General features: G+C 35.4%; 1 protein-coding gene and 1 long non-coding RNA gene across 4 annotated transcripts; one reads left to right on the forward strand and one right to left on the reverse strand.

Annotated features, from left to right (window-relative positions):
* Positions 1-65,919: 65,919 nt before the first annotated feature.
* Positions 65,920-201,929, forward strand: LOC149785627 (putative RNA-binding protein 46). Of its 3 annotated transcripts, XM_089979444.1 has the most exons (11): positions 65,920-66,685; positions 103,694-103,874; positions 108,095-108,195; positions 125,679-125,711; positions 149,780-149,862; positions 167,133-167,268; positions 174,936-175,019; positions 186,328-186,435; positions 187,981-188,101; positions 190,658-190,768; positions 192,642-201,929. In XM_089979444.1, exons 1-11 carry the CDS (start codon positions 65,990-65,992, stop codon positions 192,752-192,754), a joined length of 1,767 nt encoding a protein of 588 aa, XP_089835570.1. In that variant the 5' UTR covers positions 65,920-65,989; the 3' UTR covers positions 192,755-201,929. The 3 variants fall into 3 exon arrangements, with proteins under 3 accessions (XP_089835570.1, XP_089835572.1, XP_089835571.1); XM_089979446.1 differs by lacking the exon at positions 174,936-175,019; XM_089979445.1 differs by lacking the exon at positions 125,679-125,711.
* LOC149785628 (uncharacterized) lies at positions 78,267-82,127 on the reverse strand. The gene is made up of 3 exons (XR_016413522.1): positions 81,726-82,127; positions 80,936-81,030; positions 78,267-78,980 (listed from the first exon to the last, which is right to left on the reverse strand). It is a non-coding gene; the product is annotated as an uncharacterized LOC149785628 (long non-coding RNA).
* Positions 201,930-235,953: the final 34,024 nt, after the last annotated feature.

The raw sequence follows: 235,953 nt of genomic DNA on the forward strand, positions 1-235,953 counted from the left end.
CATCGGGAAATTATACCACAATATATACATGACATGATGTACCGTGATATCTTTGTTGTAAGAAAATCGTTTGCTTCATGTCGCTGACCTTGCATAGCTGTAACGTAGTGGTTTTTCATGAAGGACAGCTTTCACGAAACAATATTATTTGCTTTGGTCGTGACAAAGGTTTCATTTTTCACAAGAAATTGTTTTTTCTTCAAGAAAATGTGTCTATCTTACACTGTCAAGCTCTTTACGAAAAGGTTATCACTTAAATAGTGTTTTACACTGAGCGAGTAAGACAGATATGAAGGATTTTGCCCGTCGAAAAGTGTTCTGTTCAGTCCTCATTTTTCACCTAAACATCGCGCGTTAATGGAAATTGTCACCTTTTTCGTGAAAAGAATAGCATCTTTTATAGCAATCGTTCATTTTTCACCAAAAAAGTCCACCAACGCATAAGGGCACGTTGTTCGTCCTAGGAATAACCTTTTTGCATATAAAATGTGCATCGACTGCTTTGTGGAAGAAAGTAATATTCTTCATGATCATTATTGCCATGTCTACAAGAGTATTTGTTTAAATTATATTTAGTTGACCTTTGCGGATCCTTAAATTGGGTGTTTATAATTGATTCGATTGCATATAAGAAATATTTATTGTTGTTTTAGACATGATGGAAACCCTTTTCCGTGGTTTACCCAATCAGGTATATCGGCAAAAATACACAACAGGATCCTTAACAATCCCGAAATATTTATTTATTATACTATATTTTCTTCATTAGATTATTATGGACATGTTTCATGATATAATTGATTGTGTAGTCAAAGGACAACACAGCCTTTACTGTATTTTAATTAACTGGGCGAAATGAAAATTATATTCAGTAAAACATATCATTCATCACTTGATACAGTTTTCATTGCGTCATATTATATCATTTATCACTCGATACAGCTTTCATCGATCGTGTTATATTATATCATTCATCACTTGATACAGTTTTCATTGCGTCATATTATATCATTTATCACTCGATACAGCTATCATCGATCGTTTTATATTATATCATTCATCACCTGATACAGCTTTCATCATGTCATATTATATTATTCATCACTCGATACAGCTATCATTATGTCAAATATCATGCGTCACTTGATGCAGCTTTCATCGTGTCAAATTATATAATTCATCACTAGATACAGCTTTCATCGTGTCCTATTATCTCATGCGTCACCTGCTGCAGCTTTCATCGTGTCATGTTATATCATGCATCACTCGATACAGTTCTCATCATGTATTACAGTATATTGATACATGAAATTTTAGGATTCAACAGTAAACCACGCTACAATTGAAGGTTTGTAGAAATGTTAAAGCTAGTTCTGGCATTAGTTTTGGCTGAGCTGATCAAAGACTAATTGTTAGTAGTTAGATGAAAAGGTCCTGTCAATATATGGGAGAGGGTGTCAATATACTTTACAGGACCAGTTTTTTTTCGTGAATTTGAAGTCGTACCTCTCCATAAGAACAGTACTTGCGCAGTCTATACGTATTTATTCACCCTACCAGCACATGACTGGCTTTAAATGGCGATCAGTATATTTGGTGGAGGATGAAACCGGGAACCACCGACTTACGGGAAGATACTGGCAAGCTTTCTCAATACCCACGTTGGCCGATCCCGAGACTCCAACGCACATGGACATAGGTGAGCTATCAGTGATCTGTAAAAGCGAGCGTCTTAGACCACTCGACCTCCCGTGAATTCACTAGTGCTTTGTTGCAACATGGAAGTGAGAGAGTCGGGTAACCATTTATGACTTCAGTAGCATTCTCTTGTATGTATGTAAATCTTGCTTTATTAATTTATATGATCACAAAATGGGACCATCTTCAGAAATTGAAGGAAATAAAGATAATCAGTCGATCAATTCAGTGCAGGCGAGACATCAGGAAGCATGGTGGCAATGAGCTACAGATAGCACAGGTATTTGATTAGCATTTTCAATAACATGTGCGATGTTTGGTGATAGTTAAGGCACAATATCTACAGGAACTCATTCAAAACTGGTCAAAATTTTATTTAAAGGGAATATCGAGATTATAGATGAAGGTAACTGTATTTATTACATATGTAAAATCTGAGCATTGTTGACTCACCCGTTTAGGAGAAGCAAACATTTAATTTCTCGACACATGAGTTTCGCAGTTTGGTTGTAGAGGACAGTATATATCACGTGTTACACATTTTTCATTGTCTTGTTAGAGCGCTTAGGTCTATCGAACTCGACCCAGTCGTCGTCGTCGTGTGTGCGTGTGTGAGAGAGAGAGAGAGAGAAAGAGAAAGAGAGAGACATAGAGACAGAGACAGAATGTGTGTCTACTAGTAATGCAAGTACGAGCAGGTTATTCCGCTAAAGGAAAAACGTTAGAGGAAATTTACAAACGCTCCAAGACATTTGACGCTGTTAATGCTGTTTGGTACAAGCGTACAAAGTTTAGTCGTATTCAAATTAGCACAATATTCAGTGATGGGTCATTTAAGCTGATTCGGGATTCACAATGTTGGAAGAAATTTTTAGAACGAACTTCTTTAGCTATGAAAGCCTCATTCGCATTTCGAATTATATTAAATTCTGTGAACTGTACAAGTTGGATATAGATATCCATATCCATGTACCACACTATGCATAAGAGGGGATACACTAGCGGCGACTGCAATACGAACGGCAGCGGGTAGGAAAAATCATACACCGGCGGCGATCGTAAAAATCAACTAATTCGCTAACGCTGTATGTATATATAAAGTTCAATGTCATTGGGACGTAATACCTGCAAAGGCGTATGTCTTGGAAAATACTAACTGTGCGGCAGAACATGCCATTATGAATTCTGCAAATCACATTTACTTGCTTATTGTGTTGGTAAAGTTGCTCGACCATGAGGCATTTGGATTTCAATCATATAATCAACTTTGTCGACCGTGTCGATCTGTTCGCTAGCATTATCGTACTCGTCAATAAAGATGTATTGAACCTGTGATTGTACAGACGCCCGATGCTATTGATGAAACGCCTGTTGAAACAGATATAGAAGTGAATAAAATAATAGCTAGGACTGAAGCTACTACAGTTTCTGATTTTGGTATAGTAAATAAAAAACTAGATATTGACGGACTTTACAATTAGACGACAATTTCACTTATTATTCCGACTCTATAGTACAAACTAAGTAACAGAGAAAGCAAAACTCAACAAGGTTTGTAAAACTTAACAAACAATTGAATTTTTAAAGTTAAAAAATGAAAATGTGAGAGGAACTTACGATTAAGTGAATCCAAACTAATCCTTATGAAGATCTATAAAGGTCTTAAATGGATGAAAAAGTCCTTACAAATTTCGAATCTGGAAATCTAGTTTTCCTCCAAGAACCGTGTCGTTATAAGATGGCGTTGTAAAGAATTCCCTGGAATAATTTATAATAATTCCAGAATAATATTATAGTCCCAATAATTAGCACTTTCTGTTTCCCCATAACATTCCAAACAAATAGTTTTCTTCGCAAATAATATCTAAGTACAGCATAAAACACGTCTGTAGACTTAAAACAGGAACACAATACATGTGAATGACTCCGAAATTCGGAATGAAACTCATTGCTTAATTTTCTCCTAATACACACCATATGTTGTGACTGTATTTCGCAAAAGAACCCACGTGACAGATTACACAACTCATTTTGCGTCGATTCGATCTATTCATGTGACCTAGCCCAGTCAATGGGAAGTGACAGAATTATTCTTCAAAAAAAAGTCGCAACTCCATCAGCCACTAAGAGATTAAGACAAATGCACATTTTGAGTTTGATTATTAAGATTATTATTAATAATTGTCATCACAAACGTAGACATATATTTATTGATCCTATGCAATATTATTATCTTGATACATTCAAGTCACGAAGGCAAAACAAAATATATTCTGTACACATTACAGCCATGAATAAAAATTAAAAAAATTAGATATAATCCTGTACCAGGTGTAACATATATATATATATATATATATATATATATATATATATATATATATATATATATATACACACACACACACATAACACTTATATATAAGCATTCCGACTGTGATTTGACTAAGACAAATCATCACTAATACCAGATCGTATGCATAAAGTCGACATATCTGCATTATTAAATGAACAAGATCGTCTCCGTATTGCATCTGTCATTGCTACTGAGGCCGCTGAGTATGTTCATGAACAAAATAGTCGTCGCCGTATTACACATGTCAACGCTGAGGTAGCAAAGCAATTAAAACTCTGAATTTAAGTTTCACACGCGCAGTGGCGGGTTAGAAAATCACGTGGTAATTATCCCACACACATACAAACCAGTTAAAGACACTCGAATATCGTCAAGTATACTTCCTGGTAAATGAGCTGTGTTACATTGCTCTGGTACCTCAGGAATTAAAGTAGATATTGTTCTTAATGTGCTTCCTAATGTGCTTTTAATTACACCGCTTAATTTTGGCATGGCTGAATTTAAAATAGTAACACCACAGATTCACAGCAGTGCCAATACAATCCTGAGCAGCAAACATACCAAGATATCAATAATGAAATAAACGAATACATTTAAAAGATTCTCTTGACGTTGGAAAAATACATCAATACAGAATCAAGAAGAACTCTATACAGATATGAGCACGCACGCTTAAGTACATATTTCCCCATACCAATCATTTCGCGGATCGAGTTCTATGCCAATAACAACGTATGTTCCGCGAAGGTCAGAAATAATTGTAAAAATATTGATGCTGATGTTTTGAATGGGCGATCTTATCCGCGTTACATCTCGCTTGTGATAATATAGATCATTCGCGTAAATATCAACCATACTTGGGTGAACTCAATTAAGATGAGATAGAATTTCCAGTGCAGGTTACTAAGGCCGCACTTAAAAGTTTGAAACAGTTAACCAGATAACGATGTTGATGCGTATACTTGGGATAAAGATGTTTATCCACCTGCACTATCCCCACATAGGCAAAGCGAGTGGACCTAGATTTGTCTCTTATTGCTTGGTTTAGAGTCGCTAGTTCATTGCGTATGGATAATGAATCTTGCCTGGTGGCTAAACAGGCAGAGCACACACGAGAGTAAAAAATTCCTTGGTTGACCACGATGAGTTTTATTGCAGTGGAATCAATAAGAAACCACAGCGTACAATTATTCCAGAACCTGGTTTTTTTATAAAAAAAAAAGATTCTGAAGGTTATAATGGTGCAACGATTAATTAAAGTACCCCATTTCATGTATGCGGACTTCGAATATCTCAACATTCCAGTGAATGATCTGGACTTAACAAACGTAAGACAAGTTGCTGAATAAGTCCCACACGGGTTTTGTTACGCTATTGTTAGATGCGACGGGAAAGTGAGCCGCTAATGTTGTATCGTGGCAAGGATTCAGTTGAGGTATTTTTTTAAATAGCTCAAGGTTACGATAAAATTAATACGACAACAACTTTATTTCCCCGCCGACATAATTATAACTACTGATGTTGTTAATGAGTTTTATGTCGCGACTACTACTGGATATGTGATGGTCCTTTTGATGGAACTGAAAGTTCCAACGTTCGTGATCCATGTCACATCACTTGTGCATATACCGGCATGGAATATACAATTTAGAAGTTTTGTATTATTCATTGGAATCACGAGAAAGGAAATTGTATGTCTCTGATTTATCTGCACAAGCAGCATTTAAACAACCCCAGCATAGAACTCAGTTCGCGCATTAATCATTTGTCCTGCTAGATCAGAGAAAATATCCACTGTTATTAAATATGATTTTGAGATGGTTAATATGGGATCGGTTGTAAGTGATTTCATCGTCGGCTGTGGATCGACAGTGTTATGATATTCTCGAAGATGTTCAAAAAGCCTTGAGTGACAACATGTCTTTGCCTGGCAAAGCGTCGTCCACCAATGATTTCTTTCCACAATCAATGAAGCACCTACCATTGATATTTTCACGAGGTCAACACATAACGATAAGCACACGTGCATAAAGTGATCAGTCACAACTGTAACATGTTGATGATATTTCATGATATTGACGCGCATGGTCTTCTAAGCATTAATTTGCCTTGGCGTACTGTTGACCATTCATGGGATGAAGTTTTCGTGATGTGTTTGCTCAGGTCACTAAGGATCGTAGTTTCCTCACTATTCATTGACAGGTTGTCCCAAACACAAATACAGAGCGGGACTCTGCACGTGTCTAACGCAGCAATTTAATAGCCAATTACAATAAGATACAAAGTCAAAAGAGACGGCTCCGCTTTCTACCCGTGATGCCATACAAGAATATGATAAGCGACGCCATAAAACCGCTCTTGAACGTAAAAAACTAATGCGTAAAGTTATAGAAGACAACAAATGTGTCAAGGATATGTTAGAGTCAAGACAAATTACACGAGAGGATCTCGCAGCAGGCTATGAAAAAACATTTGCACCGCTGATTAAATTAACAAAATAAGTTGTTGAACGCGCTGATGATATTAAAAGGAAGCAAGAGCAACAATGGAACAAGTGGCATCGCTAACGGGAAAAGAAGCAGAACAAGGTCTATTTCGTAAAATAGATAATCGCACTAAAGATATTAAGAAAACATCAAAAGCAACGACAGAGACTATTGGATTCTTGCCACAGACGATTGAGGAAATCAAAGAAGATGTCGCAGAAATTGGAAAGATTACATAAAGCCATCAAAGAATTACTTCAAAACCTTCCACTGCCAGCAACGCCCGTGTACCAGTGAATGATGCAAAGCAACATATTAATGAATACGCTCGCCAGTGGATCTTTGAAAACTTTATATATTCCGGTCTTTTTCTACGCCTCGGTTGGAAGAGTTAGGAAGCCAACAAAAGTAGAAAAATGTGTTATCCAAGTGGGTATACAGGGAACTTAAAGGGGCTTGCTTCTTGTTAGCTGTTTAACTTTTATAATCAAATACTTACTTTGGCTGAAGCTGGAGAAGTTATCTAAGCCAATGAAGCGATGAAAAATGTTACACTGGACAACAAATTTTTACAAAAGTCATGTTACTGAAATAAAATTAGTCAATTCTTATCAATTTTTATGTGCTGAACACGAATATGACAGTCAAATTGCAAAATTGGCTCTAGTTTTTTTGTAATCTGCAAGAAATTAATGTTTACATAACGAAATGCATTCCAATAGTAAAAGGTCAACTGTAATAGCCTACCTATAAAAAATCAAGTCATTGACTACATCTTAGATTTCTTCGCCTGTCTCTTGTACAGCTGTTCGGGAGCATCTCTGAGGAGTGTCCAGCAGTAGTCAGCCAGCATTGTAGTGGACCATTTTCCCTGGTATCTTTGTTCCATTGTTGCGATATCTTGATGAAAACGTTCGCCGTGTTCATCACTAACAATACCACAGTTGCTAGGAAAGAAATCCAAATGGGAATGAAGGAAGTGAATCTTTAGAGACATATTGCAGCCAAGTTTCTTATACTTCATCAACATGTCTTCTACTAGTTCCTTATAGTTTTCTGCCCTAACATTTCCGAGGAAGTTTGTAGAAACTAGGCGAAAAGCATTCCATGCTTGTTTCGCGTCACCTTCCAGCAAGTTGTTGAACCGGTCATCTTTGAAAAGCTCTCGAATCTGAGGACCCACAAAAACTCCCTCTTTAATCTTTGCTTCGCTGAGTCGAGGGAATTTTTCATGCAGGTATCGGAATGCTGGCAAAGTCCGGTCAATGGCTTTCACGAAGTTCTTCATCAAACCTAGTTTGATGTGAAGGGGTGGTAGCAAGATTTTCTGAGCCTCAACCAGAGCTGGGTGTTGGATATTCTTCTCTCCAATGGCTACATTCTGCCTGTGAGTCCATTCCTTCCTCATGTAGTGCATTTCCCTTGCTCGGCTATCCCACTCGCATAAGAAACACATGTATTTTGTATATCCTTGCTGCAGTCCCATTAAAAGGGCAACTACCTTCAAATCACCACAGAGGTGCCAGCTGTACTTGTTATACTCAATGGAATTCAGTAACTGCCTTAAGTTATCGTATGTCTCTTTCATGTGGACAGCATACGCTACTGGAATAGATGGAAGAATGTTTCCATTGTGCAAAAGCACAGCCTTGAGACTCAGTTTCGAAGAGTCCACAAATAGTCTCCATTCTTGTGGGTCATGAGTGATTTTTAAAGCATTCATGAGGCCCTCAATATCGGAACAGAATATCAGATTATTTTCCTTTCTGAAGAAAGGCTCCAATTGCTGGTGGCGCTTTCGATATGCAGTAATTGTGACATCTTCTTCTAGAAGATTCCATTGTTGGAGTCTTGATCCTAGCAATTCTGCCTTGTTCTTTGATAAGTCCAAATCACGAATCAGGTCATTTAGTTCTTCCTGTGTTATTCTGTGTGGGGTTGATGATGCACCACAGTGAAAATCTGGATCACTGCATGCTGATGGACTAGGAGAAGAACAGGTCGACTCACCTTTGTCTTCGTCAGATGAATCAAGAGAATATTCTGCTGGAGGTTCTGGAATAGGAAGTCCCTCACCATGTGGAACTGGTCTCAATGCAGACGGAATGTTTGGGTAGACTATTCTCGACTTCTTTCGCTTCGTTATTCCGCCGGAAAGAGGAGGAACCAAGCAGAAGTAACAGTCATTTAGGTGGTTGCTTGGCTCTCTCCACACCATTGGGACTGCAAACGGCATTGATGACCTTTTGCAATTCAACCACTGTGAAAGCTGTGTTGTACATGTAGCACAGCATATATGCGGAGCCCAAGGCTTGTCTTGGTCACCAACCTTGCATCCGAAGTAAAGATGATATGCCTTCTTCACTTGAGAATTGATACTTTTCTTCTGGTTGGCAAATGTCACTTCCCCACAAATATAGCAAAAATTGTCCGCGGTATTAACACACTTTCGAGGCATTACTGTTCTTTATTGTACGTAAATGGATAAAATAATAAGTTTTATGTAACAGTAGCTTGAACTGTCTCGCACAACGTCTAAAATATTTTAAATGCTGAACCTATCTGATTGGGCTTTATATAGTACACTGCTTACGTCAGCTTCAGCAGCCGCCTGGCATTAGTATAATAGGCCTACACATGTATAGTACACTGCTGACATCAACTTACTTCAGCAGCCGCATGGCATTAGTATTGCATTGCATCAGAAAATGATGCAATCAACTGTGGATGATGTGAGCATGATGGTATTATGCAATGTTACATCATTATTCCGGATGTTGCTGCAGTCCTACTGGAGAAATTTACACAGTGAAACATAGAAAATGAGGTATATGAATATCTTCAAAACGAGAGCCAATACAAATTTTTCACGGTTATATTCGTGTTCGGCACACCAAAATACTACAGATTGGGGCCTTTTCAAGTCAGTAATGATTTCACTGTTGACCAGTGTTATCAAACAGATACACGACAAAACACGCTCCTATGTCGCAAGCACCTACAGTAACCACTGAATAAACGTTAGAAGTTAAACCTGAATATACACAGGAAAACGCTGATCAAACATATGCAGAACAACGAGAACTACAACGTTTATTTGATTCAGCGTGCATATGGGTTGGAACGAATGCTAAGAGAACAACTAACGGCCGCACCCGCACCCGAATAAGTGCCTATATCCTCACGGGCACAAATACACCAACCAACGCGTGTATAACGTGCGAAAACACCAGAAGAAGCAAAAGGTGCATATGAGAAACAACAACTATTATAACAGTTCAAAGTAGAATCTAAAGTTCTTATCCAGAGGGCAGTAAAACCAAAACAAGGAAAAGGGATTGGTGGACTGTGTGACCAAACGGACTTACTGATCGATTGGAAACACATTTGGGGTCAGTTCGTGCCGGTAATGATGCAACAGAAGTCATTAACGAGGTCACAGCGATTTTCCAGCGATTGTTCACCAATGACATCATGGACATGAAAACATTTCGCACATGAACGCACGAACGTCTTCAAGACATCAGTGACGTATATTACTACTCGAATGATGAGTTCTGAGGCGATTTTGCGCCAAAGATATGCTGTCGTGAAACGTGTTGCTGTAAATACACTTGTTATACACTTGTTAAAGCTGGTGAATCACGCACACTTGATATCGAATTAACGCCATTGAGAGTTTATGACAGTTAGCCAAATATTCGATGAGGACCATTTGGTGAACTTAGTGCAAATAACTCATTTGTGTTTTCATCAGACAGTGTTGCAATCTGGAATAATAATGAACTCAATGCAGGCCCTTACGACAATGAAATTCGACGAATAATACAATTGTTGACCGTGAAAGTGACTAACATTTCTTTACATACCCATGAACCCACACTCACTTCCGTCATTTCAATCAATTCAGCACCATATGCGGTTGACATCACACGGTCGACAATAAAATCAGCTTTAGACTGGCCTGACGACAATCCAGACGACAAACGAATTTTACGTATGGCATATTATTTATCGCCTGACATTGTCAGGACTACTTCAACGTTTCAAATAATTTACCCTCTGATGCCATCAGTGGCAGTTATAAAAGAAGGTCTGAAACGGCAGATGTAGCCGTTAAGTGTTCACCAACTGTGGAACCGGGTGATTTGATATCAATTACTCCTGCGTCGCCTATGTCTCTTTCATGTCATAATATTCGATTGACATATTTCCATGTTTCCCTTGTTGATCAAGACAGGCATAATGTATATCTTCGCGTGGAAATATTTATAGTGCATTTGTTCATTATAGATCGATGATATTTAATATAATGACAATCGTGCACGTGCGTTTGATGCGAGATCGTATTGTAAACGAGAGGAAACCGGTGTACATGACCTATTATGGAACTGATCGTGGTGTTATTGTTCCTGTATTGTTTGCAGGGCATTAACCCTGTGCGTTTCGCCAATCGCTGCAATGCAGTTATTTATTGCAGTTTGATTCATGGACCTACACGACCATTTGAAGTCGTTAATTATTTACTGAGACGCGGACATATATGGTTACCATGATTGTATTTGACTGTACCGATGCAAACGCGGTTGGATGGCCCCATATGTGATTATCTTGTTGTTGAAAGTGTTACGTATACTTGATCGGTCACCGCAAGCACTTACTGCAGTTACATTAAAGTACGTTTAATATTATACATCAACTAGACGCCATGCTGTGTGGATATATGCAGGTCCGTCACCAAAGCGGATTTGACTGAGTTTACTGGTCGTTTTGTCAGCTTGCGATTTTTCAAGACTGAACTTAAAGATTACAAAGGTCAATGTGGACATTCAAAATAGTGTTACCAGTTTTAGAGGCACGGTTGCAAAGAATTTGGCTGAGATCACTGAAAACTTGGTATCAGAGACTGCGGTTTGTCGGTTGCGTTTGTCAAAGAATATGTTGATACTGCTAATGGTGGGATGAAACAATACATGGATTAATAAATTGCAGCTGTGCCCCACCACCGCGCGTAATAATTACATGGAGCGAAATTATTAGAACATTAATCAAAGAAGGATAGGAAAAAAAACTGACCAGGTACCAACAGCAAATGGCCGAATCTGTTTCGGTTCTACTTGCAAATTTTTTGATTTACCTAAACGTGATATTTTAAAACTTTGTGAGTATGGATCATGGTCATTTATCATAACTAGAAGTAAATGTAAATGGGGTTAACTGGGGATATTGATAAATCATTAGTGGCATCTTGGCTTTATTTTGTAGAATCAATATCACGTATCGAATAAAAGAACGATAACGAATTTCAGCATCATTGGCGCCGTAAATGAAATTCATTCGATGAACTCAACATTTATTCTGACGGGTACTGAACAACAGTCTTTTTTATTTGTGTTTAAAATTAGATCTATCGTTACTTACAAGTAATGGATTCTGACCGCGGTAATGTGGTAGTGGTATTTACCGACAAAGTGATTGATGACCTAACAAAGGATAGCAACATTGATAGTGATTTTGTTCCACTTGTCAATAAATACCTGCTTCCAAACAGTGTTAGTAGACCCTCACATACATTCAAATATAATCTTGTTCAAGGCCAAACAGAGGTAGACAGTTGGAACCTTCGTGATTTACCAACTCATAGATGCTATATGTGGTCTTGCCGAGGCAACATGTATTGGTCTTGGTGTGACTGGAACTACGGTAACAGCAACCATCATATCGCACCAATATGAATTATTGTTGGGACAATATCGATAGCAACAGGTGTCTCTGATGGTAGTATCAAATTAATTTCAATACGATTACATTCATGAATACGTATTTATTCAGAACTTCTCGCGACAGCACAAAGTATCCTTAAAACAATTAGTAGTCTACACTCGGTGGCTATCGATGATCAAATTATTAGCACGGTCAAGTTGGAGACAGTGTTGGCAGAAATGGAATATCGCCAACAACTCTCAGCACACATAAAATAAGGAACAATGTGGAAGGCGATTTACAAACCATAAAGGTCGAGTAAAAACAAAAGACAATCTCAAAGACGTTTGCAATAGTAGTGTCGTAGGAGGGGTTTCGTTGGTGTCTGATCAATGTCAACAGTCTCTAACCCATATGACTGTGTCTTCTTGTTGGGTCACTTTCAGTTTTCACTGATTGCAATCCGTGGGTTGAACATACACCTAACGGCTTTTCTTCCACATGAGCAAAGGATTAATGTTTTAGACATTCCTTGTGACTGTTATTATCATAAAAAATAAACCCTATCAGGGGTAGAAGCCTTTACTATGGACGCTATTTGCTGCACGGTATTTGGACTGCAGGTGGAATCCCAGAGTAATCCTGATGTTTCATTTGTAAAGAATGCAAAGAAAGCTGTAAATAGATGTTAGGAGATGTTAATAAGTTTTTAATAGCTGGTATGTTGAACTTTAGAAACACAGAGTGCAAGGTGGCGCTGCTTCTCAAATAATTTCGAACACCTTTATCTCGTTTGAGATACATAGGTATCACTTTATACTGTCGTCACTGTTGTGTTATGTTAGCGATATCTCAAACACACTGGAACACTTCGGTATCTTAAAGATACCGTGGACGATGTACCTAACCAGCAGTGGCACAGAACCAACGCAACCAAGTATGACCAATTCTATCTGCCGAACTGTTACGATTCAAGACTTACTGGGCCCTGACTACAAAATGATGGCTTTCATATACAGCCTCATAAATCTCTCTCTCTCTCTGTGTCTCTCTCTCTCAAACTACTCATAATAACATCTCACTATGTAAAATCACCTATTATGGCTTCCTGGAAATTGTTCATAAAGGTGCAAGACCTATGTCCCCCTTAGTCCTGAGTTTAATGAGACATTTTAACATACCGACATCATAAAAGGGAATGGCATGAATATTAATCATCGGCAGTCAAAATTCTACTTTCAGCCATATTTCCTGAGCTGCAGACTTTTATCAGAGATTCCCATATTGAATCAAGAAGCTATCGACTCTTTCATACAAGCAACAAAGTCAGAACTGGCGGATAGACGAGAAGCACAGTTGGGGGTAGGCAAAATATAACTAATTTGAATTTAGGGTATTGCACTCCGTCAATCGCGAGGCATGCATTGTTTGTCGGGCATCATGTCGTGCTATGACGGTTTCTTTAGCAATCATTTGTCTTCAGCAGCAACCAGAGGAACATGTATTTTTAAATCTCATTCAAACCTACAGAGTCAAGTTGTGGGAGTGTTTCTAAATATACGGTCTTCAAAGCCTTGCTCTTTGGTGGTTTCCCTGACAGTCGTTTGTCTTCGGTATCCACCGGAAGAGAATGTGTTTTTGACATTGAACCGAGAATTACTGACCAAATGTTTGTCAACCGAACTTTGTAGCAATGTTTCCTAGTCATTTTCTACTGATGTTATGTTTTTTAGGATCTCTTGAAACCATGTTGCTCCTGTAGCAAGACGGACGTAACTGTAATTTTAACATCTCCCCTGAAATTAGTGAGCCAGTGTCCACTAGTATCTGTACGAATGTTTCTCACGATTTCTAGAAACCGTGTGGAATCCAGAGCAACCCAGTTGAGGTATATTTTGAATAACTCCTCCAACACTTCTAAGTTCGTCCTTATCAAACTTGGTATGAATTTATCTTTGGATAGTTTCTTATAAGGTTCTGTTTTTGGTTGACTCCATGATATATTGTTACTTTCAAAGCCACCGCATCTAGCGAAGATGTAGCGACCGGGGTTCGATTAATTTTAAAATTATTAACACCAACTACGACTTAGCTTTCATAGATATAAGATGAAAATGCCTTTGCCAAAATTGCTTTGACAGTGAGTCATAGACTGGCTTCTATACTAATCTGAGATAGGTGAGCGATCTCAACTCATATCGTTGATTTTTGTTATGCTTCCTAATTAACAAATGGTAGGAAGATATGACCCAAAAAACATAAATCACGATTGTTTAATGATGTTGCTAGTCACACCACCATTCGTATTTCATATATTTTTTATTTATAGAATTTTCAATCTTGTTACACTTGTACCTGTTTAATACAAATGTTTTGCATAGGACGTGCAACGTCCTTCATGTGTCCGGAACTGTTTGTAATTGCTAACAATTTCTGAATTACTAGTACTATGAGGAAAGCGTGGACCTTTTTCACTATACATCTTGGTTCTATTGACAAGTTTGTGCTTAAATACTTTTTGGCAAAATGATTCCATATAATATAGTCTGAAAATAGTGCCGATCTTACCTCCAACATGGCCACCAACATGCTTATCTGAAAAATGTTGTTATTAGGAGATTAAGCCAAAAATCACTTGGAACTAAATTAAAGCTGTCTGAAGGATGTAACAAAGTTGGATGGTCTGCTCCTCAGGATGTCTGTCACGACGGTGGATTTATGCACTAGTGAGTTGCCATGGAGTACATAGATAAATCGTGTTCCGGTGTGCGAACAAGTGGTTGGTCAATATTCTACAAATTCTGGCAACACTTTGGAGGCATGCAAAAGTCCAGTAAAACTAGCACAGGTAGCTTTATGATCAGATCATTTGTTTCGAAAAGTAACGAGTTCAAAACTTCATAGATATGTCAACTACGTAGAGAGATTTGTTGTCTCAGTTCGTTTCCTCAGATCCAAAATGTATTATGGATCTTAAGACGTGTTAAAAAGAATGAAAAGCCGTGTTTATCAGATGTGAAAATCTTACAAAACGTCTCTGGTCACTCTTCATATTTGGCGAGTAGCTGTTTGTCAATTTCGAGTCTGTCCATCAACAAAGTGGGACCACACTTCTACAAACCTTTCTATGCTTCAAATGATTCTTCGGTAAATTAAAAACAGGATACAAGAATTATTGCCTGTGATAACAGAATTATCTTCCACCGTGTATCAATCATATGAATCAGTTGTCCTCTTGACAACAGTAACTTCCCCCTCACCAATCGCAGACAACGGTCAACGAGAACGCGTGTCATCTTCATGATTTGCGACCATCTTAAAAATATGTTACCATCTCAGAATTGTTGGATATGACAGAGAATAAAACTGTATCCAAGTCGGTCTTGCTATCAGCCGGGGAGTACTCTAAGAGCACACGGATTCTCCTTCTCCTTCTCGAACAATTTCGGTCGCTATCATTTAACTATGTTATGACACGCACAGAGATCAAGAAGTGTCCGGCGTGCTCCGCTTGCAGATGTGGCTCAATTTATAGAACTGAATTTTGTTTATCGGTCGGCATTAAATGTGTTGACATTCAAATGCTTTGCTGACGATTTATAGCTAATGCACGGTATTAACTGTTAGTATTCACCTTACTTACTATTAGTATATACACCACAATGTAAATGTATATATGAAAGTATTATAATATGCATTTTTACCGTTATAAATACCTTCGTTTCTTCCCATTCCTACTGATGTATGTCCTTGATATCAACATCATATCCTTTTCTTCACAGTATGTATATATTTATTGCCACTTTCCGTGTTTATTTTTTATTGAAGCCATCTTCCCATTACGTAATTACTCTTTATGCGGAAGTATATTTATTGTCACTTTTCGTGTTTATTTTGTATTGAAGCCATCTTCCTATCCTGTAAGTATTCTTTATACGGAAGGATATTTATTGAAGAATCAACTTGAGGTTGTGTGAGACTTTACTCTAATTCGCTTTCTTTGAAAGATATTAAAACATGTTATAACCAAATTGTTCCATCACCCCTTGAAATATTATACGCGCTCTGTGTATAAAATGTGTATCTTTGTATCATACCAGTCAATACATTTATTTCCTAGCTACTGACATTAAAACAAACAAACTTTTTATATGAAATTGTATGCATCGTATCTTTGATTTCCTTAAAAATTCAACAATACCGTACCATTAATTTCCTTGTTAACCATAGTAGTCTTTAGCAGGCCATGTGTGTTACTCAGGCCTCAACCAATTTCTGTCCACCATCGTGCTTTCTCTCTCATTAACGTTCATAGTACTATTGCTTTATCATGAGTTTTATGTTCTGTTCCGGTTCGTGAAAACATTTAGTTTACTTGGGCCTAATCTGCAATCTAGTTTTAAAATTATCAACCTCAGTAATTCCGTAGTACGGTCGGGAATAAAAGTTGTATTATTTAATTATTTTTTAATTACATGTATTACCCCCGAAACAAAAAGCTGAGCTATTTCATGAATACACATATCACTGAAATTACGGGAGTTCTGAATATGGACAAATACTAAATTAATCATCTCTTCAGAAAGACGAATATCGACTTCTGTTTAGTTAATACCAAGAATGACGTCATTGAGGAGGTTACAGATATTCTTCACCGCTAGACATGCAGTTCTAGCCAATTTAAACATGTAAGACTTTTGAATGCAGGTCATACGCAGTTACACAGTTAATTCTACTTTCCCTTAAGGCTTGTGTGAAAATATAAAGTTACACGCAAGGGATCTCTCTACCGAGATATTAAAACACCTGCGCGAGCATGGTTTGAAGTTCGTTGTTTTCTCTATTTCCAAGGATCTCAAGACAATAGTGGTTGTCAATTGAAAGGTTCTTAAACGCGCAAATACTTCATATATTTGGTCTCTAATCTCCTAATAAACGCACACCATGAAACACCAATTTTACACTTGAATGGTGTTTCTTGTTTCACATTTGTTTGATTCACCGGTAAATCTTTCTAAGCCAAATATTAGTAATTCACGCCAAGCAATAAAAACACTACCAAAACACCTAATACAAAGACTTATTCCTATCTCAAATTACTAACACATGTACATAAATATTATCCAGATAATTTTCTATGCTGAGAAATTAGGAAGGGTCCATTTGAAGAAATGAATCCATCCCATCATAAATTTTCGTGAATACTGTATATTATGACGTATGTTCCTAGAAATTGACTAATTACTCGGACTGAGAAATATCTTTCCAACACCGACTCTCCATAATCAATAACAAAATCATAAATCTACTGAAAAAATCTGGAAACGGAGACTTAAATTCAAATAGATCATACTCTAGTTTTATTACATTAAATTTAGACTATTAAATGACTTGTTATCGGAATGATCTTCGATAAATTTCAAATTAATTCTTGATACTATGAAAACGAAGTCATATGGACAACGTTCTTTTGCATACGATGGCCCAGCAACGTGGAATGAATTTCCCACTGAACTTAGACACAAAGGCACAGTGATCCCATTCCAGAGTGCTCTTAAAACTCACTTATTTCGACTGCTAGAACAAATTTAAAGTCCTAATAATGTTCCCTGCCTTAAATATTTTCAGATGTTTTTTATGTTTTCTAATTTCATGGTGTTTGTTTTTTGTAATAATATCATTATATATGTTTTGTTTATGTTATAGGTGCTGTATAATGCTGTAAAGCGCTTATAGCTTCTAAAGATTAGGCGCTATACAAAGTCCTCGTTATTATTATTATTATTATTATTATTATTTATTTATTTATTTATTTATTTATTTATTTATTTATTTATTTATTTATTTATTTCAGATGAGTAAATTGGCAATGATTCAGAGCAAATCATCCCAGTATGGTATCCAAAAATAACAATTGTTACTTTGGACAAAAATCTAAAACGTGTTGCCCATGAATCACACCATCAATTTCGTTCAGATTTGACTGTTTGTGTTTATATACAAGATCTAGATCTTATACGGTCGCTGATTTGTTCCAAAATGTAGAAACAGGAGCTAACAAACTAATTAACAAGCACACGACTACCAAATGACTGCTAAAATGACGAAAGGGAGTGTCATTTATTATGCAAGTTTATCTGGATCAGTTCCCAGCGTCATTTTTAGCATTTTTACAACATAGCATTTCTCATTCACCGCACCATCGTAACATGCATTTTGTCCATAACAGTGTGCTATTTTAGACTATTATGAATGACCGCATTTGTTATACGTAATTGTTACGCTTAAACATCCCAGTGTTCATTCACAAATAAGTAGACCTGCGTCGGCAGACGTGATTAGAATGTTGATTCCTGTGGAACTCGTTGTTTTTTTCTGCTACAATGTGTTGTTCATGCATGCTGTAACAGAGAAATATTTAACTGATTATATTTTTATAACGCGCCTTGTGTACCTACATCTTAACTGCATGTCTTGTATATTTAACATTGTATAAGTAGTCATGTTTAATTTTTGTAGGATTAATTCTATATTGTGTCATTTTTTGGGTCCTTGTGTTTATATGTTGCACAACGGCGAAACCTAATCATTTATTGTATTTGAACTCATAAGGACTTGCACCACGAGCCTGAATTTGTTAATTATTCAACCAGACTATACCGATCTATTAATATTTACGGACGTTATTCAGCCCGACAACGTAGTGCTGGTGTAGATCTGAGTATGTTTGCCACCAGAGCGGATTAGACTGAGTTTACGAGTCATGTTGTTGTTGATGTTGACCCTGGTGAGCTTGAAGGTTCAACATCGTCATTCAAGATATTGTTTTCAGGTTGAGAAGCTCTGTCGCAGATATTCTTGCCGTGATTAATGAAGTGTAGTAGCGCCTTTCTGATGTCACTGCGCTATGGGGAATTAGTCACAAGCAAGAAGGTTTCTTCTTTTTCTACCTTTAATGAAGTATGTTGCCCCTAGTTCTTCATGCTGACTCCCTGCATTATGTTTGACCTGGTTATTTAAACAATCCTAGCGGATTTCAGAGAAAACATTCCCTGAAGACCTATTCTAAACTAATATTCTGGTCTGATTGTGTTAGGTGCAGACCCTTTATCTAACTCTAATCTACATAACAAAATGCACAGAATCTAAATTTTGTAATCCAAAATAAAGCCATATATGTACTCTCCATACACACTCTTTTCCCACTGATGCTGTGTGTTAGAATTTACAAAAATAATATTTTGAGTATGAAATTACTTGTAAACTTTATCCTTTTGAGCAAATTACTTCAAAATTAAACTAAAACTACTCAACTCCATTTTAAGCACCTTATACCTGGATGTTTCCATGTCTGTTCCAAGTCTGCATTATGATACCAACTATTGGGAAAACCCGCAAAAATTTGATGCGGACACGTACGTTTTATAAATTTTTAAGACATAACTGTCTATCCGGATGGGTAAGTTATAGATGTATAGAATGTAATAGTCAAGAAAAGACGTTATATAAGAAAAGACTTTATGTAAGAAAAGACGTTTATGTTACAACACTGAACAAACGAGACATAGGTCTTAATTTTTTGTACATTTTGTTCTTGTTTTTCTTGTTGTGGAGAACGTTCATGTTCACTTTCACTTTTAAGTCTACTACTCACATGAAAAGAAAACAAGGTAATTTAGGTAAATTTGTCTACCATGGATTATATGGTCTATAATTACTGTAAGGACAACTACATATCACAGATTGATGAAACAGTTGTACACGACCACTATATATCACTGACTGATGAAGCAGCTATTCAGGACCACTACAAATCACAGATTGATGAATTTGTTATTCAGAACCACATCTTATCACTGATTGATGAAGTAGTTATTCAGGACCACTACAAATCACAGATTGATGAAGTAGTTATTCAGGACCACTACAAATCACAGATTAATGAAGTAGGTATCCAGGACCACAACAAATCACGGATTGATGAGTAGTTCTATAGGACCACAACATATCGCAGATTGATGAAGTAGTTATTCAGGACCACAACAGATCACAGATTGATGAAGCAATTATTCACGACCAAAGCAGATCACAGATTGATGAAGTAGTTATTCAAGACCACAACATATAAACAGATTGATGAAGTAGTTATACAGGACCACTACATATCACAGATTGATGAAGTAGGTTATTGAGAATTAGTTTTAAGCCCCGTTGATAATGGCTACTGTTCTTTACGTTCAGAAGAAACCTTGGCATGTGCAGTGATGACAATGTATTCTTTTATCTCAAAGACTTTTCTCAAGAAATGAAAATGAAGTTACAATTACCTGCTTGATTCTTCTAATCAAAGCATGAAAGTTTAGGATTCAGATCCACCTCTTGGACACTTCAGCAAGTACAATGAAACTTGATATATGTGTCAATCTTGGGAACAGTACACGTATTGAAAAAGTAGGTCACAATAACCATTTCCATATTCCATGATTGTTTGTTTTTCTGTATCTGCTTTTATTTATTGCTTCTCTCAGCTGAGCTCATTTGTTCATATGGCAAGTCAGGAAAACAAAATTTTCACAACATTTATCAGTGAATCTTTAAAACAGTTTGTTTTAAATATCTTACATTCATATATTTTAACAAATATTCCTTACCTTCAAAAGCACACCTATGTTATAGGATAATTCGCATTACCTAAGTAGAATTAGCTTCACTGGAAATAAAAATCATTTTGATAATATTAGTGCTTATTTGCAATACAGCTAACTCATGGAACTGATATTAGGGTGAAGAATGTATTCCTCTTGTGACCGCTCGGGGCATCCAGTGTGTGCACTGTATACTTGAAATTTTACATTACTTTCCTTACGATAGATGCATGTAGTGTGTTGAAATAAGCAATGAATAAATAAAGTAAATCAAAATTAAATTCAGATTTTCCACTGAAAACAAGGACAGAATCCATCCATTCACATTTTTGCCATTTGGTGTTAGACCAAGAAATTGTATCGGAATGAGGCTAGCTTTAATGGAAACCAAGATGGCAATCGCTGCTCTTCTCCAGAACTTCTGCATTTTGACTTCTCCAGAGACAGAGGTAACCTTCCTACCTATTTACCCATTTATCTTCCTGTCTCTCTGTCTTGGTCCGTCTGTCTGTCTGTGCTAACAGATCAGTCTGTTAGTGTGCCTCTCTATAAATGTGTTTAATTTGCTACTGTTGATCTATCAACTGATTAATTTTCCATTCTTTAATTTTTAAATATTGAACATTTGTTATGGAGGTACAGACCAAGATTTATAATAGAATTTTTATTATAAAGATTAAATCCGTTGGTGCCAACTGCTCATTTGTTCCATCATCCAAAACGGAGATATGATTTGGCACAATGACGCATATCGTTCTTCAGCTTTGGAATATGATACTATTAAAATTTTGATACACACTTCAGATTCTTAAGAAAGAGACATGCGTTGATATTTAATTGTGAATAGTTTAAGTGGCGATTAAACTGTTCTCGATGTCGCATTCTACATACTCCAGAAATGAGTCAATTCTTGCTGGAACGTTTGCATTGTTTTTAGGTCATTTTGTTTCAAGAAATTCTTAAAGTAGCGGATAATAAGGAAATTTCACATATTTAGCTAGCTACGATGTCGTAGCCTCAACCTGATTTGTCGTGGTTGAGGCTACGAACTGATCCCATACCATGTAATGGAGCAAATAAAAACCATCACTAAAGTCAGAAAAACAAACAGTGTAGAAATCTACTACATAAGTGTAATCATGTTGTGGAACAAGTTTGGCTTATTTTTAATTTATTAAGCCCTAACACGATAAAATAAATTGGCATGGTTACACTAACCTCACCGTGTCCCATGACAGATAACGCGAGACTCTCGCCGTGACCACTTTTCTACGTAAGGCTTGCCAGACCATATTTGGATATTGTGCGCTATGTTATGATCAATCAAGTGGCGAATAATGGCTTCTTGGTGGAATTTCAAAGTTGCCGATAAACCGTATTTACTTTTAATGCGCAGAATTTCTGACTCAAACCGCGCCATATTTTTACTACGATTTGTTTACGTTTCCAAAAAAAGGCCTCAATGTCGTTATATGGCACACAAACAAACGAGGCTGAGAACGGAATTAATCATTTTTTGAACTAATATGGCGGACGATCTAAACGAAAATAACGGATAAAAAAAAGGTAATCGAGATTTTACAACTATTTCTACAACGATTTTCAATAATTCTGGCATTAAATAAGAGGACTACTCAATTTATTGGATTTTATGCAAGGAATATGTTCAAATTGTTGATATTAGGCTAAGAGAGCGCCGGGTGTGAATCACACCCAGCTTGCTCCATTGACACGTATATGCTCATGTTAGTATCCAGTCCACGAGGTAGGAGTAAGGGTAATAATATTAGTACTAATATTAGGCAGCAGCTCTAGCACTATTTTTGTTAACTTCTTTGATTAGAACTTGGGACTGCAACACAGTCTTATAAATATATATATATATATATATATATATATATATATATATATATATATATATATATATATATATATATATATATATATATATATATAACTCGTTCTTACCGTTGACTGTAAATGACTGTTCTAGCTTGAGATACATTCACTTTGCAACATCAGAAGAGAGAGTAAATCTGCAAATGGCAAACACCACATTTGTTTTACACATAGTTCCTGGGTACTGCAGCATGTGAACTAAATACATTATTTGATTTGATAACGTGTCAACAGTTGTAAGTAGATTATTCACAGTGTTCATAATAGTTTGTCTTAATATTGCAGAGTCTTTTAAAGTTGTATTATTAGAAATAATAAATACACCGTGCAATTTATCAAAACGTTTAACATACAGTGGTGGGGAAGCAGATTATGATAATCTTATGCAAAAATAAACACAACAAATTTACCTTGACTACATATTATATATTCACTATTGTGTCATGATACTGAGGAGGACCTTAAGTTAAAGTCGAGAAAGGGATATATAAATATCTAACAAAATGTGCCTGATCGCGTACATTAGGCCTGTAGATCATATTAATTTCAGTATGGCGGTCACACTTAAGCCGATAATAATCCACATATAAAGATTTCAGGAAGCCTCCGTCCTTACTAAATCATGAAAAGGGGATTTCAGATATGCCTTAAATCTTTTATTCAAAAGGGTCCTTCTGATTTTCATTTTATCAGTTTTTATGTTCTGATTCTTTTGTTTCTTTTCTCTCGAAATTATATTGCCTCCACAAGTTGAAATCAGCCTGTTTCTTGCAAAAGCGTTTGCCCTTGTTTCTACCTTATTTTGCAAGGGATACTTGAAAAGAACAGAGCAACTGTAGAAATTTAAAGTTTGTATGTTGCTTTTTTCTCAGACTTTTAACATTATTATTGGCTATATCATGTCTATGAAATGAAAGCAATGTACCTTCCCTCAGGATATAGTGAGGCAGCTGACTTATGATGGATATCCAAATGGCTACTGTTGACCAGCCTGTGTCAGTCTCCTTTAAATAAAATGATTCAGTCAACAACACCTTCACTGCTGTTGTTACATTTCCATCATTTTTGGTCAAAACTCAATGCCTAATGAACTCAGTTTACAAAATCTGTGCAGACAGATTGATTACCCACCTCACTGGAGAGCAGGAGAGAATAGGAGTATCCTTCAAATACATTCCCTGATCATATTAATGTTAGAAATATAAGGCTCACTACTTCCCAAATCCAGATTTCCCAAATGATCCACACACAAAATCCTGTCTCCGTTATATATACAAAGAGCAACAAAACTCTTTCCCATTATCTCCCCTTGCCTTCAACAGGTGGTGATCTTTCTCTGTGAACTGATAACATTGTTCACATTCCCTTCAGAATCACATGGAAAGTTTTGCTAAATTTCATCCCATCCATTGAGGTCTTTGTTTTCCTCTTCAGATGTTTTAGAGGTTTTTCTACATGTAGTATACATTATCTTTCTAATTATGTGATTTTTGTTCACCTACTCCACATGATTATGGTCAAAATTCCAATTTAGTTTCTGCATTCTCTGACCACGTTGTTCTACACTACTACATTGCATTAGAACATGTTGTAGTTTGTGTCTGCGCATACTATCTTTTTATCACCCCTTGTATAGCGGGTTTCTCTGGTGGTGCTAACGCGGTTAACTATTAATTTCTTCTTTTTTTTCTTACCATGTCATTTCTGGATTAACAATAACGAGCAAGTGTACTAATGCAAGAAATTCAAAGCAAGTGAGAATTCTCATGATTTTTGTCTTGCCTGTACAGACTGTACGGTTACATGATGCATGTACGCCAGTTGGTTGGAGAATGCATGGTCTATAGTTACAAGGAAGGCTGCAAGGAACAGAGACATGGGAAATCAAAGGAAAGAGAAGACAGATTTTTCAAGCACTCACCCTGATGCTGATTCTTTGGCCAGCTTGGTGGGGTGACATTCAGACCCCTACCCAATGAAGACACTACAGATGTTACTTACTGCTACAGTCACATATGGTAACAAAAAAGAAAGCTATGACTTGTCCCCCATTCCATTTCTTCAGTTATAGGTGCATCATTTCGACGCTTTGGGGGAAATGTCCACCCAGTTCTTGGCATCCCAGTGAGCATACCCGAGCACGGCCTTTAGAATTGTCAGTTCGGGCGCATGGGGTTTATAAATGAATGAACCATTCTGCTTAGCTGCATCTCAGTTTGATGCCATATTGGCTGACAACTGTACAGTCCCTCTGCCCTGCTCCAGATCCATTCCATTCAAGAACCGTTTGGCTTCTGTAGCATGTAGTTGTATGGCTTTTCAAGTAGATGCATGGAACTAAGTATTGCTGCGGATCGTATTGATAGATCCATCCTCCTAACATTACCAGTATTCATGTAGTTCAGCTGTCTATGATGCCATCCGTACGACTGACACCTGTACTCGCTGATTTTGTATTTCAACAAGCCGTCTGTACCAAAATAATGACTATATCCTATGTATATGGCTAGACATTTACTCACAGCTTGCCCTGTTGGATGGTAAGTTAAATGTATCAGTGATGACAGCTCATATGTGGTTCCAGGAATGTAAAGTATTATCCATATATCAATGAGGATCCCGACCAGGACCTGCACTCTGAGTGTGGGGATAAACCGGATGATGGCTCATACTCAGAGTCCACTATGGAGTGGACTCAGTATTGATTTAAGATGAGAGTAGAGGAAATGTATCAGGTGTTGCACAACTCAGAATGTCTACCACCCCCTCTTCTATACTGGCATACAGGGTCAAGGCCATGGTCGTTTTTGACAACGGGAAGGTCTGCCCTTCTTTCTGTCTTCTCCCACAGACTGGAAAAAGCAAGAAAACTACCGCGAGACTATCTACCAAAGTCAGTGACACGGGCAATTATATGAGTCAACTACCAGCATCCTTTACATCTTGTATAAGACTCATTCCAATGCTTTCTCTACAGATTTCTGGCATTAGACAAGACCTATACTGCGGTGAATCTGACTTCTTCTGATTCATATAAGGTGGATAAAGGAGTTATAAACACCACTTTGAAGCTCATTCTCAAAATAGTGGCCACATCTTTGTTGTTGAACTTGGTGTCTTTGGTGATTTCAGGCTTGCAGAAAATTTCAGCAATGAAGACACATAGCCTTCCAGTCTTGTGGTTGTGCTGATGCCAGTTGGATCTGGTAGCCACTTGTGCAACTGAGACTGGGCCTATCAGATCCAACGTGAGTCAATGTTGAGCCAAGTCTTGTAGATAAAACTCTAGAAGGTGGACTTTACATGCCAACCAACAGACTCGATGATATTTGATAGAGGCGTTACAGTCAAAGGCAATGCTCACAAAGATTGTTCTTATTTCATGAGCAGAGATATTCATGAGCAGACTATGTTCTAGTGATATGTCAGAGTATGCCATGCGTATTAGCCACTTAAGCCAAAATGAGAGGGCTTGAGGGATTGTGTTTTCTTTTCCTTGCAATGCGAGTATCCCATTACACGATGTTTTGCTCAGCTAACAACTAGTGCTACCTGTTGGTGGCAAGGGTAGATAATGGGAAAGAGTTATTGTCCTTTTTGTAAATTCGATAGTTGAAGAGACGAATTCTCGTCATTTGGGATAGCTGGATTTGGGAGGCAGTTTGGCTTATATTCCTAACGTTAATGTCATCGGGTAAGTAGTCTAAGTGAAACATAAGTTACTGAAGAATTTGCTTTTTCCAGGTCCACAAATGATTGCCCCTCTTGACATGTAACTGTGTTCAGGGCTGGCCTTAGACCTTAGGCCGATTGGACCGATTTGGCCCAATCAGGCCCCGCACTCACAGGAGCCCCATGCATTAGTAAAAAAAAATTAAATATATCTATAGAAAGTAATTTTAAAGCAAAGGAAAATAAATCAATATCATATAAATCTAGGAGGCTCACTTGAAATGATCCAAGCTGGGCCCCGCATTTGCTAAGGCCATTACTGACTGTGTTTAAAATAACTGAAGAATCTGCATATATAAGGTGGCGCTCTACAGACATTATGTATTTCGGAAAAAGTGACAGGTGTAAGGTGAAGTTGTTTGCATTTGAAACATTTGCAGTGAAGAGACTATTGGCATACCTCTATGTCACTTTTATGTAGTGCGTTTGAAATTTCTTTACATTTTGAACGTGTGGAAATTGCACATGATCTAAGCACACGTCTGACCAAAATAGCTGTTCTTATGGCACCTGGAAATATCAGCTAGACCTAGTTCAAAAGTACTGTCATTTTAAAATAGGAAAAAGTGTTTTGATTGAGCAGATAATGCCAGCTTCAGAATGTTCAATTAATGAGTTAGAAAATATATACAAAGTCAAAATAAGGAATCTTTTTTTTAAACAATTAACCCCTGAAGTTGAAGTCCAGGAAATGGAAATGACCAAGCAAAGCTAGCAGTTTTTTGTTATAGTTGTACATCTGATATAAGGACAAGCTCTACAATCTAAAACCCAAATTACTAAAATCAGTCATACGCCAAAATAAAGGACTAAAACGTTTTTGAAACAATACCTAAAATATACAGGTTTTAAGGCTTTTATTCAGTCAAATAGCCAGGATAAACACTGAGGAGAAACTGGGAAATTCTTTTTTCTGCCAGGTATGAAACTGTAAAACGCAACATAATGCATATAATGCATATATATTTTGCTGCTGAACTACCTTGGAATACACTGCAATTTTTATCAATACAATGAGCAGAATGTGGCATTCTACAGTTTCGTATTTTGCATCTATTTTTTTATAAAGAAAACGAATTTCCTAGGTTTCCAGATTGGTTTTAAAACTAGCTCTTTTATATCTTTGGTATTGTTAAAAGAACTGGTCTCTTTATTTTGGTATGTGATTAATGGGTGCACCTATCACTAAACTGCTTGCTCCCCTTGGTCATTTTCATTTCCGGGACCTCCGAGGTAAACTGTGAATAATATATAACAGCTGGTAACTATTTTGAAAACTTTTGATATCTTTTGTAATTCATTGATTGCAATGTCAGAAGCTGGCATTGTCTAATCTGGCAAGTTCGATTTGCCTATTTTAATAACTGCTAAAGATAACGTTCTTTATACTAATTCAGGCTTGTTTTTCGAGCACATGTGCGCAGCCATTTTGTTTGCTTAGTTCAAGAACAGTTTCCAAAATTGTTCAAAACTATTTCAGCTACAGTATATGAAAGTAACACGGATGCATGCCAACATTCTCTTTTGTGCATGTTGCAAATACAATCAAGTTCACCTTACACCTGTCACTCTGCCATACACATGTCACTCTCTCAAAAGTACATAATATATACAGAGTGCCCCTGAAAGAGTACATAAGCCGTTTAGTTTATTTGTTTCTGTTAGTTTAGGAATCAGTTAAACTATAACATATTAACACATGTATGGCGTTTTCAGACTTGAATGCTTGTCATTGAAACAGCCACTGAGAATGAAAACCCAATAGTGAAGCAGCAGTCACATTAGAAATGGTAATATTACAGTAATTGGCACAAATGTGATTAGTTTGGTGTTTGCTTTATTGTTGTAATTATTATTATTATTATTATTATTTCAGATCCCGCCTAAGATTGACTAAAGGAGAGGAATAACTAGACCCCTGAATGGCATGTATCTAGGACCAGAGGCTTTGTAAAAGCAATTCATATCTACATGCAAAAGTCCAAACAAGATCAGGGCACTTAAAAAGATATTCACTTTACACTTGAATGCAGAAGTATAACAATTTTGTTCCTAAAAATGTGTTCTTTTCATGGGATATAAATGACAACAACAAGCTCAGTGAAAACTGTCTCAAGATCACAAGAAAGTGGAAATCAATGGGTGGCTGACATGTTGTGTACACTTTGTCCCTCGGTTTACAACATGTATACTAGATGCAGTTATTTCATTTGATACATTTTTAAAACTTACATGTCGAATACTTTTTAATCTTTGATACTATTTTTACTTAATATTCGTGAGGTGGTTATTTTTTTTGTTTGTTTAAAATTGTTTTGCAACTTTTATAATTTGTTTAAAGTGCTGGTGAGCAAGTGCAAATGCATCTTAAAAAGAATGACAAAGTCAAACTAAAATTTTACGTCGAGATGAACACAATATATGTTTTGTGTCTATGTTATGTGTCTGTTTTCTTTAACATAACCTAATTTTATTATTGACATATGAAAAAGCACATAGTATAATGCATAATTCATACACAATGCACTGTTGCATAAATGAATGCATAATGGTGATAAAAACCAGCGTGTATATAATTCCTCGGAGAAAAACAGACACACAGACAAATAGATAAAAAAAAAGATATTCACTTTACACTTGAATGCAGAAGTATAACAATTTTGTTTCTAAAAATGTGTTCTTTTCACGGGATATAAATGACAACAACAAGCTCAGTGAAAACTGTCTCAAGATCACAAGAAAGTGGATATCAATGGGTGGCTGACATGTTGTGTACACTTTGTCCCTCGGTTTACAACATGTATACTAGATGCAGTTATTTCATTTGATACATTTTTAAAACTTACATGTCGAATACTTTTTAATCTTTGATACTATTTTTACTTAATATTCGTGAGGTGGTTATTTTTTTTGTTTGTTTAAAATTGTTTTGCAACTTTTATAATTTGTTTAAAGTGCTGGTGAGCAAGTGCAAATGCATCTTAAAAAGAATGACAAAGTCAAACTAAAATTTTACGTCGAGATGAACACAATATATGTTTTGTGTCTATGTTATGTGTCTGTTTTCTTTAACATAACCTAATTTTATTATTGACATATGAAAAAGCACATAGTATAATGCATAATTCATACACAATGCACTGTTGCATAAATGAATGCATAATGGTGATAAAAACCAGCGTGTATATAATTCCTCGGAGAAAAACAGACACACAGACAAATAGAGGGAGTAATAGTACACATATCTAAATTTAACGTCCAGAAAGAGCCAATAAACATCCAAAAAAATGTAGCAGATAATGTAAAACTCTAATCAGGTCTCTAAAGCAATATATTTCAAGCATAGTGATCACACTAAAGTTAGTTAATGTTCACATTTATATATATTTTTAAAGCATTTTCAATGCACTTGTAGTCTATTTTTGTTTATAAAATGGAGATCTTTCTTATTTTGATTTAATCAATTCTTTATATTCCTTATGATACCTTGCCAAAGAATATATACAAATATACAGTATTTATTGAAAGCCCGCCTCTATTGCAATGGAACAAAATTCTGATGTACCCCAACCCCGAAAAAAACAAGCGATATACAAGTGAAAAGTTGCTGTCACGCCTAGTGAGAATTTACTATGGTTCAGTCTCTGCTATAAATCAACGGGCGAAATTTCACGAGCTTATACAGGCTGTTTGTCAACGTACTGAAGGTTTAATTATCAGTTGTTCAAAAAATGCTAAAAGCCCTAAGTTCTTTTGGTCGAGGATCTTTTTGGGGAATGAATTGAATTTAAAATCACATGCTTAAGCTCTCAAGTTAAACATTTTCAAGATCGCGGAAGAAAAATACATTCAAAATCTGATGTATTTGCACAGTTAAGAAGAGTACCCAGAAGAGCGAAGTCAATAAAGGGACATAACTCCATCAAATTTGCTAAATAATGGGAGTCAGTCACTTGTATTTCCATTTGAAAAAATAACATGTAATTTCTTCTCAAGATATTCTAATGGACTGGATGAATATAAAATCGGCAGGTTGAATGTAAAATCCCACTTCAAGCTTTCACAGCAGAGAAGCAAAAATAATTATATTGGCCTTCTGCATTTTTTTTTTTTTTTTTAATCAGTACCTTGAATTTGTTTTTGTAGCATTTACTCATTAATTGTACCATATGTGTACCTGATTTTGTATTCCGATACGCATATTGTTATCTATATTGTTTTATATATTGTTCTGTATTAGCATTTATTGCCAAAAGGACATTTAATTGAGTGCTCAGAAACTTTTTGAACAATGTTTTGTTAGAATCAACATTTTTATAGTTTACTTTGTATCACCAAATCTCTAATAAACACAGTAAAAAAAAAAAAAAATTTTAACGTTATTTGATGTATCTACTTTGATAACATAATGATACTCTCCTGTTGGGCTAAAGTCATATATATATCCTGAATATTTTATCATTATTCTTCTTATTATTATTCTATTTCTAACTGCATTTTTAATGTATTTTGATACGTACATTTTAATGTATTTTGATACGTACATTTTAATAACGCAAAGATACTGTCCGGTTGGGTTAAAGTTGTGTATACATCATAAATATTTTCCCATTATTATTCTTATTATTTGATCAATTTTTGTTGTAGAAAAATATCAACTAAAGATGATTCAGCCTTTCTGACATGTACGGGTGGTGATATACATGAACGATATTAGAAATGTTATGAATGTTAATGTGCTGACCAAACCGTTTTGTGTTAGTGTACAGTACATCAGTGTAGCCACTAAATGTACTCCCCGGTGTGCCTCACAAGGAGATTCTGTCAAAAATCATTTGGAACTAACTCGGAGATATATGAAAGGTGTGGCAAAGTTTGGATGGTCTTTTTGTCAGGATGTCTGTCGCGACGGTGGATTTATACGCTAGTGCATTGCCATGGAGTAGATGGATATATCATGCACAAGTGTGCAAATGAGTCAATGTTCCAAAACTTATGGCAACACTTTGGAGGCATGCAACTATGCAGTGACACTATCAGATTCATCCACAGGTACCTGGAGGACAGAATGTATTACATCAAAAAGTAATATGTACAAACCGCCATTGATAGGTCAGCTACATAGAGCGATTTGTGGTCTCTATTCGTTTCCTCCGATCCAGACTTTAATTTATGCATCTTAAATCGTGTTCAGAATAGTAAGGTAATGTTTTAAATCGTGTTCAGAATAGTAAGGCAATGTTTCATCACATGTGAAAATCTTTAAAAATGTATCTGATCACTCTTCATATTTAGCAAGTAGCTGTTTGACGATTTCAACATGAGTCTGTTGTTTGAGTAGCCATGAACGGATAAGTTTTCCTCTTTACAACAGCCACTCTCTGCTTACCAATCACATAGAAAGGTCTCCCATGGATTTGCAACCATCCTTAAACTGTTACCATCTCAATTGTTTGTGTGGATATGACAGAAAATTTAACTTCATCCAAGTCAGCCTTGATATCAGGTGGAGTACAGATTTTATCATATGCTTTATGCTGAGTCACACATATCTGTCTGCGTGGGTATCGGTATGTGAGAAAGCTTTCCAGTAGCTTCTCGTGTGTCAGTGGTTCTTCTCGGGGTTTTCCAGGGTTCTTCCTCCAACAATTATACTAGCCGCAATATATAGCCTATTTTGTGATGAAAAGTGGCATTAAACCCAACAACAACAACAACAACACATATATCTACAGGTGTCCAGCATGCTCCACAACAACAACAACAACACATATATCTACAAGTGTCCAGCATGTTCCATTTGCAAATGCAGCTCGATTTATAGAACTTTATTTTGCCTATCAGTCAGCATTAATTGTACTGACAGGTTAAAGGTAACAAAATTTTTAGAGCAAAATATTAAGAACTGTTCAAATACCTATCATAACTCTTATATGGTATAAAGTGGTCTTTTGAATTCTATATTTTTGAAATTTTTTATGGATATTTAATTTACAATGTTTGTTAGTTAGTTTTTTCACTATGTAACATTTTATTTTTGTGACTTGTCGAAAATAAAATTCATTTTCTTTCTGACCTGAATCATTTTCGTTTCTGTAAACAATAATACATAGCTAATATTTTATATGTGGGCTTGGGTTTAATATTAGGATCATAGTTAATAGAAATAAACATATTTGTCTCTGTCAGAGTCATAGGCATTGTGTTTCCCATATTCTTTATTGCAATTTCAGTAGCAGACCTTCTAATTATCACTAAGATTTGAAACCTTCCAGATCAATAAGACTTATCGCAAGATCTTGAATCACTTTTATTGGTCAAAAATTAAACGGGATGTTTGCAAATACGGCAGATGTTATCACTGATTGCCAAATGGTAGGAATACCCAAGTAGAAGATATGTAAGGCTCATCTGCAACCTATTCCTGCGTTTGACAAACCATTTCGCTGAATAATGGTAGACTGTGTCGGTCCCTTCCCTAATACCAAGTCAGGTAACCAATACTTGTTGATCATAGTGGTTGCATCTACAAGATTCACAGAGGCAGTTCCTTTCAGGAACATTACAACTAAAAACAATAGTAAAAGCTTTGATAAAGCTATATTTTACTCAGCTGGGTCTGTGAAATCTGTAAAATCTTACCAAGGGTCAAATTTTATGTCTGAAATTTTCCAGTAAGTTATGCATGAATTCGGTGTCAACCAGTTCAAGACAAAAATGAAATAGTGTACGACAGAGCTACAATGAAGATATCTTTTTAGTCGGGTATAGAGTTGTCTCTCTTTCTTATTCTTTAAAAATTTCGTCACATTAGATATTATGGTCCTTTTAAAGTTAGAAAGAAAATGAGTTGGTTAAATTACAATATTAGTACTACTTGGATGTAAAAATATGAAAGGAGTACTGATATATTGATAGAGATAGCCAGGTTAATCAGAGTCAATTTAGTTATACCTAACCCACACACAAACAATTTTTGCGATGGAATGCAATCAGACTGAAGTGACTGAAATACACACTCTTCTGAATTCAGAAATTATGAATAATCCGGACCGGAAACTTTCACATCTGCAGTATCAATGAAAGAATGAACTAAAACAGCTATTATCTGAATATGAACACTTGTTTCCAGATGTTTCTAAACGAACAAATAAAACCTAGTATGACAGTCAAATTGTAGATTCCACACCAGTGAAACAACATCCCACTGGATGAACCTTCTCAGACAGGATTGTTTGAAAAGTTAATTTCAGTATTTGATGGAGAATGATTTCATAGAACTGAGTAAAAGTGACTGGAGTTCACCATGCATTTTTGTACCAAAACTAGATACTTTCCGCATTCGCACTGACTATAGGAAAGTGAATAGTGTGGCCAAAACAGATTCATTTTCATTACCAAGAATTGACTACATTGATAAAATTGGAAATGCAAAATATGTCACCAAGCTTGACCTTCACTCTGCAATATTAAATAGCGACTCTACCATCAGGCGATTTACCATTCAATTGTGAATAGTATCCCTATGCCGACCAGCTCTGAGAACACGTGTGTATGTTAAGAGTAACAAACTAGTTCCAGGCATCTTGCTTCCATATTTGTTATGACTAAAGTAAGTAAAATTATTCCTAAAATTGTAACGTGTTTATGCAAAACTTAATATAACCTCGTGCTTTTCTGAGCATGTCCGGTCTCAAATCTTTAGTTTTAGTGGTGCGTAGATTAACATTTTGTCAAGCTCTTCATTTTCTGAGGTGAGCAAAATGTGGCATGCAGACCAATCCCATAAAACCAAGATAGTAATATTCGGTTTTGGGAAACACCGGAATTTGTGAACTTTGGTTTGACCTTTGGAAAATATTCTGACAAATTCCACTGGCGGAAAGGCAAAGTAAACTTCGGCATTCGTGACGCACTTTATAGTATATAAAGTGATGCCGTTTTGGATGAATGTTTCGTCTTGTACTTTTCAACGTTTAATGAATATGATTACATCCGGTCCAGATGATTGTTATGCTTACATCAATGATCTCATCATCTGCAACGACACCTGGAAAGACCACTTAGAGGCAATTCAGAAATTCTTTGACAGACTCACTGATAAAAATATGACAATTTATCCAAACGTGGGACATGGACAAGTTAAACCTATAGATGCTAAGATCAAGGCTATCTCTGAATTACATGTGCCTGTCAGTGAAAAGCAACTGATGCGATCTTCGGATATGGTTGGATACTATCGGAAATTTTCTTCCAATTTTTCAAGAATTGTTGAACCCCTGACAAACAAATTTCAGAATAAAACAGTGTAACATGTTCATAACCTATTTCATAAATTGACTTTAGTAGGTCATGCAACGATTAGTAACCAAACAAATGATTGTTTCTTTAGTTCATGGTCAGTGTTTTTGGGGGGTTTCATTTGTTTGTCTTGCCTAACGGTTATTGTTGGGGAAGAGTAATTCTAAATTGCCATATGTGCTTTGAATGTCAACAAAAAGGATGAACTGGCAGACCTTAAAGTTGAAACATCGCAGGCATAATCCTTCTTCGTTACATAACTCAATAACAAAAAGATACCGTCACCACAACCAGCATAGTTAAATTTCAAATGCGAATCTGTTTGTTACGCAATGTTTAAATTTCACCATGATTATTCCAACTGTGATAACCTGCTCTCTTAAAATTAAAAGCATCATTAACTTTTCAACACTGTATTGTCGAAACAGATTGCAATGGATGTTATGTTTTGAACAGTGCATTTAAAATAAAAAGCAGATATGATCCAATGATATGATTTAAGCTGCTATATATTCATCTGTTGGACCATTACTGTCTTGAAGAAAAAAATAAGTCCATCCAGTACATTCATATATATCTGCCATACAACTCATCTCTTCAGTGGATAAATTATCCTGTAGTCTACAGCATTATATACAGAGTTGAAATAACGTTTGAAAGAGCAGTTCTAGTTTCTGAAAAACCTAGGGATATGTTGTTATACTCTTTTGTACAATTATCTATCAAGTTATTTTCCCCTTAAATTATATCAATTCAATCTGTTGGATTTTTTTAAATTGTTGCTGATCGAATGAAATAGTTCAATATCAATGCTGGCGCTATCTGAGTTTAATGCATTGTTATTCAGTAAATGTATTTTACGCTGAGACATGAGGTGTCGTATCTGGAAACAAACTTACAATTGGCATACCGATGTAACTAATTATGTTACAGCTTTATCTGTCAAATACCGGTAGGAAATTCCACGGCCAAGTTATTGCCTATCAACTGCCGGTAGGACATTTCACTGCCATATATTGCCACCACACTGTGCTTGGTTAACTCTGCCCGAATATCATGTAACATAATCTGTATCTTTCAGATGAGTCATCACTATCATATTTTAAAGTGTAGATATCAAACATGTTTATGGTTTATTGGAGAAAAATTAAGTTTAAGTACCATAAATTGTTATCGCGTTAAACGTATTTATTATGCTAACTTGGTTAAGGTGAATTAATCATTATAAGAAAAGTAATGGAGACTCAAGATGGCCGCTATCGCTTAACCGGCTTGAAGCAGCTGTTCCGTTTTTTGTGCCTTTTTCATGATATATGTGCTTGTTGCCTGTCTTCGTCTACGTTATTGTGTTCATCGTGTATTGGCTGTTAAGTTCGTATGTGTTTCTTCATCTCCTTGTTTTGGAAACGATAGCGATTAGACTTTTTCTCAGCTGTCTTGCTCCACTGCTACAACTTACTTTGTTTTTGAACAAACCGCCATCACGTGATACTAGCCAGTCAACCCGTTTATGCTATGATGAACCCTCATCAATTGCTTTAAATGACCACTCCTTGGCTCTCCACACTAAACTGAGCTCTAGACTAAACGAACTGGGACTACATTCATCATTACCTAAACGTAAACAGAAGCGAAAAAAGAAACGTTGTTTCAAAGCTGACCGGCGTAGAACAAGAAGAATAAGTCCAGTTATCTCCCTTATACCCTTTCCAGCTCAACAATTTAAAAATTCGACCGTTAATTTAGATTACCTAATTCAAAACCCTATTAAATCGTCAACCTTTGTGTCAACTATCCATGAAATACCTCTGCGTGTTGCATTATTCAATGCCCAGTCAGTAGGACCACCGGAAAAGCGCACATAAATAGTTAATTGTATCAACGACCAGAATATCGACGTCTTTTTCCTGACAGAAACATAGCTGAAAACATCAGGCGATGAGCCCAAGTGCGCGGATCTAACACCCACTGGTTACTCCATCAAGTCGTTCCCCCGTAACTCTCGCGGAGGTGGAATTGCTGTCATTACGAAGAACTCAATGATCAAACGCCTTAACCACACCACACCATTCAATTTCGACCACACATCGTTTGAACTAGTCCAGATAACACTCACACTGCAGCAAAGATCAGTCCATTTTTTTCTGCTTATACCGCCCTTCTCTTAGTAGAAAAAACAAGCTGACTGAATCTCTTTTTAGAGCAGTTTCCGAATCTCCTGGAGTATGGAAATTCGACAGGTAGCAACCTGATTATTCTTGGAGATTTCAACTTTCACTTTGACTGTCCCGGATACCCAAACACATCAAAACTCCCAGATTCCATTAATGTTTTAACCTCAAACAGTCAGTTAACCAACCCACCCATAAATATGGTCACATTTTAGACTGGATTCTTCATAGACCTGATGGTAACATTCTACGGTCCTCCCTGGTATCCCATGAACTTGCATCAGATCACCTCTGCATTATGTGCCATCTTATCAGTCCCTAACCCTCCACCTTTATCTGCTAGTAAGAGAAACCTCAGTATGATAAATATAACCAAACTAATGCATTACATCCTAGCAAACCTAACAATTTGCTTACCTCCTACAGCAGAACAACTCGATAACTGCCTACGTTCATTGCTCGACAAACATGCCCCAGCTACCAAGTGCAGAGTATCAATTCAAAAGTGTTCTCCATGGTATAGCAGTGTTAGGGACCAGCTTCGCACTGCTAAAGGAGACCGCCGTAAAGCTGAGAGGCTTTGGCTTTCCACCAGACTCACTATTCATAAGCAAATCTATGAAGCCGCTAAGAAGAATGTCACAAATATAGTCAATGCAGCGAAATCAGCCCACTACACTACTAAGATCATGGAAAGTTCCAGCTGCGAAGACCTCTTCGAGATTACTAACAAGCTAATGTCAAGGAACACATGTACACCACTTCCAACAACCTTCTCTCCAGTCGACCTTCCGGGCATGTTTGCAAATTTCTTCCGTGACAAAGTACAAACCATTAGAGAAAAGCTTGACACCACAATTTCAATTGACTCATCGACACCATACAGTTGGGATACAGAATTTGAGCGGCAACCATTAGCAGCATTTGAACCTGTCTCTATGGATTTCGTACGTACAATCCTGATGAAAAGTGCACCAACGTCATGTGAACTTGATCCAATTCTAACATCACTGTTGACTGAGTGCTTAGATCCAGTATTGCCTTCACTAAGTAATGTTATTAATACCTCACTCTCATCAGGGGAATTCCTATCATTTTTCAAAACTGCCATTGTAAAACCTCTGCGGAAGAAACCAACACTAGACCATAACGATTTAAAGAACTACCGCCAAGTTTCTTATCTCCCATTCATATAAAAAATCTTAGAAAAGGTTGTTTTATCCCAGCTTGTATCTCATCTGAATTCAAACAGTCTTTTTAGCAATGTACAATCTGCATATCGCCCTTGCCACAGTACTGAAACTACTCTTCTAAAAATAGTGAATAACATTCTCTCTGCATGGGAGAAATATTGACACAAAAGGCCATGATATATTACTTCACCGTCTCCAACATGTATTTTGGCATTCATGATACAGTCTTGCTGTGGTTGAGTCAACTTGGTCAACAGGACACAAATTGTGTCTGCAAATGGAATACACTCCACTAATGCATGCATATATTTCCAATATTCTCTATCTCCGTTTCTCCTGGAACAAAAAGTCAGACATAATTATATAAGCAAATGTTCTCTTACAGAAATGAGTCAGAGTGCTGTCTCGGGGGTTAATTTAGGATGTCTCTCTGGAAACACTTTGTCAAACTCACTAATGGAAAATTCGACGAGTCAGAGAAACTGTAGATCAATCGAAACTGATGGACTAGTACCTGCATTTGCTGGACTGACATTGTGTAGACAGTAAAGTCTTCAATGATTAATCGACTTGTAATTCCACATACATATTTTTGAAATTTTTCTTTTAATATGTCTTGAAACAATCTTTGTTGCAATATTGAGACAGTTATCACCATGTAATAAAGGGATGTAACTCATCTAGACTATGAAATTTTCGCAGTTTGCACAGGGTTAGAATGTTAAAGAGTATAATATCTTCGGGTTTCCTGATTGGTTATACTGACTATTTAAAAAAGACTATATCTTAGGTATTGTTCAAATAAGCTGAGCACTCCACGCCGTCTATGCTCGCTTTATAAGAATCCAACTGCAAACTGCACAGACCAGACCAAAATGCGCAGGCAGAGCTGGGTCTGTGCAGTTTGTTAGGAGTAATCAGTAGAACAAACAACATAGACCCTGATCTGCAGGCGCATTATGCTACGACAGATCAGAATCTTTGTTGCTTGCAGTTTTATTACTCTTATAAACGAGTATATATGGTAAGTATGTAAGAGGGGATCAAGTAACACATTTAGCTGCGCCATCTATCAGACTGTCTAGCTGCTACAGTGTGTACAGTCCTGATCATGACTGTATTCGACGATTCAAAATTTTATGGTCAGCATGTTTGAGTGCTTTCTTCCCGAGGGTTATTTAACTGTTTCCTTTGATTTGGTGGTTTTTCAGCATAGCAATACATTAAAGGTTGTAACACACCAAGACAACTGAAGCAACGTGTTTCTCCCAAAGACACACCATGGTAGCCATCCGGGCCAATGCGATGGTAGGATTCGAGCACAAGTTCATTTGACCGCACGTCGGGTATGCTAAAACAATGAACAGCAGTGACTCCCTGACTATTTAATATCAAATCAATATTAATTTTTCAAAAATAATTTCACAATCCACAAGCTAAGAATAAATTCGTGGAGGATTTCACGATCTTAAAAACATTCGATTAACGTCCGTAAAATTGTATGGGATTTTGAGAACTAGAAACTTAAACTCATGACAAAAGTCAGGCATGAAAAAGCTATATCCACATCACTCAGTCACGGACAAAAGTCAAGCACACAATATAAATTAAATATTCATTGCCACCAGTATATATATATATATATATATATATATATATATATATATATATATATATATATATATATATATATATATATATATATAACTTTTCAACTAATTTAATGGATATAGTAGGTTCTAGTTGTCTATGTATGAGAGCAAAAACATTTTTTTGGAAGCTGCTTGTGGAACAGAAATTATTTTTAGGGGTGGGTGGAGTGGGGTGGAATACCAGCTGTATAACCAACCACCCCCGGTGAAAAATAGTATATGATCGGTCCTTTAGAAGTACAGTAGAAAATCCTAAATGGTGGCGCTCTACAGTTTCGCATTTTGCATAGTTAGTATTTTAAAGAACAAGAATTTCTCCGGGTTTTTTCACTGGTTATACTGGCTATTTAAAATACAAGTTTCTATATCTTATGTACTGTTCAAATAACATTCAACTCCCTTTATTATTAGTTTTTTTGTATGATTGATGGGTGTACTATAGGTTATATAGTATACAGATTGGCCTTACTCCAGATGTGCCTTACTCCAAAAAACTGCTTGCTCGACTTATTCATTTTCACTTCCTGAACTTTCAGAGTTAAATTGTATTTTAAAAAAAGAGCAACTTTTTTACATTTTGTATATTTGGTAATTCATCAATTGCACTTTGAGAAGCTAATATTGTCTAGTCTGGCAAAATTTGTTTTCCCTATTTAAATAGATGCTAAACTAGATGTACCTTTTTAGACTAATTCATGCTATTTCTTTTAGCACAAGGGAGCAGTCATTTTAGTCAGCAGTGCGCTTAGATCATGTACGATTTCCAAAGAAATGTCAGCCACATTACATCAAAGCATAGAGGTATGCCAACATTGTCTCCACTGTGCATGTTTCATATGCAAAAATAACTTCACCTTATATACGTCACTGTCTCAAAAGTGCATAATAATTTGTAACCGCAACATTATGCAGCAGAGTATTTCATATCATCCGATGTGCGGCGGGGGGTGGGGGTATTCCATGGAATTCTGAAAACACATGTGTCGATTGTTTACTCAACAGTTCATGATCTTCTTATACCGTAGGCATTAAGGTAACGGAAGTTTATATATAGAATAATCTCATCTTCTGCATGATAATATAATTACATTGTAGCCACTAGTGAAACAACTACTGAGTTCATGCCGTATATCTTCCCTTGATAGTTCTACGGTGGAAGTTCTTATTCTCACTGTACTGGTTCGTGAATATCTCTCCCACAACAGTGTAGATCCTATCTGCCGGCTCATTAAGTGACGAAACGTCTGGATCTACACAGTTTGCATTTAACCTCAGATCCACTCACTAAATATACAAGCTATGTATTTAAGATCGACGTTTCTTCCTTGATTAAAAAAAAAAGAAAAAAAAAAGAGAGAGAATTTACAATTCGGAATAATAACAATATGGAAATTTAACGTGTTTTTAGCCAAAATTGTCTGGGTGGCCAAATAGGTTGAACGATGTCATGTCCGACCACCAGGCTATATCTTTAAAAAAAATGCAATTATGTAAAACGTTTTCTCCATTAGTGCGATACAACCGAGAGATTCACTGGATTGCTGGTGGTGCGACATGTGATTGAGATGTGCCGCCGAGCCCAGACCAGAGGTCAGTTTGATGTGCATGACCCCTAAAAGAGTCAAGACTGCAACATAACCCTCTCATTTTCTCAAGAGTTACATGTATACATCTCTCTCTCTCTCTCTCTCTCTCTCTCTCTCAAGATTCCTTTTCACCCATAACCTGTGCAGACAATTTGTCCGACGTTTACGTCAGCTCCAATTATCCGAGACCGCTCCGTTGGCCTAGTGGTTAGAGAGTCCGCTCCGTAGGCTGGAGGTCGCGGGTTTGAACCCCGGCCGAGTCAATGACTTATAAAAATGGCACTAGCATCTGCCTCGCTAGCCGCTCAGCATTAAGAGGTTAGTGTTAGGACTGGTCGGCCTGGTGTCAGGATAACGTGAATGGGTGGGGACATCATGCTACATGTTTGTGGCATGATGCCACAGTGCTAGACATCACTATAAACTGTCACATTGCAGACATCGCAGCGATATGACTGAAAAATTGTTAAAGCTAATTTAAAAAGCCAAATCACACACACACACACACACACACGCACACACACACGCCAAATATCCGAGCCAGAAGTTGTATAAAGCTGGAACCGGTTCATGCATATACAAATTGTATTATATAGTTCTCTGTCAACACCAGAATCCAAAAGGTATCCAAAAAATTGTCAAAAATGTATCCAAAAGGCATGAAAAAGATATCCAAAAGGCATGAAAAAGATATCCAAAAGGTATCCCAAAAGACAAACAGTAAGCAAGAAATTAAACAAGTTAAAATATGCCATTGACTGCTGACCAAGCCCATGTCCTCTGCATACGAAGTGTTTGATGATATGTGATTTAGCTTTGTTTATACAAATTTTGTACATAATCTAATTATTGAAGCTACTACAAACCATGTCAGATAGGTGGATGTGCCATAGTAAATACCTATAATTTTGTTTTAGTTTGCCTTAGGATTTTTTTTTCAGCATCTTTTAACAAAAACGTTAGGGAGGACATATAACTTATGTCGCCGTCAATTGATCAGTCCGTATATCAGAACACTTAACGAATGTTAAAAACTTTCATATTCTAAAAATAAAAATTGGTTAATAACATTAATAAATACATGGATTTAATCTACTGCATATCTGTACTTTATAGTGAATGGTAATCTATTAGAAAACCCATTACGTAGTTAAAAATTATTTGAATAAAATAAATATGTACATAACTGAAAAAACAAAACTTTCTTTATGGCTGTTTAAAACAAGTTACTAGACAAAGTACCTAATTTATACCATTTTATGTTCACCTGTATGATGTCACCACTCCAAGTGTTCAGTATGGTTAACTTTTTTTACTATGGAAAGCCGCAGGTACCCGGCGGTGCGGCTTTCCATACATCTTAGCTTTCCGTAGTACTAATATTAGTACCCTTACTCGTACCTCGTGGACAGGGTACTAACATGAGCATATACGTGTTAATGGAGCAAGCCGGGTGTGAATCACACCCGGCGCTCTTTTAGCCTTATAATAACACTTTAAACATATTCCTTGCATATAATCCAATAAATTGAGTAGTCCTCTTATTTAATACCGGAAGTGTCGAAAATTATTGTAGAAATAGTTGTAAAATCTCGTTTACCTTTTTTTAGCCGATATTTTCGTTTAGATCGTCCGCCATATTATTTCAAATAATGATTACTTCCGTTCTCAGCTTCGTTTGTTTATGTGCCGTATAAGGACATTGACGCCTTATTTGGAAATGTAAACAAATCGTAGTAAAATCTGGCGCCGTTTGGGTCAGAAATTCTGCGCATTAAAAGTAAATACGGGTTATCGGCAACTTCGAAATTCACCAAGAAGCGATTATTCGCACTTGATTGATAAAAATATAGCGTAGAATATCCAAAATATGATCTGGCAAGCCTTACGTAGAAAAAGGATCACGGCGAGAGTCTCGCGTTATCTGACATGGCGGGCAGTATGAAGTTACAGTAACCATACCAATTTATTTTATCGTGTAAGGGCTTAATAAATTCAAAATAAGCCAAACTTCTTTCACAACATGATTATACTTATGTAGTTGATTTCTACACTGTTTGTTTTTCTGACTTTAGTGATGATTTTTTTTTGCTCCATTACATGATATGGGATCAGTTCGTAGCCTCAACCACAACAACTCAAGTTGAGGCTACGACATCGTAGCTAAGCTTTCCGAAGTAGCTATCAAAATTTCTTCGGTTTCGAATCGTGCCATCAGATCAGCCTGAGTCGGTGTACACTAGCGTGACCCTGGGCCAAGAACTTGACCTCTACCGTCTCGGCACTAAATAACCTACTTGGGTTGCTCTGCCGTAAAACACCTAACAGTCCCAGCCTGGGTCGGAATTTCGTTCAGAATTATGGAATTCCCGTGAGTGGAATACTTGCCAGCTATACAGTGCATTCACAATATCAATGTAAAAAAAAAAAAAAACGCGTGAACTCTTGAAGATTGTATTAATAATATATGTTCTGAATGGTCTCCCATTCTAAAACATTTTTATACAGCTGGTCGATTTGTACCATTTTTTAGAGAGGTCATAAAATTTGCTTCACCCATTGTGATGTAATTGACAACATCTTAAATCCAAACTGACTCCAACATTCTGCATGAATATCAGGAATTCTTATAATTAATAAAGTTTAAAAAAAAATAATATATAAATAAAAGTTTACAAATTTTGATTATTTAATTTAATCGATACTTTTCTGATACTGATAAATTTAGTTTTGCTTACACTGTATTATAATACGACTTTAATGTTGATATGAGTGTGATGGTGGATGGAAATTTAATGTGTAATTTACTTGAAGTAGATCTTTAATATACTATGTGGCTAATTTCGGACTTATTTACACTGAAATTAAAAGTTAACCCCACCCCCCTTCTTTTGTACATGAAGTGTTTACTTTAGCTCTGTTTATATCGGACCATTTTTACCGGCCAGCGCACGCGTCCACTCTCTGCGCATGTCGGATAGTCCGGTCGCGGCGCGTGTATACATATAATTTTATATCTTCTTTTCGACTGGTCCAGCGTCGAGTCGGGCGGAATCGCTGTTTGCGGTTGTTGAAGCATACATAGTACAGTCGCCATTGTTTGGCGTTTGACCAGACTTGTGTGGTTACAGAGTTACTATATCGAGACGATACAATCGTCTGGTTTGTTTTGGCGTACGAGATGGTAAGAAGTTCAGCTTGGCCCCATTAATTACATCATTTATTAGATTATTTTATACTTTCCTAATTTCTTTCCTAAGTTTAGTCTCCATCCACCTAAAACATATCCTTCATTTGTAACTGCTTATTTAACTAATTATTTACTGTAAATAAACCGTATAACTATCTTTCTTCTCTCTGTCGTTCTACTTTTAGAACTTTCCGTCTTACTTTCTCTCTAGCAGCAGAGGAGGTGAACAGACCTTTTGCTGAAACGTCATTTTTGAAGTAAAAAAAAAAATCAACAATAGAATCATACACTAGTAGATTAGCTAGAGAAAGATTAGAAGATATCTTCCTATTCGTGATGCTCTCAAACAGAAACTGCAGGAACAACAAGAAGCACACGTTGAATATGCAGAAGATAAAGGACAATTTTTTAAAACCTGTTACAAAAGTTACCGAAAGAGTTGCAGAAGCTCCTGAAAAGATAGCAAAAAGAACCAAACAGACAAAAAAAAATTTAAAAGATCTTCCAGGCGCTCAACCACGTGCTTAAATACCTCCTGCTCCTCAACTTTAAGGCGCTGTGGGTGAAGAACCAAAACCAATAACCGAAAAAGAAAAAGTTGAAATGCTTGATACATTTACTGAAGATGCTATTAAGAAAATAGGGAAGGAAAACAACAGCAGAAGATTTAGCTGTATTGGCTGCTGCGAGTTACAGTAATAGAGAAAGATATTTAAAACCTGAATATGCTAATATGCCGGTTTCAAGAGACACTTGGTACAGTTGGATATTTCGAATAAAAAAGGGAAGTATGAAAGCTAGGACAGGTGCTTTTGATCATATTGCATATATGAGTGAAATAATAATTATTTAGCAATAGGGCAACAATTTAGAAAACAACCTCAAAAATCCAAACCTGAAGTTGCTCTTCAAGATAAATTGACGAAAAGGTTTTAATGCAATCGAGAATGCAAAATCAGAAGTTTATGATATTGCTACAAAATATAAAAATAAAGGTAAATATGTAAGAACGAAATATGTTATTCTTTGACAAAAGATGATTGCATTAGAGATGTATATCTTATATCTACTAAACAAGATTCTCTCAAAGCTGATGATCCTGAGTTTCAAAAATTTAAAGAAGTAAAAAAAGAGAACAATTTAAACAATTACAAATTGTAACTAAAGCTCAACCACGATCTCCGCGACCTCGACAACGTCTTCAACTTCCTCAAAAACAGTTACAACAACAATAACAAAAACAATTAGATCCTCAATCTCCTAGACCTGCACAACAACATGTAGATGATTTTGAATCTTTCATTTTAAATAGATATACACCTGATGCTTTACAAACTATCAAGGGTAAAAATTATTTTGGGTTAGGAAAGGTTGCTGCCAATTATGATGAATGAGATAAATAGTTAAAACCTGAATATGTTGCATCTAAATCAGAACAAAAACAAATGGGTTAAAGATGTATTTTTGATTCGATTTGGTCGTAAAGTTTATGAAGAAAAATGCAAACTTCAAAATGTTATGAAACGTGTAAAAGGAATAAAAGAAATGAAGAATTTAAGCCAAAACCAGAAAAACTTCCTGAACCTAAAACCGGACGTGGTCTAGAAACTTGTCCTGACAGTGTTCCTGCCGATATTGATCGCTTAGAAATTTTGATCGGAGGAAATCGCGTAGGAAATAATTCTCCAGAAATTATTAATGAAATGTCTGATATTTGTCGAAGATTATTCACAGGCGGTGTTATGGATCGTAAAGTTTATCATTCTGTCACTCATGAAATTGTTGATGATTATTACAGCGACTGAAAACAATTAATTAATCAGCGTGTAATTTAAAAATTATTATACAGAATGCTCAACGTGGACCTGTAATAGTTAGGTAGTAAACTCACGATTGCCAACGTACAAATCGATATACGGAGATGGACTTGGTGATGTTGTTCAAGGTTTGTTTAAGAGAATAGCTCCAAAAGCAATACCGATTGCAAAACAATTAGGAATGAAAGCTATTGACGCCATTCGCGATAAAGGTATCAGTGCTGTTGGTAATGTTACCGGTAAAGCATTTTCAGCAATCAAAGAAAGATTAGCTCAATTAGTACGAAGAAAACCACAGCCAGTAAAAGTACCCAGCACTGAAGTTATGCCTGCAAATATCAGTAAAATAATAAATCAAGCTGCAAATAAAAAACTAACAGAGATGGCTCATATACCCCAGTCAGAAAAGGAAAAAATATAACAGCAAGTTTAATAGCAGGAAGCGGTCTTCGTGTTAGACGAAGATAGTTATAATAAGATGTTCAAAGAATATCCGATCCAGCGTTTGATATGGCCGCACCAATTTTTAAAGATTAATCTATACGCGATTATCAATATTATTCTTATGACGCAAGTGTACCAAATCAGCGTAGTCGAATAGAACTGCAAGTTCAAGATACAATCAGATATTTCTTACCTGCTGAAGCGTTTATTGATACAGAAGGTGAAATTTTAAGAACAGCTGACTCTGATTATGGAGCTGATGTTAGAGCTGTTTTTGTTAACAATGGTTTTATTACGTTGTTTGAAAGCGCTACGTACATGATTGACGGAAGAAATATTAAAACAATTCAAAAAGATGTTGATGTTGCTACGACGATACTTGGCCTTGCAAGATACAGCGATGATTACTCGAGGTCAGCCGGTCCGTCAGTGATGTTTGCAAAGGATACCACTGATCGCCCAGTAAGTATCAACGTGAGACTAAATGCAGCTGGAACTGAAGTTGCGTCATTGAACGAAAATTTCATTTTAGGATTTTCCACACGTAGATCAATGTTAACAGGTAATCGTAGAAGATTTTCATGCACAATCATTGTCCCGCATCTTTGTATTTTGCAGAAATGTTAGAAAAGTTATCTTTGGAGCGAAACATACAGTTGTACTTGTAAGAAAAACTACTGACGATGATGCACTCTGGCACCCTTTTGGCGAAGCTGTTAAAGTAATATTAACAAAACTTTCACTGTGGATGCCAGTAATGACTCCATCAATTGCTGAAGAAGACAAAGTAATTAGTTTTTTATTTCAGGCGGAAAATCAATGTTATCATGGTTGACTATGACCACAGATAGCATTTAGAGCAATGTTGCTGGATTATTTACATGGCAAGGAGTTTCTGCACCGAGGTATATATTTATTGCTTTACAAAATGGTGAACGACTAAATTCACAATTACATAGTCATATGATACTTGACAATTTTAATGTTAGTGAAGTTTCCTTACGAATAAATGGACATCAAGAACCATCAGAAAATGTTGAAAATAATCATGTAGCACGTGCATATCATTGATTAATGACATTTATGGGACGTGATCAAAATATAGATACTGGTTTACAAATATCACAGTTAGATGATACAAACCTGTATCCGATCTATTACTTTCGCTTGAGCATATATATTTATTTAAACAATATGTCGTCGATATTCATTTTAAAGCTCGTGTAAACCCAGGTGCTGGTGTTGATTACTTATCAGCTGCACTTATACACATCGATACAGCAATGTTACTTGAAGGTACTGGTGGACGAATGAGAGTTGTTGATGCACCGATAGAAAACATGTAAATGAGTCGCTCACGATATTTATAATTTCATATCATCATGTTAGCGTTACTCTGACTCCTGGTCAGTTTAAAAAGATTCAATCAAGTTCAGCAAAGAACTACGGAATAAAAATATCACTAAAAAAGATCATATCACAGGTGGTAAAATAAAATATCAAACAATCAAAAACAGGCGTTAAACTCAATCTTTCTGATGGTGCGGTTAAGACTCAATTAAAACAGGCGGTATATTTCGACTTCTTGCAGATATACCAGCTTTACTAGCTGCTGCTGATCCTGCTATTGCAAAAACAGTTGCACTTGGTGCTGCTGGAGCCGCTGCTGGTAAACTTACTGATTTAGCAATAGATAAAATAAAATGAAAGGTATTTTTAAAAAGAAGAGAGAAAGGTCTAAGACTTCCAGGAACCCCTTATTGATACGGAAGAGGTCTGAGACATCCAGGAATACTTCGTTAGTCCGTCCAATGTCAAATTTGGATTTACTTAATGTGCTAAAAACTTAAATATATCAAATTTTAGAGGTGTTTTTATGCGTGGTCAATTACCAAAACAATCAAACAATATTGAAAATGGTATCATTAATCTAGATAATGATTCTGGTCCTGGCACTCAATAGGGTGGTATATGCGACTGATCCAAGTGGAATTATTTGTTTTGCTTCGTATGGGTTGGCTCCACCAAAAGAATTTTTAAATTACGTAAGCACAATAAAATCTCCAGTCTGGTATTTAACATTACCAACACAAACAATAACCGATCCACCAATATGTGGCCGTGAAGTAATTGCTGTACTCAGCGCTATATCTTCATCAACATTACCGCCTCATAAAGTCGTACACGAGTTTACAAGTAGCCGCCAATCGTTTTAAACAGATCTTAAAGGATATTGGTATATATTTATGGAAGATCTTCTTCTACCAAAGGCACGAACAAAAGAGATGATATTGATTTGTCAAATTACGCGACTAAAAATGAACTTGCCGATATTTTGAACCTCTCTTGAGTTGACCGATATGAAGTTGTTATTTTTCAGGATAAATACGGTGTTTTAAAGACGAGTAATATTAAATGGAATGATACACTTCATAGAGTTCTCGGTGCTACTACAGATAACATTCCAGTATTTACTAACGGCGGTAGAATCAGAGACTCAGATATATCAATCACAACTATTAGAAATTAAATTACTAAACGTGTTGCTAATCGTTTACGATCTACCGCTGATACAATGACAGGTGAACTCAGCATGAATGGAAATAAAATAGTTGTTTTAAGAGATCAAACATCTGATGCCGCAACAAAAACAAATATGTGGACAACAGCTATAATACAGTAGATACTACATTAAAAACGTTGCATGCTGAGTATGACATTTATGTAATGATGTTTTTAAATCTTCATATAAACTTTCAAAAACTCAATAAAATCGCAGATCATTTCTTTGAAATTCTGCTGACTGTTGGCGTAAAACTTGGCGATATTAAAACAGCTTTGTCAGACATTGAAACTATTAATAAACGATTAGGTGTAATCAGAGAACCTAAATCATTTTCAGAGCTGATCACGACAGCGCAGAGTAATATCAATGATATTAGAAGGAAAAAACTAGAAGATGTTGTAAGTAGACTTCCTGATATCGTTAAAATATTTCATCTGATTAAAATTCTCCACAAACAGATTATCAACGTGGTATTCACGGTGTCATCAAAATTCTCAACATGGTCACAGCAAAATAATAATATCAAATATACTACAAAAGTCACTGTTATGTATAGGCTGTCCGTATTTAGTATTTTTAACACGTATCCCTGGCGTCATTCAACCGATAGTGTTTCTGGAACCGTGTCTATTGTGTTAAATAAAGAAGACAAAGAAACGTTTATGCTGGAATCATCTGATTAAAAAAAATTAACCATAGCGTCTTAATGGTGGTTCATGGAATTTGTCGCTAAAACACCTAAAAATTGATTACTAAATAATTAAAATATGATGATCATTCCAATCAATGTTCAACGTTTTGATATAATCAAGCACATGAATGGCAACAAAACTAAAAATATCGTTGACGAATATACAGTGAAAGTAAAAAATATCGCAGACGTGTAGTTGTCGTTGACATAATTGTATATTCTGCGTCTGCTATTATTGCTGGGACCGGTGTATTATTATGAACAATAACACCATCGCTAGTGATGGCACCAAGTAGTTGTCACAGTATGTGTTTCAGCTGCAACAATTGCAGTCCTTCTTAATTTCATCGCCAAAAAATTATGCACGTTTACAAACATAAAATTTCATGATTATATAATTACATACAGCGACGTTAGCATACTCCAAATTATCATCGTTAAGCCTTAGTGGTGGAAAAATATCAGACTTTGAGTTCACGGAGATGATTAAAATCTATAATGAAGCAATGACTGTGATAAAATCCACGTCTGATTTAAATAATAATACTGATAATAATGTCAACTCCGAAAGAATTACTACAACAGATTGTCGTTAACACAAAGTCCGTCGAAAACAACGATGATATCGGTAAGCTCAACTAATCCAGAATTTAGTGTTAACTTTCCAACTGCCATTCCAGCGAAAGAAAAAGCGCTAGCACAATCACGAGAATATTACAGCTGGCCAAATATTAGACAAAATCATTCGGTGGATTACAGGCGATAATTCGCTTGTATTTATTTGCAAATAAAAATAAAGCTGACGAAACTCCTGCTTGGCACGTTAACGTTACTCCAACAGGTAATTATCAAATTGAACAAATCAACGATGAATTCCAGCGCAGAAGCAAATCTATAACGGGAATAGAATAAAAAAAAAATGGCTATAACAGCTCGCGAACCAACTTTATCAGCCGCGATAAAAAATATATTCGCAAAATTGTGTTGTTGCTATTTATCAGTCGTCATTCCGGTCTGTTTTAGGTTGGCCTGAAATTCCACCTGAATATCAAGGAGCGCCAAAACCATAGTTAAATGAATTCCTCACAGACAAAAAAAAACAGTTATAACAACTCCAGAATATCGAAAAAGATATCCGTGGAATAATGTATTTTATTACGCTAAATATGATATATAAAAAATTCTAACCCACCAAAACATTTATTTATTGGTCGTGATGGTTCGGTTGAAATTCCTTCTCCACCAAAAGACTTATTTACTGTTAAAGATTACACTGATATTCCGAACGAAGAATTTATTAAATCATGTGCTAATAGAATTAAAATTACATTCGCGACTTTGCAAAATTTATTTCCTAGTGTCACACAATATTACAATAACGACGTAAAACAACAAATCATTGAAACGATACAACACCTAAATCAAATTACATCAGACCTTGAGTATCCTAATTCAATAATTACTGAATCTGTAATCTTCGGAGAAGAATATACTGTTTCTCAGTTATTATAAAATAAACGAACCGGAATTACCAACATTTATACTGGAAGGATTTAACGCCGAATAAATAACAAAATCAGTCAACGATCTTATCAATAAAAACTTTCCAAAAACTGTTGAGTCATGGAGAAGAAGAAAAAACATTATCTTCCAGCATCTTATCTCAGATATAACAATGATCCGTATGATGGCGGCAGACATATATCACCGGGAATTGTAAATGTAACATCAACAATGGAAGTCAATCTTGTATGTGATGCAGTTGATGGCAGCTATCAAATAGATCTTGAAAAATCCAGTCAGGCTCAGCAAAGATATATTTTATATACATTTACACCGCAAGTACCTCCTGAATATTTGATCGTACAAGAGCCTATTAATCCTGTTTATATATGGTGTCATAATCCGTTATTATCAAGAATACATTTCAAACTGACTGACCAATCCGGACACTTAATTGATTTAATAAATGAAAATCTGAATATAAATCTCTACGTAAGACCTTAATTTATGTCAGGGTATTTTCAAATTATCAAACAATTTCAATAAGACGGGATAAATCAAAAAGTCTCATCGAAAAAAGATTGTATAAAATAATTTCATAAACAAATATATATTTTGTAACAGAATTTATTTTTTTACAGATTTTTTTAGGTAAATAGTACTATACTAATGAAAGTTCGTTAGATTTTATCATTTTAATGGGGTAAATGGTACGAAAATAATGAAACACAGTTAGATTTTATAATTTTTGATTGGATAAATAGTACTAAAATAATAAAAATCTCCTGAATAACAGGAAAAAAAATTACATAATAATAATAAAGTAGAATAAAAAATCTGAATCCCTTGACAAAGTCGAGGATACATATTATAATCTGAATAAATATTGCAGAATAAATATTAACTTTCGCTTTCGTCACTACTTTCAGTTTCAAAATCCCCTTTATTATTTTCATTAATAACTTTGTCATTCTTATCAGACATGAATGTTTTCAACTTCTTCACGCGCATGTTATCATTTTTTCGTTTCGTATTCCTGAGCTAATTCTGATCTAATTTTCTCAACCACGCTTGAGAGAGATACGAAGTTTTTAACCTATGTGTCTTCCACAGTAACGAAAGATTGGAACATAGCCTGCTTGATTTGCTTTGAAAATCTATATTCAGCTGGCAGTGTATCTATCTTCAAATTTAAGGGCTTGTAATAATTCAAAATCACAAATAAATTTTTTCTGGATCAAGTAAAAAAAATTGTCGTCTTTTTTTAATTTTTTAATTGGAGATATGATATCATTAATATTTTCGTAATTCATATATATATATATATATATATATATATATATATATATATATATATATATATATATATATATATATATATATATATATATATATATATATATATATATATATATATATATATATATATATATATATATATATATATATATATATATATATATATATATATCGTATTCCTCAACCAGGACGATATAATGCAATTGTGTAATATAGCGTAAAAACACAACCTCTAGATTGCTAAAAAATTATTTCACTTACATCTCTTAATTCCCGATGTACTTCCAGACTGACTGAACTCGTAAATAAAGGTCTTTTAGTCGACAGTGCCTGATTACACCATCAGGAGATGCCTCGTAATTCTTGACGATAGGATGTGTCACAAATTCATTTTGCTCCATTTATATAATAATATCATTTGTTTAAAGAATGATTTGTCTAAATCATTATTTGAATATCTATCTAGATAGTCCTCAGCGTTTCTTATAACTTTTTCATTTTCGGTGATATTTTTTTTAATCATGAAATCTTTTCAGTTCTCTGTAATTTTCACCACCACATTGCACACACAACTGCGTGTTTCCACTAATTCCAACACCATACTTCAAACTCCTTCTCCGTACACTTGGTAAATTATATCTGCAGAATTCATTTATGCAGGCTTTGTTACAGCGAGTTGTAAAGCCTATTATAAGCCATTTTCATTTATTCTTTGTTTGAATCATTGTGTATATATATATATATATATATATATATATATATATATATATATATATATATATATATATATATATATATATATATATATATATATATATATATATATATATATATATATATATATATATATGCGTGCGTGCGCGCGCGCGCGTGTGTGTGTGTGTGTGTGTGTAGCGTTCCCTCCAAGTAGGAGGGGTGGTTAATTGGATTTGGCTGGCATTATCTATAGGATGACCACCCTCGATATTATAGCTCGGTGGGAGTAAAAGAAGAATGGAATTTCAACACAGGACTGAGCGAGGATACTGGGAAATAATAAACCAATACGAGCCCCCTTTGACAAGAAAATAAAAAATTTAATTAGAATAAATTAATAACAGCAATTCCAATTCAAGTTAGATTATATCAATAGAATTTAACAGGAGCGTCCAATTTGGATTTATTTCATCATCATAACGAGTTGTGAAATGAGCGCAATGTCCATGGTCGATTAGCATCACCTTCCGTTCCTTGACCGTATACCAACGTCCTCCTAGTACATCTTTCCAAAGCTCTATGCTTTGTCCCTATTTGGACTTCCTGGTCCTTTTATTCTGAGATCATCCTTACTTTTCTCAGACTTCTGTCTTCAGACTGTCCCGTCTCTCTCTCTCCCAGAAACTGTTAATAAAAGGACAAAATTACCCCTAAATTTCTGTGTATCCCACTCTCTAAGACGTACATAAAATTCACTTAAGTTACTCAGAGCATGTTGGCTATCAACACACTGCGTAAATTCTGACTTAGTACGGTAGGACATTGGCCTTGCTTCCAGCGGCAGGACTTAAATTATCACGTGAGCGTCTATCGAATATTACCGTATTCTTTTACATATACTACTACATGTTCAATTACTATTGCATGAAATTCACAAATTGTAACTCACAGATATCCTTAACCTACAAGATTATTCAAACATTACAAAATCAGATATAATTAGGTAAGTATCGTTAACTCACGATATTCTATATCGTCCTAACAAAGGACGTTATTTCATATCCCTATGAAATCCTCCACATATGAACATTTGGATCGCATGCAATCAACTCTACCATTGAACTAATAACTGTAAAATTAAAAGGAAAATTGCATAACAATTCTAGCATCAACACTTTCCATGAAATTGAATAAAATAAATTGCATAATAACTCTAGTATCAGCACGTTCCACGAAATTGAATAGAATAAATTGCATAACAACTCTAGCATCAACACATTTCCGTGAAATTGAATAAACGACACATAATATGGAAACCTAGTAATTGCAGACACATTTGCATAAAACAAACAATCAAATAATAGAATATTACGTGAAACTAAAAGTGCGTACCTTATTGCTGTTCTCTTTCAAAACTTCCTTATTGCTCTTCTCTTTCAGAACTTGTGCGTGCTAGCACTAAGACCTGTCTTTCTTTTAACAAGATGGTCACATGGTCCCTTTTTTGCTTACGAGGAAAGCACTATTCTCTTTAGACTTCCCACGGAGTTAAGACTCTCTTCCTCTTTCAGGAGATTTTCAGACTTAAGAATTTCGACTAAGGTCGTCACTTTAAAGTCTGATTGCTTCTAAAGTGTACGCCTCAATTTATTCTGCCCAATTGTATGCAGCGTCCCCTAATTTTTCCCAAAGAAATAATTCCTTTCATCAGCTTTAGACAGCTCGGAATATGTGAAACACACTACGTAACAAGTTCCCTTTGAAAAAATGATAAGTGGACACAGGTTCCTACCATGCGGTTATGGTTGGTAGCTCAAATGTTTACTTTCTAAGGACCATGTTAAGACACCACGGTCAATTTCAACGAGTTCGAATGCTGCCCTTTTGAAGTTTACACTGACATTGGGGAATGGACGAACAAAGGTCGAAGTGACCCTTCACAAAGACGTTTCTGGCTTAAATGCGATAAATTCGACGCTTCACAATATATATGTCTTAAATACAATATGGATGAATTAACAACGATTAAAATTAAACTTTCTAAATATAGATTCAATCTTGATAGAAGAAACCCTGACCCACGAAGACGTGCTCTGATTGATGCAACGGAAACTTTGATTGAAAGTATTCCTAATGCTAAAAATGAACTTCGTATAGATGGCGCAACTCGTGTGGTCAACGTTTAAAATCATAAGCAACACCGATGGTGTCGCTGCTACAATTAACGACCAACGAGCATCGAGGCTTATTAATTATCTCGACAATCGAAGATATATTTTCAGAGTAAAGTTTATTAAGGAAGTAGACGATACTTGGATTATCGGTGACAAACATGACCCTGTCCTTCATAATGAAAATAAATCGCTGTATTAAGTAAAAATTCCAAACCATGACTTTTGATTGGTATTGACAAACTGTATTATGAAAGAGCGATTTTCCACCCATTGTATTGATATATCGGTACAGCAAAAGTATCGATGCAGCGATATATCAATGAACCGTTTCACCCCTTGGACTCGCACCATAATTGAAAACTGCATTTATCTCATTCTCACAAGAAGATATATCTAGCTCTGGATAAAGATTCGTGTGTAGGTCCTTTCGGATATTTAGGCCATTTCCCTTTGAAAGTTTGAAATCGATTTTCAAAGTCATAATAGTCAGATAAAGCCACTGTGAAACATACATTGTTTAGTTATTAACACACATACCACTCGTATTGAAGAAGTCTCGCATTGAGGTAACACTTCTTCTACACGACTGTGATAATCCTCTAAGTCTTCATCCGCTTAAAGAACGCTTTGTAGTATTGTTACTTTGAAAATAGAGGGATTGTTTCATCGAATTTCTTTAGAGTCGTTGGGAGTTGGTTGGTTTCTGATCATCTGAACACTTTCAAAGAAATCAACCCACTTTCAGCCTTCAGGATTCACGGTACTAAGTTAGTTCCCATAGTAAACCTATGTAAACACCATGATATTAAAAATTCAATAACTTAACATTTTTTAGTGCTCATGAACAAACCTTTATTTATCAGTATAGATAAAACCTGGATGTCAGCTTCTGTGTTGAGGAAAGGATATGAGCCGCGGCATTTTCTGGACCTGCTTGTGTCTCAAACATGTGCTTTCAATTCCGCACCAAAGAGTCAGGTGCTAATTTTTAGCAATGAGTGTTCCAAACTCAAGACTGTTAAAGGACTGAAATTCCATCAATAAAACAATGTCTCTATTTTTTTTTCACTTACAACTATGATAAGCTCTCAAAAGATTCTTTTTCCTAAAACACAACTTACATTATTAACCAATCCTGGTCAGCCAAACCCATCTATACTCTATTTTATATTCATCCATTTCCAGGCTGGTTTCCATTTTTCGATCTCATTAGTACCATGTGTCCTTCAGCTACCAGTAGTTAAAAAGTCTATGTCACAAAGGATATTATTGTTCTTTGCGTTACATTGCATTTGTACAAACTGTGAATGAGTCATCTCAGGCTCTGTTCGAAAGTATCCATGAGGATCGTATTATTTCGGAACTACCAATGCAAGGCAGTGGCAATGCGGAGGTCATCTGGCATGCTCTATGTACTAAGCTCAATCTTTATACTTTTATACTTCCAGTTGTGAAGTGTCACACCAGAACTGAGACATTGTACCTTATCTCATTCTCCCGAGTATATATATCCAGCTCTGACCTAAGATTTCGGAGTATGTCCTTCCAGATAGTTAAGCCTCTTATGTTACGTGTTTAGTCTCGAATAAACAGTAACAAAAAAGAGTGAAAACAACATGTTTTGAAAATTTTAACAAATAATTTATTTCCCTGGAAAAAACGCTGGAAAAATTAAAAAAATAAGAACTTTCAGTTTTTAAGAATCAAATCCAAAAATAATCCAAGAATAATCCACGAGTTAAATTTTAGAAGTCCTAGTAATGAAATGTTCTAATGAATTTAAGTTTGAGTCCCGACGAAAAATCCAAAATAGAAGGCGATGATGTATACTGTACTCAGTATAGTGCTGATGTTTACAGTCCTTTGTGAACCACAGAAAATAATATACCGGTGTTCGAATTCCGAATAAAATTTAAATAAATGTCTTTGTCCAAGAATTCTGTATGAGCACTCAAATATTTCCAGGAAAAAGAATTAATCATTTAGAATCAAAGCAATCTGAATAAAAATTAAATTGTAACTCCAACTGACACAACAGACACTTTCCAGTGTAAAGAAAAAGCCCCGGCTGAGAAATATCTCTATAAACAAAGATTCTACAGTAACTTGAAACGCAAAAAGACTCCTGGACGAGGGTAAACTTTCCAGAATCTTCGAGACGTATTTACATCTAAAAGTACGGTAGTCCCAGTATGACCTTGAAAAAAAAATAATCATTTTACTCTAAGAATAAGATAAAATTAAGAAGTTGTTTACTTGTCACAATGATTTCTGAATTATGGTCGGGAACTAGGTCAACATAAGACACAAAGTTCGGTTTTTACAATTAACTCTAAGGTCAAACTAATTTCTGGAAAATATCAAATTCTTAGTAAACAAAATTACATTATTCTGCCGTATAATGAAATTAAAAAATTATTTTAAAAAAAAAAACAAACTTACAAGCAAATAAATTAAATCAAATATAAATTAAATCAAATATACATAACAAGCCATTTCCCTTTGAACGTTTGGAATTGATTTTCCGAGTCATAATAGCCAGGCAAAGCCACAGGAAATGTATAGTCTTATTTGAATGGTACATCTCGATGAGTTAATGGTATCTGGAGTGGTTTGCAAGTGCATCGATGCGTCGATGCGATCCTTAGGTACACGCATGGCATCACTTTTACCAATAAACCAGAAAGCTCGTGCAGCATCGCTTTCGCTGGTTGAGCGGTAAGGCACACAAATGGTATCGCTTTTGATGGTAGAAGAGAAGCAGCAAGTTCGTCCAGCATCGCTGATGTAGCAGGGTAGGGCATCACCATGGTTGCATGGCACAGCATCGTACTCGAGTTCGTGATCGAACTTGAAGTCTGTAGTGACCCCCTCACTCGTTTACTATGTTTCATTCGTCAGTATCGGCGAAAATGTGCTGGTCTCAGATTTTAACCTGGATTTCATTGTGGGTCCCTCACATGGTGTTGTGTTGAATTATTTATCTTCTTCCTCGTTTGTAGTTACAGTGAACTGTTGGTCTTGGAACCTTCCCCTTTTTATGTAGGAGGTCGGCGTGTCCGTACTGTAAAGTATTCTGCTTCGGAAGTGACACTCACTTCTGGTACACAATCTAAGTGACTTTTTCTAAAGGTCGACTGACGATCTGGTTATTTTGTAGATATAATATTTTCCGGCGAAAGTCTCGATCTTGTCCGTACTGCAAAGGATCTTTCAAGAGGATCTTGTCCGGACTGCAAAGGTTTTTTCAAGACGTCAAAGTTGACTACTTTGCTCGATCGATAGTTGAGTGTCAGTCCTTTGACTTTGCATTTGGTATAAATTTCTCCTTGTCGATCTCCGTATTGGTATCAGTATTTTGGGGGGCCCTGGCTAACAAAACTAACAATCGCGTCTCCTAGGTGCTCGTCCGACCATACACTTAAATGGTCCCCTTCGTTTTCTAGGTGATGGCTACGTCGGTAATGGATATACATACAATTTTCGGTGTCAAAGTAAAGGTCTCAATTTCCGATATGTTCTAAGGCATCTTAGAATTAAATGAGCATTGGCTGTCACAAAGACTGCAATGATGACATTTACAAACGCGTCTGGAGGTTAAAACTCTGTCTCTTCTTCGCAACTGACCAAAATCAAATATTTACGAATCCTATCCATGTGTTTCATGAGTTTTCCTTTCTCGTCCACCAGTTGAAAGTAGCAAATTGGATCTGCCAAGTATTATGTATTTGGTAATATCAGACGTTGTCCCAATTATCCCGACAAACAATTTAACATGACTTTAGCAAATGATCGTCTTCCTTCGTTCTGTTTCACGTCTTCCAAATATATGCCTTCTAAGGATCGGTATAGTTCTTTGAATTTCTCTTTGTTTTCTGGAGCCTGACACTAATATGGATTATTAGTTTCTTGTTTTAGTTGGAGAAATTCGTTAGCGTAGCCTGAGAACAAATTTTGTGGCCGTTGTCCGGCTAGTATTGTTCTGTGATGTGGGAAGGTCTCAAATGCCGTCTACTTTTAACAGCTGATATCCACAATTCACAGCACGAAACAATTCGACTCCTAACCAAGTTCCTGACAAATATTACGTATATTTGATTTAATTTATATTTGATTTAAGTTGTGTTGGATTTGATTTGATAGTGAGTTTGGGAATCTTTTTATTTTCTTTACATGTCAATGTAATGTAATGTAATTTTTGTTTACTCGGAATTTGATACTTTCCAAAAAATTCAGTTTGACTTGAGTTTTCCTTAGATACCTAACAATAGAAACACTTGTTTCTATTTTTGACAGTTCCTGGCCTTGATTGATGGTCAAGTAAACAACTTTTTCTTGGAGTAAAATGATTGGTTCTTATCAAGGACATATAGGAGCTATGTGACTTTTACATGTAAACATGATCACGTCATCCTCTATTTCGCAATTAGGCATTTCCGAAATTGCGAAATACCTAGTATTAGTAGTGATGTTTAGAGAGAGAGAGAGAGAGTCGTGGGGGAGGGGGCTTTTAAACAGTTGATGTCAAATTGTTTTCTTCTGTTGTGTGCAGCATTGAAGTTTTGAGTTTTTGAGTTATTTGTTAAGTTTCTTCTTCTGATTACTTGGACTCTAAAACATTAATTCGTTTCTAAGAAAATATTATTGTATTCATACAGAATTCTTGAAAAAGGACCTTTCTTGAAAATTTTATTTGAATTTCCGAGACCGGAGGAATAATTATTATGTTTCTACAAGGAACTGTAGACGTCAACACAGTGCAGGCTACAGGATACGTCATCGCCTTCCATCTTGGATTCTTCGTCGGGACTCGAACTTGGAATCATTAGAATATTTCAATATTAGGACTTCAAAAATTTTATTCGTGGATTATTCTTGTATTATTTTTGGATTTGATTCTGGAAACCGTAAGTTTTCGTATTATTTTTTTGTTTCATTTTTACAGTATTTCTCCAGGGAAATAAATTATCTGGTATATTTTTCATAGCTTACTGTTTTCAATCTTTCTTGTGTTATTGTTTATTCGAGCTTACTCACGTAACATAAGACAAAGGTCATTCTCCATCCTTGTGGTAGCATGGTTGGTCGTGATTACATGTTTCAGGACACGTATGGCGTGAAGAAAGCATCAGTTTTTATTGGCAATGATGGTGCGATGATGATAGAAATGAGTTGGAGGGAAGACTTTGCATTTAATCAAACCCTGGTACTTATGAAAGTGTTACCCGTCAATGTTTTCGGTAATGATTCAGGATGCCCTGTAGGAAATTGAGTATATTGGCACACAGAAGGATACAAAGAACAAACATCCATGGTTTTATTTGTCTCTTTGAGAGTCGTCCACGTCATCCAGGAAGCATGTCACACTCGTTCGTCCTACGACAAATGCGTTGATTCAAACTTTGTGCATCACATCGTAACTTTCAGAAATCTTTTTAAAGTCTGTATAGGATTTGAAACGTCGATCTTACTACTGTTCCTACATTTCTTTCATTTGGTATTCCTGTCCTATTAACATCAGGCATCGCTCGTTCAATTCCTCGATGGTAAACTCTGAAAGAGGACTTTCCATGTTTCGTTCAGGCAAACACGTCGGTCTTCCGTGAAAAAAGCATCCTTGAAATTCGAAGGCGATATGTTTTTTTCCCTAAATTCCAACTTCCAGTTTTCTTTCCCCTCCCCCCCCCCCCATTTGTCTTCACTTTTACAGAAGTAATAGAGCCAGCACAATGCTTTGGCGGAATATGGACGGCTGACTGAGTGATAGGACCGAGGGGTATGATGACTAGATTGTTCTCGTGCATGAACTTCTTTCGACAGACTAATCCGAATGCTTTAACGATGGTAGAAGCTTCCTTTAAAGGATCAATACCTTCTTGATCTCCAAATAATCGTCGAAATGTTCGAGAAGTAACGGGGTACAATATCTATATCAGATCGGTATTATAATAACATTTCTTGTCAAACATCAATCGGGTCTGAGAGTGATGTTTGACATTTGACACTGAGCGTACAATACTTCTCGTTGTTGTATGTGCATTTCGTCGGGGTAAGATGTGTCGAACGTCAGGCAGGTGGCGGAACACAACGCGCTGATTATTTTCGGTATTAAAAAAGTGGAAAATAACCTATGGGACCATTTCTGTCGTTACAAACGTTTGAGGCATTCTACTCAAAAGTATTGCCTCTTCACTCAGGGAATCTTAAAACTACACTTGTCTAACTTTCATATAGATGAGTTTGGCTCCATTCATGGACATTCGGTGTCTTGTTCTGAATAATATTTCCAAAGATATTGTCCATCATATCCCGAGAAATTGTGACCCATATCTGTAGCATATCGATCGCAATCTCCGCTAGATTGGATGTCCTAATCACGCCAAGTTTAGGGTCTAAGTTCCATTTGGCACGATCGGAAATAGTAAAAAAAACTTTTGTTCTCGTCCTCCTGGAATCTTCCTACAATTGGGACAGTAAAAAAAGTATAGCATCATCATAATGGGATTCTCACAAGCCCAATATGCTAGGCACAAATTAGGAACACGAATGCCAGTCTCTTACGCACATTCAAAATCAAAAAAGATAAAATCCATTAGTTTTTTTTTTCTTCTTCTTGTTTTTGTCTTCCTTGATGTCTTCCTCTAGTTCATTCTCTTATTTTGTCCATGTAATGAACACAACACTTGCATCCAGGGTCGTGTTAACCATTAAGCAGACTAAGCACGTGCTTAGGGCACCAGGGCCAAAGGGGGCACCACAAAGTTGAGAAAAGGGTGAAAAGAAAAAAAAACGAATGAAGATTTGTAAAAAAAAAATTGATAAAACTAGTGCAAATTGATCATAATGTTCTGTTTCTTGATCATGGTGCACCCTAGGGTTATCTTCCCAGGTGTACGTGGAAAGGGGGGGGGGGCACCAAGATTTGTCAGTGCTTAGGGCACTAGTGAGCCTTAATCCGACCCTGCTTGCATCGTTTCTTTCCTGGACAATAGTGTGCCCTGCAAGTATTGGTTGGAATAAGTCGTTCACAAGCAGAGCACAATCTCAATAATTCCAGCATTTTTCTGCTGCTGGTTAACTTGTTTCATATGAAGTTGTTCGAACACGTAGGACTAGTAAAGGTTGGCTTGTAAGAAAAGCAATGAAAATTAGTTCTTTTCCTTAACAAATCACTGCTTTTTAAGTTTAACAGCCCATACATCTATCTCAGCAATAAATTTGTTTCTTCGGTTTGTCAAATCCTTGGTCACGTTTCTCACTGTAGAAAGCGTATCCGAGAAATCTTATGATACTATAATGGTATGGAAATGTTGATGATGATGATACACGTGAATAAAATTTCCGTCTGTTTGAACTATCTAGCTATCAGGGTGAATACACTTAACTTGATGTTATCAATGAATGCGACCTGTAAATCTGAATGATTTCTAAAACATTTGAATATAAATCTGGTTATATTTGAGGGCAACAAATCAAAATTTTTTTTCCTCGATTGTATTTCTGTACCACAACTAGCATCCACCACACTTTTATCCCGTCCAAACTTAGAAAAAAAAAAAATAGACAGTATCTTTCGATACCAATATTGTTACTTTCATGTTTAACTCATGAAATATTTCTATCATCTCGCTCGAACTTGTTCAGTTAATTGCTGCAGTATGGATTATATCATTACTTGTCTCTACAAAAATAAAATGCAGTTCTTATTTTGTGTTCGGTTCATTGGTGCTCCAGAAACATTGCTCTTTTAATTTTCATATTATTATCCCTGCACGAAATTGTTGGTACAAAACGTTACGCTGCGCTACTTTATTTTTGTAGTTTCTGTGTACTGTGTTCTCGTATTGGATACAAATAAAATGGAAAGAAAAATATGACTGCGCCATGTTCACTTCTAATTTATATACCGTTGAAGAGTTCAGTTGTACCGCCCCGGTAGCCTAAGGGTAAGAACATCCGCATCGGATGCGGGAGTTCGTGGGTTCGAACCTCGGCCGAGTCATACCAAAGATTTATAAAAACTAGCAGCTGCCTCGCTTGGCGCTCTGCATTAAGAGGTGTTATGGCAGGTCGGTCTGGTGTCAGGATAATGTGACTGGGTGGGACATGATGCTACATGTATGCGGCATGATGCCCCAGTGCAAGACAACACTATGAACTGCCACAAAGCAAACATCGTAGTGATATGACTAAAATTGTTTAAGTTACTTTAAAAATCTTAATCACTCTCACACACAGAGTTCAATAGTGAAACAAAACTTTTACGCCGTTTTCAGATGGATCTAATGGTAATGGTATAGCGCTAAACAGACAAGAGAGCGCAATAAAGAAGTGAGGGAACGCATTTTACTCAGATGTGCGGCGGGTGGAGGGTGTTGAGCGAAGAAATGTAAGGGAACGCTCAAAAGAGTAAGGGAAACTCCGTTCCCACAACACTACACACCTGGATGGATGTGGAATAGTGGTATGTATTTCCTTAAAATAAAAGCCTCCTTTTTATTCAGCGCAATGTCTATTATTTCGACTTGAAAAGTGGGGTCAGACCTAACATCCTCTAAATCCACCATTGCATACATGTACTTAGCTCAACGGCAAAAAAGTATCTAGTTCTTTTCCCCGAATTTTGACGTGAACAGTCAGATAAGTCGCTGTCAGTTTATAATGACGAAGTGACAACCGTCGATTAAAAGGGCGGGGGGTGGGGGTGGGAAATAGTAGTGTAATAAACGGCGATACGAATAGGAATGGACGATACTGCAACTCTGCTGTCCCTTCCAGATTATGCAGTCAAAACTTCGTAAGTTCCGCTTATTTAGCGACGATGGCGCAGTGTTTGCAAAGTACCATTCAGTCATTGGAACGATCTTGGCTTTCTCTGCAATAAAGAAATATGACCTGGAGAAAAGTTGATGCTATGCTGTAAACCACCAAACGGTGGTTTTAGAATAGAATTTACTTCTTTTTTATTTTTCGTATGCTACATATACTTTGCCCGAAACAAACTGCTTGCGAGATTTATCGTCTTGATTGTTGTTGTTGTTGTGGGGCTTAACGCCATTTTTCAGCACACGATAGGCTATGCATGGCGGCCAGTATTAATGGTGGAGGAAGAACCCGGGAAACCCCCGGGAAGAACCACCGACCCACGAGAAGCTACTGGCATGCTTTCTCACATATCCACATTTGCCGAATCCTGGACTCGAACCCACGCAGACAGAGGTGAGATGGCAGTGATCCATAACGGAGAGCGCTTTAGACCACTCGGCCACTCGAGGCCCCATTTATCGTCTTGAAGTATGGTATATAAAGTACATATTATGGCATCCATGATCTCAATGGCTTTCATTTCATTTTAATAGCTTAGTGTTGTTGTGCGAAGAAAAGCTATCACACACACACACACACACGCAAAGTTTACAGCGATAATATATTTATCGAATACTTTAAAAATTGTCAACTGAAAATGCAAAAAAAAAATGAAAAAAAAAAAATGAAGGAATTCACTATTATACAAGTTTCATGGGTCATGTCTGTGCATTTACTCATTTTAAATATAAAATGTATACATTTATAGAATTCTAACCCCATCTTTTAATTTTATACTTCTTCACAATTACAATTATTAAAGAATTTTTTTAAAAAAATTTTTATTCCAATTTTTCATTTTACATTTTTAGAATTTTGCTTCGCGGTTTCGGCACCAAATAACTTTGGTGCTCAAGTGCCGTTAAACGCTAATGCGAGCATACTTTTTTTTTTAACTTGAGAACGTATTGGGTAGACAAATCTTTAAAAAAAAAAGTCGTTGTTGAATAAAAACAAATTCGATAAAAGTTACGCTTTTGTGCAAGTTTTTCTGTGGAAAAAAAAAATCACTACATTAATGTTATGAACGACTTTTCATATAACTTAGCCAAAAGTGCACTATATTTTCGTAAGGCTGCTCCTTCTCTGTGTACTGTTACGAAAACAAAACAAGCTTGGTTTGCTATATTTCAAAGGCATGCGACCGGTTACAATCAGATGATATCAAACAATTTGTGTGTCGTTTGATGTTGTTAAAAGAGCCGCACGTGAACGGAAGTGTACGCATAACGCATGCGTAAAGGACCTATGACCTCAGATAAAGCGTCTGCTATCAATGTGACCAGAAGAGCCGTCTGCATTGACATTAGGGTGTTAGAGGAATGGGGAAACCGACGGTAGGAGGAGACAAACCTCAGGGTGTTGTCGGAGCCCCAAATGAGGCAGCCCTTATTGCTTTGATGGAGAAAACTGGATATACGATGATCCAGGAAAATGGACAGAGGAAATACGGTGGGCCTCCTCCTGATTGGGAAGGTCCTTCCCCACCCAGGGGGTGTGAGGTGTTCGTGGGTAAGATACCACGGGACTGTTATGAAGACGAACTTGTCCCCGCATTTAGCAGAATTGGAAAAATATATGAATTTAGACTGATGATGGATTTTAGCGGATCAAATAGAGGATATGCGTTTGTCATGTATACCAACAAACAAGACGCAAATAAAGCAGTTAAAGAAATGAACAACTGCGAAATAAGAAAGGGTCGTTTCTTAGGGGTGTGTCCCAGCGTGGACAACTGTAGACTTTTTGTGGGCGGTATCCCCAAAAGTAAAACCAGGGGAGAAATTTTGGTTGAGATGGAAAAAGTAACCGAAGGCGTTAAGGATGTTATTGTGTATCCCAGTGCAGTAGACAAAAGTAAAAACCGTGGCTTCGCGTTTGTGGAGTACGTAAGCCACAGGACCGCTGCTATGGCCAGGAGAAAGCTCATCCCAGGACGGATTCAGCTTTGGGGCCATCAGATAGCTGTGGACTGGGCAGAACCAGAACAAGATGTGGATGACGAAATTATGAATAAAGTAAGCGAATCAGAAATTATTTCATTTTACTTTGTGATGGGTTTTATCGCTGCAATTGTTTATCTACTTCTGTGTAATTTGCATATAAATTACAAATTTGTCTTTTTCTGAAGCCTGCATTAGAATGCATGTACACTGACCTATATACAAGAGGACGAGTGTGACTGCGAAAATTTTACCGTTGTCAGAGGCCCCGCTTAACGTTCCTAATCTTGCTTTATCATGTTTGCTCTCGCGTATTGACTTGCCATCTTATCAGGGCTCGAGTTCATTGATTACACAGCAGGTTATAAATTCTGACCATGTAGATTCTTTGCGTGGTATCGTTAAGTTGTCGTCATCTAATAAAGTAATTTTAAGTATCGATTGAAAATTTTAAATATTTTGCTATGATCATCTGCTTCACTTTTGTTATGAAACATTCTATGATATTTTAAGTACTTTTGTATTTGTTTCTCTAGGCTGTGATTGTTTTTCTGGCAGTGGTATATCGTTATTTAGAATCGAAGAGCAGAATATATATCCGTTGGTTGAAAGTATAATCGACACTAGCTTTATGAAAACCTGATATGAATAGTGTAGGCTGCAGAACATTTTGCCTCTAGTAGCCACAAAATTGTTTATTTCTGTAATTTTGGGCGATTTTTTCGTACATTTCTCGTATCGTATAAGCATAACAGGCCAAATTTCAGCTTTCATTTTATTTTCACAAATGTGCATATTTTTTACGGTTAAGGCATCAGAAATGACAAATTAGCAAAAATATATAATCTTTGACATGGTTTTTACTCGTAGCATGTGCAAGAGTTACTTTATAAGAGTTGTTTGTTTTTACTCGTAGCATGTGCAAGAGTTACTTTATAAGAGTTGTTTTATGGATAACTAATGATTACTTCCGCAATACCCCCCCCCCCCATATACCAAAATAAACCCTTGCATCTTGCAAACTTTCACAAGGTAGACTGTCAAAAAGAAAAAGAAAATTCGAGTATTTCGTGTACGACTTTCTGTTTGAGTTTGGCCGATTTTCAGTGATTTCATCGATGATGTTTTTAAAAACCATTTAGAAATTCTTGTTGCAATATTCTGTTAGGTACTAAATTTCTCCCCCTAACATCTGCTACAGGTGGATTAAAAAAAACCCAACTTCTAATCATTCCTTTTAGTAAAAAAGCAGTTACTTGAATTGCAATCCCAAGATTTTTAAAACTTGAATTACACCCCCACCCCCCTTTTTTCATAGTCGATGTAGCACCTAACAAATACCACTTTGTTTTGTTTGGCCTTATTACTCGTACATAGCAAACATTTATTGCTGACTCTTAATTTCATTCAGAAAGAGTTTAATTTTAATATAATCCTTCAGAAAAAAGCTTCATTTCTGTTATGTTTATTTTCAGTATTATCCATTAGTCTCAAGAACAAAAAGCAATTATTAGTTGCTTCATAAATAACTTGCATTGAAAACCTAGGTAAAAATATAAATGCTGCATAAATTTATATAGATAATGAGGTAAACAAAACGGCTAAAACACCTATTCTTTTAATTGAAGATGTTGAAATAAATAAAAAAGAATGATGAAACAAAGCATTAATTGGTCACAATTATTGCATTATTCAAAAATGTGTTAAAACATTCTTCTATCTCTTGATTTAAACTTGTTAATAATATTTCATAATTTAATTCATGGGCAATGCTTAGATGGTGGTTACTGTAGGCTCAAGACTGTTACAGAGAGGATATTTGCTTAGATTCACTTGTCAGTAATGGATATATTTCATCAAGTTGGTGATAAAATCTGTGAGTGGTGAAGAGTTGTAGCTGTGTAGGGTAGGTGGCAGCTACATTGGGGAATTATCTGGTAGAGCAAACAAAAGTGTAGGCTACATATTTCTTTAATGGTTTCTTTTTACTGTACCAAATTCTAATTCAAAAGTTCTCTCTAACAATCGATCAATCAGTAAAAATTATAGTCGCATACGCAAACTATATGCTTTTGCAACTTGTTAATTCCTGATGGGCAGGATACTTAATTGGTCAGTGTTGTAGGAATGGTGCCACTACAACTCTTTGTTTATGTGTGAATGTCACATTTGTTAATTAGTCTGTTTGGATGAGGCAAGGTGGAAATGTAATCTGCTAAATAGTTTAGAGTGTTTTGGTTTTCTCTGCTGCATTCAGATACAATTTCCAATCGGAAATACCACAAGATATTTCCAACTAAAGAACTAAACAAGTTATTAGCCAAAGAATTCAACACCTGATCAGATTTTACCTATCATATATAACCATTGCAAGTTAGAAATCAACCAAAATATTCAGCTACCAGTCAAATTTGAGTTTACATAACTAACACTAACAAGTTAGAAGACCAGCCAAGGAATACAACCTCCACTCGGATACAGCCTTACATAGCTGACATGTGCAAGTTAATGCAAGTCAGAAAACTAGCCAAATGATTCAACTCCTGATCAAATTTGATTTTACATACCTGACACAACCAAGTTCAACTGTTAGTCAGATTTAGTTTTATATAGTTAACACGGACATATAGCAACTCATAAATTTATCCAAAACACTGAACTCATTACACTAGCAGCCCCAAAATGCCAGGTCATACTTTTAGTTCAAATCAAATCAAGTTATACTACCGGACAGTAAATAAACCCAATACTGTGTAAGCCACCTGTGCAATTCTTTCAAAGTGATGGAGTCTTAAAATTTTCCTACTTCCTAGCTGTTCGAAATCATTGTAGTACATAGTGTACATTGTAAACACCCTAAAATTTCTAATTAATTGAGCAACTTCAAATAGATTGGTCACTGTTAGGTGAATTAAGATTCTAATTTTGAAGCGGTGGATAAAGGTTCGAATCAGTGTATTGGTGTTATTGGATGGTGATTCCAAGCCAAAGTGGAATCACTTTATTAAAAGGCAATTTGGAGCCCTGATAAGGGCTATTTTGGCAGATTAGTTGAAAGTTCCCCAGCGTTCATCTGTTTCTTTAATTTTTGCTGCACTTGTTGTGTATGATGGTATCTGGGAAGTGGTAACTTTATCATAGACAGGTAGTTTGCCGCTTCCACTAGTTGATAGATTGGATAGTGTGTGAAGGCATTCTCGTAGAATTGTGAGAGAATCCTGACTCCATAGTGCCATTGCGCCAGTCTGGGTCTGTTGGTATCTAGTAATCTCCAGGCTAGATATTTACGGTGTTGACAAAGTGTCCTGCCTTTCTCACATTGTCCAGCGCTGGTTCTAGTCCCATATCTTTGCTCCGTTTTAGTTCCGGGTCAGTTTCCTCTTCTTCTTCCTCTGCCTCTTCCACTATTTCTTCTGCTTCTTTGTCACTAGAAGAAGACATTTCCAAATCAGCTACCAGCGTATCTGTGTCTTCATGTGGAACTTCCTACCTTGTTGGTGTTGGTGATTTAACTGGGGTGTGGGCAGCTTTGCGCACATACGTCTCCAGTGTAGTAATTAATCTTTTAAGTGATTCATGAGTCACTTTATCCTGAGCAGTCATGTTCATAGGACTGGTCCCTGTATTTATATTTGGTCCTGTTGACTGCTTGGGTTTGTCTTGGTGGATTGTAGTGGGCGGCCTGCTTGCAGTCTGGGTCTGTGGAGTATGCTCCCTCTGTTGCTGCCTTTTGCCCCCTCTACGTCTTCTGGGCTGTAGGTTTCCATCTAATTCTTCTTTTTGTCGTTATTATCCCAAATTAGGAGCAGGGTTGTACAGTTTTCCTGTGCTCTGAGGCTACTATGAGTTAAAGACCACTTAGTGCACTCATTACTGGAGGGGAAATAATTTCCGTTGCTAGCTCCAGTTTTAATACGTGGTTGCTCACTGCTATGTTTGCTGCCGGCTCTCTCAAACCATTTCTGCCTCTATATATATCAGCCTAGCGGACGTTACAGGAGACATCCTGATGGCATATTTCTATAACTGGCTTTATACTTTCTGGTACACAGATCTGTTTCCTACATTTAACTAAACATTTGATATCTCACTAATGAGTTGTCTAGAAGTTGATTTGAAAACATAAATGATTATAATATATCTGATCATACAAGCACTCACTTTCAACTGCTCCCTCAAAATATAAATGTTAAATGTAGTTTATGTGTAATAGTTGGCAAATATTGTCAGAGTTCAAGTATCAAATATCTATTTCTTTAAAATCTATACACAAGATAGTCTTGCTAATTAGAGAAACTTAATCTACTATCATGTCTCTAATATGATCAGCATTTTCAAAATCTATAACTAATTGTAAGTCCTGTAAATAATCATTTAATTAATTTGCATAAACACAGATGCATGTTGTTCTCACTACATGAACCATAGAGCTAGACCTGTTGAACCAAATGATTAATGTCCATAAGGCCATGGGGTGAGTGTGCTGTAAAGGTTCTGCTTGTATTGTTTTGGACTGCAGAAGCAGAACATTTCTTGAAATGTGGATTCTGATCAACATGACTGTGTACAAGAGTAGAAAACTGGAAAACAGTTAAATCATATCAAAAGTCCCTATTACAGAAGCCACAAATAAAAACATGATTTATCAAAATACCCTTCCTCCACATAACTAATTGTATCATTTTTAGGAGTATTTTGCTGATGTGATAAATTAATGCCTTGGCCTCAGAATCAAGAATGGATTAAAGGTATATTTACAGATGTGTCTCTAGATTCACCCTAGGTCATTGTTTTGTATCTCCAATTACAAGTTTTGATGCAGAGTAATATAAAAGAGGAGATGTGTTTGTGCATAAATCCTGCCTGTAAATATTTTATAGTAAGAGTTGTCTCCCCCATATTGTTAGCTATTTTATTGTCTGCAAAAAAAATTCTTGACAAAAGTGAGCATTATTGTGTAGTGTATATCATGAATACAAAGTAGATAATGGAATCTTCTTTGGGGTTAATTCTTCAGGTAGTCACTACTAAATATAATGAAACTGTTCTTGAGGCACAAATAGTAAATGTATGCTGTATACAAGACGTTTCATGTGATCTAGCAGTGGTCAAAGAATTTTTTCAGACACAGGTCATGGGCTGGTGACTAAAAAAGTTCAAAAGCCCTGGCTCTATTTCCACAAACCCAAACTCCACTTCATGTGTCTAAAAAGGGCGCTATTTTTTACTATTATTTTTTGCACAACATTGCATTTAATTGTATTATAACTATAAAAAAGAAATAAATTCATATTTAATGCATACATATTTATTAAGATCTCAAAATAGTTCACATGAATGAATGTTTTCCTTAAGATCTTGATGTCTGTATGATTGTCCATTGTACTGTCAGTGTCCTGCTTGCTCGCTGGATTAGCATTGTTGATGTTCATTAGCATCTGAAGCTTAGCTTGTCATTTTACAGTTTCTCATTACACATTTAAAGTTGTTCACAGGCATCACGTAGTACTTTTGCTATTAACCAGTGTTCATTGCATTCCCTAGGGGTGCAAGAATGAGAGTAAAAAATCTGGAGTCAAAACTGGGGGTCAGACTGAGTAAAAAACAAACTTTGGTATCAAAACTGGGGTCAAATTAAAAATGTGGGGTCTCTGAAGTGCAAATGAGGGTAAAGGATAAAACTGACAGTGTTACATAACACTAGTGTAACCACATGCAAGGGAAAGGTAAATTAATATTTATGAAACAACACAGTAGCAATTAAACAAGACAAAAAAAAAGATCAAAATGCTTACTGAAGTGTTTGTGTCTAAATCATTTTCAGGTTGGTCTTTCCTTTTTATCTTGCTACCATCAGCTTTTCATCAAAGATTGAAAGGCAACCATGGACCACCTTTGATTTTTCTTAATATATAGAACACCTAAAAAGATAACCCACATTTAGCCAAAACTCATCCGATTAAAACAATAACATAATCAATGGCTTGTCATGCACATGTGTGCGCCTAGATCCGATTACTCGGTCACACATCACTGCACCAGTGGCAACAACTGCTGGAATAGTTCTGGTCCATGGTAGACTGGTTCTGGCTAGTTTCTGTAATGTGTGGAAAGAACACATAAAAAAATGTTTTTCATTCTTTTACTTTTCAGTAAAAAAAAAAAAATTTGTTAATCTTTTAAAGTGTTAGATTTCAGCTGTAAAAGAGTATGTGAGGTAGGTCACCTTAAAAATGGTGTTTTTGTCTTCGTACTGCCAGTAAAGAGATCACTTGGCAATTTGATCCCCCATACATGGATCACAGGCTTCACTTTGTCCACAAAGTTTCTAGATTTTGACCGAAGTATAGCAAGTAGATGAATTTCATACAGGTAAGTAAAGCTGTTTATAGGTACATGGGTACCTGGCCGTTCATAACTGCTTGGGTAATAAAATTAGCTATGGGTACCTGTTCAGTTAATGTACAAAAAAAAAGAAGAAAAAAGGAAAGAAAACTTGTTTCCAAGTTCAAAGATTATATCTGGCAATGTCAGGAGCAAGCAAAATACAGAATAACAAGTACAGTTCAAGGCTCGTGTCACGTGACTGTTGGCTGCTGTGCGTTTATCCATTATAGACCTCTTTCTACTGATCTATATTTGATGTGTGCAACCATTTGGCCTGGTATGTCAAACAGTTTCCTTATTTTCTATTTATAGTAACTGTATATGACATATTTCCAAGAAAACAGACAGGTTTCCTGGACTTGAAGCCATGTGTCGCAGATTCATTATAGTTTGATACACGCTTAACTAACCCAGGTGCCACAGTTATGCATCAGAAGGGTAGTACCCTACTTCTCAGCTCTGTAGCGTCAAGGTCATTTAAGATACCCTAAAGTGGGTGGTAATACAGAACAGTAGACAGATGTAGCACTACACTGATACCAAATAATCTGGACTTTATACTTGCATTACAAAATACAGAGGGAAAAACTTATTTTGAGACCCAATTTTTTTACACCAAGAATTCATCTGTTGTTGGAAGCGGATTTTGTGTCTGGATTTTAGACGTTTGGGCCTGAGATCTAAGGCAGACCAGTCAGAAATGCACACAGACAGGAGAACCTTTGCAGAAAGTAGGATAAGTCGGAGATACGGAGTAAAAAGTGGCCAGGACACTAAATTGATGGGTCCAATAATCAAAAATAAGAACTCAACTTTTACCATTCTGTACATGCACGAGTCAAATAGCCAGTGAAAAATGATGTTTGTAACACAACTAGATATCAGGCTGAATGAAAGTCTCTTGGAAGCAGATATATTTGGATGTATTTAGAAGTAGTGCCCAAAATGCGTTTTTTACTCCAATTTCAGGCGAAAATTACAAAAATCTCCAGGGGTTAATGAGCTAAGTAGCAGGCCAGTTTGTATTGAGAAGAAAAAAAAATAAGGTACCGAATTTTAAGTGAAGCTAATGATTTATTGATGTGACTCATGGATGTTGTATGATTGAAAAATGTTAGAGGAGAGGGATTGTGTTAAACTTAAGATGTTGCATCAGGTGAAGGACAAGTCAATAATGCTTAACAAATTTTAAAAGGGGAGTTTGACAGTGATTTAATATAGCATTCAGAATTTGTGAACTTGACTCTGACCTTTCAGCTAAAGTTAAACAAATTAAAGTGAATGTTGTGTATAAAAAATGTTTTGTGTCTCATCTTTTCTAGCCAAGGTTCCAATATGATAATCCTTTCTACACCTTGGTGTATTGAGAGGATATTTCTGTGCTTCGGGTATGTGAATTTCATTAGATGCAGTAGCACGCCACTGCATCCAATCAAATTAAGTTCAAATTTGAACACTGTTCCAACATGATCAAGATAAAGGGAGCACACAACTTGAATGGACAGGTAAATAAGCAATTTTCCACCATCGGTCCATGTTTTGTACAAATACCTTTCTCTCAAATACAACTGTAATGTCTTCCCTCTTGTACATCATTATGTTAAACTTGCAAAGTATCCTTTTTAGGTCAATTGACTCCACTATTTTCATCCAGTGTATAATGCACCACTGTTATAGGACACACAGTACTAATGGTATGGAAAAATGGGAACCACCCTGGAAATAGGTGAACATAAAATAGAGTATATATAGGTTTGGCTAACCAGGATTGGTTAATAATGTAAGTTATGGTGTAGGAAAAAGAACCTTTCAAGAACTTAATCCTAGTTGTAAGTGAGAAAAAAAATAGAGACATTGTTTTATTGATGGAATTTCAGTCCTTTAACAGTCTTTAGTTTGGAACACTCGTTAGTAAAATTAAAACGTGACTCTTTGGTGCAGAATTGAAAGCACATGTTTCAAACACATGCAGGTCCAGAAAATGCTGCGGCTCATATCCTTTCCTGTACACAGAAGCTGACATCCAGGTTTCATCTATACTGATAAATATAGGTTTGATGAGCACTCAAAAATATCAAGTTATTGAATTTTTAATATCATGGTGTTTACATAGGTTTACAATGGGAACTGAATTAGTATCAGGAGTCCGATATGTTATTAGTTCATTGGCATTACATATTAAGGGAGGCAACTCATGAAATCCAATAGATGTCACTAGGACAAAGCACTAAAATATCTGTTTGATCGACCAAGTTGTAGATAGGGTTATCATATTGGAACCTTGGCTAGTGAAGATGTGTGCCTGTGTTCTCATGTACTAATAATCTACATCGATTTGGCCAATGGCGACGAGAATTTTAACTGCATATCCAGGTAGGTAGCAAAAATAAATGTACATTTTTGATATGGCTTTATGTATTTATGGCATGTAATACATAGATCTTTGTATGCTCACATTAAGTTCTTTTGCTACTTGTATTGATAATAATTATGCTTATACCTACCTGTTGGTGGATTGTCATGTATGAACTTAAAACAAAGCAGTTGAAGTTCACGATAAATAATTTCCCTTTGATTGGGTACCCAGGTAACTCTGTTGACTTTTCCAAAAATGTTGACAGCCTTACAGGTAAGGGGCATGGATGTGGATAAATATCAATGATTTACTTCTCTTTCAACAAATTAAAAAAAAAAATTCTTCATTTAGTCAGTGCGATCAAAGTTTTATTACGCAAATTTAATTTTTTTCCCACCTGCCCGATGGATACTTTACTTGGAATACAGGAGGGGCTTCATCTCAAATTAGAGAAGGGGCTTGGAATGAGGCTTTCAGATTTTGTGAACACTGTTTAATAGATTATATTGAAAAACAAGGATAGGATTACACCCCCCCCCAAAAAAAAAGAAAGACTGCATGTGATAAATATGGGTGAAACCATCATTAAAATGAACAAAAAAGAATAAAATACCAAATGATAAACACCTCCATTCATGTTTTTATCATGTGAAAGTGACACCTATCTCTTAAAAAATCATAATGGACAATGTAACAATAGACTGTCCAGGTACTAGTTTCATATAAATGCCTACCATTATAGTAAACTTTTATAGACTAATTTATTTTTTTGAAAAACTGTTTTCATTAGGGGGTGAAGCAATTCATCAATATACTGATGCATTGATACTTTTGCAGAAATGATACACATAACGATACAAGAGATGGAGAATCGATACAGAGCAATGCTTATCGTATGCATGTTTCAATAGTCATGAATAATTATTATTAGTTGTTGTTTTGTTATTTTGTTAAATTATAATCCATCTGAAACAACATTTGCAGTCACAGGCAATCATGCTTATTAGTAAAAATGAAAAAGATTATTTGAGAATACTCACTTGCCATCTAGAAGTTAACACAGTGACATGGTTCTTAATCTGCCCCCCCCCATTTCATGCCAGTTATCTTAACACAGTATATTCACCATATACTATACATTCCAAACGTGTTCCACATGATTACTTATCATTTAATAACCACTTTCACATGAAGTTTCTACCTTGAATTGTGTCTCGACTCCTTTTGTCAATTTGAAAGCTACTCTACCGGTGTGTTAGATGTTGAAATATGTTACAATGAATTTCTCATTTGTGGTTATCCCTTGTTCTGATGCAGGTTAAACACTAATCACCAATCAGACAAACATTAGTATTGACAGAGCAACAAAAGACTTTGTGGCAGTTATTAGATATGTCAAGTACTGGTGCATAAAACAGTGAAACATGAAAACTCCTGCAAATTCGTTGAAAGTCCTACATAACAAAATGTGCTTGGCAAAATATACAAATTTTATTTAACCGTTCTTCTCGAGACATCTGATTTTCAAGTAGCAACTGTTCTACATCTGGGCTCGTCAAGGCCAACATGAATGGTTGTAAAACTAATTTTGATTAAAACAACGTTCCCAGGAATAAACATTATGGCATAGCTTGAACCATTCATGAAGAATGTTTAAAATACGGGCTACCTTGAAAACCCAAAATGTCTGATTCCCAGTGTAACGTCTTCCTCTTAGTAAGAGGGGTGGTTGATTGGATTTGGCTGGCGTTATCTAGAGGATGACCTCCCTTGATATTATAGCCCTGCGGGAGTGAAAGAAGAATAGAATTTCAACAAAGAACTGAGTGAGAATACTGGGAGAAATAAAGCAATACGAACCCCTTTTGACAAGAAAATAAAAAATGTAATTAGAAGAAATTAATAACGGCAGTTCCACTTAAAGTTAGATTATGTCAGTATAATTTAACAGGTGTGTCTAATTTGGATTTATTTCATCATCATAATGATAGGTGAAAAGAGCGCAATGTCCATGATCGATATGCATCACCTTCCTCTCTTTTTGACCGTATATCAATGTCTCCTAGTTAGTCCTAAGCTCTATGCTTTGCCCCTTCATGGACTTCCTGGTCCTTTTATTCTGACCTCATCCTTCTTTCCCTCAAACTTCTGTCTTCAGACTGTCTGTCTCTCTCCCAGAATGCTGTTTCTTACAGAACAAGATTATCCCATAATTCTGTATACTCCATTCACTAGAGTTATATACATACAATTCACTTAAGTTACTCAGAGTATCCCGGCTGTAGAATGTCCATCATATTCCATGGAAAACGCTGGAAAATTCTAGCATGGAAAACGCTGGAGTATTTGGACTAATATTCCAGCCTCTGTCCAGGGTAGGCTGGAAAACCTGAACAATTCTTGCATGGAAAACGCTGGACAATTCTAGCATGGAAAACGCTGGAGTATTTGGACTATTATTCCAGGCTATGTCCAGGGTAGGCTGGAAAAACCTGGACAATTCTAGCATGGAAAACGCTGGAAAATTCTAGCATGGAAAACGCTGGAGTATTTGGACTAATATTCCAGCTTATGTCCAGGGTAGGCTGGAAAACCCTGGACAATTCTAGTATGGAAAACGCTGGAAAATTCTAGCATGGAAAATGCTCGAGTATTTGGACTAATATTCCAGCCTATGTCCAGGGTAGGCTGGAAAACCCTGGACAATTCTAGCATGGAAAACACTGGAAAATTCTAGCATGGAAAACGCTGGAGTATTTGGACTACTATTCCAGCCTCTATCCAGGGTAGGCTGGAAAACCCTGGACAATTCTTGCATGGAAAACGCTGGAAAATTCTAGCATAGAAAACGCTGGAGTATTTGGACTGTATTCCAGGCTATGTCCAGGGTAGGCTGGAAAACTCTGGACAATTCTAGCATGGAAAACGATAGAAAACCCTGGACAATTCTAGCATGGAAAATGCTGGAGCATTTGGACTTATATTCCAGTCTTTATCCAGGGTAGGCTGGAAAACCATGGACAACACTAAAATTTAGCTGAAAATTGTTGAAATATTTTATGAAAACGAGATTTTTAACAGTGATCAACTTTTATTTGATGATAATTTCAAGAAGAACATGATCCAAATTACCCCAACCAACTCCTTGTATTGACTGTGATGATTAGTAACTTTTAAACAAGGAAACAAAAATTAAAAACTATACTTGTCACTGGTAGCTTAATAGGTTGTGCACTAGTATTCAGTAGACAACATGGCTTAAGTTGTCATAAATGTCGCTACACTTCTACTGGTGTGTCATAAAATCCAGATTACTGGCTCCTTAACATTATCCGAGTTTCTAAAAATATGTTCTCTTACTCTAGTTATAGTTTGAATTTATTCTGAAGCAATCTTAACAACAAAATAACAGAAATTCACGTTAATTTCTATCTCAATTTTAATTTAAAAAAATTAAAATATTTCTTTTTACACGTGTTGTTTCATAGTTCATTCACCACATTTCTTATTTTTCTGTTGTCACCACTGGAGTCTGTGGAAGTGATGGTACTCTTGATGGTTTAACCAAATCGCAAAGCTTCTGTCTCACCATCACCTCCCCAATGTTATACTTCTCCTTCATGATTTCTGAAATACAAATCATTGTATATTAAGGAATAGAATCAAGCAAGATTTCAAATTTATTTCAATCCCATATATATATATATATATATATATATATATATATATATATATATATATAGAGAGAGAAAGAGAGGGAGACAGAGAGAGAGGGGAGTGAGAGAATGAGAGTTATGCCTGAAACATTTCATGCAATTACAGTACTTTTACAATCCCTGAGGTTGGTAATTGTAATGAGACACTTGGCTTGATGACTAACTTGATAAGCTTAAAAACCTGTGGTTTCCATCACAAATTAAACTGGCTACCTAACTGCTCCTGTGGCCTAAGTCTACGTGGTTAGAGCGCCTGCTACAGGTGTGAGAGGTCACAGATTTGAACCCTTAACCGAGTCATACCTAAGACTTATTAAAAAAATGGTACTATTAGCTGCCTCGCCTGGTGCTCAGCATTAACCCTCTACCTCATGCAAGCATCTTTTGACGCCTCTACTCCATTCACTTGGAAGCACCTTTTGACACCTGCTGTAAACATCAGCCATTTTAAGCCGGTTTTCATAGCGCCACCTTTGGGGAAAACCCCCATTTAGATACTACATTCATTTCTGTGAATGACAATTACATCAGATCACGTGGTCACTGTTTATGCCTTGGTCGATATCTGCTATTTAAAGTAACTGGGTCATAATCTCCACTCTCCAAAATGGAGGTCGTGGATTTCATTCAGTACTTATGAAGTTTTCACGATTAGAATCAGAACTACGAAAGATTCAATAACCTATGTAAAGGCTCTGATATTGATGCAGGCAGCAATTAGTTTTCATAAATTATCAAATTCAGATGACTTAGTGATGTAGATGCAGACGACAAATTGTAAATTTCAGGTATGAGAAATGGCAGCTACGATTGGTCACGCGGCCTCACTGACATGACAGTGAATGAGTCCTCTCAAGATTTTAAAGCATGTAAAAAATTCTCTAGTGAAAAATAATTACGCAGCTATAACAATCAGACTTTTAATCTTAAATTTTTCCACACATAATAGATGTGTACCAAAAATGTAAAATGGTTACAATTGCTGTTTAACATAAAATACACTACATTGCTTAACAGTTAACAGGCAGGCCTATGCATATGGAGTCGAATAGGTAACAGGTGCTCTATTTATAGCATGCTGCACTTTGTAATTATGCTCTATAAGGTAAACGGTTAAGAGGTTCGTGTTAGGACTGGTCAACCTGGTGTCAAGATAATGTGAATGGGTGGGAGACATTATGCTACATGTCTGTGGCATGATATCCCAGTGCTAGACATCACTATAAATTGCCACACTGCAGACATTGTATCGATGTGATTAAACATTGTTAAAGCTACGTTACTAAACATCTGAATCATCCACACACAAACTGGCTACCATATACATGCAGTTGTGATTATACCATTTAAATGAAAGTAGATTTACATTGTCCATTTGAATATTGCCTGTCTACACTATCATGTTTCAAGTAGTAGTTGTGTATACGTTTAAATTTCGTAATAATGTTCCAGCCTTAGTTCATAAAAAAATTTTGTTACAATTTGGCATATATTTTGTCATAGGTTAACAAAGTTTAAAACGCATGGTTAATAATTTAAAATATACCATAAATTATTTGAATTCTGGACTGGTCTTGGAGAGGTGGCCTTGTGTGTACTTATTATTGGCTCTTGCCCCAGTTAGTGTCTTGCCAATATATTCACCAGAGCTGTACAGCATTCTGAATATTTATTTAGCAGCTTTGTTAAAATCCAAAATTTGACATATTTCTGCCTCATGCTGGGTGTGAAAAAAAATTTAATCCAAATTTTCACCATGATGATTCATATGCACTAAGTTTCTGATATATTTACTTATCTACATACACAACTCCAGGTTACAGCTAATGTTCTAGACATTTGAATTTGAAACAAATGTGGTATTACCTCTCGCTTGCTTAATTCAAATTAAAAGATCGAAGAATTTCAATGAAGCTGTCGCCATCAAGTTGTTTACATAACTGTGCCTTGCCACTTTTTTTCTGAAATTAAAGGACACAAACTAAACAAGTACTTTTGGTGAGGAAAATTGATAATCATTTCCAACAGTTTACAACTGTACATTCTTATTAATTATACAATAAGTTACTATTAAATATTACTGAAATGGCTGAATATAAATTGGATAGACAGAAACAAGCCATAATCTGAATTGAAGATTAATTGGAAAAGAGATCTACCGGTATATTTCCGAGTCACAGTCTAAAATTAATTAAAACAAATATAACTTATTGCTACAAATAGCACACTGTCTGGAAAATAATAACGAAAATGTAAAAAATACAAATACCAGTCAGATCATTAATAATATCAAGGGTGAATAAAATTTAAAGTGAAATTTACAATTTGGAAATGTATATTCGCAAGGCCGGCACGTACCAACTTTTTTGAAAGACAGACACGAGATGACTGGTCATTGTGCATTAGGATAAGTAAAAAATGTTGCCAATTATGTAAACAAAGCTTAAAACATAATACATACCTTTCAATATCCTTACAAGTTTTGACGTTTAATTTACCAGTCTTCAAACAGCATAAAAAAAAAAGAAATTGTTCCATATAGGATATATTTCGTAATAGCTTTCCGTAAATTTACGTCATGCGAAGTCTTTCGCAGCTAAGGTACTTGGCGGCCGTGCAAATAATTTTGCTACAATTGGACTGAGTAATGACTTACCTGCTATTTTCGCAATAATACGCTCATGGTATCCCTTGAATCCACGACAAACCGCCATCACTTTCTCTCCCGTGCGATATTCCTTCATTTCTTTTCGTGGCGAGTGTATATCAGTCATACAGATTATGCCTCCCTGAATGGGACGATCATTCACCCATATAACCAGTGATATTTCTGGTTCAGTGGTCATCTTAAAATCCTGGGATATTTTATATTTTACAATTTCAATGACACTCCAATCGAAAATTGCACCCAAATTCTAGACTGGTTATCCAAAGCGTTTTACGGTGCCAAATTTGGAACCAAACTTTACATAAATGGTTTTTTTTTTATTTATTTTTTTTTTCTCTTTACAGAAAATTTGGTTCTAACACATGAAATCGAAATATGCCAGCTTTTTCAATGTAGTAATTGGTTAAAAAAAATAAGTTCATAATTTTATATCCCATCATAGTCAGCTTCATCAGCCATCATCATACGGAGCAACACCGGCTATTTCTGCGTGACAAAAACGTGACTCCGATACGTAAAGGCGAATACTTGACAGAAAAATCAGACATTTTGTTCTCTTTTGATTTATGATTTATCTAAAGAGTTAATATCTATACATCGGATACCAACGCCGTGATTTGGATATGTTGGGGAATGATTGGTTTACAGTAAAGTGGTTTTAGAAGACAAAGTTTACGACCAAGAGGCAATATCGTGTCGAGGTGTGGAACACAAATGGAAAGACGACACAGATTGGACACCCAAATATTATAGGTGAGTATGAAATAAACGGAGTCTCAACTTTATCTCATTTGCCCAAGTATAAACTGACTATATGATTAACCGCCCAACACTATATGTGTATGACTGGTAATTAAATTGTAAGCAAGTATTTCAATAAATGTGAAAAGATATACAAGGTCAAAAACAAATTTCCTTTTGCACCAGTTTTAAAATTAGAGTAGGTATTTTTGTTTTTCAATATATATGTATATATAACTTTCAAAGCAACCTAATTTGTGGAATTTTATTTTAACAGCCATAACCTTGTAATTGTCAGTCTTGGAAATGTTAACTCCAGTGATACATATAATCCCAAACAGGGACTGCTATGGCATTATGATAAAGTTGTGAATTTCTTGAGTATTTGTAGATCTAGTCCAAAAAGGTCTTTTGGTTACTGCTAACTTTTCAGACTACTTCATATATAAGCAAAATCATAACTTAAGTAACTTAAGTCCTGGAAAAAGAAATCTTGAAAAATTTCACATTAATCTTAGCAAGATTAAAATGTACACAAGTTTTACCATGAAGATGATTTTTGAACGATATGTTAATGTTTTAATCAGTCTGACTGTACAGTCTGTAAACGTTTTAATGCTGTTTGTGTATTACAGGTACTGGTGCTCAGGACAAAATATATAAGCAGTTTGAAGTTAATTCCACAAAGTCCATTCCTAAAAGCACCATGTACTGGAGGAAGAGAAAACAATGGTAATTCCAGGAGTAATAGAGAGTTTTTTACATTTTAAATAATGTCTGCAGCTGTCTCCCACAACAATGTTTATTTGTGTGAAGATAAGCATTATTCTTTATACATTTGTTCTTACCTAGTACATTTACAGCTTAACATGGCTCATATCTTAAACACAGTTTCATTATCATATCAATAATTTAAGGAATAAACAAATTTCACTATACAACACGAAGTGGAATTTTCAGAGTTCAACAAATTCTGAGTATATGGTGAAATCATTCAGTATTTACAGACAGAATATTCAATGTACGTGTTTGAACAGAACATTCACTCTGTATGGGTTATCCAACACACCATACACAATATATGCACAATGTACACCATATTTAACCAAATCAGCCAATTACAGAAATTCCAGGAAATATCTGATCAGTATTGATTCTTGCAGAACAAGATATAATAATTTATTGTTATGCATTGTCATACTTCAGTTTTTAATTATTTAAAATGTTAAATATAATTTTTACTTTCATTTTTCTTATAATGCCCTAAAACGTTATGAAACTTGAGTTGTTTTTCTGAAAACATCACATACATTTATGAAGTGTATGTTGTATCACATGTACTTTGTATGATTGAGTATATTATTGTGTATCAATTACTTGTCATTTACATGCATTCATTGTGTATCATGTTTGCATTACCCATGTTTAAATGATGCATGCATTAACATTGGATTTGTCAACTAAACTACTGTAACAGTGTAATATTAACTGTACATATTCAATTCCCACAACAAAACAATAATATTTGAATGTTAAGATTTTAATATGAATTATACATGTTCACTAAAATTTGTATTTCTCATTACAGTGTTGTTGATCTAGGTGAATCCAGTTCTGTTGGTCTTGGATATTATGAAATTGGTGACTGTACGTAATACTAATCTTCAAATATAATGAGAATATCAACAGATGAACCAACTAGATATGGTGACAGTAACATGAGCTTTTCATTTGACTCAGAAGAAAGTATAGAGTTTTAATCAAGTTCAGACGATGAACAGTATCATCAGGTGAATGAAGCAACTCAGTCTTACCCATCCCATGTCACAGGTCCCCCACTTTATGTCATAGCCCCATAACAAGATATATATTGTAGTGAAATCACAAAGTCTGAACATGTTATTGTCCTTGGGGCTTTGCCAACAAGACATAATTTGTCAGATGCTAAATATGTGACTTTTTGGACTTAATTCAGTTGCATCTTTCTTCAGCAAACACAGGATTGACAATTGTCAAAGATTTGAAGGAAAAATGTGAATTCAGTAAGGAGTATCTCAAATACAATTTTTATTGTGGGATCTGCAAAATATTGTACTCCGATAAAGAAGAAATGTGTGAAACTGGGGGTTGTATAGGTGTACATAACTAATAATTATGAGCAAACATCTCTTTGGAATGAAGTTGGCTCTGACAAGAAAGAAGACTTCCTTTCATCATCAAAAATAGGATCAAGTGTCTTCGAGAACCTATTATTGTTGCTGAAATTGGAAATGCCATTTATGGTACTGTTCTCCCCAATCATCATGAAAAGGACTAAAATGGCTCTCACCATTGCACAGCAGAATTTCATACTTATACACTGTAGTGTCAAGCTCAAGTGGTGAACAGATTTGGACATATTTATGATTTTATATGCACCAGATATTTTCTGGTCAGGATTTAACTAATTTTTCAGGATATCTTTTCATACATGTATAGTTTGTGTTACACCAACATTTTTGTATAGTGATGTTCTTTTGATAATGAACATTTAATTACATATGTGTTTCATACAATAAATGATGTACTACTTCAACACTTGTAGTTTGTTTTTTTAAAGCAGGGGTCAAGTGTGTGTGTGTGTATGGTTTAGTTTGTTTATTTGACTTGTGTCCTCTATTTCTCAGTATATATTTATCATAGGTTTGAAATAATAAGTTTAGTTTCAAGTTCAAAAATCTGTGTTACAGCGCAGTTTATTCATGATTGCTCTTTCTTTAGGTAATTCAAAATAATTCTTTGTACCAATCTTGAAAATTGACTAAGTTCTTTTCCAGGGTTTTCCATGCTGAAATTTATCCCAAAAATTCTGAGTCCAATCTGTCCATCCTTTTCCAGGGTTTTCCATGCTGAAATTTATCCAAAAAATTCTAAGTCTAAACTGTCCATGCTTTTCCAGGGTTTTCCATGCTGAAAAAAATTCAGAGTCCAAAATGTCCATCATTTTCCATGGTTTTCCATGCTGAAAAAAATCAAAGTCCATAATGTCCATCGTTTTCCAGGGTTTTCCATGCTGAAAAATTTCAAAGTCCAAAATGTCCAGCATTTTCCAGGCATGTCCAGCATTTTCCATGCACAATGTCCAGGGTTTCCATGCTAAATTCTGCAGAATAATTAATTTTTCCATCATTTTCCAGGGTTTTCCATGTTTTTCCATCGTATTCCATCCTTTTCCACAGTATACGATGGAAAAAGTACAGCCGGGATGTTGGCTTCACACACTGCATACTATCTGACTTAGTACGGTAGGACATTGACCTTGCTTCCAGCAGCAGGTCTTAAATTACCACGCGAGCGTCTATCAAATATTACTGTATTATTTTACACATACTACTACATGTTCGATTACTATTGCATGAAATTCACAAATTGTAACTCAAAGCAATCCTTAACCAACAAGATTATTCAAACATTACAAAATCAGATATAATTAGGTAATTATCATTAACTCATGATAGTCTGTATCATCCTAACAAACAAAGGAAGTTATTTCATATAACCCTATGAAATCCAACACATACGAACATTTGGATCACATGCAATCATTTCTACCAATGCAATAATAACTGTAAAATTAAAAGGTAAATTGCATAACAATTCCAGCATCAACACTTTTCATGAAACTGAATATAATAAATTGCATATAACTCTAGCATGAACACATTGCCATGAAATTGAATGAACGATACATAAGATGAAAACCTAGTCATAGCAAACACATTTGCATAAAACAAAAAATCAGAGAATAGCAAATTACGTGAAACTAAAATTGCATACATTATTGCTGTTCTCTTTAAGAACTTATGTGTCCTAGCACTAAAACCTGTCTTTCTTTTTACAAGATGACCACCTGGTCCCTTTCTTGTTTAATGAGGAAAGCACTATTCTCTTTAGGCTTTCCATGGTCGAGACTCTTTTCTCATTCAGGAGATTTTCAGACTAAAGAATTTGACTAAGGCCGTCACTAAGGTCTGATTGCTCTAATGTGTATGCCTCAATGTATTCTGCCCAATCATTAAGGCAGCAGTCCCTAATTTTTCCCAAAGAAATAATTCCTTTCACAAGGTTTAGACAGCTTGGAATCTGTGAATGACAGTGGGTAACAATTTCCCTTTGAAAAAATCATAAGTAGACATGGGTTCCTACCAAGCGGTTAGGGTTGGTGGCTCAGATGTTTACTTTCTAAGGACTGTGTTAAGATATCCCAGTCAATTTCACTGAGTTGGAATGCTGCCCCTTTGAAGTTTACACTGACGTGGGGGGAGATGAATGAAGAAAGGTCGAAGTGACCCTTCTCAAAGACTATTCTGGCTTAAATGCGATAAAATTTAATGCTCAATGCATTCAGCTTTTAAAGTTCACTGCAATTCAAAGTTCGACACTTCACACCTGGTATGGTTCATTATGATTTTATTCGGCAAATACTTGCTAATGATAGTGATGAAGACAATAATTGTTAAAGTTATGAAGTATATCAGATTGTTGGAGGTGGGACACTATGAGTCTGAAATGGTGTTAAATACGAGTCAGATGTACATGCTGGATGGACAAAAAATATAGACATCATGGCCCTTTCAGTGGTATTTCAAAATTAAATCTACAAAGGGCATAATACATGGCCTAATTAAAATACAGACAATTTAAAGATAATACTAGTCAGATGTACATAATGGATGGACAAAAAATAGACAGCATGACCCTTTTGGTGGCATTTCGAAATTAAATCTACAAAGGACACAATACTTGGCCTAATTAAAATACAGACAATTTAAAAATATACATGTAATGTGATTTTTTTTTTTTAATTAATCAGTTTCACCCTAGAGATCATATGCTACAAAACCATGTACATTTCTCCATATCAGGGTTAAGATAAATTGAATACAATATAAGGGTGAAAAATGGAATTAGGAAGTAAATATATTTTTAATACCTGTCTGCACAAGCATTGATGGACTAAATATGCTTACACAGTATTATGGAACAGATAAGAAATTTGGCATAGTAGTCAGTACACTACTGTGTTAACAAGGGACGTTTATGTTAGTGAAAAATCCTTTTTTGGAGCAAATGTATCCAAAAGATAATATCTGTGTTTTCTGGAAAGTTGTACATCACAGCGATAAAGATCAGTTAAATATCCAACATGCTCAAACTGACAGAGCTAGTTGTGTATAAATACCCCTTAAGAAAGCACAAAACAATATTGATACAAAGAAAAGGAGCAGTCAGAATGTATTAACAGATTAAGATGTGACATCTGTCAAAAATGTTGATTTCATTAGAGCTATAAGAAAGTGGAGTAGGAAGAAAGAGGGACATATTGAAGTTTAGATAAATATTGACCTATGACCACTTATTCCTTCCCTCTCTTTTCTTTAATAAAAGGGGAGGTCTCCATTAAGATAAAATCCTGTCATCATCTCTCTTTATAATTTGTACATGGGAAACAAATTCTGAATTTCTTTTTTATGCAGAGATATTTAATCAGAGAATGAAGGTGCTGATGGAATAAATGAAATGAGCATCCAGTAGATTTCAGACTGCTGAAGTTTATCACCTTGTGTAAGTTCAAAGAAAATTTTAAGTTGGGACTTTTTGTAGTCAGTAGTTTTCCTTCTTCACTAACAAATACATACCTGTGGCTACAGCAGTCTTTTGCATCTGCAGGAAATAAAATGTGATAGATTTTTTTGGTATCTTATTCCCATGCCTGGATTTGTTCAGTAGATGAGATTTTTGCACGAGGAAATTGCATTAGTTCTGTTTTGAAGATGACATTATAATGTATACCAAGCATAAGAGAGACACAAAATTGGTAATGATGTTCCCATTCATGATGTACAAAACAAAGAGAGTTAAATGGAGCCACCATTAAATGGCCTAAAATGTTGGATAAAACTCGCTGCAACCGACAGGTAGTCTGTTTAAAAGTATTGTCGATATCTTCTCATCAATGAGGATTGCGTATAAATATATGATAACTATATGTCTATCTGCATACTGGAAATACAACCAAGAATGTCAACATACATGAAAGGGCAACACCTACCTTCCAAAGATAGACCAATAAGTTCATATGTTTATTTATATGTATCGTATCGCAGGCTGTGTATCATGAATCATATCGATGCACAAGTTTTCATGATTATATATTTAGAGAAAAAATTTATTTTTCTCTATTATTTCTTGTGAAAAGTTTGATAGACCATACAGTCAACTTTTTCAGTTTTACATTTTTAAGTTTTATTTCATAGCTTTATTGTGCTCTGATATTTTGTGATGTAACAGTATGAATTAAGTTATTTAAAACAAGGTAAAATATTGATAACAGCAGAGACATGTGAAGAGGTTTATGTAGGGGGATGGATGTTATAATGGCTTTAACATGCAAAAAATAAAATTGCAGGGGGGTCACATTATTTGAGCAGGAAAAAAACCACATCTACACAAGATACAAGTATAAATTGTATGAGCAATTTTTTGGTACATTAATAACCATATATATCAAGTAAGTTGAATATTGTGTTGCACTAATGAAGAAAACAATCCAAGTATAAATATTGCCACCTGTGCCAGCTGTTCAAGGGAGAGAATTGATATATTTCCAGTTTAAAATACATCAGGGAGCATGTTAAATACAGCTCTGTTCCTACAAAAGGAAGAGAAAAAAATTCTGAACACATTCCTTATTTGGATATACATGTATATAAATGAAACCTCACCTACATAAACTATCCTTGATCCACAGTTTCTGAATTTTCAAGAAAATATTCTTAGAGCCATGGCAGAGTCATGCCAGTCTGATGATTTCAAAGGGAACTACTTCATTTGTTTTGTGCAGATGATGAAATAAAAAATAGGTAACAGGTGTTCTATTTACAGCGGGCTGTACTTTGTAACTATGCTCTAAGAGGTAAAGGGTTTAGCATTGTAGTGTATGTTGACAGCAATTTTAACCATTTTACATTTTTGGTACACATCTATTATGTGTGGAAAAATTTAAGAGTAAAGTCCAATTATTATGGCTGTGTAATTATTTTTCACAGAAGAAATATTATGTACTTTAAAATCTTGAGAGAAATCATTCACTGTCAAGTCAGTGAGACTGCGTGACCAACCGTGGCTGTCATTTCTCATACTCGATATTTACAAGTTTTTTGTCCACGTCTACATCACTAAGTCATCTGAATTTGATAATTTATAAAAACTAATTGCTGCCTACATCAATATCAGAGCCTTTACCTAAGTTGAAGCTTTCATAGCTGTGATTCTGATCGTGAAAACTTCATAAGTACTGAATGCAATCCGCGACCTCCAATTTGGAGAGTGGAGATTACGAACCGGTTACTTTAACCCTTTACCTCATGCAAACGCCTTTGGATACCTCAACTCCATTTGCATGGAAGCGCCTTTTGACGTCTCTACTCCATTCCCATGGAAGCACCTTTTGATGTCTGCTGTAAACATCAGCCATTTTAAGCTGGTTTTTGTAGCAACACCTTCAGTGGAAAACCCCTTATTAAATACTACATTCATTTCTGCGAATGACAATTATGTCAGATCACGTGGTCATTGTTTATGCTCTGGTTGATATCTGCTATTTAAAGTAACTGGTTCGTAATCTACACTCTCCAAAATGGAGGTCGGGAATTTCATTCAGTACTTACGCAAATGTAAAATATGCAGCTTCCCATTTGTGACTGTTGGTGTGTTTGGTTCGTGAGCAAAAAAAACCAACAAAAAAACCTAAACATAAAAACATGCAAACTAATTTCTTTAAATAGTTTTTACCATGTTCTTTTGTGTGGTATACCGCTTTGTAGTTTGTTACTGTGGTCAAGTGAATAAAGTGTGATACCACGTCATTTTTTCATTTAATTCGTTATCAGATTAATTAGGATCGATTAGGAGCCATCCATTTAGTGCATACGCAAAAATCTGGCTAAGCTTGACACCTCCCTGTACACATATGTACTTTTTTACACACCCACCTGCATATGTATGCTTGACGCATGCCCACCATTCTATAGAACGACCTATAATCAATCCACGCAGAAACTATAAGGATTATTAATATTAACGTGTTTAATAAAATGGATAGTCCACCTATGTTGAATATCTGGCTGGGTCAAAGAAAGAAATTTGGGTTACCCCCTCCACCATCATGTGTATGTACTAAATGGATGGCCCCTTATCAAACTTCCATTCTTAATGACGGGAACATAATTTGCGCTGTTATGCAAAATGCACAAAATTGGATGGCTTTCTTATAGAAACGTACCTTTCTGAGGCAGAAATTTACTTTATCCTCCCGTGCTAATATTTTATGAATGTTTACAGTGGCCATGGCGTTGATTCTGCAGAACATATGCTGAAGTCAAGTCATTATTAGGGAATGGAGTAAACAAATGCTGACTATTGATAACGTAAACTTGCTAGCCCATCGGACTATTAACATTTTGAAAGTTGCTAGTCTGACAGGAAATCTACTAGCCTCTGGCTAGCAGAATACTGCTAATTTTCGAGCCATGCATGCATATATATATATATATATATATATATATATATATATATATATATATATATATATATATATACACACTAATCATCATAAGATATATTTTAAAAAACCCACAAAACCATCTTGTTTTAAAACCAGTGCAATAGGAACAACACATTTTTTATTTTGGCCTAGGTATTGACAAGTTTACCTGTTTACAAGTTTGGGATAATTTCCAATTGGATGATTAAGTCAAGTGGATTTTGTTGCAGCATGATGAATTGTGAAGTATGTAACATGTGAGATATTTTTGACAGATCAGATAGGAAAATATTGTCAAGTAGAGCATACAGCAGTGTTCTATCTACAAATGGCTTCATGCAAGTCATTTGACTCTTCAAGGCAAAAAACACTTTTGAGTCAAAATTCAAACATACGAGTCTTATCCTCTCAGATGATCAGTTTTCATTAGTTTTTAAATATAATTACATTGTTTAATTACACAACGAAAATATTAGTGATATAATGTGACTTAAGGCAATTTCTTGCCAGAAGCATCTGAACCTTGCAAGCAAAAACTATGGAATAAATGATCATTGCCAAAAAGTCCGGAACAGTTGTTCATCCTTGTTCGATTTGGATCTGGGTTTCATATTAGAAGTAGTGAAATTGGTCAGGGAACCAGACTAATCATCAGATGCTTTAAACTCCAGCTATTTGTTTATGCAATGTGTCTGCATGATCAAACTGTTGATCATAGAATTTTTTTCAAAATGGCATTCAGTAGGTGATGAATATTTAAAACAAAAGGAGAAATAATCCTCTTGAAAAGTGTTATTAATCATCACAGAAAATAAAAAGGAATATTCAGATTCTTGTGAATATAATAAGCTGGAAGGGACACAATTATGTTTATTGGACATCACATGCCAATTTGAGTATGACTTGTGGCGGGAAATAATGATTGCCATCGTCATATGGAATGGAAAAAAGAATTTCCAAGCCATTGAGCTTCATAGGGTATGGAACTAAAATTTGTGCAACTGTACTAGTGGTAAATAAAGTCTACGCATACTTTGCAAACTTTTCAGCTGAACATAATGTTTATCGTCGCCAAATATCGAACTTTTAGTTACATTTTCCAGCTTTACAGTAACAGTTTATGGTATTTTGCTACACCTTACTGAAAACTCCTCAAACTTGCAGAAAAAAAATCAACTGCCTTACTGAGACGGACTCGTCAGGGTTGGCAAGTCTAGATATCTAAACTTGGTACACACAATAAACTAGCAGTCCAGATATCTAAATGAAACTTGGTACACACTTTAAACTATAGAGGTGGGTATTGAATTAAAAATCATATTGTAATATATTGCAATATTAAGCAAAATATTGCAATATTATTGCAATATATTAATTTAAGAAAGAATTACAGATTACTGTTAATTTATTAAAATAAAATGAATGCAAACTGAAAAAAATTATTATAAATTATTTAATTATAGTATAGAAAATGAATAAAATCCAGTACAGTAGTTGCAATCTAACACAGAAATAGAGTTACAATTTAAGTCTTTTGTCTGAACATTTCTCAGTTTGTTGTTTACTTTTTGATAAACATGAAATACAGGAAACTGCAGATTGGTCTCTTTGTTGTCACTTTACCCCGTGTAGTTCAAACTGAACTGCCTTGAAAATCACATGATGGAACTTACATCGTATTTGTTTAAGAAGGTCAGAGCATCAACATGATTTGGTTTTAGGGCTGAACGTTGTGCATTTACTATATCTCCAGCAGTGGAGAACACCCTCTCAGAAGGGACACTTGTTGCTGGGATGCACAATAAGGATTTAGCAAGCTTAGCTTAAACTAGTAGTCCAGATATCTAAATGAAACTTGAAATTGAAATCTCTGCTCATGTTTTTTCCACCACTGAAGAGGATTTGAATCCAAGGGAATCAACGGAAACACTCTATAGTTCTTAAGCTCTTCTTTTAGTTTTTCCATTTGTGTTTTTGAAGGCTCAACACCAGTTATGTAGACATCACCAAGAAGTTCTTGCATGCCAGAACAACAGGTACCTTTATGTATCATATCACTCTGACCAATGTCAGACTTGAGCTTCTTGCAAACTGGTTGAGCATCCTTAGTAGCAGAATTGGCAGACATGTAACTGTTTGGTTAGCTGTGGTAAAGGTGGCAGTTCTGACTGCCCACTATCACCCACAGATGAGTGATCAGTGTCATGTTCATCCGTAACTCTAACAATGATTTCTGTAGTACTAATATTAGTACCCTTACTCCTACCTCGTGGACAAATTAAGTTGAGGCTACGACATCGTAGCTATGATTTCTGATGCATTCTGCAAAATTTTGGTAACGATTTCATTCCTTCGTGCATCGCTGAGGAAAGGTAAGGCTTTAAGACGTGGATCCAAGGCAGCAAGCAATGGTGAGAGGTTGTTCTTGATGAGTGTATTTATCCTGAAAATCATCAACCACGACCCTTTTCATCTGAGCTGTTACTATAGAGTTAACATCGCTATGTTGGAAAATGCTGTCAATACGTTTGCGATGAAGAGGCATGATAACAGAAATGGTTGGAACTGACTCTGCACAAAGAGTGGTTGTCACCACTAAACCCCGGTAGTGCGGAAGCCATATATTTATGGATAACTTCACCTGGCTCTGTATGCGGGAACCATATATATATGGTCATATGTCACCTAGCTCTGTGTGCGGATCAGGGACGTCATGGGGGGGGGGGGCATTCCCTGAATTTGCATGTGCTGTAAAATGTAAAATTGCTGTTGCCTATATTCGAAAATTAACAAGCCCGTCAAGTTTTGCCGCTGCACCCAATCAAGAACATTAGTGAACAAATATTTAAACAGATGTATTTGCCCAGGAAAGTGTGTTGTCAGCAGTGGACATTGATGTAAACAATATGTTGGCTGTTAAGTAGTTGCAGTCTCGCAGTTATCCCATGCCCAGTTGGCGCTATGGGATGTTCCAAAATAGAATAGTTTGTTAGGGCTTCGTGTGGAGGAAATAAATAGCAGTACGCAGAGTTTTCAACATTTTGAGAATTTTCTGCAGGAATATACCACGTGTTGATATGAAAGTGCTCTGACACTATCGCATGTTCATATACAAGTGCTATGACATGGTATGTGGAGAACTCGCCCCGTGGAGAACTCGCCCCAACATATCTGGATAAGTTGCCCCAATAGGTTGGAGAAGTCACCCCAAAACTTCTCACCCAGATAAAAAAAATTATAACAGAATTAAATCATCTTTTACATGATTCATATTTATATCACAAAAGAGCTATTAGTTGGTAATCATAAAAAGCAATATCATATTAATATTTATAAGGACGAAATTAAGTCTTTATATAATCTCTTGAATGATGACAGTATAGTGATTAAAAAGGATGACAAGTCTTTTCATTCTCTTAGACGATCATATGCTTGGTACTGAATAATATGGGAAATATTACTGTTCTATTTCATCAGTGTTCATCTCCGACATTTATAAGGCAAAACTTTTGATATTGGTAGTAAAAAGTATTTGTTTTGAAATCCTTACTTTATTTCGTCGTTGAACTACGATAATTATATTGTAAAATTATACTAACATGGGTACTGGAACAATCCTCAATTTTTGGGCACTTTTTTTATCTTCATGTTTGAATTAAAATATAAAATAATTCCAAATAAAATAACATTAAAGACATGTTTACGCTTTTTCATTCAACGTTTTCAACATCAGTTTATTATGCACCTTTGATTTTGTATGCAACTGAATCGGATGAATATGCATTTTCTTCCACACTTACTTACATGACTGTTTTCCACTTGTTGTATATAATAAACCCTTCCTTCCCATTCAGCATTCATCAGAGTGATGTTGATAAAAGAAATATAAATCACTTATAATTGAAAGTCTGTTTTTTCATATAAAAGCGTTAAATTTCTTCTAACGGCACACACCGGATCACCATGAGAAATTATTTTAAATAAATATAATGACTTTCGTGATTGATACATCAAATATACTAACATTATTCATTAATGTAGTAATTACTCTCAAACTCAGACCAGGCTGAATCTGTACAAATTACTGACTGAGCCCAGATTCCTGGCTGATTCTCCAAACTTCCAAGCTGATTCGGACCACGTGAAATTATTCAGTTTACTCAAGGATTTAAATGTGACATTTAAATTTGTTTTTAAAGACAATCTTCTCATTATGTCCCAAGTACGTCGAGCAGTTCAAATATGCATTTAAGGTAACAAAATCCAGCCAGTACGTGTGATCATGGTGTTTTTATATATAATAAAATAACATAATCTTGTTTATTTTGCATCAGCAATTTAGTAGTGAAATATTTTTTAAACTTCTCATTCAACTTTAAATAGTTTGTTTTATTGAGAAATAATAAAATTACGAACACTGACAAAAAAGAAGAAATAAACTAAATGATGGGCGTAGTACAAGTGAGCTTTCAGAAACTGTCAGAATTCTGCGCATTGCCATGATGATGAACTCAGTAGGAACCGCATATCCTGAGTAAGCGTCAATGATGCTTTTTATCGAGTTCAAGTATCATTCGTCAATGGTTAGCAAATCTCAGTGAACAATCAGATTAAATTGTTCAGTTAGACGATACTATAACCCTTTAGCTTATTGACGGTCATCGCCAATTCAGTCGATTTCGGGTTATAGAGGTCCATGCCATAAAGTCATTTTCCAAATGCATTGTAATGATTTGAAGAGTAGAGCAAAAGGGACGGATAACACTTATTTTTTGGTAAGTGCAGAAGCGGAGTTGATCAAATGGAAAAGTTGAAAAATTGCAAATTTTATAGATTTAATAAGTTATTAATTTGAAGAAAAACAACAATAAATAAAGCCGTAACAACCTTGTGGCGACATCTCAGAATTTGTATATATGATCCTTGGGGCGACTTCTGACACCTGGGATGAGTTCTCCCAGGGCGAGTTCTCCGCTATTAATATGAAATGGCCATCCCATTCAGTAACAAATTTAAAGTTCCACTAAATCAAGCTTAAACTATATATTAGCCATATTTAGCAACGAGTTTGTCATGTGCAGAGCCTTTTCTTGTACTGGGTGATACATTGCGTCATCAAGAGGGAGAACTTGACGAGCGTGAAAGGGACCAACCATTTCTTTTTACCGGGGGGGGGGGGGGGGGGGCGAAGCGCTTTACAACTTTAGACAACACCAATAAGATAATAAAGAAAACCAAACATATAATGATATGATTACGAAAACAAACACCATGAAATTAGAAAGCATAAAAAAACATGGTGAGAATATTTAAGGTAGGAAACATTATTAGGTCGTCAAGTTTGTTCTTGCAGTCGAAATAAGTGAGTTTTGAGAGCACTCTTGAATGGGATCACTCTTTCTTCGTGTCTACGTTCAGTGGGCAATTCATTCCTCGTTGCTGAGCCCTTGTATGCAAAAGAACGCTGTCCATATGACTTTGTTTTCATAGTGGGAATAATGAGTATACGATTGTCAGAAGAGGAGCGTAATTATCTTGCTGGTGTGTACATGGGTATGTTGGACTAGAGTCCGACAGTGAAACGTAGCACAGAGAACAGATTTTGTGTTTGATTCTGGATCGAATGGATAGCCAGTGTAGGGTACAGAGCAGCGGGGAGGTGTGCTCTGATCGTGGTACTCTAAGTATGATCCGAGCAGCTGTGTTTTGAACTTTTTGAAGTTTCTGGAGTAGATATTGAGATGAACCAGATAGAATTTAGTTAAAATAGTCCAGTCTTGAAAGTACTAATGAACACACAAGTGTTTTAGTGGCATCAACTGAAAGATATTTGTGAATTGAGCTGATGCGTCTCAGCTCTCAAGATATGCAGCCTTGCTCATGACATGTTGGTGCAATGTGAGAGTACTGCCCAGAGTAACACGCATGTTTTGTACTGATAGTGTGAATTCCTTTCTTGCCTATCATTTAAAAAAACATAAAAATCACAATACTTTTATCGCATTATAAAGTTCATCTTGCTCTGTTTCTCTATCTCTCTCAACAATCCATTTGAAAAAGAAATGGACGAGAGAGAGAGAGAGAGAGAGAAATTCACTTCTTAATTTAACCCACTTCTACGCCAGCAATGTGAAATGTATTTGACTTTGGAATCGAGACCTTCATCCAATATCTGAACTTTCGACCCGGTAGAAATCTTTTTTTTTTTCTTCCCCTCATCAGTTCTTTTTGTTTCGTTAAAAGAGACCTAGTTTCCGAGGTAGGCCAATGAACATAAAACACTTGATCTCATATTTTTTCCTCAAATGTTTGACAACGTAGAAGTTATGATCAGCTAAGATTGTTGCTGAGAAATTTTATTTCAAATATTTTTGACAAGTTGCAGTTATTGATTATCATTGAAAACCTCGTAACTCATGCTCTATAATTTATAATCAATGAGAAATATTTGTTAATGTTCGGTAATAATGACTTTCAGGCCTCTCAAATGTGCGGCTCCACTGAAAAGATCACCTGATAACCACTATCACTGTAATACATGTGTACCGGACACAAGAGCACCCCAGTGTTTCAAACTTCATCTTAGTGTTCATACTGTTGTTTATTTCCGCCTCGCTTGGCGGTAAAGATCAAAGAGCTATCTTGGTAGCACATTGGACTTTTTTTTTTTTTTTTTTTTTGGTAGTTGTTTCATTACCATATATAACCGAAAATTGGTACACTACTCTATTGTGTCGAGGCTGTGATAATATTGCTCTACCTGATGATATTGCATTCAAATCATTCAGATGTAGACACTAGAATGTAAAAGAATTAAATACGTATATTTGGTAGGCCACTAACAGTTGTTGAAAATGAATTTAAAAATTTTTAACAAGAGGATCTGAAAGGACCCAAAACATACAATAGAAGAAAGAAAAAAAACCAATATGAGAAACCGCTCAGGCACAACCGATATGTTACCCCCAACAATACTTAATTAAGAAAGATACATATACAATATGAGAAAGCGCACAGGCACAACCAATGATGTGATGAAAAAATAGAAACCACTGCAGTCGATAACAAACCTGCATATGGATTTTGTGTCAGTTGTTACATTTGTCACATGTATAGAGAGATACCTGTTTTTATCAAATTTATTCTTGCAACCAACAGTAATTGATTATAGAGATGTTTACATAAAAATCTGTAAGACAGCTGCCTTTAAACAAAAATTTTCAGACGAGATAACTAGTTTTCCGTTAATTTGACTTAATTGTATAAATATTATTCTCTTCGCCCTAAACCATGACAAATATAATTGTTCTACATTATGATAATTATTATTTTAGCTTCATAATTAAAGCAACTTGATAACATTGAGTTCTTTGAACAATGAATGCTGTATTTAGCTGGATAAAAGATTCTGACAACAATTTTTTTTAACAGTCTGTTAAACCTTTCAAACACTAACATTACTTTTTGGTTGCCATGGCAATCAAAGTAAATTTATAATTATCATTTTTAGTATGATTAGTATTTGTTCTCTGTCAATGAACTATACAAGTCGATAGAATTATGTTTTATATGGAGACATTTGTGAATAATAACTACATAAATATTGCACCATCTAAATATATTACCATACTAAAATGTTGAGACATGTTTGAAGGTAGTTTTAACTATCTAGCCTAGGCCTTAAAGTGATGAACTGAGGATATGTAATATGTAGAAACAAATTAACTGTCCATGTACACATTCAGAATAACTATATTTGATGGAAAAGTATACACTACATTAAATTTTTTTGGTTGTCAAAAATTACTTTTCCACCCATTTTTTCTATTTGGTTGCTATGTTAACCATGAACACACATCAATTTCACTGACATTTTTAGTGTTTGTATCACTTTATACAATTTAACAGCAATCTGATTATAAATACTAGTTTTGTAGTTGTTATATGTATTTGGCCCAAGAAGTCTGTATTGTTCTGAAACAATTCAGCATACCCAGAGAGGGCAGTTAGAAACAAATTAGCTCTGGTTTCAAGGTTATCCCAAAACAACACAGCACTACCAGGGTTAAGAAGTTTTAGACAAACCATTACATCATCTGCCAGGCTCTCTTATTTTAGCAAGATCCTTGGATCTCAAAACGGCAAGTACTGTACACTGCATTTCAAGAAACCTTGAAATCATAAGTACTGTTCCATCTAGTATCCAATTCTACATTGAAGTTGGTGCCAGACATCCTAAACAAACGTTGCAAGCTTGTTTTACAAGTTCATGGGCACAACGCGCGTGAGAGCAATCGTGGTCCTCAAAAATTGAGGCCTGTAACTATAAAGGCTTCTATTTATACACCACTCCCTGATAACTCACAAACCCACTTCTAAAGTGGGGTCAGTCATGGAGACCATATTTTGTACTAGAAAGTACCCAAAAATTAGCACTATTTGTTGAACATGAAGAAAATTGTGATCAAAATTGGTAACTGAAACCATGATATATTACTTTTTTTTAGTAAAAAAACGATTGATATGACCTGAAAATTTGAATCAGCACTGTCAGCTTTTAGTAAGAAGTCATGGACCATTCTTGGTATACCTTAAATAGCAGTATTCAGCACAATTTTGATAAATGAAAATGACACTGATGCCTTCTTGAGGCGACACTTTAACCCTTTGCTTCCTATATACAAATCTAACCCTCTTACCTGTGCCTTCCATATGACATTCACAACGTAATACTCTTGTTCCCCATTAAAAAACTGCTTAAACCATAAAGCAACCTCATCTTCAAAAAATTATATTTTTGCATTGCTGGAATAGCCTCCAAATAATCTAATCATATCCACCGCAAGTCAGCATTTGTTATTAGTGCCGGGTTACCGTAAGTTTTTATTTGCCATCATTTCGTGATAAAAACAACTACAGATGCACAAGTTGCTTTGTTTTAATCACTTCAGCTTGCGCTTCAAAACTTTAAACATCAATATGTAAATACCAGCGTGTATTTAATCAGCATACTTGGTGACTTTATTTTTGAAAATATTTAACAAACACTTTTCACTGCCGTGGTTGTGTTACATTCCTCATAATATCAGCTATAAGTTACAAGTGAACCTGACAAGAGGCAGAAACGTAATAATGGTGGACATCACAGTATTTAGGCAGTACCTGATCACTAGACAGGCCATAATTGTAATTCATTTGGATTGTACATTAAGGAAGATGTAAAATTCATAAGAAACATGCGGCGTCCCTTGAATGCAATCAGTCACATGTAAAGTGCATTATCTTCTTGATAAATCATTTAAAACAGGATGCGGCCGTGGAAAAAAAAAACTTTGTATAATTGGTCTGTTAAATTTAGATTTAGATGTTCTAGTGTTAGGAAATATGTGATTAAAATTGAATGTTAGTAAAGATGATTTCTTTTTTGACCAGCGTTCAGTTACTTTGCGGCTAATCGACATTTATATTCATAGTAGATACTGTATAATGCGTAGATGGGGGGGCAGAGGTAAAAACATAGTTATGCATAGATGGGGGAAAGGTAAAGGCGTAGGAAAGCATACCTGGGGAGTAAATGGTTAATAAATAAATACCAATTAAGGAGGTTTATTTATATCAAGTTAAACATGTTTTTATTCTATCTTTTAGTTCAATTTTAAGTGTAATGATCATAAATACAATGTGCTTTGTTCTTTTGAAATATGAAATATATCAATCTACCGTAACAGCTGTGTCCGTCAGTGTTTCTGTGAGAATCTAATCAAGTGCTGATAGTGTTTTGATACCTAATTTGCCTAAGTATTTTTGTTGCATTGTTGCACTGAATTAAAAGCTGGCCTCTTTTTATTACCACATTCATTACATCTTTTGCATCAAATAAATGGGGCAGAAGAAATGAAAGGTTAAAGGCATGCATATATATATCCAACCTGCATAAGACCTAGTGGCCCCAGTCAGGTGTCAGGTAATCTCGTTTCAAGTGATCATTTTATTATATCTTAACTTGGCATACTTACTGACAAATGTGATCAAAGATAGCCAAGCAAAATAAAATAAAATTCTGATTTATCGATACGTTTTGTTAATGAGAAACTAGTTTCAGAGTTTGTAGTTTTTAATTCCTGAATTGGCACTCGGAGATTTCTTCACGGATCAGAAAACATTTCACTATTACTTGCACTGAAATCATGGCTTCAGTATTTTACTAATAGAAAAATTAAAGAAATTTACCTTTGATGATGACGGCAGTTTCACAAACTAAATGTTCTGTTTTTTGTAATAAAAGGAATCTTGTTTGATTGTCATTATAAATCAACAACTAGTCTGGTTTCCTGCTTAGTACTCCTTGCACTGTATTCCACTATAGTAGAGAGCAAAACAGGGAGCATACAGATCTGCAAACCAGACTACTCAACAACAACATAAAGCTTTGATATAATAAACAATGTTTTCATGTACACGTGAAGGTTTTTGAAACCAGCTGGAATAGTGTTAACAATCTCATTGGTTGGCATCTTGAAAATAAAGGTCATTTTAACATAAAAAAAGAATAACTTTGTTAGAAAAATTGCTTTATTGACAACTGTTCACAATGCAATTCTAAAACAAGTATTCAGCCATTCAACAGACCAGTTCACCCCAACCCTGTGCCCCCACGGTTTTCTTGATGTCCAGCGAGGATGGCATCATTTCACATTGTTATGGAGGTCCCTTGATAACGCGTGCCTTCGCTTTAGTGCAATCTATGTTTTTGGACTCTGTTGTGTGCAAGTTGTCAAGGAAGAGTTGTAGTTTTTTTTATCTCACGATAATTCATTTTGGTCAACTAATACAATCAGTATAATAGAATTTTGCTTTTTGGTTTGTCTATAACTCTGAGTATGAATAATTTTTCAAGCATTTTTCTCGGGGGAAAAAATGTTTTGCTAAAAAATTCCAGGCCCCCACGTCCCCCTGTCCCATTCTGAAAATTAAATGGTGGGTCCTTATTCATGTATGCAGCCTAGAACTCAGTTAGAATGTATAGGGAAATGACCTTTTTTGAGTAAATATCCTGAAATGTGCTAAATTATGTAGTCAAAGAAAAAAAGAAACCTGTCCACAGAAAAAATGGAAAAGAGATAACAGACATGGATACAACATGCAAACCTCATCACCTGATTTTCAATGACTAACCACATGATAACAGTCAAACTGCAGATTGTCATGCACTGCAGTAAATATTAATTTGCAAAATGATTGACCAGATGATTATGTGCTGCAGGACTATGAGGTCATTTCATATAACCTGCAAGATTATGGAGGCAAGACCGTGCAGCAACAGCATAAAATGCTTGCCAAGCTGCAGTCTCGTGGAGAAAAAAAAATTGTAGTTTTTGCACATGTGTTGGTATTACTTGCAGTGAAATTTCCCAAATTAGCAGTGAAAAAAATCATCCAGAATAAAATCAAGATAAATTCAGTGTGGAGCTAGAAGTTGTTTGCAAATTACTCCCTCTCAGTTGCATGAATATTTTCTTTTTAATATCAGTCTTACGGCTACAAAAAGGGAAGTACCATCCTTTATCAAACTGGGCCTCTTTATCCAAAAATAAAAGGATTTCATCTTGTGATAGTATTTTATTAATTGATCGAGTATTTTATGTTGCTATAGAGCAGAAATTTGATTAAACAACAGTTGTTCCAAGACATAAACATCTGAAGTTTTTATTTAGTATGAAAAGAACTGACAGGAATAGAATAACAATAACAGGGATAGGCATAACAAATTAGATAGAAGAAACAAGTACACCAGTCACAAGCTTTTTCTTTTCTTACTGAATAATGGAGTAGTTTAAATAACAATAATCATTGTTATTATTATTATTATTATTAAACGTTTTGATATTAACACATTCTGATCTTTGATATAAACCTGGTGATAATATCTTTATTATCTTGAACAATAGAATTACTAAAAATTAAAAATAGTCTCTATTTCATGAGGGTATTCAGAATACGAGTTTAAATATATATTTAACACAAATTTTGCAGTATATAATTACTAAATTCAGTTTCTTCCGTGCTCAGGTTAGCCTATGTGTACTTATGCTGTATTTTAAGTTTTTTTAAATTTTTGTATGTATTGTTTTGTTAAGAAGCTTTGAAATGTAGTCATCACATGAAAGTCCAAATTCCTTAATATGATATCAGGTAAAGTAGTCCAAATTTATCAGTTATGATGTCAGATAACATAATGACAAGTCAGATTTTTTCATTAACTGCAATGCATCATTTTTGTAGATATCAGAAGCATTTTGTGCCAGAGAATTCTCTTAAGTTCAAAGTACAACATGTTATTACAGCAGCATGGTTATGGGTTGACATTTCAGTTGAAATTTTAAGTTTTGAATTCACTTGTGATCAGACTTTATCTCTTGTTGCCTGTAAACGACACAAGCACCAGCTTGAAGTTTTGTTTATTATTTCTAAGAAAATTGATATTTTTCACATAACATTTATTCTATATCATCAAATACTGTTAGGCATATTTGATGACAAAAAATACTGTATTATGTATGTCTCATCTGTCCTGATTCTCCCCCCCCCCACTCTTCTGAAAAGACTTTTTCAATGTGAATCTTAATTCTAGGTGAGGATTCTGTATGTGCGGAACCTGATGTTGAGCACAACGGAGGACACAATCTTAAAAGCATTTTCCAAGGCCTGTGGCAAAGAGGACACAATTGAGCGTGTGAAGAAGCTGAAGGATTATGCTTTCATACACTTCCATGACAGAGATGATGCTATCACAGCAATGAATGCTATGGATGGTAAGGTGTACAATTGGCATTGAACAAGTACATTTATTATATTTACGGCTTGATCAAAAGGATTGTCAACTTAAAACCAAAGCAAGTGCTGCCTTTACAAGCCAAGGACTTATGGGGCCACATGGAAGAATTGTATACATTTAATGGATACACAGTGCTTCATTTTATTACCAGGGTTATTAGCCATGGGTAAGGTACCCAAGCACCCATTAATAGCTCTAGCTGTAACAAGGCAGGAATTAAAATTTGTTTTTCCATCTTTAAAAATTGATAATTGTTCTTGTGACTTGCATTGTTACTGTGTGTGTTCCTTAATATAGGTTTAACACTTGAACATCTTTACTTTACTGTAAAGAAAAGACTGGCAAGTTTCCATTGTTTTCCTAGTGCATGCACTGGGTTGTATATAGCACACAACACATAATCAGCTAGTGAGTTCACATGTGTTCAATTTTTATAACATTATCCATTGTTTTCTTGCAGGTGATTTTGATTTCAGAGAACATTGTCAGGACAGTCTGTGAAAAGTGTGGTTACAAGAAGAGCCCTGTAACACTTTTCTAGACTACCTTACTTGTTCAAAATGGACATGGAAGAACTGTTGTGCATTATGTAAATTATGATTAGCCAAAATCTGGAATCCAGAAAATTCCAGAGAAACATGTAGGGGGCGAAGGAAACCTCCTTTCCCCTACCCCTTCAGATCGTCAGGTTTCTCCCTCTCACAGTCCCAAGAATTGTTCTGAAAGATGATTAAGTCAGAAGAGCATTCTTGCATCACAGTAGATTATGGGCCAGTTTCTTTGGAGAGAGGTAGGTGAGGCCCCTGCAGAAGAAGGGACTGAATATTCAAAGAGTGCATCACACAAGAGGAATGAGAAGCCAGGCACATCACTAATGATGAAGCACTGCAAGCCTCACATCTTGCATAGTGTCACATCCTCCCACAAGTGAGGAGCTGCAACACATGGCTCTAAGAGCCCTTATGTTGTAAAGGCTGCACTTCAAGGATAGCATGGCATGCCAAATGGGCATAGCGGCACCACATCCCTGATAGTGATGAATCAGACACACAAGGTTTATGGATGTCAAAATTTTAGGAAACTTCTACTGGGTAACTGTCCATCTTAACGATTGGTTACCCGGGTACCCAACAAAGGGAAATTGTATTAAATATGAACCTGAACTGCTTTGTTGTACGTTCATACATGTCAAAACCCCCCCCCCCAAAAGGTATAAGCATAATTATTACTAATATAAGTGGCCAAAAGAGCACAGCAAAATAGCCTAATCTGAGCATAAAAAGAGCAATCTAGATACTATGTGCCATAAGTATAGAAAACTATGAAAGACATACTTTTATTTTTGCTTCTTGTCTAGATCTGCACTAAAAAATAATTGTCAAAAATCAGCTAAATTCATGTGAATTAGTAGCTAGTACAAAAGTATATACATCCTGTAACCCCCACACCCCTGTTCAGTCCCCTGGGCTAATTGTCAGCGATGGAATTGAACCACCTGGTGAAGGGGATTCCTGCAATAACATTTGAAGCAGAAATCAGTCGTATTGTTGTGTCCAGATTTCATTTGGGCTGGAATTTATTTATTCAAATTATTTATCCACTGGAAATACAAAGTGCTCACGTAAAATAATATTCTTGGAAATAGAGACTTGGATTTAATAGTGAAATTCAAATGGATATATTATTGGATATTATTATTGTGATTCAACAAAATACTGTTGGCACATCATTACTATTCAGGCCATCACAGGCAGATCAACACTTTCAGCATTGGATTTATTTTGGGATACCACTAAAGATTTTTCTGAACTTTATTCTTGAGGACTTGTGGCTGAAATTCTAGGATTATTTGATATTTTATTGGCAATACCGAGTTATTTTTTTAAACAGTTTCACTCTTTATTTTTGGGCAATAAATTATTTGTTGAATTTATAAAACAAATTTGGTTTCACTCTTTCTGTTACTTTATTTAAGACCATGGAGTTGTATCAGTACTGGTCACCAGTTGTTGGAGCCAGTACGGTACAGTGATAGACAGGGGACAGACCTCCTTCCCCAACACAGCCTAGGAAGGTAGAGAGTTGCTCTCATCCACCTGCTGAGTCTGCTACTAGGGACAGTCTGTTGGCTTCACGTTGGTAGTTACTGGTCAAGGTTCCTGTTACCCTCAAGTCTCCCCCACAACAGAAGGACATTAGGTTGCATAGTTCTGCCTCCTAGGAGTGGGAGGTGGATGAAAAGTGTGCTTTTTGTCCTCATCAGTTAGCATGAATTTGATGCGGAACAGGCCAAGGTGGCACCCCTTCCCTTTGGTTCCCTGCTTCTCCTGTCTGTCAAGGCAGCATGGTACTAAGAGATCTGGTCTTTTGATTTTGCCCAATGAACTGTGCCCCAAGCTTTCAGGCTCCGATGGCACTAAAATTCTTTCCAGCTTGGAGAAACTTTGGACTAACTTTCAGCCAGATCTCTTTCTGCTTCCTCACTTGGCTACAATTAAGCTTTCCCCACAGGTGTAATAAAGTAGTAAGGGCCAGCAATTTTCCAGATGATGGAAGTGGTGGTTTGTCTGTCTTCTCCCCCCACCTCCCTTTTATGTTGAGACCCTTGGTCTCTTCAGATAGCTTTAAGATTGGTGCCCCTTTTTGCATCTTAAACCTCCCACTTTGGATGCCAAAGTGGCACAAGTGGAAATTTCCATGGTGACATGGGTTCATCTTCCAGTTAAAACACTGGAAACTTTATTGAAAAAAGGGTTAGGTCAGTAGTAGCCATAGCCTCATAGACTGACCTCTTTTGGGCAGCCTCCTTGAAGCTGCTGAAGGACGACTTTCTTTTGATTGCCGGTTCCCCATCATATTTTGCTGGATGCTGTGGTGAAAATAAATTATTGGTATACATTATCCTTTTCCATGGCTTTTTAAGTGGAATTTCTCCACTTCCACATGATGTTCAGTTAAACTCATTTGTCTCAGAGAGATGTGCTGATAGCTGTATTTTGTTGATCTCACACTACCTTTTACCTTTGCTCACTGGCTTACCAAAGCAAAGCAGATTTTCTTTGGGGCAGATTGGTGTAGCTAATAAAGTGACCCATGCAGATAATACCCAGTAATAGTACTGTCTTGTACAGTGAGGGTGAGTAATCCTTGTGGTTTTTTTTCTACTTCACTGGTTCTGGGATCATATGCCTCTCACCAAACTGGCGAATTCAGCTGCAACATAGCAACAGGTCACATTTTACTAACATTAAAAGTTAGTTCTGGGTGGTGATGGGGAAAAACTAGTTGTAATGCTGTAATGCTTACTTGTTACTGTTGCTGGAGTCCCTCATTCCACCCTGCACTGATGTCCCACTAGTAAAGACTATGTCTTGAAATAAAATGAAGGACAGTGTAGTTGGGCAAGTAGCTATAGGTTGGACTTTACAACATTCTGGAATGCAGAACATTTTGAATCAGCCTGCGGGAGTGTGAATTTTCATATGGTAGAGAGTATTTTCTATCTGAAAAAGACGAGTTACGCAATAGCAACAGGTGACTATTACATGATTAAAATTAGTCCCCCACACCCACTCCCCATTTCTGTGACTTATATCATTTGCCGGGTTACAGATTTTCCACCCCAACACTGAAGATATTGTATTAACTCTTTAGCAAGCTATATTTCAAGGTAACAGCATAGGAAAATGCATTTCTTTGACTTGTACCCTTGTCCAGAAACCAATTTTTGAACCATTGAAGATGTCTAACTTTAACTAGTTATACATCATAAATTGACAGTAACAAGTATCATATTTATGCCACTTGCCTTAAGATAATATAGATATTAACCACTGGCCTCCGTCCATGTATGGGTATAGCTTTGTAACAAGTGAAGAAATTTTAATAAAACTCTAGCTTGTTATTATCTTGACTGGGCAATATCTAGTGTATTCAATCTTACCACATGCTTCAAGATTAAGTTCACAACAAGGGTAATGTAGGTCAGTGGCCTGTCTCCAAATGCAGGCTATCACTTATTTTTTGCTGATTTTTGATGCAACTTTATCCAGGTTTACACCTTGGTATTCAGTAGTTGTATCTGCAGCTCTGCAGTCAAGATCATTAGTAGGGAAAATGGACATAAGATTGACATATTGTGTGCTGCTTGCAATACTCTTATATAAACTGCTGTTATGCTGTTGTATTTTATTCAAGGTGCTTTACTGGAAGGTTCCAAAATTGAAGTTGTACTGGCAAAACCTGTGGACAAGGCAGAATATCTTCGATACTCCAGGACTAAGAATGCATTGCCTCAGGTAACATCAATGATACTAGATTATAATTGGTCATCATATAATAATCTTTATTTTCTTTGTATGACAGTGAACACAAACAATTCTAAAAATGTATTAAGATTTGTTTTGTTCCCCTATCTATTTGCGACGATTGGGGGGACATAGCATCTGCATGTCCATCTGTCCATTCATTCATGATGATGGCTTCTAGCACTTGATTAAAGTAGAATGATAGGACCTGTACTTAATAGATTTCTGGAAAGCTTTTGAGATGGTGGATGATGAAATCCTTTTGAGCAAACTGAAAATTTACCAATGTGATGATGACATGGTTAAATTTAGACTTTTTTTATTAAATGAGAGAAGACCACATGCTTATATAAATGATGTTTTGTCTGAACCTGGAACAGATAAAATATATCGAGTCCCACAAGGCTCAGTGCTAGGTTTATTACTACAGTGAGACCCTGCAATAACACAGTGGTTGGGATCCACATAACCTGTGTTGTAGACTGAACCATGTTATAACCAACCAAAGTCAATTAGCTGAAGAAAATGATTCATGTACCCAAAATAAATGGCCAGGAAGTGGGGGGGGGGGGGGTAACAAAAGTGGGCACAAAAATACATGCTTTTGATTTAATGATGTCAAATTAGTCTGAAATAGACTTGTATATTGACAGCTTGTATTTGTGTAGTACAATCTATAATCCATTTAGTACTGTACAAGTATATGAAAAATCCATAAATTCAAGTATAGGTCACATGTTATAAAAATTCATGTATCAGTGACATCCCATTAGAAAAAACAAATAGCACATAAAAAAAGAAATGGTAGTCCTCATTTGATATATATTCAATTAACACTACACAATTCACTATGTTATTGTCATCAGTAGCACACGGCTATAGATGTTTACATGATATATGTATATGTACTAAATTGTCCTTGATTTAGGTCAGCTGGACACAGCTATCATTTTGCTGTGGCTACTCAGTGATGAGGGTACTGAAAATGTGAACAAATTAAAAAGTTTAACAAATATCTTTGTGAGATACCCCATCTTCATTTAACTTGATGGTCAGATACATATGGTTTCAAAAGATTATAAATTTAATTTGCATTTATACTGTCATTGATAGCACAGAGGAAGCTTTCACAGCACAATAAACATATTCCAGTCACTTCGGAAAATGCAAAATCCATCAGATTCTTTTGATTTATTTAAGTTTGGTGCTGACTTCCTTTGATATATTATAACTCAGTGCTCTTAAAACAAGTAACAGAAAGAGTGACAAACAGCAAGTTTTGTAAACTGTAACAAATAATTTACTTACCTAGAATACAAAGTGAAAATGTAATAAAAAAAAGAACTTGCGGTAATGTGAATTAAATCCCAGATAATCCTAGAATTACAGACATATCTTCGCTGCCTCGCTAGGCACTCAGCTTCAAGAGGTTAGTGTTAGGACTGGTCAGCCTGGCGTCACCATAATGTGACTGGATGGGACATCATGCTACACACACACACACACACACACAGACATATGTTCTAATAATTAACATTTTGAATAAACTTCAGTCAGAATCCAAATTAAATCCAACACTGCTGGTGGTGACGTGTATTGTGTTTTACCATCAGTCTTTTGTTGAACCACAGTAATATTTTTCCAGGTTTGAATTCACTATAAATCCCAGTGAATGTCTTTGTCAAAAAATACCATTTTTTTTTTTTTTTATGAGCACTCTGCATTTCTAGAGAAAAATCACTTGAATAATTTAAAGAAATAAATTGCAGCCCAAATAAACTTTTAGTCACAACAATAATACAAAATGATTCTGGTAGATCTTAAACATAAATGAATGAGCCTTCCAGTAACAAGACTGTGTAGTCCTCTACTTGATTTAAGGCTGCAATTAGCATTTTCTACATAAAAAACCTATTGCCTAATGGAAAAAACATTTTAGAAACTAGTTAAATTGTTTACAAAATAAATGTTAGTTATACTTAGAAACGTATTACTAAAATCACGACACAAAATGTGAGTAAACAACAGGTAGATCTGGCAATTCATAGGGGATTCTAAAGTTCTAGATTCGGACAGAGATGAACATATTTACTAAATACCAAAATCGATAATTCAGGACAAGCAGAAAATGAACTTGATTTTGGTTAAGGTCAAGTCCAACATACAGTGTAACATTATCAATACATGTAGCAGAAAGTGAAATTACAAAATAATAAATTAAAAAAGTATCTAACCATCAATGTTAATTAAATATGCATAACAAATGAAAGGTTATTTGTTTTTGTTGAAGATTGTAGTCGACTTTATTTGATGAACAGTGCATGTTTAAATGAACTCGCTGGTAAAGGACAGTTTTTGAGGACCAAACAAATGCCCATTTTCCTATTGCAGTGGCAACATCAAATATTTGTAGAACCTTGATTTAGTCTTTTTTTATTTTTGTTTGCTTATAATATTAATATAGAATGATCTGTGCTTCAGAGATAACAAAAAATTCTTTGAAGTTTCAGCAAAACTTTTTATTCTAGGTATGTTAAAAAAAAGAAGGAATTAGCCAATTGTAGTAGTTACTGTTCCTGCCTTCATGACTATTGAAGTGTATCAAAGTATGCAGTACTCAGACCAGTCAGAATAGGCAGATTAGGAAATAACAATACACTGTTAACTCATTTGGCCCCGATCCTGTCTGTACACATGATCCGGTTTCTGCATTCAGTGGCCAATCCCGTCTCCAGTCATGGTGAATGTGTGTCAGATACATCTCTGATTGATTACAAATGGTTTTTTTCTCCAGGAATCAGACCAATATTAAACCAATCAGAAATGATTTTACTTTTGCTTGTGCAAATTTGAATCGTTCAGAAGCCAAATGTTACTAATTGAGAGCAGGTTATCTACATGTGTTCTGTTCATGAAAAATTGTAAATGATGTCAGATGTAAGAGTGATTTTTGATGAGAGCAAAAATGAGTTTCTCTGGTTTGATATTGAAAATATTGAGCAAGCTGAGGAAAGATATGATCAGCAGTTGGATATTTTGCGAGATTTAGATTCGGACATTGAAGTTTCTGAGACTGAATCGTCAGAAGACGAGGATGCTGACAGCAATGATGATAGAGTTCTTGCAGATAAACGTTGCACATAATTTTGTAAATAGTGTATAAATAAGTTGTGAAAGGCTTGGACAAATAGGAAAGAAAATACATCATTGTATAGACAAATTCATTTGGAATAATTGGTGAAAATTTCGTGGATTTTTATTGGATATAAGAAGAAAAATTAAGGTAAGAGTGAATGCATGTGCACGATGTTATCAAAATTTTTCAAACGTATAAACTGGGGCACAAGCAGCTAGACACAGCTTAGTGCTTCTGGGGCATAGCAGCAGAGATACTGATAACAGTGCTGGGGCTGAATGAGTCAAGGGAATTTGTTAATAAGAACAAAGAATTCGTTTATGAAACGGTATATTGCAGTGCATTTTAAATCAAGTTTGTGGTTTCCTTTCATGGTGCCTCTGAATTTTTCCACTCAAAGCCAAGATTACAAGTTTAAACATGCAACATTGTTGCCAAAAAAATCACCAGATATACTTTTGTTGCCAATAAGGGAAAAAAAAATCTGTTGCAACATTTGCAAAGCCCAGCATGATCCCTGAATAAACTCTTTACATTGTTATTTTTTATACTGTTCAGGAGGAAAAAAAATACTTTCATGTACGGGGAAAAATACATAGATATGAAATCTCTGGAGCTATGCCACAGTCATCTTGTACTAAAATTCATACTAAACAATCTCTTCCACAAAATGATAATACATTTTTTTTACATGTAATTTTTCATCCTTTTAAGAAGAATTTTTTGTCCAAGAAAAATAAAGGAATATGAAATTTCAGGACCCATGCCATAATCTTGCTATATCTCAATTCCTGTTATAACAGACAGTACTATTATGGGGTCTCACTGTATTTCTATTATTTGATAATGACCTGCCAGTTCAGTTTTTTTTCTTGGGGCGGGGGGACGCTGTATCATCTACAGAACTCATTGCAGATGACACAACATTATTAGACATCCAAAACACAAAGCATGAATTAGACATTTCTTTACAGGCTGCCCAAAAAACTGGACAAATGGTTCACGGGCAGTGGCATGGTAGATAATACTGGTAATACTAAAATATTATCTTAACATTGATGTTGGTGAACTGTGTCTAATATGGAAGGATATTAATTTGCAAATGGTCTGTCATGATATAGCACTCATACTTGGTGATTTGTAGATACAGTACAGCTCACATGATTTTCAAATCCCATGCTTTGCAATGGTTGTGGAGAGTTAAGAGAATGAAGGAAAAGACCCCCACCATCTCGGCGCATCCTGACAGAGTTGCTGTGGCATATCACGGAGAAAACTCTGCAGACCATTTTTTCTTGACGAGTCTGATCTGATGACCACCACAGAGTGGACATGGTCTTGATAATTTGGGTGTGGTTTATTGTTTATGACCCTTGCAAGTATGCACTAAAGAGGTCCAGACAGTGAAAGAGGCACAGATTTTTCTACATCAATGTAGCAAATTGATTCTGTTTTAATTTTGAAAAAAGAAGTGATCATTCAGTTACTTATAGACGATTTATAATTCTTAAAAATATAATGTAAGATACATAATGCCGAATAAAATTTTAGATAATATTGAGATAATGACAATTCCTCGCAAAATTTATTAATATTAAATTTTGCACAATTACTCTTTATATACTTCGTTATTGGAATCTCCAGATGCATTCATGCCCTTATTTCTGCTGCAGGTCACACAATATTTTTTTAATGATCATATGAAGTCAGTGATCTTGTAATCCCTGCAAAGAATAAAATAGCCAAACAGATTAGTAATAAAATCACGTTCATGCTTGGGTGAATTGAAATAAGATCACCTAAGTTATAATGGTTACCTCTTGCAAGAGTTCTTGTTAACATAGTGTACGATTTTTTTTTTACAGCCAATCACAACGTGATTGAGAAAGCATAGTAATTGAAACTGGAAAAAGCAGGCTATTTCAGTTGCTACATGAAAGCATTATTAAAATTTGATATCTTTAGTCTGTACTATTTTGTATTAATTATCAAATTAGCTGTTTTTATTGTCACAAATGGATGCAGAATAGTCATCCTAGGTACATGTAGGTTGACAATTATGTATTTCAAAGATAAATGCTAATGTGCAAACTAATAACCTAGCATAACAGAAGACGTCAACAGTTTTCATTTTCAGTTTTACTGGCATATTAATTTCATGTGCAAATTGATAACCTTAAAGCACAACAGGTCAGCTCTTCTGCAAGTTTGTTTTCTTTGCTGTTATGTCGACAAATGTTGTTGTTGTTGTTATAGGGTTTAACGCCATTTTTCAGCACAGTAGGCTATACATGGGGGCCAGTATTAATGGTGGAGGAAGAACCCCGGAAAGAACCACTGACCCACGAGAAGCTACTGGCAAGCTTTCTCACATACCCACATTAGCCGAATCTGAGACTTGAACCCACGCAGACAGAGGTGAGATGGCAGTGATCCGTAATGGAGAGCGCTTTAGACCACTCGGCCACTCGGGGCCCTGACAAATATTGCAAATCAAACTGAATAACAACAGGTTAATCCATTGTTTGATTTTCATAAAGGAAAAATCATTGATCAAAAGAAAAACTTGTGACCTAATCAGTACTCTAGTCTTGTATATTTGCATTGATCTGGTTTGTTGTTTTTTGTCTTCCATTACTTGCACAAGTCAGATTAGTTGTTTAAAATGGGCAATGGTCTTGCTATGAACTACTTGCAAAGATCTAATTCTACCTTTTGTATTAACAATGAGACCTACACACTTGATCATTTGGCTCCCTTTCTGTAGAACTGCCTTGTATCAAAGTTAATTCCTGCCTTTCACAATTACTAACAGAAATTGTAAGTAACTCACTGATGCAAAATCTTCAAGCTGACTTGAACTTGGAAAAACATGTACTCAATTGATGTATGACAATATTGTACATTAGTTACATACCTGCATATATAACTCACAAAGTAAACTTGAGCATCATGTGTGTGTGTGTGTGTGTGTGTGTGTGTGTGTGTGCATGATTTGGATTTTTAATGTAGCTTTAACAATTTTTCAGTCCTATCGCTACGATGTCTGCAGTGTGGCAGTTTACAGTGATGTCTATCACTAAGGCATCATGTCGCAGACATGTAGCATGATGTCCCACCCAGTCACATTATCCTGACACCAGGCCAACCAGTCCTAACACTAACCTCTTTATGCTGAGCACCTAGTGAGGCAGGTGTTAGTACCATTTTTGTAATATTACTGTGGTTCAACAAAAGACTGATGGTAAAACACAATACATGTCACCACCAGCAGTCTTGGATTTAATTTAGATTCTGACTGAAGTTTGTTCAGAACCTTAACTATTAGAACATATGTCTGTGTGTGTGTGTGTGTGTATGTGTGTGTGTGCGTGTAGCATGATGTCCCATCCCATCACATTATCCTGACACTAGGCCAAGCAGCCCTAACACTAGCCTCTTTATGCTGAGTGCCAGTGAGGCAGGTGTTAGTACCATTTTTATAAGTTTTTGCAATGACTCAGCTGGGGTTTGAACCCATGACCTCCCACATCCAAGGCAGACACTAACCACTAGGCCACTGGGATGGTCTATATCATCATGTAAGTGTTTGATGTTGCAAAGGTTCACAAGTCAGAACTATTTTTGTACAAGAGCTCTATTTTCTGAACATTGTGGCTTAAAGTTCCATTGTTCAGAAGGTTCACAAGTTTGAAGAATGAAGGGTACAGTAATCTGAAGGTTCATTGATCCAAAGGTATTGTAACTTCGAAGGAAAGGGTTCAAAGGTTCACAGGCTTGGAAGTTGGTTAGTCCAAAGGATTTTGACAAGGGGTTTATTAGTTTGAAGGGTCATTCATTAAAAAATATTTAAGAAAAGTGTTCACAAGTTGGAAATTTCTTTGGTGCAGAGGTGTTTAAAAATGAGTGCCCATAATGACTGTAAATTTTAGGACACTATTAGTCTTGGGACATGCTTAATTATTTTCAAAAGTTAATTTTTTTATGAACATTAAATGTTGAGACATGAAATAACAGCATTTTTTCATGTATTATAAGTTTTAGGACACCTTCGAAAAAAAATTGTAACTGATCGATATATTTTATTGATCATAACGACACCAAAAATACATACTATCATCATGAATTATCACATGGAAGTTTTAAAAGTTTGTAATATGTTTGAAAATTCAATAAATATATTTAATTTTCTTGTTTTCTTATTATTTCTACAAATTTAGATATGTATAATTTGATCAGATGATGGCAATGATTTAGCATTAGCGGTTTGCTGTATGCCTTTATAACAGAAACATCTCCAATTTGGCTCTATTTCATTATTGTTTGTTTATGCATTATTGCATTAGAATTGTGTATCAGTGCACCAGGAATTATTTTATTACCTTGCCATGAAAGTGTACCTAACTCGTTAAAATGTGATCCAAGTATGACATCAACAAACAATAATAGTGTTGGAACACTTTGGTTCAGTGTTTGTACTTGTTCAGTATATTTACATAATGGCATCACTGCATGTATGTTGATGAGTTTAACTTGCGCCTGTTTGAAGTACAATGTTTTGATTCTAATCATATGCACCACTGCATTAAACTTAAATAATAGTTCCAAAACACAATAAGGAAGTTTCAGAAATAATCTTTCAGAAATAATCGTAATACTGTAAGAAGTCCGTTGTAATTTGCTTTGATGGAAGTGACCTTGAGAACCCTTTTACACAGCTATGGAAATCATGCTTATATTTTGAAGTAAAAAAACAGTTACACATCAAAAGTACTGTCAAAGCTGCTGGACAAAATTCCTCGGTGCTCAGGCCAGTTTCATGGTTTAAACGATTAACTGCCATGGTTTGCTGTCAGAAAACAAAAGACAAATCTGGCAGTTTAAATGAAGAAGATGCTGAACATTTCCGATAATGTTCATTTTGGCATAACACTTCAAAAACCTAGTGAAATTGTTAAATTTCAGAAGCCACACCGATCATATTATATTTTAAGTCATACGCGAACTCTTCACCAAAATGATAATAAACGTTTTACACACTATTTCTCGTACTTTAAAAAAATATTTTTCCAGGTATTTAAAAGTTCAGGAACCATATCATACACAATCTCTTCCCGAAAATGATAATAAATTTTTTATACACTATTTTATTTACTTTGAACATAAAAAATATTTTTTCATGTGTGAATGAATTTATGAAATTTTGGGACCCACGTCACGCCTGAGACAAATCCGAACTGGATCTCTTCCCTCCAAAGCTTGTTCAAAGGTATTGTCATGTAAACCAATGAAACCCATACAAAATTTTCCAGGTGGACTTGAGGCAGAATGTAGACCTTTTTTTTTAAAGCATTTTCAGCCTAAGCCATAAATTGTTCAATTAAAGAAGCTTGGGTGAATTTCAAGCTGACTTTATGTGCATTTCTGGCAGAAGTTTAGGCGAATTATGCAAATTAAATGTCCTAAGATTCTGCTTAAACGAAAAAAGTCCATCAAAGATTTCTGCCTGAAATAAAAAGAGATTTCCACCTGAAATAAAATCTGCATGAGATTTAAGCCTTAAAAAAGGCTGCCTATAATGTCCACATAAAAATCATCCTATACAAAATTGGCTTCAGATTCCAATTAAACAACCTAATGATGCTTAGGAATTATTGGAAATCAATGATAAATACTTGCAATTTTTTTTACAGTGGATCATAAATTTTATTCTGACATATTATCAAAATTTCGATTTTTCTTGTCATTTTCTTTCTTGCATAGAAAACCTGTTCCATGATGGCATCATTTATGTCTTTTTCATTTCACTGAAATTTTGGTGAGATCTCATTAAAATTTCACTACAGTATTGGAGAGATTTCACCAAAATTTTAACAAAAATGTTCACTGAAATTCTGACAAGATCTCACTAAAATTGTTATGAAAGTTTGGTGAGATTTTACAAAAAATTTGGCGAGATTTCACTGAAGTTTTGACCATTATATAGTATTTTACTTAAGTTTCAATAATTTTTCACAGATATTTCAAAACGTTTCAAATAATGGACATTAATTAAACAGAACTTTATTAACATGAGTAATATTTCAATGTACATAAAAACAAAATTATACAGCTGTTACAATTATGTGACATCCAAGAGATGCACGAGTTGTACTGCAGACTTGACTTTTGAATGTACAAATTATGATGCTGTTGCAGACCTGCCAACTCTTATGATTTTGCTGCAAGTCTTAAAAATTACCCTTAAAATACAAACTTGTACGGCATACTAGCAAAAACTATGGAAAAATGATCTTTGCCGCAAAATCCTGATAATTGGTTAATCCATGTTTTAGTTGGATCCGGGGTTCATCTTAGAATCAGTGAAATTAGTCAGGGAACCAGACTAACTTTAAAGCAGCACCCCAGATGCTTTAAACTGCACATATTTGTTCATGCAAAGCGTCTGCATGATCAAACTGTTGATAACAGAATTTTTAAAAATGGCATCCAGAAAGAGATGCATGTTTAAGATGAAAGGGAAAATAAGCTTCTAGAAAAGTGTTAATAATCAACACAGAAGAATAAAAAGGAGTATTCAGATACTTGTGAATAAAAACTGGAAAGGACACCATTACGTTTTTGGACACCATTTGCCAATTTGAGCATGACTGGTGGAGGGAGATATGATTGCCGTCATCATGTGAAATGGAAAAGAATTTTCAAGAAATATGTCTAGTTGAGAGATAGCAACAAGCCATTGGGCTGCATAGGGTATGGAACTAGAATTTGTGCAACTGTGCTAGTGGTAAATAAAGTCTACATGTACTTTACAAACTTTTCAGTTGAACATAATGTTTATCGTCAATGCGTCAAACTCTTAATTACGTTTTCCAGCTTTACATTAGCAGTTACTGATTTTTTTCTTCTACACCTTACTGAAAACTGGTCAATCTTGTGGAAAAAATCAACTGCCTTACTGAGTCGGACTCGTCAGGGTTGGCAGCTCTGCTGTTGTGAGAATGAGTCCTTGTTCCATGAGCAGCTGTGGCAAATATTTATCATGATATAATTACTCTGATTTTACTCTGAATTCTAACAGAACTAGAATATTATGCTAATATAAACAATAATACCACTCAGGATATTTGAAGGATGATTCTACTTGTGGGCCAAAAAAACATCGCAAATATATGACCATCTTTGATAGACATTAGTACCTTGGAACAATATCACCACTTCTCCACAAATGATCTATATACATTGACACTCCTTAAATTCTGGTAGTGAATCATTTTGGAGTTATATAGCTTCGAAATGGTTCAATTCCTTCTCATTTAACAGTACATGTTAGCCGCTGTTGTAAAGCTGTTAATTGCAGTTCTGAATCAAATCTTTATGGCAAAAATAGAAAAATGCTAGTCCTGGCATTCAGTTTTTGTATAGATTGACCAATTACATTCCCATCAGCTTGCCATTTGAACCATTCTCATTTCTGTACATTTTTCAAATGGTTATTCAAACTCATTTCACACTTGACAATTTGAAATGCCATGTTTGGTAAGCAGGCTCATTCCCATCAGTTTCTGTTGTGTGAAGATTTATTTGGCAAATACCAACTTTTTGACCAGTCAGAAAGCTCTCTACGTCAATCTTGTCGGTTATATCTACAGAACATATACTTATTAAAAGGATCATTGCAGAATGGGACCAGACAGAATTCTTTTTACAAAAGTTTCTGAAACAATATTTAAAAAAATAACCAGTCTGTATAGATGAAAATTGGATCCCAAGTCCAAAGATCCATCTGTGCTTGTAGTTCTTTTGATAAGGTTCAAAATTACACAGGACATTGGAACTTTTCTAACAGGTATCCTTTGGAGGAATTATGAGAAACAGAATTAGATGGATCCAGTCTGTCATCTTATCTGCATTCCCAGTCTGCCTAAAGCCCATCTGAAATTTGGAGCTTTCAGCGGAATACACACTGAATCCACCTTCAATCAAGGCAGAATCTGCCTAAAAATTACATATGGGAAGATGCTGTCTGGTAGAAAGGACCGTCTGATTGGCAGTGTATAGTGCATTGACTCAAGGTCATAAATTAAGTAACAGAAAGAAATTAAACCAATAGTCCAGTGAATAACTTAACTAAATAATTCCTCTCAAATTATATCTAACACAACTGTAAAACTCTGATAACAAATGGATTACAGGGACTGATCTAAGATGGGAATTAATTTTTTTATCAAGTCCTCATTTATAAACATTTTCACTTGACCTAAATGTTAATCAATCCAGTGGAAAATCACAGTCAAATTAAAAATAAGTCTTTTTCTAGAATATTCTAAACTCAACTTTTATCTAAATAGCCTATTTAGAACCTACGGTCATGGACAACACTTGGCCACAAAAACATTTTGTAAACAATATCCAACTTACAATCAAGGACAAAAAAATGACTGCAGTTTAAATATACATAGCAATAGATGTATACTTTTTTTAATAAAAAAACCCCACCTGTTTCATCCATAAGGAAATGTTTTGAATTGAACTGAGTAAACAAGAAATCCAGAATAAAGTATACGGTCTTGTACTTGATCATAAACCCCAGAGACAGTTTTTTCCAGTGTGTGATGACATCATCAAGGCAGCAGGAGCAACCAACATTTCAAGTACTTCATTTTATGATGGAATCTTTGTTCAACAGGAATTGTGATGAATTTTGGTATTCTGTTTTGGTTTCAACCTATATGGGAGCACTGGAGTTTTAAAAAACTCTGCCACATCAATTAATTGTTTTGCAAAAGGTCAACTTCTAACTGGATATAGTTTCCATGTCACAAGTACTACTCTCTACAGCAACATGTATATAACATGTGCTGTCAAATGTTTTTGGGCAGATACCTTACAATACAGTGCGACCCTGCCATAACGCAAATTCTGATATAACGCGATTGTGGCGTGGCTCCTGAAATTTCGTATATTCATTTGCACATGAAAAAAATTTTTTTTTTTCAAAGTACGTGAAGTAGTGCATACAGACTTTATTCATATTTTGGGGAAAAGATCGCGTATTGATTCGAATGCAAAATGATCATGGCGTGGTTCCTGAAATTTGAAATACATGTACGTGTGTTTTTCTCATAATGGGAAAAAATATTTTTTGTTCAAAGTACGTACAATAGTGTATAAAAAATGTATTGTCATTTTAGGGGAGAGATCGCATATGAATTCGAATATAATACAATCGTGGTGTAGTTCCTGAAATTTTAAATACATGTGTGTGTATTGTTCTCATACTGGGAATATTTTTTTTTTTAAGTATGAGAAACAGTGTGTAAAACATATTATCATTTTGAAGAAGAGTTTGCGTATGAATTTTAATATAATAAGATCTTGGCATAGCTTCTGAAATTTAATAATTTCTCCATGTTCTTGAAACATTATGCCAAAATAAACATTAACCAAAATGTTACTTATTACTGATCCATGAGTAGAGCCAGTAATTCATCTTTGTGATTTTCTTCAATTAATTCTGTATACAATTGTTGCTCAAACAATAGCCAGCATGTGTTCCTTCTTTAACTGCATGAACAACCAAGCCGCAGACAATGCGGTGATTGATAAAAGGTTCTCACAATTTAATAAACATCAAAAAATGAAAGCCGCCAACATGTTTGCTGGGCTTTGCAGTGTTATTAGACGCAATCAGTTGACCACTAAATAATGTCCGGTATATTAGCTGGAAATTGAAAGGGTATGAAATCGTACATAGGCTGAACTTTAAAAAATTTACGAAAGTGACTCGTGACCATTGCAGGCCTACTGCACTTAGTTCTCGGGTTTTACATGTGTATGGTGTTTGCTTATGAACTTGTTATTAATTTCCTATTTTTATTAAAATATTTTACCATTATGGAAAAGCAAGTTCCCAAACGAAAGCTGTTCTCTGCACTTTTGCACAACGATTAGTATAGTAGTTTTCACACATTTCTTTTGATATTCACAAAATCTGAAGTAAAAGTTATATGAATACTGAAAGCATGTGTTGATTGTTAATTATTCTTGCTGTGGTCGTTCAAACGAATAGGCATACATTTAGCGTTAATTATTGGAAATATACAATGGATAAATGTACACGGAAACGCATATGAGAAAATATTAACAGTATGAAATTTGTACAGACACCGTTCATAGACTCTGGAACATAATGAACTGTACACATGCTTCATATTTCTTAACCTAATTTTGCTGTTAATTTTTCCCATTGAATTCAGAAACATAATGATCTGACAAAATTACTGAATCTTTTAAATATGTATGCAGTTTTTGCAATCAAATTACATGTATTATGGATTAATTGCAAGCCCCAATGGTACGATATCAGACGGCAAGTAAATGGTGTTAATACTCTGTTCATGCTATATATTAGATGTTGAATTCAGACACAATGATCGGGGACCAAATTATTGAATATTGTAAGTCTGTGCAATTTTTCTATGGAATTCCATGCATTATGGATGAACTGCATGCCATGACGGCACGATAATAAATGGTGTTGATACCCTATTCATCATATACATTAGACATGAATGTGTGCCAACGAGTTGTTCTCTGAAAAAAGTAAAATACTGTAAAACCCCGCATTAACGCAGTCCATTATTAACGCGATTCAATTTTTTAAAACCCCATTTATTGCATTTCAGCAGGGCTCCACTGTACATACAAAGTTTCTATATTTCAATGGTTCATTTATTTGGTTCAATAACATAAGATGTTTCTGACATTTTTCTGGTTGCTAAGCTTAAACCAAAGCTTACTAATTGACAGGCCTTACACGAAATTTTACCTGGAAGATTTGTCTCCCCTTTGTCTTTAGTCAACTTGCTTGATTTTGTATATGTGCTTTGTTTATTTTACTGAGGATACGTCAGCTTGGAAACGGTGCAGGCAATATTGAGCTTCACAAAGTCTGGACATCTCTGAGTCAGATGGGTTGAATGTCATTATGGCATCCTTATTGGCAGCCATTAAGTGAGTCTATAATTTTACAAAGGCATGGTGTAAATACCCTGAACAGCATTAGAAGATTGGCTACTTTAGTAAAAGTATTACCAATGTAATAAACTGTATTGAAATTGTAATACTTGGTAAGTGTAGAACTTATTTGGAAACAAAACTCTAGTAAAAAACTGACAACATGGCTGAAAATCTCAGTCTGTACTTGGTTTATTTACCACCCAGTATACCTACCAGCTCTCATTAAATATGACATGGATTGGAAACAATGGATCTTAAATCGCAGGTGTTGCATGAGTAGAGTGACTTTTAAAGAGTACCTCTCAAACAAGCATTAAGGTGAAAATGTTGATTTATACACGCAAGGCCAAAGTCCCATGAAAGCTAAAATATTGTTGTCTATGCATGGATATGTGTATGTCTATTTTTACATGTAAATATATTCCTTTACATTATAACCTCGTGGAAGACAATTTCGTCAGTTAATTGTGTTACCCTCTTAAATAAAGTCATCATGATGATGATGATTATTATTATTATTATGCAGTTACTTGAAAACCATTTGAGATTAAGGAATAAAACTTGGTATATTTGTACATCATCATTAGAAGATGTATTAAGTACCATATGGGGGGGGTATGTCTTCTTGATCAAGATCACATGAGGATATTTAAAGTTTTCCATCACACATTCCATTCTACTGTTTAGCTTATTAATTTGAGATGAAGGAATCAAACTTAGTATACTTGCACATCATCATTAGAAGGAGGATCACATAACAATGTGGGGCCTATTTTTTTAAGGCCAGGGTTATGTCTATTGCAAATTTTTCCATGAACTTTCCTTTCCATTCTACAACTTTCATGCCATTTCAAGATAGAGATGAAACTTGGTAAACTTTAAACATCATTATTAGAAAGTGTGTCGTGGACCACATGAGGGTTCCCTATTTTCAGTATCATGGACCCATTTAAATATTTTCATTTTTCCGTCCCACTATACTGTCGATAACTCGAGTGCCATTTGAGATCAGAGATAGAACTTGTTATATATTTGCATCATCATCAGTTGTTTGGTGTGTTGAATACCATAATGAGGATCCACTCCTGATGTCAAGGTTATGGGTCATTATTTTAAGTTTTCCTTTGTACTTTCCTTTTCCATTCATTAACATTTGAGATTTATGCTATGAAACTTGCACTGTACTTGTTGTGTACCACATTGCAATATTCTATGTGAACATCACAGGCGAGTATTGCTGGTTTTAGCATAATATGTCCTTTTGCTGTATAACTTGTGATTTGTTAAAAATAAATCAGTGAAATTTGTTATTTGGAATACCTGTTTATTCAGAATCACCATCTTTGGTAGTGAGCATTTGGATCACTTCAGGGTTTACTGTATTAGCTTCAAATCTTGGCTCCTCAACTGGTTGAATAAACTTGGTTAAAGTGATTAAAAAAATCAGAACTACATAGATGAGAGGACCACCTGAGGTAACTTCACACATCATCTGTCCACAACATTATTTTCACAAAACATTGCTTGTATCAAAATTTGAAAGGAAAAACTTTGCAGTCTTGTTTTTCATGATTGTGGGATCCTGTCCTAAGAAATTTTGTGCCTACACTTTAAACTACAAGTGATGTTTCATGAAATGATAACTGCTGACCACAGACCATGAGTATGTAGCTGTTTATGCTGGCTGGTTTTCTTGTTGGAGGGGTTTGATTTCTTCAGACATTCACCAATTGTTAGAGCTGGCTATCATGTAAAGACACTGCCAAGAAAACTCCACTATTATGCATGTTTGTGATGCAAGACATTGAGATTGGTTGTCTTTCAGCTTCTTGTTTGTGATCATGTAGATCATCAGACTGCATTTTGTTCAGTTCTTTGTCCATTATCAACCAGAGAGAAAACTTGACTTTGAGATTCGTTTCACTCATTCATGAAAGTTTTTCAAAACATGAGATAGACCATAATGATAGAGTTTAACTCTGAAAAACAGTCTGTACAAATGGGAGAATTATTCTCAATAACAGGCCCATGTACTGAGCAGGTTTCCACACTTCTGGAAAAAGTCAGGAGAAATTAAGAAAAGTCCTGGAATTTCACAAATATTGATAAAAGTTGGGAAACACCCCAGAATTTTCTGTCACCACTTGAAGCCCGAACCAATCACATAATTGAGTCATAACTAAACTGATCGTGAGTTAAATTTATCAAGTTCTAACCAGAATATTCAGAGGGTGCAGTAAGGATTATTTGGGTGCTTGCAATAAACAAATATGCTGAATTAATCCAAACGAGCGGAAATGAGAAATTGTTGTCCCTTGTATTATATATTAAAAAACGATTTGAGCCCCTGTATCAATACAGGTTTGGGGACTAGTTTAACAAATTACAAGAAGACAAGTTGATTTTACAGAAAATTCAGTCCTTGTTTATACAACAGTATATAATTTTGAAGGTCTTTTGTCAAAATGTAAAGCAACCCTTTTGAAAACGTTTTTTAAATGATGGATTTTTAAACAGATCGTCTTAAGGAGATTGGTTGTCTGAAAAATCATGATTGGGATTTTATTGGCACGGATAAATTCAGGGATAAACTATCTTTGTTACAAGACAAGATTCAAATATTTGTGTTTATTGTTTTTTTATATACTGTAATAGGAAATGTTTACTTTCTATAAGATGCGCATATATATATATATATATATATATATATATATATATATATATATATATATATATATATATATATATATATATATATTGCTATAGAATTCTTTAGAATTAAAGGTTTGAAATGCAACAAAATGCATATATATGCTGCTGCTATAGAATTTGTTAGAATTAAAGGTTTGAAAGGAAACAAAACTAATTTATGTTCATTATGTTGTTCCCACTTGAGAACAGAATGCAAGTCAGCAAAGTAAAGTTAGAATTTTTATTTTGTACATTGAAATGACTTTACATGCCAATTTATAGGGAATATAATCAAACTTACTTCATGTAGTACATTTTGTGGTTTTGTAAATGATCATCTTTTATGGCTTAGACGTTTTGGAGAGTCTTGAAAGAGAACCATCTTAAGATTTAGAAAATGCATGTTTTTTAATCTAAAATGTTCTTTAATTCCATTCAGTAATGGTCATATGTGAACCTTGACAAAATTAATTTCATCCTGGAAAAACTCTGGAAATGACCTGGAAATTTATCTTTAGAAAAGCGTGGGAACCATGACTGAGGTTACTTAGTTTCGCATGCATTAATGGCTGTCAGAAATCATGTAATATGCCAGTAAACTCTGTCCTCTCGTTTGAATTTGTAGATTGAAGAGGAAGACATGGATAATCTTGGCGAGGTTTGAACAATTTCCTTACTTTTTAAAAGATCAATTTATGCAATACAGAATTGTGGCAGTTTTGCTACTATTTGTTTTTGTTAAGTTATGAATTGATTTGTTTCATTCAACTGCATCGTTTTTTTAACAAAATTCATTTATCTTTAAACATTTTTTGCATGGTATTTGCATGGTAGTTTATTAGTTATACTGGTTATGACCAGAAGAGCTTGTATGATGGCCTGTTGTCACTTGTCTGCATTTCCATTAGTACAAAGTTATTATTGCTGCTGCTTTTCAACTAAAGTACATGCATTGTGGATTTCAGATTTCCCACTGAATACCACAGTGTATACATGGGGTAAGGGATTAGGTGTCCACAATGTCTGGTGGATGTCCATACAGTCTAGTGAAACTTTATCACAGATTTTATTGAAGCCATTGTGGGGTTTTATTTGCACTCCATGCTGATATTTGCATTCCATTCACCCCACAAATCGATTTACTGAGCAAGCAGATGGACATAGAACACAATTAATTTAAATATGTTCTCTACGTTTGTTTCTCAATACTGACCTTTCCACTGTGTGACAATTAATACAAATCATATGTTAATCTAAAATACCTTCAAAGATGACTTCACAGTGAAGTTCTTGTCAAAGGTTGAAATGCATTTTTTGAGAGGCTGGACTGTAAACAGAGCAGCATGTAAACAGAACACAGATTTCCCTTCCAGATCATCACCAAGGCCTTGTTACTCACTGTGCACTGTCGCCAAAATACACAAGGAAAACCACACCCTGAGTTCATATTTTCAAGAATAAACAATTACCTTTAAATTCTTACCAAAAATGCATAAATATAACACTTCTATCACCACCAAAATGAGAGAGGAACTACATGGAAGTATTAATTCTGACCTGACTCCAGATGGGAGATGCCCCAGTGCCATAAACCAGTCTCTGGCAGGTGTCCGTTTCATGTCTTTACCTATACAAATTAATATTACTTGGTGATATTAACAAGTGAACTAGCGGGACATGTTCACAGCAAAATGTTTGTAACATAAAGACAGTAAAAAAAATTCTCACATATCCCTCCACCCCACTGTCCCATGACAAAACAATTACCATATTTACCATACATGTTGGAATATTTTAAATTAATTTTAAAAGTAATTTTTTTTGGTGCACTGTATCTTCTGGAACACCAGTTTTTTTCAAGTCATAATTTGTGGGACACCTTTTAAATCATTCGAAAATTACATGTTGGAAAATGCACTCCAAACGAAATTTTATTTTAAAAAACAAAAAACTGTGTACTTGAGATAAAACTCTTTAATCCACCACAACAGCATCTTATCAATTCAACCCTACTCCTGCACACATACGATCCATTCTTTTGGCACATGAATTTTTTATTATTTTTTTTGCTTTCTCATACCGTGAAAAATTGTTACAGGCAACATGTCACCTAAAGTGGAAACTGCAAGGACTAAAGTCACATTTCTTCAACTCTGCACCAGTCTTGCTAATTCTCACACTTTTGACACCCCCCCCCCCCCCCCATCTTATCATCAGTCTGTCCAGGAATGCAATCAAAGTACACTTGAATTTCATCTATGTTAATGATCATATTGTCAGTGTAATCATTTACTTCTCTTCTGGCCTTCACGAATTCATCAGATGATTTTATTTTCTCCAAATCATCTGGGCAAGGCTGGGTTATTGATGTCCGTGCATGAAGAACTATATTGTGTCACATCAAAGATTGTTCCATTGTTTCAATTTATTTTCAAAATTAAAGTGAATACCGGCGAAAAGGAATGAAAGTTAGCTTCCATATCTCAGCTGTCTTTGTATATTCAACGAAAAAAAATAAAATCGGCAAGCTTCAAAGAATCCATAGTTGGCTTCGGAGATAAGCTTGCTTTGCAATAAAATAACCTTTGTATTTATATCCTGTTTTTTTCTTTTTAAAAAGGCTTCAGAGTATCCAAAGTTGGCTTTTGAGGTCAGCTTCCTTTGTAATAAAAATAAACTTTGTCTTTGGTGTCCAGTAGGTAAGTTCAAAGAAGGAGTTTACTGCTCACTCTAGTTGTGTTTATTCACCACCTAGGCTTTTATGTGCTGGCGAAAAGATTGTCACTTGCACTCAAGTGAATGTGTTTTCAAATAATGATTTTTATTTGCAAGAAACTGTAATACATTAGACCTACATATAATTCACTCTTAGTTATTTTGCACCTAACACTGTGCCATTCGTGAACGGCAGTTGTCTTCAATATATCATTTGATTATTTCCCTCGTTTACGAAATCACCTGCTTCTCTTCTGGCCTGCATGAATTCATCACATGATTTTATTTTCTCCATATATTCTGGGTGACGCTGGGTCATGGATGTCCGTTCATGAAGCACTATATTGTATCACTTTAAAATTTGTTTCATTTTCAAAATTCCTGTGAATACTGGTGAAAAGAAACCAAAATTTGCTTCCATATCTCCGCTGTCTTTGTATATTCTAAAAATATAAATAAAGAAGCACACTTAAAATAATCCAGTCGGCTTGCTTTGCAATAAAATAACCTTTGTATTGATATCCCTTTTAAAATAAAAAAAGTAACCAAAGTCAGCTTGCTTTGTCATAAAAATAACCTTTGTCTTTGATGTCCTGTGGGCAAGTTCAAAGAAGGAGTTTACCGCTCGCTGATTGTTGTGTTTATTCACTACCCAAGCTTCTATGTGCTTGGCATCTGTCGTAATAATACCTAAATACAAAGGAGCATTGATGTCTGCAGTAAATAGTAATGATACTTTTGTAACCCTTGCTGACAAAAAGATTGTCACTTTCACTCAAGTGAATGTGTTTTCAAATAATGATTTTTTATTTGCAAGATACTGTCATACAGTAAACCTGGATATAATTCACTCTTGATTATTTTGCACCTAACAGTATCATGCATGAATGAAGTTGTCTTCAAGATATCGGTTAATTATTTCCCTCTTGTTTGCGATTTTGTTGGATCCAGTTTTAAATCTGATTTCATGGATATATTTTATGCTTTAATGCTCTTGTTTAAAAAAATGAATAAATGATAACAATACAAGGTTAAGTTTCTTTCTTTTTATTATCAAATAAGCATTTGTTTATGTTTTATTGCAACATGCATTGGGATGGGGGGAGCACAAATGCAAAATAAATTTATTTCGTTTCTTAATTACGGGATTTCCAAAAGCAATGTTACTTTTTTTTAAATCTGGCATTAGGCCAAGGAGTAACATTGAGTACTTTGAAGTCAGCTGTATGTGATAGCTTCCTGCTTTGAGTCAACAACAGTCAGTCTGAAAGAACATGCATTCAGACTTCCTAACAGCCATCGACTTTTTATGCTACTTTTGGCATTGATATTTAAAACAAAAAGATTTTATGCTAAGTGAAAATGCTTTCTTCTTTTTACAAACAAATCACAATAAAACTAACATTATATTAATTGGAGAAAAGTCAATTGGGACCATACAAAATACTGATAGCTCCAATGGTGATAAATTAGAAAAGCTTCTGAATTGGACATAGTCCTTAGTATAAGTTTATTATTTGCCTTCCCCTAATATTAAGGGGTGTTGAGTGACCGAGTGGTCTAAAGCATTCACCATTCCAATCACTGCCATCTCACCTCGGCGTGGATTTGAGTTTCAGGCTCAGCTAACTTGGGTACACAATAGCTTCTCGTGGGTCGGTGGTTCTTCACAGGGTTTTCCAGGCTCTTCCTCTACCAGTTATACTGGCCGCCATGTATAGCCTATCTTGTGCTAAAAAAGGCATTAAATCCTACAACAACAACAACCTAAACTACCTGGACAATTGCCATGAAACTTTGCACACACAAATTTATCCCCCAGTCCAGTTGGCTCAAAATGAAATTGGTGCTGCTTGCATATTCAATATGGCCACCACAGTCACCATCTTAAAAAGTCAACTTCACTCCTCTTGAATGGATTTTCATAACATCATGGGATATTCACAAAAAGACTTCTTTTAATATGGCTCTAAATGCAGTTGTCATTTTGAAAATCTTAAATTGTAACTTCTCGTAAATGGATGGTCATATCAAGATGGGGTTTCGCAAAAAGACTTTTTATGATTGTCTAGTTGGTCCTAAATGAAAATTGTGCTGATCTATTGTCCAATATGGCTGCCATGGCAGTCATCTTCAGAATCTTGCTTTTGCTAATCCTCTTAGGCGGAAAGTCATATCAACATGGGGTTTTTGCTCACATACTTCCTCTGGTGTCTTGTTGGTCTTGAATTTGTGACGATGTGATATTCTATATGGTTGCTACAGTCCCCATCTTGATAATCTTTTGACTTCTAGATGAAAACCTGTATCATCATTGGGTTCTAACCAGAAGTGTTTTTTAATGATGTCTAAATGTTACAAAATGAAAATTGTATCGATTTGACATCCATTTTGGCCATCTTCAAAAACTGGTTCTTGCTACACTTAATAAATGGAGTCCCATTGATGTGGGTTTTCACTAGAAATCTAATTATGGTATCTAGTTAGTCCTGAATGAATATTGAACATTGAAAATCTTGTTACTAATTCTCTTGAATGGATGAACATATTCTGCACAAGTTTTCACTAAGTCAAATGACAGTGTCAAGTTTATTCTAAATGAAAATGTTGCCGATCTCAAAAATCCAATGTAACTGACAAGGTAGTTACTTTGAAAATCTTGTCATTTAAGAATATCAGAGTGTTGGTCCCCTTGAGAGGCTGTTGTTCTTTTTTTTTGTTGCTGTTGTTCAGAAGCATCTCGTACTCTTGGCAGTAGTAATTAAAATGTTCTACCAAATAATACATTTTTTTAATTCCCAGTATATTCTCACAGAATTCTTTGCTTGAAAATTGATCTTTAATCTCCTGCAATATGTGCATATCAATGCATTGACCCAGAAAATTTATCTTTAAAGAAGCATCATGGAGCCATGAATAACCACCAATCAGAATTCAATGCAACATATTTCACTTGATGACACACTGGAAATGTAGATATCAAATTAGTTCCAAGTAGACAAGATAGGAAGCAGTGGAGTAACTTTATGTACAAGTGGTTATTCAATGAGAAAAATACTTAATTGTACATGGGAAAATGTTTGGAATATCTCCTTTATGCTCAGCATACAGCTGAGACAAGATCATGAGCATGGAATTGGCAAAGGGGGGGCGGTATGAACCATGTCACCTTGTGTTTGTAGAAGTCGAGTGGGTGTTTTCAGTATGTGTTTCTTTTCTTATGAAAAAGAATGAGTGCCAGTGCCTGCATCATCCATCTCAGATTATTAATTTAAACATTAAAAAAGGTAAATGACAAATAATTTATTCATAACTGCTAAATATTAAAGGAACTTGTATATGGCTTGGTATCATTTTGTATTGATTCTCCATATCTAGTATTGAAATGTGTATAAGAATGGCAAACATATTGATGAATTGTTTTACCCTTACTGGTTGGGCTCCAGATGGGCGAGTGGTCTAAAATTGCCTTCATAGATCACTCGCACATCTCACTTTGGTCTATGTGAGTTCAAGTCTCTGCTCAACCAATATGTATATGCGAGAAAGCTTACCAGTCAGTTCCCATGGGTTTGTGGTTCTTTCTGGAGTTTTCACAGGTTCTTCCTCCACCAAATATACTGGCTGCCATGTATCATGTGCAGAAAATAATGTCATTAAATTGCCAAGACAAAAGGCAAGCGAGCAAGCTGTACTGGTTTCTAAGCACAACAACATAAACAGAATCATTGGATCTTTATCAGATTTTGGATGTGTCTGAAGAAAACCTTGAATGATACCACATAAATGTTTTGTTTTCTCAAAAAATATTGTAGAGTTAATAAAACTTGGCTTGTGGGGTATATCTTGACATAAAAATCATTTCATTGATATTCTATCCATGAAGTCAGGTTCAGGACCCAAGACCATGAAAAAGAATTTTTGTAATGCACTTGATATACATCTTCTGAACATGTTTTGTTTCCAGATTTGGTATATTGGAGTTTTACAAGACAGAGTTTTAATCCAGAACTAAAAAAGAATAAAAGTTTCAATACTTGGAAGCATAAAAGAATAAAGGAAGAGAAGAAATGGGCTTTTCTTGAATTTCTGGAAATTTTGAATAGATCATTATCAGACTTTTGTTTAATAAAAGTCTCCATGTGTAGGAATAAAAATTTTCTGTGTTGACACTAGAATGAAGAATATTGATCAAGTACAAAGATGATTGCCTGATATATAGAACTTAGTCTCTCTGTGTAATTCCACCCCCTTCCAAAAAAACATCGAATATCTGTAAAACTAAATAAACGAAAAATGGCAGCAGTGTTGAAGACAAAAGATACAGATAATTTGTGAAGAAAACTACGGTTTATGGTTTTCGTTTTTGCTGACAGTGTTAATTGATCTGGAATTGGAGGACTGGATACACCATTTATTATTAGACCATAACCAATGGCAAAGGCAAGTCCCCCACCAGTCAATAATGTTGGCAATAAGATTTTGATCAAACTTGCGATGTGTGTTTCTATCATCAGGTCCTTATACTGTTTCATTAACGAGTAAGATAGATGCATATTAATGAAGTTTATCTTGCATCAGATTGACTGAGCTTGTTAACACTAATGAGTATGTGTGATTTGGATTTTTAACATAGCTTTAGCAATTTTTCAGTCATATCGCTACGATGTCTGCAGTGTGATAGTTTTATAGTGACGTCTAGCACTGGGGCATCATGCCACAGACGTGTAGCATGATGTCCCACCCAGTCACATTATCCTGACACCAGGCCGACCAGTCCTAACACTAACCTCATAATGCTGAGCACCAAGCGAGGCAGCTGTTAGTACCATTTTTGTAAGTCTTTGGTATGACTCTGTCGGGGATTGTACCCAAGACCTCCTGCATCCGAGACAGACACTCTAACCACTAGGCCACCAAAGTGGTGGTAACACTAATGAAGCTACATTTTTGATTTTTTAGAATTATTATCATCAAGATTTTGGATGACCTCATGTATGAGCTAGTATTGGGAACGGAAAAAAGCTGCCTTCTTGACATCCTCTAAGGAAGAATTATTAGGGTAGGCCCACAAGATAGAAAAAGGTCTTAAACCTCAAGGGCTTTTAGTTTCATAGAGCGGTCTCGATCAGTGAGGGACTGATATGCTCTTTTGATTGTGGTGACAAACTACCAGGAGATAATGTCAGCCTAAATGTCTGTGGAGCCCTTTGGAAGGAGGAAGAGGCGATTCCTATCATTTTTTTTTTTTTTGCTTTGGAGGTATCGCGATAGAAGCAAAGAGTATGCATGGGCCGTAAGAGTATATCTTGATCACCCCTGGCACAGATTTGACTGAGACTGGGGATCTCTTTAGGCAGAACAGCAACCAAGGGTAATTTATTTTTAGTGAGAAATCCTAGTTGGCAAAGAAGGGAAAGGGAAGCATAATCAGCGGATTAAAGACATGATGAATGCTATGCTCACAATTTTGAGAAAATAAATCATATTCCTGTCAATTTCATGCAGACAATCTTGATGAAAGGTCGTTGAAGTTTGCTGGGCTGGCTAGTAAGCGGCTACCCCATGCCAACATGAAATGGTGTTGGCGAATTCCAACTTTTCTATAGGGAATGGACTTTGACCCTACACTACAACATAAATGTCCAAATATCAAAAATGGGGTGACCTGGGTCAGAGGAAATTCGGATTACTAGCGGAGCAGTCCTCGGAAAGCTTTGACACATACTAAATGAAGTAGGTGAGGATAGGTTGAAGTACAAAGCTTTGGTTATGAGTAACCAGGTTTTCTGCTCCCAGGCATCAATTATTTTGATGGGAAGACATGTCCAGGCTCCAGTAGAAATACCCACTTTGGCTAATCAGCATCGATTTGGGGAGGTTTGCTGGGCCACGTTGAGCAATGTACCTGGCAGAAGATGCAAGGGGTCTCAATGTTGAAGGAGGGACAGACCACTCTCTGTGTTGCTGAATGATATTTTGGCATAGTGAAAACGTGATATTTCCTCAGTTGTGGATGAATGGGGGAGAAGTAAGAGGTCTGGTTGTGTTGATAGCCCAGAGATCTTTTCCAAAATAGAAAGGATCTTTTTGGACTGTGTGGTTGGGGGTATGTCGGGGGGTAAATTACCTCTTCTTCCTCTGCCAACTGCAAGGAAGGGGTTAACCTGAGAGGATTCATTGTTGCTGCTTCTGTCTCAAACTCGTTGAACTCATTCGGCCCCGATCCCGTCTGTAGGCGTGATCCGGTTTCTGCATTCATTGGCCGATCCCGCCTGTAGTCGTGAATTGTTTGCTGCATTCAGTGGCCAATCCCGTCTCCAGGCGTGATGAATGTGTGTTAGATACAACGTCTCTGATTGGTTAGAAATGGTTTATTCCAAGAACTAAACAACTATTAAACCAATCAGAAATGATTTTACTTTCATTTGTGGAAATTTGAATTGTTCAGAAGCAAAAGGCTAAAGTTTGAGAGCAGTTTAACTACACGTGTTCTGTGCATGAAAAATCGTAAATGATGGCGGACGGAATAGTGATTTTTGATGAGAGCAAAAATGTGGAGTTTCTCGGGTTTGATCTTAAAAATAACGAGCAAGTTGAGGAAAGATATGTTCAGCAGTTGAATATTTTGTGAGATTTAGATTTGGACATAGAAGTTTTTGAGATTGAATCATCCGAAGATGATGACGGAGTTCTTGTGGATAAACGTTGCACATAAGTTTGTAAATACTGTATAAATAAGTTGTGAAAGACTTCGACAAATAGGGAAAACATTAATCAATGTGTCGACAAATTCATTTGAAATAAATGGTGAAAATTTTGTGGATTTTGTTTGGATATAAGAAGAGAAATTAAGGTAAGAGTGAATGCATGTGCACGATGTTTTCAAACAGCTTTGTGCTTCTGAGGTATATCAGCAGAGATACTGAAAACAGTGCTGGGGTCGAATGAGTTAAGTCAATGAGGATAGAGAGGGCATTGTCATCATCGTAGTCTAGTACACTCCGAGTCAGAGAATGACTGGGTATCACTATGTCCCTTGATGGAGGGGGTATAGGAACTCTCTGCAACATGGTCCATTGTTAAGCATGAGTTCTAGCGGGAGATGAGAAAGCCTTTTTATCCTGGATGGTGTTGCACCTTTAGCCTTTGGAGTGGAGACCACCTGGTGGGTAGGTGATAGTGGGACACAAGCTGCAGCATCACCTTGACTTTAAGGGCAGGATCCAGTAGCCCATGGGGGGCATAATGGACCAAGGATCCTGAGGTGGAGGATCCCACATCCCATAAGGATTCATTGGTATAATCGGGAAGGGAGGGACACCTATGTGATCCCCATCCCTAGCCTGACTCCTGTGAGTAGACTCTTAATTCCTTTACGGGATGGGATGGTAGAGGGGGAAGAAGGGGGAACTTGAACAGCACCCTGCCCCCATACCATGATTCTGAAGAGTTGTTACAGTAGGAGAAGATATTTTCTTCAACTGATTTATAACTCTCTGCATGATAGGTGTGATGCCTCACCTTCCCAAACAGGAGGGAGCGTCACACCATCTGAAGCATGAGATGCATTGTGGTGCTCAGCCTCCCTAATGGTAGGGCGTAACTCACTGTCACAGTAATCTACCTCACCAATAGGAGGTAGCAACATACAACCTGAGGCATACTCACTGTTTGGAACCCAAGAATTGTTCATCTTCTCCTCCCTATTTGGGGATGTTGATCAACTTGAACGTCCTTATCCTCCTACTGAAGGGGCTTCACTGGCTGCTGAAGATGTTGGTCGCAGCAATTGAGACCTGAAAGAAAATCCAGAAAAAAATCAGAAAATGACAGTGGGGAAGGTTCCACTGCCCTCGATATGTACTGCTGGAATCTACTAGATTCCAAGTTCTAGAAGGCCTCAGTTTGCAAAAGGTCAACAATTTTTTTGTGTGCACTTTAAGCACTTTATTCAGTCTTTGTGAATATCCAAAGGGCCCTTTTTGTGGCCACAATGCCCCACAGACTATCCTGACATTATACTGTAATAAAGAAATAAACAGTCACATTAAATCACTTGTTCACCACTAAACTCGGCTGATTGTATGCAGTGTGATACCCTCTGCACCCCTTTGTATGTTCTGAGAACACTATGTTCCCATACAAAATAATTAGGCAGATTCCACCTGGAACTTAAGCAGACTCCAGGCGGAATCTGCCTAAAATGTTAAAAATCTGGTTAATACAAAGGCGGACATGGAAAATTTGAGAAGTCAAAGATGAATCCATCTAAGAGTCCGTCTAACTCTAAAATGGACTTTTGTCAAATTCCTGCTATAAATACATCTTTAGGCATAATTTTGGACTTGGTTGATTTTCCACCCGCCATGTAAGTGGAATTAGGAACTTAGTCACTGGTATCTATTATATGAAAGGAGGAATCTGGACTTCGTTTATTTTCTAACCAACATCTAGGCGGAATGAAGAACTTAGTCATTTACATCAGTTAAAGAAGGCATAATTAGGACTTAGCTTTTGTGTGTCTCTAAAGTTAAATGTCCGAAAATATAGTGATATTTTGTGATTGTAATATCACTGACAGTTCAATAAAAATATAAATAAGATATAATAAAATTTATTGTTTTTGGTACAATTTGAATGATTTTCAGCAGCATTTATATTTCCTGTTTCTGATAGCTGTACATTTTTATTGTTTATTTTGGGCACAATTTATAACTTCTTTCCACAGCTTTCCTTGTTAAATTTCTTTTTCAAATTTGTTGTTGTTGTTGTTGTTGTATTTTTGTTTAACTTCAGTTGGATTTAACTGCCCTCGAACAAGTTTTCATCTTGTTTTCCGTTTTAAAACGTATTTTCGCTTTTTTCCTGACTTGAATTTCCTCAGTATGGACCCATTTTTTAATATCGTCTCCGAAACGTTTTTTTTAAATAATGCTCTTTCCGGTCCCATTCAACAACGAGCTTTCAAATAAATATTTGTTCCATTTATTGTTTAACAGAGGATCGTTGTATAAAGCTTTCTGATTGGTCAACATTTTGTAATTGCCCAATGAATCGTCGCGTAACAGAAACTGATGGAAAAAGAGCATGTCTACTAAACATGGCGATTCGAATTTTCGAGCGGGACGAGAGATTGAATAACCATTTAAAAAATGCGCGGCAATGAGAATACCCTGAACGCAAATTTGATGGGAACATAACTGGTCAATCTATATGAAAACTGAACGCCAGGACAAGCATTTTGCTTTTTGTGCCATAAAGAGCTTTACCGTAGCGGCTAACGTGCTAAATAGGACAAGGAATTGAATCGGGAAGATTTCAAAGTAATATACAACTCCAAACTGATTAACTTCAGAATTTAAGGAGGGACAACATGTAGATCACTGGTGGGAATTGTTGCCAGATATCCATGTCTATCAAAGATAGTCATATCTTTGCGGAATTTTCTTGGCTGAAAAGTAGAATCTACTTTCAATCTCGTGAGGCATTATTGTGTATATTATCAAAATATTCTTGGTGTGTTGGAATTTAATGTAAAATAAGAGTTATTATATCATGATAAACATTTGTCACAGCTGCTTTTGGAACAAGGACTAACTTGAGAGACCAAAACAGCATCATAGTTTGTGCAATCAAAAATCCAGTCTACAGTACAAGTGACATAAGGCAGGCTTCTAGCTTTTCTTCTTCTCATAATCAAATTGTCTCAAATGGATGCTTTTCTGTAATTTTGCATTATTTTCACGGCTGAATTTTTCTATGCAGATTAATATTTTATATTTTATATATGTTAAATGTGTTCACAGATGCCTGTGCATATGTTCCAGGCTTGATACTTTGATTTTTAAAACCACTTAATTATTTAGTGTCGGATACTTCGTATCATGTTGTAATATACTGTATATGTTGTACATCACAGATAGAAGGCCTCAAGGTAGATTAGTTCTGTAACTAATTGAATTACCTTCTCTAAAAAAAAGTCATTATTATTATTATTATTATTTTTATTAGTTTTAACTCCCATTTCTCTTGGATGTCATTTAATTACAACATCAGTATAATTGTTTTCATGCACACTTAAATATCACCTTGGTTAATAAAGTCCTGTTTAATTCATATCCACTATTTCTTTGAAACATGCTGAAATGTCTGAAACACTAAAAAAAAACTTCAGTAAAATACTATATAATGATCAAAATTTTAGTGAAATCTTACAAAAGTTTTAGTCAATTTTTTTGTGAAACCTCACAAATATTTCAAAGAAATTTGAGTGAGACCTCAACATAATTTCAATGAAAGTTTTGGTCAAAATATGTGTGAAATCTCACCAAACTTTAAAGTGAAATGAAAAATACTAAGTGATGCCATGTTGGATTAGATTTTGTATGCAAGAAAGAAAATGGCATTGCCCCTTAGGACAAGTAAAACCTAAATCTTATTTGATAATGTCTGTCAAAATAAAATGTATGATCCATTTTAAATATTACTGTGAATATTTATCATTGATTCCCAATAATATCTAAAAATCATTAGGCAGTTTAATACATAATAGAAATCTGAAGTATATTTTTTATGGTTTAGGCAGAAAATGCTTAAAAAACCCCATCTGAAATCTGCCTTGACAATTTCATTATTGGATGGGGTTTTTGCAGGTATTTCCATGTAATTAGGCAGAAATAAAGATTCCGCCTAGTAACGGTAATTTCAAGCAATATTCCACCCTGAATCTGCCTAAAAGTGATAATAAAGGGAATCTAGGCTAAATATGCGGAATAAACAAATTCCACCTAGTAGGCAGAATAAACTAATTCCGCCAAGTAGGTGGAATAAACAAATTCCACTTAGTAATAGACGGACTAATTTGCATATTTAGGGCTGTATTCCACCCAGAATCTGCCCTGAACCCACCTAAAATTTATGATAAGTGGAATCGAGGCTTTAAGGGAAATCCGCTTTAAAATTCCACCTGGAATCTGGTTAAAGTCAGGGCGGAAGTTTTCGTACAGGTTGTCACTGCAAACTCGCCTGGTTCTCTACAGTGTTGTACTTTGTGTACCCTGTGTATGCCAATGCATGAAGTAAACAATAGAGTTGACCTTATTGAAATTACCTGTATTTCCTATAGAAAAATAAGATATTTCACCCATGAACTTTGTTTATTAATGCAAAATGCAAATACATGTCAAAGCAATTGTGGGCAAACAGAAAAGTATGCAACATGAAATTGAAGACAGAGGAAATAATGTCTTCAGCATAGGCAGGGCCAGCTGTTATTTTCCTTTGAACACAGGGACTTACCCATACCACAGTGTGTATTTGTAATTACCCATACTACAGTGTGTATAAGTAATGAGCATGTGCCCTACCCAGAGGGATGGAACATGAGGTAGCCTCAGAGGCCCTTTAAAGAACTAAGTTCTAAATTGCGAAAAGGTTAACATGCACGTTTTTTCCCTTAATAACATGGAATGGACAGTTGTAACACTAGGTTGAATTAAAACATCAGAAGGAGACCGCTTTTATATGCGGTATCATTTACAGGGATAATTTCTCTGCTGATGAATTTGGCAAACATCCACACAGTATGGCATCTGTGAAAAGAAATAACACCTTCTGCACGCGACCATGCAACATACAGTGTTGTGCATCCCACTGACCTTTCTCCACTCTGGGGGAGAATGTATTCACATTGGATGGTGAGTTTTTGGCATGAAAATATATTCTCTATGCAATAGCAACAGGATAGATAATTGCTGATATTAAAATGAGTTACAGCCCTTCCATTATTAGACACATACCCTTATGAATATGTTGGTCTTTGGAGCAATTCATCCTTTTTCAAGGCCTCTTACCATTCCTGGGTAGGATTTAAAATGAAGTTTTCCATTTTAATTAACATTCTAAAGCTGGTTTGATTTCACTGTGTGAAATACAAAAATTGGGCTACGAAGGTTCCAAAATAAAATGAATTTAAATTTCAAAACTTAAGTTTCTCTCAATTTTTATCTCGGACAAACCCCCAATTTGTTACGACTCTATGGTCACAAATTAAGTAACAGAAAGAAGCAAAACGAAAAAGTTTTATTAAACTTAACCCTGGAATTGCAGAAGTCATATATTTATGGATAACGTCACTTGGCTTTGTTTAAGGGAACCATATATTTGTGGTCAGACGTCACCTAGCTCTGTGTGCACAATACAGTTACATCTTCAGATGTCCAATCTAGGAAAATCATTAATTGTGTGATAGCATATGTAATTATCTCGAAAATCACGGTCTGCATCACTATAACAGAACATCAGTGAAACAAATATTCAAACCGACTTATTTGCTCAGGAGTCTCTGTTGTCAACAGTGGACATTGATGTAAACAATATGGTGGCTTTTAAGTAGTTGCATGACACACGGTACTAATGGTATGGAAAAATAGGAACCAGCCTGGAAATGTGTGAACATAAAATAGAGTATATATGGGTTTGGCTGACCAGGATTGCTTAATAATCAAAGTTATGTTTTAGTAAAAAGAATGTTAAGAGCTTATCCTAGTTGTAAGTGAACAAAAACAGAGACATTGTATTATTGGTAGAATTTCAGTCCTTTAACGGTGTTGAGTTTGTAACACACATTACTAAAATTAGCGGCTGATTCTTTGGTGCGGAATTGAAAGCACATGTTTCAAACACATGCAGGTCCAGAAAATGCTGCGGCTCATATCCTTTCCTGTACACAGAAGCTGACGTCCAGGTTTCATCTATACTGATAATATAGGTTTGATCATGAGCACTCAAAAGTTTTAAGTTATTGAATTTTTAATATCATGATGTTCGCATAGGTTTACTATGGGAACTGAATTAGTACCATGAGTCCTGCAGTCTCGCAGCTGTCTCATACCCAGTTGGCGCTGATTACTGTATATATGTATGGGATAGTCCAAATTAGAATAAAGATTGTAAGGGTTTTGTGGGGAGGAATAAATAGCAATACGCAGAGTTTTCCAAATTTGAGAATTAATTATCTGCGGGAATATATCACGTGTTCGCATGTTGATATATAAGTGCTGTAGCATAGCCATCCCATTTAGTAACAACTTAATGTTCCACTACATCAGCTTAAACTCTATATAGTAGCTAAGTTTATCAACGAGTTTGTCATGTGCAGAGCCTTTTCTTACATTTGGTGATGCATTGCAGTGTCAGGAGTGAGAACTACTAGCCTGAAAGGGACCAATCGTTCGTTTTGGTGGGGGTGAGGGTGGTGTCTAGTGTCAACACCAACATACTCCGTCCTTGCCTTTCATTTTTAAAAAAAAAAAAATCACATTATTTCTATTGCATTATAAAGTTCATTTTGCTCAGCTTCTCTCTCATTAATCGGGTTGAAAAAGACATGGAAGAGAGAGATAGATTCACTTCTTAATTTAACAGTCTAACGACATCAGTGTGAAATGGATGTTACTTTGGAATCTAATAATCAAGACCTTCATGCAGTATCTGAACTTTCGACATGGTAGAAATTTTTTTTTTTTTACTTTCTCCTCGTCAGTTCGTTTTGTTTCATTTTAATTGAGCTGGTTTTCGAGGTAGGCCAATGAACATAAAAAGCTTGATCACCTTTGTTTTCCCACAAATGTTTGACAACGTATAAGTTAAGAATGTTAGATTGTTGCCGAGAAATTTTATTTCAGATATTTTTGACAAGTTGCAATTATTAATTATCATTGAAAACCTCACAACTCTTGCTCTATTATTTATAATCAATGATAAATATTTGTTAATTTTTGGTAATAAAGACTTTCAGGCCTCTCAAATGCATAGCTCCACTCAACTAGCTACGATGTCGTAGCCTCAACTTGATTGTGTTGTGGTTGAGGCTACGAACTGATCCCATATCATGTAATGGAGCAAAAAATTTCATCACTAAAGTCAGAAAAACAAACAGTGTAGAAATCAACTACATAAGTATAATCATGTTGTGAAAGAAGTTTGGCTTATTTTGAATTTATTATGCCCTTACACGATCAAATAAATTGGCATGGTTACTCTAACCTTATACTGTCCGCCATGACAGATAACGCGAGACTCTCGCCGTGACCCCTTTTCTACTTTAGGCTTGCCAAAACATGTCTTGGATATTCTACGCTATATTATTATCAATCAAGTGCGAATAATCGCTTGTTGGTGGGTTTCAAAGTTGCCGATAAACCATATTTACTTTTAATGCGCAGAATTTCTGACCCAAACGGCGCCAAATTTTTACTACGATTTGTTTACATTTCCAAATAAGGCGTCAATGTCCTTATATGGCACACAAACAAACGAGGCTGAGAACGGAAGTAATCATTATTTGAAATAATATGGTGGACGATCTAAACGAAAATATCGGCTAAGAAAAGGTAAACGAGATTTTACAACTATTTCTACAATGATTTTCGATACTTCCGGTATTAGATAAGAGGACTACTCAGTTTATTGGATTATATGCAAGGAATATGTTTAAAGTGTTATTATTAGGCTAAAAGAGCGCCGGGTGTGAATCACACCGGCTTGCTCCATTAACACGTATGTGCTCATGTTAGTACCCTATCCACGAGGTACGAGTAAGGGTACTAATATTAGTACTACACTCAACAAGAATACCTGATCACCAAATATCATTATCATACATGTGTACCAGACCACAAGAGCTGTCCAGTTTTTCAAATTCCATCTAGGTGTTCATACTGTTGTATATTTCTGCTTCTCTTGGCGGTAAAGATCAAAGAGCTATCTTGGTAGCACACTGACATTTTTGGCTGCTTCATTACCATATATAACCAAAAATTGGTACACTACTCTATTGTGTCGTGAAGACCCAAACTAATGGCTGTGATAATATTGCTCTACCTGATGATATTGGTATGTCACTGACGGTTGTGGAAATGAATAATTTTTATTTAAAAAGAGAGGATCAGAAAGGACCCAAAACATAGAATAAAAATATTAGAACAGTGAAGTATGAGAAAGCGCTCTGGCACAACCCATGCAAGTTACCACCAAAAAATAATTAAGGAAAACGAACAAAAATATACAATATGAGAAAGCGCACAGCACAACCCATCCAAGCTACCCCAAAAGTACCGTATTTTCCGGCGTATAAGTCGATACTTTTTGACTTGAAAGTTCGGTCTTCGTCTTATACTCCGAATCGACTTATATATGGATTGTGTCATTGAAATTGCATCAACTTATATATGGATTACAGTATCCGGTATGCTATTGACATTGCTCTATAATCGGCATAATCGAAAACAGGTCACATAGAAGTACAAATTCATGTTAAATTACTATGTCAATAAATTGTCATAAACTAATATGACTGCGTTTATATTTGTAAGTTTTGTCATTATTTATTTTGCATTCTGCGTGTTTTTTCTTATTTCTCAAACATAAAATAAAAGAAAACAATTTACCGTACCGGTAAAAACTTCACCGGGCCGCATAACACACTTACAGTCTATACTCTATAATGTACTGTACTAATTCAAAGCATATTGTTTGTTCCTAAAAAAAAAGATATGAAATAACTGGTCCATTAATATTTGATTTTCCAGTATAATGTTGGACACATGTGAGCAATTACCGGCATAGCTTTTTGATTGATCCAATTGATCCTACAAAGGGATGTAATCCATATTAACTTGAGCGTTCTATGAATATTTATAAAATAATGTAGATCATGCATTCTACTGAATCCCCCAAATCATATGTTTCTAATTGTATTTGACAAAGTTTCTCAAATAAATTAGGTTTAAACTACACTAAAATCAGATATATAGATGGACTACCAGTACTCATAGATCATCAGTGATCCATGATTTTTAGTTTCGCAATTCAGTTTAAAGCAAATTGTAATGTCAACACTTCACCTATATTCATTCTTAACCAGCTGACGATTCGGTGTCTCTCTTTGATTATACCGGTTGTTGATAAATTGGTCTTTGGTTTCCAACAACAATCAAAATCAGTTGCCGCAATTGTTTAGACCTTGATATTGGCTTTAGCTACCGATACTAGTTACCATATTGCCGGTACCCCATTGTTCTTTATCATTAATCCGCATCAATTACGCTACCCGTTTTTAATATCAATGGGATTAAGTACAACAGGAAATGATGCCCACTCCCTTCTCTAGATGTAAATAATGAATTTAGCCATGGGCATTGTTTTCATTGCTATAGTACGGGCACATTTTAATGAGTTCGGTATATTTTGATCAATCTTTTCAGTCATAATCATTCATATAAATATCCCCGTACAAATCATACAACTTATCTCACAACGCCTCCCGTCAAATCACGCAAGTCTTACACAGTGGCTTTTAAGCTGGAACTTGTAAAGTTCTCATCTGTTGAATCTTGCACTCAAGACTGTTTCAACTGGAAGGAATAATCATAGCATGCACAGCCACGTGGCTCTTGTTACAATGGATATCATAATTAAAACAAATATGGTTTAAACTAAACTAAAATCAGATATATTGTGAGTGCGCGAGTGCTCGTGTGTGTGCGCACGAGAGAGAGAGAGAGTGAGAGATGAAAAAAATTGTCCATGTACAAGATCGTTCTTTTATTCAGGGCGGTTTTTATTTGTAGCTTTTGCAAAGAAAAAAAAAAGACTATTTTCAATTACCTGACGATTGTGATAATCCTCATGTATTACGAGCCTACTATATTCCATTATCAATAAACACCTCTAAATCAACAATTCATTCTTGTTTTAATTATGATGTACACTCTCACAACAACCACATGGCTATGCAGTGTTATTTACACGGTAATTAAACATGCTTAGTGCTTTGGCTATAATTGAAACCAGATTGAGGGCAAGAATCGACAGAATAGGTCAAATCAGCGAGGCTGCCAGTAGGGAAATGAGGCTTTTTTTAGGGAAATGAAAATCTGTCAACATTTTATTGAAGTCATTGTCCATACAAAATTTGTTATAAGGACAAGAGATCATACCCATTACTTTGTATTCGAACTCGCCGATAAAGATAATAGTGGGGTATATCATTGAATAGATTAGTAATAAAATGTTAATTATATCCAAGTCCAAACAGAACAAACACTTAAAAAATAGTATGTGTGTGTGTGTATATATATATATATATATATATATATATATATATATATGAATCGATTTAACGGAGTCCATGACTTTAAAACTTACGATAGAAAATGACAAGTTTGTATAAGTTACGTTCGTAACTACAGGTAATAAAATGAACTACAACATGGATGTGCTTTCAATTATAATAAAACAAGCATGGACTGTTTATTCAGCTGTGTCAATTGATAACAAAATATAGCAGTTCAGAAGTAAAATCACAAGCATGTTAGCATCGGTAATGCAATTTCACGATTGCTGGTAATATGGAATATCATACAACGATACCATCAATATTCATGCAACCGGAAGTTACTAGTATAAAATACAAAGCCAAGTTATTGACCTGGCCTCGTCTTATATTCCGAATCGACTTATATATGGACGAAGGATGGAAAATTTACAAAATTGGTCAATTCGACTTATACTCCGCATCAACTTGTAGGCCGGAAAATACGGTACTTATTTAAAGAAAACAAACGAAAAATCAAAAACTATAACGAATAGCATCCACCTTGGACAAATACATTAAACCTACGAGAACAGTTACAGTTAGGCCAAACTATAATGATAGCTGAACATTATAAGATATATTAAAAATGAGAATTAAAACAACTTAGTTGTAAAGCAAGTTATTCAAAAACTATATTTGCTGTCATGTATTAAATAATGCATTAATTATAAAAGCTATTGAAGAAATCAAATTCAGTCTGCATGTTAATAGATAGTAAAGGAAAGTTATGATGTACATAAGGTTTAGTAATGAAGCTGGCAAAAAGAAAAGTTTATGTTGTCTGAGTTTAGAAATAACACTAAAAGTCATTAATTCCATGTGTGAAATCCTAACTTTTTTAAACAGTATTTCTTTATTTTGAAAGAAAATTTTATATTTGTTTCATTTACATGATGTGATGAAAAAAATAGTCTACTGCAGTCGATAACAAACCTGCAGATTATTGCAACCATCAGTAATTGCTGATAGAGATGTTTACATAAAAATCAATAAGACATCTGCCTTTCAACAATTTTCAGATGAGATAACTTGTTTTCTGTTAGTTTGACTTCATTGCATAAAAAGTATTCTCTTTACCCTAAAACGTGACAAATATAATTGCTCTACAATTATGATAATTATTATTTTACCTTCATAATTAAATGAATTTGATAACATTGAGTTCTTTGAACAATGAATGCTGTATTTAGTTGGATTAAAGATTCTGCCAACAATATTATTTTAAAGTCTTTTAAACCTTTCAAAAACTAACATTACTTTTTGGTTGCTATGGCAACCAAAGTAAATTTATAATTATTTATCATTTTCACTATGATTAGTATTTGTTCCTTATCAGTGAACTATATAAGCAAATTGAATTATGTTTTATATGGAGAAATTTGTTGAAAAATAACTACGTAAATATTGCACCACGTAAATATTGCACCATCTAAATATTGTGCCATACTGAAATGTAGAGACATGTTTGAAAGTAAAGTTTTAATTACATGAATCTAGGATAGGGCTAAATGTAATGAATGGAAGATGTGTAATATTTAGAAACAAATTAACTGTCCATGTACACATTCAGAATAACTATATTTGATGGAAAAGTATACACTATATTTGATTTCTTTTTTTTTCTGGTAAAAAGTTACTTTTCCACCCATTTTCTCTGTTTGGTTGCTATGGTAACCATGAACACATATCAGTCTCACTGACATTTTTAGTGTTTGCAATCTGCATGTATATATGCATCACTTTGTACAATTTCACAGCAATCTGATTATAAATGCTACTTTTATAGTTATATGGATTTGGCTCAAAAAGTCTGTACTGTTCTGAAACAATTCAGCATACACAGAGAGGGCAGTTAGAAACAAATCAGCACTGGTTTCAGGGTCATCCCACAACAATACAGCACTAGCAGGTTAATTTAATTCTCTATTTCATAAATGAAAATGTGAAAGGAACTTACAGTATTATGAAGTGAATCCAAACCAATCCTTATAAAAGTCAATGAAAGTCCTAAATGAACAAAAAGTTTCCTCTAAATTTCAAAACTGGGAGTGTACTGGCATTCTCCAGAATTCCTTTGAATTAATTAACGCAGTTCCAGAATAATATTATCCAAATTTCGATTTCCACTGAACAGTTCAAATGTTTTCCCTCTCTAATAATATCTATGTACAACATAAAACACGTCTGCAGACATGCCAGGAACACAAGAAGTGAGAATGATTCCAAAATCAGAGTGAATCTGATTGCTTAATTCTCTCCTTATATACACTGTAAATTGCAACTACTTTAAAATAGACCCCGCATGACATTATTCACTTCACATTTTACAATGACTTTGCCTGTTCACATGACCCAGCCCAACCAATGGGAAGTTACTGAATTTTACCAGAAACTTCAAAACCCCATCAGCCAATGAGAAATTAAGCGAATGGCACCATAAAGTATTATGATAAAGATTATTTTTAAAAATTGTCAACACATATGTAAGCATCTTTTCATAGATGCTGTGTAACTACTATGCTCTCAAGATACTCAGATCACATAGGCAAAATTAACTAAAGATACTCTGTACGAGTTACAGCCATGAATTTTTTAATGTAAAAATTAGATAAAATCATGTACCAGAAGATACAAGATAACTAAATATTCATCACACTGACAAATGATTCCAGAAATCTAGACCAGTGCATTGAAAGGCAAGCTCTCGGGTATAATGAATATATCACTGTTATGAGCCCGTGCTCTTAAAATAAGTAACAGAAAAGAGTGAAAAGCAACAAGCTTTGTAAAATTCAACATTTAACTTATTTCCTTAGAATGCAAAGTGAAAATGAGAAAAAGAACTTGAGGTATTGCAAATTTAATCCCAAAATAATCCTAGATTTACAGACACAAGTCCTAATAATTTAAAGTCCTGAATGAAATTTAGTAGAAGTCCAAATTAAATCTAAAGCTGAAGGTGTTGATATGTGTCGGTTGTAACCTGTATAATGCTGATGTGTCAACAATCTTTAGTTGAATCACATTAACATAATTCCAGGTTTGAATTCACTATAAATTCCATTGAATATCTGTCCAAGAATGTTATCAGAGCACTTTTGTATTTCCAGAGAAAATAATCACTTGAATTAAGTAATTTGTAGAAATAAATTCTAGCCCAAAATGAATTACTGGAGAGAACAAGTAATACAACTTGAATTGTGCTAGATCTCTAAGCATGAATGAAAATCTTTTTACTAACAAGATTATATTGTCTTACACCTGACCTCGGGTCACAATTTACATTTTCTTAAAAAACCTATTACCTAATGGAAAACTACCTTCTAGAAAGTTCTCTGTTTCCAAAATAAAATGTTACTTATTATTAGAAAGTCTTGCTAAAATTAAATATTTTAACCTGGACTGTGTCAGGTAGACACAGTGAATCCTAACCTTGAATCACCGTGTCTACCAAGATCCAAATAAACATACTTCTGTTAATAATGATCCTGATATTAAACCCAAGCACAAAGAGAATATTTTAGCTTAGTATTAGCTGTTTAAAGAATTTTTATTAAAAAAATCAATAATTCAGGTCAAGCAGAAAATAAACTTGGTTGTGGACAAAGTCAAGTCCAACTTACAATGTTACATTACAGTAGCATATAATGAAATAAAAGAATTTGAAAATAAATAACAAACAATGCAAATTCAATATGCATAACAATCACAGTGATTACATTTTGTAAGCCTTCCTACTATTCTGCCTGGCAAGTAGTCTGTGTCTCTAAAAAGGATGATGGCCTTTGATGTGGGAACAGACGGTGACTGTTCTTCAAGTTATGGAATTTTTAAACATGGATAAGGCAAGGTAAGTTGCAAAATAGTGATGGGTGAGTATTACATCATTAAAACTAGTTTTATTAACCCCCTCCCTAAACACATTTTGAAGAACATTGTTTTTGGAAGTTCATTGATCAATTTTTTTGGATAGCTTGCACTTTGGGTAATTAAAGAAATTTGTTGGACATTATGACAGCAGTTAATCATTACTATTAAATTTATTTTACTTTGATCAGATACATCGATGTAAATGTAACATCTCATTTGCTGACTGTAAATGACATAAGCCCAAGTTTTACGCTTTGTTGACTCTCTTGTAATGCAGACATTTCTCACTGATGTAACGCTTGAACACTTGATAGGAATGGGTGTTCTGCTATCTTTTTTAACTATGTTCTTGACCGTCATTGGGGCATTTTGTGTTCAAGAAAAGGCAGAACTTTGCACAATGAGACTGACTTTTAGTCATCAAGATGTTATGGCAGAAGCATTGTGCTAACTACTTTGGGCAAAATTCTTCAAATTAAATTTGCATAAAATATGCAAATACACTGCTTGCGTATAGGCCAATTGTAAAATTTGGTGCAAACCCCATTGGGAGTCTTGTTGTCCAAGTTAAGCTTACAGGTAAGTAATTTTGGTTTCTCACATTTTCCTTTAACTTCTGCAACTTGAGAGCTCTTCAAGATAAATGGATCAAACTGTTTTATTGTCACTAAAAATTGAGTTCTATCTTCATTGTCGTGTCAATATTTTCATCTATTTGTAACTTGAAAGCTGCTTGAGCTATAGGGACTTGCCCTTCACATGTGATAGCATCTTACACATATCACAGACAGGGCTGTATTTCCATAGTCAAGGTTACTGATAATTTTGTTTTGCACTTTAGCTCAAATGCCTTTCAAGATAAAGCCATTGAAATGTGGTATCTTAAGGGGTCTGGCTAGTAATTCAACAGCTATGTCACAAAGATCTCAGATTTCATCATTGTGTACTTTTTTTAAAACTGAATTTGCTTCTCTTTTCAGGCTTTGGGTTATGGCCTTTCTTTTAATGACTCTGGGACAGTGTACAACCAGTTCTATGGTCCAGTGCAACCAGTTATGGGCAGGTAATAAGTTTTCAGTTGTATTATCTATATTTTCACGCAATTCAGAAATTCATTTATGCCAAAATTCAGAGGAGATAAAATGGTATGTTAGAGATTAATCAGAAAAACATCAGATTAAAAGCTGGAACTAAGAATTCAATACACAGTGCCCACAAATTCACAAGCCATTTTAAATGTTCATTGTGTATAATTATTATTATTATTAATATTATTATTAACAAAAATATGAAATTTCAGACTTAAATGATAAGTCTGCTTGGAAAGCAGTAAGTGAAGTTATACATGTATAATCAACATGTTACAAGAATCACTATAATAACACCTACTATAATAATATTAATAATAACAATAATAATAATAATGCTTTATTTATAGAGGGTGAATCATTAGTCAAGGTCTATTCTCCCTTGAAGCCCTCTTAAGGAGAGTATAACAATTCACATTATATGAAGATAGCAATAATTGCTGTTTATTTTAACATGTTTAATATTAAAATGCTAAATTCCATTATCTGTTAGAAGCACATATATGCTCATGATAATATCTTCTTAAATACTCTAATATTTTCAGGAGATTTTACATGTAGTGGAAGCTTGTTCCACAGAACTGTACCAGAGTATTGGAAGTTCTTTTTAAATTGCTCTGTTCTTGGTTTTGGTGCTAGAAGGTTTCCATGTGATATTGATCTCAACTGGTATTGTGTTGAAAAAAGGCCTGAATAAGTCCTGAAGATACTCTGATACAGTTCCATGTAGACATTTATATAAAAGAACTGCCACATGAAAATCTATACTGTAAACCATTTGAGTTCTGTAAATAATGCTTTTGAGGGATGATCAATAGATGCATCTAAAATTATGCATACTGCTCGTTTCTGAAGTTTATAAATCCTGTCAAGCTCAGATTTAGCACAGTTTCCCCATACATTTGAACAATAATCCATTGTTGGAAGAATATGCGACTTGTAGTATGGATTTCGAGTTTCCATAAGTAAATATTTCTTGATTCTGCTGAGTAGGGCAATTTTGGATGAAAGTGTTTTACAAAGCTTATCAATATGGTCATTCCATAATAAATTATTATCTACAGACACACCTACAAGCTTTTTATGTTTGACATTTTCTAATGGATGATTATTTATTACAAGAGATAGTTCTGGGTTCCCTGACTTATGTAGCTTTTGTGATGTCCCCAAAATCGTACATTTTGTTTTACTTTCATTATACCATCCTATTTTGTTGTGCCCAGTTTTGGACTCTAATAAGGCAGAGATCTCAGAAATGCTTAATTACGTGTATTTGGATGCCAATTTTTGATTTGGGATGCAGAAATCACTGAGGTGGGAGTCCTCCGTACTCATGTAATAGGTGTGCAACAAAATTCAAAGACTTGCCAGTCCTGCTTCAGCCACCTGCTTTGTGGGAAAATGTGTTGATCAATTAGCAGTGCTGATATTTACAATGACAGAATTCAGTGACTGAAAGACCCCTTGATGTACATACATGTTGCCATTTTATAAGAGTACATAAAAAAAGAACATGATGCAATAGCTGGGAGGCAAGTTCAAGGGCTTTGACTGGCAGCTGGGTGGTAAAATGTACTGATATTTACAATGATTGAATTCAAGGCAGAAAGACCCAGAGATGTATGTGTGGTCATTTATAAAAGTACATCAAATAAACAACTTTAGCTTTTGTTATTGTGTTAATTTCTGAATGTAAACTTCACCTTCCTCTGTTAGGAAAGCGAAAACAACTTTGCCCTGTGATTATTAAAGAGGTACATTGACCATACCATATTTTTTAAATGCTCTTTGCCTTAGCCCGGTTAGTTCTAGTGTTGTAGCGAACTGTATTCATCTAGGCATCAGGAGCTAGGCCTAGTTTTTATATCAATTACTTTGACAAACAAACTCTTGCCCATTCACAAGCATTATGTTTTGATAGCTGATTGACCATTAACACTTTTCCGAGTAAGGTAGTAACTATCAATTTCCTGCATGCTATCCTTTGATGATAAAACATACAAACTTATGTTTTAAAATCAGAATCGGTGATCTGGATATATATTAACTGCCTCTTGTACACTATTTCGTCATAAAATTAGTTTGAAACTGTAAGTGAACCAGTAGGCCTAACGAGAAATAATGGCGGACTTCACTAAGTCTGGGATGTACCAGTTTATTAGATTGTCTGTTTTCTTAAATCATCGGGCAAATATATTCAGAAAATATATACAAATCATTGAAACCAAAGCCTGGGTATTATTTTATTAAAGATGTAACTTTAAAATGCAAATTATATAGGTCAGAAACGTATAGGACAATGCTGTGTTGTGAAATGTGCAAGATGTGCTTTAAGGTCTGTTTTCTGACTTGACACATATTTGCGAAAATACGGGAAAAAACAGCAAATCAGATACTATTGCCTAAAATTACTACAAGTGTGTATACAAATAAATAAACCATAAATTTGCGATCCTGCCAATGGACTGTTGTAATGAAGCTATATTATAGTGAATGATTACATTATGAAAACCTCTCCATCTAAAACTAGATGCACTCACGTCTGTGTTGATTCTGCAGGAAAGAAGGGACTGCAACTTTCGATGGTGGGACTCCTATTTTTACCAAAATGTCCTGGACTCCAAGTTTTAAAATCCTAGCAAGACCTCTGTAAGGTCAGAGTTTAATCTCCTTTGGATAACTTCAGTATCAGAACTAGATGTATACAAGGTTGCATCGTCTGCAAACAAATCTGTATTTGTGGATTCATTATTTAATGGTAGATCATTGATATAGATAAGGAAGAGGAGAGGGCCCAAAACAGCGCCTTGAGGGACCCCTGAATGAATAGTGTGAGTTTGAGAGCTAATATTGCGAATGCTTACTTGTTGAGACCTTTGGTTAAGGTATGATCTACACCAGTTGAAAGAAGGATTGTTGAACCTGTAACAATTCAACTTTTGCAGCAGAATTTCATGATCAACAAGATCAAAGACTTTCTTGAAGTAGAGGAAACAATCCCAGTCATATGTCCATCATCCATTTCCTTCAACCAAAGATCAATTAATTTGGTAAGATATGTTTTGGCACGAGTGGTACTTTATAAATCCTGATTGCGCTTTATGAAATAGAGAGGTTTTTTTTATATAAAATTTATAGACCTGAATGGCAACATGCTTTTCAAATAATTTTGATAACACAGGTAGAAATGATATTGGTCTATAATTTCCTGGATCCTCCTTTACTCCTTTCTTAATGTTTCTGGAAAATTACCACTCATTATACTTAAGTTTATGATATGCGTTTGTGACTTTGTTATTACTGGTGCAGCAATTTTAAGAATTTGTGGAACAATACCATCCAATCCAGAGGATTTATTAATATTCACCATAATTAGCATATCAAAACCAGCTGCTTCACTAACATTAGCTATTGAAAAATAATTATCATCAGGAAATTTAGATCTTATAAATAACAGAAGTGCATCAAGTTCAATTGGGATGTTAGTCTGGTTCTGATTACTGTTACTGGAGATGTTTATGAAGAAATTGTTGAACATTTCCACAGTGTCTTGTACAGATGTTGCTATATCATTTTGCTTAAGTCTAGGGGGAAGACAACTGTTTTTGGGTGGGTTCAGCACTTTTAGATGCTTCCACAATGTCTTGGTACTCTTACTTTCATCAATAGCCTGTTTATAGTAGTTTTCTTTTGCCTTATCTATCAGGTGCTTAGTTTTCTTCCTCTGCTATAGCTTTTCATGTCTTTTTTTATTGTGGAAATTATCTCATTAATCTGAGGGGTAATCCACTTGGGTGTCCCTTTTTGTTTTAATTGGGGCATGGTTGTCTAAGGCTGCACTGAACATCCGATGCCATTTGTCAAAGACAGTGTTGACATCAGCTATATTGCAGACTGATTGGAAGGGTTTGCAAATTTAATCATTTAAGAACATTTCCTCATCAAACTGTTTAAAGTCCCTGTATTGTATTTCAATGTGTTGATTATTTTTAGATGATTTTGGAAGATGTCTAGTTATACAGACTGGGTAGTGGTCACTCATTGCATACATACACTGGCACATTAATTTCACTTATGTTTTCAGGTTTATTAGTATAGACATGATTAATGGTAGTAGCGCTTTTATCTGTTACTCTAGTTGGGGTGTTAATTAACTGAGTAAAGTTGTAAGTTTCAGAGTTACTTATCCATGTTAATGGTGTAGTTTTCATGTAGTCAGTGTTAAAATAACCTAATATTATAGTTTCTAAATCTTCCTTTAGTAATGCTTTTTGAATTTGCACCTCAAATCTATCAATCCAAACTGAACATAAGAGTATTGGCATTGATTGGGCAAGGGTTACTTCGATCCAGATACTCTCTACCCCAATAGTCTGTAGATCAACAGGTCTGTTATAAATAATGGAACTGTCTACATAGAGAGGAACTGTCTACATAGAGAGGAAAACCCCCACCCCGATGGATTCCCTGTCTTTTCTTTCAAAGTTGAACCCCTGTATTTGGAGAGCCAAATCATCAGCATCATCAGAAAGAAAGGTTTCACACAGATCTAGAATATTGCCTGATCTAGTTTGCTGTAATATTAGCTTTATCTCCTTCAGTTGAGGGAGGATGTGTTGAATATTTAGGTTGATTACTTGCAGACCTCTTTTGAGGAGGCCAGAGACATGATAATTTTGATCAGAGGATTGACAAGGTAGTATGCAATGTATTGTTTTTAGACTTGACAGATTTCTTTTCATTGCCTTGATTATTTATATAAACACATGAAGAAGGTAACATAAAAGATCCATCTACTGTACCATGACCACATGTAGGGATACATGAGAATGTACAATATGAGACTGATTTACCAGACCTGCCAACTCTTACAATTTTGCTGTATGTCTTTAGAAAATTACCCGTAAAATACGGACTTATGACATACTAGCAAAAACTATGGAAAAATTATCGTTGACGAAAAGTCCGGATAATTAATTCATCCGTGTTCTATTTGGATCCGGGGTTCATCTTAAAATTAGTAAAATTAGTCAGGGAACCAGACTGTCTTTACAAAAGCACCCCAGACACTTTAAACTGCGTCTGTTTGTTGATGTGAAGTGTCTGCATGATCAGACTGTTAATTATAGAATTTTTAAAAATGGCGTCCAGAAAGCGATGCATATTTAAGGGGAAAATGAGCTTCTAGAAAAGTGTTACTAATCAACACAGAAGAATAAAAATGAGTATTCAGATTCTTGTGAATAAAAGCTGGAAAGGAAACTATTATGAATATTGGACATCAGAAGTCAATTTGAGTATGTCTAGTGGCGAGAGATATGATTGCCTTCGTCATGTGAAATGGAAAAGAATTTCCAAGAATTATGTCAAGTTGAGAGATAGCAACAAGCCATTGAACTGCATATGGTTTGGAACTAGAGTTTGTGCAACTTTACTAGTGGTAGATAAGTCCATGCGTACTTTACAAACTTTTCATTTGAACAAAATATTTATTGTCAATTGTCCAACTTTTAATTAAGTTTTCCAGCTTTACAATAGCAGTTCTTGATATTTTGTTACACCTTACTGAAAACTGGTCAATCTTACAACAATAAAAATCAACTGCCTTACTGAGACAGACTCATCAGAGTTGGCAGGTCTGATTTACATACCTATAAGAAGACATTGATATATTAGACACTTGAGGAGCCTCAGAGGGAGAAGTAACTTGAACAGTATCACATAGTTGTTTACATGTTAACATTAGTTGCACTTCGTACACAGATTAGATAGTGCTTGAAACCTGTTTATAGAATTATAATTATTACATTGAAAAGTATACACATATTCTAATGCATTTTGTTGCTGGATATGTGTTTCATAGGCCTGTACATCATTGCCTTCTACCTATTGGTATGTGCACAACTTTTGCTATGTTCTAGCTTGATACAAAGATGGCAACGAATCTGTTTTCCATGCAGACATTGCTGTGTTACATGACCGTGCTCTCTATAAATGGAATAGAATTGTCAGTTAAAATTGGACATATTAAGTAAATTTAAACACCTTAGAAGATAGAAATTTCACAAGAATTTAATGGAAGTTAGTTTAGTATTACCATTTGAACTGGTAACTACTTGCATATATTGATAAGATGTGGCTTTTTCTAACTAATAGTTGATACCAGGGAAGTTGATCTCTACATAGGGGTGCTGATGGAAATTTCATAAATAAAATCAATAACATAATTACACTGGTCAACAGTGAAATCATTACTGACTTGAAAAGGCCCTAATCTGTAGTATTTTGGTGTGCCGAACACGAATATAACCGTGAAAAATTTGTATTGGCTCTCGTTTTGAAGATATTCATATACCTCATTTTCTATGTTTCACTGTGTAAATTTCTCCAGTAGGACTGCAGCAACATCCGGAATAATGATGTAACATTGCATAATACCATCATGCTCACATCATCCACAGTTGATTGCATCATTTTCTGATGCAATGCAATACTAATGCCATGCGGCTGCTGAAGTAAGTTGACGTCAGCAGTGTACTATACATGTGTAGGCCTATTATACTAATGCCAGGCGGCTGCTGAAGCTGACGTAAGCAGTGTACTATATAAAGCCCAATCAGATAGGTTCAGCATTTAAAATATTTTAGACGTTGTGCGAGACAGTTCAAGCTACTGTTACATAAAACTTATTATTTTATCCATTTACGTACAATAAAGAACAGTAATGCCTCGAAAGTGTGTTAATACCGCGGACAATTTTTGCTATATTTGTGGGGAAGTGACATTTGCCAACCAGAAGAAAAGTATCAATTCTCAAGTGAAGAAGGCATATCATCTTTACTTCGGATGCAAGGTTGGTGACCAAGACAAGCCTTGGGCTCCGCATATATGCTGTGCTACATGTACAACACAGCTTTCACAGTGGTTGAATTGCAAAAGGTCATCAATGCCGTTTGCAGTCCCAATGGTGTGGAGAGAGCCAAGCAACCACCTAAATGACTGTTACTTCTGCTTGGTTCCTCCTCTTTCCGGCGGAATAACGAAGCGAAAGAAGTCGAGAATAGTCTACCCAAACATTCCGTCTGCATTGAGACCAGTTCCACATGGTGAGGGACTTCCTATTCCAGAACCTCCAGCAGAATATTCTCTTGATTCATCTGACGAAGACAAAGGTGAGTCGACCTGTTCTTCTCCTGGTCCATCAGCATGCAGTGATCCAGATTTTCACTGTGGTGCATCATCAACCCCACACAGAATAACACAGGAAGAACTAAATGACCTGATTCGTGATTTGGACTTATCAAAGAACAAGGCAGAATTGCTAGGATCAAGACTCCAACAATGGAATCTTCTAGAAGAAGATGTCACAATTACTGCATATCGAAAGCGCCACCAGCAATTGGAGCCTTTCTTCAGAAAGGAAAGTAATCTGATATTCTGTTCCGATATTGAGGGCCTCATGAATGCTTTAAAAATCACTCATGACCCACAAGAATGGAGACTATTTGTGGACTCTTCGAAACTGAGTCTCAAGGCTGTGCTTTTGCACAATGGAAACATTCTTCCATCTATTCCAGTAGCGTATGCTGTCCACATGAAAGAGACATACGATAACTTAAGGCAGCTACTGAATTCCATTGAGTATAACAAGTACAGCTGGCACCTCTGTGGTGATTTGAAGGTAGTTGCCCTTTTAATGGGACTGCAGCAAGGATATACAAAATACATGTGTTTCTTATGCGAGTGGGATAGCCGAGCAAGGGAAATGCACTACATGAGGAAGGAATGGACTCACAGGCAGAATGTAGCCATTGGAGAGAAGAATATCCAACACCCAGCTCTGGTTGAGGCTCAGAAAATCTTGCTACCACCCCTTCACATCAAACTAGGTTTGATGAAGAACTTCGTGAAAGCCATTGACCGGACTTTGCCAGCATTCCGATACCTGCATGAAAAATTCCCTCGACTCAGCGAAGCAAAGATTAAAGAGGGAGTTTTTGTGGGTCCTCAGATTCGAGAGCTTTTCAAAGATGACCGGTTCAACAACTTGCTGGAAGGTGACGCGAAACAAGCATGAAATGCTTGTCGCCTAGTTTCTACAAACTTCCTCGGAAATGTTAGGGCAGAAAACTATAAGGAACTAGTAGAAGACATGTTGATGAAGTATAAGAAACTTGGCTGCAATATGTCTCTAAAGATTCACTTCCTTCATTCCCATTTGGATTTCTTTCCTAGCAACTGTGGTTGTTGTTGTTGTTATAGGGTTTAACGCCATTTTTCAGCACAAGATAGGCTATACATGGCGGCCAGTATTAATGGTGGAGGAAGAACCGGGAAAACCCCGGAAAGAACCACCGACCCACGAGAAGCTACCGGCAAGCTTTCTCACATATCCACATTTGCCGAGCCTTGGACTCGAACCCACGCAGACAGAGGTGAGATGGCAGTGATCCGTGACGGATAGCGCTTTAGACCACTCGGCCACTCGGGGCCCCAGCAACTGTGGTATTGTTAGTGATGAACACGGCGAACGTTTTCATCAAGATATCGCAACAATGGAACAAAGATACCAGGGAAAATGGTCCACTACAATGCTGGCTGACTACTGCTGGACACTCCTCAGAGATGCTCCCGAACAGCTGTACAAGAGACAGGCGAAGAAATCTAAGATGTAGTCAATGACTTGATTTTTTATAGGTAGGCTATTACAGTTGACCTTTTACTATTGGAATGCATTTCGTTATGTAAACATTAATTTCTTGCAGATTACAAAAAAACTAGAGCCAATTTTGCAATTTGACTGTCATATTCGTGTTCAGCACATAAAAATTGATAAGAATTGACTAATTTTATTTCAGTAACATGACTTTTGTAAAAATTTGTTGTCCAGTGTTATCAGAACTGCATGGATCTCTGTACATATTTATTGTATACTCCAGCAGTTTTCTGATTGTCAGATGGTGGGATTCTACAGTACAAACCAGTTCTACTTCCTGGATATTTACATGCTGATTCAGTACATTTTGTTTCACCAAATCTTGCATAGGGCAGTATCTTTAAAACATTGTACGCGATGTTTCTCAGCATGACTTTCCCAAAAAGTATTTTTAAAATAGCACTCATTTATAAGTAGTTTGGAATTTGGAGAGAACTTGTGCTTGTAAGCAGTTGACTAAATTATTGTTCATCACTTTTTGCAGAAATGGGGAGCGGGATTTTAACTTGGGCTTCTCAGTCCATCTATCTTGATTTTGTTTCTGTCCATCTTCTCCCTTATTACTGGACTTCCATCAGTGTGGTGCAGCTAGATATTGATGGGATCTTGGCTGAGTTTTGTAATACAGTAATATCATAACTGAATAAATAACAGATAGTAACTAATGTTAAAATTGTATATATGAAATTCATTGACAAGTACTTAATAATTCATATCTTGTTATTTCCATGGTGTGCTAGATATAATGTGAACACTGGAACTGAACTCTTGTATTTTAATCTGATTTAGTTATGATCTGCATAATACTGACAATAATATAAATGCTAAAGTATTATACGATTTAAATGTGTATAGTACATTCTGTAGTTACTTTTTGTTATTTATTTATGATATAACAACATTTAAATTTGATATTATTTTTATAATTCTAAATTTTTTATACACATTAACTATTTAATACATCACACCTATTTCTTCATAACTGTTCTACTGTTATTGTTTTCTAATAGAAATAAATGTATCGTAATGATCCAGTTGGATGTATTTTTTATGTCAGTTTACCATGCTATTTAAGACTGTAGCAGGAACATCTCACAACAACTGAAGCTATGATGTCCCCTTGTTTATGTCATTTTATATATAACATTACTCTCATGGAAACAAATGTATTTTAGTTATGTAAAAAGTAATTTGAATTCAGTCTGATGAAGCAGCAAAGCAGAACTGTCCCGCTGTTATGACAAAAAGCAACAATGATATATAAACCTGGAAGGAACCATATCAATCCATCCAACTGTTGTCCCATATCATAAACATGCAGTATTTGCAGAATCATGGAATGAACGACAAATAATGGACTCTGATATCCGAGTCCAACTAACAGTATCAGATTTTCAGTGTGGATTCAGCTGCCAGAGAAGCACAATTGACCATCTAGTCTGACTCTAAACATTCATTTGACGAAACCTTTCATAAAGGAAGAACATAGTGTAGTCATCTTTTCTGAGAGAAACTTAATGATGCCACAGTATAGCATAATTTATGACATATTCAGCCTTGGCCCAAAAGTCTATATTCCTAAATTTCTAACTTTGTTGATTGCTTGCACTTGGAATAAGAAGAACCATATTGATCTTGAGGTCAAAAGGACAAAATGTCATGTTCACTGGCAAAAAAAAAGGTGAAAAATAGTTTATGCAGGCAGATTTCAGTTCTCGACCATGTGTCTTCACCAAAGCTTAGAGATAGCTTGCACTTTGGGTAATAACTAAGCCTATTGATATTGATTCTGGGGTCTAGGTCAAAGGTTAAGTTCATGGTAAGTTTAATTAGAAAATGTTTTTTCACAGCATATTTAGTTCAGGACCACAAACCTTGACCAGAGGTTAACGTCATCAAGACCTATTGATACATATTCTTTTTACTTGACCATGCCCTACTATTGACAGCATAGAATATCACAGATCATGGGGTAGGCATATTCTCATTTTGTAAACTTAAAAAAAAAAAGTCTTGTTAGCAATGTTAACCCTTTACCTCATACAACCGTCTTTGGACGCCTCTACAAAAGTCGCATCGAAGCGACTTTTGACGCTTCTACAAAAGTCCCATAGAAGCGCCTTTTGACGTCTGCTGTAAACATCAGCCATTTTAAGCCGGTTTTCGTAGCGCCACCTTCGGGGAAAACCCCTTAATAGATACTACGTTCATTTCTGTGAATGACAATTACGTCAGATCACGTGGTCACTGTTTACGTTCTGGTCGATATCTGCTATTTAAAGTAACTGGGTCGTAATCTCCACTCTCCAAAATGGCGGTCGCGGATTTCATTCAGTACATACGAAGTTTTCATGATTAGAATCACAACTATGAAAGATTCAATAACCTAGGTAAAGGCTCTGATATTGATATAGGCTGCAATTAGTTTTTATAAATTATCAAATTTAGATGACTTAGTGATGTAGACACAGATGAAAAACTTGTAAATTTCGAGTATGAGAAATGGCAGCTCTACGGTTGGTCACACGGCCTCACTGACATGACGGTGAACGAATTCTCTCCAGATTTTAAAGCACATAACAAATTCTTCCGTGATAAATAATTACACAGCTATAACAATCGGACTTTACTCTTAAATTGTTCCACATGTAATAGATGTGTACCAAAAATGTAAAATGGTTAAAATTGCTGTTAAACGTAACATACACTACATTGCTTAATAGTTCACAGGCAAGCTATGCGTATGCGGTCGACTAGGTAACCTGTGTTCTATGTATAGCGAGCTGCACTTTGTCACTATGCTCTGTGAGGTAAAGGGTTAAGCAAAAACTCCCGAGATAAAGATATGATATTTGGTATGGACCTTTGTATGCATATGTACATGACCTTGTTCGATTTTCAAGCCATTATAGTAATTATTTTTCACTTTGTCACATTCTTGAGGTTTCTTTGGACTTGTAGCATTCTGATGAAAATCTTTTCAGCAAGATAAAGCAGACCACATAAGATTGACAGCTGAAATGTTTTATGCATTTTTGTATGTAGATGTAGATGACATGGCTTGAAAATTGTACCACTTCTGAACTCTCATTTTAACCTGAGATTTTCTGTCAGCCGATCCGACTGACTTGTATAATGTTGTCATCCATTGGATCAGAATCTCACTGTTCATTGACCTGAATTAATTTTTATGCCACAATAGCAACTTTTAATTTTGTTTTTACATTTTTGGACTTGTGAAAGTTTGACATTTTCGTCTGCATTGGGAGCATGATAGTCTGTTACCTGTCATCTGTCCATCATTCATCCATTAGTAATATGTTATCATTACTCCTCCTAAACTACCTGAGATGATTGCTATTAAACTTTCACATACATACATTCATCCTGTGATCTAGTTGGTCCTAATGAAAATTGTGCAACTTGCACATCCAATCTGGCCATCTTGAAAATCTTCTATTGCTACATCTCCTGTATGGAAAGTCATATAGACATATCATTTTCACTAGAAGACTTCTTTTTATGAGGTCTGGTTGGTCGTAAATGTGTCAGTATGCTGCCAGAGCAGCCTCTTGAAAATCTTGTTATTGCTAATCCTATATATCAACATGGGATTTCACTAAAAGATATTTTATTTGGTCCTACATGAAAATGATGCCACTCTGATGACCAATATAGCCACCACTTTGGCCATCTTGAAAATCTTTTTTATTGCTTCTTCTTAACAAAATGTAATTTTGTGATGCCATGTGAATTCCACTGTAAGATTTCTTTTGATGTCTAGTTGATCCTAAATTAAAATGGTACTGTATTGATCTGATGTCCAATATGGCCACCAGAGCATACATATTAAAAATCTTATTAGTGCTAATCCTGTATATTAACAAGGAATTTCACTAAAAGACTTTTTATTGTCATACATGAAAATGATGCCACTCTGATGACCATTATGGCCACCATAGTGGCCATTTTGAAAATCTTTTTTATTGCATCTTCTGAACAAAATGTAATATTGCCATGTGGTTTTCACTGCAAGATTTCTTTTGATGTCTATTTGAACCTAAATTAAAATGGTGCTGATCTGATGTCCAATATGGCCACCACAGTGGCCTACTTGAACATGTTATTGCCATCTTGAACATCTTGTTGTGAATCCTCCTGAATGAAAAGTAATATTGCCTTGGGGTTTTCACCATAATTCATTGTGTCTTGTTGGTCATAAATGAAAATGGTGCTGATAGGACTTCTTATACAACTCCCCAAAACTTGTTATCACTACTCTTAAATGGCTGGTCATATCAACATGGTTTTTTTCCACCAAGAAAGTCTCATGACGTCTGATCAGTACTAAATAGAAATGTTGTCAATCTTATATCAAATATGGCATATCCATCTTGATAATTTTGTTACTGTTGCTTCTCCAAAACAAAAAGTCATATCAACATGGGGATTCCACCAGAATTGAAATGATGCCTTGTTGGTCCTAAATAAAAATGCTGCCAAGTTGGCATCCATTATGTTCACCATACCAGCTAATTTGAAACTCTTGCTTTTTCTGAAGAATGTCACCAGATTTTCACCATTGAAAGATGTTTTCAACACTGCATTTAAAATGATGAAATGGCCTTGTCTTGAATTCTGGAAAGTCTTTTTAGTCAGTAGAGTGCAAGTCCCTTGGAGGGACTCTAGCTGAAACCATATTCTGACAGACTTTAAAATGTTATCATGCTGATTGCAAGACCATTATCACTTGAATTGCATTGTATTGGATTGTTAGCTTGATGGTGCACAAAACACTTGACGAGATGAATTAAACTGGTACACATGTGTTTGAAAAGGGGGTGTGAGAGTGTGTTTATCAAAAAGTGTATTTAATCATCTGAACTTCAGTTCAGGAGCCATTTGGTATATAATAAAAAGAAAAATTTCTTTTCCTACAATAATACTGGTTATGTTTCATCTTGTGGTACCATAAACTGTATATTTTAATGAATGGCAAAGCCATGATTTAAAGTATAGATTTTTGGTTCTGCACAATGAAATTTATCCAGCATTAACATAGGAAAAGAAAATAATGGTATCCTTTATTTACTGTAGCCAAGAAGCTGAATTTACCAAAATATTGTTCACTGTAAAGACTGTGTTGCAGCATGATGTATTACTAAAATTTTAAATGTACAAATGTTTTTCTTATAAAAATATTATAAAATAGTAAAGTTGAGCTAAAGCATGCCTTTCAATATAGAGCAGTGAGCTGCATCAACACAATGTTCTCGACAACACTGTCTGATAATGTAGAGGTCACAGTTGTTTATCTAGAAGCCAAAGTCAACATAATTTTCTGTAATTTTATATCAACTCGTTAACCCCTGAGCCAAACAGCTAGGCATTCCCCTACAGCATACTTGAAGAGATCACCTAGAGCATTGTTAGCCTTACCAGTCCCTGTATCCCTGAGACTTGTTGACAGCACTTGGCTTGCAGATTTTTATAGAGGGGGCTACTTGCAATAAATTTGTTACTATTTTATTTGTATTCGTTTAATTAAGCTGAAATTTGGCACAGCAGTTCTCAATAAAATTACGTACATAATGTAGAAATTTCATGCTACATGCAGAAATAAAACTCGTGCATAATGATGTACTTGCCAATTTGCTTCTCTTGCCATGAATAATCCATAAAATCCATTATGAATTCACACAGAATAATTAACACCATCAACACATGAAATAATTCTATTTTATGTAGACAGAAATTCTACTTGTCATCTCTCTTACAAACTTAACATCCTGTGAATACTGTACACAAATGGGCATGTTTTCCTTGCTCTTTACTTAACCTTTCTTCCTTAGAATTATCACTGAAAATTTAAAAAGTTTTAAAAAAACCACTTAACAAACCTTGAATTATGAACACTCATCCTAACAAAATGTAGTTCCCAAACATTTATTTAACGATTCTTCAAAAGATCTGCATGATATGGTTTAAAACAATCCACACACAAATGAACATTATAATGAATACACATGTTCAAAACTTCCCGGCGTCGCTTCTGTTTACTGCATTGTCAACATCTTCCCCTCTTTTCACCATTCTTGGGATACTGGGCTCCTGTGTTTGTAGCTAGTGCTGCTATATCATTTTCCTGGTAGTTTCCAATAAGCAATTTTGCCAGATTCATCTTAAATCAACTAATCTATGTGCTTTTTATCCATCTGTTCTTGCTCCGCTTGACATGTTGTTCTGATTCTCTCATTAGTGTGACTCCATTGGTGACTGCGATATCAAACAAAAACAAAAAAAGGTACAACCACCATTTTTTGGCTGCTCTGTATGTACTGTAGAATACATGTGCTTCTTGTCCATCCAAACACAGGCTGTTAAATTCCCTCGCTGTACTGTTTTGAATTCCCCTTGAACCCTAACATCTCTTTTATTAAGATGCTGTATAGGATATCCACTTCTGTTAGATCTTATGGTTCCACGTGCATATGTACCTTTCTGTAGAAGCTTCTCAAATAAATCTGGACTGGTGAAATAATTGTCTACATTTACTATGTGGTTTCTTTCCCAAATCTTTTGTGTTAGGTCCATAACGACAATGTTGCTAATCCAACTTCTCTGGTAGCTGCATCCTTACCTGTTTAAACTTGACATTCATTGGTGTAGCCGTTTGTTGGGTCAGCCCTCATCCAGGCCCTGATTCAATACTTTGTCGGCTTTGCTTGTAGATACTGGTGAAAAGCTAACCTACCTCAAAATGTTATCATGGCTTCATCTACACTTACATTTTGATGAGGTTTGTAGTTTTCTAAGCAGCTGTTTTGAACGGCATCATACACTGGCCTCACATGATGCAGCTTGTCATGACCTGGTTGAAGCCTGGGAGGATTGCGACGACTATCATTATATGAAAATATTGTGATATTTTATCAAACCTATCTCTCATGATTCTTCTCACATTTAGGTTTCCAAATAGGGCATCTGTTGACCAGAACATGGCTTCTCAGGGAGCTAAAGAATACTCATAAAAACTTTCATTCCCATCCATGCTTTAATTTCTCTCTTCATAACATCTTTCCACTTTGGGTCTTCTTTCTCCTCCTACTTCATCTTGCATAGAGATTGGTCTCACCTACAATCAGCTGAATAAAAAATGCTGGGGAATAAAAGCTCCAAAAAATTAAAATTCATTTGCATTAGGGTCTAAATCCGTTGTTGACCCTGGTGTTGGTCCTGTCAATGACCTCTCATCAAAGTGTGTTTTATCATTTACGATCCATCGATCAACTCTTTGTCATTTTCTTCTTCTCTATTCTCTTCAACATTCTCATCACTACCTCAGTTATCTCCAGTAGCTATTTTGATGTCACTATCAATCTCATCGGATGAAAATCCTGAAGATTCTCCGGTAGAGTCTGTCAAGTAAAAGTCTGCTCCCAGTGGCTGAGTCTCGTTAATTTGCATCATTTTTAGATCTAAATATTTTCACTATTTCTGTTGCTGTCGAAGTAAAAAAAAACTTCTCCCTTTGTTCAGCAATGTTCACTCTATCTATGTAAGCTAAAATTTTATTGTTAAACTACCTGCATAGTTAGAAAATGGCTTCAAATCAACCAATGGTTTGTGCCGATTTAATTCCTTGATACTCATCACAAAGGTATGGAAATACAAGGACCAAAGCAAATTTGTATACTCACACATGGTATAAAACACTGTACATCCATGGAACTAATTCCTTGATACTCATCACAAAGGTATGGAAATACAAGGACCAAAGCAAATTTGTATACTCACACATGGTATAAAACACTGACTGTACATCCATGGAAAATAAGGCGATCCAAGCTGGAGGGGGGTGGGGGTATATAGGAGGAGTAGCAAAAAGCAGTTCACACATGGTAGGCATCATCCATGATGAATGAGGTAATAAAATTTCTACAGTATCGTAGAAGTTATTTTACATCCCGACATTTAGCATGAAATAATCTGACACAATCGATAAATGATTATGCATGGGAGCTCCACTCTTGATACCCTCAAGGTATAATACCTTTATATACTAATCAACTTGTATACTAATCTACAAGCTGTCCAATTGCAGTCAGTGAGGCTAGCTATGTATTACACAGGGTTCTCACATAGGTCTGGAACTTAATGAAAAAGGTTTGCAATTTAAAAATTGCATTTCAGAGTTATGAAAATGTCTGACAAATGAAAAATGAATAAAAAGTCTTAAATTTTTCTCATTACAACTGTCTTTAGTTGGAAACTGGCTCATTTGTGTGTGGGAGAAGTTTTAGTATATGGATTTGGAGCTCTTTCAGATGTGTGGAAATTTTTATATGGAAAAGCTCTGGAATCTCATTTTAAATTTATGGCAGGAACCCTTATTGCATTAAATAGATGTCTATTACTTGTCTTCATAATCTGCTTCTATATTTACATTCCAAGTGCCTTTGAATGACATCGACTACTTTAAGCAATCTTTTGACATGGATGAAGTTTGATTTCATTCTGGTGTTACAGGGGAATGATGCGAGGGGCAGTGAGAGGGCGAGGGCGTGGGGCTGCTGGCCTGAGGGGAGCAGGAGGTACCAGATTGAGTTATCTTCCTGCAAGCCCAGGAGCTGCAAGAAGCAATTACAGAAAGTACCCACCAGAGGTAACTGATTCATTCCATTGATCAGATTCATAATGTTTACAAAATTTAATTTTTCACACCTGTTCTAGATATTGTGTTTTAGAAATGCACAAGTTTACAGTCAAATATGCTGTATGATCACCTGCATGTAACAGTTGTCACTGAGTAAAGGTCATATATACAATGGATCTCATTTATAGACATTTTATAACATATCAAGCTCATTCTAGAGTATTTAGTAAATTGGAGTAACTGTTGATCTATATTATAGTAGTGCACAGTTTTAACTGGATTTGTCAATCAAGAAGTTCAATCCTTGGTATAATTTTTCCTTCAGAATTCAACCATGCATGTATGTCAATAAGATTTTTGTCAACAAGTTTAACTTTCCCTTCACCTACATGCTGAGATTACGGAATGGCCCCATGTCCATCATGTGATGTGTGGATGTGTGTCCATCAACAACTGTTTCTTTTTTTCTTCAAAAAAAACCCACTGAACAATTTTGACCACATTGAGACAAAGTGTCCTGGCAAGAAGACTTTTCAAAATTTGTATAAATGATGCCCATCTGCTATCAGATGTGGCCACCAGTACTTGTAAGAAGTGAAAACCCTTGCAATTATTATTTTCTCAAAAACCCAAAATTGATAAAAATTTGGCAGCATCCTGGCAGAAAGACCTGTTGGGTTTGTACAGATGATCCTTTTTCAAATATGGCCACCATTACTAAAACTAAAATGCCACTGTTAGAAGAAAAAACTATTTAAAAAAATAAAACAATTAAATTACTTTTTCTCCTAAACCACTTAATAGAATTTGATCATGCTTGACATTAGTCATACACATATGAAGAATTCTTAGTTTTGTACAAATGATGCTGATGCCATTAAATATGGCCACTGTTACTAAAAGCATAGGAAAGCTTTAAACAGACTTAATCTCAAACACCACTCGTCACAATTTCACCATATTCAACAAATCATCCTGGCACAGAGGGCTTTCAGATTCATACAGATGATCCTGATCTGCCATTAAATATGGACACCTTTACTAAACAATAAATACTGCATTTGCCTATTAAAGGAAAAAAATTAACCTATGAGTATTCTTACCAATCACAGATCTGGGGTTATTCTGAATTCTTCTCCTTTCAGTAAAATTTTTAAAAACATTATTATAAAATAATATTTTAGAACACAAGATTAATAAATATAAAAAAACAAGTTTTTAAAATAGCAAAATAATGCACTTTAGGATTAAATTGAATACTCAGTAATTTGAAGCTAAAAATATATAAAACAAAATGTAACAGATAGCACTCTAGATGAAATATCTTGTAGATTAGCTAAGAAATTAATGAATTGTATGCAGTCTTGGGAATGATTTTTGCAATATTGTGTACACAAGACTCTCATTGCCCAACAGAAATCTGTTTGCTTTATTGAGCCTTGTAGGTAAAATACCTTAAGTAATACCAATGAGGCATTCCAATAACCTCATTGACCAACTAAAATTAACCAAAACCACTAAATACTAAAGTGCCAGAAATTTTTGTTGGTTATATATTACATGTATATTGCTATGGATGTATGTAATAGGTTCGATGCACACTCCTGTTTGTTGTGAAAGGCAACTAATGTGGATGGGAAATGTGGTAGTGCAGTAGATAATATGCTGGACACGCAACCGAAGGAAAGTCCTACCAAATTATCACACTGGGTATATATATTGAATATAAAGTAACCTTATCATTTGTAAATGTGATCATGAGATCAAAGGAATGAAGCGAAAGGAGTATTCTCAATATATAAAAAAATTGTGTCATAGATACAATTCATAATGGTGAAGCAAGATCGAAGGCTTGTAATGAACTTGAAATTGCTATGTCAACAATCAGAGGTTCAGAGATGCTTCTAGGGTGCATGATTACATGTATCATACAAAATTTGTATGACTTAATGCACTTGGAGACCAGTGATGCACGAAAACTCCCTCAAATTAGTTCCAAGTGGCACATACGAAAATATACTCAGCATAGTATAACATTTTTATTGAGCTTTTCACCCTTGAAGTGCTTGTCATAACATAAGTCATTCCAGTAGAGGTATTGTAGTGCTTGTCACGACGTCTTTTTACATAATTTTTATAAATCTGTGTTCTTTGGTTTGACATGAATGGTTGTTAAACTAAATTTGATCGGCACTAGGTCCTGGAATAAGCATTCTGTCATAGTTTGAACCCTGCATCAAGGAAGGTTTACAAATGCATGTTTATAATGCAGGTTACCTAGAAAACCCAAAATGGCTGATTCTCAGTGTGCTTCACTTTAGATGATAATTTTGTTCAGCTAATACTAGCTGATAATAGTCTTAAAGGCAATTTGTTTTTTAAGTTATGAAGTTGGTCAGATTCCTGAAACTGGGAAAGTGTTAATGGAGATAGCAGTGAGTGATTATGAACCTGAAAAGGGTGTTAAATACAAGTCTGATTGACACTCTGAATGGACAAAAATAGCATGCTGGTCAGTCCCACTTTTAAATGGTATTTTGAAATTTAATACAGAAAATACAGAATAAAAAGCCAGATTGAAATACATATAATTTAAAATTTTAGTGCAAATTCATTTTTGTTCCCAAACAATTTATCCCTGTGGATAGTGAAACTTTGGCATAGCTTTTGTTAGTGAAAAATCATATTTTGGAGCAGCAGTGTCCAAAAAACAATCTCTGTGAGCTATGGAAATTTGTACATAACCGTAATGAACAGTTTACAAACTTGTTACAGCTGGCTAATATGGCTATATAATATACCCCTTCAGAATGCAGACTGGGTAATGTGGTTCTCAGTATGGAACAATATTCATATGCAGGCAGGGGCCCCGAGTGGTCTAAAGCGCTCTTCGTTACGGATCACTGCCATCTCACCTCTGTCTGCGGCGGTTCGAGTCTAAGATTCAGCCAATGTGGGCATGTGAGAAAGCTTGCCAGTAGCTTCTCATGGGTCGGTGGTTCTTTCCGGGGTTTTCCGGGTTCTTCCTCCATCGTTAATACTGGCCGCCATGTATAGCCTATCGTGTGCTGAAAAATGGCGTTAAACCCCACAACAACAACAACATCATACACAGGCAAGGAACAGATTAAACTCAGAAACAGGCAACATATTAATGCTTGAACAACTAGTGGTGACAACTTTAACAGATTTTGATTTCAGTAGGGCTATAACAAAGTGGAGCAGGAAGAAAGAGAGATGGATGTTGAAGTATTAGGTAAATATTGAAATGCAGCAGTTTCCTCTTCCCTCTCCATTTTGTTCTACTCCCCTCTTATTTCTGTGAAAAGGTTGATGAGGCAGGGCTCCCCCCCCCCTTCCTTTAGATGAAATCTTGGTAGCTTCTCTGGAGGTTAGCTCAAGGATGAGCAGAAATTATAGAATTACTTGCATGATGCTCATCTGATGATGGGTTCAAACAAAAACAAACACAAAATGCAGACAATATGGAACAAGATGATGCTGTGTGCACATGGTTCACATGGCAACATCAACAAGGTGTTCCAATCTCTGGACCACTTTGAGGCACAGGTAGAGAAAATGGAATTTTTTTTGGATAATGCATCTAATTTCAAGGCAAATGGTGGATTACAGGCTTTAGAGTTATTAGTGCAAACATGGAATGGAACAAAATTCATTGTTGGAAAAGATGTACTATGTAAATCAGTGGCCAGATGCAATTACCTCGACCAGCTCCAAGACATATTCACCCATGAGGGATAACAGAAGACCAAGTTTACGATTGTGATGAGTTTGGTTGCTGTTACCAAATGATGCCAGACAAAAATCTAGTTAATAGAGATGACACGCACAAAAAAGAGGGTTTTCAAGCTGAACAAAAAGGGGTTAGCACTTCTGTTTTATGTGAACAGAACTGGCACATACAAGATGAAACAATTATGTGTTGAGAAATACAGATCTTTTTGTTTTCATCATGTGAACATGGACAGTCTTCCATTTGTATAAAGAAAAAGTCTAAATGCTTGGACAACTGCAATTTTATATATATTGGATGGAGTGGTGTTTTCAGATGTTTGTCCCTGCTGTCAGAAACATTAACTTGCAATCCAGGGGCATAGAGAAGAAAAATCAACTGTTGTTAGATAATTTCCCAGCCCACCCCCTGCTCATTCACTGGTAACATTAAGAGCTGGAAAGATCAAGGTGAAATACCTCCCTAAAATTGCAATATCTTTAATCCAGCTACTTGACCAGGGAATTATTGGCACTTTTAAGCAGAAATTACCACTGACTGTTCATACAGGCAGTGCTGGACAGTGGAGGTGGTGTTGCAACCTGTTTCAAGTGTTCAAGTTTAAAAGATATTTTCTTTATGGGTGGCCAAACATGGAGAGGGATTGCTCCAAAGATAATAGTGGGTTGCTGGAGGAAGGGTCATGGAGCAGCCTTTGACATAAAGCTAATCAGTATTCATGACTGTGACTTGGAAATTTTTGGATGTCGTTCATGCAAAGACTCTTTGGGAAACATTTGTAGAGACCCATAGTACCAGGATGGGTATTTACTCATGACGATGTGAATTATGTGCTGACAGTCAAATACCATATATACTTGCGTATAGACCCATTTGTGTATAAGCCAACCCTCCCCAAAACTGAATAGGTATAATCACTAAAAAGTGTATGATCCACATATAAGCTGACCCAAAAGTCCAAGATGACATCACAAGATGCATGCAGTAAGTTCTAAATGCATTTCTTTAGGCAAACTTACATTTTCAAAAATAACCCGTACAACTCTCTTGGGGTTGGCATGTACGATTATTACATAGAAATGGTATAAATTCATTAGAAAAGTTGAGAAATTTACTTAATTTTCTGCCTTGTTGTTTTGGTCTAATTCAATTTTACGTATAACTTGATCTGACAGTGACAAGAATTGAGCATTCATGGGTTGCTGTAACACTACCCTTCCCTTTTGACTTGATTACTGTTTGTTTATGCGTTAGACATTTTATATCATTGCAGCAGTAATTACGTTTTTATTTTGATTTGAAATTGTAAATACTCAACTCGTTAAAATATTATCCCAGTATGACAACAGTGAATGGTTTGATTAAACGCTTGCAGTTAGGCTAGTGAGCATATTTACATCATGGTGCCACCACATGTACATTGTAGGCTTGAACACGTGCTGAATGAAGTACATCCCATGGATTCAGATCATGAGTACCACTGCACTAAACTTTAATGATAAATCTAAAATACAATAATGAAGCTTGAGAAATAATACTTTCAAAAATTATGCTAATACCATAAAAACTTAGTTGAAGTTTGCTTTGATGTAAGCGATCTTACACCCCATTTTACAAAACTATGGTAATCGCATTAATATTATGGAGTGAAAGGCAGTTACACATCAAAGTACTGGTATAGTTACTAGTCAAAATTCCTTAACCCTTGCCAGTTTCATGGTTTTAATGATTAATTGGCCTGTATTGCTGTCGGAAAACAAAAGACAAATCTTCCAATTATAAACAAAGGAGATGCCAAAACATCCAGCTTTCCACTGTGTAGAAAATCATGATTTTGTTCAGCCAGAACACAAAAGTAAAATAGATTGATGATGATCTTAGTTGATTTATATTCAGGATTTTAGCCTTTATTATTACCATTCTCTCATGAACATGTGACAGTTATACTGGTTGTGCCTTGCACAATTGAATGTGTACATTTTCATAAAGATTACTTCAATTTTATCGCTTATATCATGGAAAAAGAGTAACTCGTCAACACGTGAATCAACACAAATGAAACGGCTATTAATAACTAGCTGAAGTGTTATCTGGAAGAATGAAATTTGGTCAAAAAACTGAATAAAGCAAAATCTGCATCTAATATGTTTGGGAATAAACAAGGATTAAAGTGACGCTAGGCACGATTTTCACTGTGTAAGTACTACTGTACATTATAGTACAGCCTGATCTCCCGGGTATACTTGAACTGGCCCATGAATTATGAGGTCTTTATTTACCTTTATTTTATTTCGTGTTGGAGAAATCGGAAAATATGCACATGCAAAATAATAACAAAAGCAATCATGGTAGTTTATAGCAGCTTATTAGGTGTTGAGACACCAAGAATGTATTTGTTTTCACATGCATATATGTCTTAGGATACTGAAAAAATATTTTTGTTTGTGTCCCAAGATTTACAGCCATTTATGATAGTCAACAAAAAAAACCGTTAAAGTTTAGACCTTGGCCTGCATGTAAGCCTACCCCTGTTCTTCCAGGCATTTAATTTTTCCTCAATTATATGGCTTATACATGAGTATATATGGTACATGTCAGAAAAACAAATTTTTAATTCTGCAACAAACAAACTTGTAACTGAAGATAATTCCATCTGGACCATCACAAGTGTCGAATGGCACTGATTCAGATGTTGCTCTACCTCCTCTTTCCACACAGGAAGCAATAGAATCTAATAATATTGTCATATGGTGGCTGGAGAAAACAAGTGGTAGCACAAAAAAGTTAACTGGTTCTTTACAAAATGTGAAGTGACATTTTTCAAGTGTCACAATGGTAACTGTTGTTTTTTTGGACACATTAAATTCATATTAGGTGAAGATTAACCTTTGTGAAGTTATTATTTTTACTTTCTGCTGTAACTAAATCACTCAGTCCATCTATCTTGTGACAGAAGAATCAAAAACTGAAAATGGCACAAGTTTTAACATATTGTTTCTTGCAATGAATGCTGATCTTTTTTGAAAAAATAAATCTTGTTTAATTTTGAAAGAACAATAAAACTTGAATTATCAAAGTAAACACAAAAAGTGATTTAATACACAATGTATTTAGTGGCGCACAAGTTAGTTTACAGAAACCATATGGAGTAATGTTTTTATTGATCTCTTCAATATAGTTTATCCTGAAATTAAGATAATTTATGAAGAAAAATGAACAACATTGTTATAAAGAGATGTTTATTCAAAATTGATTTCAACACGATTATAAAACAAGTGTTCAACAATGTAAACTGCCATAACCACTCTACTTTCACATCCATGTTTTGATTTCTTTCCCTTATAGATTTTGTATGGGTCTCTCAGTAACTTGAGTCTTTCCATTTAGTGTGGTCAGTGTTTTTGGACCCAGTTATGTGTGAGCTGTTGAGGAAGTGGGTTTGGTAATGATATTGATTAATTGAGCACTTGATAAAACTTTTGTTATAATAATGTAAATGTGCAAGGAAAAGATAGCTCTGGGTGCAGACAGTAAAGTTAAGGTGGCAACACATCAAAGCAACTGACTTGTTTTTTTATTTTTCTACTACTATTGCATGAAGTTTAATTGAGTATTATTTTGATCCCTTTCAAAATTTGGACAACAGAGTTATACTGTAGACAGTTTATGGGATCCTAGATACAAAACTACAATCAACAGCATTGGAAGAAATTTGTACATGCACCATCCAGCTTAGATTTCTGGGGCAACTGTTCGTGTATTTGCTTTTAGGCAGATGTACATCAGGTGAGCAATCACAGGCCTGCTTGGGACACTTGTTGTTAGTATGGGACTTTTTAAATAAAGAAACGCACACTTTTAACTATATTTAGTTTCATTGTTATTATTGAGTCTATATGCCACATATTTCTGATGTTGCTAGGGTCAAGTGTATGAACTTCTGCCTGGCATGGAACTGACACCCACTAACCCTGTTACTCTTAAACCACAAAAATCACCAGTTCAGGTAGTACTGTTCTTTTAATTACCACTTCTGCTCATGCTATCCTGCTGTGGACTTGTCCTGGATTCCACAGCTTCCCCTCTAGCCTTAGCTTATATTATATTGTAGCCTCCAGCCTAATAGACATTTGTGTCTGCTGCTTCTCTTCCCTGTACTGCCAGGGTGTAGTTTTTCTTAATGTGTATTGTCCAGTTGTGAGAAATTTCATTTTCCATGCATGAACTGGATGGTATATCGAGTCTTTACTGTGTCTGTACCTTAGTAGCCATTTGATTGGAGGGGAGAGTATGGTTGTGTAGGTTACGGTAAAATCTGGACAATAAGCACATACTTGACAATAAGTTTATAAAGAAAAAAAACAAGCGCAGGCTTTCCAGTATTTCTGTTATATTTGTAAAAATAAATTCTAAAAACACATGTAATAGCACAAGAAAAATAAAGACTTAAATTTGCATTCTTCACTAATGCTTGCTTTTTTCCCTAAGCTGGTAACTGGTGTTTCTCTTTGCCCATTTACCTTTTCTGATTTTTTTCTTATGCTGTTAAGGAACCATTTAATCGTATAAACTTTTGAAATGATTTTATCCGAATAAATTTCACTTGCAATAAGTGCATATAAAAATAAATAAGAACATATGCTCTTCACCAATGTTATAAATGAGTGTTTGCGCTTGTTATCCAGATCTTACAGTATGCTAATATGCCATCATTAAATTAGCTCATGTTGCAACTCACTCCCTCAAAAAAAAAAAAAAGTATAACATCTTGGAATGTTGTAGTAGTATAGATTGTGTTTGATCTTTGCATTTGCTTCTAGGCCAGTATACATTTTTTGACCATTCAGGTTCTCTTTGGCTTTTTGTTTCAGGACAGTTTTTATTTTGAAGTGCAGTGATTGTAGCCAGGTGGTAGAAACTCAAGTTTGTAACACTGATTGTACATGGGTGCTACTTGCTTACTTGTGCTATAAAACAAGGCAGAGATAATGAGACCTTGTCAGTTCATGTATGACATCATGCATCACGTCTTACACTGTTCTAGATACGGACTTTAGACCTTGCATTATGATTTGTCTACAAATGTTCTCAGGGAAAGTTAAATTTAATGTATAATAAAGCAAAACCAGTCATGAGTGACTTCAGATATGAACAACCACATGTAATTTATGACCACAATCATAATACATGGATTGATTTTATTATATAAATGCACTCTAATGAGCAACCACTGGCAAAATGCAACCAGCAATCATGATTTCTTTGACAATATAAGTAATTCATCAAGGCTATGAATGGCCACATCATAGAAAATCTGTGACTGAGGCTTGGTCCCCTGAGAATGATGGTAATGTTTTGAAAACTCCCATAAAACAATTTTTTGTTACCTTTTTTTTTTTTTTTTTTTTTTTCTTTCTCTTTTACACAGTTCCAAAAGAGCTGAAAAGTCAGCTACCCAGAATATCAAGTTAAACGTGTATTATAATATTAGGCACGGCAAGATAGATTGAATAAACAGAATAAACTGTTACCATTATCAGACTTTATATCATAGAAAGTCACGAGTTTTATAAAACAAATATACCAGTACCCACTTTCATTGCATACAGAATAAGATTGGAAAACCTTTACCATGTGAGAGGCTGGCCCTTCAGACCACCTGGTAACAAAATGCTGACTCCACATTTTAGCAGAACAAGACCCTTTTCCCCAAACTGTCACTAATCTTTTTATCTTTTCAGCTGACCACATTATTTGATATGTTTACCAATTCCTCCTCCAAATTTGCTAATGATGTAAAACCTGATGATGGTAACTGTTTACTGGTATTATATTTAGTCAGTTATCCAGCCCCGTCTATCTTTACACAGCATCAACTTTTATTGTGCATTTTCTCCTTTGCAGTTCTGTTGTTCGTGTCTCCCAATGCCCCCTGCATATATATATATATATATATATATATATATATATATATATATATATATAAATAAAACTTTTTGAAAAGAATTTTAAATGTGTTGGCTTTATCTTTTATTCTATATAATTTTGTAGAATTGTAATATTTTGTTTATATTTTAACTTGTGCTTCATGTTTATATTTATTTGGATGGCGTTTATCTTGCTAAATTTGTATGCAATCCATTTATACATTTCTTTTACAATAGCTCTAGTTAGTACCAATTAGTTGTTATTGTGCTGAAGTGTTCTGAAATGCTACTGCATAATAATAATAATTATACTATTGAAAGAAGAAGCTCATTTTCTCAACTGACCAATCCTCCGTGAGAACTTCTTTAATTACATGTGTACATATATATATATATATATATATATATATATATATATATATATATATATATATATATGATGCACAATTTTTACAAGATGAGGTGTCGTACAGATGCTATTAAAAAGGGGTTAATTGAGCTACAGCTATAATAAAATGTGAACAAGGCTTTTAGGATGAATACATACAGGATTCATGCAAAGATCAGTTGTGAACATGTGTATGTCATTACTGGTGAGTACATAAAAGAATATTGTTTCAGAGAGTAATAATGCTGAATTACATAAAATCATTAAAATCATTGTTTCTGTATATGTTGACTAAGAAGCTTTTTAAAAGCTTGGGTTGAGTCTGCTGACTTTATATAGGGTTGTATGGAATTCCATAGTTTGGCTCCAGAAAAAACAAGCAAAACTAATCTTATAAAACTCTGAATTTGGTTTAGGTAAATATAAAGTGTTGTTTGAGATGGATCTTAGTTAACACAAATGTACATTTTCAACAAATTTACATTTTTACATTTAAGATAATCAGTAGCCAACCCATGTAAGAATTTAAAGGCTAGTAGTAAATCCTTTTGAAGATACGTTTTCTGCTGAATTGGGGAGTCACTTGGGGTTTTTAAAAATATTTGTTGATGGTGTATCTAATTCAGAATTAAGAATAACTCTTAACACTCTTTTTTGAAATGTCCATAACCTATCTTGATTATCTGTATCACTGTATCCCAGATAGAATAGCAGTTATTCTAAGTGTGCCATATAGGATATCATTTTCTGTAAGGTGATGAGATTTTATTTTGTTCAAGAGTTAAAGCAGCAAGTTTACTGTACAGTGAAAGCAGCAAGTTTACTGTACAGTGACCTTGTCAACTCATATTTTCCAGGGCAAGATATTGTCTGTCATGATGCCAAATAGTTTCTCATTTTCAGACTGTTCTGTATTCATTCCTTTTACCATTACTTTGAAATCATCTTTCTAGCTTCAATCTTGCTTGACAACCAATGGTCATGGCTTTTGATTTGGCTGGATTTATCTTGATCAGTTTCTTATCGGAAAGTTTATTTAAAATAGAAACTTGTTGTCTACCTTAAAGATAGGATCAAAACAAATTAAACTTCATTGTTAACTTGATATATGACAGCCTGCTGTAACCTACCTATCTATCCACCTACCCACCAAGACAGGTATACCTCTTGTGTAGACAATCATGATCAGATAATCCCCATGCTTTATCACTCCTTATCCCGTTTTCATAAAATGTCTCAACTGCTTTGTTTTCTCTTTTTTTCTCAGAATTTTTCACAGTATAATATTGAAACAAATCAATATTTACAAACACAGACTTCACTGTACAGTTTACTTTCACTAGCCTATCATAAAGCTAATGTTCCAGTTGCGCTTTTGAAATGTTGAAGCCTGAAAAGATTAACATTTTTTTCCTACCTTTGGGGAATAAAACCCAGAGTTTTCAGATGTTTATTCAGTTCAGATTTGATTTAATTCAGGTTCTTGTGTATCACCTTCAGTCATGGCAATGATCAAGATGCTTTTGATTCAGTGCAGTATTTATTGGGCTTCTGCTTTTTCTAGATGACATTATTAAAAGATTAGTGTTTCCAGGCACATTATGTGCTAATAAGAAATAGTCAGCTTGGAAATTTCAATTAGTTCAAGAAAAGCAAAATGATTTATAAAATTTGAAGAGGCTGTATCAAATGATAATGAAGAAGGGTTGGTCTGTACAATGTAACTTGGCATATCCACTATCAAATGTTAAAAGCATGTCAAAAGTTGGTTGCACCAATCTGGTTAGAGGACTTTTGTTTGACAATTGGGAGAGAACAAAAATAGACTATAGTAAATGTTAATCTGACCCACAAGCCCAAATTGTTTGTGATCATGAAACCTGAGGAACATGTTACATATCGGTCCTTGATATACTGGAGACTTAGCTCAGGTTGGTTGTGGTGAAGAAATGCTAATTTCTCTCTCATCTGATTGTGTTGAAACTCCTATCCAATGCATTACAAGATAAAGATGTTTATTTAATTACAGGACTTTGTCTTTATGTGAAAGCATTCAGTTTAAATCATTGGACTCGATCAGGGCTGTATAGCTGTTTTCATTTGCATTCTTTATACAATATCTGTGAAACTTGATCTTTACTAGTATTCTATGAAATAGCATGAAATGCATTTAGGAAGTTGCAAACTGTAAAAGTGCACAGCTGAAAGCAGTCTAAGGCAAGTATTACTTTGTACACCAGTTCTTGCATAATTATGGAGTAAATGTTATAGTAAGAAACAGATTTTTGACTCTGCATTAGCATATTCTATATTATTTTGCAGGAAAAGTTACTGAACTGGAAACTACAATACATTAAGAAAGAAAGAGTTAGACAAATCGACAGCAAGATGTGTATTAAATGACAGATCTTTAAGATGTAGTTTATAAATCAAACTGTGTAGGCTACATTGTTATGATGTCCTTCTGTCTGTCCTTCTGTTATCTTGCTCATTTCTGCACAATATCTCTAGTTTCACATTTCCTATCCTGACCAAACTTTGCACATGACTTGTGCTAAGGTTAAAGGAAGAAGCCTATTGATTTGGGCATAATGGGATCAAAGTCAAGGCCATTGACTGAAAGAAAAAAAGATACTGCATAATTACATTTGTTCTACGTAACATACCATATATACTTGCATATAAGCAGAATAATTTGGGGAAAAATCAAGACCTGTAAGAAGGGGGATCAGCTTATCTGCGGGCCAAGGTCTAAACTTGCAAGTTTTTAGATTTTATTGTTGACTACCATAATGGCTGTAAATCTTGGGTCATAATTTTTGTTTAAGTGTCCTAAGATGTATATGCAAGTGAGAAAAAAAATATATTCTTAGTGTCCCAACACCTAATAAACTGTTATAAACTACTATGATTGTTTTCATTATTATTTTACATGTAAATATTTTTTGATTTCTCCAACACGAAATTAAATAAAGGTATATATAGACTATAATTCTCGGGTTGGTTCGAGTTTACCCAGGAGATAAGGCTGTACTATAATGTACAGTACTTGCACAGTGCAAATCGTGCCTAGCATCACCTTAATCCTTGTTTATTCCCAAACATATTAGATGCCTCCCAAGGAGATCACTTGCAAAGTCTGCCATCCCACCTTTCAAAATAATTTTGCAAATGCTCTACCAAGTCTCCATCTCCACTGTTCATCTCGTCCTGGTAGCCACCCTTAGACCCCAGCAGTCATGGTTCAAAGACCCACTCAACCTCTTTATAGACAAGTCCACAGAGGAGGGACTTGCTGTCATAGCACAGGGGATTTCTCCTCCACCACAGCCCATAGATAATCTCTATCTTCACACTCGGCTCATCTCAAGCAAGCAATTTGTCAGGACCAATTTTCGAGCAGGAATAACCAGCTGAATTGTCCAGGCTAGGAGGCGGTCTACTTCCAGAGTTGAAAATGCAAAATGGAGATTCTTGTGTAATTGGATGGTAATTGGGAATCAGACTGGGAACATGTTCATTTTAATTCTGGCCATCCCATGGGGTTTGGAGGAGAGAATCGTTGGCTTGGACTGGGGACAGTAGTCCTGGAAAAGGAAATCAGTGCAATAGTAGTAAGCAAGTACTACATAATCAGAACCCTCCTGTCCATGAAATCAACGTCATTTGCGCACGAGCCCTTTATTTGTGTTCTTTTTTTTTTTAATTTACCTATACTTTTCAATAATCTAGGTGTCATTTTAATGTGGAGAAATTGTACTGTCAGCAAGCTATGAATCTTTTCGAGTTTGACATGTGGGAGGTTAAGAGCCAGCTAATATAATGTAAACATTTTGTTCATTTGTTTTGGTCAAACTGTTATGCTTGCCCATTGTCACCAGTATTTTCAAGTTTGTGCAGCTTTATTGATTCATTGTCATGCCAAAGTGAAGACATCATTAGATATTTCTTTAGGTAATTTTCTTATGAAAAATGTAACTTGTATTTGAAAGAAGAATTCCAAGCATCCCAGCAATTTTCATTTCAGTCATTGACTTACATTTCTAGAGAACATCTCCAAAATAGCCTTGCATTGGGATGATTCGAGATTGGCCAAAAGAATATGAAGGTTATACTATATCATGACGCCAAGTAAATTGCAATCTATCAACTGTTGTGTTGCATTAAGTGCTTCATGAATATATTACAATAGCATAGTGTGAATGATGGTGGAAATTAGTGGAGACACTTAAAATACTTCTTCATAATGCAAGTTAGCAATATTTTTTATGTGAAAAGTAATTACATGCTTGTAGATATTTCAGTTGGTGTCCTACTTTGGCGTGACAGTGTATCAATAAAACTGCACAATCTTAAAAATGGTCATGACCTTGCGCAAGCATAACGCTGACCAGATGAAAAATTAAACTGTTAGACATTGTCTGGCTCTAAACTTGTCACTGGTCTAACTAATGATGTGTGATGGCTCTCTAAAAAGGAAAGTCATCCCAAATTGAAGTGATGCCTAAATTGCCAAAACGTGTCACTTGTAAATGGAAATATCATTAAAATATCAAAAGCAGGGTGTGAAACTGCAATTTCTCAATTTAGCATTCAGACATTGTATCTAATAATTATTGTATAGAAGGGTTTTAAATCTGCTGTCTTCACTCCAAGCATAATATTTTCACAATTTGGACCCATTTTAATATTGAGTTGGTACCTTTTTAAAAAAAAACGACGTTGGTTTCTTGTGACATGTTTTCTACTTGAGAACAAGTATGCAGAATAAACAAAAGTAATCAGTAATTGGTGTGCACTCATTGCTAATCAGTGTGGACCTTGGATGCTTGTTAAAGTTGGCAGATGCAACTTTTATTCTCAAGGTTTGACTCGGCATCTTCTTGATCCACAGACAAGTAAGCAGTAACATTTTCCCTGGCACAGTCAATTTTTACCTGGCCAGGAAGAGAGGAAAAGTTATCCTGAGCCAGGTTGGTGGTCTGTGGTTACGGTGGTAGCCGGAATGGAAATGCAGTGGAAATTGGGTGGTATATGCACTGGCTATCAAGTAGTAGTTGTAAAGGCAGCAAGTGTTGATCTGATGCTTAACACAGAGATAGAATAGGAAGCTAAATGATCTTGTCCAAAATTTTCTTATTTTCATTTCAAGAAAGATGCACAGAAATATGGCAAATGCATCAGCTGGATCAAACTCGAGTTGTTAACATGCAGTTAACCAACAACTTCCGTAGTTTGGCATTTAGTAATATAAATGCAGTGACTGTGGAATTGTTGATTAACAATAAAGCACTAGGTCAAGACAGTTACACAACAAATATATGTGAAGCAAAACATGTACAATAAATACATGTGCTTGCATTTTCCTGAGACTAAAATTTTTGTCCCCACATGTTGTAGCACATAAAATCCTCACTTGAAAATTTAAATTGGGTTCAAAGTTTGGTCATTCAAATATTTAATAAAAAAAGCAGTAGTTGTAGTAGTAGTTGCTTAGTGCTGTACATGCAATATTTATTCAATTAAAAGAAAAAGAAATTGTTTAATTATACTAAGTGCAGGACATGCAATATTTATACAATTAAAAAAAAATAATAATAAAGTGCTTGTCTATTCTTGTTTGCCATTTTTTTATTTGAGGCAATGATTGTATTCGTCTGACAAGCTACCATTCTTCAAAATTTTACAAAAAAAACTGATTCAGTATATTTTCCAAAATTCAAGATTGCACTTTAAAGTGTTGAAACAGTGCTATTTTTTTTCTTAAATAATTTAAAAGTACTGCTTCGTTGTGTGCAGTATACGTCATAATGCATGTACAAGAATCTTCATGAGAGTATGATGTGCATAGATGCAAGGTTTCCAGATTTTCCTGGATATCTTGCTCTTGGACATCACCAGCCAGACTTCAAGAATTTTCTAATTTGTTTGTGTAATATCTGGATAAATTCCATTGTTCTCTGCATTCAGGTTTTTCATTAGACATAACCATTGCGATCATTGTACATGTATTTGTGAAATGCATTTTCTTTGGTCCATCTGAAAAACGACTGGCAGTTCTCAGTGGCAATTGACAACACTGAAAAATATATGCTGTTCTTTCTTGGCATGCATCTAGTTATATCAGTCTTAGATTTTCTGACATGTACCTTGGTTGGAGATCCACATAATCCTTTCGAGACTCCCATTGTTCCACCAACTAATGATAAGATAGCATTTTTAAAAACTGGTGGTGTATTTTTTATGTAAATGGCATGTCAGAATCCACCTTGATGCTAGCCTGGACATGACAAGATGTGTAACACAAGACTAGTTATAAATGAAGTGTCTGGTACATGTTTAGAAAATTACAAGGTATGTAAAGAGTAGAATGTGGACGGAAGAATGATTGCTGTTAAACGACGAGTATCCTTTAAGCAGTATTATCCAGTTACTTGCTAAATGTAACATTTGGGAATGGGCTGATCCACACAATGGCTATGTGGACCAGCTCCATTTTTATGCAGGAAGACAAACAGACCAGACTTGACACCTTGGTACCTAAGTTGTGAGGACCTTACTTGCAAAATACATGGAGAAGTCTAGTGTAGTTCTCATAGACAATTTTTTCCTCTAGTCCAGCATTCTTCCAGTTCCTTCAAAAGATAAAATCTGTTGCTTGGGTACTGTATGTGCAGATCAGAAGGGAATGCCAGAGGTAGTGAATTTAGCAAAATTAAAGAACGGGGATGTCAGTGTGGTGATGTCTAAAGGTAGTATCAGTACTGTGATGTCACTTAATGCTAACTTGTACACAACAGGGTCCAAAAACTAGACCACAGCATAATCAAGTGTGGATGTTACATGTGCCTCCAAAAAAACCCTAAGAAATGGATAGACCCCAGCAATGAGAAGATGGGTGGGGGAAGGCAGGTTAAATACTTTTATTTTTGCATTGAGAATAATTGTCGATAAGTATCTTTTTTCTAATAAAGTAGTTTGCTATACAATATATATTACCAGTACCTTTATTTTCAAAATGACCAGTTGCTCAGAGATCAGTAAAAACCTTACTCCAAGAGGTTTAAACATGTAATCATATGTACCAGTGAAAATACGGTTCGTTATTTTGTAGTGATTTTTCATGCAATAGTGGCTGTGTTCTGGTATTATTATTTATTCAGAACAAAGCAAAATTGTTTTTCTTTTCTAATGGATATATGTTTCAAGCTACAACAATGTCAAAACACATTAGGGTTGTTTCTGTTCTGTTGGTAACATGTTGGAGCTGAATATATTCATTGCAAGAAATAATTATGTTACTTGTATAATGTCGTAAACATTGTTTGTCAATTGAAATGAATTTACTTGACACACAATTGTGACCACTAGTTCCTGTGCAGATAGGATTTTTATGCTTATTAACTCTTTCATTCTGCCCCATGATCTGATACAAAAGACATGATATAGTGATAATACAAAGTAGGTCTACTTTTAATTGATTGTATCAGTGCGACAAACACTAATGCTAGTTGGAGACAAGATACTATTTACATTTAAATAGAAGAGTGCATGCTGCATTTATGATGATTACACTAAAACCGAATTAAAAGATAAAATTGAAACACAAAGACTTGTTTAAGTGGTATTTTATTTCTTACCAGTGGACATTACTAGAAACTGAGTTACCATTATTTCATTGTATGTTGCTGTTCACAGTATATTGAGATTTTTAAAAAGAAAATTTAACATTATATATCACTTGTTATGTTATCAATTTCATGATGTTGAGTTAAATTTTCAGAGACTAATTACTGTTTTGATGATGAAACAAGTGAAATATTAGTGAAATATCAGCATTTCATTTACCAATTTTGATAACGATTTTATTCATGTTCACTAAATTGGTGTCCGCTTTAGGAGAATTTTAAAAAAATAAAAAGTGGGATTCATACTTTTCCCCACATTAGAAGCAAGTCTGGAAGTAATCCAGGCACACTAAAATGAGGGGATGATGTACTTAGAAGGACAAAAAAAATGTTACATATGAACAAGTTTTGACCTAGTTTAGGTCAAGAAAGTTCTGGCTCCAACTGTCTCCTAAATGCACAAATACATGTTTCAGATTAATATGGCAGACCACAAATGGATGCAATACTTCACCTACTTCAAAAGGGTGGAATTATATCTTGGTTATGCTTTGATGTGACTTGTTATTGCAGTTATCACTTTGCAAGAGCTGCCAAATTATAAACATTTGACAAAACCAAAAACTCGTTTAGAACAAACTTCACAACATTATTAACGTGCTTATTTTTTACCAAATGTGTAAGCATTGACAAACAAACATTGGTAAAGTTGCACAGTTGAGAAATGAAATTTTTATGCAGAAACCATTTGTTAATTTGGAGTAACAGTGAACTTGGCTTTTGACCCCAAAGTTGATTACTCAAAGGGCAAGTCATCCACAAAGTTTAGTGGAGGTCTACAATGTAGTTTGATTAGATCAGGGGTAAGCAACCTATGGCATGCTTGCCAAAAGGTGGCATGTTGAGAGATTTTGTGTGGCATGCGAAATGCTGCCAAAAATCTTGATTTTAACAGTGTTGCTCTCTTACTGGTGACACACACTTGTTCATTTTTTAATTAATCTGAAAAAATTGGCATGCTGTGTAAAATAGGTTGCTGACCCCTGGATTAGATTATTTAATGCACTGCTTAGTAGCCTGTAATTTATATCCAGTTGAAAAACATGTCCAAGGTGTGCATACTGATGAATCCACAGGAAATCCACTTTGAAATTAAAGTAGAATGGAGAGCTCCACTCCTAACTGTTCATGGTATGCTAAATTATAATGTTCTGGAACTCTGTGGATTCTTTCAACAGGTACAAGATTTAGTTTCATTTTGCACGCACACTTTTTAAGAAAACAATTTATCATGTGCCTTTCAGATTGTTTTCATTTTGCATAATTGAGTTGATGAAACAAATTTCAATAGAAGCTTTTGCTATGTGTCAGGTCTTGGAAGAAGTGTGTCAGAGAAATGGTTGGGGTGGACCCAGTTACCAGCTACACTCCACCATAACAAGGGATGGTAGTGGAGATATGCAGCTCTTCCTCTTCAAGGTCAGATATTTGCATGCACACACAGATAGGAATTTTACAAGCTCTTGCAAAAACTCGTAAAACTCTAGTCTCACCTTTGTCATCATTATTTTTCACAGTTCTCTGAGTCATTAATTGTGGTGGTTAATTTAGAATGATGGTCCAGTGCAGTAGAGATTTATTTGTAATTTTATTTACAGTTTTCCACTTTTTTGTATAAATGCCATTATTTTTTATATGACCTTTTTCTTGGCATGTACAGATAAGCATTTTCACCCAATTGCTTTGCAAGAGAGGTGTTCTTTAAAGAGAAACAAAATAACATGAGACAATTATACTTGTGGGATATAAATTCAGACAAGTACTTTGTACAAGCATTTTTAAGAATGTAATAACTGTTGAGTTTTAATGATGGCCCCCATCCAAGCATATTTTAGATGTGATAGATGGGGGTAATTATTGGAGTAAGCCAGAGGCTGAGCATGTTATAGCCATCAAAAATAGTGACTTGTGAATGGTGACAGCTTGTTTTGTATGACCTGTGTCACATGATTTTGTTTCTTTTTAAAGAGTGCATCTCATGCAAGCATCAGGGTGAAAATGCTAATTTATGCATGCTCAACAACTAGCTTATTCTAGTAATGCTGCCCCTTCCCCAGTCGATCACATCTAAAGTATACTTTGATAGGAGCCTATTTTTCTCTCCAAATCAAGGTAAGGAATTTTAGTTGAGGCTGACAGTAACATTTATACTGTTCTATAGCTATTTACATGTCTTGATGCCTATTTCATTAGATTTGGCAAAGCTTCACTAGAAGGTTACTGTTTATTTAAAGATGGAAGAGGGAGAACCTTTGGGCATCACTTTTCATAAATTTTAAGCAGATTGCAATATATTAAAATGCAATATATTTGCATTTGGGAGATATTAACTTGTGTCATCAATGGAGTTGAATTGGTTTACCTAGAATGTCTTGGATGATACTTGGGCAGCTCATATTTTACCTTAAATAATATTGACAGCATAGAGTGAATAAATACAGGTAGTTGTAGCCTTTTATTTATGGTTCATCCTACATTGTTGGCTACATACTGATATTTTTAGAACTTTACATTTCAGTGTATTAATGATTGATATTTTCAAACTTTGCTTAAAATTTGGCAGAGAAACATTCCACTGCAACATCTTGGCTAATTATTTTAAATATGGTAAAATTTTCTTACACATTTTCTGTAAATTAGGTTACTGATACATTACAGAAATTCAGAGTATTAAGCTTTGTAAGCAATCCAAATTAAATACATTGAAACTTCCCCATAAAATACCCTCAGTAAGCTGCCATCCATCCCAGACAAGCTACGTTTGGGTTCCCATTGCACAATTCTAGTGTAAAACAAACCTGTCTAAATAGATCGCCTCTATAGCCAAATTATTTTTTGTTCCAAAAGTGACATTTTCATGGTGGTTCCAGTGATGTTTCCAAAAGTTGTTTTTTATATTTGTACAGGCAGACTGAGTTTTGCATTGTTCTTGATACATAAAACATGCCTCTATGTTCATTACAGGTAACTATTCCTGCCATGCTGTCCACTCCATTCCAGCCCAACAAGCTGAGCAAGTCCATTGACGAAGCCAAAATAATCGCTGCAGAATACACTCTTGCACAGCTTGGAATTACACTAGATGGTTTGTGATTGTATTGTTTCAAAATTTGTTCATTCTTGAATGATTTACTTGTAAGTTTTTGACAAACATTATCCTTTTTTGGTCATCTAAAAACATGCATGTTCTAGAAAATTTGATTCTCTAGCCATATTGTAAAAACTAAATTTTAATTCTAATTGACTTTGTCAAAGGTGACCGCATGAAAGCTATTACAGGATTTTTTAAAATGTTTATTTCCTATAAAGCTATTTTTTTGAAAGCTTACTTACTTGATTGAAGGCTATGTAAGCTTGTGGCATGGCCCTGTGTCCATTGGCAAAACATCTGTGCACATTTGCTGTATTTTTTACATATAAAACCTCTAGGCCAGTTGAGATTAACTAAGACATATTCCACTAAAATTACTTTTAAAGTGGCTCACCTAGCAATGATGTGACTTCCAAGGAAATAAGATGGAAAGTCTGATTTAATCTTCTGATAATGCCTGAGCCAATTGTGAACAAACTAGGAAAGAATGTTTTGTAGGACATGCTGTCAAAATTTGTGTCTGGTTCCCCACACCCCATTGCTGCCATGGCTTCCTTAGCAGCTTGTTGCAAAACCAATTTTCAATGTTTATTTTATTATTACAGAAATACAGAAATAATTTTGATTAAACTATGTTGGAACAATGTTTTATCAAAGTTTTGTTTGGGGTTGTTTCAATAACAGTAGTGCGAAGTCCATAGAAACAATATGGAGAAACACTATTTTCAACTTTATCTCCAGAATTGACTTTAAATCAAACTTATTTGGAGCATTTGTTAGGTTGTGCTTCATTAAGATTCTGTTCTGTATGGCTGACAAAGCAACTTTGTGACTTCCTTACTAACCTTGGAGAATCGATTTTTTGCTTATTAAAAAAAGGGCAGTCATATTTGATAAAATTTGGTAGGAGTGATTCTTAGCACATGCTGTCACATTTTTATCTGAGGTAACTCACCTAACATTTGTGTTTACAAACATGGAAAACTTGTTTCCAACTGCTTCCTACCTATGGCTGCTCCCTAACAACAGTGGTATATCCATGGCAACTGGTTGGTAAATATGTGTGTGTGATTTGGATTTTTAACGTAGCTTTATAAACTTTTAAGTTACGCCACAGACATGTTTCATCATGTCCCACCTAGTAACATTATCCTGACACTAGGCCAACCAATCCTAACATTAACTTTGTAATGCTGAACACCTGGCAAGGCAACTGTTAGTATCATTTTTATAAGTCTTTATTATCATTATGGGGAAGAGATCGCATTTGAATTCAAATTTAATATGATCATGGCGTGATTCCTGAAATTTTAAATACGTGTACAGTAGTCCCACTCTTGAATGGCCCCCCCGACCAGGAACCACCTGCTTCTTATGGCCAGAATCCATTGGCACTGATGAGTTTGTGTTCAGAAGTACCCCTCACAAAAGGCCACCTGGCTAACATGACCAGCGGCCATCATATTAGTGCAATATCATAAAATTTACCCCCACAAGCGGCCGCATTTAATTTTAATACGTATCCAGAACCAGTATTTTATGCATAACATGTGTTAAGTAATCCGATTTCTGTCTCTTGATGTCAGGTATTCGTTACTGAAAGAAGTGTTGACTAAAATACATGTACCACTAAGGTTAATATTATATCATTTATGCCTCATGAGAAGCCACATTTATTCCATAAATCCGAGAAAGACTCAAATTTTAATCCATACAAAAGGGTAAATACATGTAATCCAGTTAGCCTTACTGCTGTGTTATCATAAGATGTCAGGTTTAGTCACTCTGATTATTATTAAGATTACAATTATTGAACAGTAATAACAGCTGAGAAGTGGCAGTATCGATGTACATACACAAGTCAGCAGGAAAATGGTTTGATAGCCTTTATGGCTTTCCTTAGTAAGATGTTGAGCTTGTTCACTTTGATAATTAGTGGCTATTACTACTGACAGTAATTGTCAAAATTACAAATCCTAAGGTGAACCTCAACTGGAATACATGCCAAGCCAGTGTCAATTGACAGTGGAACACATTTTTGTAAAGTATGTCGATTTCCACCCTGTGTAACAGAAGTATTTTGACATGAGCTGTTTCAAGAAACTGTACAAAGACGTACGACTCAAGAAAATCTTGGACTTGTTCAGGGAATGCAGTTTATACACCAAATTTTAATCATGTTTTAAGGATTTTACATGTGTTTCTTGTATATGTTAATGTATGTACATTTTATGCAATTTTAACATCATTGTTTATATTTTATTTTGTTATACTTAATGTTTACATTTATTCCAAAAGCTTTATCTTACTAAATCTTGATGCAATTGTATAGTTTTTAACTTGACTTTAGTTAGGTCTGCATAGCCACTTTTGTGCTGAGTGCCATAAAACACTATTACCTTCATATTTGTCTTCTTTCATTTGCCTTGGCAGTTGGTATTTTCAGTTTGTATTGTACAAATGTGATTCACATCTTTAAACTTTGTAATTTGCTACATTTTGTATTGCATGTGGAAATGAATGGTCATTGTTTGTTTTTGTATTTTCCAGGTTCGGAGCAGCTTATAAATCCATATCAGGGACGACCTATTCCTTTATCCATACCAGTTGTAACTAGTGCTCCTGGAAAAATGCCTCAACCTGTACCCCCTCCTCCACATAGTAAGAATGCCGCCATTTTGCACAACTTTCCAACCAAAAAGTACAGTTAAAGAATATTTGTCATTCTCAGTTACCAAGTGTATGACAGTTAACAACAGCAATTATTTAAGCGTATCTTCTTGCAGCATAATTGCAGAGAAGCTTGTACAGTTAGTTGGGAGAAGATTTTAAAAGGAATGTTGAATACAGTTATTACAACTATACACAGCTTTATCATTCAAATTATTGAGGATTTTTTAGGATCAATAAAAGAGCATTACCAGACATGCATAAAAAACATGGACAAAAGTTAGCTAAGTAAACATTCTGTTCACATTATCTAAAGAACAAATTACAATCATGGACAAAAGATAAGCACACAATTTTACAGAAAGTAAAACGGTTAGTTTCACATAGTTACTGGATTATTGGGTGAAAAAATAGAAACATTCTTGTGATCGAACAGCGTCATAATATAAAAGTTTGGAAAAATATACAAATGTGAAATTATGCATAAAAAAGATACACAACCAACAACAGGAGAGAGTATCTTTGGAAACAAAATTGGTGCCGCCATTGCATCACCCAGTGGCACCATATTGAGCCAGTTACTGCTTAAAGCCTCTCCCCAAATTACAGTTATTCTCAGATCTGTAAACTTCATTGAATCCTCCCAACTGCAATATTTTGCCAGCTTTTTGGATTCCCTTTCCACGTTGAAAGCCTTCACAAAATAAGAGAACCCATTAATACCCCAAATCATGCAGAACTGTAATTTGCGCATACAAAATCGTGCAGAAATGTGATTTACACATACAATCTGAACAATGTATTCTGTACTGATGGCTGCCTGATACTGGTATTTTGAGGGTAATAACAGGGTAGATAAACCGGCCAAAGCTGCCCACAAGTCACCCGTTTACAAATGGATCTATGCCAGCCTCGAATATTATCTAAACCAGATGTTATCGATACTTGGCAAAATATGTGGAATGAAAACTCAACAAATAAGCTTCAAGATGTCAAACCCACCAGTGGAGAATGGCTTCTGTTATATAAAACAAATTGCAGAGAGGAGGCAATATAGTGTCAGCCACATATTGGATGTGCATCTCTTATCCTTACCTTTTGAGGGAAAACCTCAACCAGGGTGTATACCCAAGTGCTTGACAGTGGAACACATTCCACATGTGTAACTTCACACACAGTCAAAAGTTTTCTATGTGAACTCAATGAAAAAATTGATGATGATGTACCACCAGATTAAATCTTGGATTTTTTAAATAGGAAATGTGGTTTATATAAAACAAAAATTGGCAACATATTTTAAGGGTATTGATATATTTTATATTTATCTTCAATTTTGTATACCTTTGCAGAATTTTAACATCTTGTTAACTTTCACTACATAGTACCTAATGTTTATCATTCTTTGGTGGTGGGAAAGGCTTCAACTTCCTGTGGTTATTTTGGAGTTATTTTTATTGACAATTTTCTAAATTGACTATAATTGGTACCATATAACCAATGGTGTGCTGATGTTTGTAAACCGTGCAGCTACTACTACTTATGAGGCCGTGGTTCGATTTTAGGATGGCTCTTTTTCATATGTATACTATCATTTGATCTTTTAGGAATCTTGTCATTTGGCTGAAGAAATCATTTGTGAAGAAAACAAATTTATAATATCCAGTTTAAAGAAAACCTTTGCATACATGTAATTTAGTAAATTATGTCCAGATTTGTGTAAATGCAGAGGTATTATTTCTAGTACAATTTCAGCAGTATGGTTGAGAATTCAACAATTTATGAGAATATCTATAAGCATTTTCAGCTAGAGGTAATAATCTGAAAACCTCCCAATTCATATACTACTGATTTTCTATTTTTTCAGTGATAGAATATCAGCAATATGATTACCATCATGCTGCTGCAGCTGCTGGAGGTGGTTATCCAACAGTATCGCAGGCCTCTTACCAGACCGAGTTCAAATCCTATGCACCATAATCCATGTCTGACATCCTCCACTATTTTCGGGATTTTATTGTCCTGATTGTCACTGACATTAGTGGTTTTGTGTTGTGAAAGTTTAAATTGCAAGTCCTATTTTCAGTTTGTCTTTTTCCCTTCAGTTTCACAGTGTCTTAAGATTTAAGTTTGGACTTAGAAATTGGAATGGTTCAGATGTATGTGTTGTTGATGAAATCCAAGTCAGATTTGATGTAGTATTTTCCTTGTCCTGTTTTGTCAAGAACAAGTAACAAACCATGCTTGTTAAAGATTAATTTTATTTGCATTCCACCTTAATGTATAAGGAGAAGATAAATATTTTTTTATTCTGATATATTTTTATCAAAAATTTAATTCCTGACCTTTGTTAAGTATCATCCTTTGTTACAAAATTTACCAAGAGCATAATATTAGACATACAATGGTCTATGTGACATTATATATATATATATATATATATATATATATATATATATATATATATATATATATATATAGACGGAGCATTGATAATCTGTATTGATCACGTTTTCACATCTCAGGACCTACATTTCTGAATTTAGTAGACCTTGAATGATATTTGTAGTTTTTAAATAAAATGATGGCTCTGTGATCATGTAGTGGTAGAAAGTATGATGACCTTGAAAGAGTAGGTAGTACTTGACAAGTTTTTCAGTATAAAGAATAACTTGTTTTACTGCATATTAGTTTCTCAAGGCCAGTTATTTGTTCAGAAAGGCTATTTCTAGAATATGGCAGTCTTTGCATAATAAGAGCACTTGTTAGATCATTTAGTTAGTTCCTATATGTTACATACGTTTGTCATTTTTAGGTCCATGGGTAATCTGGAAGAATTAGATGTGCCTTTGACTTGCCAGTTGTTTTAACTACATAGTCAATTTAATGCTAGTCAGTTCTGATGTTGGAAGATGCATCATGCATGTAGGTAACTGTTGAATAACACTGATATTTCCCCCTGGAAAATGTAGACCTGCCACCCCTTTCAGTTTCATGTCAAGTTTTTACTGAAATGATGCTTAAATACAGACATGCAAAATAATTGGATAAAATATGAAAATATGATCAGTGTGGTTAGGTCCAGATATTGGATTGTCAGGGTTTGGTCTCCATCCAGATTTTGTTTACTACATTAAGTGGAGTTGTCAGGGACCAAGACTATCTTTTTGGGAGTACCTTGGATACTTTAATCTGCCCAGACATCCCTGCTTGATCAGGCTGTTGCAAATTCCACAGCATTATCTACAAACATTTGCCAAGGACCAACAGCATGTTTAAGGTGAAAGGGGCATGCAGTATTTTAGTATTGCTATTGGCAAGAGAGATGATTTCTGTACTGACATGAAATTGAAACAAAAAGATTTTATTGAGCTAAAAAAGCTAGCAAAAATCTTTTTACCTCCATGCAGTTTAGAACTGCAGTTTCTGAGACTTGATCTGGACATCCTCAAGGTTGAAGTGTACATTATGAACTTTTTAGTATGATGTTACCTCATGTTGCGGTCATGCTGCTGAACTTTTCAAATGCATGTTTTCCAAAGTTTGCAGTAGCTGTACATCATATTTTTCTACTTCTCACTGAAAATTGGTCTAACTTGAAGAAAAATATTGACTGCCTTATTGAGAAGGTCTCATTAGGGTAGGAAGATGTGCAAATGTCCTTTAGTTGGAAATGTATTGTAATTGTTATATGTATTAGAATATTGTTACCCAATCTTGTTTTGTTTTCTTCAAATGTATGTATGTGAAAGTGTAATTTATCAAAGATTTTTTTTACATTTTAATGACTTGTTTCAAGATGTGCACCATCAAGATTACATAATCAATAGCAACATGCCCTTGAAGATTTGTTTAAAGAAATTTGTTCTTGATGCTTTTGTACACCAAAACTATCACCTTCAGGTTAGGTACCACTTTAAGAGCTGATGATCAAGATCCATCGTAAATGTCGCCTGGAAAATTATGCTTGCAAGCAGTTGGCTGTAGGATAGAAGTGAAAGGTTGCAAGATCTGTGCAGAATAAAGAGTCTGTGGACCATACTGTAATAGATTTTCTTGGATTTTATGAAACAGCTGGGTTTTGTTCAGCTTGCTTGTAAGTTGTATTGAAGGTGTTAATGTGATGAAGAAAACAAAAGTTTGTAAGAGTTTCTAATTTGATTTGAGATAATTATTAATCTAGCCATAATGCACGTTTTGAATGTGCAATTTATGTTAAAGATGCCTTTGAATAATGCTCGTTTGATTGGTATCTTTTTAAATACCAATGCAAGAGAATTTTGTCACATTATCTAGCAACAACCTTTTTTCAAATACCTTTGTTATGACCACCAGAGATTATGCACATTTTACTTGGCTAAAACAGTAAAGTACCAATTTTCTAGAGAGAGATTATTATTTATCAGTGTTTCTCTTTTTTTTCTGTATTGCAACAGTAATGCTGATCTTGGTGGTCAAATTGAGATGAGAAATCATAGTTGCATTAAACCAGATTTAATCAAAGTAACTGATTTTATTACTTTTTAAGATTTTCCCATGAAAGACACAATGTACAAATGTTATGAATTCTGTGAAATTTTAATGTCATTTTTCTAACATTTTGGGTTATGTTGCATAACTTTTCTGTTTTAACCAAGTAATATACAACTTCTCTTACCTGTTTTGTTTGAGGTTTTTTTTTGAGAGTATAGAGACTTTTGTTTTTTATTTTCATTTATTACTCATTTTTATTTTTTGCTCAATTGGCACATCATATAGCTCTTGCACTAGTATACTAACTCGTGTAACTATTCGATTGACATAATTTACTTGGTTCTGCTTCAGTAGAAAATTACTTAAAATTGTATTAAACTTGAAGTGTGATTGTATATTTGATTTTTGTTGCTGTAACCACAGCACTTATTTTCATTTAATATATGATTATGTCAAATCAAAGGGGACCATAGCTCTGGCACTAGCTAGTATTTAGGGCCATCGGAACATATTCCTCTTTATCCTTTAGGGCTAGCAGTAATTTCAAATACGAGTGTGATGATGTTCATCCATAATTTGCAAATAAAAAGTAGAGTTGCCATGGGCTGCTCCAGATCATTTTTAGTAGTACTTCTGATAAATGGTCACTGAAACTGGGCTGAAAATTGGTTGGTGATTTATTTTCTAATTCTAAATGCATATTTTGGAATGGCAATGCTAACATAAAATTATGATTTTTGAACCCTAAGAAGCAGTTTGTGTGAACAAGTAAGAGTTGAACTCCATAAATAAAAAATGACCAATGAAAGAGGTGTATCAATAGCTGTCAGAACTTTCTGGAATTTCTTGTCAAGCCCACATATTTAATAAATCCCTTAATGATTTGGTTAATATTTAGAATCATTCTTTTTGAAACTTAATTCATTCTGCAACATGCTGGCTTGCACCTTTGATCATGGAGTCAAGGGCACAGTTGTATAAAATGGGGGGGGGGTGCATTTGCTTGTATTTCATCAATCCTTGTTTTTTTTTTTGGTTCTTGGAATGAGTCATGATGACACATAGACAATTCATTCTTTACATGTGAGCTTGCCCCTCTAATCTTGAGATTAAGGTCACAGATACTGAACATTTTTGTTACAGTTTTGGTTCAGGCTTTTCATTTTCTCTTAATTTCTACATGCTCTTATGGATTTTCCTTATACTTTGGATGAAACCTCATGATGCCATGACATTTGATTCTCTGATGCACTTGCTGACCCCTTTCACCATGATGTCTTGGTCACAATCAGAAAAAGTTTATTGATTCAGTTTTTAAAGTGCCCTTTATTTCCTAAACCTATCATGGATGTTCTTCATACTTCAGAGTAATTGTTTTGAAGTCAAAATAGTTTTGTGATGTACTAGCTCGACATTTTCACCTTGAGGTTAAGATGATATTCTTTTCAGCAGTGTTTTTATTATGGGCTTGATATTTAAGCCCAGACTATGGTTTTTGATTTTTTATGAGGGAGGGGTAACCAGGCACCCCATTTATTTTCCAAGTGCATGATGCTATGGTCCTATTGGTGTTGGGTGTGAATTTTTATTGTATTTTATGTTAATTTTCTTCTAGTTTAGCATGTTTAATCCTAGCTAATCAGGACAGTTATATAGTCCCACATACATATAGTGCTATATCCTAAATCCTGAATAAAGTATAACAGTATAGTCTCAATGTAGCTTTAATCACAGTAGGTGATCAGGATAGTAGGAATCAATATTCAGATCAAACAGAAAATTGGCAATAAGGATAAATATTCAGACAATCATTTGAGAATCAGCAGCAATAATGAATACAAAGAAATTGGTTAAATGGCTTCTTAGGCATTCTGCAGGACACAGGTGTATCATTTATTTCACAACAACTGAACAATTCAGCATAAAATTCTACAAATATAATTTTTTTATCAGCTTTGGTAATGTGTCGGATTTATGAGTGTAGTGTATTTATAAAGGCAAATGTTGCAATTTAAGGTTGTGCTGAATTTTCTGTTTGAAAATATGATAAACATTAGCATCATTTTGAAATAAAATTTTAATCATGTTTGTAGCTGGAATCTAGGGACATTTGTTTGTTGACATTTTTATAATGATAAAAGATTATTTTCTTTAGCTTGGTGGGAATGATGAAGTAAAAGTGTTGAAATAGAGTTTTGTCCTTTTTGAGGGAGTATGTTAGTGGCACAATGGTTGGTATGCCAGACTTGATACCCACAACAGTGCCTCTTCAGATCATACTATGTAGCTACCATGGTGTTTCCTTGGTCATGGCACTTTAGTTCATTTGCCTTGACACCATATAACCTGTCAAGTGTTGATATGCTGCAGACCTCTAAATTGAATCAAATCGAGCTTATCTATATTTGACTCAAAGAGTTGTTTCCTTGAAATTTCTTACTGCAGTTCAAATTCATTGATTCCAGCATAAATCACTTGAATACTTGGCATCCATCAAATGACTGGCTCATTTTTGAGATACAAATTACCGTTATCCGTGACCACAAATACTTAAAACAATCAAAATTAGGGCCTGCGGCACTTTCAGTGTCTACTCCACTCTGTACTTATTTTTGTGTTATTGTTCTGTTAAAGACATATTAGATATTGAGATGAATGGTACAGTTTGGAAATAATTGTAAGGTTTTTTTAACAGTCCCTGTAATAAAGGAGGTTGTTTCAGATTTGTAGTAAAAACTAACAACAACAACAAATTTGTCAAAACAATTATGATTAAGAAAATGTGAAATTCTCAGTTTCAGATCTTTTCATTCATTGTCATTGTTTTATGCACAGAAAGAAAATACTTTTTGGTGAAAGTAATGTGAGATCTCGTTGATTTAGGAAAATTAAACAGAATTCCAGAAGGATTGTGTTGTTGATGACCTGTGTCCTGTATAAAAATTGCCTGAAGCAGGAGTTGGTTATGTAGTGAGTTATATGGGTGCTGCTAGTCTTTCAGAATACATGTATACAGCTATATATTATACATACATGTTGTTATATTTTTATATTTTACTGCATGTAGGGTCAGCAGCGATTTCTCAGTGCAAAGTTTTACATGTTATTTTTATTTTCTCAGGATTTTGTAAAGAGTTATATGTTTCAAACCAAAGCCTGTGATATTGTGAGAAGTCTCTGTAGGTTTTAATATTGAGGCTGAATTGTGTTCTGAGATAATAACAAAAAAGTTCAGGTAAAAAATATTAAAAATAGTTGATCACAAACATTTTTTAAATAAATTGACATCTTCATTTTTTCCCCCATAGAGACTTCTCATTGTGAGCACTACACTTATAATTTGTTATATCTTAACTGGTGATATGTGTATACTGATGGTTCAAATTTGAGCCATGATCCAACAGGAACCATCATGTGATTTGTAATACAAATGACCCTTTGCAGTAAAATTTGAATAAAAATCACCTGTAAATAGGCATTCTAATGCAATGCAAAATACAGTTGTTAAATAGCTTTCTTGAAAATCTTCTGAACAAGAATTCTCCAAGTAAATCTATGATCACTTATTGGTTTTGAATGTCTTTGGAGATTTAAGCTATATTTAGCCAGAGTTTGGCAGACGTTTTCACATCTCCAAGTTCAGACTGAATTGATACGGTTTTGGGAGTTGTTTTTATGATGACAGAGGGAAATTCTTGTTCAGTAGATAAATGGATGGTTTGCTTGTGGTATAACTTGGAGGGAATACAAGTCCTGTGAACATGAGTCAGAAACGAAGAATTATTTTTAAGGCGTAAAGTTAATGAATTGTGTAATTTTACAGTCTTAATTTCATCATAAATCTCTGGTAACCCATCACATCAAAAAGTCGTTGATGGTTTTGCTGTTTCCGAGTTTTTACAAGAATTGTTGTATACAAAAATAAAATTGGTGTCTTAGCTTTGGATCAAGAAACCTTTTCCTTGGTTTCATGTCTTAAGAATATAATTGTTATTATTGCCATGTCTTGTGTATATTGTAGTTATTTTTGTAACCACTCATCTATAACTTGAGATTGCATAAAATTTGTCTTCGTTAACAAATCAGAAACTTTAATATTGAGCAGAAGTAAGAGCATACATGTGTAGCAGTGAAAAGTTCAAAATTAATATGTATTGTGTTGAGTACTCTGTTCTTCATTATTTAATAGTACAACAGTTTACCCAGTATCTAGTCATTAGTAATGAATTAGTCATCTAGTAAGCTAAGTCCTTTCACTAGAAAATTGTGTTGATGTCACTTTTGTACCTATCTCTACAGTATCCAATTATATACTCCATATCTTGGCCACGAAAAAAAAATTATTACCGGTTGACAGAAAGTTCTTTAGTATTACTTGATGAGATTTAGCCTCTTGTTCAACAAACATAATATCCATAGAGATCTTGGCACATCAAAATCAATTTCTATAACTTCTCCAAATTTATCACAAGCAAGCTTGTTAGATAGTTAACATAATTTTCTATTGATTGGTTTGTAATCACATGAAGTAGATAGAAGTACACAATCATGTTACATGCAGAGCCATACACTGGCTTAAGGCACTGATGTCTTTAATGTTGACAGTACCCATTTTACATGACATTTTCAAATATGTCCCCAACGCTTTTGAGAATTTGTATATTTGGTTCCTCACTTGACAACAGCGCTTTTGCAAGGAACGTTCATTAGGCACAAAAAACTAACTAGTCATTACATCTTAACATTTTTTTAGAAGTCTTGTTTTTCAGCAATGAAAAATTCAAGGAAATTCTTAACTCTCTTTCAAGAATAAAAAAATCCCCATGTGTACAATTTTAAAGCTTGTGAGTTTCTCTCCATTTATTTTTTTCCCTATCTCTGCCACTGACAAATATTTCAGTATGTTCGGAAGTAAGGCAAATAAGATAATGTGCTATGAAAGAACTATTTTTCATTTGGCTCCAATTTGTGTGGATTTTGTGGTTGCTACAAGCCACAGATTAAAATACCCACTGACAAGAGATCCTTCTGTAGAAAATGAAAGGGCTGTCCTCGGGTAAAAAAAGGTACTAATGAAAATGCTATTTTTCTCAAAAGCAGGAAAATAATACCTTCCAAACCAGGCTCCTTATTAGAATTTCTTTACATACCTCAGACCTGGTTTTGTATATCATCATGATTTGTTTTTCTTTATAAAAAAAAATTAAAATTGTACACAACAACAAAGTTTGATTCATGAGCAAAGTCAGCTCTTCCTGTTGATTGATTAATACTTTGAAATAATCTGCTTTGACATTTCTGTAAAAAAAATAATTGTATATTCAGTTCTAAAATTTGTTCATATGCCCCAGGCCCCCTTTTCATCGGAGCATACAAGATTTTCATCTGAAATCATAATTTTGAGTTGATTGTTGATTTTTTTCCTTTAAAAATCAGGTCACATACAGTTAATACTGGAACTCTTTCTAAGAGGTTTGCGGTGTAACAATTTGGTCTTTTTTTCTCTTGACTTGTTCTTTTGGGGAATTGAGAGTTATGTTCACAAATTTAGCATAATGTCATGTGAAAGTTTCTAAAATTTAATCTAGAAAATCATCCAGAGATATGGAAGGTCCTAGGCCTGGTACTACATAACCAGGGACAAGCTTTTGCAAGATGTTTTGCCTTTCAAATGTGTTTTAAAGAAGGATAAAAGAATCAATGTCAAATCCACCTTTGATATTTTAATGATAAAAGCTCAATTTTAAAGGTTTTGTATAGAAACGTAGAGTTCTGAAAAGGATGTTCTTCTGTAGAGAAAGTACTAGTCTGAAAATGTTCAGTTCATCAGTTGGGTAAGTTTACAATAGCTTCAGGTTTCCAAAAAGAACATATGAAATTTTTAATATGATAATGTTCTAGCTTGTCCTTCAGAATCAAAGTTTGTACACTTCCTTGTCTCTGTTGGTTGTGCTCAAAGCCTTCTAAAGTAAATGCTTTAAGAAAACAACAAACTTGGCATTTGTAAAAAAAAAATTATTAATAAGAGGCACATTGTATACCAAAGTATTTTGAATAGTTCCTCTATTTAAACGTGACTTACTACACTGACCAATGCAACAAATGACCTGCAAATGTTTCATTATGTTTAAAGCATAATTGATTTTATTTTCACATTTTTTATGGCATTTACATCTTGGACATTGCAGACCCAGTGTAGTACCATGCTTGGGACAGTTTCTCTTGTCAAACTTTCTTCAAGATTTTTCAACCATTTTGTGCCATATTTCATCTGTTATTGTACAGAAAACAAAGTTTTAAATTTGATTCAAAATCTCTGCTATTTGTATGATACATATACAATTGTGAAAAATAAAAATATGGGCATATTCCAAGATCACTTGCAAATAGGTGAAAATGTAAATTTGAGGAGATGTTTTAGAAAATCAAATATAACAGGGTCTCTTATTTAAATTGCTAACATATAAATTGATCAATGGCAGCTGCAAAGGGTAAAGATATGTGATTACTTGATATCTGTGATTAAAGCCAATCAGGAGAAAACATAAATTACAAATATTATATTTGTAAACCTATGCTGATAATTGAACTTCTCTCTGAAAAGGGAGCAAACATTCCAATATTTACAGTCTCCTGTTAATGTAAATCCTACATATTAAATAAAAGTTGCATCAGATATTCACCATGTTGTACATTTCTTTTGTTCATCTGAAGAGCAAGTAAATTTATTTTTATTTGCTCATCCCATGTTGGGTGCGTCGCATTGTGACATCGATCTCTCTGTCTGTTTAGATTTCCTTGTTGACCCTCAGCTTTATATAATAATTATGAGATCTTTTCATACAACAGTATTTCACCAACTATAGCTAGTCCCATGCCTCAAGATCGGGATCACAGCAACAACAACAAAATGTAAAAATTTATTTATTTGTATCTTTGTTCAGTCTCACTTCAAACCAGTGAAAATACTTTAAAGATACTTCAGTTAATTATATATCAGGTAATATTGGATAGTGCAATCACATACTTGTGCCATAGCCATACACCCAGCCTCTGTGTCAAGGTTACAGCAACAGGAAAGTGTAGTTATGTGCCTTGTAAATTTGTCCAGAGTATAATTTTTGAACCACCTAACATATATTAGTGAAATTTGAGATGCCATCCCATTCCATTATGGACATAATAATTACTATTTACAACCTCGGATTACACCATAACGATCACTTATATTAAATTATGATTCTATGGTCAAAATAAATTTTAAATATAATGTACATTTTGAGCCCGTGTACATGTTTGCAGAACACTGAATTGCATGTAATGTCTGATTGCAACTCGCTTATGGAAGCATGCTTAAGCACTTGTATCAGAAAAATATTTGAACGTTGACCCAAACAGCTTTCCAGTGACATGGGTAAACAACAACACTGCCTGCAAAGAAAGGTCGAGCCCTGGGTCAGCCTTGTATTGAGTTGTCATTCTAGTCATCCATGTTGAATTTTTTCAAACAAGAGATGGCTAATTAACAATAATAGTGCTTTATCTGCAGGCTTAAGACCTGGCGATTTCTATCTCGATGAAACTTGCTCACACCTTATTAAGTCAAGCCCCTAGATCAAAGGTCAGGGCCGTTAGGGGTCGTCCATTTAGTACGTACCCGTGGAGGGGGGATAACCCAAAAGCATACGCTTGCATGTGGGGGGGTCTACTGATAATGTACGTACGCATAGGAAATGGGGGGTGACCTCGATAATAATTTGTCTAATGTGACTGGGTTCAGTCGACGTTTTAATTTTAGCGAACACTAGACCATCTGTTGAAAGTTAATATATCTTATTTCTTTGATGCAGCCAGACATCCAACGTCGGTGGACAATCTGTTTTATTAAACACATTAATATTATTAATCCTTCAGGATTTCTGCGTGGATTAAATATATGCCGTTCTATGGAATGGGGGTGTGCTTCAAGCGTGCGTACACAAGTGGGGTGTGTGTAAAAAAAAGTATGCATGTATACAGGGAAGGGTCAAGCTTTGCCAGATTTTTGCATACATACTAAATGGATGACTCCTTAGGAAGGAAAAGATCACACTATCAGCCTGTTGGATTATTGTTAGATGAAGTTACTGTGTTTTCCCCATAGCTCATGTTTGTAGGGAAAAGGTCGTGAGCTGGCACATGACTTGTTAAACGAAGTCGTAGCCTTATTCGCTTTGATCGAATGATTGAAAAGTGTTGTATCAAAATGCCAAGGAAGCAGAAAGTTAAAAATTTCATTATTTAACTCCTAATAATATATTGCACTGATCCCTCTTAATATACACTCAGATTGCCTTGTACTATGTCTCGATTGTTTTATTGTGAAATATCTCGTGTTATTGGTACAGTACATGCGTTTGCCAAGGTAGTATGTTGAAATATACAAACATATTGAGCCAAGATTTTCAACAGACCGTTAAGCCTTGAAATTGCGAGTGATAAACGGCCATGCTCAACAGGGACGTATAAAAACACTACCTTTCGAAGTTGAAGGTTACTCTTGTCAAGCATCGGAATGTATCTCTCCTTGGTCTGCAAAACGTTGCAAAAACTAAACAGTGCTATGTTGGGGTTGGGATTCTTGTTCTTGTTTGTCAATTTCAAGAATTTTCATTTTGCCTTGATAGGTTACCATGATATGACCTTGACAAGGTATTTGGCTTGCAGCGGCATGATATAACCTTCTGAGTTGATGTGCGATAAAATGACCCTACCAAACCAAAAACTTTCCCGCGGAAAAAAATTGCACAACATAATTCATGTCGCTGCCACAGCTGTGTAGAAATCATTACTTCCTCAAGAAATTTTTTTTAAAATTTAACAAATGTGTTATTTATGTAAATTGTTCAAATTCCAAGAAGATGATTTTTAAACTCTTTGATCATAAACCAGAAGAGACTATGGAATGGTTTGTTATCCTTCGTCAAGCTTAATAACATAGGTTTGTTATCACTATTCTTCGTAAGCTAATTTGCTAGATTGCTATGAAACTTTATATGCTTATAATCCCGATATCTAGTTGGTCTGAAGTGGAAAAATGTGCTGGTCAGACATCTAAGGTATCTTGAAAATCCTTGTATTAAACGGATGGTCATGTGAGCATAAAATTTGCGCTAAGCTAATCGTGTTACGCTCTTTAAATAAAGTCGTCATCATCATCACGATGATTATTATTATTAGTAGTAGTATGACATCCAGTTGGCCCTAAATTAATACGGTATCGATTTGACATCCAATATGGCCGCCACGGCAATGATATTGAATATTTTATCATGGATATTCATGAACAGTCCTATCGACATGGGGTTCCCACCAGAATACTTAATGCAATGTCTAATTGGTCCTAAAGGAAAATGGTGCTACTTTGATGTCCAGTATGGTGGTCAACTATAAAATATTATCACAAGTCTGCCTAAATTTATGGTGATATCAGCATAGTATTTTCACTAAAAGTCTTCGTATGGTGCCATGTTGGTCTTGAATAAAATGGTGCTGATCTGACATCCAGTATGGCCACCACGGCAGCAACCTTGAAATTTTTTGGCATGGCTGCTCCTACAGGGAATGTTATAACGATATGGGGTTTTCACCCGACAACTTCTTATAATGTAGACTTAACCCTAGAATTATTTCAATTCGAGTTTTAGATTGAAAATCCTGTCATCGCTACTCCTAGATGGATGGTGATGTTGATATTGGGTTTTCACTGTGTGTGTGTGTGTGTGTGTGTGTGTGTGTGTGTTAGATTTGTAATGTATATTTAACATAATTAGTTATATCGCTACGATGTCTGCAGTGTGGCAGGTTTTTGTGATGTCTACCACTGGATCATCATGCCGCATACTTGTAGTATCATGTTCCACCCAGTCATAGTATCCCGACGCTAGGTGGACCAGTCCTAACACTAACCTCTTAATGCTGAGCGCCAAGCGAGGCAACTGCTAGTACCATTTCATAAGTCTTGGGTATTACTCGGCCGGGGTTGCACCCGCGACTTGCCGCATCAGAGGCAGACGCTTTAACCACTTAGGCCACCGGAGTGGTCTTTCCACAAAAGACTGTGATGTCTGGTTAGTCATACATGAAAATGGTACTGATTTTAAATCCAATATGGCCACCACGGCAGCCATATTGAAATATTGTTATTGTTAAACCTCCGAAGGTAAAAGTCATATAGACATGGATTTTTTATCAAAAGATTTCTAATGAGGTCTAGTTGATCCTAGGTGAACATGGTGCCGATCTGACATCCAATATGGCCACCACAGGTACTAATTTGAAAATCATGTTGCACACTAATATCAGAGTTGGTTTACATCCATTCAGCAGTTAAAAAGAAGAAATGGTCTTATCTTGGATTCCTGGGAATGGGCAGAGCAGTGTGCTTGTAATGTCTAGTAGGCCCTGTATGAAAATTGTAATTTTAAAATCGCTACTCCTCTGGGATCGGTGGTCATATCGACAAGCGGTTTTCACTTAAAGCCTTTTTTATGATGTCTAGTTGTTCTTAAATAAACATGGTGCCATTCTAATTTCCGATGTGGTCACTATCTTGAAAATAATGTAATCCCCTCTCTGAAATGTTAAGTCGACGTGGGGATTTCACCAGAAAGAATATTTCTTGTGGGACCTAGTTGGTCCTAAATAAAATTGGTACAAACGTGGACTACAATATTGCCGCCATCTTGAAAATCTTGCTATCGCTTATTAAATGGTGTTAGTTTTAGCTATATATGATAAATCAAAGTTTTGTGTCAGTTAAATGGTTTAAAAAAAAGGCCGGAACGACGACTAAAATATAAACACAGACAAGTTTGGGCAGCTAATATCAATACGCCATCTAAATGTCTTGATTACGATTATTTAAAACTAGTTTGGATTTAGAAAAGATATCTTTCGCAATCTCCCAAAAATAGGTATAAATGGTTAATTGAGTTTAGAACTGAAGCTCAATGGTTTGCTGTGGAAACTAGTCGATGGACTAATGTTTCCTATATCGAAGAAAACTGTACACCTTGTTAATCTCACGAAATGTGATAAATATCAACAACTTCTTTCAAGTTCTTATTTTCATGACGAAATACAAAAATGTATATATTAGTTTTACATTTCCATGACTAACGTTTATTCATATAACCACTTAATGAATACGAGTAATATACGAATCTTGAAAAATATTTGCTGGTTCTTACAATGTGTTTCCCGAGTTTTGTAATCCGTGTTAGATGTTATATCACACACTAGATTTATGGGGTTTTTTTGGGGGGTGGGGTTGTATACCTCATATGTTCTAAACTTTACAATCAAAGGCCAATGAAGTCTTGTCTTGTCTACGCCTCCTGGATGAATGGTCATATTGACTTGGGGTTGTCACTGACAGACTTTATGTGATGTCTAGTTAGATCTAGTATCGCCGCCATGGCAGCTATATTGAATATAGAGTTATCGATACACCTCCTAAAAGTAAAGTCATATTGACAATGTGTTTTCATACAGTGACTTCATATAGGTCGAGTTGGTCTTACATGTAAAAGGAATCATTCTGACCTCCAGTATTGCCGCTGTGGAAAATATTGCTATCGCTCAAGAATATCAGTGATGGTTTCGTCTCTTAGCAGTAAATACAAATAAATGGTCTTTGAAATCATGAAAATATTTTCGGACAGTAGGGTGCCAGTCCCTTAGAGGGACTCTTGTTTCGTGAAATATTTGCTTCAGCGTGTAAAGGCACGTTGTGAAGAAGACGAATGCACTCTTCTCAATTAAAAATTTGCATCGACGTGCACAGACACGTTATCATTGAAGGGAGTGATTTTCGATTTAATAATTGCATTGTTTTCCTTCACAAACTTTCTTTGACTCTAAGTTGTAATGGCGCCTTTATCGCAACTAAAGGCGACTCTTTCTCTAAGATTACACCTTTTCTTCAGGAAAACAGTAACCTTTGTTTTGCATTATTTACTACGTAACAAGAATGATTCCTCATTAAGATTTTATTTTTATATCGCCCTTCCATAAGGCCAGTTGTATTTGGGGGTGCAGAAATATTTGGCAAAGTATCCTGGTATAAAGACTTTAAAATTATACCAATGATACCCATCTGCCATCAAATATGGCTGCCAGCACTAAACATTGAAAAAGCTTTAAACGACTTCCTCTCAAAGTTGATCATATCTTAACATCGTGGCTTGCTACGCGTGTATGCGATAACCGTAATGTCATGATAGGTGTATGCATACAATTGGTCTCAGAATTGATGCTGGAACCTGTAACTCGGATTTTTTATTAATTTTTTTATTTTTTCCAGAGGCACTCGAGATCGGCAAGCACTTTCTCCCCTACCCCCTTTTTAATTCATAGCTTTAATGGAAATTTTGCATTTCGCTTTTTTGTAGATGGTGTTTCATAGAGATTACACATCTGTTGTATCATAGAGACAAAATGTTTGGATATTTATTTTTACCCAAAATTATTTTATTTAGTCAAGTCAACGCAAGCGTATCCGATTTTAAATTTAAATATAATTGAGATAACCCCCAAATCTTAAAGTTTATATGCGAGTCTTCCATGTATTTGCAGATTTAACAACCCTCCACACAATGGGCGCACGCACATAGGGGCAAGGGAGGGGGTCACCCCCACCCACCGATTTCTCCTCTAACCATGTTTTGACCAACATCCGTATAACTTAACAGCTGACCACTACAATATACATCAATAGCTTTATTGACTGTAACGTTTTTTTATTTATTTAAAAAAAAAAACAAATAGGAATACACTTAAATAACAGCAATTATTGCCCTTTACACTACTGACAATATGTTAGTCTCAGTTTACACAAGGGCTGTTGATATATCCTGCTCGGGCCAACCGAATGTTTATCCTTACTCGTAGGACAGGCCCCAATATTTGGATAGTTTCTCTCCGTGGTAATATGACACCTCAGATGAATAGCCTTCTGCTTTCGACATCCCAAGCAGCTCATGACTGTGTAAGCCTGATGAGTTCCTCTAGGCTGCTTTAAACTACTGTATGCATCCGGTTGTTAGTTCACAGAACTACCAAACATGCAACTGATGCAGGTGTTTGTGACAATATAATGAATGTCATTTTATATGCATTTCAGTCTACTATAAAGACTTATTACTTCATTTTTTCCCCCAGCCACATATGAACATTTTATATGGCGTAATGAATAGTCGATATAAATGTTGTTACATCCCACATTTTAATTTGTCGGTCTCAAAGAATCTTTCCATTCAGCAAGATGACGTTGACAAGTTAGCAGCAGGAGCGCTTCATCTTGGCGTCCGCGTGGCGGCTATGCATTATATCACGAAGACTGATGAAATGGTGAGCCATCAGCCAAACAAGGACAGTTATGTTTGCCCGGGACGACCAAGTGTAGTGCAGAATAACTTCGCTGGAACGGTGCCTTTGCTGAATCATTCACTTTGGCGACATTGAGGGAGTCACATCAGAGCCCTGGCTGGTACCTTGACCCTTTTGAAACTTTATTATCTGATTAACATAAATAACAAAAAGAGATGGCCTAACCCGAGAAAAGTGAAACATAACTAAATAAAGGAAATGTGAACCCTTTACTCGGGAACAGCCTATCTCAATTATGTTAGAACTAGTTTAACGAGGAACGATACACATTTGAGCATACACATAAAACACCAGGTTTTCCTTTATTTAAATTACTTAGTACACCATTCTCTCGTCGAAATTCTAAATTGATAATAAAACCTGAATTAGTCATAACGATAATCTTAGACTTATGAAGTCTAAAATATCTCTGTTAAGACAACTGGGATATATTTGATGAAGATTGCCGTCCCTACATACAGACAATATAGCATTCATACTATATAGCACTGATACACATGGGACACAGGAGATCTCTGGCAAAGATCGACAAAAAAACAAACAACTCTGATATGGGGGATCAAACCCCTTTATCGGATGAACAACCCTTTAGAATACACTAGGGAAGCAAAAATACCCCATCAAAATTGAGTTTGAAACTAAAATTTTGATCTAAATTCTTTTTCTAAATAAAACACACTTTGGGGGAAACAATAATACATGAAAACACTTCCTTTTTTTTGGGTTAAGTGGGGGACGGGCATATGTCTAGTGCCCCAAACAGAAAGTATCTTGGCTGTGTGGTATGTGGGTGCATGGGAAACATGCTGCATGTGCGGACACAGGGACCCACATAATTCAGGAAGAAGAAAGACAGAAGTCCGGTAATATCTGCATATCAACGAGTCTCCTGCTATCGAATAATAGAAGAGGTTACTGCTGTTGTTAAAAGGAAACTTTATACTTCAGTATGCAAGCACATTCAGTATGCAAGCACACTACCAGCTGGGATGTTAGCAGTCCAATGGACGGATGGACCCTCAGACTAAAGAGTGGTACTGGCTGACTCACGTGGACTGACGACAGCAGCGCTGAAATTCAGATGCTGCCTTACCTTCTGATGACCCCCGGAATCTGGATAAGGAAAAAGTCGAGCTACCTGCCTAATTTGCCTACGTGAATTATGCAGTTTCCATTTTGGCTGGAAACTGCTTTTGATAATATCTCTATTTTTCAGTATCTTAATTTGATCCGTTTGGTTACCGATCATAATTTTTATTCTCTAATTTTTATTAAGCGTGATACTAACTATTCATATGTCATTTTGACTTTACCGATTGGTATTTAATTAGTATGTCGAATGTGCACTCTGTACACTAAATTCCAACTTCAGAATGAATTATTTTCAAAATTTCTGACATAGTCGATTTGAACAATTACACAGGTGGCTTACACATTATTGACATCGTTTAATCGTCCATTAATAAAACTGGACTAGATTTGAAATAAGTACGAGCTGGCTTTTTTGGGGCGTATGCAACATCCGTGGCCTGCTTGCCGAGTTCCTTGCCTCCTGCTTCTCTCGGACATTCGTACATGGACGGAGATGTGGAACAATTTCCATCCGTCTAAAGCCAAGTGTCCCGATGTGACGTCATAGTGGCGACCAATCGCTACCGGCGTCACATACTGCTTTGGTTGAAACCTATGCTCAGTGATGGCAGACTGAAATTCATGACTTAACATGAGTGCGTGTTGGGTTCATTCCCACTCATGGATAGCCCTTCGTTCAGGTCGTTAGGGACTTAAATAGTCCTACGATCTGACGGCTGAATTAAACAGTGTTCTGTGAACACATAAATGCCTGGGGTATGATGCACTTACACCTTCCCCCAGGAGTAATTAAACATGCTGCTGTGCAGGAATAAAACCGACGTACATACCCTTGTTGGACGAAAACGTCGTTAATTCAACATAAGTAAGTAAGTATCAAAGAATGATGCGTCTGCATTTTTTAATTATTTCAATGAATGTGCATTTTAAAAGCAAAAAAATAAAAAAATAAAAATCACATAATAAATTTAGAAATTCTAAGTTGTAAACACATGAACTTATGAAAACAATATTTGCTATGCACCATTTTTTTTTTACATATTACTATCTTACTGGAAAACTTTTGTACCAAATATATTTGTTTAACATATATTGCAGACTGAACTAAAAAATTTAAAAATTAAAATTAACAAACTTGATATTTATTTTCCTATTGATGACACGTAAATTAAACAAATTGTCAAAATTTACATAAACAGTAAATTTCGTATGTATTGAAATCCAAACCACATTGCAATTAGACTCATCACACATATGTATATATATATATATATATATATATATATATATATATATATATATATATATATATATATATATATATATATATATGAATATGAGAAGTGAAACAGAAGTTTGTTCGCAAATTAATGACATCTTACATTACATGAGATTTTCAATATCACCTTACAGTATATGTAACATTTACTGTATATAACTGTTTGCAGGCCACGCAAGGCTACCACCCTAAAAACACCCACACACACACACACACACACACAGAGTCACTTGTCGTTTGAAATTTGGCCATCGTCCTATTCTTATTGGGTATTATGCACTTTGAATAAATAGACACATAGTCTTTTGATTTGGTGTCCTTTCGAGGAAAGTCATGGCCCTTTTGAAATTTTGGAACCCACCCCACTTCCTCAACCCCTGATCTGATCCGGCCCTGATTTGTGTGCAATACCTTTGAGACAAGGCACAAATTTAGTGTCAAGCCATGTGATAGGAGAAGAAAAAAATTGTTCAGCAAAACTCACCAATGAAAATGACTTTGGAAAAAATAACAAAGATTGTGTCCACCTCTATAATTATTCTTCCAAATTTAGAACATACCCAGTTCTTGCTGATGTCGGATAAATGCCTAATGTAATGCTTTCTATGAGTTATCTAGGATAACCTGTGCTATTCCGACTTTACGCCTGTGCATATTCTTTCCAAGATACCATGAATCAGCAGAGAGAGAGAGAGAGAGAGAGAGAGAGAGAGAGAGAGAGAGAGAGGAAAAGTTCATAGGAGAGTACCGATTTGTTTCTTCGAGTTTTCTAAGTGGTAAAGCTGTCAAAATGTTATAAAACTTCTACCGGTTACCCGTCGATTCTAACGATCGGTTATCCGGGTACCCGACAAAGGGACATTGTATTACATGTTGTACAAACCTGATGTCAAGTCCACATTTTTTTTATTCACACAGTATCTTATAAATATCACTATCTAATGTCATCTGGTACGAAGTACAAGAATTCATCCTCATTGTCTGATAAAGTTCTGAAATCCTCCATCGTTGTCATGTCAATCGTTGTGGTGTAGTCACCAGAAATATCATCTAACTCCCTTTCCTTGGCCTGGCTGTCATAAGCGAATGCTTAATTAAGGTCTGAGCTTGAGCTTTGTAAGTAACACGCTGATCATACAATTTGTAAAATCTATTAAAGGTTGCAACTGAACAGATCATTTGTGCGACAAGATGAAATAACCACCCTCTGTTACTTGCCACTGTACCACAGTCGCAGTTCATTCAAAGATTTCTCACGTGGAAAAACGAGCTATAGGATTAAGGTAAATTATTTACAGGAAAAGACACACCTCTGCTTGACACTGAAAAAGTATTTGCACTTAATGCTCAAATCAAGAGGATTGTGAACTTGAAAACAACGTCTATTCTGCCTTTGTGAGCACTGGCAGAAAACTTGTATACCGTTATGATAAATGTTAAATCTGGAAAATTCCGACCCAACTTAGTAAAGATGCCAATTTGTATCCGGGTACTCGGGGACCCGTCTTTTGATAATAACCTAGGTTATATAATGTGCCATAGGGTACCCGTTTATCGGATATTTTCGTATTGAACTCGAGAAGAGTTCGTTTCACACCAGCTGATTTATTGGTGGATGATTTTGTCCCATCTGGCTTAAAGATTGACTGGCAAGTATTCATGGAAGAGCTTAGACAGTCCACAAGTCCACAACCGTTGTCACCTTCTTCACTGTCCTTTTTCTTTTCTCCTTGCTTTTCTCTTTCATGCTCTTGCATGATTTTTTTTTTTCTTTTTTTTTTGGTGCACCTTTAGTCCTCTTGATTGTCGACCCTTTTGATCTTTTTATTCTGTTAATGAGATGTTTGGGTCCGTTTAACAATTCAGTGTTAGGTCAATCACTAAGTGTTATACCCAATAGACCCTCTCTTGCTGCATATGTGTGAATTATGAATTTTCCTATCTCTTCTGTGGTTGAATCTAACGTCTCTTGCTGCACCTCTGGATTCTCCTTGTGATATACATTTCTTAGAATAGGGTCAAAAGTTAATGACATTCCCTTCCTTCGATGTATAAGACCAGACAATCTTACAATATGGCCCGAGTCATTATCACTGGCTTCCCCCCCCCCATGTACCGTTGTTATATTTTCGATGCTGTCTCTTCATCTTTTGTCTCATCTTGCTTAACCTTCGAAGCATCCTTTCCTGAAATGACAGACTGGATTACTGTATGCACGTGTCTGCTCGTCTGCTGCGGACATCTTTATCAATACATTGCTTATTGTAACCCCCGGTCGAATACATTTGGTTGCGTCTCTGTGGTCAATCTGTCGAGCAGTGTCTAATCCAAAGCTGACAATACGATCACTGTGGGAGGTACTGAATAGAACACGTTTCATTTGTCTGTGAAAGTGACTTGATTTGTAATGTTCTATCGAAGTCATCAGCAAAATCCAGCATGACTGGAAGCTCCATTTAAGAATGAGAATGGAAGTGAATACTTCACACTGGCCAGAAGTAAGCTGTATCCATATTTTCCTCCTAGTCTTTCAGTAATGGCGATGGCTAAAATTTCGTCACAATGCCTCATTATATCAATATGTAGGTAAAACGTTTTGTTCTCAGTGGATGTTTTCTTAATGAATTCTTTCAACATCTGTCCTCATCTCACTTCCAGCTAGCTGACAGATAACTCCTGATCACATTTTTTCTCAGCCTCTGGATATGAGTGTGGTAGCAAGTCGATAAACGTGACGAGAACCGAGTTATGCAAAACTGCTGACAAACACCAAACGTTTCGCATGGCTTTCTCGGTGTTCTCAATAGTTACTAATTTACTGCAGTTTGTTTTTTTTCCTTCTCAACATCATCATCTCTCATATTTCAGTATAAGAATGAGGCCTGGTGTTTCATAGGCTGATATTAAATTCATGATTTTGGACATTCTCAAGAGCATTACTGGAAAGTCGGGATAAATATTGCATACTTTTTGTTTCCATCTATAAGCTTAACAAGATTTCTTGCGATCTTGTGGTCAGGTGCAAACAAAACATTTTCGTTTGTTTCACTCAATTCAACCTTCTCCAAAAAATCATCGAGAACCACTTTCAATGTAGTTTTATCGTCATCTCTACCACTGAAAGGTGGAGGATGGCGGAATAATAGTGGCAATGATGGTGTGTTGTTTATATCCTGATACTATTGTATGCTACTATCAGTACCGCAAACGACAGTTTCGTCTTTGGCGGATCGAACAGCTATATCGGTGTTTTGTCCTAGTGACATCTATTGGATTTGATGTGTTGCCTCCCTCAGTATGTAATTCCAACTAACCAATAGCGTGGTGCATTGTACATCAGCCGAAAACGGTGGTGGCGATTGACCTACAAAGAATACTTTGTAAGTTTAACATCCAAAGAATGATTATGTACCAGAGGTAAGACATTACATGTCTATTTGAGTGAAAGGTATTTGTGCAAACACTGACCGGCACTGTAAAAGTGTTTATTTATCAGTCCATTAAAGTGTTGTTCTCCCCTTGTCTCGATCACGAAGGAACGGTGTTCGAATCTGAGGAACTTAATTTTGATTGGATGTGGCGGTTTGCCGCCGCATCCAATGAAATTCACAGACCCGAAGCTCTGAAATATATGTTCGATATGCCAAGGTGTAGATAATGTTAGTGGAACCTTGGCTAGCGAAGATGACATTCCATTGACAGACATTTAGGCACAACTGCTCGAGTTCTTGTCCCTTTTCTGCCAACTCGTTAAATAATCCAAAAATTCCCATTTACTTTCCTGCTCATCTTCATAGCCTGACACTTATTTCTTACAAAAGGTCCTATAGTGCCACTCAAACAGTTTAATTTTATTCCATTCGCTGTTGGTGAACTGTGCAATAATTAATGATGGAATCTTCAGCCCCTCAAGTTGTAGCATTTTAATTGTTTCTTCATACAGGCTCAAACCTAAAATTTCAACTAATTGTTGATAAAGGTTCCATGCTGATTTGTTGAATTCATTTGAAGATATAGACTGTGTTTGTTGTTCTAAGAGTTCATCACATACCACTTTGCAAACCTGGAAGTCATCATAGTGATGAAACACATATCGAAAGAAAGACGACAACGAAACCAATTTCTTTTCTTCTCTCTGGATTATCCCAGTAGCATGCCTTTGTAATTCTTGTAAAATATTTTCTTTCTTCTCAATTTTGTCCTGTCATGAATTGAATGGTTAGATTTAATGAACTTTAAAAGATCATCTATGGCTATGAAAGTTCCAGCTTCGACTTTATTGAAAGATAGAGACTCCATTGATGATATACAGATGGAAACCTGTTGAAGAATGAAAGTATTTCACTATCTGATGTCAATAATTTGACTAAGCAATGTCGAATATTGGCATGCCGAGAAGATGGAACGAAAAGAGTCAATAATTAGTTAATAGGTTAGGGAATTTGAATGAAAGGTCATTATCCACTCTCTATCTGTTTTACAAAAAGACACACAGGAAGAACTATGAACAAGTTCTTCTTGTAATAATTCTGTGTTTTTACTCTTAAAACTTGTCAACCACCACAGTGTATGTCAGAGTGCCGAGATGACCGACACTAAAAAGTTATATATAATGTGGAATGTTGGTGGATGTTGATAGGCTGGATAAAGTAGTTCGCAGTAAAAAGTATATACATAATCCATCCTCGACTCATTATCAATCGTGCTACATTTAGAGCGACTGGAGACAGGACGAGGACGTCTGAAATCTGACGTGTTACTTTGTACCATTGAGGGCGTCCTTGATTGATTAAGCAATGACAAATCTTATATGAAATCAATATAGATATTTACAGCTGTCATAAAGACAGAGGTATCGGGTACCGGTAAACTTGTATGAGGATTCCCTTGCGCTCACTCAATCGCTACAAGATGACTTCGACCTAGTACCAGTTTAAGGTATCAGGTACATATATAACAGCGAGACCATTATATTGTCATCTTCAAATCTTTTCCCTCTTTAAGTACGAGAAAATGTTCTCATATTAAAGTGCGTGCGTATGTGTGTAGGTTTAGACGAAGGCGGTGTTGTCTTCTTATTTATTTATTTATTTATTTATTAGCAAGTTGTTCTCAACTAAAAAAAAAATCGATGGGGGCACGAACAGTAATATCATAACAAGTTTTTTGGAATAATATGCTGGTCGAGGCGACTTGGATCTGACGTTGTATATAACAGGCATCTGAATCATGATCTCAGTCAAGACAGAGATTATCACTCCTTTAGAAGGACCCCGATTGCAGAAGTATGTTTTAAATTGCATTTCTTGCCTTTATCCCAGCAAGCGCAGGCCTCAGAACAATAAATCAATCAGGGACGTGAAGCGTAAGTCTTCAGTTATCAGTTGATACAAAGGTCTGTCCCCGAGATTACAAATTATTTAAAACACACTCAACGGAACATACTGACGTCTGAGTGGTCACTTATTTGACCGTTGGTCAATCAAATGGCAACATTTTAAAGTGAGTGTGAGAGCTAGAATGTTGTTATCTCTGGGCCTGTTTTAACGGGGTGGGGGGGGGGGGGCGGAAGGTATGGTACCGAAAATATCAAGTTTACATACTATTTGTTAAGCAATTAAACTCGTATACTAAGTGATACTTTAAGATCGCACAACACTGCATAATAGGGATCCTGTTTCAGGCCGATTCCTATTTATAGTACTAGGATATCATAAGCCACGATAAACGACAAAACCCAGCTAATTAAACAAAATGATCTCTGAGAAATTGTCTGTTTCATTTTGTACTTTCCAAAATGTATTCAACCTGGTTCAGGTCTGCGAAGATAAAATAGGAGCGATCAGGGCAATCACTGGCTGCCCTTGAGTTCATCGTGACACTAGATTAGTTGTATCACTTATATCTGTCCCCGTGTCATCCCATGTAAAGTCTGCAATCTGATTGTGTACGTGTGGACCAACCCCAGGTAATTGTGTTTAAACATTTCTAACATATCCACAGAGCTGATATGTTGACTTATCCTTGCTTATTAACATCACATATGGAGGAAAAGGGAGGGCGTGGGAAGTTTACACTGCAAACTATGTATTTTCTCAACAGTAGAGTTTTCGATGATGGTTAAATTATTTCTGGAAGAAATTATAGATAATTTCTCAAATTTAATTACTTAGGAAATGTTTTTCATTGTAATGGATCCTTTTCAAAGAATAAAATACTCCACCTTGCAAAAATCTGCTATGAACTAACATTTATGTAAGTAGCAAAGTATATTTTTTTTGTCATCGAAAAGATTTTGTCAAACATTCGAGGGTTTTGTAACATGTTTTTTTCCCGCAAATTACCTTTACGTTTAGGGATGGTACAAATGTTGTGAAATTTAAAGAATTCACATAAAATTTATAAAGTAAGTATGACAGAATTATTCAGAAGTTAACAAATTATTGCAAAATTGTATTGTAACAACTGAGTTTCCTGCAAATATTTCACTGTATAATGAGGGATAAATTAGACATTACAAGTAAAAAATACCTCATACGGCAGTGGTTCTGATTATATTTTGGAAAATAAATATTGGTTTTGTTGTTCGCAAAGATTGAAGTGGATTATTCAAACAAACACTTACAGATTGTTTCATATCAAATTGTGGAAAACACGTGTTATGTCATTTCAGAAATGATATTTTCATAAAAGATACACATATCTTTTCAGGTTGATAATTACTGACATAAAATACAAATGAAAAGAATAGGATTAATTATAGGAATAGGTAGGTATCTTTAAATAGCAAAATATGCGGTTTTGTTATTATTATCTTCTAAGTTTAGATATTTCAGAAATAAAACATGTACTTCATTTAATTATACAATGGATTCAATACAGTATTCCCTCATTATAAAGGCGCGTAGGGTCAGGAATAACAATGCATCATTTGTCCCTAACATTATGTTTTAGATACCTCAATATAAAGCGACGTCACATATAAGGATACCCATCTATATGGTTCGGCGGTGGGAGGGGGACCGGGGATATATCTTTTTAATTTAATAAATTTTATAAAAGAAAACTTTTGTTTGAACAAGAACTAGGAGAAGCCCGGGTGTTTGTTACCCCAGGGCCCATGATTGCACTCTACGGCCCTGGAAACGCTACCGTATTTTACTAACTTGTAAGCCAAGTCCAACTACAAATTGCAAAGACCAAGGTCTGCCGTTGCATAAGGCGCTGGCATATCTGTGTCTGTGCATTATGCTACGGCAGATCAGGATCTTTGTTGTTTGCAGTTCGACTCCACTTATAAGCGAGTAAAGACGGTATAGTGATGAATTCTTTTGGGTTGGACTGAACATGTTTTAAATTACTAAATCTTTTTGAGAATACTGACGAAAAAGTAGTTTCGAATGTATGTGAATAGTTCTAAGAGCTTGTAAAGCTAGGTGTACTGATGTGCCTATCCTCTGATTAATTGAATTCGTCAGATAATCGATTATCGATTATCTTTATGATAATAACTATTTATAGCCTAATGCTGCACATTTATGGCAATACAATTTTCGCAAGGAACCTTGCGTTCAAGTAGAACATAAAGAATATTTAAGGATCAGATTAGGCTGATTTGCCTCTATTTTCCTGGCACGGATCACTACTGAGTTGATGACCAATCTGGAATTTATATTATCACCATTCTTAAACATCACTAAAGCTGCAGTCCATTTCCAGGTTAAGTGCAATGTAACGGATATAACAAATATGCATTATTTCAGAAAAGCTCAAACGTAAGATGGGAAAAGTTTTCTTAACATGTCGGTTGATTTATTAAAAATTACTTTTTAAAATAATTGTACAGCATTAATGGAGAATTTATGAAAATAAAAATAGTACTTTTCAACATATAAATTTAAGGTGCATCAAATTTACATGTTAAACATTTGGCGGAACACAAGATACTGCAGTTTTGGGCAATTGTGTCGAAATACCATAACCATTGACTTAAGGGTATTATAACATGTACAACTAGCATAAATCAAACATTTTTATTTTATTTACTTTCTGACTTTATTATTTTATTAATTTACAAGAAGGCCTCCAAACGCGCGCGTGCACATCTTCAGAATGGTACTTGCTGGTATCCTGACCGCGGTAATACGTACAATCTCTGATAACATGTGCACGGCTAGACTTGTATTGGTCGTCTCATCGTATATACTATGTCACACACACACACACACACACACACACCTCTCTCTCGATCGACCGCTCCGGTGGCCTAGTGGTTAGAGCGTCCGCTCGGATGCGAAATGTCGTGGATTCGATCCCCGGTCGAGTCATACCAAAAGCTTATAAAATGGTACTAACAGCTGCCTCCCTTGGCGCTCAGCATCAAGAGGTTAGTGTTAGGACTAGTCGGTCTGGTGTCAGGATAATGTGACTGGGTGGGACATCATGCTCCATGTCTGCGGCATGATGCCCCAGTGCTAGATATCACTATAAACTGTCACACTGCAGACATCGTAGCGATATGACTGAAAAATTGTTAAAGCTACGTCAAAAATTCAAATCTCTCTCTCTCTCTCTCTCTCTCTGTTAAACCTCGCAAGTTTTCGCGGGATTTACCATCACCTGAATTATTTCTGCATGTACATGTGGGATGTGAAACAATGGTCTATTGACACTCAATTATGTATCCATACACTACTGTAGCATATAGCTCAAACGCGCGAGTGAATGACCCATATATGAACACCAGATAATCGCGTGACGATAGATTTACAAGAGAATTTCCTAGCTCCTATATCCGCACTAGGGCGTTCACATGCGTTGGGTTACATGGAAATGTGTGATCCTGCGTTCGACTCAAGTATTTTTGTTCTCTACCAACCAATGCAACACATGTACTTACCCCATGGTTAGTAAATGTTTTTTCTTTTACACTAAATGGTTTTTAAAAAATAAAATAAAATACCCACCACAAATTGTTAACGACATCAACAATATACATATACTAGTGTCGACCAGTAAATTCCAAGGCGTTGAACCACCCTTAATCAGTGCTACAAAAACGCTCGTAAAAGTGCTTGTGTGTGTGTGTAATTTCGATTTTTAACGTACCTTATACAATTTTGCAGTTATATCGCTACGATGTCTGCAGTGTGGCAGTTTTCATTATGTCTAGTACCGGGACATCATGCCGCAGACATGTAGACCCAGTCACATTATCCAGACACCAGGGCGACCACTCCTAACACTAACCTCTTAATGCTGAGCACCTAACGAGGCAGCTGCCAGAACAATTTTAAAACGTCGTTGGTATGACTCGACCAGGGTTCGAACCCGCTACCTCCCGCATCCGAGGCGGACGCTCTAACCACTAGACCATCAGAGCGATTGCTCGTAAAAGAATTTTTTATCTGACCGGACAACTATTAATGGATTTCCAATTCATTTTAAATGTCACATAAACAACTCTTTGGCGTTCCATTAGCCTAATTTGTCTTAGAATTTGCATTTGGGATACAATCAATCCAAAACGTCCATGTTTGAAAGTACAAACTGCCTTCGCAAGCATCTCTCTTTTCCCTCAGTGGCGTAGGGAGGGCTCGAGGCGCCCTATGACAATGTTCTTTTGTGGTGCCCTTACTTTGCTAAAGAAAACATTTATTTTTTATTGTCATTTACCATTCCCACCCCATCCCATCAAACACAAATTTTGTGAACAAACATTGTCCCGTTACACTATGGGGAAGGTGAAATATTATAAATATGTCAGCTGCGAAAAAAGGGCTCCCGACGGAGCCTCTTCTTCTGACAATTGCCCCCATCCCACAGGTTTCACTATACAGTGAATTAATCTTCGGGTGTTTTTTTAACAGCTAAGGACCATTAGAGGAGTATAAAATTAAAAAAAAATAGCAGGAAAGGCAAAATACTTTACAAATGGCTCCGCCGAGCCAAATCAGATTGTTGTAAAAGACACACACCTATGATGGCTTTTTGAACACGAATTTGGCTTGGCTGATTTGCCGACCAGAAAAATAAGAAAGGAAATAACCATTGTTGTACTCCACTAATGTGCCTCGTGCGCGTGTACACTCGTTTGTGTGTTTATTGTTGCTTTGTGTGTCTTCTAATTCAACTTTGTAACAGTCTGTATTTGAAGCTGTGGTACGAATCTATGATCTTAAACTAAGTTACAAAAAGAGCGAAAACCAGTAAGTTTTGTAAAATTCAAAAAATAATCTATTCCCCTAGAGTACAATGTGAAAAGATAATAAGAACTATAAGTATTATGAATTCAATCCCAAATAGTCCTAAAAGTTCTTTCACATCTCCAAAAGAACATAGTTCCGAATTAATTTCAGCTGATGTGACAATAGTCTCGAATGTGCCAATGTACCAACAGTCTTGATGTATTGCAAATATATAATCCAAACTGTCCTTGAATAAATTAAAAAGAAAATTAAAGAGCACTTTATATTTCTACCGAATAACTTCAATAAATAAATTCATATTAGCTGATCACAAGTAAATTTGCTCCTTTAAAAACGTATTAAACTTTGGAAGCTAAGTAGGAATGATGTATTATTTTTACTTCTCCCTTATACAAAATCAAAGTCACAATATGAGGACCTCCTGGTTAAACATTAATTTCTATTACATTTTAAGTAGTCAACAAGAATTGGCATTTCTAAGCAAAAAAATAATGTCCTAAACTCAGATCCATGCAAACATGTTTACTTCCAGTAATAACGTTCTTAAATCATAATCTAAACTCTTAGAGAAATATTAGCTATATAATATATTGTTACAAAATAACAAGATTTTTGAAACGTAGGCCCTAAACGCAATTACTGACCATCGCTCCACTGACAGTTACACAAAACACATGCAATTTGACTTGAAAAAGACCTTCCCCTGACGTCTTCGCCAGCCAAGGTTCCGATATGTTAACCCATCTACGCATTGGCGGATCGATAATATATTCAAGTACTTCGGGTCTGTGAAAAAACTTGTTAAAATTTGAACACTGTTCCTACATGATCGAGAGAAGTCGAGCACTCATCTGGAATGGACTCATAAATAAGAAATTTTCTGCTGCCGGTCCGTTTTGTACAAATACATAATTTCTGTCAGATACACACGTATTGGTTTATCTCTGGTACGTAGTCATACTATTGATGTTAAATGTACAAAGTATCATTTTTGAAGTCAATTTCCTCAAACATTTTTGGTCGATGTACACAGCACCGCTGTTACACGCTATTGGTTAGGTTGGCAGTGCGTACTAAGGGAGGTACATTTGAAATCCAATAGATGTCGCTAGGACAAAGCACTGAAATGTCTTATCTATCCGCCAAGGTGTACATATCTGAACCAATCAGGATGAAATATATTTACCGCCTTTTATAAACAGGCGCCAAAATTGCGGTCAGCTTGCCCTTCCAAGTTTTCGACTAACGGTTTCTGGAAAATTTAAATTCTGACAGTTCCACTATGAAATCGATGTTTAACCGTGTCCCTAATAGTCCGTCTCGCGGTTAAGTAAACGAAAGCTTAATTTAAAAATCTCTACCTCTACCACCTGACATTAGAAATCATTACAGTATAGCGATTTAGCAAGCGCCTGTCCCCATAAATCTAATTAATTGTTTTCTGGCCCCAAATTAATGTGCTTTCGCAGATCGACAGAAATTTTCCCCCTCACAAGGATGTTCTGTTATCTACAAATTTATTATGCCTACGATAATAAGGATGAACTGCTATCTACATATTCAGTATGCCTATGATAATAAAAAAAGAAAATGTTTCGTGCTCAGAAAGACGAATGAGTAGTTACTTATGTTACGTGTTTAGGCTCGAGTAAACACTAAAACAAGAAAGAGTGAAAACAACAAGCTTTGAAAAAATACAGTAATTTATTTCCCTGGAAAAATTCTGTAAAAATGAAAAAGTATGAACTTACGGTTTTATAGAATCAAATCCAAAAATAATCCAAGAATAATCCAAGAATAAAATTTTAGTAGTCCTAATAGCAAAATGTTTTACTCATTTCAAGTTCGAATCCCGACGAAGAATCCAAGATGGAAGACGATGACGTATGCTGTAACCTGTAGTGTTGAAGTCTAAAATTCCTTGCAGAAACAAGAAGTATCACTCCGGTTTTGGAAATCTAAATAAATTTCTTTTAAGAACTGTGTTTGATTAAGAATCTCACATGAGCACATGTATTTTCCAGGAAAAAAAGATTTAATTCTTTTGAATCCAAGTAATTTGAAATTAACTCCAATCCAAGTAATTTGAAATAACTCCAGACAGCACATCATACAACTTCCAGTGTAACAGCCCAACCTCTACTGAGAATATTTCTCCAAAACAAAGGTTATATCGTCTTCTAAAACGTAAACAGGGGGTCACGTGGTCATGTTCTTGAAGATCGTAGAAATTAGGCACTTGTTAAAGGTCACGTACACCCGTGTGACCCTTACGAAAACCAATCATTTTACTCTAAGAAATAAAAACAAATTGTTTACATCTTGAACACATAGTCCCATCATGACCTCGACAACAACCAATCATTTTAAAATAAAAATTGAACTTGTTTACGTGGTTGCTACAAATTTTGAAACAAAGTCGGGATTTAGATCAACAGCTCGTGTTTATAAAACGAACGGTCAAGGTCAAATTATTTTCTGAAAAAAAGTATCATTTCTAGTAAATAGGTTTACTAACAAAGAAAAAAAAACAACATATTATTAACAGTATTTCATATATTTTACATCTTATTCTTATTGAATTCTTTCGATTGAGAAAAATAGCTCTTGTATCGTTTTTGGTATAAACTGTACCTGAAGAAGACTTCATAAATGTAGCATTCTTTTTAACACGTATAACACCTGTGGCTTCAGTGGTTAGAGCGTCCGCCTTGGATGCGGGAGGTCGCTGTTTCCAACCTCAGCCGAGTCATACCAACGACTAATAAAAGATGGTGCAAGCAGCTGCCTTGCTTGGCGCTCAGCATTAAGAGCAAAGTGTTACCGGCCTGGTGTCATGTTAATGTAACTGGGTGGGACATGATGCTGCACGTTGTCTCACTGCAGACACCGTAGCGATATGACTCAAATTATTAAAGCTGCCTAAAATAATTCACACACAGTAACACACACACACACACACACTTTTGCACTCGTGTTTGTTTCAATTAATATAAGTTTTAATAAATGCAATACTGTGTGCTCAAATTTAGTAAGTGCAAAGATACTGAAGCAAGCTGAGGAATATAGACTTTATAAAACGCGCACATTACAGCCATTATAACTGGAGATGTCGTGTTAGCAACTTCACCGAAAAAGAAAAAAGTTAGTTCGTCTCTGAGTCTGAATACCTGGACAGAGCCAACGTGTCTCAACCTTGTGATGACCAAATTTCAGCCTACATAATGAGTATTTGGTTTGCTATAACGTTGACAACTGGTGCATAGATTAGAATTTAATGGCGATCAATTCATTATTTTAATAGCGAGAACCTACAAAACACTATTACATGTGACGGAAACAGGATTTTAAAAATTCAAATTATTATCGAATTTATTCACGAATAAAACCGCATCCGTGGAATAAAAATAAAAATTTCGAAGTAGTTAGTACTAATTTAAAAAAAAAATAATACAAATATATATCCAGAGACTCAAATATATGCCAAATCATGTAGACCCTTGTGATCATTCTTACGTCATTATGAAAATGATGTTAGGGTCTGTCCTTATTGCACTGCCAGGCAAAACCCATTGATAAACAACTTGCACATATATAACACATTAATTTTTTTTCGTTCTTTTTCTCAGACGGATGTCGTAAATATTTCTTCACATTCTTACCTGTTCACATACAAGTAATTCTAATGCCCACCTGAACTTTGCACCAATAACAGATATCGTTATCATATATCGTTATCACACAGGTACTGTTGAAATGAGTTTTCTATACTTCAAAGGGTGTTCTGTCAATATGCAGGTGTTTGTACTTTGAACATCACGGTCATTATCTGTTCATTCCCATAGATTATAAGCGGAGCAATTTAAAGTTGTACACCATCTTATCAATTAACGGATATTTTGGTGTAAGAAAGTTTTCCAAATGCTAGTGTTGAAAAATGGACGTCAGTCCACTTTGCAGGCCGATGATAACCATTACAGAAGTGGTTTTATTTTCCAGAATCTAGCATCAGGTTTGAGTAAAGAAATACAATTAAAATTATTAACCACATATTGAGAATTTACGTTTGCAAGAAACAATGCATTCTTCATTATATATATATATATATATATATATATATATATATATATATATATATATATATATATATATATATATCGTATTTTATGGCGTTTACGGCGTCATTTGCCTGGGAGTCAAATTAATACCAGCTTCTCTCCAAAGTTTAAAATGAGGTTGCTAGATTAAGTACAGTAATAATTATTACCGTGATAGGCGTGTTGGGATATGGTTTCAAATGATGGGTTTATTAAGCACACCAAAGTCAAACTTTAAAGATAATTTAATCAGATTTTTTGAAACAAAATATAAGGTGTATGATGAAAAATCTTGCAAAAATCACAAGCTCGGTCAGACTTGAGATATAACTGTCCAGCGAACTCGGCAGTAAATCAGAAAATTGATCCGTGGATCATTGGCCAATTTGTGTACGGTAAGTGTAGGTGGGGGTGTGTGTTAAAGGTCTGACCTTTCGATAAGATGTGGTCCGAATAGATTGCAGTTTCTTTTTTTTTTTCATAAGAAATTTATGGCAAACAAATTTAATGGTTTTTCTACCAGGAGGAGCTCTACATATATCATGTACTTTTAAGAAAGTGACAGGTGTAACGTGACGTTGTTTGTATTTGCAACATGCACTTTGGAGCGAACGTTGGCATACCTCTAAATTACTTTTATGTACTGTGGCTGAGATTTCTTTGGCTAAAGTGCACTGCCTTTAGCAATTCTTAAAATAAGGAAAACGAATTTTGCCAGGCTTGTAAATACCAGCTTTTGAAAGTACAATGAATGAATTACACTATATTTTAAAAAATAAAAAGTCATTGGCTCGTTGTTTTACAATGTATCTTTGAAGTCCAGGAAGTGAAAATAACCAAGCGGAGCCAGCAGTTTTTTGTTAGGTGAACATTGAGGTAAGGCCAAATTGTATACTCTATAACCCAAATTATACCAATCAATACTATACCAAAATAAAGGGAAATCGGTGTTCTTTTAACAATACCTAAGATATACAAGGTCTTTTTTTTAAATAACCAGGATAACCAGTGAGAAAACCATGGAAATTGTTTTTCTTTCAACATCTAAAATATACAAAATAGGAAACTGTAGAGCGCCACCTAAATTAAAGCGTTTACTATATATACATCAAAAACATATTTTTTTTTTGTATCTCAGGAATAACCGATACGATTCGAATGAGGTTTGACGAAGGAAGTCTGACATGTTCGAATTCAAGATTTATACTGTTTCTATTTACATTTGGTTCTAATTAAATTTCAAAGATTAAAAAACAAACGATGCATTGTATGAATAATAAATCACTCTTGAGTTAGTTCCCCTGGAACTAGATAGGAGGATGATTTTTCTTTCTCTCCATACATACATACATACATACATACTTAGACATGGGATTAATATAGTACGAATATTAGTAACCCTACCGCCTAAATGGACGGGGTAATAATTGCATCCTATATTTATAAATGGATTAGCCGGGTTTGATTTCACATCCGGTGTTTTTCTTTTCTTTTACACACATTGGCCCATGTTCGTAACAATGCATAATTACATATTATTAGACTGAAATCTCCTTTGGTTATTTTCAGCAATGAGAAATGCAGGGTCTTTTCTTTAAGCATCCTCTAAACACTCGAAGCATAACAGGCCGTCATTATGAAGACAGCATCTTGGCTTAGATCATACTTACTTCTCCTATATAGTCCATACATTTGTTTGCCAGTATTTAACTTTCCAGTGTTTTAAAATCCTAATAAATCATACATTAATCTGAAGCATCTTCAAAGATGAAACCATTCTCAAATTTCTGTCTTGGGTTAACTGGCATTTTGTTTGAAAGGCTGGATTGAAAACAAAACGTGCAACAATGCCTCACTGTGCACTCTCGCCAAAATACATACAGAAAACCACAACATAATGCTCGTATTCTAAAGAATACAAATTTTCCTTTAAACCAATGCCAAGGATGTCTAAATCTAACTCGTGCATCACCACTAAAATGAGTTAGGTAAAAATGCACAAACAGCTGGGACAAAATTATTTGGTACTGACCCGTAAACTAGTACTGCCCCTTAAATTAATAATTGTGACTTGAATCTGTCTGATTGATGAGCACGACACATAGATCAAGTTCCATGTTATATGGGCGCTCATGCATTGTAACAACAGACGCAATCTGTTTGGTAAGTTGTACCAAAATTTTGTTCCTCTGTTAACTGTTTATGATTTCGTAGCCTCGACATGTTGAAACTACGACATTGTTGCTAAATGTACCACTATTAACAAGGTGGTTTAAGATATGAAAAGATTAAGCTCTGCTCCGAATCACACGCTGAGAATAATTAGGTTTGCAGAGCGCGCTTCTGTTGATGATACGAAGAGTAGAAACCTTTTATTCAATAACAACGCTTCATTACTTTTCATATTCTTAGTACGTGAATAGAAAATAAAAATAAAGAGAACCCCCTAATTATTGCTAAGAAGATATACCGGGGTAGATATATCGAGACCCACGTCCGCCCCACCCCCCTTTTTCACGTTAGTATCAGACTTCTTACTGCGGAAGCTTATAGAAAACAAAATATCACCCTTTTCTATTTTGATGCAAATAGTGTCCCCAATTTAAAATCCCAATGTATTGTTATTCAAATGGAGTTCCCAGTTTAAAATTACAAGGTATTGTTATGCAAATGGTGTCCTCAATTTAAAATGACACGGTATTACTGTGCTAATGTAGTCCCCAATTTAAAATCACAAAGTATTGTTATGCAAATGGCATCCCCAATTTAAAATCACAAGGTGGGTTTGTTGACGGAGCCAGATAAACTTACTGATGATACGTCTTTTTAATCCCCGCTGCTCTTATATTTCATCCTCCGAATACAAAATAAAGACCCCATTTTAATAGAAAATGATTTGAAAATGCAGTTGTGATATTTATTTAGACAGCTAAGCATTCTTTGAAAAATAGGAGATAAAAGATGATTTTTTCTTTGTAACCCACTCGAACATTTGTGTGCGAAATACATGATTGATATTTACATGTATATACTTAGTACACTGAAAAATGAAGGGTATTTTAATTTCGAAAGGTATTTCAGTCAGTTTGATGAAAATATACCGGAAATATATATAATATAGGATACGTGAAGTGATGCACTAATGTACCGATGGAAAATTAAAATATTTTTTTATATCGGTTGTAGATGTGGTATGGCGAGTTTTAACACTTAAGTTGACTAAGGTGTCAATCACAGACAGGTGTAAAGTAAATTTGTTACAGGTGTATAAGATTTATGCGTTGGAATGTACATTTACGAGACCATGTAATGCTGCTCAATGTTGAATTTAAAAATTTCAAGAGTTACCTGTACGGAGTATCCTGGTTATCAATGCGATTGTACCTACAAGATAATTAACTATTCGCGAGTTACTGGACGTGTATTGTGCTTTAGAAGTGCAAGGGAGGCAACTTGCGATAGCGGTATCCAAACAAGTCCCTGTTCCTCAGTTTGCATATTTTCAAATACGTATAAAACCGCAGGAAGACACGCAGTACTGTTGTGAAGTTACAGCCTCTTGAAATGGGAGGCCGTAAACAAAATGCATGCAGTACTCTACTGAAATAATAACCTAGTAAAACAATTAAACAATTAGAAGTACCAAGAAGATACCATTACATAAAGCAATTACTACTAAAATAGAGAGATAACAAAAAAAAAAAAAAAAGTATGGGTGGAAACTTACGATAGAGTTATATCATTTGATTAGAATGGATTTCACCAAGAATACCACAATCAAAGTTGAATGGATGAAGAGACAGGTCAATTGAAAAGATGTATGGAGAATATGGGCCGGAATCAAATCACAAATAAAAAATAAAGCATGCTAAAGAAGTACCTGCCCAATGCGTGTTTGACAAAGGCACGTGGCCATAAGACGCACTATGATTAGGGAAATACCCAAATGCCCTTTGTGCAAAAACGCAGACTTCACAAAAAAAAAAAAAAAACACAAACATGTTATTACATGTAATGTCAATGAGACAGAAAGAGATTCCCTAACAGAAAGGGCGATACCACGAACAGAAACCTTCTATATTTGGGCCGAATACCTGATAAAGATATACTTTTAAAAGTGATTGACTACATAACAACTATAAAAAATTGCTAAAGTGTGGGCAAGTTATTACGATAAAAAATGATATAATTATATTCACAAATAGCGTTTGTTAGGGAACACTGTAATTAATTCCAATTACTGACTTCTGGAGGAGACGGGTTCCAGAACGCCGATCTCTTTTTGAGGTGGTATATGCCTGTGCGCGAAATGGATGACCCTCACTTTACACGTCCAAATCACTATGGGATTTTCGGGAAGAAAAAAAAAACAAAGGACAGAATATGAGTATGGTATCCCCTTTCAACTATCACCTGTATTAATAACAACTAACAATTAACAACCACCATACACACAAGGGAAACCCATGTGTCTATTATAACCTTGAAACACATCTGTACATAGGTACAAAAAGTCTTTCAGACGGAAACAGGCAACTTGTAAGCCTATGGAGGTCTATCGAGCGCAGGCATCGCAGGGCTGTGTCACGTTGTACTTCGTGAAGTAGACAGGCCTGTGAACATGGGCACTCAAACGTTACAGACTAAAGAGAGACAAAAAAAAACCAAAAAAAAAAAAACCAGACAAAACCCACAACACTAATTAAATAAGACGGTTACCCTAAAAACTAACAATATACACATACGCAAAGACACACAGACATAGAAATATGCTTTCAAGATATGAAATCACGGTTTTGAATACAAAGGGGTGGGGTGGGGTGTTATTCTTTCTTTTGAGATTTGTTCTTTTTTCTTTTGATCAGGTTTTAATCGTCCAAGTCCGTGCGATACATAGGTGATGAGAAACATCACACAAACACACATGAACAAAAAGGTAGTCTTTATTTTAGAAATAGTTTTTATACTTTTGTTGGATAAAATCACACTTGTCTCTCATAGAAAGAAATAAAATACGAGAAAGGGAACAAAAATGGAGAAAAGAAAAGAGAAATACGTAACAAAGAGGGAAGAACAAAGAAAAAGATCAGATTAATGTAAAAAGGGGTAGAAGAGGAAAAAGAGGGAACGTTCTTTTTCCTCTCTAAATACAAATACAGCGGTTAGACAACTAATAGTCGAATTTAACTTATTTTGACACTCCTAACAAAAACTCAGGGAAAGCATACAAACAATACAGCATCAATCATATAGCAAACACAAGACGATAGGAGGATCTCTTGGCAAAGATCATTAACGAGAAACAGGGTGAAGGAAACCTACCTATGGCTTACGCCTACGAAATGAAGTACGATCCCGCCCCATAATCACTACTCTTCAGAACTGGGTAAGGGAAATTGGGAGACCTCAGTCCGGGTATCCCGATAAATACTAACCTGTCAAGCATCTCAGGACAACATAGAGAAACTCCATTTCCAACAAGTATTTAAATACATTTTTCTCCAAATTCTTTGTGATTTTGTTCACGAGAAATACACCCTAAAGAACCATTAATACATACAATCCTTTATAAATGTCGGCTCGAAGGTTACTAGAAAAAATAGCCAGGGGATTGAGAGGGGTCCACATATAAGGCATACTGTAACGAAGCGCGGGAGCCTGACGTTGTGTCAATAAAGTGCGACGAAATCTTTGACATCATGAAATCAACAAGTATCATCAAAGATTTCGTCGTACTTTTATTGATAAAAAGTCAGACTCCTGTGAATGAAGGTACAGCCTCCTGAAACGGACCACGGTCCACCGTAAACAAAATGCTATCTCTTGAAATGGGCCACCGTAAACAAAATGCTATCTCTTGAAATGGGCCACCGTAAACAAAATGCTATCTCTTGAAATGGGCCACCGTAAACAAAATGAACGTAAGCATGGTACTAGAAGTGAACATCCAACTTTGAACAAAATTCCACAGCAATAATTTGAAAAGCCTGTTGGATGCTTATGCCATTAGAAATATCTGCCAAAGGATGAAAAACCTGAAAGCACTTATCATTATTCTAAGTTTTTTTGGGGCACTCAAGAAATAAAAACTAATGTTATGTATAATTAGTTTGTATTCTGTGTTAACTTTTGTTCATGTTTATATGTTATATTGTTACGATTTTATGTTCTTAAACTAAGTAACACAAAAGAGTCAAAACCATCCAGTTTTGCAAAATTCAACGAATAATATATTTCCCTTGAATAGAAAGTGAAAATTTAAAAAGAACTTACATTATTGTGAGTTCAATCTAAAATAGTCCTAAAAGTTATATCACAGGTACAAATGTTCCAACCAAACTCCAGTGGTATTCCAAATGAATTTCTATATTGAATGTGTTGATGTGCCACTGGCCTGGATTGTGATGCATCACAATATTATAATCCCAAGTGTCCTTGTATGAATTAACTATAATTCCAAATTAATGTTTCTGCCTGAGAATATTATTGAGCACTCTGTAATTCCACTGAATAATAATAAATAAATCCACCCAAATTAAGAACTGAGATCGATCCGGTAGCCTTAGTGGTTAAAGCGTCCGCCTCGGATGCGGAAGGTCGCGTATTCAAACCACAGACATATAAACATGGTAATAACAGCTGATTCGCTTGGCGCTCATAATTAAGAGGTTAGTGTTTGGACTGGTTGGCCTGGTGTCAGGATAATGTGACTGGTTGGGACATGATGCTATATGTCTGCGGAATAAGGCCCCGGTGCTAGACATCACTATAAACTGACACACTGCAGACATTGTTAGCGATATGAGTGAAAAATTGTTAAAGATACTTTAAAAGTCAAAATCTCATATATGTGTGTGTGTGTGTGTGTGTGTGTGTGTGTGTGTGTGTGTGTGTAAGTAAGTGGTAAATACCGTAGAGTAGCACACATCACATGTGATTTAAAATTAAAAATTATTCTATATAAAATTAAAAAACGAGATATTTTCCATAATTTGCTTGTTTTGTTCCGAGTGGGCAGAAGGGAACGAGTTTGATAGGACCTAGGAATATGCTTAGTCCGTCAGGCCGAGACGTATGTTCCTACGCCGTGTCAAACGAGTTCTTAACCACGACTCGGAAAAAAATCACTTATGTGGATTTGTATTTATTACACTTCCCCTTTTTATTAACACAGTCTTTTAATTTTTAAATGTACACTTTATGAAATACATTGTACAACCCTCTTAAAAATCCCCATGTACGTAACCGGGTCTAGGATTAGATATGCAATGTTAGTTGTGTCATCGGTCTGTCTGTATTGCATTGCAGATGGTGTTATATACTCTTTAGATTTGATTTTTTTTTCAAAATAATGTTGTATGGAAGATATGAATGGATTTAATCTGCAGTCGAGTGGAAAATGTCCTTACTTCTAAAATGAAACATAGCTTTCGGACCATTAAGTGACCCTTTTTCTTTCAACCTATTTTCGGGGTAAATTTCACAGAATAACAGTAATTAAATATATTCAATTTTAAACAGAAAGCTGATTAATTTACATTATTTTTAAACTCTCTATTTTTATGTTATCATTTAATACAAGAATTTATTGATACATTTAACTTAAATGCGATAATTTAAGCATATAATTTTAAGAAAACGAAGTTTCTGACTCTTTCTAACATGCGGACTATATTTTTAATATCCATCTGGATACTTTTTGACAAGAAAAGTCTAAACAGTATTGTTCTATTTTCTTCTGTTTATTTTCTACTTTAACAGCCGCAAGAATTAAAAATGTAAGCAAACACACACTTCCCTGAGTGTACCATAGTGGTGTAAAAAGCTCAGTAAACATTGTACCAAGATGTATTTCTTCTAAATTTGCATCACAGTCAAAACAGTTGCTGTTCTCTGTGGTACGTCCACTCTATATTGCAAATGTTTGTCGGTTTTATCATCAGATTTACTAAACAAATTCGATTCCTCAGCAATATTAATAGACCAACTGAAAGTTCCTCCACTTAAACTTGCTCCTTAAATATATATATATATATATATATATATATATATATATATATATATATATATATATATATATATATATATATATATATATATATATACAATATTCCACAGATAATACATTTTAAACTCTGAAGCTGAAACAGATGTTGGTTACGTTTTTGGATGGGAACGAGATCAACGGGTTAGGATAGTGCTGTTCTTCGGTTTCTTTGATCTTTTTGATTCAGGTCTTTGCACCCAGAATTCAGTACTTTGTGGCAATTAGGAAAACACATTTTAAGTTCCAATGCTGTAGCCGTAGTTACTGTCCGTTAATTATCTGTTTTTCTTGACATAACGCCAGTCTTTCATACTCTGTCTGGATTTTTTAAAACTTTCAATACAATATTTCAGCGGCAAAGTACTCTCTCTCTCTCTCTCTCTCTCTCTCTCATGTTTGAACACCAGCTTCATCTGATAACTCACGGTCAAACATTCTTTCCAAATTAGTGTTGTCAACCCCAACTGGCTCTGACTTCTCGGCGGTATATAAAAAAAGCCCATAAACTGCCCGTCACCATTTCCAGTACTTTCCCATTATCCCCGGCGGCAAAAGCAACTATTTTCATCCAATATGACAATATTTCTTAAAATTACAAATTGTCTTGTCAGTTTTGAATAATTTAAAATGAACTACTAACGATGTTTTATAAGTGGACTATTGCTGAATATTTCAAGTCGTCAAGGTATTTACAGTCTGTGTGTGCGATACGGAAATTGTAGGTGTGCGATACGAGATCACAGACTGAACATCTGTATCGAACACCAGGTTATCCATATAAGATTAACTGGCTATGTAATACATACTATTATCAAGGAATGCATTATCACTTTATTGTTTCTTGAAATATAACACTTGATCAAATCTTGAATTTCTTACTAATATTAATAAACATTATCAAAGATAGTCCATAAATGGCTGTAGGTAAATTATATGCAAAGACAATAGTAAGGACACGCCAGACTATGATAAAACACACCATCTTAAAACCATTTTATACCTTGATGCCAATCTGTTATATTCCTGGCCAATGACACAACTTCTTCCATATAAAGACTGCAAATGGACTCATCCAGATGACCTCACCAACCAAAACATAATACCCCGCCCAAAAAAAAACAAAGCATTAAAATACAGCAAAAAACATGGATGATATATTGAATGCTGCTGCTGATAACCCTTCATGGCATTTTAAATAAGTTGATTTAAAAAAATCCAAAATAATTACATCATGTACGTAACGATTATATGTTAAGAAACTGGAGCTTTGACAGTAAACTATAGCTGGTCATCAGATTATCAAAACAGTTGTTCAGGTGAGAAAGAAACTGACACAGTAAAATAAACAGTACCTGGTCCAATGGATAAAGAAAAAGAATGCTACAATTATATGTGCAGCTAGGATTAATAAATCACAAAAGTTAACAGAATATTGAAATGTAAACAAAAGCCATGGATGAAATCATATATTAATCATACTATAAAACAAAGAAGAAAAGCAAAACAACAAGATAGTGTTTATGAATCAAGTGTGTATAAACTAATGAATAACTCAGTTGTTTTTTGTGTGTGTGTAATGAAAATGTAAGAATCAGTTGATATGCAATTATACTGGACAAAGGAAACGGATAGAATAAGAAAATTATTCAGGAAGACATCATCTTCAGCACGAAAAATATTTCTTTTGGTCATTATAAAATTAAAAATGTTTAATTCAAACTGATAAAACAATTTAGTTTATAAAATGTGATGAACCTGTAAAAGGTGGTTTCCTGGTTTTCTCCATTTCTTGGAACTGTGAAGGTCGTTTCTTCGTCTGGTTTGCACCATGTCATGAAAATATGAAATGTTGATCTCCTGGCTTGAGCTTATTTCTTTTCCAACAAAATAAAGCAATTCTATAAACCGATTTTCATGGATGTGTAAAAGGCGGGTTTCTGTGTGCGTACTCTCATTTATATCTTGCAGGTTTGCATCCAATCTTGGTCGTCTCTCCGTAATTATTTTTAAAAATTTTATTACAGGTGTGCGGCAGAACTGGCATTTTACCATTATCAGATATCCTTTTGAGCATAATATTTTCTCTTCTCATATTTTTAAAACATACTTTAAATATTAAACGATTTCAAACTGGATTGACCAACTTCCGTACACTTTATCACTTGTCATATTGCTTCTTTAAGAAAAAATAGGAGCAGTATTGAGATTTTCAAAACCGACACATTTTCTTCCTTTAATCATTTATTAATACCCGAATCCAACAAGGAACTAAATAAAATTGCACATTGCCTGTAGGTTGAATCAGTGTCGTGTACACGTGAGTCACTTTCTGTATAGCTATTTTACTTTGAAATCTTTCATTTAAAATAATGCGACGAAACCATGTTCGTACAACTCCAAAACTTCAAGGACTTTTCAAAAAGATATCAAAAGCCGTCCAAATGTTTTCAAGAAACATTTTTATTTCTTCTTACGGAAACTGAACTTTCTCGATATGACACTTTATTTATCGCTGAATAAATGGATCCAAAAGTAGGAGAAACTCATAGCTC

The sequence above is a fragment of the Sinohyriopsis cumingii genome, chromosome 13 (assembly GCF_028554795.1).
Source record: "Sinohyriopsis cumingii isolate HCF-2022 chromosome 13, ASM2855479v2, whole genome shotgun sequence".
Classification (NCBI taxonomy): Eukaryota; Metazoa; Mollusca; class Bivalvia; order Unionida; family Unionidae; genus Sinohyriopsis; species Sinohyriopsis cumingii.

Bases quoted from the DNA above. Each gene is read 5' to 3' on its own strand.
- LOC149785627 (XM_089979444.1), top strand. From the start codon at position 65,990: ATGGGGAAACCGACGGTAGGAGGAGACAAACCTCAGGGTGTTGTCGGA. The intron at 103,875-108,094 runs GTAAGGTGTACA...ATTTTATTCAAG, and splicing joins AGCAATGAATGCTATGGATG to GTGCTTTACTGGAAGGTTCC. The intron at 186,436-187,980 runs GTCAGATATTTG...TGTTCATTACAG, and splicing joins TGCAGCTCTTCCTCTTCAAG to GTAACTATTCCTGCCATGCT.